Raw genomic sequence first — 263,943 nt, 5'->3', positions numbered from 1 at the left:
CTCTGGCTGTGGAACCAGGGAGGACACTGAGAACTACTGGGAAAGTGGGAGAGAAAGAAGGAAGCCTATTAAGGACATTTCAATAGAATGGGTAAAGACGGTCTTTTCATAAAAAAAACAGTTTCTCCAGAAATGCTGACGATATTAACCTTCTTTCGTCTGTTTGTGAATCTCTCTGTTTATGCATTAAGAGCATTTTCACACCATCTGGCAGCAGTTCATGCCCACACACATACTCAATGAATGGAGGTCTGCACTGAGAGCGTACTGCACTATCTGACAGTAGGGGGAACAGTGCATACACTTGGCACTGGGTTATCATGAAATCCTTTGCCCTTTCTTGTTCAACATCTTTAACATTTGACTTCATCTGTGCACAAAACTGCAGCTCCCAAAGAGTTGCCCAGCAATGGCTGTGGCAGGGAGGTACAACCTAAAGAGGGAATCAATGCTGACCAGGATGGAGGCAGCCTCTATGCATGTGGGCCACTACCTTTTATGGGCCTGCAGCCAATATTTTCAAAGCCCGATGAATGGTTTGTGCTACCATCTCAACCCTAGACTGGTATTACTTACCCCACCCACTCCCACTATGATCACAGCTATTTTCTTCCAAATATGCAGTTTTGATTACCAGCACAATGAATGGAAGGTGACAATGAGCGTTCCCCTTCAGTTGGTTCCAGCCTCAGCCTAAATGTGTTACCGAGCCCCGAAGTATTCACCTTGTCTTCCTGGCAGGTAAACCCGTCAACCCTATGGGATTCACACATCACCAAGTCTTTACCTAAACCACCTATATGCACCAACACCACTCTACACTTGCCATTCACACTCTGGTATATGAGGTGACTATGCGTGGTGTGGTCATTTGGAGGCACATGGTCATAGAGATCTACAGCATAGGAAAAGGTCCTTCAGCCTATCACATCTCGACTGTTTGAAAACAACCACCTAAATGTTCTCATCCCATGTTTCAGCACTCGGCCTATAGCCTTGTATGTCTTGGCATCACATGTGCACATCTAAATACTTCCTAAATGTTATGAGGATTTCTGTCTCTTAACAGCCAGTAAGTTCCAGATTCCTACTACCCTCTGGGTGAAAACATTTCTCCTCACATCCCTCTTAATCTCCTGCTCCTTACCTTCAATCATGTCCCTGGCCATTGATCTCTCCAACAAGGGGAAATGTTACTTCCTGTCTACCATATCTATTGCTGTTCATTATTTTACACATCTCAATCATGTTCCCTCTAAATCTCCCCTACTCTAAGGAAAAGAACCCCATTCTGTCATTGTAAGTGGAAGTCTCCAGCACCGACAACGTCCCTGTTAATCTTTTCTGCACCCTCTCCAATGCTGACACATCCTTCCTATGATGTGGATTTCAGAACAGCATACAATATTCTAACTGTGGCGTAACCAGCATTCTATTCTGCACCCCTCTCCACCTTCTAGAAGTCTGGGTGCTCCTGACTGAGGAGAAGAACACCCCCTACTGCATTACATCTTTCAAGGCAATGCCTTACAGTATCCAATCCCCTCTGCCCTTACAGTTCCTCTGTCTCCTTTCATAATTATACAGCCCTCTTTCCCAGAGCCAGCATCCCCGAGTTCCAATAACTAAACTGCTGAGGCTCAATGCTGTGGCTATAGTTGCTTCTACATCTCCTGCCTTCTATTTTTCACCTTCCCCATTTGTTTCTATAGATGGACCCAACGGGCTGCCTTCTCCTCAACACATCTCCTCAACACATATGATTAGTCAGCCCCATACAAAACTTGCTCAATTTCCCTGTTTGATCTCTTTAAATCTCTCCCACCACATTAGCGCTCGCCCCTGGAATTGTTGTTGTGGAGCCAACAAACTGGTCATGACCCAGCTCTAGACTGCAGAGGCACGGACCCCTGACTGAGACATCCTCTCAACGAGCCAATCCCCTTGGAAGATATAGGAGGCTGCCTCTGACATACTATGTTGGGCTCCTTGACTTCAGTGAAGATTACTCCTACAAGTGTTGGATGTTTGGCTGCTTGCTGAGCACAAAGTGTGGTCGCTTGGAGCAGCCATGAAATTGATGGAGCATGTTTCTGTTCAAGGGGTTGTGAATCCCTTGACTGAACACTGCTTAGCCACACTGCAACCTGCCTCGTTAGGTGCCTGTCCTAATCAGCAAGGCAAGGCAAGGCAGGGAAGGGAACCTATGAGCAAGCAAGCAGAGCAAGTGAGTGAGTGCTATAAGAGCAATGAGCAGCCCTGAGATGCAGTCCAGTCCAGTGTGTGAGCTGGATACCTGCCTCTGTATGCAATGTGCTCCTGCTGCAGCCTTTCAATGCAAGTTGCAGGTGCAACGGGCAATGTGTGTCTGTGCTTCCAGACTGTTCTGCCAATGCAATGTAGAAGTGCCAGAATGATCATGATGGGTTGGCTGGTCCTAGGTGCCAATGTCTGTGGAGGAAGAGTGCATTCAGCTGGTGTCTATGGATTGCACCCTGAGTTCTCTGGTGTCCAACATGGAAATTATTTAGAGCAAGTTGTGCATGGAATCTGCCAGGTACACACTCTGGTTTCCTTGCTGAGATTTTCCCATGTCAGGCTTATTTGGCAAATTTGATATGGTGGGAGTCTCTATACTAACAAAGTGATTTGTGGTGCTAACAAAGCATTTAACAACTCTAATCCCTATCAATTGGCATCTTGCCACTTGTGATAAACATAAAAGATGATCTCAGCACTGAGATGTGCCTTGCTGCACCTGTTGCCCAATTCTACCACATCACACCTTGGCTCATATCGCTCAAACTCCGACAAGATCCTACCCATCATTCTGCCTCAATAATCATGGCTATAAGTCAATTCTTAGCAAGCAATGACACATGACTTCAGCTCAATGGTATAACTGTATTGATGGCAAATGAATGCTTCAAAACTTTGAATTAAGATTCAAAACTTCACAAATAATTTGTTCGAATGTCTTTATAGAAAAAGCAAATAACTCATGAGAAGCATAGAAACTCAGAGCAGAGGTACACTTTTAAGCAAGAATGCTGATTTGGCATTGCCTTAACAGGCTTTGCTTGTAAACTTATAATGGGCCTGATGGTGGATAAAAAGTGTTATAAAGTCAATTCACAATGGTGTCTTCTTTTCTGTCTCACTATACATAAAAATATATATCACCATGGGTGACATGGGGGAAAAATAGAAAAAAAAATACTGTTGGGTCCCCTTGCAGCACAGTAGCAGTGGCCAAAAAAAATGAGATTGATACAGGCTCTTGTAGCACAAAAAAGAAAAAAAAGAATGCTGATTTGTTCAATTCCTGCAAGTAAGACTCATTTCTGGCTGGCACAAATATCATCTTCTGCAAAGGAGACATATAATACTCAGCATCACACTAATTATCATAGATTAATACAGTGGCTCAGTGGTTAGCACTGCTGCCTTAGGGTCCCAGGTTTGAGTCCAGCCTGAGGCACCTGTCTGTGTGAAGTTTGCACATTCTCCCTGTATTTGTGTGGGTTTTCTCTGGATGTTCTGGTTTCCACCCACAATCCGAAGATGTGCAGGTCAGGTAAATTGGCCATGCTAAATTGCCTGTAGTGCTAGGTGCATTAGTCAGAGGGAAATGGGTCTGGGTGGGTTACTCTTTGGAGGGTCAGGTTGGGCTGAAGGGCCTGTTTCCACACTGTAGGGAATCTAATCATATCCTGGACTAATTTTCATTGCCTCAAGAGCAATGAGAGCAATCTTGCAGATTATTCATTGTCTCTTTTTGACCAAGGGTTTTAATGTGGCCCCTCACGTCTTTCAGAAGGTCACATGGAGTTGAATTCTCTCATTTTCAGTTAAGTGTTTTTCTGAGTGAGCCCACAAGTGGTTCAGGATGATTTTCCTCCACTCTTCACTTCATTAACAATGCAGCTTTATGCTCTTTGACACTCTTGTTAGGGAAATGCGAGGCAGCAGAGGCAGATGTGCTTGCCTTGGCCCTTACAATAGGGTCATGTTATTCCTAAGGAAATGGTCCAGAAAGTCGTCAGCTCCTTGTTCTGATGAAAGGAAGCTGAAGGTACTGGTGGATGGGGTGATGAAGAGGACGCCCATCCTTTCTCTAAATGAGGTAAACCTACCAGACACAACCAGTCTGGACACAGATATTGGCCCAGGTCAGGACTGTGTTGCAAATTTAAAGGAATGCACATCAAAGCAAGAAACTTAATCTTATGCGTTCAGCAAGGATTAAGTTCCATTATCTTTTCTCCTCTACATCACAGGACTCCCAAGACCATAGCTCTCTCTAATTCTACCCACACATTTTACCGAGGCTAATGGACTATAATTCTGACTATTACAAACATCATGTTCACTTAATGGCTCTCACCCATCTTATTCGCCCAGGTTATTAACCCTTCCGGCTCCTCCCACTCTCTCCTGGGGGTATTGTTCCCAACCAGAACACAAGGTAGTCATTCAGATTCTCAGTCCGGATGAGAAAATCTGCAAATTTCATCCATTTTAGGAAAGGAGCAAGGTGAGAAAAACAGTGAACTATAGGCCCATTAACATGACATCAGCAGTAGGGAGAAGAATTCTATCATAAAGAATGTGATAAATGGACACTTGGATTAAAATGGTCAGATTGGGCAGAATGAGAATGGATCCGTGAATGGAAGTTGCGTTTGACAAACTTTTTCGAGTCTTTTAATGATGTCACTAACAAAACAGCTCAAGAAGAATGGAGCATCAGCGATGTTGTGGTGAAGACACATTTAAATGATGGATGGGACAAGAAATGGATGCACTGCAACCAGCAGATACCCGGCCTGCCTTACATGTCGGGAAGTTGCACCATTTAGTTTCTTAGGGAAGAAGCAGAGAATTCAAAGTGACATAGAAATAAGATGCTAATGCATGGAAATAGGATTGTTGCTGTTCAATCATGAGATTCAAAAGCCATCATTTACAGCTTATGTGGAAAATTGAAAAACCTCTACTCAAGTTTGAGGTTGTAATGTTTTTCATTTTCACTATATTTTCCCAACACTCTTGCTATTGCCAACAGCAAGCCAGAGAGGGGAACATTGCTCCTGTAGTTTCCCAGTGGACTGGAGAATGGATGTATCGACATGATCAGGTTAAAAGCAGTAGATTGATTCCTTCCTTTCCCAACTCCTGCACAGTTTTTTTTTAAAGACGGCCTTTGTGAGTTTAGTGAGTGTCTAACTGTTTAAGTGCAGTGGCTGTAAAAGACATTTTAAAAGGAGAATATCTGCTGACATCCTCATAGTGTTCTTGGTGTGCATGTGCAAACTGTGTCATTCTATTCACTCATATTTATTGTGTCTATGTGTCTTAGTGCAGGGCATATCACAACATGTGCACACTCCAAACCTCAGAGGTGTCAGGAGACAGAGCCCTTTTTTAAAAAAAAAGAGAATATTGGTAATTGTATGTAACACTCAATCTAAATGAAAGTTACAAAATTGCCCCAACTCACAACAAATGCATTCAAGAGATCTGTCTCAAACATATATAGATATTGATTGATGATTTCCATTTATCTTTTTGGAGTCAACAGTGATTGGATTGATGTTTAGACATGGCCTGTGGCATTTAGCTAGTCAAACAACAGACAGGAATAAAGCTTGCAAGATGGATGGATAGAGAGAGAGAAAGAGAGTGTGTGGCCAGTTAGGGACCTTCTTGAATGTTCAATCATTTTAATTGGTGTTGTTTTAAGTCAATGATTAGCTGTCCTCCAATCCTTTAAAACACACTCAGTGGTTTCACCCTCCTAAGAATGGATGTTTTTATTTTTCTTTATTCTTGACTGTGTACTAAATTGTGAAATAAAAGCAAGTACTCCAAAAGGAATTGCTGCACTTATAAAAACAAGCTACTGGAAAGCATTGTGAGCTGTATTTACACTGTTATTTATATGGTGAGAGAAGGGTGTTTAACCCGCAATGCTGGGACAACATTGATAAAGGGATTTTGCCTGAAACGTCGATTTTCCTGCTCCTTGGATGCTGCCTGACCTGCTGTGTTTTTCCAGCACCACTCAACATTGATAAAGCCAAGACAAAGTTTGAGGAGAGATAAGAAACCCTGGTTCTGTGGTGTGTGCAGACAGAGATCTGTCCAGCAATAGATTGTTGATTAGTTTGTGCAATCGTAGATGCAGTTTATGATAGAGAGAGAGTAAGAAACCTCTGGACTGCTGAAGGAGAAAGTTCTGTGTTTCAGTTTCTATGAAGAAAGCCGATTATTTTCCCCCATTTGTTGCAGTCAGTTCTTGCCTGTAAACAGTAACTCAAAGACTCAAGTAATGTACCAATTGTCTTGTGCCTCCTCCAAAGAAATGAAAGAACCCAGAGATGATTTTATTGCTTTTATTAAAAGAAAATCTCATCATGTGACTTGGTGTCAATTTCATTTGATAGAATTCTTCAGAAAGGCCTTGTGATGCTTTGGTATGTTAAAGACACTTGAACATATTGTTGTTAAGCATAAGGCAAAGACAAAGGTAATATCACCACCAGTTTAGATCATTTTCAAAAATATCAGTTCTCAAACCTGCATTAAAATATCAGACCATTGTTCCTAATATGTATTCAATGCTATTAAGCATAGTAATGTTATAATATGGTAAATTAAGAATTAAATTGTTGGGCTATGGAAAATCTGTTCCGTGTTTAAAAAAAGGTGCATACAACTATTGTAGATTCATAACACCCACTGCTTACATTTTACACAGACAATTCCTCTCACAGGAATCTGAATTTTATGGGCTATGGGTACTTCGGCTTTGATTCAACAAGTCTTACATCTCACATCATGTAATTCAGAGCATGCTTTTGTTTCCCGTTGTAATTAACAGTTGAATAAAACTGCATATGATTACAATATTCAAGCATATTTTAAAAAATGAATCTTGACAAAAATATGCTTTCATTCCACTCTGATATTAAATCTGCATATATACGAGGATGACTGCATATATCAGAGCAGAGAAGCAATATGATCAAGCAACAGTTCAAGGAAGTTGAAGCCTTCAGTTCAAGGACTTCAACTTAATCAGGTTGTTACTTCTGTCCCTCTCCAATCTTGCTGTCTTGGCTTTATCAATGTTGTCCCAGCAATGCTGGTTAAACAGTCTTCTACTCACTAATCATTTAGAACTGTGCAGCACAGAAACAGACCCTTCGGTCCAACTCATCCAAGCCGGCCAGATATCCTAACCTAATCTAGTCCTATTTGCCAGCATTTGGCCCATATCCCTCTAAACCCTTCCTAGTTATGTACTCATTCGGATAGTCTTTTAAATGTTGTAATTTTACCAGCCTCCATCACTTCCTCTGGCAGCTCATTTCATACATGCATCACCCTCTGCTTGAAAGAATTGCCCCTTAGTTCCCTTTTAAATCTTTCCCCTCTCACCTTAAACCTATGCCCTTTAGTTTTGGACTGCCCCACCCCAGAGAAAAGACCTTGTCTAACTGGCATATCCATGCTCCTTATGCTTTTATAAACCTCTACAAGGTCATCCCCCAGCCCCCGAACACTCCAGGTAAAACAGCCCCAGTCTATTCAGCCTCTCCCCATAGCTCAAATCCTCCAACACTGCCAACATCCTTGTAAATCTTTTCTGAAGCCTTTCAAGTTTTACCATATCCTTCCTATAGCAGGGAGACCAGAATTGCATGCAGTATTCCAAAAATGGCACAACCAATGTCCTATACTGCTGCACATGACCTCCCAACTCCGATATTTAATGCACTGACTAATAAAGGCAAGCATACCAAATGCTATCCTATATAGCTGCTATGCCATTTTCAAGGAACTACAAACCTGTACTCCAAAGTCTCTTTGTTCAGCAACACTCCCCAAGACCTTACCATGCAATACCTCACATTTATCTAAATTAAACTCCATTTGTCACTCCTCAGCCCATAGGCCCATCTGATCAAGATCCTGTTGTACTCTGACATAACCTTCTTTGCTGTCCACTACACCTCCAATTTTGGTGTCATCTGCAACTTAGTAACTATACTTCTTATGTTCACATCCAAATCATTTATATAAATGATGAAAAACAGTGGATCCAGCACCAATCCTTGTGGCACTCCACTGGTCACAGGTCTCCAGTCTGAAACCCTTCACTTCTCCCCTCTGTCTTCTATGTTTTAGCCAGTTCTATATCCAAATGGCTACTTCTCCCTCTTTTGCATGTGATCTAACCTTGCCAACCACTCTTCCATGAGAAATCTTGTTGAACGCCTTACTGAAGTCCATAAAGATCACGTCCACTGCTCTGCCCTCATCAATCCTCTTTGTTACCCCTTCAAAAAATTCAAATTAGTGAGACATGATTTCTTATGCATAAAGCCATGTTGATTCTTCATAATCAGTCCTTGCCTTTCCAAATACATGTAAATCCTGTCCCTCAGGATTCCCTCCAACAACTTGCCCACCACTGATGTCAGGCTCACTGATCTATCGTTCCCTGGTTTTTCCTTGCCACTTTTCTTAAAATAGTGGCACCACGTTAGCAAACCTCTAGTCTTCTGGCTATCAATGATACAAATATCTCAGCAAGGAGCCCAGCAATCACTTCCCTAGCCTCTGATGAATGATTCCTTCCTTTTCTTGACCAAAATCTCAATTTCTCTAGTCATCTAGCATTCCTTATACCTATCAGCCTTGCCTTACACCCTGCTCATACTGTTTCTGGACTCTTGTTATCTCATTTTTGAAGGCTTCCCATTTTCCAGCAGTCCCTTTTCCTGCGAACAACTTTGGAAAGTTCTTGCCTAATACCACCAAAATTGGCCTTCCTCCAATTTAAAAATTTAACTTTTAGTTCTGGTCTATCTTTTCCCCTTATTATCATAAAATGAACAGAATTATGGTCAATGGCTCCAAAGTGCTCCCCCACTGACACCTCAATCACCTTCCCTGCCATATTTCCCAAATGGAGGTCAAATTTGCACCTTTTCTCATAGGTACATCTGCATACCGAATCAGAAAATTTTCTTGACGCATTTTTAAAAAAATCATCTCCATTCACATCCTTAATACTATGGTAGTCCCATTCTATGTTTGGAAAGTTAAAATCCCCTACCATAACCACCCTATTATTCTTACAGATAATTAAAATCTCTGTACAAATTTTTTTCCCACTGATTATTGTGGGGTCTACAATACAATCCCAATAAAGTGATCATCCCTTTCTTATTTCTCAGTTCCACACCAATAACCTCTCTAGTTGTATTCCCAGGAATATCGTCCCTAAGTACAGCCGTAATGTTATCCCTAATCAAAAATGCCACTCTGCCTCCCCTTTTGATCCTTCCTATAGCATCTATACCCTGGAACATTAAGCTGCCAGTCATGTCCATCTCTGAGCTATGCCTTTGTAATCACTATGATGTGCCGGTCCCATGTTCCTTGCCCTGACTTCATTTGCCTTACTTGTCGGGGCTCTTGTATTGAAATAAATGTAGTTTAATTTGTTAGTCCTACTATGTTCTCTGCTTTGCTCCAGCTTGTCCTGACTGTATGACTTTCTCCATTTTCCAACTGCACCAGTCTCAGATGGATCTTTTTTCTCACTGTCTCCCTGGGTTTTCTCCCTTCCTGCAACTACCATCCATCACAACTCCCAGCTCCTGTAAATTCCTCAACACCTTTAACTTCTGCTCCAACTGATTCATGTGATCCAATAGGATATGTAACCAAACACACTTCCTGCAGACAAATAACATAATCATCAGTAACATGGAACCTCTTGCTAATCTCCCACATTTGACAGGAAGAACACATCACTCTACTAAATGTCTTCTCTGCACCTTAATAATCTACAGACCCAGAAAATTAGCGCAGGCTTACAGCTCTAAAAACACTGCACCAGGCTAACTTAGCATCTATGTCTTATATTTTTAAAGTTTATTCAAGAAACAGATCCCAATAAAACAGATGTAATCAAAAAAGAACCCACTCATTTTTTTGAACTTGGGAAGAGGTTTTACAGTCTGATGTCCTTCCTGTTATTAATCCTCATCATTTATCTGGGGTTTGGAACTCCACTGATATTTACTAGCTCACTTAGTCCAGGGGTTGGATTCTTCAGTGCCTAACAAGTCTTTGAGTAGAAGACAAACTTGGGACATTGGGCTCAGGGGAAGGAGCCTTCCAATCGTACCGCTCAGGCTCCACTCTCTCTCACCTTTCTAATACCACTTGTTCAGTCATTTCTTTGTGGTATTAATGGACCCATTTGGTCCATCATTGGATTATATGAAACATACCCCACTGAAAGATCTATCACAAGTGGTAAAAGAATACACAGATAATTGGATGACATATCCTTGTCAGATCACTATTCACTTTAGATTTCTGATTTTCTGTTACATTTTAGCCAGTATTGAAAGTCAGAGCTGGTACTTTTGTCTGGATGACAGACCTGCACAGACTGCGCTCCAATTCATATTGCTTACTTCTATAATTTTCCAAATGTCTTTTTTACATTCAATTGCATGGTGAGTACTATTTCTCACTTGTGAGTGGTAGGTACTTGCATAATCTTTCTCAGAGTACGTAATATCCAATCAATTTGCACAAAGATGTCATCATTGGAGTAGAATGGATTTGAACTCAGACCTCCTGACTCAGAGAAAGCAACACTACCACAAGAGCCCTTTCTTTTTTTAGAATATCCTGTAGATGGACTGCCTAACTTCACACTGTGACATCACTCCATACAAATGTTACTGATAATTTTTCACATCCATTAAAATAAATCCATTGGATCTAATTGTACCTTTACCATTCCATAAACTTTATCAACCAACTCACTCCCTCAAGACTACACAACATACACCTATGGCACTTTATGGATTTTTTTTACATTTTTGGGCATAAACACTAATATACTTGTTACATGTCAGATTATAGGAAACCAAGGTGGTCAACAGTCCGACTCAGCATCATACAGCTTCAGGAAAGTGAATGGAGTTGGTGACATTCAGCTAAATTTTGTGATGCGGAATAAAGTCAATAGCAAATAGGATTTTCGGAGAGTTTGGTCATAGAAGCAGAGTTTGAATGACCTCAGATTTAAGAGAGGGTACATCTGAAGGCCAACCAAAGGTCTGCGAGAGTCATCACCTCGTTGATTTTAACCCTACTGCGAATCCGCTTGCAAGGATTCCTGCCTTGAAGAAGTTTTCCTCCTCTCTCTACAAGAATCTCAGGGAGTCCCTCTCCCACTGCAACTCCCAGGTCATTTCCTCTGCCCTGAAGCTCTTCCTACCTGCCTATCTCCTTTTCCACCTATCCACTCCACCCTCTCCTCCCTGACCTATCACCTTCATCCCCTCCCCCACTCATCCATTGTACTCAATGCTACATTCTCCCCACCCCACCCTCCTCTAGCTTATCTCTCCACGCTTCAGGCTCACTGCTTTTATTCCTGATGAACGGCTTTTGCCCGAAACGTCGATTTTGCTGCTCCTTGGATGCTGCCTGAACTGCTGTGCTCTTCCAGCACCACTAATCCAGAATCTGGTTTCCAGCGTCTGCAGTCATTGTTTTTACATCCAGTCTTAGCAAGAGCATGGATGAAAATTTCAGCAGCAGGGCAACATGCCAGGTAATGTCTCACTGATGTAAAAGGGAGGTCTTAATAAATATAATGCCTTAATTGTGTCAGAAATTCAACTCAGGATCAAATACTACTTGAAGAGCAGAATATTTCGATGGCATCTAATCTGCTACCGCCAAAGTTGACAGGGTATTCACCCTGATGCTCATGGTAGCCCCTCTGCTATTCACCTTAGAAATGTAATTGGCTGGATTCCCTTTCTGGAGAAGAAGCTCCCCCTCAGGGAGCTGCTGGCCAATCAGACTAACTGCTAACTACCTTGTACCAATGGTGAGTGGGTGCATTGAGACGACTGCATGCAGTCCCATAAGTCTGAGGGGCATAAGCTCAGCACGAGCTATGTAGGGGGTAATCTCTTGCAGGAACCGTTTTGCAGTGTGGCCGTGCTACAGCTTCCTGCTCCTTGTAAAAGGATGGCCTGTAAAATGGCACCCAGGGCAGGCCAGCAGGAGGGCAGCACGATGGCAATGGTGGGAATTGTACAGGCCTCCAATACAAAACTGAAGAGAGATTCCTTAACATCCTGGGTTAAGCATGCAGTTAGACCAGCTCATTTTCAGATAATAACAGAAAAAGGGATTGAGTTCATGACCATGGCTTTGGTCTTTCTGGTGTTTAATTGTGGAGAAAGTGAGGACTGCAGATGCTGGAGATCAGAGCTGAAAATGTGTTGCTAGAAAAGCGCAGCAGGTCAGGCAGCATCCAAGGAGCAGGAGAATCGATGTTTTGGGCATAAGCCCTTCTTCAGGTGTTTAATTGTAGCGAGTTTCTGCATAGGACCTCAGATAAATATCAACTATAAATCCTTTGAGGGGCTCTTGGGTAACAGTGCAGGACAGCATTTCTAATTATAATTTCTACATTGTATGCACTTATATTATGAAAATCTAATATTTCATCTCTAACTGTAAGATTTTTATACTAAAAATGTTTCACCTTACTTTCCAATCCAATGAACTTGACTGGAGGCATCTTTTGCTTTAAAAAGCTGAACACATCATCCAGCAAAATGATTACAAGTCAGGATGAGTTATTCAATCAATCTATAAATCCAGGCTTACTCCTGTAACTGGAGTCTTTTGACTATGGGTTCCTCGAGGTACTGGTCAAAGGTCTGCATTCTTTACACTGCTTAAAACAGTAGATCTCTTCAAGCTGCAAAGACAGAGGTCAGGCAAGAAAAAATAGCGACAAGCCTAACAATCCTCTATTGGTTGGTGAGTCTTCTGGAGATATTTTCTAATCAAACTGTTCAGAGATGTTTGTATACACCTCTGGGATGTGAACCGAGGCCTCATAGCTCAGAAGTAGTGACATTACCACTGTGCAACAACAGTCCTGGTGTATCTTCTGCATACTGCATTAAAACAAATATACAGTTGAGTGCGAGCACTGACCTAAATGGAAGATTAACAGTCACCTCTCCAGAATTAAATCTAATGTGAAATCTACAGCAAGAAATCTGCTAGATAATGAGACACCTGTTCACTTGCTATTAAGAGTAGAAAAAAACCCTTAGTGACCTAAGATGCACATGTTGAATTATGATCAGAAAATGGATTTTTTATTTGCCATTCTGTTGTCACAAATCCAGCTTCCCATATGAATAAATATTAGCTCCACGCACCAGAAATGCTTTGACGAGATATTTAAATCTACCAACATAATAGAGCTTTCTGATTGTATCATCAAACACCGAATAACCATCAACTGAATGACACCTAAATTATTTAGAGGAAAGGTTATTTGGAGCAAATGACTGTCATAGTGCCATTAAATAAAATTATTAGCTGGAATTATTATTTATGTTGAAATATTATCTATTTGGACAGTAATTATACACAGTAATCAGTTAATCATTTGAATTTACTATATCTGCTATTTACTGAAGGTATTTTCAAGCTTTAAGTGGAAACATGAGTCCAACAACTGTTTTAAGGAGATCAACTCATTAGAAATTAGACTTCTGATCCTTACAAATTATAATACTGTACAGCAGTAATACCAACTTAGCAAAACAGCAACTGTAAAATGAAAGCCAAGAAATAACGGTTAATTCCCACTGTGATATTCAGGACCAGAACTACTCTAATGAATTCCACAATCTATCCATAGAATGACCTATGAGAGGAAATGGAATGGCTAAATACAACTTTTTGATCCAGAAATCAAATCATGAAGAAGTTCAAAAAGGGCAGCTCCTCAAAATCTCAGAGGAGGGATAGAAATCAAACCTTTTACCTTGTAATATTTGAAGGAAACTGATGGATAAACTGAGTATAGGTCAGGAATTCAGGCTTTAGAAATGGTGATGGTACTGTTTTGGTTATTGTACTTTGAAACATGGAGATGTTAATTAATTCTATCATCCAGTGAGTGAATTTATTGTATAGAATTTTGTTAGTTCTACCTTAGGACAGTTGGAGAGAGCAGTTAACAAAGTTGTAGATACTTTAAATAACCTATTTAGATACTTTATGACATACCTGTAGAACAGTTGGGACTTGAATCTGGGCCTTCTGCCTCAGAGGTCGGGACACTACTGCTCTGCCACAAGAATGCATTATTAATGCTGTATTCTGGGCTACATTAAAAGGGGCACAGAGTACAAGAGCAGGGGTGGGATTCTGAATATAAAAAGACACATGTTAGACCCCAGCTGGACTACAGTTCTGAGCACCATACTGTAGGAAGAGCGTGCACACACTACAGAGAGATGCAGAAAAGGTTTCCAAGAATGGTCCCAAGGATGAGAAACTTCAGTTATGATGGTAGATTGGAAATGATGAGACTGTTCTTCCTATTAGAGAAGTCTATGAGGATGATCTCTGGACCTGAATCATTGACTCTGCTTTCTCTGCACAGATCCTGCCTGACCTGTTGAGTTTTTCAGCAATTTCTATTTTTGTTTAACAGTTCTATGATTCTGGAACATGTAAAAATCTGACTAATCAGATTTATCCTAAGTTTAAAGAAATTTTGTGTTTCTCAGATGGCTTAGTTGCCATGTAGGTAAATTGCAGCAGCAGGCTGAATTTTGACAGTTCAACTCACTGACTTGGCCATTTCTGTATGTTGATAGGATGGCTTATATAGTTGCACCAAATTAATTATTCCTTTATGGGTCAATTCTGAGAACATGCAATCTTAAAACTGGTAAAACCCAATTCACTGCCCATTTTACATCTTTCCTAATTTTTATTTTCAGCAAAATTAATGCACATGAAATACTTGCTCAGTTTGATTTATTGTGCAAAGTCAAGCCTAACTTTACATGTGTCATCAAACTAAGTATTGAAACCAAAAATGATTCAAGTTTAAAATGGGTTTATTTGTGTGAGTTGTTTTAAAATGTTATTGAATTTAATTTCTTAGTTGGTTACAGTTTTCTTTGTACTTGTAAAGGTGTATTTAAATATTGAAACTTGAATATTTGTAATTGTGAGAACAGAAAATAAGTACCACGTTAGGGCTTTTAAGTAAAGTGCCAGAGAATTGTTCAGTTAATTAAAATGTCAGTGAACATAGTGTAGGAATCTAATGGTAATGAATTAAATAGAGTAGGTGCTTGGTCTCTAGTGGAACACACATTTTCAGGTCACCTTCTCCCTATCATTGGTAACACAACCTGTAAAACACACATTGTTAGCTACCCACTTGCTGAATTAATCTGATTTCAATGGGTGTGAAATTCTCACCAGATATGTTCCATTTCTTCCAGCAGGAACTACTGCACCTATTTCTAAATGTCCATTAAATGACCTTGATACCCAGCAGCAAATTAAAACAAACGGTGTTAATTCCACGCGTGGTCTGGCATCCCCAGGGTCATCAACCCCTGATCTCATTACAGCTTCGGTTCAAACATGGATGAAAGAACAGAATTCCAAATGTTGTGAGTGTGACTGCACATGATATCAAGGATGAATTTGACCAAGTGTGGCATCAAGGAGACATAGCAAAACTGGAGTCCAAGGGTACCAAGTAGAAAAGTCTTCACTGGTTAGCATCATATCTCTCACAGAGGAAGATGATTGTCATGGTCAGAGGGCAGTCACATCAGCTCCAGGACATCTTTGCATGTGTTCATTGAGATAGCGCCCTGGACCAAACATCTTCTGCTGCTCCATCAATGACCTTCCCTCCCAACATAATGATAGAAGTGAGCATATTGGCTGATGTTTGCACAATATCAGCACCTTGTGTAACTCCTCAGATACTGAAGCAGTCTATGCCCGAATGCAGCAAAGTATGGATAGTATTCAGATTTGGGCTTACAAATGGCAAGTAAAATTTGTGCTGCAAAAATACTAACCAATAGCCCTAGCAAGAGCACAAAATCTAAACGTCATCCCTTGATATTCAATGGCATTATCATTGCTGAAATACCTACGTCAACATCCTGGATGTTACGGTGGACCAGAAATTGTACTGCAGTCGAGAGTGTGGCCACAGTATGTATATAACTTGTACAATTCAGTTTCTGGGGGAAAGTGAGGACTGCAAATGCTGGAGATTAGAGTCGAGAGTGTGGTGCTGGTAAAGCACAGCTGGTCAGGCAGCATCTGAGAAGCAGCAGAATTGACGTTTGGCTTTTGCCCAAAATGTCAATTTTCCTGCTTCTCAGATGCTGCCTGACCTGCTGTGCTTTTTCAGCACCACACTCTTGACTCTAATCTCCAGCATCTGCAGTCCTCACTTTCCCCCAGAAACTGAACTGTACAAGTTATATACACATTGTGGCTACAAGAGCACATCAGACACTAGAGTTCCTACAGTGAGTAACTCATCTTCTAATTCCCCAAAGCCTGTCCCTAATCTACCAGGCACAAGTCACGAATGTGATGGAATAATACACACTTGCCTTGATGAGTTAGCTCCAACAAGCAGCACGGTGGCTCAGTGGTTAGCACTGCTGCCTCACAGCCCCAGGAACCTAGGTTCAATTCCCGCCTCAGGCAACTGTGTGTGTGGAGTTTGCACATTCTCCCCATGTCTGCGTGGGTTTCCTCTGGGTGCTCTGGTTTCCTCCCAAAATCCAAAGATGTGCAAGTTAGGTGAACTGGCTACACTAAATTGCCTATAGTGTTAGGTGCATTAAATCAGGAGTAAATGTGGGGGAATGGATTTGGGTGGGTTGCTCTTTGGATGGTCGGTGTGGATCTGTTGGGCCAAAGGGCCTGTTTCCATACTGTAGGGAATCTAATCTAATATTCAAGACGTTTATTACTATCCTGGGTAAACCTGCCCGCTTGATTGGTACCACATCCACAAACCTTTATTCCCTCCACTACTCACATTGAGTAGCAACAGTGTGCACCATCTGTAAGATCCATTGCAAAAATTTACCAATTCACAGCATCTTCTAAACCTATAACCACTACCATCTTTAAGGACAAGGATAGCAGATATATGTGAATAGCACCAGCTGCAGTTTTCCCTCCAAGCTACTCACCATTCAGACTTGGAAATATATGGTTATTCCTTCAGATTCACTGGGTTAAAGCCCTGGAACACTTTCCTCAATAGCTTTGTGGATCTGCCTAAACCAAATGGACTGTGGCTGTTCACAAAAGCAACTCATCACAATGTTCTCAACAGCAACTATGAATGAGGAACAAAATACCAGCCAAGCCAGTGATGCCCTACATCTCATGGATGACTCAAGAAAGACTATGAGTTGCTTTTGAGTGTGATAAGGAGTTGTAGAGTGGAACCACCACAAAAAACAAAATACTGCAGAAGCTAAAGATCTGAAATAACAAAAAATGCTCGGCAGCTCTGGCAACATTTATGAAGAGAGAAACTATTAGCATTTAAGGCCTGTGCATTTACATCTGGTGCAAAACAAAAGTGGTGGTTTCAATTTGTGTCAAGTGGTCTTGCAGCATCTAGGCAGAGAAACAATGCTAATGTTATAAGGTCAAAGACTCCTCTTTGGAACTGAAGGGAGCTGGAGAAAGGTGTCCTTTATGCTGGTGACGAGGTGGAGAAGGACCGAATGGAACAGATGGTGAGGAAGCCCAGAGCAAAAGATAAAGGGATTGCGAATGTAGTTAATTATTGGTTTCATATCAATGAGTCTTAGGATTCCTTTCATATCAACTCACGATTATGAGATTAATTCAAGTTTAAAGTGATGAGTGGTATTGTTGTTATGAGAAATATCTGCAACCAATCTACACAGCTATTTGATTAGTTGGGAAAATCTGAGGACTACTGTAGTTAATCTGTTACTGCAATCAGAAGTTGACTTAACGTTTGGATCTTATCTTTGTGATTTCTTCTCTAAAATATCTATTTTGAATAAGGTTTCTTTTTAAATTGTTAATAATTTTTATTCAAATTAAATATATATTAAGTAATGCATCATTCATAATTTTCCCACATTAACAATCAGAATTAGGTTGATTGAAATTTTAAGATTTAATTTTGTCGGTGAAAGTTACAAGGGATAAAGAAAACAAGCTTAAATTTAGTAGATGTACTAATTAGCCTTGATTTAATAAAATAGCAAAACTGGCTCCCAGCGTTGAGTGGTCCACTCTGATTCTTATGTTGTTAAAGTGTGCTCTTAACCCAAATTAAAATGTAAAAGAGAAAGATGCTCTAGCAGTGAAGTAAATACTGTGAAAGGTACATGCAGCTTTCACTTCTACTGAAGTACCTGTCAACATGACATGCACTTATCATCTGGCTTCTCATTTCCTTGTTTTACACACACAACACACAGAACCTTAATTTGCATGAGATAAATCACTCTATATATTGTGGGATTTTCACTTACATTATGTTTCTCTCATTCCCTTAGTTAGATAACGTAATCATTGCAGGTATACTGCTTAGAAATGTCAGAACTCTTGTATTTCCATCTAATAAATCTTCATGCTTCAATAAATCACAACAGTTCCATTTATAGCAATTTACATATGGAAGATTTTATCATTAAACATTGCTTTAAGGAGTGAATGAATTGAACCCTACTTCAATTCTGTCATAGAACACCTAAAAAGTTTTTAAGAAATTGTTTGAGTTAGATACATACCTTAAATGTTAATTCAATCCTTGTAATCTGAACTAATTTACACACCTATGGGGTTCACTGACAAATCTTCTGATTGACAAAACTTTGTAGATTCAACGTAACTTTCCTTGCAATTGACAGACTTCTATGAAACAATAATGAATTCTTGGAATTTGTCTTATTCACTGAAAAGCTATTATTAACCTCAATTATTAGCCACATAATGTAGTTTAATAATTAGTGTGATATGCTTTACAGGAATCTGTTCAGTTTTCCCTCAAATTTTGTTTTGTCCTGAAATGTATTTGTGCACTTTCTACTATGTTTTCAATATAATTAAAAATATGTCTTATGAGTCAACAAACGGCATTAAGAACAAAGGAAAACTGAGAAGACAATGTGTGAGCTATAATTAAGAAACGCGTTTTTTTAAACTTTGCAGTCCCTCACCCACCATTTGCTGATCATCACCCATTAGAAGGCTCTTGCTCCCCTTTGTAGTCTTTGCAGTCCCTACCATTTTCTGCCCCATTGGCACCAACAGTTGAATTTTCCTGGCACTTTGTTTGCTTTTTGGTTCAATCACCAGTGACCCCATCTACTCTGGGTGTCTCCAGACAGCAAAAAAAGGTCAATCAGCCAGCTAGACAAACCAGACATGGGTAGAGGTGAATGAGATTGGACAGTGTATGCAGTGCAGGGAATGTTCACTGCCTGAGTTCTGATAAAAAGAGTGCAATTTGACAACCAGATGATGAGTTTCCAGTTCTGGAGTTAGCAGCACACTCAAAAGCAAAGCAGTCTGGAGATGGACAGTGATCAGGATATGTGAAGATTTGTGTCCAGCTACAATGCTGAGCCCCGAGGCAATCATCACACCACAAGTATTTATGGAAAAACCATGGATATTGCATGTGAGTGAGCCATCAGTTGCAGTGAAGGAGAATAACGCAAGCTTATCTCTCCTGCTCTTAACCTTACATAGTAACAGAGCATGCAATGTTTGAGCGAAAAGCCACATTGGTGATGGTGTAGTGCATCCAGACATAATCCTAGTCATGGAGGAAGAAGCTCTTTGAATTGCCAGTTGGGCAGGTAAGTTCCAACAACGAGATAGCATCTTTTTGAGAAAGGCTACAAATAATTTTTAATTATTCCCAAGTGAAGGGACTGGCCATTTGTCCTTGTTTATTCTCTCTATACCAGTGCATATCATTATTTGCAAAAACAGAATCAAAGTTCTGTGCAAGCTGGTAATAATAGATGAGATGGCAGCTTTCCTCAGAAAATAGAGGACAGACACACATTGACCTTTCTGGAGTGTAGGGCCAGAAGATAGGAGCCAAATATTGATATGAAATCTTGGGAAGAGATAGGAATAATCCAATATTATATGTGAGTCCATCCATTGAAAGAATGTTCTAACTCATGGACAGCCATATGCAACATAATGTTGCATACCACGTTTTGCAATATGTACTGGTCAGGTGCAGTCTTATTGCAACATGCAAGGATGCTAACCAGGTATCTCCTCCTGTCCAACTGTTGAGGTTCAGTATAGGTGCATACTCACCAAAAAAGGGCTGGGGCAGGAAGGAGCGGTTTGTCATGGGACACCTTCATCATTACCATTTCCCATGGTCCTTCTTATTACGTTCTCAATGGTTGGTTGGTTCAAGGACGATCCAAAGCCAGTCTTTACTTGTGATATATTTATTCAGAATGAAATATTACAAGCACATCCTGATGAAACGTAACTTTTCTGTCAGCGACCTTTATAGATATTCTTAACCAACCTGATCAGACATGTTCTAGGAAACCTCTGAAGCAGGTAGGATTTAAATCTGGGCCTTCTGGGCCAGAGGCAGGGACACTACCACTGTGCCAAAACAGCCAAACAGTGATTTTTACACCTTTCTCAAAATGAATGAACTTGAAAATCAAATTAATTTATTCTCATAGGAATTAGCCCTTAATGGGACATTGTAACAAAAAGGTAAATTTTAAAGGTGATAGATTTAATCTAAAATAACATTGTGGATTTAGATGATAGACACAACCATTGTAGTGCCCATTGGTCTTGGAAAGCCTCAAGCGTGCTAACGGATACTATGTGCTTCTTCTTTCCAGGGTCAGCTGGACATAAAGATTAAAGAGAGGCAACCATGATGCTCTGCCTGCACTGTGAGCAGTTTACCTCAAAATGACCTTTCTGAACTTGTAACTCCATCCCATCGACTGGGTAAGTGGGTCAGTTCAGACTGTTTCCTCCCGAGAACTATTATGACTAGCACCGAAGGAAAACTTGAGAGTAGGTTAACCGTTTGTTCTTGGAGAAGGTGTAAGGCATTGAGAGAGCTAAATTAAATGGAGTGAAAATTAATATCTGAAAGGAATATGAATATGTTCAGTTTGCAGACTAGCATGTGCTAATCTTTGGTACACAAGTATTGATTACATCTGCAGTGCAAGGAGCTCTGATGTACAAAACAGAGAATTTAAGACATTAATCTAGAGAAAATCTGAAGTACATTTCTTTCTCAATTGTGAAATAGGAAAAGCCCAGAAGGTTTCATGTTTACAGGGTTTCACATTAGTTTTGAGCTGTTTCTTTGTTCTGTGGCAACTCTCCTAAAATCCTTAATGAAGGACGAGATCCATCCAAACATCTCCTGTGAATCTCGATTCTGTGGCTCCCCAAACTTAACCTATCAGAAACAGTGACAGAAGCAAATCAATGGTAATTTTTGACATTGAAAGGTAACGGCACAATTTTCAATTGGAAGTGTCACAATTAATATTACCAAGATGGAATTGTAGAGCCTCTTCATTTCATCACATTGTTTGGTCAAGTCTGACAATTTAGCTTCGTATTTTTGAATTATGTCCTAGAAACAAAATAAGAAAAGATATTTAATTTCAAAACATTTTGCTGGCACAAGACGTCATTAACCTGGAGAAAAGTTGCTTTTTGTGGCCAAATAAGACTTTTAATTCCAGTCAAGTCAAATATCATCCTGCTTGGTTTATCTTACTGTGATGAGGGGAGATCATTATTTTCATTTGGAAATTTGGAAGGGTTCTAAAGTAGACAGAACCATGTATGGCTTTTAAGGGGAGACATTGTTTCAGTTTCATTATTGAGTTCTGGAATGGAGTGCTACATCCTCTGGAAATTTGTTTATATGTATTAAATGAGGCTTTTAAAATGCTGAAGGTGAACAGTTCAATGTCTTAGATAACAAGGGCAAAAGAGAGAAGAAATGGCCATTTGTATTTTATGAACATAATTTGTGCACCTCCTTTGAAATGAGGAATGAGAGGAGGGGAGACCTTATGCAAGAATTTCGAGGAAGTAACAAATTGATAAGCAACTGGTACAATGGTTACTCTCAAAGAGCTCTGTTTCAAACAACTTAACGTAGGCTAAGGGAATGACTGAATTCATAAAGGATCTTCGGGATGAGGGACATCCGGAGGAACTTTGGACGGTTGAGCCAATTCTCACTGAAACACCATGCCTCAAGTATTTGTTTTTATTACCACAAACATGACATACTGAAAATTTAAGAATAGAAATAATGGCCTTCTGAAGGCTTGAAGAAATGAGTGTGCTTGGTACAACATTCTCTAATCTAAGACACAATTAAAGAAATAAGAAAGGCATCTTTTAATACAGCACATTTCACAACCTCAGGGCACTGCAAAGCATTCAACATTCAATTGAATACTATTTTGAAGTGTGGTCAGTATTCACTTATAGAAAACACAGCAACTAAATTACAGGTAGCAAGCACCCTTGAGTAGCAATGTGACAGTGATCAGATACTTTATTTTACTTTTGTTGATTGAAAGATAAATACTGGCCAGGACATTCGGGAGAACACCCTTAAATTATTGGCATAGTGAATTTAATATTGATACAAATATTGAATGCTAAGAGCCAATTTAATAAAAGAATCTCATAAAAAATAGTATTTTCAGTGTATGTTCTTCAATACAATATCTTTTGATTAACCGTGACATCTAGCATGAATTGCTGCATTAATGCATAAATCATGGAATAAATTTTATTAGAAGATCCCTGCTAAAACATGCATTCATGGTAAAGTTACTGTGCAGACATTTTAAATCAGACATATTCATAAAATCCAAACTACCTTTAGCCCTTTGTAGAACTGTGCATCTGGGCTCATCGTGTTCTTGGATTTGAACATTTTTGTGTGCAGACGAATTTTTACCAACTCATTCTTCAGTACTGTTGCAGTCAGAAAAGATATACAATCTCAACTATTCTCATTTAGACTGTGATAAAGCAGCATTTAAACAACCATCAACAGTAATGAAAATTTCACCATTTGACAGGTCTTATATTTATATTGCATTTGCCTCACACCAGTTCCCATCTTTAGCTCCTGTGCAGAGAATGAGATGGTACCACTAAATTAAGGATGCCCATAAACTAAGCTTCAGAAGTGCTTTCTGATCAGTGAGAGCATTCAAGTAAATACAGAATTAGTGTAAGTGAAATTATATTTGGATGCGTGACCTACTGCATGCATTGCACCTCATCTATAAGAGGTGAAATGTGAACAGATTTATGCAGTACACCATCAACCAAATGTGCAGAGCAGCAAAAGATGGATCCAACACACTGAAAATGATATCACAAAGAACAAATTTTGCATATCTCAGTTAATTCAGCTCCAACTTAATTTTATAACCATTAAGTAATTCCTTTGTCTTGCTGAAACGCTCATTCAATTCAGATCCTTGGAAATTTCACTAGATCAATAAAATTGATGTCCTATTGTTGAAAAAAAATTAAGGGTTAACGTATCTTCTTTTTTAACAAGCATATGGAAAAAAAAATCATTTGCAATTTTATCTTAGGAATGTCTGGATTTCATTTGGAAGTGAATTCAGTTTGGTAGTTGGAATGAAAACCTCCTGGATTTAGTTTGGTCAAAACTTGCACAACTCTGTAAAGTTCACATGGAACAAATGGGAAAATAGTAATGCAGTGCTCATTATTGCTTAGTAGTAGTGCAGCAGAGAGCAATAATGTCTGCATGTTCAGCATTACCAACAGGGAGGCATTTAGCAATCCTGAAGCTGTTTGTGATATCCATAAAATATTTGTATCTAAAGTGGTTGGGCTTTTAACAAGAAGATGGTTGAAAGGTTCATATGCAACATAAATTACAATAAAAATATGAACATGACATTTAAATAAATAGGTTTCAATATTTATATCGCCAGAGGAATTTAAAAGCAGAAAATGATTGTGAGAAAGATGGCAGAATGGAATTAATCCCATGCTACACATCACTATAATATGCTTGGACATTTAACACTCGATACATTTTAACACTGAGAAAGAGCAGTTTGATTAAAACTGTAAATGTGTCAGAAGGATATTCAACCCAATCTGCGCTTTTTGCCGTTGGTTATTTTTAACTTGTTTTTCATTTGATGCTCTTATTTCTTTTTCTTAGACCACATTTCCTCTAAGGCCACTCCTGATTCTTAATAAGTGGTAGCATAACATAAAAATATTGATGCCAACAGGCACCATCAATCTTTTCAAATCACCAAAGATAATGCGAACTATCTAAGCAATGCAGGAAGAGGCCCTACTAAAAATCATTTCCACATTCATGCAGAGAACCAAAATGAAAATAGCAAACTGATCATATCCGCCCTATGTGGAGATCTGTGCTTGGAATATAATTAGAAAGTTAATGAAAAACTAGGAACCAATGCAACAAATAAGTATTCTTCCATTTTGAACTGATAGTGAAAATGTTCTTTATCAACACTTTATCAAAGTTAGCATTAAGGCGCTTTACCTGAATGCTCATAGCATTTGTAACAAAGCAGATGAACTAATGGCACAGATCTTCGTGAATGATTATGATGTGGTAGGCATCACAGAGACTTGGTTACAGGGGGGTCAGGACAGGCAGTTAAACCTCCAAGGATTTTCAACTTATCAAAAAGACAGGGAGGTTGTCAGAGGGGGTGGGGTTGCCTTCTTGGTTAAGAACAAAATTAAATCTATGGCACTGAATGACATAGCGTCGGATGATGTGGAGTCTGTGTGGGTGGAATTGAAGAACCACAAAGGCAAAAAAACCATAATTGGAGTTGTGTACAGACCTCCAAACAGTGGTCAGGACCAGGGACGCAACATGTACTGGGAAATAGAGAAGGCATGTCAGAAAGGCAAGGTCACAATGATCATGGGAGACTTCAATATGCAGGCGGACTGGGTAAATAATGTTGCCAGTGGATCCAAAGAAAGGGAATTCATGGAATGCTTACAGGATGGCTTTTTGGAACAGCTTGTCATGGAGCCCACAAGGGACTAGGCTATTCTGGACCTAGTGCTTTGCAATGAACCAGACTTTATAAAAGATCTTAAAGTAAGGGAACCCTTAGGAAGCAGCGATCATAATATGGTGGAGTTCAGTCTGGAGTTTGAAAGAGAGAAGGCAAAATCGGATGTAATGGTGTTACAGTTAAATAAAGGTAATTATGAGGGCATGAGAGAGGAACTGACAAAAATAGCCTGGAAGCAGAGGCTTGCGGGGAAGACAGTAGAGCAAAAATGGCAGGAGTTTGTGGGTATAATTAAGGACACTGTACAGAGGTTCATCCCCAAGAAAAGAAAGATTATCCAGAGAGGGATTAGACAGCCATGGCTGACAAAGGAAGACAGGAAATGTATTAAAGAAAAAGAGAGATCCTATAAAGTGGCCAAGAGCAGTGGGAAATCAGAAGATTGGGAAGGCTACAAAAACAAACGGAGGATAACAAAGAGAGTAATAAGAAAGGAAAGGATCAAATATGAAGTAGGCTAGCCAGTAATATTAGAAATAATAGTAAAAGTTTCTTTCAATACATAAGAAACAAACGACAGACAAAAGTAGACATTGGGCCACTTCAAACTGATGCTGGAAGCCTAGTGATGGGAGATAAGGAAATAGCAGGAGAACTTAACAAGTACTTTGCGTCAGTTTTCACAGTGGAAGACAGGAGTAATATCCCAAAAATTAAAGGGAGTCAGAAGGCTGAGTTGAGTATGGTTGTCATTACAAAAGACATAGTGCTAGAAAAGCTAAAGAGTCTTAAAATTGATAAATCTCCTGGCCCCGATGGGATACATCCCAGAGTTCTGAGAGAGGTGGCTGAGGAAATAGCGGAGGCATTGGTTGAGATCTTTCAAGAGTCACTAGAGTCACGGAAAGTCCCGGATGATTGGAAGAACGCGGTTGTAACCCCATTCTTCAAGAAAGGATCAAGACAAAAGATGGAAAATTATAGGCCAATTAGCCGAACCTCGGTTGTTGGTAAAATTCTAGAATCCTTCATTAAGGATGAGGTTTCTAAATTCTTAGAAGAGCAGAGTCTGATTAGAACAAGTCAACATGGATTTACTAAGGGGAGGTCATGCCTGACAAACCTGTTGGTATTCTTTGAAGAGGTGACAAGTATGTTAGACCAGGGAAACCCAGTGGATGCGGTCTATCTAGACTTCCAAAAGGCCTTTGATAAGGTGCCACATGGGAGGCTGCTGAGCAAGGTGAGGGCCCATGGTGTTCGAGGTGAGCTACTGGGATGGATTGAGGATTGGCTGTCTGACAGAAGGCAGAGAGTTGGGATAAAAGGTTCTTTTTCAGAATGGCAGCCGGTGTCGAGTGGTGTCCCGTAGGGTTCGGTGTTGGGGCCACAGCTGTTCGCATTTTATATTAATGATCTGGATGAAGGGACTGGGGGCATTCTAGCAAAGTTTGCAGATGATACGAAGTTAGGTGGACAGGCAGGTAGTACTGAGGAAGTGGGGAGGCTGCAGAAGGATCTCAACAGTTTGGGAGAGTGGTCCAGAAAATGGCTGATGGAATTCAACGTTAACAAATGCGAGGTCTTGCACTTTGGCAAAAAGAATAAAAGCACAGACTACCTTCTAAACGGTGAGAAAATTCGTAAAGCCAAAGTACAAAGGGATCTGGGAGTGCTAGTTGAGGATTCTCTAAAGGTCAACATGCGGGTTGAGTCTGTGATTAAGAAAGTGAATGCAATGTTGTCACTTATCCCAAGAGGGTTGGAATATAAAAGCACCATTGTGCTACTGAGACTTTATAAAGCTCTGGTTAGGCTCCATTTGGAGTACTGTGTCCAGTTTTGGTCCCCACACCTCAGGAAGGACATACTGGCACTGGAACGTGTCCAGCAGAGATTCACACGGATGATCCCTGGAATGGTAGGTCTAACATATGAGGAACGGCTGAGGATCCTGGGATTGTATTCATTGGAGTTTAGAAGATTAAGGGGAGACTTAATAGAGACGTACAAGATAATACATGGCTTGGAAAGGGTGGATGCTAGGAAATTGTTTCCGTTAGGTGAGCAGACTAGGACCCGTGGACACAGCCTTAGAATTAGAGGGGGTCAATTCAGAACAGAAATGCGGAGACATTTTTTCAGCCAGAGAGTGGTGGGCCTGTGGAATTCATTGCCGCAGAGTGCAGTGGAGGCCGGGACGCTAAATGTCTTCAAGGCAGAAATTGATAGATTCTTGTTGTCTCGGGGAATTAAGGGCTATGGGGAGAATGCGGGTAAGTGGAGTTGAAGTGCCCAGCAGCCATGATTGAATGGCGGAGTGGACTCAATGGGCCGAATGGCCTTACCTCCACTCCTATGTCTTATGGGTCTTATGGTCTAACACGTTGATAAATTTACTAAAAATAATGCACATAGGAAATCCTCCCCTAAGATACTTAGAAAACCAACTATCAGTGTATTACTTTACCCCATGGTGATAGAATCTTATAAAATCGCTTCATAGTTGGAAAATATTACCTACCATCGACCTCAGCAATCAAACCTTTAATGGAATCTAAGGAGGAAGAGAAACAGGTCATTATGGAGGATGCCGCCATTATGCAGATAGGGTAACCTTTTTAAAAGGTGTGCAAGATTCAATTGTTTCCACTTACCTCCAGGTACGTCTTCAAATTCTGTAAGCTCTTGGGGAAACTTTGCCAAGACTGGGTCTTGCGAAATAATCTGCTCCACAAGAGCATGAAGTAAGGTGAACTTTCTGTCCTTCCCTCGTAACTGGACCACCTATAAAGGACAGGTGTCACAAAGATCAGTACTTGGACCTTAATTATTTGAAATCTACATAAATGATTTTCATGATGACAATAATGTTGATGATATATGCAAGGTTTAGTCAGGAAGTTAAACTATTGGAAGGACACAAAGAGATATAGTCTGGTTAAGTAAATGAGGAAAAATATTACAGAGCAAAAGATGAAAAAATGAAAAAATAGAATATTTTTTGAATGATGAGATACTGGGCCTGGGTGTCCATGTACACAGATCGCAGAAAGTTAATATGCTACCACAGCAATTAGACAAGTAAATTCTAAGTACAAAGGGATTGGAGTTTAAGAGTAAAGAAGGTTTTTTTCAATTCTGTTGGGTATTGGAGAAATCACACTTGGAGCACCACATATAGTTTTAGTCTTCTTATTAAGGAAGGTGTGCTTGCCCAGAAGAATATACCAAGACTTCTCTCAACTGATTTCTGGAATGTTTGGGTATTTGATGAAGATAGATCAAGCACACTAAGCCTATTCATCTTCAAGTTTAGAAGAATAACACATGAGCCCAGTAAAATTAAAACTTCCTAAGAGACTTCAGAGGATACATCACAGAAAGATGTCTTACCTGGCTGACAGGTAGGACTAGAACTAAGCGTCATAATCTTATAATAAGGTCAGCCATTTAGGGTTAAGATGAAGAGAAATTTATTGTCTCATGGATAAGACATGATTACAATGCTTTACAACAGAGAACTGTATATACTTAATTATTGAGTACAATAAATGCAAAGACTAATACATTTTTGGAGTTTTGATTTGACTTGATTTATTGTTGTTACATGTACCTCAGTACAGGCAGATCATAACATACAAGGACCTGCAGATCATTGTGTTTCGACAGAGCAAGGAATACAAGGTTATGGCTGCACAGGAGGTACACTAAAGTAAGATCACCATTAGATTTGGAATTAGAGATGTCCATTCAGCAGTCTAACAATGGCAGAGAAGAGGCTGTTCTCGAATCTGTTGGTACATGCGTTTAGACTTTGGCCTAACTGAAGAGGCGAGAAGAGAGTATTACCAGGATGGGATGGATCTTTGATGATGGTGGCTGCCTTTCCATGGCAACGAGGAGTGGAGATGGAGTCCATGGATGGGAAACTGGCTTATGTGATGGTCTGGAATGTGTTCACAACTTTCTGTAGTCTCTTCAACCGCAGAGCGGTTGCCAGACCAGGCCATTATGCACCCAAACAGAATGCTTTCTATGGTGCATCTGTAAAGGTTAGTGACAGTCCTTATGGACATGCCAAATTTCCTAAGTTTTCGGAGGAAGAAAAGGCATTGTTGTGTCTTTTTGACTGTTACAGCTACATGGGAGAATCAGAACAGATTGTTGGTTATTGCTCCTAGGACCTTGACGCTCTTGACCCTCTCTGTCTCAACTCCATTGATTTACATAGGGGCATGTCCTCCTACTTTCTTGTTGAGCCTATGATCAGCTCTTTAGTGTTGCTAACATTGAGGGAGAGATTGCTATCTGTGCACCTTAACACCAGGCATTCTATCTCCTTCCTACATTCTAACTCGTCATTGTTTGATATCCAGCCCACAATGGTGGTGTCATCAGCGAACTTGTCGATGGTGTTCAGATGAAATTTGGCCACACAATTGAGAGTATACAAGGAGTACATTAGGGGGCTGAGGACATCCTTGCAGACCACTGGTGTTGAGGATTATTGTGGAGAAGGTCCTGTTGACTGTCTTCTCTAATTGCAATGTGTGAGTCAGGAAGCTGAGGATCCAGTTGCAGAGAAGGGAGCTGAAATCTGGGTCTGGGAGTTTGGAGATTTATTTGGTTGGGATTATAGTGTTGAAGCGGAGCTGTAGATGATACATAGAAGCCTGACGTTGATATCCTTATTATCCAGATGTTCAGTGATGAGTGTAGTGCTCAGGAATAGTGCTTTGTGTGGACCTGTTTAGGCAAATTGCAAGGGATTGAGGCAGGCTGGAAGGCTAGAGTTGATGTGAGCCATGACTAACCCCTCGAAGCACTTCATAATTATAGTGGTCAGAGCCACCGTGCAGTAGTTTTTGAGACACATTGCATGTGTTTCCCTTGGTACCAGATTGATGGAGGTATTCTTGAAGCAGGTGGGGAGTTCAAATTGCAGCAAGGAGTGGTTAAAGATGTCAGTGAATACTCTCACCAGTGAATCATGAGATATAGTGATAGTGCAGCAAAGTGTGGTTTAAGTAGATGATCAGCCTGAGTGCCAGGGGCAGGCTGAAAGGGTTGAATGGCCTAATTCATTGCTAATACTTGCGTCAACACTAACATATTGAGGCTATTTCTAACTCCCTCAGACCATTCCAGATGAAAATACATCATCACATTTGTAAAATTAATTATAGTTTGAATTTAATAAAATTGTGAAGTACCATTAAAATGAGACAAATCTACTATGAATGCTCACCAAAAAGAAAACACAATAATAAGGAGAGCATTTGTTCTGTTCACTATGTACACTGTCATAATATAAATATTCATGAATATTTCCGTTATTGTATTTACAAGAAAATTATAAACTCATTATTTTCAAATGTATTTGTGATTTTATTTTTAAAAATCGACTTGTGAAAATTTTCATAAATCCATTTATTAATTTATTATTTACAGTAGCAGAACAATTCTTACAGTCAAATAAGGTATCTATAATTTACAAATTGTGACATTTTAATTAAGTTCATAATTAAATCTATTTGGTACACTACCTGCTACGAATGTTTTAAGTGGATTTAAATATTTGGCCATTCGTAATCCTGTCCAGAGGAAACTATTGGTTTACAGGATACATTATTTATCAGCCTCATCTTGCATCGATAGTTCTTGGACATTAAAAACATAAATGCTATTACAAAACATGAATTTGATTTTATTTAGAGAATGGTTTGTACTCACATTCAATTATTCTTAGTTTGTTCTAATAAGTCAGTCTAACCAGCCAGTCATAAACTGGACAAGGTCGTGGGATAGTAGTATTGTCACTGGACAACAGACCCAAGCTCATGGTTTGGGGAACACAGGCCCACATCTGACCACACAGGTGAAAAAAATCTGAATTGAAATAATAAACTGGGAATTAAAAGTTAGTTAGCTGTTGTAAAAAGAATCTGGTTCCCTGTTAGGGAAGGGAAAAAAAAATCTGCAATTTGGTGACTCCATATCAATGGCAAAATGCTTGACTCTTACAATCCCTACAATGTGGAAGCAGGCTATTCAACCCATTGAATCCACAGTGACCCTCCAAAAAGCATCCCATCCAGACAGAGCCCACTGTCCTATTCCTGCATTTCCCATGGCTACGCCACCTAGCCTGCACATCCCGGTCACTATGGGCAATTTAGCCTGGCCAATCTGCCTAACCTCTCATCTTTAGATTGTTGGAGGAAACTGGAGAACCCAGGGGAAACTCATGCAGACATGGGGAGAACATGCAAACTCCACACAGTGGGTGGAATCGAGCCTGGATCCCTTTTGCTGTGAGGCAGCAATGCTAACCACTGAGACACTGTGCTTATCTTAAAGGATTTAGCATATGATAGAGTTATAGCTACCAGAAAACATGGCAATGAATGGAATTAAACTGAATGAATAGACTACAACCATTAACAGATCAAAGCACCAGAAACAACAATGGCACACATGAACCTGTTGAAAGTACAAACACCTCCTCAGTAACATTTGGGGACTTATACCAAAATTAGGGGATCTGGCCCACAGACTGGTCAATCAAGAAATCATTCTCACAGAATCATACTTTATAAACAATATGCAGAAGTGATGGGCCAGTGGTATATAGTGGGAGGGAACTGACCTTGGAATCTTCAACACCCAACTCCAGACCCATGAATTCACATGTCATCAGATCATATGTGGACAAGGAAATCTCCTGCTGGTTATAACCTATTCAATTCTTCTGCATGTTGAACACCAATTTGGAGAATGCAATGAGGGTGGTGGAGGTCCAGACAAACTTTTTGTGGACAATTTCATTGTCCATCACCAAGAGTGGTTTGATAACTCCATGACTGACTAAATTGGATGAGGCTGAAAGGACATAGCTGCTGGATTGTATATGTGGCATGTGTAAGGGACCACAAAGAGGGAAGAACGGGCTTGAGCTGGTCCTCACAAGCAGCATATGCATCTGTCCATTACAATATCGGTAGGAGTGACCATTAAACAGTCCTTGTGGAGACAAATTGCCACCTTTACACTGGAGATACTGAATGCAACAAAGTAGCATGCAACAAAGCGATAAGCAATGAATCAGACCTGAGCTCTGCAGTCCTGCCACATCCTACTCACGTGCCAATGATCGTCTCCAAAATCACACAACACTAGGTTATAGTCCAATAGCTACCTGATGGAGGAGTAATGCTCCAAAAGCTAGTGCTTCTGAATAAACCTGCTGGATTATAACCTGGTGTTGTGTGATTTTTAACTTTGTCCACCCCAGTCCAACACCTGCTCCACATCATCTCCAACAAGAGAGTCTCCAACTATAATCTCTTGACATTCAATGTGATTACAAGAGCTCCATTTCCCTTTGGTGGGGTTTTGGGGGGGGGGGGTGGGGGGTGCACCCTTGGTTAGAAACTGAACTGGACTAGCTAAATAAATATTACGGCTACAAGAGCATGTCAGAGGCTAAGAATCTTGGAACATGTAACTCCAGTCCTAACTCCTCAAAACCTATCCAAGTTTACCTTTACAAGGCACAAGCCAAGAGTTCTCTCAACTTGATTGGATGAATGCAGTTTCAATAACATGAGAAACTCAAGACACTATTAAAGACAAAGCAGCTTGCTTGATTGCCATTCAACACCTTAAGCATTCACTTCTTCACAACTGACACACAATAACTGGAGCGAATACCATCTACAACTTGCACTGCAACAATGTACGCTCTTTAGACAGCATCTTCCAAATCCAGGAACTCTATCAACTAGGGGGACAAGGACAATATATACAAGGAAATACTACCACCTGCAAGTTCCAATCCAAACCACACCATTCTCATTTGGAATTATACCAATGTTTCTTCATTGTCACTGGCTCAAAATTCTGGAACCCCCTCTATCTATATAGCATAAATGCAATGGCTCATCAAATTCGATCACCAGCACACACTCAAAGACAATTAGCCATTAAGTAATAGTATGAGACCCAAATTACCTTAGCAGAGCAGTATACTGTTCTTTGGGTCAGGATATGTGGAAGCTGGATCATATATGTTAATATGCATGTACAGCTCCCCTCCCTAATATCTATCTATTTTAATGATATTTATTAGTGAATGGTTTTTGAATGAGTTAAAGTTGAGCACTCTGTTAAAACACAAATTACAATATCAGATTTCTTTGAAAGTTATGTAGCACCAGTTGCAGTGATCCAGTGCAAAATTCATAAAGTTTTAGATTATCTTCTGATTGCAGTCACAATCTCAGAATTGCGTGCAGATTTATTGGTGAGTTCGAGAAGTGATCCTGCCATTCTTATAGCTTGTGGGCGTAACCAATGGAGGGTCACAGGGATCAATACTGGAGCCACAACTTCTTGACAATATCTGTTAATGACTTGGATGAGGAAAGTGAATTTATAACCCTCAAGTATGCAGTCAACACAAAAGTAAGAGGGAAGGTAAGTCGTGAGAAAGTCGCAGTCTACGGACAGATATAACAAATGGGTGAGCAAAATCTTGGCAGATAGAACATGAGAAAATGTCAGATTTTACGCTCTGGCAGAAAAGAACAGAGGGGTTGAATATTAAGACTGCAGAAAGCTGCAGCACAGAGGTACTTGGGGTTCCTCATGATTAAATTACAAAAACCTATCATCCAAGTTCAAAGAGTAATGGGGGAAGGCAAATGTAATGCTGACTTTCACTTCAAAGGGAAAGGAGTATAAAAGTAGGGAAATCTTGCTTAAATTGTACGAGGAACTAGTCAGACCATAGCTGGCACACTGTGAACAGATTTAGTCCCCTCATCTAAGGATACATTGACATTGCAGGCAGTCCAGAGAACGTTCACTGGGTTCATCCCAGGTGTGGATGGGTTTTTCTTATGAGGAGAGGTTGAGTAGGTTGGCGCTAAAAGACTGAAAGGCAACTTGACTTAAACATATAAAATTCTTCAGAGGCATTCACAGGCTAACTGATGAGACATTTAGTACAGTGGAGGACAAAATCTCAGAGCAAGGGCTGACTATTTTGGACAGTGTTGTTGAAGAACATCTTCTCTGAGGGTAGTGAATTTGTGGAATTCTGTACTGCAACAGGGTGTTGAGGCTGGGGCATTAAATAGATTCAAGGCTGAGACTGTCAGATTTTTAATCATAAAAGAAATGGAAGGTTATAGGGAAATAGCAGGAAATTAGATTTGAAGAGTATCAGATCAGTCATGATCCTATTTAAATGACAAGCAGACTCAAAGGGCTGAATGGCCAACATCGTTCCTATATTTTATTGTCTTACAGGAAACCTGACTAAAAAATAACTATAATGTGACATTTCAATTACCTATTTTAATGAAATCATTCTAGGTATTTCCACAAAACTTGAAAAATTCATTTTCCATAATCCTTCAAAATATACATTCTCTAAGAAATATTAAATATGAAGTGCCTTTGTAAAACTGGATTTAATTTCTAGCTGCTATGTTGATATCTGGGCTTTTTTCCATGGATCATCTGGATTACAAGGTCAGTAACATAATCACAATGCAAATGTTCGCTTTAGAGACAAACAAGAGCATGGGAGAATCTGATCAGAATCAGTGATGAGAGATTATTGACTGGCTTGTTTATCTCCATGGATGCTGAGTTCTTCTAGTTTTTTAAATAAAACATACCGTCATCAGGTGTACCAAACACATTCGGATTTTTTTTCATGTACATTTGAATAATAATTCAGTATTCGATCAATTTAGCAGACAAATGCACTAACAATGAATCAACAAATATTGCATTTCATACCAGTGGTCAGTTTCCCAAAGTTAGCTGATGGTAGAATTAGATCTCAACTTACCTTTGTCAGAGAGGAAAGACAAAATCCTTTTGCCTCTTTTTTGCCAGCATGTGTGTTCAGGAAGTTTCCAATGGCGAGGAGATACTCAAGCACTACAACAAACAACTTACTCTCCAGCAACTGAGTACATGCTCTGATTTTCTGTGTGATCAGCTGAAACAGAAGCAAGTTACAAAGATTAATGGAACGTCATGCCACTCAAAATTCAAAATCACAGATATCACTTCAGAAACAGACCATAATTTCATCACCACTAAAGTCAAAGCTGTGTAAAAAAGATTCACGGGAACACAAAAGTTGGAATGAAGACTTATTAAAATAAAATAACCCGGTTGAATTGGAATGCAAGTTGTTCATTATTGACTGGATGGACTATAATCTATGCCAAAGTTCTTCCAAACACTAGCCTGACTACAATCTCAATTTGAAACAGCATGACAAAGGTTCATCCAGGATTAGTTCACATATACTACAAATCTCAACAAAATGAAAATCAGTGTGGAAGTGGAAACAGCACCTTCCAATCACCAGGAAAGCCTGGTACATTCATTGCAAATCTGACAGAAAATATAAAAGCATCACAGTTGCTGGGCAAATAGGACTAACTGGGACTTGTGATCCTCCCCAGAATGTTACTGATGCACATAACAACATCTAGCAACATAGGCGATGGCAAGATGTCTGAGAGAATTGGGCGATAAGTGTGATGAGGCCTACCTCGACAATGAGATTATCTCACCCCATCTTTAATGCTTTTCACCAGCAGCGTGGTTAAGATTCTCACTAGGCAGTGGTGAGATGTCAATCAACTGGTAAATGGCTTACTAACGACCACAAATCACCTCACTAACATCCAGCCTCCCAGTCAACCAAACTCACCAAACAAGTTCGACTTTAGGCAAACTCAACACAGAAACCAAAGCTGGTGTATTCAGCACTCTGCTTGCTCTGAGTGCTCTCCATGTTGGAAACCAAGCACCAATGCCTTAGGACATGCTCCATGCCACCGGGCACATGCATCCCACATCCACAGACATTGGCTATCAACATGTGCCAGTGCTTCAGATCCCTCATGGTGATCCACTTACACTTCTGCACTTTACTGCTGCATTTTGGGGGGCACCAGCAACCCTTACTGTGATGTTGCAAGGACAGTCTGGGACACAGACACACAGCTCATGCACTGAATCAGACTGCTTCTCCAGGCCCTTTGCTCACTGAGACAGCACTCACTCACTCAGAGTCTATCTGGCTGCTCACAGCATGCCAATGTTGCATTGCCAGGCCTTGTCAATTTGAACTTTGCCCTCTCAGAGATAACAGAGTCACAGTACTGTTGTTCTATCTTGTTAGTTGGTGCAGACACAAAGCCAGGAAACTTGTCTTTGATGTCCGCAGGTCTCAGTCAAGTCAAGGGGAATAGCCTTCATTCAGTCAGTCTGAACACTGTAAGTCAAGAGCAGCTGATAGCAGTCCAGGCCCTGCTCAATCTGGTCAGAGTCAAGATCTTCTCTTCATAAGGGGTGAGGAGCCAAAAGGCAAACACACCACTTGTATTGACTTTTTCTACCCTTTGTGGGCTGCTTTTCTCCCACTGCAGAAGGAGAGATGCCCTGAGCTTCAGGCAATGCAGAGAGTATGCAGGATTAGTGGTATTGGGAGTTGGATGGATGACAGTCAGTGAAAGAAGATATCAGAGGCAATTGTAAGAGGGGAAGATCATGAGCCTTGGTGGGAGGAGGGTATAGTGGCAGAGATAGATTAAGGGTGAGGTAGCAGAGAGAAGATGGTGGCACTTACAGTGGCAGAGTGGACAAGGTCATTACCCTTTTTACTACAGTACTGGCCATTCCTCCAGATGGCTGAGATTGCACTGACATGGATGTCAACTTCCAATCAGGCTGGCATGGTTTGGTGTTCTGGCCTTCATGGCCCATTTTCGGGATAGTGGGTATTGTGTCCCTGCACCACCTTATCCACCAAGACCTCTAGGTCCTTTCCACAAGGCAGTGTGCCTTCTGCATCATGTCTGGGAAAGTATTAGCAACTGGGCAGGGCAACTTTGGACAAACAATGCTCTTTCGCTGCACAATGACACTTTAAATATGACACAACCACCAGGGGTGCTGGTGCATTCTGGGATTTCCTGGCAGGGTCGAGTTGTTGAGAGAATGCAACTAGCAGAATCAGATTAGAATTCAACTTATTGGAATTTTTTGAAGGAGTCCATTGATGTACTTCACGTGGATTTCCATAAGGGATTTGACAAGGTTCCACATAAAAGACTTTTGCGATAAGTAGAAACACATGGTTTAGAGGCCACATGTACAGAAGATTGACGGCTAATAGGAAACAGAGAGTACACATAAATGAATCTTCTTCAAATTAGCAGGATGTGATGATCCTTCAGAGATCTGTGCTGGGCCCTCCAAATCTTTTTATAATTTATATGAATGACTTAGATGAGCAGATCAAAGACAAATACAGGTAATCATGCATGTTGTGAAGATACATAATGAGGATGCAGACAGACATAGACAGGAAAAGTGAGTAAACCTAGCAAATCTAATGTGGGAATATGTGAAGCTGTTCACTTTGGCAGGAAGCATTAAAAGTAGAAAATTATTGAAACAACTGCAGAATTCTGAGGTTCAGAGGCATGCGATCTAGTGCATCAATCACAAAAAAAGCATGCAGATGCAGCAAATGGTTGAGAAGGCTGATAAAATGCTATCCTTTATTACAAAAATTGAACATAAAAGTAAGATGTTATGATTCATTTATACTGGGCCCTCGTGATGTTGAATAATGTGCGCAATTTTGCTCTCCTTATTTACGCAAGCACATAAATTCTTTGGAGATTATTCAGAGGGGGTTCATTAAATTAATAGCACCAACAAATGGGTTATCTTATGAGGCAAAGATGGACAGGCGGGTTTTGTTTTCACTGGAATTAGAAAAGTGAGGGTTGAGTTAATGGCAAGAAGGGCATGGAAAAGATGTTTATTCTTGTGGGTGAGCCCAAAGGGAAACTGTTATAGAATGAGAGGTCACCCTTTTAGGGCAGAGACAAGCAATTTTTTTTCCTGTCAATGTTTGTGCAACTATGGAATTCATTACATCAGGAGGCAGTAGAGGTAGGTCACAAAGTGTTTTTGAGGTATGCAAAGATTAATTCTTGTTTGGCAAGGCAACTGAAGGCAATCGTGGAAACGTGAGAATGTATAATTCAGAACACATATAGATCAGCCATAACCTTATTGAATGGCACAGCAAGCCTAATCACATAATTTTGCTCCTAATGTATATGTTTGTATTTAATCTGACCTTTCTCTTCAAAGTTGGGTCAGGTTGAATTCAGCCCCTTTCATTTCTGACATGCTGCAATATGCCTACCCTTTTGAAACAGTATTTTAATCGACTTCCCATGGGCTGGATTTGATGTGCCATTGCTGACTGTGTTTTGAGGTTGGGGGTGATGGTCATGGTTGCCAATAAAGCATGGTTGATCCCCAGTCCAGGGCCCTTCCATCTAGCCCCAAGTTGATCCCCATAATACAGGAGGTGGGTGTGTAACAAAATTGTCACCCCACCATCAATATGCAAATAAAAATATGAATGCTCAAGTGAGCCTGTTAAAAGCTCAATTAACTATGTGTATAGGTGGGTGGGAGTGGGCAACTTATTTTATTTTGAAAACAATTTTAAGGGATTGGGAAGAAGGTGGAGTTTAAAATCTTGGTGCACCAAGGGAAGCTCTTTACTCTGAAAAGATAGCCCCACCATTCCCTTTTCCCCTGCACCATCCCCTGTCCCCTGTCCAGACTTTGAAACCCTCCCCTTTGTCTCAGGCTGTTAAGCAACAGTTGCCTTTCCTTCTGGGAATTCTGCCTATGAGCAATGTCCTGTGTTGTCACTAATATACTGAAACATTGTCAAACATCTGCCTTTGTTATCCTAAAACTCAAAATTTTTTAATGTGATTTTCTTTGACAACTCTTTGGTGCTTACACTTGCCATGTGATGTGGCTAATCATGGAAGGAGCATGTTTGCATTGTGAACAGCATCTTTGTGAATGTGAAGTGTGCATAAATCTTTAAGTATATTCAGTTGCTTCAGATTTCTTGCAAAAACAGTTGGTTCTAAAAGAAACTTTAATAAGGACAAGCTGCGCATGTGATTTCGCCATTAAAGTATCTTTTCACAGGTCTTGTTACAGCCACAGTATTCTGAAGATTAATATTTCATTGCACATAAATTTGCTGTGAAATTCATTGAGCACGGACTACTTCATATTCCAATTTCTAAAAACAATTAATAAAATATTTCTCCCTAGTTCTTAGAACATTGTGTTTAACTTAAAGTAATAGAATAATCAATCTAGAATGAATCTAGGACAACGGAGCCTCACTGCCACTCTGATCCTACTTACCACAATGTTCGCTTACTGAATTCTCTCAAGATGGGTTTACTAGCTGCATTCAAAAATATTACTAGGCAAGAATATCTTTATTTGCTATCTGTAGCAGTAACATGAATGTTCTTTTGATGATATCTGCTGTTAATTTTCCTGAATTTTAGAAACACTTCCTGGACGAACACCAATTTAGAAAAACAAAACTAAACAGTTAATCATGAACGCATCTGTGACAATGATGCATTTTTCAACCACAGGAACTCAAGATTAGGCAAAAGTGAGGACTGCAGATGCTGGAGATCAGAGTCAAGATTAGAGTGGTGCTGGAAAAGCACAGCAGGTCAACAGCATCCGAGGAGCAGGAAAATTGACGTTTCGGGCAAAAGCTCTTCCTGAAACTTCGATTTTCCTGCTCCTCGGATGCTGCCTGACCTGCTGTGCTTTCCCAGCACCACTCTAATCTTGACACAGGAACTCAAGTTCAATTCAAAACATATTAGGTACGTCTGTCAGAATGGATTACTGTTATTCTATTTTATACAATAGGTGGTCAAAACTTCCCCATCTACACATTAAAGCAAGAATATCACCTCTTAAAGGATTGAGCAAAATACAAAATCACCTTAGTATTTTGCCTATTTGGATGGTCAGTTAAGTCAGTTGTCTGGACAGACAGTTTGTGAAGCAGCTGATAGTGCGGGTGAAATTCCTGCACCAGCTGAAGTTACCATGAAAGACTCTCCTTCTCCACCCCCTCACCTGAGATGTGATAACTCTCAGGTTAAAATTGCTAGTTTTGAGAAACACTGACATCCCAACTAAAGCAAAATCAACTCGTAACAAATCTAAATTGCCACACATTACTGATTTACATCGCTCTGCTATTTGTTTCGTGAGAATGGTACTTGACCTCTGAAGATATTCATAAAGTTTGCAGCATTTACACACTAATGGTCCTTTTTACTTTCTTATATTGATCCTAAGCATGGGATGAATTATGTATGGCAATGTCCACCAGAACCGTGTATGTGTTTGAATCACACATCAAGAATACTTGGCATGCATGACAAACAGTGAAGCAGATCAGCCGGTGTTTACAAATCTCAAACTGCTAGCTGTATCCTGCATGACTTTCTGATAGAGCTAGACTACAGACATGAGTTACAAAAGCACATATTTGAACAAAAACATGTATTAGTATTCCAACAGGCACATTATAGCATCTGAAACCCAAAAGCAGTATTGCTTGCCAACCTTTGACACCAAAAAGAGTGTTTTGCTCAAGGTTTACTTTCAAATAACATAAAATACTGACCTTACAAGTTTCACAATGACATATGTAAAATCACACAGGAGAGAAGGAGCCCAATTCATCCAGCATGCCTGACTCTTTAAAAGGGTGGTTAGGCTAGTCCCACTCCCCTGCTCCTTCCTCATAGCCCTGCAATCTTTTCCTTTCAAACAAAAAAAAATACATATATGCCAAATATCAACCTGGACAAATGCCCAGGAAAGACTTCTAAATTAAACCATCTCTCAGCTTCTTTTTAGTACTTTCATAGTACCACATCAACATATTTGCTGAACTGGGTTACTTTTCTTTCCTAACTGATTACCAGTCTACAGCTTGATAGAAAATCAGATACTGCAAACTTTAACAGATTTCCGGATGAGGAAGTTTTAGGCAGTATCTATAATTGTTATATAGAATGTTTATTAAGATAATAAATTCTCACATATATTTCATTGGCAGGCAAAAATTGTTCTCTTTCTGGCTGGTGGGAATTGTAACTATCTTTCTTCAAAGCACTTTGTCAGTACTGGGCAGACAAGGAGCAAGTTATTCAACCCTCCAGTGTGTCGTATCATTCAATTAGATTATGGTTGATTTGTACATGATTCCATTTATTCCTCTTAACTCGATATTCCTTACCTAATAAAAATCAACTGGTTTCAATCTAAGTTGTTCCATAATCTTCAAAGCAGAGGATTCCATCCTCCAATTGTTCATTGGGGAAAAATGTGCAGATTGTAAACACCGGTCCTCAACAGTTTTAAGATTACATCCCTTTATTCTTCATTCCCCTTCAGAGGCGGTAGTTTCCCGGACCCTTAGTAACTGACTTTGTCTCAGGCTTTCTCCACCTGGATTCCAACTGAAGTTTCACCTATTATGTTTCAGGTCCATGTATGATTGTAGACACCAAGATATTCACAATTCCCCAAACTACTGCTTTCACAGCATTATGAAATCCATACTCTTTTACTACATGCACACAGTTGGCCCCATTCTTCAGCAGCACTGACTCACTATATATCTAAGATGTCCTGGTTCACAGTTCCATTCTATCCATTAAGCCAATTACCATTCAACAAAACACTTAATGCTTCCATTCAGTTGTCAAGGATCACAAACAATAATAACTCATTGATACCAACATCCTCTCAGATTTTTCTCTTTCCACTTTCAAGTTTGGTATGGCATTAAGCTCTTCTTCTACAATGGTCACCTTGCCTTTACACTCTCCAGGGGGGTAGTTAGCTCAGTTGCTTGGACAGCTGCTTTCCAGTGCAGAGTGATGACAACAACATGAGTTCAATTCCCACACTAACTGAGGTTACCGTGAAGTACTTTCCTTCTCAATCTCTCCCCTTGCCTGAAGCATGGGAACCCTTAAACCACTATCAGTCAGCCCTATCATCCAATAGGACTACAGTGACTTCACCTTATTCTTTCTAGATCTTCTCAACAGTAGTTATCAGTGCAACATCAACAGGTTCAATCCTAACACTGTCATTAAACCTACTGACAAAACTGACACCGTATTTGTTTGTGGCAAACTAGCCTCTTCCTTACATTGACTCAAAGGTACCTTACGACTGGCACAAAGGTAGAAGGCAGAGGGTGGCGGTGGAGGGTTGTTTTTCAGACTGGAAGCCTGTGACCAGTGGAGTGCCACAAGGATCGGTGTTGGGTCACTACTTTTCATCATTTATATAAATGATGCGAATGTGAGCATAAGAGATACAGTTAGTAAGTTTGCTGATGACACCAAAATTGGAGGTGTAGTGGACAGCAAAGAGGGTTACCTCAGATGACAATAGGATCTTGATCACTTGGGCCAATGGGCTGAGAAGTGGCAGATGGAGTTTAATTTAGATAAATGTGAGGTGCTGCATTTTTGGAAAGCAAATCTTAGCAGGACTTCTACGCTTAATGGTAAGGTCCTAGGGAGTGTTGCTGAACAAAGAGACCTTGGAGTGCAGGTTCATTGCTCCTTGAAAGTGGAATCACAGGTAGATAGGATAGTGAGGAAGGTGTTTGGTATGCTTTCCTTTATTGGTCAGAGTATTGAGTACAGGAGTTGGGAGGTCATGTTGCAGCTGTAGCGGACATTGGATAGGCCATATTGGAATATTGTGTGCAATTTTGGTCTCCTTCCGATTGGAAAGATGTTGTGAAACTTGAAAGGGTTCAGAAAAGATTTACAAGAATGTTTCCAGGTTTGGAGGGTTTGAGCTATAGGGCGAGGTTAAATAGGCCCGAGCTGTTTTCCCTGGAGCGGAGGCTGAGGGGTGACCTTATAGAGGTTTATAAAATCATGGGGGATTTGGATAGAATAAATAGGCAAAGTCTTTTCCCCGGGGTGGGGAAGTCCAGAACTAGAGGGCATAGGTTTAGGTTGAGGGGTAAGATATAATAGAGACCTATGGGGCAACGTGTTCATATAGAGGGTGGGACTTGTATGGAATGAGCTGCCAGACGAAATGGTGGAGGTTGGTACAATTGCATCATTTAAAAGGTATCTAGATGGGTATATGAATAGGAAGGGTTTGGAGGGATTCGGGCCGGGTGCTGGAAGTGGGACCAGATTGGGTTGGTATAACATGTCGGCATGGACGAGTTGAACCGAAGGATCTGTTTCTGTGTTATACATGTCTATGACTCTATGACTGAAAAGCACCTCTGATATCATTTTTCTTTGGGCCATATTCTCCTGTCATCCCAAAATTTGAAAATTTCAACTTTGCTTCAAACTATCAATCATTTCTTGCCTTGACATGATCCATCCTCAACTCTCCCCTACTTCACCCTGTTTGTTTTTAATTCTGGGCACACTATTAACCAATATCCTCGTCAATTACTGTCTCCAAGCAAGTACCTTGACTACACTTCTTTCACCATGGTTTCGGTAAGGACTCTGTTCTATTCCTCCAGATTTTCCATTCCTGTCACATCTGTTCAAACAAGTGGACTTCCACACTCACATTTCCTTTACCCTCAGCTGAAATCTCTTCCCAACCCCAGATGAGAGGTGTTCAACCAAGTCTGTCTGGTTTCTCACAGTTCTGTTCTCTCCTTTAATTCCCTGTCAGAAAGTGCTTCCCTTACCCTCAACTTCTATCCCAGTAACATTCAAAAGTTCATCCTCTATCACTTTTGTAGCCACTTGCATGACACCATAATTGCAAAGGGGACAAATCCCTTCTTGACACCTTGGCCCTTTCCTCAGCCATCCCCAAATACACCTCCCATTCTCAGAGGGTCTGGCAGCAACTGTGGAGAGAAATCAGAATTAACGTTTCAGGTCCAGTGATCGTTTTTCAGAACTGAAGGAGGGTCACTAACTCAAAACACTAACTCTGCTTTCTCTCCACAGATGCTGCAAGAAGTGCTGCATTTTTCCAAACATTTGTTTCTGTTATCTATTTCCAGCACCTGCAGTTTTTATTTCAGTTTTTTACCCTGCCTATTCTGATGGGACCTTCTAGTGCAAGTGTATGAAATGGAAAGCGGCTGTTTTTCCTCACCTGTTCCCAGACTGTAAACATCATTCAGGTGAAACAACAAACTAACAACATTCATTTCAATTTACTATACTCTGTTCACTGCTCACATCAGAAAGATGAAATAAAATTGGATGATCTGCTTACATAGCATTTTTATTCAATTATAAATGTGAGCCAGAGCTTCTAGACAGCTGGCATTTTATTTCTCTGCCTCACTTCTACTCTGACCTCAGACTCCTACACTCTTCAAATGAAACTCAAAAAAGCTTGAGGAACAGCATCCCGTCATTCAATTAGATAGTTTACAGCCCTCTAGACTCAATATTGAACTCAACAGTTTATGATTAAACAGTGTACCCATTCTTTCAGATAACAGCTGAACATTACAGCACAGTACAGGCCTCTCAGCCCTCAATGTTCGCCAACTTGTGAAACCAATCTGAAGCCTATCTCACCTACACTATTCCATGTTCATCCACATGTCTATCCTCACACTTGACAATTTTATATTCTCAAACTTTACAATTTTCCTGGACACATCTGTTTCTCCACTTGTCCCATTACAAATCTCACCTGCTTTGCCCTATCATCCTCTTTTTCATTTAATCTGTCCAGTCTTCCATCCGATCACAAACACAGCCTTTTTCTTATAAACAAACTACTGCGGATGCTGGAAATCTGAAACAAATACAGAATGCTGGAGAAGCTCAGCAGGTCTGGCAGCATCTGTGCAGAGAAAAAGAGTTAACAGTTTTTCATCTGGAATAGCCGTTCTGAAAAAGTTTAATTATGAAGAAGAATCATACTAGGCTCAAGATGTTAACATTGTTTCCCCAGCACGTGCTGCCTGACTTGCTGGGGTTCTGAGGAAGGGTCATTCGACCTGAAAAGTTAACTCTGATTTTCCTCCACAGATGCTGCCAGACCTGCTGAGCTTTTCCAGCAATTTCTGTTTTTGTTTCTGATTTAACAACATCCGCAGTTCTTTTGGTTTGAATTCCGCCAACATTTGGTTTGCTCTGTTTTTATATTTACTCTCCCATTTTCCCTGCCGCTGTAATCAATTAAGTTATGTTCTATCAATTAACTTGATGCAGTCTTGGAAGATGTTTTTGACCTGAAATGTTTAATATTTCTCCCCCTCTCTCTTCACAAATGCTGTCTGATCTCTGATTAATTCTTGCATCGTATCTTATTATTGTGAAAATTAACTCAAACGTTCTGGAAATGAAGGAGACAAGGTGCGAACTGCACATCACCATAAGTTGATCTGCACTGCTCTGGCATTAACTTTGTGAAAACAGTATCTCACTCTTAACATTTCTGTCATTTACTGTGATCTGTTGCAAATGCATAATAATAGTCAATTAAAGTCATCAAAAATTAATTAAGTCTTGGAATAAAAGGCGTCTGAATTCTTCTAATGATATATTTGTTGAAACTACCAATGCCTTGACAAAAATACGAATACGTAAAGACATTGGAGTCTCATTCCTTCAAGCTGTGAATTACTGTCTGAGATTTTAAAATTGTCACACTTCATGTTTTACATTTTCTTTCTTACTTGCGATTTGTGTTAATTTTTCTTTCATTCCCATTCCAGTTTTCAATCCCCCTCCTTATCTCTGATCTATCTGATTTGATATTGAATTCATCCTCTTTAATTCCAATCTCCTGTATTCTTTCTTGTTTTTTTTCTCAATTATTTAATCTCTATGGTCAAGGATAGGCCAATTTGATCTGTTATTCACTGATGTCATTTCTCTCTGTTATTATCGGTTTACACTTCCAGCAAATTTGCAGATATAAATGGGAAGATTTAAAGATGTGATTGTAATTCTGACAAATGCAGCACACAGATTTTTTTCTGCTCCAAAAAAATCTGACCTTATGGTCTAGGTTCTCCAATAGGGAAATAATGGCTGCTGAAGCATACACTGAAGTTCTGTGATAGACCATTCAATGCAGCTGACATCCATCCCTCTTGTCCCACACCATCCCAATCCATCTCCTCATCTCCAACTTACACCTGCATGACTCTGCTCTGTCCTGACTTGGCCCAACTCTCACCACATCCTGGTTCCCACAATAAAACCATCGAAAGGAGCATTCTGAGCTCATCCACTCAAACACTGTTGAACTACCCTAAACACGATCCTCCCTCCCCTCCATCCACCTGCCACTCAGCCCTCCCTACATGCCTGCCAATTGTACCCCTCACCCATTTTTCTCATTAGGCACACCACCTGCTCATTTACTTCACATGCATTCACTGTCAACATTACTTTAGAACCTTTCGATACAACAGCTACTGTTACTACAGTTTTAGGCACTAATCCACTCCACTGCTCCGAGAGGTATCCTGAACTGAACTGCCCTTGCTTCAGCTGGGTACGCACCTTGCCCAATATCTCAATTCCAGAGATGAAAGACTTGTTAACAAACAACAAAATTCACAGCTGACCTTGGAGAAAGCTGTGGGGTACAGCTTACAGCACAGAAACTAAGTGCATGATTTTTCATGTAACCTTGCTGTAAATCTACAATACAGATTAGAGTAGGTTTTCTTTTTGGATTATGTGTTTTATTGAGATATGACTTGATTAAATTTTAAAAATATGAAACAAAGGTACTAAGTTAACCTGGAGTAGTGTCTTTTTAGAGCAATAAGACGGTGCTATTTTCTGGGTCTGTAGATTGTGAAGGAGCAAAGATGGGCTTTAGTAGAATGATGTGCTCTTCTTGGGAATTTCCATGTTACAGATATTAGATTAGATTACTTACGGTGTCGGCCCAACAAGTCTACACCGACCCGCCGAAGTGCAACTCACATTTACCCCTTACCTAACACTACGGGCAATTTAGCATGGCCAATTCACCTGACTTGCACATCTTTGGACTGTGGGAGGAAACCGGAACACCCGGAGGAAACCCACGCAGACACGGGGAGAATGTGCAAACTCCACACAGTCAGTCGCCTGAGGCGGGAATTGAACCCAGGTCTCTGGTGCGTATGAGGCAGCAGTGCTAACCACTGTGCCACCGTGCCGCCCAATTGTACCCCTCATCTCCTCTGCACCCCTCTGCATTATATCTGCAGGAATGGTCTTTGGTGGCAAATCCTATCAGATTGCATGGATCAGTTGGAGCAGGAGTTAGAGGCAATGAGGAATTTACAGTAGCTAGGAGGGATGGCAGTTATAGGGAGGGAGAAGAACCACAGATACAGTCAGGTAGATGGGTCACTGCCATGGGAAGGTAAGAGAGGGAGGCAGATAGTGCAGGAGTGCCTGTGCCTATTCCCATCTCAAATAAATATGCCATTTTAGAAAATGTAGGTGGTGATGGACTCTCAGTGGAATGCAGCACGAAGAGCCAAGTTTCTGGGACTGGGACTGGGACTGGCTTAATGTAATGAGAGGTGCATCGGGTTCTAAGCAATTGATTCTGTTAGGAGACTCTCTAGTCAGAAGCACAGACAGAAATTTCTGTGGCCAGCAGCTAGAAACCAGAATGATATATTTCCTCCCTGGTGACCAGATCAAGGATACCTCAGAGAAGGTGCAGAATGAAAGTTGTTGGAAGGAATCCTGAGGGATAGGATTTACATGTATTTGGAAAGGCAAGGACTGATTAGGGATAATCAACATGGCTTTGTGCATGGGAAATCAAGTCTCACTAATTTGAATAAATTTTTTGAAGGAGTAACAAAGAGGATTGATGAGGCCAGAGCAGTGGATGTGGTCTGTATGGACTTCAGTGAAGCGTTCAACAAGGTTCCTCATGGTAGACTGGTCGGCAAGGTTAGGTCACATGGCATACAGGGAGAACTAGCCATTTGGATACAGAACTGGCTCAAAGGTGGAAGACAGAGGGCAATAGTGAAGGGTTGCTCTTCAGATTGGAGACCTGTGACCAGTGGTTTACCACAAGGATTGGTGCTGGGTCCTCTACTTTTTGTCATTTACATAAATGGTTTGGATGCGAGCATAAGAGGTACAGTTAGTAAGTTTGCAGATGACACCAAAATTGGAGGTGTAGTGGACAGCGAAGAAGGTTACCTCAGTGTAAAATGGGTTCTTGATCCGATGGGCCAATGGGCTGAGGAGTAGCAGATGGAGTTTAATTTAGATATATGTGAGGTGCTGCATTTGGGGAAGGCAAATCAGGACAGCATTTAATGGTGAGGTCCTAGGGAGTGTTGCTAAACAAAGAGACCTTGGAGTGCAGGTTCATAGCTCCTTGAAAGTGGAGTTGCAGGTTGATAGGATAGTGAAGAAGGCGTTTGGAATGCTTTCTTTTATTGGTCAGAGTATGGAGTATGGGAGTTGGGGGGTCATGTTGCAACTGTACAGAACATTGGTTAGGTCACTTTTGGAACATTGTGTGCAATTCTGGTCTCAGTCCTATTGGAAGGATGAGGTGAAATTTGAAAGGTTTCAGAAATGAATTACAAGCATGTTGCCAGGGTTGGAGGGTTTAAGCTACAGGGAGAGGCTGAATAGATTGGGGCTCTTTTCCCTGCAACATCAGAGGCTGAGGGGTGACATTTTAGAATTTATAAAATCATGAGAGGCATGGATAGGATAGATAGACAAAGTCTTTTCCCAGAACTAGACAGCATAGGTTTAGGGTGAGAGAGGAAACATTTAAAAGGGACCTAATGGGCAACCTTCTCAAGCAGAGGATGGTATGTGCATGGAATGAGCTGCCAGAGGAAGTGATGAAGTCTGGGACAATTACAACATTTAAAAGGTATCTGGATGGGTTATGAATAGGAAGGGAATAGAGAGATATGGGCCAAGTGCTGGCAAATGGAACTAGATTGGGTTGGGATATCTGGTTAGCATGGATGAGTAGGACTGAAGGATCTGTTTCCATGCTGTACATCTCTATGACTCTCTGACTTGAGTTGTGAGAGGAGATTATGCATTCTCAGCCTACACTCAGTAGAGTTTAGAAGAATGAGAAGAGATCGGATTGAGGCATATAAGATGTTGAAGGGGAATAAACAAATTTAGTGTCAAGTACATGTTCCCTTTGTGGGGCAATCTAGGAAGGGAGGTCACAATTTTATGCTAAGGGGTGGCAGATTTAATACAAATGAGGAGGAGGCATTACTTCTCTCAAAATGATTGACAATTTGTGGAATTCACAACCCTGAGGTATGGCGGACACTGTATAAATTAAGGGAAGAGACAGGCAGATTTCTAATTATTAATGGGTTGAACGGTTATAGAGAACAAGCAGGAACATGAACGTGAGGCCAAGATGAGATGAGCAATGAATGACAGAGCAGGTTTGAGGGCTTGAACTACCTACTCTTCCTCTTACACTCTAAAGTGGCAATGCTGTGCCTCATCTAGTCTAAAATAGAAATTCCGATCCACTTTGAAAGAATCGGACCTATTTGGATTTCAGCAATCTGTTCTAAATTGACAATACATGATTTATTAATACAATTTATTCCCCCCTTGATGTCAAGAAGTACATCATTCCTTCTCAGCTCAGTTAATTTCTTTGGCAACTTTCTCTACATTTCCTATCTCTTGTGTAATAAGATTCTCCTTTCTGTTCTGAACTTTATTTTTCTTTTTAATATGCTTCTTGGTAGTTGATTCTTTTGCAGCACTGAATACTTGCTCTGGTTAAGCTTCTGTCAATCATTTCACAATCTCGTAAACACCAATTGAGCTTTTTTTTAAACTTCTTCAAATTTCCTTCTGCCTTCTCTCTGCCCCCACAAAAAGATCAGCTTTCAAAATTTTTATTCACTTTTAAATTCTTGATACCCAGTAAAGAAATAGCAACTGATTAAATTGACAGATTATATACTTTGGTCAGGTCTTCTCATTAGTTCAAACAAAAACATTCTCCACATATTGTAGAAGGCTGGTCCTCAGCTAATTGGTTCCTACGGGAACCCATGTTCAGAATATAAAAATGCCAAAAAATCTTGGTTGTACCAGTGCTAACACATGATCTGCTGTCCCCATTCCCTTTCTGACAGGACAAATGCATGACAGTTCACTTTGTTGATGTTCACAGCAAACAACATGTTGATACTCTGCTCCTGTAGAAGGCCCAAGAGTGTCATCAGACTAGGCAGTAAGGTGGGATCGCATGGTGTGCATAATGCGTCTACTTGAAGAGTGAAGAACCTCTACCAACCTGTTCGTGCATATCGGTTTGTGGGTGACTTGCTGATATGGGTGAGAAATTTGTTAAGACATAGGAGACAGAAAGTACTTAAACTGGCAGCATATGACCCACGACCTTCCCCAAACATCAATACTGGAATGGCAACTGTTCAAATATATGTACAAATCATTTAGATGAAGGAATAAAGAGACATTCATCTAAGTATCCTAACAACATGAAGTTGAATGGCATGGTAAATAGACAAATGACAAAGAGACTTTGAAAGATTAAATGAGTGCAATATACTGGCAAATGGAGTTCCATGTGAGGAAGTATGAAACCATTATTTTGGACAAAAGAAAATAAGATCAAACTATTTTCTAAATGGTAAAAAGCTAGAACTCAGGGGTCCAGAGAGATTTTAGCAGCGCAGTATAGAAAACAAAAGCTAGTGGACAAATACAAAAGAAATTGAAAGGTTAGTGAACACAGGCATTATCTGAGGCAATGAGAGGGGAGGCAAGAACAATGCAGAAGAGGCAAGGTCAAGGCAGGAAGTTAAGGAAAGGCAGGTGGTGGTGCTGGTATTGGAAGAAATGCCATGAGGCAAACTAGAAAGGGGCGATAACTTTAAGCTGGAAATGCCAAAGTCATTTGAAGAACCAGGCATTAAAGATAATTGATAGTTGAATAAAATAATATTAAGGAGAGCCATGCACAGCAAGGACTACCTCTACCTCAGTCAGTTCAGGTCATTGTTCCTCATGAAGGATACACTGACCTTAAATTGGAAGCAGAATGCCATCTGAGCTAAAAGCATTAAATTATAAGGGCAGGTTACACACAATAGAGTTGTCTTTCTTTCAGTACAAAAGATTAGCGAGAGATCAACTATAAGTACTTAAGGTATGGTGGCACAGTGGTTAGTACTGCTGCCTCACAGCACCAGAGACCCGGGTTCAATTCCCACCTCAGGCGACTCTCTGTGTGGAGTTTGCACATTCTCCCTATGTCTGCACGGGTTTCCTCCCACAATCCAAAAAAAAATGCACTGGTTAGATGAATTGGCCATGCTAAATTGGCCGTAGTGTTAGGTGAAGGGTTAAAATGGCGGGTCAGTGTGGACTTGTTGGGCCGAAGGGCCTGTTTCCACACTGTAAGTAATCGAATCTTAAAAAAAAAAGTTGATAAGCAGATAGAGAGTAACATTTTCCACTTGTGGGAGGTCCAGAACAAGAGAATATTTTCTCAAGTCTTCCTACAACAGCAATTGAAATCTGGAACCTTCTCTCTTTATAAAAAGACTAGGATAATTGAATGTTTCAAAAATCAGATTATTGGCTGGTTGATGGGTGTGGGCGTTAAAGTTTATGGAACAAAAGTGGGTGGATGGAATTGAGATACAGATCAGTCATGATCTAATAGAATGCAGAAGAAGTAGCTGATTTGCCTCCTTTGCTTGTACGGGCTTTAATCTCCATTTTCCACACAAGAATATAGCAACGTGTGAAGGGGGCAAGCCCCAAAACTTGAACAACAGTGAATAGGAGGCTCTGCAAAAGGCTTTTGAAGGGCTTGATGTACTTGGTTTAAACAGACACAAATATATGCCTTACTTTCTGGTGACAGAGCGAGAGAAGCTACAGGAGAGTGTTCAACATAATAGGGTAACCCTTCATGTGATGGCGAGCTTAGAGGTTTACAGTAAAGAAGAAATTAATCAATCCCGGAGGAAGTTGTACATTCAATGGATATTTATGAATTTTGAGAAGATTTGAAGCTCAGGTTGAGGGTCTTGATGTAGGTTTGCTCGCTGAGCTGGAAGGTTCGCTTTCAGATATTTCATCACCATACTCGGTAACATTATCAGTGAGCCTCCGGATGAAGCACTGGTGGTATGGCCCACTTTCTATTTAATGTGTTTAGGTTTCATTGGGTTGGTGATGTCATTTCCTGTGGTGACATCATTTCCTGTGATGCCATTTCCTGTTATTTTTCTCAGCGAGTGGTAAATGGGATCTAAGTCAATGTATTTGTTGATAGAGTTCCAATTGGAATACCATGCTTCTAGGAATTCTAGTGCGTGTCTCTGTTTGGCTTGTCTGAGGATGGATGTGTTGTCCCAGCCAAAGTGGTGTCCTTCCTCATCTGTATGTAAGGAAACTAGTGAGAGACAGTCATGTTATTTTGTGGCTAGTTGATGTCCATGTTTCCTAGTAACTAGATTTCTGCTTGTTTGACCAACATGATGTTTGTTACAGTTCTTGCAAGGTATTTTGTAAATGACATTGGTTTTGCTTGTTGTTTGTATGGGGTCTTTCAAGTTCATCAGCTGCTGTTTTAATGTGTTGGTGGGTTTTTGGGCTACCATGATGCCAAGAGGTCTGAATAGTCTGGCAGTCATTTCCAAGATGCCTTTAATGTAGAGGAGAATGGCTAGGGTTTCTGGACGTGTTTTATCTGTTTGTTGGAGTTTGTTGCTTAGAAATCGGCGGACTGTGATCAATGTGTACCTGTTCTTCTTGAATACACTGTATAAGTGATTTTCCTCTGCTCTGCATAGTTCCTCTGTGCTGCAGTATGTGGTGGCTCATTGAAATAATGTTCTAATGCAGCTTCGTTTGTGGGTGTTGAGATGATTGCATCCTTTGTACGTCTTTACATTGCAAGTGCACACCTAAATACTTCTTAGATATTACGAAGGTTTCTGCTTCTACCACCCTTACATGCAAGGAGTTCCAGATTCCTACCACCCTCTGGATAAAAAACACATTTCCCTCACATCCCCTCTCAACTCGTGGCACCCTTACCTTAAATCTATGTGCCCTTGTCATTGATCTCTCAACCAAGGGGCATGATTTCTCTCTGTCCACCCTGTCTACACCCCTCAATTTTATACAAATCAATCATTTACTCAACCCAACAACCCCCCTCCCCACACCCCCCACCATGATTCAGTCTCCTCTGCTCCAAAGAAAACAATCCCATTCTGACCAATCTCTCTTTGGAACTGAAACGTTTCAGCCCTGGCAACATCCTGGTAAATATCCTCTGCATCCCCTCCAGTGTGACTACATTCTTCCTATAATCTAGGTTCCAAAACTGCATAGAACACTCTAGCTGTGGCTTAACCAACATTTTATAAAGCTCCAGCATCACATCTCTGCTCTTTATGCCTCAGTTAGGAAAGGTAAGCATCCCATATGCCTTCTTAAACGCTATCTACCTTTCCAGATGCCTTAAGGGACTGGTAGACATGCACACCATGATCCTTGGTGCTTGTACTTTAGCATAGCCTACCCATACGAGTTATTATTAAGATCTTGCTAGAATTTCTCTTGCTAAATGGTCAAGCTTTACCTGATTGTCTCCCACTGCAACATTGCAACCTACTATTAAAATGCCATGGACACAGCAGGAAGCTGTTAATTGACAAGTGGTTCAATTGGCCTCTGGCTAGGCTGACTGTCAGAGGTAAAGAAGCTGGCAAACAAAATGGCATGGTGAGAACTTGCCACCTAACACCTTCCTGAAGCATTCTGCCAGTTTTCCAATCTCCCAACCTGCCTCCAAGGGATGGCAAAATTCAGTTTCACATTTTAAAAAGCAAATTAAACCAGGGGCTACCAGGTTTGATAAAACATTGTAATGACTAACCCACCTCCAGCAAGAAGTATTAAGATGTGCACTTGCAATACTAAGACATACAAACTAGGGGCCTCATGATGGAAAATGGGATTAGAATAGTTAGGTTCCTGACGAAGTGCTTATGCCCGAAATGTCAACTCTCTGCTCCTCTGATGTTGCCTGACCAGCTGTGCTTTTCCAGAGCCACATTTTTCGATTCTGATCTCCAGCATCTGCAGTCCTTGATTTCTCTTAGAATGGTTTAGGTGGATGTTTTTAATTAGCGCAGACTCAATTAACCAAATGTCCTTTTTCACTGCTATGACTCAATGACAATATGACCTTAATGCAACTCTCTGACTACTTAAAGTGATTCACCCCTTGTCCTGTCCCCTTTAATACCGGAGGTGTTAGACCAGGATGTGGTCGCACTGGAGAGGGTACAGAGGAGATTTACTGAGATGCTATCTGGGCTGGAGAGTTTTAGTCACGAAGTGATGTTGGACAGGCTGTAGTTGTTTTCCTTGGAGCAGAGGAGATTGGGGAGAGGTGGGTAGTGAGCAGGGGCCTATTGATTTGCATAAAATTATGTAGGGCATAGACAGGATGAACAGGAAATTTTAACGTTTCATCTCACCCCGATGATATTCATTTTTGTGTTTTAAGTCTTCTCACTGTCAGAATCCTCCACTGGAACTGGCACTTGAAAAGTTCATTACTTTAACAACTTTCATATTATCCTACCTTAAATCCATAACATTCTAACAGGACTAGATAGAGTAACACATGCTCCCAAAGACCAGGGAGTTCAGAAACAGGGGTCACTAGCTGAGGATACAGGGTCGGCCATTTAGGACTGGAATAAAGAGAAATTTCTTCATCCAGAAAGTGGTGAGCCTGTGGAATTCTCTGTCACAGAAAGTGGTTGAGACCAAAATATCAAATACCTTCAAGGAGTTGGATATATTTCTTAGAGTTAAAGGGATCAAAGGCTATGGGGAAGATGCATGAATGAGGTACTAAGTTGGATGAACAGCTATAACATATTGAATGGAAGAGCAGACTCAAAGGGCTGAATGGCCTGTTCTTGCTCCTTTTTCCCATGTTGCTATGTTTCTATGATCCACTCCCCCCGCCGCCCCCCCTCACTCTAGCTAGGCAGAGTAGTGTGGCTATATTCTGCCTGTTCGTTTTCCTTTCTCATTTCTTTTCTTTCTTCTTCAGAGCAAGCAAAGCAGAGTTTTATCAGAAAGTCAATAACATACTCCAGGGAGAAAGCTACATTCAACATCTATCATGGGCAGATGCAAGAATTTATAGAATAAGTAGTACTCAGACCAGTAAATGCAATGCTGAGGCTGAATTAGAAATTAACTCATAGACAGGTACATTCCATTATTTCACATGGAATGGGCACAACACATAACACATCAATGACAACACAAATTATGCTGTGATTTATTTTAAGTACTCAGAGTAAAGAACTTGTGCTTGTCAAATAAAGCTAATACACATTTGTTGACAACTGCCTGCTGCATCCAAGGAGCAGCATGAAGCATCAAACTACTGATGCAGAATATGTTCAGAAACTTCAGTTACCTTTCTCCATAGCAACCACAGTGATACTACCTGGAATCAAATTGCATCTATTGAACATGTCAGCCTCTAGTACAACGCATTGGGGAGAGGTTAAATATGAAATTCACAACTTAAACAACCTTTTTAATCCTCTCTTCATCATCCTAATTTGCAGATAACCTGCAGAAATTATACCAGACTATGTTTCCGAATGCTTATTACAAATACATATGTCAGGCTATGATTGGTATCTCACTCACGAGTCATTCAACTCTAAAGAATGCACTTATACACAAAGAAGGCAGGGAGGCAGATGGGACTAGTTTAGCAGTGGATTCACTGAAGTCTCACAAATGAAGGAAGGGTATAAATGGCTTTTCCACAGCCGAGGAATTTAACTCTTCATTTCTCTGATTAAACAGAATTGCGGTGGAAGAGAATACAATTTAAAAGATGCAGACAATTCACTGCTCATTTATTGCCATAGATTGTTGTTTAATGTTGTTAAGTCTGAAAGATGTCAAATAACTCTACCACCATACATCTTACTATATTGAGTATTCTTGTAAAAAATATATATTGGATTTTATTTGTTCATGTGGCACACAATCAAGCCAACTTGCCTATTTAGCACATCACGTGATTATTGTGGTTAGATTTTAAATAATACAACTGGTGAGTTCTCAGCTTTAGCATAAATGACTGATGGGAGATGATGGGCTACACACAAAGGAAATTCCCTGCCTCAGAAACCTGGAAATAGTCTCTGGTATATGAGCCTATTTTGGTTTAAATACTTAGACACTCTCCACTAATTTCAACAGGACAATTGAGTGAACTGTTTTCCTTTCCTCATGGATTGGTTTCCTTGAAAACAAAGGCACAAATGTTTGACCAAATGGAACCTGGGAGCAGATTTCAGAACATTCCTGGGCTGCATGCTCTGGTTGACTTGCATCTTCTGAGAAAGACTCAGGGAGAGAGAGATAAATTCACAGGTATCCATCTAAGTGTATTCTTAGCTTTGGGCATCACTGGCAGGGTCATCCTTTACAGTCCATCTCTAGGTGTCTTTAAGTACATGGTGGTAGAACGTTGCCTTGAATAACATCTTGCATTTACATAGTACCGTCAATATGAAATTGGCAGGTGCTTCATGAGAATGGAGGTCAAGTAAAGTATAATCACTGCAGTTCACACAGAATCATAGATACCCGACAATGCAGAAAGAGGCCATTCAGCCCATCAAGTCTGCACCAACCCTCTGAAATGCATAGTTCCCATTCACTGAGTCTGCACATCTTTGAACTGGGAGGAAACCAGAGCACCCAGAGGAAACCTGTGCGGACATGGGGAGAATGTACAAACTTCACACAGACAGTCACCTAAAGCTGGAATCAAACTCAGGTCCCTGGTGCTGTGAGGTAACAGTGCTAACTTCTCTGCCACTGCGCTGCCCAAGGGGTAGGCAGGAGGCATATGTTGAAAGCATTCCCAAAGATCAAAGTGTCAGGATTTTAGCCCACTGATGGAGAAGGGATAGTGACATACATCTTTGTTAAACTGGGGAGAGACTTGGAGAAGGTGTCCTTATGTTCCTGTTTTGTTTGATCCTCTGGTTGGATAAGGTTGTAAATTTGAGACTACTGTCAAAGAAATCTTGATGAGTTGCTGCAGGATATCCTGCAGTTAATATCCTCTTCTGACATAATGCTACAATGGTGGAGTGTATGAATATTTAACCTGGCTTATACTGCAGTACCTAAAATCTTCTTTCTGCATTACATCTGTCAGATGCCTGCCTAAATAGTAATCAAGTTGATAAAAGAATCACCAATAATGACATCCAGTGGGTGGATTGCTAGCAATTTATTGGCATCAGGCAACTACATTTTATGGCTTCTAGCTACCTATACCTTTAAAATGCTGAACAAAGAATATTCTCCTAACTTCCCCTGAGCTGATGTACAAGTGGAGGCATGTGGAGTAAGTCTCAAACCACAGACAGATGGGAGAGCAGAAAGCTAATCCCAGCACACATTCAACAACAGTGAAAACACAATCGAAAATCTGGGTCATGCTTTGACCAAAGCATCATCACAATATATCATTTCTGGCAATAGGATCTGTCAGCTGTGATGGAAACTGTGACCTAATTTTAAAATGGTTCCATATTTGTGTTTTTCATTTTCTCCTTCACAAACTTTTAACAGCATGAACTTTTTGTTTTACGTCAAACATCAATATTGCTGCAGCTGTATTTACTATCTTCTGATATCTAGTCTAATCGTTACAAAGCAAGTTGCGTAGTCCCACATTTAAATGAGGCTTTACAATGGTTTAGGTTTGAAGATGAGAATGACAATGAGGCTAATAGTACTCATGATTATAAAGAAGTAGAGCAGACAGCAATTTCTGACATTCATACACATACCATTAAACATGAAAATCAGGCAGATATGTCAAATTTGACATGCTGATCCCAAAGCATCCTGGCACTGATATCTCAGAGTAATGTTCACATTAATACAGATGTGGGATTCTGTGGTATGTACCTCACAGATACCTTATGAGTATACCAGAAAAAGCTAGGCCTTAATCACTCAAGTGTAAGTGATCTTATTTTAAAAGCATAGTGGAACTTAACCTCTGCCAAACAGGGTCACTGGTACTGCAAATTGACTTTTCAACTATGAGATTCCCTTATTTCAGATCTCAATTATTGTTACTTTCTTTAAAAATTTCCATTAATTCCATCATTCTGAAAACTCTCTCTTAATTCCATGATTCTTAGTTCTCTCTGCACATGATTGTACATTTAACTACATTTTAAACAAACTTTCTGGTCTAACGGTCCACGTTTTAGTAAGGATTTGAAAATGTAGTTAATTAAGAAGACAGGACAATCTTGATGACACATGTACTGAATCCCCTGGGCACCACATTTTCTTACATGACATAGGATTTAGGATAAACAGCACTGAGTACTACTGCAGAAACGTTCATCTGTGGAGATAGAGGTGGAGTTAACATTTCAAGCCCTCCAAAGAATTATACATTGAAAATGTTGGAAAAGTTCAGCAGGTCAGAGTTTGTTTCAGACTTCTAGCATCCACAGTAACTGCTTTTTATCACAGAAATAAACCATTTGGTCCAACCAGTTCATACCAGTAGTTAACTCCAGATTAACCTCCTCACATCTTTTCGCATCTAAATCTACCATTTATTCTCCCTCAGATGCTTGTCTACCATCCCCTAAAACGCATCTATTCACATCAAATCACTCTCTGTGGTCACAAGTTCCACATTCTGACTATTCTGAATTTCCCAATGAAAGTGTTGGCAACTATCTTATGGTGATGATCTCTTGTTAATCTCTTCCCCACAACAGGAGACATTCTCTCCACATTCACTTTGTCAACATATTCCACGATTTTAAATAATTCTATTTGGTCACCCTTTAACCTTCTTTTATTAAAAAGAAAAGATCCAAATTGTCAATTTCTTCCTGATACACAAGCATATGAAGTTCTGGTATCAAACTTACAAGCAGTTTCTACAGCTCTTCAGTACCTTTGTATCCTGAACTTAATGCTGTATCAAAAGTCGAGAGTGTGGTGCTAGAACAGCACAGGTCAGGGAGCATCTGAGGAACAGGAGAATCGACATTTTGGGCATAAGCTCTTCATTCCTGATGCTGCCTGACCAGCTGTGCTTTTCCAGCACCACACTCTCGACTCCAGCATTTGCAGTGTTCACTTTCTCTTAGCTGTACTCAAAAGTGCTGTGTAACCAAGATTCAATACAGAATCCACATAACTTCCTAATATCCAATTCTACATTGCTCTAAATACTATAAACCATGCAGTAAAATGCCACAAAGTCAGCAAATGCAATAGTGCTTGCTCATCACTGGCTGTAAAATATGGACTGTTAAATGTGCAATTACAATCTGGACCATGTGATGAAAATAAATCCTTAAGGGGTTGTTGTATCACAGAAGTCCAATGACACCTACTAGTAACAGGACTGTCTAAGACACAATCCTACACTTCCTACATTGTTAATCCCCACTGTTTTATAATCTTAAAACTTACAAGCAAATTATTGATTATATTACAGGCAGGTGCACATGCCAGTAGTGGCTTCAAAAATGGACACCAATTCAGAGGCTGGGTTGGATTTCAATACAACTCATTGCTGCTCTGCAGGAGACAATTGCAATTTACTGTGAACGAGGATCACTGGCCTCAAAGGACTTTCATGTGCTACCCTGGCATTGATGGCCTTTAAATTCATATGAGACAAAAAACTGCGGATGTTGGAATCCAAGGAAGACAAGCTCGAGGCCGGAAGAACACAGCAAGCCAGACAGTATCAGGAGGTGGACTTCTTCAGGACTGGGGGTGGGTGTAAGGTGAGCTGCAGATAAAGGGGGTGGGGGGTGCAGGGGGGTGAGGTGGGAATAGGTTAAGACATGTAGAGGGTACGACCTAGTTGGTTGATGGAAGGGATGAATCCAGTTGGTGGTTGGGAGGAGTGGAAAGGAGGAGGGGAGGGGAGGGGCTGGGAAGGGAAGGGAGGATATTTGAAGTTGGAGAACTCAATGTTGAGTCCTCCGGGCTACATGCTGCCCAGGTGGACAATGAGGTGTTATTCCTCCAATTTGTGGTTGGATTCATTGTGGCAATGGAGGAGACCAAGCATGGTCATGTCGGAATGGGAGTGGGAAGGGGAATTAAAATGGGCAGTGACTGGGAGGTCAGGTCCTTTAGCTTATGTTCGGTCTCCCCAATGTAGAGAAGACCACATTGGGAGTACCAGATATAGTAAACTAGGCTTCTCTTCCAACCTAGTTTACTGTAACCCGTGCTCCCGATGTGGTCTTCTCTTCATCGGGGAGACCAAATGTAAACTCAGGGCATGTTTCACTGAGCATCTCAGCTGGGCCCACAGGGACTGACCTGACTTCCCAGTCACTGCCCATTTTAATTCCCCTTCCCTTTCCGACATGACCATCCTTGGCCTCCTCCATTGCCACAACAAACCAAACTGCAAATTGGAGGAACAACACCTCACCTTCCACCTGGGCAGCCTACAGCCCGAAGGACTCAACGTTGAGTTCGCCAATTTCAAATAACCTTCCTTCCCTTCCCCTGACTCCCTTCACAGCCCCTTTCCAGCCCTCCCCCCACCTTCCATTCCTCTCAGCCACCTACCAGATTCATCCCTCCCATTGACCAACCAGGTCATACCCTCTACATGTCTTCCCCTATTCTCACCTCACCATCCTGCCCCACCGCTCACACACTCCCAGTCCTGAGAAAGGGTTACCCCTGAAACATTGTCTTCTTCACCTCCTGATGTTGCCTGGCTTGCTGTGCTCTTCCAGCCTCCTCTTTGTCTACTTTATATTTGGGTGGCATTTTATATCTGTGGAATGAATTGCAGCATTCTGGGACTAACTTCAGGCCATCTGTATGCTGAGCAAGCTTGCTGCATGTGGACATACTTCCAGCTGATCATGACAATGACATGTTTGGTGCAATTTGCGGGGTGGCTCAACAACAAAATGGCACAGGTTCAAAGGGTATTCACCAGAAATGACGGAGGTTTGTCCAATGAAGGAATGGAGTTTTTCACAACAACTATGGGCAGTTATTGGCAATTCCTGTTTTGCCATTTCATAAGATCACAGCTGATCTCATCTCAGCCTCCACTCTAATTTCCTGCCCACTCCCCTAACTCTTTAACCTATTATTAAAAATTTGCCTATCGCTTTCTTTAAATTTTTTTCAGTTCCCTGACATCCATCACACTCTATGATGGATTCAACAGACTCATGATGTTTTTTTAAGAGAAGTAATTCCTCCTCATTTCAGTTTTACATCTGCTACCCCTTAGCCTAAAACTTGACCTTTTATTCTAGACTGCCCCACAAGCAGAAATATCTACTCTGTGTCTATTTTGTTAATCCCCTTTAGTATATTTTATATCTCAATTGGATTTCCTTTCATCCTTCTAAACTCTAGCAAGTGTAAACCTAAACTGCTTGACCTCTCCTCATAAGACAAGCCTTTCATCTCTGGAATTAATTTAGTGAAGCTTCTCTGAACTGCCTCCAATCCAATTATGTCCTTTTTCAGGTAGGGGAACAAACTGTACACAGTACTCCAAATGTGCCTTCACCAATCTCTCGTATAATTGCAACAAAATGCCCTTGCTTTTATACTCAATTCCTACAGCAATAAATTCCAAAATTCCTTTTGCCCTCCTTATTACCTGCTGTATCTGCAGACGAACTTTCTCAACTTGAATTTAATTGCATCTGTCAGTTTTATGTTTCAACAGTAATAACTAAGAGGGAATCACTCTACTGAATGTATTTTTTTCTGTTGTTACTATTGTATAACAATATATACCGGCAAAAGGTCATCAATGGTTTCTGGAAATTCACGTATGCTGAGGATTAGATCCAGTCTGTGACTTAGACAGGAAACGTTGCACATCTGTGGAGGAAATATAATATACACAATAACATTAATGATGCAATTTAACGTAATATTTTACAATTTCATTCAGTTAACTAAATACCATTAACAACACATTCCATTATTCCTAATATTGTTAAACCCAATCTCGCATTGTAATGAATGGAGTGTAATTTAGTCACGCCACAATAGATTAGTATTTAGGGAGCAAGCCAGCAGCACAGCTTTTATTTTTAGTGGTTTGATGCTGGCCTATGAAGTGTCAGCCAATCTCAGCTGGTCTACTACTGGTTCATATCACAACCTCTACTCCAGGTTCTTACAAATGACATTAGCATGACAGTGCATTTGTCTGAAAGCAACAGAAGGTTATGGTCAGACTTGTCGTGTACTTCAACAAATTCTATTGCTGAGGCTTATACAAGAAGAATCAGCACTCTGGTGATGAATAACAAGCTAGCAGACCTCTATGCCTTCAGACATAGACCGGGGAAAAGAAAATCCTGCAACTGTACTATTATCTACCATTTTGGAAATAATATATATAGTGAAATTAGGAGCAGTTGGGCTCTGGGAGATTCGGTATACTTTGTTCATTTCAAATGTAGCAATACATTTGGCTTAAAAGCAAAACCTACGGTGATGTACCTCTTTCCTTTTGCTGAAACACTGAAAGGTTCCAGCTATAAGAGGAGCTCACCTCATCCTTATTGTACCCCTGCAACACTCAAATCTTTTGATTTTAGGTAATTGGACAAGTTTCGTTCAAAGTTCCACACTTTCAGCTAATGTACTCCAGACTGTAACCATTCACACTTGTTCATTGTTCTCCAGTTTCTGACAAAAGGAACACTGTTTGCCTATCTACTCAGATCAGACACCTCACAATGTTAAACATTATATTCTTTTTTCAAAAGGAGCACACTCCCAGCTTCTTTCGTCTCTCTAGATAACTAGAGATCCCCATTCCCACAGTATTTCACATTTTCTCAATTGTCTTCTCATATTTCCTAAAATGTAGTGCCTAGAGCCTAACAAAATAATCCAATTAAGGGTGAAATAATCTATATTAGAGGTTTATCTTCTTCATGTCTTTTTCTAACTCTATACCCCTTCTATAAAGTTCAGAATCATAAAAAAGATGGTAACTGTTTTCCCAACTGGCCCTGCCACAATATGGCCTTTTGAGTTATATTGCTACTTCATAAGATCATATTTAATCTTCCACTTCAACTCCATTTTTCCACTTTAACCTCATATCTTTTGAGTTTTTTTTAGTGTACAAAGACCTATCAATCTCCATCCTGAAAATACTCAACAACTGACCATCCATAGCTTATGGGACAAAACGTTCCAATTAGTCACAATACTCTATAAATGAAAAAAACATCTATCTGATTCCAATCTTAAACTACCTGAGACAATGATCTCCAGCTCTAAAATCTCTAACTAAGGGAAACTGCCTTCTCGTATCTACCTTGTCAAAGTCCTTTAAAATGTTATACACTTTAATCAGATTGCTACACATTCTTCTAAACTTGAGAGAATATCGGTCCATTCTATTCAATCACTCATCATAAAGCAACCCTTTCACCTTCTGTTGCTTTCACACTGCTGTACCTGACTTCAGACAATTAAGTGTATCACAGTAAAGCAATCCAGTACTTTTCTAGCTGTAGAAAATAGTATCTTAAGTAAGGAACTGATGCTTACTTTATAACATGTCCCCTTTTACCTCTAGCTCATACTGTCAACAATTAAAGTATAACAAAATGAGGCAAAGGTAAAATTGTCCATACAGACTGTACCTTCCAACAATCCTTGAAGAATTACAGAGTAAGGGATTCCACAAATGTTACTAATAAATGGAGTAACTACAAGTACAACCAGACAAAATCTAACTATTACCTTTTGACATGCAGTGACATCAGTATTGCTAAATACCCCAGTGTCATCATTGACCAAAAACTCAAAGGGACTTGGCATATAAATACTGTGGCCTTAACTGCAGGTCAGAGGCCAAGACTTATGTGACAAGTAACTTACTACCTGACTTCCAAAAGCCTGTCCATAAGTCATAAGTCAAGAATGTGATGGAATAAACCCCACTTGTTACTGCAGCTCCAACAATATTCAAGAAGCTTGGCAATATCTAAAAGAAAGCTGCCCACTTGATTGGCACCATATTCACAGAGAATTGTTCCCTTACCACTGATACATAATAGCAGCAGTGTGTACCATCTACAAGATGCACTGAAGAAATTCACAAAGCCTCCACTGATAGCACTTTCCAAACACAAAACCACTGCCAACCAAATAGAAAAAAGCAGCATTCAGGTCAGATCAGATCAGATCACCTACAGTGTGAAAGCAGGCCCTTCTGCCCAACCAGTCCACACCGACCCTCTGAAGAGTAACCCACCCAGACCCATTTCCCCTCTGACTAATGCACTTAACACTGTGGGCAATTTAGCATGGCCAATTCACCTGACCTGTACATTTTTGGACTGTGGGAGGAAACCGGAGTACCCAGAGGAAACCCACGCAGACAGTGGGTGAATGTGCAAACTCCATATGGAAACACCATTGCCTGCAGGTTCCCATCCAAGTCACTCACCATCTTGACTTGGAAACATATTACTGTTCCTTCACTGTTACTCAGTCAAAATCCTGGAACTCCCTTCTAACGGTATTGCTGGTACCTACACTTCAATGTGTGCAGCAGTCCAAAGAAGCAGCTCACCATTACTTTCTCATGGGCAATGACGGATGGGCATTAAATGTTGGCCCACATCCCATGAATGAATGACAAAAAAAAATCTGAAGCAGTTTTTTTCTGCACCTTTCACATTCCAAAACTGATATCATCAAACACACAATCTGCACAAGTGATATTCCCACTGTCCTAGGTACACTTGGAACACAGCATTCTAAAAAGCATTTGCATTCTTCTTATAGCCAATGATTATATTTTGACTAGATTTTTTTCAGAAATGTAATACATGCAGGGAAGCACAAGTCACATAACCTACCTCCATCATATATTGATCAACAATATGAAGGTCAGCCGGAGATCCTTTATACATTTTATATTTTTCAACATCATCCGCTGTGGGAACATACCTGACAATTAAAATAAAACACAAGCTGTATTTCTGAAATGCAATTAATCAGCTTGCACATGATAAACAAAACCAGGCTGAAAGGAGATATGAAATTGATTAAAATACATTCTAGAGGACACTCTACTACCTGCACTTTAGGTAATTTCCCCATGCAGCAACTGCTTCCATATTCAGAAAATACTCTGAACTCTAAGGCTGCAACTACATCACTGAATTTTGACTGGGTCATTTCTGTTGACACAATGCTATTGTCCACTTGATTGAGAGGCTGAAGGATTTTTTTTTTAACTGAACTATCTACAATATTAACTTCTGCTGAATTAACAAAGCTTCACTATCAAGCCTGAACATACCATGGCATTTGTTAGCATCTTGAACTACTTTGCAAACATAAGAAAAGCCTAGCCAGTTAATTGTGAAAAAGGAAATAAGGTCATTGCAAACGGTTACCTTTTCTCCCACCTCTTGTCTGGCTGTCTGAGACTACATCATTGAAAAAGCCATTCTGAACTGCATATTCCACAATCAAATAGTTTGGGGAATATACACTGATACATTTATCCATATCATTCTGGGAGTCTTATTGATAGTTAGCTGCCTCTTAACTATCTCCCAAGCAATGGAGATGTAATTGTTTGCATAAATGTCAATATTGACTTTAGTTAAAGCTTTTTGAAGCTGTGAGTAATTGGAAAGGGAAATTGGGTTTAGAGAAGAGCTTCTGGTGTGTGTGTTCCCGATAGCAAATTACATTTGCTTGTATTACTGGCTGCATCCCAGATTTTCACTTTATGTTGAGAAAGCCTAACTTCTGCATTAGAAACAGTATGACAAAACTGAAGATGTACAATTTCTGTTTGACTTTTGTTCATCACAAGCAGTTTATTTGTTTTGTAAAATTGCGAGATTCTTTATCTTCCTTAACAATGCCACTGAAAACATATTGAAAGCATAAAACATAATGAAAACATTGCAGACAGGTTCTGAGGAATAGTTATGCAACCTGAAAAGTTAACTGTAATTTCTCTCCACAGATGCTGCCAGACTTGCTGAGCTTCACCAGCAACCTCTGTCTTTTTTGATATTTCATTTGGAGGGAGAATTGTGTCAGATTATTGCATTCTTGTAATTGAAAGAATAAGGGAGGAGGGAGTGGAGCATTTGTACCTGCTCTAAAAATACGCTCGGACAGTTATAGGGATTAGGACTCCTGCTAATTGCAAAATTATTCCAATTTAAAATTTCAGACTCAGAGAGACAAATAAACAGCAGTCAGACTGGGGATTTCTTGTTCCATTCTGGGTTCGAGCTTTGCATTGCTGTGTTGCATGCTGAGGTTGGAGTTATGAACCAGGGTTGTGGGGAGGGGCATGCTCCGTAGTTTGCTGTTACTAATTTTGAGTAGGATCAATGAACTTTCTACAGTTTTTCTGAGGGCCAGAATGGCAAAATGAGAGCCTTTCTTTGGAAGGATGCTGTTTGCTACTTTCCTGCTTTTCATTTATATGACAGACAGCAGCTGACTGGAGTTCCTCTTTCATGCTGCTGCAGTGAACATGAAATCATCCAGAAGTTCATCTTCAAAGACAATTTCCTCAATATCCACTGCCTCTGAATATGTGCAGTAGGCACATTAGGTAGATCTGCTAGATATGATTTACATCTGATAAGTTGCTGCTCTGATTACCAATAAGCCTAGCTCCAAGTGAGTTATGTTTTATGTCATGAGTATAATATAAATCGTATCCCACAGGCCCTCGTAATGTATTCAATTTATATCATACATTAAAAATTAATTAGGTAGAGAGCCAAAAACGATGGATTTAATGGTACATAGTATTCCTTTGTGGGCTGGAGCTCGACAGTTGGAAGCAGTGTGACTGCTGATTAAGACTTTCATTGGGTGATGCAAGTTCAGAAACATTATGCTTTGATCATTTTCTCCAAATTATGTTGAAAGGAAAAGCAGTAGCAAGAATTCACATGTAAATTATCCCTGAGAAACATGTACAAATAGGAAGACTTGCTAAAATAAATATGGCAAGTAAATTATTGGACTTTCCTCCATTCACAAGGTTTATTGGAAATTAGATGCTCAGATGTGGTAGAGAAAGTGGCAATTGGTACAAGCTAATTAATTCTACTCTTTCAAGAAACTATCTAAAAATGCCTTTTTAAAAAAGTTGGAAATTTACAATGTGGTCAAGAATGAGTGCCTAATCTATCACCCCATAGCTATAAAGCTACACGAAAAGATAGGTGTTCCAATGTAATTCCAATATACACAAGGGAGGATTACAAGTCCTTGCTCTGTGAATACAAGACATGGAATGTTATTAGCACAGAAACTTTGACATACTGCACCTCTTACACCATTGTGGTGACAGTACTTAGTTTCATGAAACAACAATCTGTACTGTGGCAGTTAAAGCATTGTCTATTTTGGCTCACAAACCCCATTCTAGCATGGCAGTCTCTATGACATTTGCTGTAGAGGTAGACAGTGAGCTGAGAAGGTGCATGATTTACTGACCTGGATTTTCTCTAGGTCTCCTTATTTTCTCTGGAGTGAGTGCTGAGATTCAAAGGCATTAGAAGTGCTAATAGTGTAAAGGAATGATGGAGATGTAAAATAGATGTGAATGATAGGTGTAACATGGAGGAAATACATCTCTTCTGCTGAGAGCAAAGCTGAGGATATAAAATAAGGGATAAAGCTCATGATCTGACATTGTTCAACTCAGTTTTGAGTCCTAGATATGGGAAATTGCCTAAGTGAAAAATGTGGTGTTGTTCCTCCAGCGATCATTGGGCTTTATTGGAACACTGTAAACAGGCTCAGGATGGAAGTGGTGGTTGATTGAAATGGCAGACAACAGGAAAGTCATATTAGAGAATACAGGTATTCTGTGAAACAGCCTGCATCTGGTCTCTCCAGTGTAAAAGCAGCTGTGCGGTGAGCAGCAGAAACAACAGACCAGATGGAAAGATGTATCAGTACAAATGCTGCTTCACCAGGATGGTGCATTGGAGGGAAGATGTGAAACAGCAATTGTGACATCAACTGCGATTGCATTGGAAAGTGCCATGAGGAAATGAGAGGAGTGATGGAGAAATAGATCAGAGTGTCAGGGAGATCATGAACCCTGGGGAATGGTGACAGTGCAGGGGAGAGAAAGATGTGTTTGGTGGTGGTATCCTACTGGGATGGCTGAAATGGATGATCATTTAAGTGCGGAAACTGGTGTGGTGTAAAGTGTATACAAGGGAAATCCTATTGTTGTTCTGGGAGAGAAAAGGGAAATAAAATGAGGGCAGTAGCACAAAACATTGCAACTGCTGAAAACAGAGCACAGATTCAGCAACATTCTTTAAAGAAATCAGCACTTCTCCATTAAGCTGAAAGCCACAACATACAAGGAAAGTATTAACTTCCTCGATGCCACAACACTAAAACTGGGACAAGGCAACCATCACAAATTGGCAACAGAAGTTTTTTTTTAAAAAGTAAATGGTTATACACTTCTACAGACCAGTGGGGGCCCGGCTACTACGTCTTCATCATACACTCACAAAGGTGAAAGATTTTAATCAGACAATTACAATTCTTGTTACTGCATTTCAGATCTTAATTTCAGATTTTAACTTGAAAATTATCACAGTTTCATTGTAATAGCTCCCACTTTATTTTCCTTTGACGATAGTTCCTGAACATATGCAACCTTAAGCTAGAGATTCCACATTTATTTACAAATAATTAATTCCCTTAGTGATTTCAAGTTTTTCTGGTTCCCAATTAGTTGAATATTAATTTTGCTGACAGGTTTAGAAATGTTCTGTCTAGTTTCTTCCTTTATTTCTCTATGTCCTCAAAACTTTATAGCTCTCCTACATATCCCAGACTCTCATTCCATTGCAGCATCCCCATCTCTTACAAAAAAAAAGTAACAAGAAGAGGTCACTTGACCTTTCAAGCCTGTGCTGACATTCAAGGAGACCATGGATGACCTGACTTTAACCTCAACTCTATATTCTTGCATATTCCAACAATCTTTCATCTCTTGATAATCAAGAATCTTTCTAGCCCTGCCTTAAAATTATTTGAAGATTCTGTATCCATTGCATCTTGAGGAAGAGAACTCCAAAGACTCTCAAACCTCTAAGCGAATAAATATTTTCTCATCTCATCTTTAAACAGGGACCCTCCTTTTTTTTAAAATTATGACCTCTATATCTAGACTTTTCCACAAGAGGGAATGTCTGTTCAACATCCATTCTGTCAAGTCCTCTCAGGATCTTATATGTTTCACCTAAGTCTCCTTTATTCTAAACTACAGGCCTAGCCTGTCTTTTCTTTCCTCAAAACATCAATCCACTCATTCCAGGTATTAATCTAGTAAACTTTCTCTGAGCTACTTCTAATACATTAACATCCTTCCATAAATACAGTGACCAATACTGTACACAGTACTTCAGATTTGGTCTCCCCAATGCCCTGTATCGCTGAAGCAATTTCTCCCTACTCATTGCAAAGAATGATAACTTTCTGTTAGCTTTTTTGGTTACTTGGTGCATCTACATACTAACCTTCTACGTTTCATGAACAAGGACATCTGCATCTCTCACCTTATCAAATTTTCACCATTTTGATAATATGCTTTTTTATTCTTTCTGCAAAAATGAGCAATTGCACACTTTTGGAGATTGTACTCTATTTGCCAGGTGTCTGTGACTCACTTAACACTCAACAGAAGAACTTCAAGTATCCGAAGGACACGGCAGGGAGTATTTTACTTGGTTAATTGAATTCCGGATAATTGAATGTCAGATCACATTGTTTAGCCGAGCATCGGACCTTGTGATCTTGCCGGATAATCCGATATTCGGATAATCGATGCCAGTTAATTGAGGTTCCTCTGTATAGGCTGCTTATGTCATCCTTACAACTCACTTTTCCATCTATCTTTGTGTCATTCACAAATTTAAATTACCATATCTTTGATCCCTTTATCCAAATCATTGATGTAAATTGTAAAAAAAAGGAGGCCCCAGCACCAACCATTATGGCACACCACTCAAGATAACCTACTAGCCTGAAAATAACCCACCTATTCCTACTCCCTGCTTCCTATTAGCCAGACAAAATGTGACCCTCTTCACAATGAGTTTTTATTTTCTGTAGTAACCTTTGAGGTGTCACCTTATTAAATGCCTTCTGCAAGTTACATGATACATCCACTGGTTGCCTCTTACCTACAGCACCAGGTGTTTCTTCAGCAAACTTCAATAAATTACTTAAACATGATTTTCCTTCGACAAAACCACATTGGCTTTGCCTAATTAGCTTCAACTTATCCAAGTGCCCTGTTTAATCATAGCTTCTAATATTTTACCTATGACAACTGTTTAGCTAACTGAACTGTATTTTCCTGCTTTCTGCCTCTTTCCCTTTTTCCCATTAGGTATTTTCCAATCTAAAATGACTTTCCCTGAATCTAATGAGATTTGGAAAATCAAAACCCAATGTCTCAACTATTTCACCAGTTACTTCTTTTAAGGCCCCAGGATGTAATCCATCAGGACCTGTTCCAATATTCACAGCCATCTACCTTGCCTCCCAGTCTTTCACCCTGAGGTGTAAAAAAGCTGCAACCTAACCCTCTCCACATCCTCCTTTTAGGTTCCCTGTTTGATTCAACCCCCTTGGTAGCTTCACAGCCTCCAACTATTTCCTTTGCATACTCCTGCAATGCCATCACTCTTGGAGTCTGTCTTTTCATCTCTGTCTTTTCATCTCTCCCGTTCCACCTAGCCTGTTCCTCAGCCATCCCCAGCACCCCTCCCATCCATCAAACCCTCCCTCCTTCCACCTACCATCTCCACTTTCCCATCACTGCTTAACAATACTTTTCCTAACCCAGTATGCACTCACCTCTCTCAGGCTCTGTCTACAAGGTGCTTCAGTCACTCATGGCTATTCAGAGTTTGCTCACATTGTCTAGCTCTGCACTACTATCATTCAGCCATTCTAAATACAATGGATATTTTTAAAAATCAAGTGAAAAGGCTCATTAGCAGTTTCCAAAGAGTGAAAAGATCATTACAGCTATGTTTTTGTAATGCACTGTTTTTTTTTGTCACTCATAGATTTTCAGTTTTCAAAGCTCAAATATTGGAATTCATTAAGTATTGGATTTGTTAACAACTGGAAGGTCAAGCTTTACACCATTTTAAAAAAAAACCTACAGCAACCCCAATGTACTGAGGAATTCAAGGGAATAAATATTAGCCAATAAATATGGAGCTCCTCATACCTCCCCAAAAACACCACAGTGCATTCATCGGTTTTGTAGCTCAAAGATGTGTAGACAGAAATAACCTCATAGTGCCTTTATTGTGATAAAGCATCCCAAGGTGCTTTATAGGAGCATGATAAATCAAAGCACAGCACTGAACCACATAAGGATCCATGAGGTCAGATTATTCAGATGTAAAGAGTTTCTCAAAGGAGTGAAATGTGATTCAGAGGCAGAGACAATTATTTTTAAATTCATTTGTGGGATGTAGGTATTGCTGGCTGGGCTAGAAACTTATTGCCCATCCCTAGTTGCCCTTGAGAAGGTGGTGGTGAGCTGCTTCTTGAACTGCTGCATTCCTCCTGTTACAGGATTTTGACAATGAAGGAACAATGACATATTTCCAAGTCAGGACAGTGAGTAGCTTGGAGAGGAAGGTACAGGTGGTGGTGTTCACATATATCTGCTGTCCTCATCCTTCTAGATGGACAAAAAGTGATCATGGGTTTGGAAGGTGCTCTCTGAGGATCTTTGTGACCTTTGGCACTACATTTACAACCATCACTCCATCCATCACTGATGCTCAGTAGTAGTATGTACCATCCAGAAGATTCACTGCAGAAATTCACCAAAGATCCTCGACAATACACTTCTAACCCATAACCACTTCCATCTCGAAGGATAAGGCAACAGATACACGGGAACATCACTGTCTCCAACTTCCCTTACGAGCCACTCACCATCCTGATTTGCACTCTACCATGTTCCATCACTGTTGCTGGGTCAAAACCCAGGGATTCCCTCTCTAATGGCATTGTGGGTGAACCTACAGCACATGGACTGAGTGGTTCAAGAAGGCAGCTCACCACCATCTTGTCCAGGGCAAACATAGACAGTCAATAAATGCTGGCTTAGCCAAAAAAAACCCATGCACTGCAAGTGAACAAAAATAACTGTTTGCCGTATGCTTTCAAGTGAGTTTTTCTTGGGCTTAAAAGGAGTGGAAATGAGGGCTATGCTAGGGGAAGAACAAATGGTTTTTCAGAGGATTAGGATATGACAAGCTGAAGCTAATAGCATCAGTGGGTAAAACAGTAGCTGCATAAATGAACAAAGACAAAGGCTAAACAGTGAGACATTGAAAGTGTAGTTATAAGTGAATTGACGAATGTTTTTTACCAAGGAAGGATACAAGTGGTGTTGGGGAATGGAAGCTGTTTGTAGGTTTTGACTGATACAAGGAAGTGATCAGAAATGGCCCTATCTGTGCTTAAAACTTTGGGAGACATTAGGCCACTTAAGAGGGCAAAGTCAAGAGGATGGCTGAGGATATGTATTGGGGAGTTTATATGGATAAAGAGATTTAAGGGTAGGAAAGAAGGCAGTGAACTCAGAGGAGAGAATATGATGAGTTGAGATAGAGGTTCAAATCATAGAGGATGAAAAATTGTTTAGTGCAACTGGGAGAGGAACAGGAAAAGTATCACAGGGGTAATTGTTTTTGCACCGAGGAGATTAGTATAGGTTGAGGGTAGAAAAAGATTAGATGATCAAAGGAGGAGAAAGTGCAGAAAGAGTATGGAGTCAGGCCAAGGTGTTATCCAGTGATAAGCTTGAAGGGGCAAGGGGAACATGGAAACATGCAGGGAGGTTTCATTAAGGGGACAAATGCCTTCTCCCTCAGCCAGACTTCTAACAAGGAAATGCAATCACCTACAATGAGTAAATGGGTGGCAAAGGCTTTGCTCACAAATGAACTGACATTCTGGGGAGATATAGAAGGATGATGAGAGCTGGCATTACAGAACTGAGTTAGACCCAGAGAAAATTGGCAAAGTTAGCTGTCAGTGATTGCATTGTTTGGCAAAGTCAATGTAACATGGAATGATGTGTGACATGCGATGCTATATGACTAAGGATGGAGCAATTTGGGTTGCAGCTTGAAATTAGCCAGTGCTGAGTGTCTTGATACACCTATGAAAGAAAAAATGCAAACTCTGCTTACTGGGGGCTAAGCCTGAGGAGGTAACGAGAGAACATAAAAGGTTGAAGAATACTGCAAGGTCAGGATAGTGAATTGGAAAGGTACAGTACCTGAAAGAGAAGTGAAAGGATGCATGACAATTAAATTTTTTTTAAAAAGAGTCTAAGCGAGGTAAAACAAAAATAATTTATTGGAAAAAGCATAAGTGGAAATAAATTGACAGGTGAGGTTCTGGAATTACTTCCAAAGTGTACACACAGATAGATACAGGAGCGCACAAATTACAGAGATCTAGAGACAAAGAAATTAACATACAGAAAGATGTGATTGCCTTATCGATTCTTCATTTACTTAGTGATATTAGGAAGGAATCTAGAGTTAAAATCAGAGATCCTGAAGAGGAATAAGAACATTTTTGAAGAGGCAGAATAGTAGCAACAAGCTGGCATGTGAATTGAGAGAAAGGTGATGTGAGTAAAGTCCAGAGGTTTCTTAAGGTAGCTGCTGGTGAGGCAGCTGGGAGAGCAAGAGCCTCACTGGATTGAGCATCATGACTGAGTACAGAAGCCTGAAATTGGGTTTGGGTAACCAGATTGGAGGAGACACCCCTTCACAGAACAATCAACAGAGATGGCTATAATTTTTAATGCTGATGTCCCATTATTAAGAGAGTAAAATGCTTGCTCTATCAGACTCCTAGGCTGCCACATCAATTGAGCTGGTCAGCTTTCATAAAGCAGGGGGCAACTCCAACATTGGAAAAGACAACCAAAATGAGCATTGCGTTTGTACTAATGGAGGTATATATAGGAATGATAAGATAGGAGGCATACAAATTCATTGAGAAGTTGGAGGACATCATAAAATCCAAAGGAAACAAATGATTTCTCTTCTGATTATCCAGACAAGAACAGACAGAAGCTGAAATACCAGTCAATGGCAGATACAAGCTCAAGTAGAAATCAATATCTCTCAATCCCAACATAAGTGGGGGTAGACTGATTGAAACCTCCATTACAAAACAGCGGTACTTCAGAGATGAAGTTGGGTGTTATAGTATAACCAGAGTAGCCCTGAGTAGAAACATCTTGATGTTGAGAGGATTTGAGTAATTTGAAGCTAAGGATGATTAGATTCATCCAATTCTGATCTTCAAGTCACAAATTTAAAGAACAGTCTAGACAGTCTTATGTATATCCCACTGTAGTGCAGTGCAGAAATATAATCGAAATGTCCAGTGAACTCCAAGAACGTGATGCCAGAAACTACAGAAATTCCACAGCCAAGTTTGTTCTAGATATGTACAGCATTGCTGTCCAGTAATGTCTGATGGAGATAGTTTAAACTAAAAGTTAACAGATGAAATTAACCCAAACTTGAAGTTATATCCACTGTTAAAATCAGGGTAACTTAAATAGCAGTGAAGGTTTACAGCAGAAAAACAGGCAGTGCAATGAAAGCAGAACCTGGCAACTATAGCCAGCCAGCTATAGGATCCGAGGCAGAGCCTCTATCCTCCAATAATAGGGCCGTACGAATGAAAGGCCATAAACACATTCAAAGCAAATTCGTTGAGAGAGTTTCATTCCACACCGGTGGCCCTACCAACCCTTGGCCATTTCATTTGATGACTTCAATACAAGTAGCTGAGAGTGTCTCCATTTGACATTTGCCTTTCTGTCTTGTTCAGTGCCCACTTCTCCTGGTAAAGCTGGCAGCTACAACATGCTGTGGGCCATCCAATTGGGCTTCAGAAGCCTGCCCACTCTCATTAGAACATATGAAATAGGAGAAGTAGGAATTTAAACCCCAAGACCTCCTCCGCTATTAACTAATTTTATGTCTAATCTGATGGTAGCTTTAATTTCCTGCCTGACACCTAGAACCCACAATACACCTATTCATTAAAAATCTGTCTCAACCTTGAATATATACAATGACCCAGCATACTCAAATGAGACAGCAAGCATGGAGTGAAATAACTCCACAGAAGCTGCAATCCCATCATTAAGTCATCCTTTATTTACATGTGGAGCATCCTTGATTCTGACCCAGCTCCCTCAGAGCCAACTGTCAGCGTGAACAGGATGTCATATACTTCTGTTCACCAGGGTTGTCAACAAGAGCTCCCTGATTGGACCATATGGACAGCCCCAAACAGGAAACTCATTCTATGAAGCTGGCTTTGTTACTACATGGAAGTGCCCATCTAGTAGGCTGCCTTCTGGAATGTTGTGCCAGTAAATGCGCTGATGAAACGGGCAAGGTGTTGAACTTCTGTTAGGGTCTAATGTCAGATTCCCCATGTCAGCTGGACAATTCAGCCCAAGGAATCCAGACTCAATTTGCCTTTTGCATATTGTTAGAATTTTGTTTAGGTATGAAAAAGATTTCAGTACCCTCTGACCTCAACTATATATGTTTGAATAATCATTGAGTGGAATCCTTTGGTAATGCTGAAACAGGTTATTCTTTGATTGGATCATAGGATATTTTGATGGTGGGGTCGTACTGCTGGAATAAGCTTCCAAATAATTAATTTCCTATCCATTCTAGATAAAAGTTAGTTGTATAAACATTTTCAGTGTTACAGTTGTTTTGTTTCTGGTTAATTCAGCATGACACTCATTAACTAAATGTATAGGCATGTAAGAAATATCCAAAAGAAAGTTTCCATGGGGCCCAACCTCTCATATTCAGGAACAATCAATAATATTGGCTTTGATAGGAGTGGCCAATTAGTAACTGGGGAATGCACTCACCATCCAATTATGGACAGCAGGTATCAGTTGCTGGAAGGCCAACAGGAGGCCCTCCAGCAATAACACATTAATAACCCCATTGACCAGTGTGGAAGATGAAGGGAGCAAGAGCAAGAAAATGCCTTAAAGTGCTTACCATCTAGTTAAGATGGAGGATCCTCTAAAGACTAATTGATAAATCCCACAGCTTTCTTTTTTGCCATGCAGCACAAGAGTAAACATGTTAAAACGTTGACGTAATGTAAACCAATGATAACATGAAGAACACATTTCCCAAAAGTGGATACTTATTCAACAGCAGTGGCCAATGGCCATGAAGGGGGAGGGGGCTAAGAATAGGTGAAGGAGGATGGGTCCCATTTCCCCAATTATAAAGTAACTATAAAAGCTTCCAGTTTTTAACAAGAACCCAATAGGTTTGTGAGGTAGCTGTCCATCATTTGGGTAAGAAAGGCTCCCACCAACATTCCCTTTCAGCTGCACAGGCACATAGTCACACAACTTACTGCACAGGGTTCAATGAGTCATATACAAGCAAGATGTATGGAAACACCATGATCATTAAAGGAGGGTGCAAACAGGATGCTGACAGGAACGACACATGACAGAAAACATTGTCAGCCGTCCCTATCCCAACTGAGCCATTATATCATTCCAGCTCCATGTAATGCTTTAAGGACTTGGAAAGCTTTCAGGCAGGAGGACCACTGTCTGATCTGTAACCCTCCAGGTCAAGTTTCCAGCAGGCAACCGGTTGGGAATGATAGGTGGCATGCAAAGGCGAGTATTTGGTAGAAGCATGGACTTTGTAGCATAATGTGCCTAAAATGTGGTTACATCTTTTGATATGCACCCCTTTCATTCCTAATAATGCTGTTCCGCAGCTTACAGGAAGAATGGAACAATACCTACAAAAGGGGTGACAATGGGATGGAGGGTCCCTGTTGACAATCCTGGTGCTAAAAGAGAAAACTCCTCAGACTGGCAGCAGAAAAGAAACACTGAGAAGTGCAAGCTAAGCATGTGACAGAGAGAATGTTCCAGAATCATATCTGTGCAAGCAGCTTCCTCATCCACACAGGTCACAGTTAAAATATAGCAAAATGTCTAATGGTGTTAGCCATAGAGAAATGAAGGTTGTGTCTTTCCTGCAAAGACAATACCAGAGGCAGAGCAGAGGACTGGTTAATGAAGTAACATGGACCTCACAGGAGTACTACACTCTCAGGAAGGTACAGCCACCTCAGGGATCAGGTGCATCCTCCACCAGTGCAGATACACACATGGTCAGAATTCAATTGTCTCCAAAAATCATGGCACAATGGTAGCAACATGTTACAAATGAGCAGCAGCAGGTGATGGAGGGAGTGGCAACTGAGGACAGTCCCGTCAGCAGACAGAGGGCAGCTCCACCCAGGTTCAGGTCACCTGAGACACTGAGACTCAGGGGTCACACTGAAAGTGATCAAGGGTGGGGCAGCAGAGTTCGTGGTGTGGCCTTGTGTCAGAGATTCCTCCTTGGCCAGATGGTGGAGTTGTGAGTCTTACCATTGAGGCCAGGAGTCGAAGAGCGTAGTGCTGGAAAAGCACAGCAGGTCAGGCAGAATCCAAGGAGCAGGAGAGTTGATGCTTCGAGCATAAGCCCTTCATCAGGTATGAGGGGCAGCCCGGCGACTGAGAGATTAATGGGCAGGGGTTGAGGCTGCGGGCAAGTAGCTGGGAATGCAATAGGTGGATGAAGGTGGGGGTGAAGGTGAAGGTGATAGGTCAGAGAGGAGGGTGGAGCGGATAGGTAGGAAGGAAGATGGACAGATAGGACAGTTCAAGAAGGAGGTGCCGAATTGGAAGGTTGGATCTGGTATAAGGTGGGGGGTGGAAGGGAAATGAGGAGATGCTGAAATCCACATTGATCCCATGGTTGGAGGGTCCCAAGGCGGAAGATGAGGCGTTCTTGCTCCAGGCATCAGGTGGCGAGAATTTGGTGGTGAAGGTAGCCCAGGACTTGCATGTCATTGTCAGAGTGGCAGGGGGAATTAAAGTGTTCAGCCACAGGGTGTTGGGGTTGTTTAGTGCAGATGTCCCAGTCATGTTCTCTGAAACATTCCACAAGTTGACATCCTGTCTCCCCAATATCAAGGAGACCACGTCGAGAGCAACGGACACAGTAGATGATGTATGTGAAAGTACCCTTTGTGGTCTTGGACAGAGGTGGGGGGAAGGTGTGGCCAAAGGTTTTGCACTTCTTGCGGTGACAGGGAAAGTTGCTGGGCATGGAAGGTGGGTTGGTGGGGGGAATGGGGTACGGGGTGAGGACCAAGGGAATCGCAGAGGGAATGGTCCCTCCAGAACGCAAATAGGGTTGGGGAGGGAAATATATCACTGGTGGTGGGGTCGGAATGTAGGTGGCAGAAATAGCGGAGGATGATGTGATGTATCCAGAGGTCGGTGGGCGGAAGGTGAGGAGCGGGGCGAGGGGGGTGGGGTTCTATCCTTGTTGCAATTGGAAAGGTGGGTTCAAGGGAGGAGGTGTGGGAAGTGGAAGAAATGCAGTGGAGGGCATCGTCAATTGTATGGGAGGGGGGGGAAATTGTAGTCTTTGAAAAAAAGAGGCCATCTGGGATGATCTATGGTGGAATTGATCCTTCTGGGAGCAGATGCGGTGGAGGCAGAGGAATTGCGAATAAGAGATAATGTTTTTACAGGAAGAAGTGTGGGAGGAGCTGTAGTCCAGGTAGCCGTGGAAGTCGGTGGGTTTGTAATAGATGTCTGTGTTGAGTCAGTCGCTGGAAGTAGAGATGGAGAGGTCCAGGAAGGGGAGGGAGGTGTCTGAGAAGGTCCAGGTGAACTTGAGGTCGGGATGGAAGGTATTTGTAAGTTGATGAACTGATGAACCTTCTCGTGGGAGCACAAGGTGATGGCAATACAGTCATTGATATGGCGGAGGAAATAGTGGGGAATGGTGCGGATGGAGCTGTGGAAGATAGACTGTTCCACGCTCCCGATGAAGAGGCCGGCATAGCCAGGGTCCATGGCTACCCCTTTGGTCTGGAGGAAGTGGAAGGATGTGAAGGAGAAATTGTTGAGGGTGAGGATCAGTGCAGCTAATTGAACGTGTGTCTGTTGAAGGGATCAGCAGGAGAGGAAGAAGCAGAGGGCATAGAGGCCTTGATCATGGTGGATGGATGTGTACAGAGACTGGATATCCATGGTGAAGGTGAAGAGTTGGCGGCTGGGGAAACAAAAGTCATGGATGTGGTGAGGGGTGTGGGTGGTGTCCCAAATGTACGTGGGGTGGGTAGGGTAGTGTCACAGTATGCAGAGGTGGGGGAGGAGCAGGTGCAGACGATGTGCCATCTGGGGCAGTCAGGTTTGTGATGCTGTTTGTCAGACAGGTGGGAGTATTACGCATATTCAAGGGGAGATTTATGTTGCAGGCCACCAAGTGGTTGGAGAAACAGTGCAGTGGCCTGAGTACTTCATACTGACCTTTCCATTTCAGTAATGGCTCCAAGATGTATGGAGGTGTAACAGTTGTCTGCCTGGTTAACATTGGTGTACAGCTGAATCTGAGAATGCAGTCTAGTAGGGGCTGGGGTACAGACCAAGCAAGCAACATCAACTTCAACCAAAGTGCAGAGGGGATTAGTCGATCAACAGGAACTCATGTCAAAAGCACTATCAGAAACTGCCTAGCTAGGGTCTCTATCAATGTTGAAGACCACAGTCTCAGCATGGAGTGATAGTGAATGTGAATTATTTCGAGCCCGGAAAAGTGCTCACAGCTTGTGACTGCAATTACACCTGGTGACATAGACAGGTTATCATTACTGCAGTCTAAGATGGCACACACACTTCCCTGAATGAGGACATCCTAGCAAGCTGGCCAATTTAAAATCACCTCAATAAGACCTCTGGGTGATCACAGTGTACCAGCTGATCAATCCAGACAGAGGAGGCTGAGCATTGATCTTACTTCTGTCTCCAGTTACCCTTCTCTCTTCAGTGCCAAGGTGAGTTGAGTGCAGTACATCCCCACACTATGTAATACTTCTCAAACACAATATTCTCACTTGCCCCTCTGAATGGTCATGGGGCTGATGATACATTTTCAGAAACCCCATGGCCCTGTTCGCTGGTAGCCCTAATGGACAATTGGTAGCATTTGTACCTCCATTGTGGAGTTCCATATTGGCCTCAACATGTCTTCAAATAGTCCTTCAGATACAGTCATCATGCCTTTTACTTAACTGAATCCTGCTTTGGAGCTGAAGCTAAAACTAATTTGGGTCTGAATGGCAGTGTCAGTCTCAAATATAATGTTGAATGATGACCTCACATCATGACACCAGTCACCCAAATGATAAAATCACAGCCTAACACTGGTGACACCCTGACCAGTCTGAAACCAAACACTGGGACATGATACATGAAGAAACTGAACTCCCTTATCTTTTGTCTACAACGGGCACTGAGTGCCCACCCATGGCCTTGAGGACTGACGTCTTTCTCCAAAGAGTACACATGTCAATAACAACTTCCATTAGATCCAGAAAGCTAACCATTTACTTGTAAACCCTATGAAGAACATAGTGTTGTCTTTTGCCTCCTGTGCCTTAGCCAAAGGCCATGCATCTGCTGCTGAGGTTGATGTTCCTCCTCAGTGTAGTCCACATGTAGCCCCTCATACAGTCAGCTCAATAAGCCAACGACTTAGCTATTAATGCTGACATTTACCAAGGAGTGTTCACTACAATTTCCCCAACAAACACTTCCAACAGCTCCCATCCCACAACACCACTTCCTCAATAGCAGCTCACTGTTGGGGGATGACTTTTTCTGCTTCTCTCCTGCTTGCTGGTACTACTGCTGTCTACTTTCTCAGTGTAGCTGTCTCATTGGAATTGATGAGGTGCTGACAGACAGTAGAGTTTGTGTGGCAATGTGAAGATTGCATTACTGCAGTAAAATTTCAGCTACCTGCCATTTTAACTATTTCAATTGGACTACCAAGTGATTTTCTTCGATCACACTGAACCAAGTAGGCCCTGTAGATTTCAACCCTGAAAGAGGACAGTAGGAGCAAATCTACCACAGAACTCTTACAAACATAATGAGCAGCAGTAGAGATTGCTAACACAACAATTGCATCCAAAAGTGCCTGGACATTGAACACAGTGGAACTTTGTCTTTTCTCCCCCCCCAGTTCCCCTTCCTCCAAATCCTCAAAGGCACCACTGATACCTTGGGAAGGTTCTCTCCTTAACATTCTTGTGGAATGGACATAAAGTGCAACACTTTCAGTGTGTCTCATACTCACAGAACACACAAATAAAACACCAACTGATAAGAGGATAGCTGTAAGTCAAAATAAATTAAGCAACAACGATTAAATAATTCCAAGCGTGGGATTTAAAAGATTGTTGTAGATTGTTGAAGGAAGGCTAAGTGGCATAAGTGTTAAAAATTGTTTTGTGTTTGTTAACATAATTAGTCTTGTTTTGAAACCAGCATGAGAACAGTTTACCACTCACAATGGCAGCCGTACAGCTCTCTTTCTCTGACACATTATTTCTGAATGGTGTAAATTACTAAATCTCTCCTTTGAAAGCTTACCTCCGTAAAGAAGCAATCTGTTCATTTGTCAATCCACCATTTTCTTCTTGTATTATGAGGAATTTCCCCCTCAGCTCAGTCGCTTTGACAGGAAAGCTTTTCAGGAAAATGTCTTGAAAACAGAAGACAAGATTATATAAAATCATTCGTTATCCATAATTCATGAAGCCGCAGTTAATTAGAATAGATTTTAGAAAATCTGTTTTTCCAGTCTAATGTCGTTCACATTTAATGATGTGCATTATTTGAGTACAACAGTAATTTTATTTTTAACCCATACAAATCTATTCTAGTGTTGGTTACACCCAAGAAAATGCAAAACATTGTAATCCATTGTGTTCTTCCTTCTCTGCAGCATTATAAAGCTTCGGGGATTTTAAAACATTTTTATTGTTTGAAATTCATGCTAGGTTTAGAACATGAGAAAGGTCTGTGTTTGAGTTCCACCATGTCATAACAAGTCTAATAAGGTTGACTAAAAACACAGAATGTAGAGTTCCACTTAAACCTTCCACTTGAATTGCGAGCATTAAAGAAGTTTCCATGAATGACCAACAAGACAGTCAATTGTCAGTATGACATCAGTGCTCTTGGCTCTTATTATGCAATCTAAAGGTACAGGAGAAATCAAAAATGGCATGCCAGGCTGGGAAAAGAAACTGACCAGTTTTTCTTCTCCCATATCCAGCCATTTAAAGATCCAAGTGGTTGCATCATAGTGGTGACAAACTCAACTTGCAACATACACAAGAAAATCAAATGCCTAAGTGGTATTAGCATCTCCATGGTATCTGTTCTAATTATGCTTTCTTCCACCCGAGAAACATCCATCTTCTTCCTCAAACGAGGAGTTCCTGCCCCCTTCGTCAACAACGTCTTCAGCCATGCCCAACCCATCTCCCACACTTCTGCCCTGAGCCCCTTCCCTCCCTGCCAAATGCAAGGGTCCCCCAGTCTTCACTTTCTACCTGACCTGCATCCATATCTAAAGGATCATAAGCCATAATTTTTACTAAGTCCAGCAGGATGCCATCATCAGACACATTTCCCTCCCCTCCTTTGTCTTCTGTAGGGGCTGTTCCCTCCAGGACAGCCTCATCCAGTATCAACACCCACCCTACACACTTTCCCTCCTGTGCCCATTTACTTGCTTCCTACTCACTATCCAAGGCCCCAGTCACACTTTCCAAGTGAAACAGCAATTTACCCGCACTTCATTCAATCTAGTCTACTGTGCACACTCCTCAAAACCCAGACTGGATGATCAATTTGCAATTGCTTACACCCTCTCTGTAAACATGACCCCAAACTTCCAGCTGCCACTTCAGTGCACCAGCATGTTCCCATGTCAACATTTCTCTCTCAGGCCTGCTGCAGTGCTCCAGTGAGGTTCAACACAAGCTGGAGGAACAGCATTTCACCTTTCATTTGTGTAGTTTGCAACTTTCAGGACTCAACATTGACGTTTACTATGTCAGCACATGAATTCCCACCCTTCCTCAATGTTTGTTATCTCTCCAGTACACCCCTAAGTCCTGTTCTGTATGTGTTGCTCCTAGCACAGCCAACCCATCTTCAATCCTTGTCATTATTACCCTATCCAGCATTTCTCTCTCTTGTGGCTTATCATCAGCAGTATTTTTCTTTGCCCATTCCTTTTTCTTACCTAGGCTCCATGTATTTTATTCCCCCAACCCATCATCAATATAAATATCACTCTTTCTTAGCTATTTCCAGTTCTGATTAAGGGTCACTGGATTTTAAGCATTAACTCTTTTTATCTATCTACAGATGCTGCCAGACCTGTTGTGTTTCTCCAGCATTTTGTGTGTTTGATGCTGATAGAGGATTTTGGAGCAGTTTGGACCAGTTGGGCCAAATAGTCTTGTGCTGTATCTTTGATGTAATTCATCATGGTACCCAGATGAACTTTATGTTATGGTAGAATATTGATTTAAAAAAAGACATCCACATCCAAATTCCAGAAAAATAATAAGAGCACTGGGGATTCAGAACAACAGGACTAGCAGCAAAGGCCTAGCAAAAGACTGCTCATTGTTAACTTCCTAAAAACAAAGGTGAAGAGTACAGGAAAAAAATGGAAATATTTCATACCTCTTCCAGACAAAACAAGTCAGTAATAAAGTAGAAAAAGAGACAAAAGACAGCAATTAGTACCTTCGATGTGAGATTTCCTGTTGAGTTAGCTGCATGCACAATATGTAGTTCACTCCAAAATATTCAAGTAATACCTCTCAAGTGCCTGGGGTTGTTATTTGATGTGTATAATGCTGTACAGAAGGAATTTGCTGATGCCAAAAGCAGAAATACCAGGAAAGTGGGAACACCATCAGTATATGTTAATTTACTCCTTCTCTATAACTCTAATTTAGACACCATCTCAGCATTTTAAATCCAAACATAATGGATACTCCAATCAGATTACCAGCAATCCATCTGATTCTTTCTTTCATTCAATACCTACACACACTACCTAGCCCTTAGCTCCCTGCTGTTTGCAATGCCTCGCAGTGCAATTTTTTTTTGACTATATAACTCAACAAGTTACATACCCTCATAGCTAAAACCATCACCTTTGTATAATGTTGACTTTATATTGCTGGATCATGCAGTTGCTTTTATGTTGTTCTGTTAATCAAGATCTTGAAAGTCCTGCATCCATATATCAGCACTCAGTGATTATACTTCTAAAATATTGACAGAATTATAGAAAGAAAATTTAGGGATTCCCCAAAGGCAGAAACAGAAATGTTATGTCCCAAAAATATCGGATCGAAGTGAACTCTCAGAAGGGAAAGGGGATGGAGTGACATGTAACCTGATATTCTCCCAATAAGTCAATTAAACTCACTGAAAAGCTTGTTTAGAATTTTGTTAAAGGGGACAGTGGAATATTTAAAGGACGCACACAGACGTTTTCAGTTTCTCAACAGCTGAGTGGATGGACACTGTGGGGAACTAGTCAAAGCTACAGTAGAGTATCACTCTGACCCTGAGATCGTCTAAGATGTAAAGGGAGAATAGACAATTGTAAAGGACACACTTGGAACTGAGGAATGAAAGTGTACACACAGCATCTAAGCTTTGAATAATACTGGCACCTTGCAAGCATGGCATTGCAGAACAGCAGGGGACAAAGCTGCCAAAGATATTTGCCAGAAGAAAGTTTTCAGCTGGAAACATAAGAACATAAGGAATAGGAGTAGGAGAAGGCCATTTAGTCCCTCAGCTCACTCCCCCATTGAATACAGATCTTTGTTGATTTGCCTCAGGCCTCAACTTCTCTTTCATGCCAGCTCCTCATAGCCTTCAAATCTCCAATATTTCAAAAATTGGTTGACCTCCTCTTTAACTACTTCCTGTGATCAAGCCTCCACAACTCTCTGTAGGGTAGAGAATTCCATACATTCCCATATCATAACCCTAAACCTCTGGGAGAAGGAATTCCTTTGCATCTCAATTTTAAATGAGGGTCCCCTTACTCTGTAATGTTGGCCTCTAATTCAAGATTCCCCAAGTGGAAATATCTTCTCAACATCCACCATGTCAAGCCCACCAAGAATTTTGTATTTTTCAAGATTATCACCCCTCCTTTTTCTAAACTCTAATGAATAAAAGCCTAAGCTATTTAATGCTTTCTTTTATTGGTCAGAGTATTGAGTACGGGAGTTGGGAGGTCATGTTGCGGCTGTACAGGACATTGGTTAGGCCACTGTTGGAATATTGCATGCAATTCTGGTCTCCTTCCTATCAGGAAGATATTGTGAAACTTGAAAGCTTTCAGAAAAGATTTACAAGGATGTTGCCAGAGGTGGAGAATTTGAGCTACAGGGAGAGGCTGTGGTTGTTTTCTCTGGAGCGTCTGAGGCTGAGGGGTGAACTTATAAAGGTTTAAAAAATCATGAGGGGCATGAATAGGATAAAGAGACAAAGTCTTTTTCCCTGGGGTGGGGGTGGTTCAGAACTACAGGGCACAGGTTGAGGGTGAGAGGGGAATGATATAAAAGAGACCTAAGGGGCAACTTTTTCACGCAGAGGGTGGTACATGTATGGAATGAACTGCCAGAGGAAGTGGCTGAGGCTAGCACAATTGCAACATTTAAAAGGCATTTGGATGGGTATATGAATGGGAAAGATTTGGAGGGATATGGGCCGGGTGCTGGCAGGTGGGAAAGATTAGGATGGAATATCTGGTCAGCATGGACGGGTTGGACCGAAGGATTCGTTTCCGTGCTGTGCATCTCTACGACTCCATAACTGTTCTTGATAAGTCAACTCCACCTCTAGGGGAGGCAATAGCTCAGTGGTATTATCACTAGACTGTTAATCCAGAAATTTGGCTAATGTATTGGGGACTTGGATTCAAGAGTCTAACGATGACCATTGCCAATTGTCTCAACTACACCTGGTTCGCTAATGTCCTTCAGGGAGGGATATCTGCCAACATTACCCAGTCTGGCTTACATGGGGGCAACACACTAGCTCAGTGATTAGCACTGCTGCCTCACAGCGCCTGGTTCGACTCCCGCCTTGGGTGACAGTCTGTGTGGAGTTTTCACATTCTCCCCGTGTCTGTGTGGGTTTCCTCTGGGTGCTCCAGTTTCCTCCCACAATCCAAAACTGTGCAGGTTGGGTGAACTGGCCATGCTAAATTGCTCATAGTGTTCAGGGATGTGTAGGTTAGGTGCATTAGTCAGGGATGAATGTAGGGGAATGGGTCTGGGTGGGTTACTCTTCGGAGGGTCGGTGTGGACTTGTTGGGCCAAATGGCCTGTTTGCATACCGTAGGGAATCTAATCTAATCTAATGTGAATCCAGAGCAATGTGCTTGACAGTTAAACTGCCCTCTGGGGGATTACGGAGGGGGAATAAATGCTTGTCTACCCAGAGACACCCTGTGAATAAATAAAAAAAAATTCTTCCAAGAAATCAACATAGTGCTTTTGAAATGCTCCCAATGCCAATTTGTCCTTTCTTAGATACTAGGACTGAAACTGCCACTGTCCCCGGAGTGGCTATGCCTCTAATTCAGAGCAATAAAGGACAAAATTCTTATTGCCTTCTTAATTACTTGCTCCATCTGACATGCTAACATTTTGTGTTTCATGCATAAGAACACCCAACTCCCTGTGCATTATTTTGGAGTCTCTCTCAGTTTAAGTAATAGTCTGCTGTTTGATTCTTCCTCCATCACACTTTCACACATTCAAATCCGTCTGCCAAGTTTTTGCTCATTTCTTGTTCATTTCCAAAATTAGTTGCTGTTCGTATCAGAAATATGTCATTTCATGAGGAAAAATTGCTAAAACAGCTAATCAAGTTTAGACTTGAACATAAAATGAATTTGAAACAGAGTGTGGCATTCTTAATATATAAAAAATGACTCATTCATCATCGAATATTTCTGCTGAATAGAAAGACACTAATCAGCGTCTAATGGAATCTTCTCCATTGAAAATGTATTCCAGCTTACAAAATTTTAAACAATCATAGCTTTTGAATGGATCATTTAATTTTAATGATTTAAAAGTGCTGGAAAATGAATTCAATCTCAAGGTAATAAAATATGATATTGTAATCTTTATTCACTATTCTTCTGCCTTACAAGAAGTGTCACAGTCCCTGGTTTAGTTAAGGCAGGTTCATTCTCTGCTACTTATCTTGGGCTCAGTTTGCTGATTACCTGCAGAGAAATGTGTTTCCCTCAGTGCTTGTATTGGTAAGCATTTGCACTCAGATGCTAATTTAAGCTGCTTAATCATAATTTGAAATAGTCACATTGCAAATGGAGCTGTTTCTGTGTGTCTATGCACTGAGCCAATTGTCGTCATACATTGTAATAGTCAGGAGAAAAGCTACAAAGCTCACAATCATAGGTGGATCTCCCATCAAATATGGCAGCAGAGATAAGCCTACAAGAAGACCATAATCAAACATATTCTTTTTCTTTCATTATCCTTCTTGTATTTGTTTGGCACAGCTTTAACAACCTTTTTTTTGCTATGTCTAATATAAGTTGATCTTTTCACCAGTTTGCTAAATTTGGTTTGTCAGGGTTAAATTTCCTGTTTCTCCTCTGATGTAGATCAACATATATGGATCAGCAGTCCGTTTCACAACTCAGAATAGAAAATTTTAAAACGGACAGGGAAATCCAACTCCCCATTAAGATTCAGCCTCACAAGCACAATTCACACTCTTCGTAAAGGTACATTTCACACTGATTATGTGTCTGATGAATAATGGCTTAGACATTCCAATCAGAGTTGCAAACCTTACTCTTGACCTCAATCGCATTACAAAATATCTACCTTCATTAAGATGTCTTCTACGCTGGAGATTCGTGGACATGGGTATCCATTACTAACCTGACCCATAGATCTAGCATAAAACAAGATCATTGTTGAAACCATGTGGCCTTTTGTACCACTAAGCAACATATCCTGAAGTCTAAATGCCTAGCTGACAATTCAGAAGATGCTGTGAAATGATAAGCTTGTAAGATAAATGTGGGGGAGTGTGGTGCTGGAAAAACACAGCTGGTTAGGCAGCATCTGAGCAGCAGGAGAATCGACATTTCAGGCATAAGGTCTTCATTAGGAATGATGCTTATTGGCTAAGGGGGCTGAGAGATAAATGGGAGGGGGTGGGACTGAGGGAAAATATCTGAGAGTGCGATAGGTAGATGAAGGTGGGGGTGAAGTTGATAGGTCAGAGAGGAGGGTGAAATGGATAGGTGGAAAGGAAGATGGGCAGGTAGGACAGGTCAAGAGGGTGGTGCCAAGTTGTAAGGTTGGATCTGGAATAAGGTGGGGGGGGGAGGGGAAATGAGGAAACTGGTGAAATCCACATTAATCCCTTGAGGTTGGAGGGTCCCAAGGCGGAAGATGAGGGATTCTTCCTCCAGGCAGCAGGTGAAAAGGATTTGGCAATGGAGGAGACCCAGCACCTGCATATCCTTGGGGGAGTGGGACAGAGTGTTAAAGTGTTCAGCCACAGGGGTAGTGGGGTTGCTTTGTGCATCTTCCCCAGAGATGTTCTCTGAAGCACTCCTCAAGTAGGCGTTCTGTATCCCCAGTGTAGAGGAGACCACATCGGGAGCAATGGATACAGTAAATGATGGGCGTGAAAGTACATGTAAATCTCCTATGGATGTGGAAGGCTCCTTTGGCGCCTTGGACGGAGGTGAGGGGGAAAGTGTGGGCGCAGGTTTTGCAATTCTAGTGGTGGCAGGTCTCCTCTACATTGGGGAGACAGGACGCCTACTTGAAGGACATTTCAGAGAACCTCTCCGGGACATGAAGCAGTCTTGTGGCCAAACACTTTGAGACCCTCTCCCACTCCCCCAAGGACATGCAGGTCCTGGGCCTCTTCCATCTCAAACTCTTACCACTTGGAGGAAGAATGCCTCATCCTCCGCCTTGGAACCCTCCAACCACATGGCATCAATGTGGATTTCACCAGTTTCCTCATTTCCCCTCCCCACCTTATCCCAGATCCAACCTTCCAACTTGGCACCGAGCTGAGCAGTGAGTCAGCGGTTCAGTTTGATAGTTACCCAAGAGATCGAGATGGTTCTTACTCCTCTGAACTTTCCACTGTAATTGTTAAGCTTACAGAACATATAGCATTGCAGTGCAGTACAGCCCTTTGGCCCTTGATGTTGCGTCATCCTGTGGAACCATTCTGAAGCCTATCTATCCTACACTATTCCATTTTCATCCATATGTTTATCCAATAACCATTTAAGTGCCCTTAAAGTTGGCAAGTCTGCTACTGTTGCAGGCAGTGTGTTCCATGCCCCTACTAGAGAAAAGAATCTACCTCTGACATCTGTCCTATATCTATCACCCCTCAACTTAAAGCTATGTCCCATCATGCTAGCTGTCACCATCCGAGGAAAAAGAGTCTCACTGTCCACCCTATCTAACCCTCTGATTGTCTTACATGTCTCAATTAAGTCACCTCTCAACCTTCCTCTCTCTAACGTCAACAGCCTCAAGTCGCTCAGCCTTCCCTCATAAGACCTTCCCTCCATACCAGGCAACATCCTAGTAAATCTTCTCTGAACACTTGCCAAAGCTTCCACATCCTTCATAGAGTGACCAGAACAAATACGCAATACTCCAAGTGTGGCCACACCAGAGTTTTGTACATCTGCAGCATGACCTCGTGGCTCCAAAACTCAATCCCTCTACTAATAAAAGCTAATTCACCCTATGTCTTCTTAACAACCCTATCAACCTGGGTGGTAACTTTCAGGGGTCTACACACATGGACACAGAGATCTCTCTGCTCATCTACACTACCAAGAATCTTACCATTAGCCCAGTACTTTTTATTCCTGTTGCTCCTTCCAAAGTCAATCACCTCACACTTTTCTGCATTAAACTCCATTTGCCACCTCTCAGCCCATCTTGCAGCTTACTTATGTCCCTCTGTAACCCACAACATCCATCAGCACTATCCACAACTCTACCAACCTTAGTGTCATCCATAAATTTACTAACCCATCCTTCTATGTGCTCAAATAGGTCATGTATAAAAATGACAAATAGCAGCGGTCCCAAAATAGATCCTTGCAGTACACTACTAGTAACTGAACTCCAGGATGAACATTTCCCATCAACCACCACCCTCTGTCTTCTTTCAGCTAGCCAATTTCTGATCCAAACTGCTAAATCACACTCAATCCATATTTTGTGCAGTAGCCTACCATGGGGAACCTTATCAAATGCCTTACTGAAATCCATATACATCACATCAACTGCTTTACCCTCATCCACCTGTTTGGTCACTATCTCAAAGAACTCAATAAAGTTTGTGAGGCACAACCTACCCTTCACAAAACTATGTTGACTGTCCCTAATCAACTTATTCCTTTCCAGATGATTATAAATCCTATCTTTTATAATATTTTCCAACACTTTGCCCACAACCAAAGTAAGGCTGACTGGTCTATAATTACCAGGGTTGTCTCTACTTCCCTTCTTGAACAAGGCGACAATATTTGCTATCCTCCAGTCTTCTGACACTGTTCCTGTAGACAAGGACAACAAAATGATCAAAGCCAAAGGCTCTGCATTCTCTGACTGGCTTCCCAGAGAATCCTCGGATAAATCCCATTCTACGCAGGGAACATATCTATTCTCATACTTTCTGAAATTGCTCACACCTCCTCCTTGTGAACCTCAATCCCATCTATTCCAGTAGCCTGTACCTGAGTATTCTCCTCAACAGTATTGTCTTTTTCTAGTGTGAATACTCACAAAAAATATTTATTTAGCGCTTCCCCTATCTCCTTGGACTCCATGCACAATTTCCCACTACTATCCTGGATCCTTAATCTTTCTCCATGTGCTTTTATTCCTGATCTATCTATAGAAAACTTTAGGGTTTTCCTTGATCCTATCTGCCAACGATTGCTCATGTTCCCTCCTGACTCTTCTTAGCCCTCTCTTTAGGTCTTTCCTGGCTAACTTGTAACTCTCAAGCCCCCTAACTGAGCCTTTATGTCTCATCCTAACAATAGTCTTCTTCTTCCTCTTGACAAGAGATTCAACTTCTTTAGTAAACCATGGATCCCCCACTCAACCACTTTTTCCCTGCCTGACAGGTACATACTTACCAAGGACCGCAGTAGCTGTTCTTTGAATAAGCTCCACATTTCAATTGTGCCCATCCCTTGCTGTTTCCTTTCCCATCCTAAATTTTGCCTAATCACATCTTAATTGCCTTTTCCCCCAGCAATAACTCTTGTCCTGCAGTGCATACCTATCCATTTCCACCACAAAAGTAAACATAACCAAATTATGGTCACTATTACTAAAAAGTGCTCACTTACTTTGGGCGGCACGGTGGCACAGTGGTTAACACTGCTGCCTCACAGCACCAGAGACCTGGGTTCAATTCCTGCCTCAGGCGACTGACTGTGTGGAGTTTGCACATTCTCCCTGTGTCTGCGTGGGTTTCTTCCGGGTGCTCCGGTTTCCTCCCACAGTCCAAAGATGTGCAGGTCAGGTGAATTGGCCATGCTAAATTGCCCGTAGTGTTAGGTATGGGGTAGATGTAGGGGTATGGGTGGGTTGCGCTTCGGCGGGGCGGTGTGGACTTGTTGGGCCGAAGGGCCTGTTTCCACACTGTAAGTAATCTAATCTAATCTACCTCCAAATCTAACACCTGGCCAGGTTCATTACCCAGTACCAAATCTAAATTGGCCTCGCCACATTGAATCACATTAATTGAGTCAGAATCCTCAGGTGTTTCTAGCTTTAAACAGGGCTTTTTTGGAAGGCTCCAGATGTAAGGGAATTGCCCATCAGCAGTGTCAATTTCCCAGGAGTTCCCTCAAAATCAGGTGCATCATGAACTTCACACAGTCCCACCTTGCAAATCCAGTTTTTGATTCTCCAATATCTATCTAGCCATCAGAATAACGCAGACAATATTTCTAACTGTAATTGTACCATAGCTGCTAATACTGCAAGGTCTTACTTTAGTCATGCAAAGAAATTTTGAAAACAGAAAGACTTTACTTAGAAATATCAAACTTACTGAAGTTGTGAGCAACCTTTTGATTGAGAAGAATTTGTTGATGGGTTGAAAAGTCAGGAGCTGAGTGCACCTGGATCTCTTGCACAGAAAACTGCTCAAGAAGTTTTGGATAATACAATTGTACCTTTGCCGCATTGCTTTGTCCCCAAATAGATTTCGGAATCTGAAACAAAAAGAGTGAATCGACTCAACGCAACAGTAATTACTTCACATAAAACCATTTTATGTATCCTTCTTCAAGTAAAGATTAAAAAAGGACAAGTAACCATAGACCCTTGTGGCTGCTCTCTCATTAGAGAAAGATGACTGATGGCAAGTTTAAGGCTAAGGGTCACCTAGCCTGAGCCATGGTGAGTTTGAGACGGTGGGGCCTTTATTGTAACCTCAGTCAATGAGGGACCTAAGCTCCTAGCATCACTCTGCAATGCAGAATAAGTGAACTAACCAACCACCAAATACAAGAATATATTTTTGAAGAATACTTCGTGTGTATATTTATGAAATAAAAGTATAGCAATGTCATAAGAAATATTAAAAATTCAAAGTATATCGCGCCCAGAGCAGAATTCTGCAAGACAATAATGCATTTAAATATGAATCATTTTCATGGGGTGTGGGTGTTGGTGGCTGGCCAGCAGTTTATTGCCCTTCCTTAGTTGTCCTTGAGAAGGTGGTGACGTGCTGCCTTTTTGAATCTCTGCTGTCCATACGTTGTTGGGGGATGATCCCCAATGTTGTTCAGGGAGAGAATTCCAGAATTTTGACTCAGTGACACTGAAGAAATGGCAATACATTTCCAAGTAAAGTTAGTGAATGGCTTGGGGGGGGGAGGGGGGGGGTGGGGCTTACAGGTAGTGGTTCCTGTAAGTTCCTTCTAGATCTTCAACCTGAAAATCTTAGCAATGTATGAAACACTTACATTTACACCATTTTAACTTAACCAAGCATCTTGAACCTAAAAGAGACCTAAGAGGAGCACACATAATAAAAATCAACTGTACTTCAGACTTGTCTACCCTGATGCCAAAATTGATGTCAAGTTTGTACCAGAATTAGTGACAATATATTGCGAATATGTATCCACTGAGGAAACTATCCAGACTCATTCACCTTACTTCAGAGAAGGAAGTCCTTCATTAATTCTGAACAGTTGTAGCCCCAAAGCAGAAAAGAGAGTTCCTGCAATCAGAACCACTCCGATTTCTGTACCTGCCCATCTCACCATCTCTTTTAAAAAGGAAGAAGCTAAAGCTCATATGTTTGAATATCTTGAGATCTACTTTGCCACATGTAGAGCTTTAAATGATACCATTAATTAATCAAAAAGGTCATTCTTTGCTTACATAAATCAAAAGAGAATTATTAATAGTCTGTACTCTAGAATGACAGGAATATGGCACACAGACAGAAAACAGCATCTGTGGCATAATTACTCCATCACATTCAGAGTCATGAAGCAATGGATAGTTGCCTGGATGGCACATTTAGTAAAACTAGTGAGGGAGCAGACTTTTACTTCCCCTGCAAGTTGGTTTGCAGGTGGAGATCCATAAAATGTTATGGTCTCCTTTCCTGATAGATATATGCCAATCCTATCCTCGCTGACATGTTCTGAAGCAGGAATTGGATGGTCCACCACTCTGTGTCAAATGAGACCCTTAGATAGCCAACTAATGGTCACCATCCCAATGGCAGTAGGCGGAGGCTGATACAGGTGAGAAACTCGGCGGAAATATTGCACAGGCTAAGGACGAAGAAGTAGTAGGAGGGTGCTTCACTCCTTTACGGGAACCCTATATTAATCAGAGTACCCCTGCAAAGCTACAAATATCACTAATTCCCCCACTCCTATCTTATTCAACACAGTCCCTGATACCTCTCATTAACATTACCAGTGCCTGTCAGCATGACCCCAACAATAACCAACACATTCCCCTCCCACTTACCTGCATCCAGCTCCAGTGGTAAAATGTTGCTGACAATAATCCTGCTTCCAATACTACCCTTGTATACAAATCATTGGAAATAAGTTCCAGCCAATGGTGCAATTGGCAGAATGACGTACTAATTCCACACTCAATAATCAATAATGAGCTCAAAAAACAATGTAAAATGATTAAAGCTGATCTGTGATACAAAGTTTCCTATCTAGGGTGCCAGTTCCCTCCACGGTGGCTCAATGGTTAGCACTGCTGCCTCACACATCAGGGTACCAGGTTTGATCCCAGTTTCGGGTGACTGTCTGTGTGGAGTTTGCACATTCTCCCTGTGTCTGCATGAGTTTCCTCTGGGCGCTCTGGTTTCCTCCCACAGTTCAAAGATATGCAGGTCAGGTGAATTGGCCATGCTAAATCGCCCATAGTGTTAGGTACATTAGTCAGAGGGGAAATGGGGCTGGGTGGTTACTCTTCGGAGGGTTGGTATGGACTTGTTGGGCCAAACAGCCTACTTCCACACTGTAGGGAATCTAATCTAATCCCCATTTGAAAGAAATCCAATGTGCTTCCAGGATTTTTGTTGTCCTCTGCTTAGAAGAAAGAAGTTGCAGATGGACGGTGTTTACAAAGAAGCTTCAGCAATTTTCTGTAGTGCATCTTGTGGATGGTGCACAATGCACCACAGTGTGGCTGTGGTGGAGGAATATTTAACATCTTGGATGGTGTGTCCATCAAGGAAGTTGCATTGTTCCACATGTTATCCATAAGAACATAAGACATGGGGGCAGAAGTCAGTCATTCGGCTCATTGAGTCTACTCCACTATTCAATGAAATCCTGGCTGATCTGATCATCTTCAATCCACTTTCCTGCTACAGGTAGTGCACTAATCCTGGCAAGATGATTCCATCATATTCCTGAATGATGAGAGAAAGACTCCAGACTTTCAAGAGCTGAGTCACTCATTACAGGTGGCTCTGTTTTTGACCTGTTATAGTCAGACTATTTATATGGTTAATGGTAACTAGCCACCCCTCCTTGGTACTTGAAAGATATGGTCATTGCCTGGGTGTTGTATGCCTTGCATGTTACTTGCCTTGTGTCAGCCCAGGGATGAGCCTAATCCAAGTATTGCTGCATACAGTCACGGACTGCTGAAGAGTTGTGGATGAATCTGGATGCTGTGCAGTCAGCAAGCAATATCAGAACATACATTGAGCAAAGGCCTTTGATAAAACAGTTTTGGCGATGGATACTTCCATGACAGTTCCTGCAAAACATATTCTAACCAACAACCATAAACACCTTTTTCTCGAGTCGTATTTGACTCCAATGACTGTTAGGTACATACAACCACAGACTGAGTAAATGTTTGTTTCCTTGTATTCAATGATCATAAAAACGGACAACATAAAACAGAAATATTTTGAAGTTTTCCATTTAACAGAAAGCTTCTTTAAAATATTTCCAGCATAGAGATGAAAATCAGAACAAATTATTTTCCATAAAACGTTGTTTATTGGAAGCAGTTTGTTTTCTTTCATTCCTCACCATTCCTCCTAAGTCCCTTCTCCTTCAAAACTTGTAAAGAGAGAATTTTTTTTATATCCAACCTGGAGGAATAATTGACAACTTCACTGTGACAAGCTTTCATTTGACAAACACTGAAATAAAACAGGCTAATACACATAGCCAGGTTACAACGTAAACAGACCAAAGCTGTGGTCATGTGATCTAAGCATCCCCATATGATTGGATGTTGTGGAGAAAAGGTATCATGGAAAAAGGTTTTCCAATCCTGAGGTGTAACTGCTAATTGGCGTTAAAATGTTAGAATTAAAAAGTAATCATGATGAAACTACTGACCTTTTCGGGGGCAATGACATCCCAATGGAGTGCTTTTGTCTTTTTTATTACTCCAGTTGATTGCTTCTTTGGAGGTGGAGGTGGTACAGGAACAGGTGGTGCTGACAGAGAAAGCAGTGATGGAGTAGCAGCTGGAAGGCTTTGGGTTACAGGGGGAAGAACAATTGTTTCCGAAGGCGATCCTGAAGCCACTTTTGTAATTGGAGATGCAAGTTTGGTTCCTTCGTCATCCTCTGCCTTTTTTCTTCCATCCTCTTTTTGTTCTTTTTTCTCTTCCTGACTTGAGTTTGTAGGTAAGTCAAGTTGCTTTAACACAGTTTGATCAGCGGGTTCCTTTGGGAATGATATATCTTGTATAACCTCAATTAGATTGTTTTCTGCAACAAGCTGTGCTTGCGATAAACGTTTCCAGTGCAAACAGCACTTATCAATAGCATCAATCCAATCATCCCGGCATCTTGTTACATCTTCTGTACTTCTTATCTGGTCAGTAAATGGTATTCGAAATCTAAGATCAAGAAAAGCAAACAAACTATTTTGGGCAACAAAATTATAACTATAATAATCAATACATACTTTATCAAACTGTTCCAAAACAATTGAGCTTCCCACTTTCCTAAATACTTCAGAAATAGGGAACTTCTTCCATTGATAGAAGTAACATAAACAGTTCTTAAAATAATGTCAAGAAAGATGAACCCTATGTATGTGGCGACTTTGCATATTTGAGTTATCAAGGTATCTGGAATGAAAGGCATTAGAAATCATGCTTCAGCTATTCAAAACTACAGTTAAACTACACCTGGATTACACAGTCAGTTTGAGATATATTTTGAGGAAGGAGATATTGTCCTCAGGGGAAGTGCAGCATTTCAAGATGACTTCCAGACTCCAGATATCGAACTTTGAGAAGAGATTGTAGAAACAGTCTTATATTCCCTAGAATTTAGAAGGTCAAATGATTAACTATCAAACTTTTCAGTATTCTATGGAGAATGGATAAGATTGAAAGATAGAAATTATTTCTCATTTTTGGGAAGTTAAGGCCAAGAAATTTTAGTCCTCTTTCAGGATAGAGGTGAGGGAACACTTATACCCACAAAAGTGATGGATGTTTGGAAAATTGAGTTAAAATGCCATTGACATATGTCTGTGGGTTCTTGGCAGTGGATACCCCTTTAAACAGCACCACGAGGCAATTCTCCTCATTCCTCACTCTACCCCACCCCACTCAGAGAATGCTGATAATTTAAATAATATCATTGTTTCTGATTGTGGTCATGCCCAAAAACAGTCTTAGATACAAGAAAGCTCCAGCTGACACACAAATAGTTCCTAAATAGCATTAGAGTCTTCACGGACATATCATTCAACCAAACGATGATTTTGAATGTGTTATTTCAGGTTCGAAAGGCTAAAACATAGTTTTCTTAAAAGTTAAAAGTTCAGGCATGCAGCAGGTCCTTTCAATGTTCTAACTGACACTCAGAGAAAGATATACTTACATGATAGATACACACATATATACAATGTACAATAACATTTAAGGAGCTGCTTGTATACTCCCACAGGAGATGGCTTCATTTTCAAAGTTTTGTCAAAAGGTGGTGCTGTTAACCAATCATCCCAGCTTTATTTAATTGTCTGTACAAAGTGGTCTAATATTTCTTGTTTCCTGACATGTTAGGTTTGACCAACAAATGAGAAACAAAAGGCAATCTTTGATCAGGGTTAATCTTCTGTGCTAATATACATTATGACAGTGGATAAAATTGAGGGGCATTAATCTTTACAAAAATATTTGAAATTATCACAATTATTAAGAAATAGTAATAAACATTTGTACAGCAAAAACACAATCAAGTCCAGGGATACAAAGAAAACAAATTTAACTTTAATATTTCTTTTTGTACATGCCTGCATCCACTGGATGTCTTATAATTGGCCACCCAGAACTATATGCTGATATTAATCTCCAATGAGGACTGTAAGGAATGCAACATGTACCTATTACTATTACCCAATAAGCTGCACATTGTTGTGTGAGACATATGCCTTTTCTTGGTATGACTTAATAGTGGTTTACTGCTAATTAGATAGGCCCTTAAACTTAGCATAGGAAGGAGTTCAAGTCCCATCAGCTGTAGAGATATATATAATAGCATCACAAAGCGAATTGATTTGAAAATATCTAGGAACACAGATTGGGGCCTCTGGTGGTGCAAAAGATAATATCCCTATTCTGGAGCAGGTGGGACTTAAATCCGGCCCTACTGACCCAAAGAGTGTGTAGTAACATCTCAGAACAGGTTAATTCAAAATATATAAAAAGGAAGATTGGTGGCAACACTGTAACCCAACTGTCAGTGGTTGGTACTGTGACACAGAACTTGTAATCAATGGTTGGATTGTTACAAGGTAACAATGGTGACAAAAATCCATTCAACCCAGGAGAAAAGTTTACATATCGCTTTAGGTGACCCTCTATTGTATCTCAGAGAAGATGTAATATTATCTTTTGATCTTCTCTGGAAAAGCAATGTTCACATGCAGGTGAAGCCTTACGGCTAGCTGGTCAAAATGCAATATAATGGTATTCTTGGATTCAGTCATACCTGATTCTGCCTTCTTTTTTTAGCATGCACCTAACAGAATTGCACCCTCATGTACATCAGCACATAAACTGGTGCAATTCTGTTAGGTGCATGCTAAAGAAAGAAGGCAGAATCAGGTATGACTGAATCCAAGACAACTAAACCCTGCTCTAAAGTGAAACTCGAAATTCCACTATTGGAAAAACTGAATCACAAATTCACATGAGCAAAAAAAAAACTCAACAATTTACTATTTTTACCACACCATTTGGAAGATATTGTTTCTAGAGAGCATATTCTGGTTTGTGTGTCAGTCAGGATCTGTTCTATCAGCATAGAGACAGAATTACACTACATTCCTGGATGTGTATGTACTGCTGACAATTAATAAAACTGATTATAACATTACAGAGTTGTGTAATAACATTAACACCTCTACAGCAGACAAGACTTGAACCTCGGTCTCCCAGTCCAGCAGTCACAACAGATTTATTCACTATATTTGTGATTATTTGCTCCTAAAATGTACAATTGTTACCAAATGTAGAATTGTTAAAGAGTGAAAGAACACTTCAAGTGAATCTATGATAGACACGATGAGTGCAATATTCAGTGCATTTGTATCTTATGTGTGTTTAATGCACAGTTGAGATCCCACATCATTCCCTGATTTGACTTCTGTTTCTCCTCAATCTTGCTCCATTAGGTATTGTGATCTCACATCATGCACATTTTGGATAACTCTTCAGGTAACCAGATTTCTTGGGCAGAATGCATGATCTGACCTTCTGTCTTACTTGCAGGTCAGGCAAATCTGCACCATCTTCATTCTTCCTTGCCTTTCGGGAAGTTTGACACACATCCCAGCAAACCACAACAGGCAACAGCTTGTGCTAACCTGCCTTCCAGTTATGGTGTCTGCTGGTGATGGTGACCCCATATACAGAGTAGGAACTCTTGGGTGCACCACAGCAATCTGAAGATCCTGCTTTGTCGCCGTGCATATTATGATAAGACTTCTTGGTACTGAACTTAAAACAATATCTTCAAACCAGACCATTAAGGCAATTGAAGGAAAGTTGCCAAGTATATGAAAAACAGACCCAATGCAAAATCGGTCTCTTTTGATTGAGAGATAACCATGTACTGCTGCTCTTTTTTGTGAGAAAAGTGTCTTGTGCCATCATATGGCGCGACCTGGATTTGCTTTTCAGCCTGTTAGAAAATTACTGCAGTCATTACTAAATGGAGATTCAGAATGTAATCTTAGATTCAGAATAGTATTAATATCAGGAACTTTGCCCAACTCATTAGACTTTTCACCATTTGGCTGAGGGTTGTGAGGTTGGTGCCACAGATTTGGAGGTAGATCTCCGAGTGTCTGCTGGATAGAGGGAGGTGTGAGACTCATTTATATGTAGATATATGTATATTATGTAGTTTAAGTAAATAGATTCACATATTAGTTTGCACATGTCTCTAATATATAGTAAGTAGATTAAGCTAATAAATTTGCTTCATATTGACGTGCACCTCTTGTATTAATTTTGATCAGATCTTCAAGAACACATTAGGTATATTCAGCCTAAAAATGCTTTGACAGTGCAAGCCATTCATATATGAAACAGTTAGGTCTGGGATATTGTAGTGAGGATGACTCCTGGTTTATGCCCACTTGACAACTAACACTTTAACAACATACAAAACTAACCTACGAACAAGTCGAGAACAACTAAGTTTGAAGTTGGATCTCCAGGTGGTTATACCTGGGTGGCACGGTGGCACAGTGGTTAGCACTGCTACCTCACAGCGCCGGAGACCCGGGTTCAATTCCTGCCTCAGGCGACTGACTGTGTGGAGTTTGCACGTTCTCCCTGTGTCTGCGTGGGTTTCCTCCGGGTGCTCTGGTTTCCTCCCACAGTCCAAAGATGTGCAGGTCAGGTGAATTGGCCGTGCTAAATTGCCCGTAGTGTTAGGTAAGGGGTAGATGTAGATGTAGGTGTAGGTGTAGGGGTGGGTTACGCTTCGGCGGGGCGGTGTGGACTTGTTGGGCCGAAGGGCCTGTTTCCACACTGTAAGTAATCTAATCACCAGATCCAGAAACTCTGTCAAACCATCCAAACATTATACAGCCACCAAGACTCTAAAACTTAAAATTTTACATTTCTCATTTTTTGTGCAAATTGTTGTGTAATTACCTAGCGTGTACATATTTCCTCTCTTACTGTGTATAATTTTATCTTTGGAAAAGGGGGATGTTTACGTTAGTGCTTTAAGAGCTTAGTACACTAACAAGCTGAGGAACAGGATGACACTGCCCAGCAGGCTTGAGGACTCCAAGTAGTAGAATGCTGGATAAAGGATATGCTTATACACTGCTCTATAACTGCAAAGTTATCAGATTGTCAATTAAAATTAAAATCAGTCAATTTGTCTGAGATGTCCAAGCAAGTTGAAACTCACCAACTTATGAATCTAGATGGAGACCTTTAATTCTGTGATGAGGAAGACTACAGCACACACTATCTTTTGAATGCAACTGCTATGTTTTGAGAACAATAACTGTGTTTCGCTATTCAAAGAAATGTTGGAAAAATCTTAAAAAGGATTTCCATGGAAACTAATGCCTGTAAATACTTAATAAAAACCAAAAGAACTGCAGATGCTGTCAATCAGAAACAAAAACATTAAATTGCTGGAAAAGCTCAGCAGGTCTGGTAGCATCAGAGTTAATGTTTCAGATTGAGTGACCTTCCCTCTGAATGCCGCAAATACTTACTGGTAAAAATAACCAACCATTCAATGAATTACCAATAGTGCACCTAAACCTAGAGCAAAACAACTAAACTGGTCCACACAGCTTTATTAATTAATTAACAACACTTGAAAACAATGTATTCATTCTCCGTTTTAGTGAGGTTGAGGTTTTGTCAATTTTGATAAATGGGGATAAAACAAATAGTAACTTTTGAAAATAAAAGAATAATGAAGCCAACTTTAACAATGAAACATTGTCATCGAAACAAGATGCGAGAGTCTGAATGTTTTGCAAGTTTCATTAATTCAAATCAAACATTCATGATGGAGTTTAAGTGGAGGAGGAGTTCCAGTTAATTGGTGCAGAATGGATAGTACATGGTGGCTACAGATAAAATATAAAAAGAGATGCATTAAATATTAATGAATGGATTAGATTTCTCATGAAATAAAACATTAGTCTGTCAGAATTCTAATTGAAAAGATAGGTAGTATAATACTTATATGGTTATTGAATGATTCTGCAGAGAAGCTCTCTGAAAATATTGACTGTATGTTAAGAACCTCAGTTTCTAATTTCCAGAAGAGATTACTGTCCTTTTAATGCACATCCATGCAGAATTTTGTTTCACTCACTAAACAGCAAGACAGCAAGGACTTAACCAACACAAATAAATAAAAAAGATGAGAGGACATAAATCTGATGACCTAATGCAGCTCTTCATTCCGTCACTGGTCCCCTCAGGCCCAAGGTCTGCAGTTTGAAAATCTATTCTGTGTAATGTATTTTAAAATCCTCTAATGCCCCCTTTAGCAGGATTGAAGAGAGCTCCGATTGAAATGTTGCTCTGGAGAGCTCAGTCCAGAAAATGATTGCAGCTGATTTTATCAATATAGTTTATTCACGTGGTACACACTAAATGAAAGTTACTTACAAGTAGCAGTTTTTCTTTGTGATCACAGTGAAGGACCCACTTGCCACATCCTTGTGTACACTTGCATTACCATCCGAGAAATAGATCACATTTGGAGTCAAATTCATCTGCTCACTCACTTCACCAAGATTAAGGCGCTGAAAAGATAACTCACCTTTACGCAATTGCACACTGTATCTGCAACAAGGATACAAAAGAATGTGTAGAAGATGAACAGCATTTTATCCTTTAAAAGAATCAGAGAAGATAGCATTTGTATATTGGAGTCAATATCATAACTAACAGTTTATGCAGCACACAACTAAAAATTCAAATTCATTTTCTGCATTACAAGTTTCAGTTACTACATAATTTTAAGTAATATAAATAACAACAGAAAATCTGAATTTTGTTGCTTAATTTGAATTATCTATTCTAATTAAACAATTCAAAATCAATATTTTAAGTAAATGTTTTTGTGAACTCGTGATATAATGTAAGTACTGAGTCCGTTGTGACACAATGCTAATTCCCCTATCTGACGTGAGTTCAAGTACCACCTGCTCCAGAATTAAGTAATAACATTGCTGACCAGGTTGATTAGAAAATCTCAATAAACTAAGTACTACAACCTAAGTACTACAGCATTTACAAGAACACTGGCATAGGAAGCTGCATGGGATGTACAGAAACTTATGGAACTCAATTATTTCAACATATATCAGCAGGAGTGAAGAAACCAACGCGACAGACCAGGATTACTACTCTTGATTTGGCCTGCTCAGCCCATTTGCTTCCCTACGTTGACTGCGAGAGTAGAGTAAGCTACGCATAGGTACCAAGCTAAGACCTGCATTTGAATTCTGGGGTAGCAGACATTGAATATACAGTTTGTTTATAAGCGCTGAACCAGATCTGCTGGTGTTTACCAATTTCTAATTTGTAGTTATACTCCTGGAAAATGGACAAAAATTGCTGAAAACACAAGTTTGGAGAAATTCTGAGTGTTTTAGCAGGCTTACCAGAACACCATGAACCTGACACTATATTGTTCAACAACCAATGGGCATCTAGCAATTTTTTGACCAAAACGTATTCGCAGACTTAGAGGCTAGTCCATCACATTGCAGGTTTCACAACAGTACGTGTAGGATTGTACACCAGGGAAGAAGACCAATCCATTTATCATGCTGATGCTTTCAAAATGTTTTCAAATCACTCCCTCTCCATCGCACCACATTCTTTTGTCTTTTCAAATACAGATCTTATGCCACATGCTAATCTGAGAAAATGCCAAAATCTCAAAAAAAAATTACCTGAATGTATTCCTAAACAGAAATACACATTCTCCAAAGATCCAAAGAAGCTACAGGCAAGATTCTTTCCATAATAAGTTAATTGGCATATTTACTGAAATGGATTTTCTTTCTTTATCGACTGAATACTAGACTATAGCTCAACAAAAATATGAAATATTGTGAACTTAAACAACTTTCCAGATGGAGTATTTGCAGCTTGCATCAGTAACTGTTCTTTGAGTTCCATAGTGAATGCAATAAACAAACAAACAGTCACGCAAATTTAATGGCAAGCTTTTTTCTGCCAAGAAAAATAAACTTCTTTCTTGGAGGCACTTTCTCTGAATGAAACTGACTCATCTCCAAAACATATCCTCCTATATAGGAATGGGAGGAAGACACTTAACAACCCAACAATACAACTCCATTTAACTGCCTTAACACCAAATTACTTAATGCCTTTGTTTAGCAAAGTTATATTGACTATAATCTTCTCCAAGCATTGACAACCTTCTGGAGGTGAGAATTCCGCATACGCAAAGTTCTTTCTGTGAAAAAAAATGTTTCTGATTTTGTACATGAATCGCCGGTCTCTAGTTTCAAGATTCTAATCCCTTAAACTTTACCTGTACCTACACTAAAGTACAACTGTTCACGTGTTAACCACGTCAATCAGATCAACACATAGTCTGCGATATGCAGAAAAAATGTCACACCAAGTTTGGGCAAGTCAATACAAGCAAACATTTTGATCTCCACTAAGACTCAATGTAACCCAAGGACTTTAGCTATGAAGGATCTATTTGACATTTACCATTCATATTGTACTCACGTTTAATCAAAGAATGATGAGAGGACAGAAGTTTAAAAATCTCAAAAGCTCTAAAGAAGCTCCAGGCAAGATAATGAATCCCCTAATGGGGTTGGAAACAGATATGGGCCAGAGCCTCCGAGTTCAGCCAGCCTCCAATTTCCAACACCTGGAGGCAGCCTACCCACATTTTTAAAAATGTACTTTTTTCCCCTCTAAAATCACCAAAAAGATGCTTAATTAGGTTGTCAAAGATGAACAATCTAGTTATCTTCTCGGTTGCTTTGCAAGCATATCGTTTAATTCAGGTTTAATTGCTCTCACTCCTATTCCAACAGTCTGGATTGTATTATAGCGGCTTCATTCCTGACAAGAGATTATCCAAAACAGAGAATTTATTCCATTCATGACTTAAGGACAGACTGTATGATTCTTCACCATGCTTCCTGTATCTGCTAACTTAGAGTCAATATCCATTACACTTATTTTTATTCATGCATGGGATGTGGGCATCACTAACTCCAATAGACCCTTAAATTTGTTGGGCCCATTTCAGAGTCAACCACATTGCAGTGGGTCTACAAGCACACATAGGTCAGACGTGAACAAGAGATTCTCTTCTCTCAAAAAGACATCAGTGAACCGATATCAGGCTAGCTTTTAATTCCAGATGTTTACTGAATTCACATTTCCCAAGCCATGATCCCAGAGCATTAGCCTGGGCCTCAGGATTACTAGTCCTGTGGCATTACAACTGTGCCACCACAAAAAAGGTTTGGATATTTTTGAATTGTTAGAGTCAGTTGGTAGGATGGACAAATAGTGATTAACATTTCGATCATTAAGAACTGAAGTCCAATTGTCATGTTAAAGAGTCTGTTTCGACAGCCAGGAGACGTCCCTTTCACATTAAGGGGTCAGCCAATTGAAAGTGTATCCCAGGAGTGCCAACTCTAGTTGGCACAAAGAGCAGAAACAAAACAGTTGTCTTCTCAAGTGACGGGATGCAGCTACCTTTCCAAAGATGGCGCTGCAGGATGTGAAATAACATACTTTATGCAAAGAACTTTATTTTAGTTTGAAGTAAACCTCTCTGCCTTGCAGCATCCCTCTCTGTCTCCCCCAAGCAGCATCTCTCTCTCTCCCACTGCCCTGTGACCTCCCTCTCATCCACCTGGTCTTTCCATTACTCCCAGGCAAAAACAGGAGGCTGATTCTCAATACAAACCTCTCTGCCCACTCATCCATTCATGCACACTGCTGCCACTGGCCTTTGTCTCTGCTCCCACCGGAGTCCCAAACTGTGGCTCATTTCCTCTGACCCCTCATCAATGGTGCATGAACAGATGCTTTCTGCAGTCTGCCCTGAGTGACCTGCTGAAATCATGGGTGTTATGTATGTAGTTGGGGTATTGCCCTTTTAAGAGAACTGGTCAAGTGATCCAGAGGGGCACAGTTTGGGTCCAGTCTAGACTTGGCTGTGGAGGATGTGAGCATTGACAATTAAGTGTTCCTGTTCAAATCTACCATTGGTCTACCTTGTGTATAATTCCTGATTTCAAAGGAAGCACAGGAAATAATAAAGTGATACATCTACGAACATGTAGTGGCTCTTTTGGTATTATGATTAATCACTCCCCGACCATTTATCACTGAGCAAATTAAAAAGGAAAGACTTGCATTTATATAGCTTTTGATGACTACTGACCTCTAAAAGTGCTCTAATACTGTTGAAGCAGTCACTAGGAATATAGCAGCAATCAATTATGCAGAGCAAACTCCCAGAAACAACAATGTGATAAACAGATAACCTATTTGCAGTGATGCTGCGGGTGAGGGTTAAGTATTGATCATGACATCAGGGATAGCCCTCCTGCACATCTTTGAAATAGTGTCATGGGAGCTGTTACATCAAACTGGTAGATGAGACACTATTTAAGATCTCATCCTAACAACAGGTTCTCCAACTGTGCAGCACACCCTCAGCACTGACCCACCCCCACCACCCCAACACCCCAAATTGTGCAGCATACCCTCAGCACTGACTCACCCACCATCCCCCCACCCCAAAACTGTGAAGCACACCCTCAGCACTGACCCACCCCCACAACACTAAAGTGTGCAGCACACCCTCAGCACTGACCCACCCCCACCACCCCAAAGTGTGCAGCACACCCTCAGTACTGCAAAGGTTTGCCAACCTTGGCTCTGGAATGGGACTGGAACCAGAAATCTTGTTACACAAAATAGTTCTAAATCTTTGGAATTCTCCCCTCATGAGAAAGAATTGTCAGAAATTAAGCACATTCAAGAATTATGGTGATAGATTCTGTTTAAAATTAATCGAACATGAATGGTGGTGCAGTGAGAGTGAGGAGGGTTCGTAAGAAGTACAGCTGGAGTAGAAGATCCTAAGCTGCCATCTAATAAGGCCTAACCCTGCTTCTATTATTAATTGTTCATATAAAACATTACAGTTTACAGAGAAAGTAGTTTTCTGTAACCTACAAAACAAGACTAACCTCCATCAAAACAATCAGCAAATAATTTTATTTAAAGCAAACAAAAATGATGAAAAATGCATGTTTTGTACCTGTTCCATTTTACTGAAGCAAGGCCTCCTTTCTGCATTTCTAATTGACCCTCTTTTATGATTCCTGTCTCGCCCTGTGGGGTGTTAGTGCCACTCTCCTGTCTCGGATATGACTCATAAATGTTATTTTTAATGATTTGGTTCAGAAGCTGAATGATCTGTAATGAAAGTTGATTGAGGATAAATTAAGTCACCACAGGGAAAACAAATTCAGAGCTCTGTCAAAAAGAGACTTGGTTGATTGAAAATTCTCTTAAATGTCAGAAAACTCTCAAAACAGGAAAGAGTGGTTCAAACAGCAGAAAGTTAAGCAGCTCATTTTATTTTGATTCCGTTTTTAAACAAAGCAAGAAGTTACTAAATATACAATAAAGTGTTCCACATGGTTTATTATCATAGTTCATTTTAAAAATTAAATAAAGGTTACATTTATTTGTACTGAAGTATTTGATATTCAGTATTGATGCAAGTATAGTTACAAGAATTGGGTTCAGTTCTCTAATGAGAAAATGAGAAACCACAGCCAAGTTTTACCAATTCCAAAGAAAGTGCAGGAGATGGCAGGGTGAGTCTACATAGAATTAGGCTCAGCTTTGATGCACCCCATCTTAATCAACCTCTGCAGGTTTAAAGATGAATAATCACTACTTGGCTATGGTGTCAAAGGGCAGCAGACACCTGTCAAGCCATACATGAGAATGAGCCTGCAGCTTCAGGGGAGGAAGAACAAACAAAACTACAAAAAGCACCAAGTAAGTATTATCCATTCAGCTGACATTTCCCTGTGCACTGACCCCATTAAGCAAAACAAGCAGAGAAAATTATTAAATATCTCTCCCCACAATGTCAAGCTAGGAGAAACCTTAAAATTGTGCACTAAAGGTAGCACTTGAAGTGTGCAGATATCTTTGATTATTACCTTTACTCTATCTTCAGCACAAGTCGCTTCAAGTTCATAATCATGGTGTCCTAAAAAGGAAATGCTGATCTTCTGTCCTTCAATATGTTCACATGATTTGATGCATTTAAATGGAAACTGTTTCTTAATAATACCTTTCTCAATGTTACACAAAATCCTTGAATTATATTCAATCTGGAAAGGAAATACACATTAATCTATCATCTGTAAATATGAATCACTGTGGTTTATTGCAACAGTGGCAATGGTCAATGCTTAGAGAATGTTAATGAAGGAAAGCACTGCTGAAGGGGTGCTGATCCTGACACAACAATAATGAAATCTGGGGACAATTAACAAAGACCAACAATTTTCAGGAAATTTCACATGCTGTCTGAGTAATGTGTGTTTGGATTTTCATTTCTTGTTTTGTAATTTTAATCAATTTTAAGAGGCAGGAGGCTGCTTTAATTGGTAAACATGGTTCCTTGGTGACACAATGAGACTGGATTGAACTGTTTCTCATGCCGGTGTGTAATTCTGATTACTCTAGGATGTGGCTGATTACCAATAAAGCAAAGCTGTCCCAATGCCCGCACCGACAACATCCTAATACTATTACTGCCAAAATCAGAATATGTGTATACTCATCTCATCGCCATGAGTTTGAGAGAGCTTGCTGTGTCCACATGAACTGCTGAATTTTCCAACATTGCCTCATGAATGCATTTCAAGTATTTTTCATCGATTGTGAAGTGCTCTGGGACAGCCCGCAGTCATAAAATGTGCTACGAAAGCACAAGTCTACTCTTAATTAATACTGCAAAACATTACTGACATTGCAGATTGGAAAGAGCAGACAACTGTACCTATGCATCTCAAATCGAAGCTCAGCTATCCAAATGATTGGCAGCATTTTCTTTTTTTTAAGAGAAAAGTGGAGAGGTGTGTGTAAAAACAGGAGGGACTTCCACTCAAGGACAGGTTCAGTTTCCCACACAGTTATGTTCCTCTCAGTTCATTACATATTCAAGTGCAGGTAAAATGCCAAATATTATGGGCAGGTAGTCAGCAAGTTCCATTCCCAAAGGCTTCCATTGTACAAAGATACAACCCACAAATTTATGGCAGTTTTGAGTTCAGCCACTGCTTGCCTAGTCTGGACAGGTTTGCTCACATCAGCAAATGTCAAAATTCACACGACACCAGGTTATAGTCTAACAGGTTTAATTGGAAGCACTAGCTTTCAGAGCGCTGCTCCTTCATCAAGTGGTTGTGCCAATTTGGCTGGTTCACTTCCGCACTCAGTCGTCACGCTGGTCGACCTGGTTGGGCTTCAACCCTTATACTGTAAGAGGTTTTTGCAAAGAAATGACTTTCTCATGAAGTAGTAAATTTGGTGAAGAACTTTAGAATCAATGGAACTTGGACACCCCAAAAACAACACTGCCGGGTAGATACCTCATTTGGATGTAAGTTTGCTCGCTGAGCTAGAAGGTTAGTTTTCAGACATTTCGTCACCATCTGATCACCGCTGATCCTCCGGTGAAGCACTGGTAGTATGGCCTACTTTTTATTTGTGTGTTTAGGATTCCTTGGATTGGTGATGTCATTTCCTGTTCTTTCCTCAGGGGGTGGTATGTGGGATCCAAGTCATTGTTTTTTGATAGAGTACCAGTTGGAGTGCCATGCTTCTAGGAATTCTTGTGCGTCTGTTTGGCTTGTCCTGGGATGGATGTGTTGTTCCAGTCAAAATGATGTCCTTTCTCATCTGTTTACAAAGATACTAGTGAGAGTGGGTCATGTCTTTCTGTGGCTAATCTGGCAGGCTACTCAGACCTCTTGGCATTATGATAGTCCACAAACCCACCAACACACTAAAACAGCAGCTAATGAGCATGGAAGACCCTATACACACAACAAGCAAAACTAATGTCATTTACAAAACACCTTACAAGAACTGTAACAAACAATACTTTGGACAGACAGGCAGAAAACTAGCCATCAGGATACATGAACATCAACTAGCCCCAAAAAAAAACTTGACCCACTCTCACTAGTATCCTTACATACAGATGAGGGAATAACCCATTAGGTTCACCAATGTTGTTTAGGGAAGGAACTGCCACCCTTAGCTGGCCTACATGTGACTCCAGACCCACAATAATGTGGTTGACTCTTAACTGCCTTCTGGACAATTAGGGATGGACAATAAATTTTGGCCTAGCCAGTGATGCCCTCACCTCATGAATGAATAATAAGTAAAGAGTATTTATAGAGTCAAACAGCACATGGAAATAGACCCTTTAGCTCAACTCATCCATGCCAACCAGGCTTCCAAAACTGATCTAGTCCCATATCCCTCTAAATGTCTCTTATGCTAATGATTACAACACAAGTTCCTAATGATGCACCTAAATGATACGGAGAACTGAAATCTAAAGTTCTAACTCACCATCAGGAACGTTTTGCTTCCCGTTCAGTTACGTTCCCTCATCTGCCTTTCTAAGAACTCTGGGTGGATCCAGAAGATCCTACATTTTAACTCTGTTTCTATTTCCGCAGATGCTACCTAAATTGTTGAGAATTTCCAGTTTATATGAATTCATACGGATGATTTTTTTTAGTTGATGTTGTGTGTGAACTGGATACCATGTTTTCTACATTACAACAATAGCTAAAATTTCAAAATGTTACTCTCATTTTAAGGGACTTTGGGATATCCTAAGGTCACAAACGAAACTCCAAACTTTTATGTGAACATTCAAAATAGAAGCAGAAATAGACCATTTGGCCCCGCAATCCAGCTCTGCCATTCAATAAGATCACGACTGATCCATCTATGTTTAGAACTCTGGTTTCATCTACTCCTTATGACCCTTGAAACCCCTCCTTAACCAGAATGTACCCACCTCTGCTTAAAGCTATTCAAAGACCTCACTTCCACCACACAACCCTCCGAGAGGGCAAAGTTCTCCTCATAGTTGTCCTGAGGAATGACCACAATTTTAAAACCGTGCCCCTTAATTTTGCATTAACCCATAAGAGGAAACATCCTTTGTGTCCAGCATGCAAGACCATTCAGAGCCTTAAACACTTCAATCAAATCACCTCTCTCTCTTCGAAACTCCATTGGAAACAAGTGCAAGCTGGCTGGCCTTTCCCCATAAAACAACCTGCTTATTCTAAATACCAATCTTGGCCTCTTCTGAACTGTCTGCAATGCATTACATCTTCTCTTAAAATAGAGAGACCAAAATTGCACATAATATTTGAGATATGGTCTCACCATCTCCCTATACAATTGAAGCATTATATCCTTATTTTTAAGTTTAACTCATGTTTAGTAGAGGATAACATTAGCCTCTTGATTACATGCTTTATCTGCACACTAATGTTTGTGATTCATGCACCAGAACACTTGGATCTCTCTGCATCTCTCCAGACTTTCTCTATTTAAGTAATTTTTTTTTTAAAAAGTCCTTTCTGCTAAAACTAATAACTTCACATAGTACTCCATCTGCCAGATTTTTGCCCAATTAGTCTATATCTGTTTTCAAGTTCCTTATGTCTTCCTCACAACTTACTTTCCTGTTTATCTTTCCTTTCTACGTGCTGTGCATCGTGTAAAACTCTGAACATTTTTTTTAAACTGATTTACTTGATGGAAAAACATTTCAGAAAAACTGAACTAACCTACCTCAATACCAAAAACCCACAAACAGAACAGAAGCAGAACACAGAATTGTCGACCAGAAACTGATAGCCAAGTTCCATATTCATGGAGACAGCCTCCACCGTGATCTTAGGTTCATGTCGCGCTACATGTAACCCCACCATAATGTTCTGTGTTTGCAAAATCTTCCTTACATCATACCTTGATACCTTGTTATTATCTCTCTATCCTAATCAGTTTGTACAGTTTTGGATCACTTGTTATTTTGGCTAGACCCTGGATATGTGACTCTAATACTTATGTTATTACAGCCATTTGGTGTGTCTCTGGCATCATTTCATTTTTAATTTTTTGTAATTATCTCTCTGCCTTAATTAATCAGTTCACAGGTCATCCCTTCATTTGTTATTCAGCTGTTAACACTTTACTCACACCATTTAACACTTTCGATCACCTGCAAAGACTTATTATTCAGCCTGTCAACGCTCCACACACACTATTTGTACTTTTCTGTTGATTACCTGGAATTACCTTACCACTATCTTCCCACCTATATATTCCGTGCCTGTGTGCTTCCTTCCACTTCAACTGACAAAGGAGTGGTGCTTGAAAAGCTTGCATTTTCAAGTAAACCTGTTGGACTTGAAGCTTTATAAGGCTCAGATCAGACCACATTTGGAGTACAGTGAGCAATTTTGGCCCACATATCTCAGGAAGGATGTACTGGCCTTTGAGCGTGTTCAGAGAAGATTCACAAGAATGGTCCCAGGAATGAAAAGCTTAACATATGAGGAACATTTGAGGACTCAGTCTATACTCAATGCAGTTTAGAAGGGGTGAGGGGGAATCTAATTGAACCTTACAGAATATTGAATGGTCTGGACAGCGTGGATATTGGGAAGGTGTTTCCATTAGCAGGAGAGAGGAGGACCCAAGAGCAGAGCCTTACAGTAAAGACCCTCTAGAAAAGAGATGAGGAGAAACCTCTTCAGCTAGAGTGGTGAATCTATGGAATTCATTGTCACAGAAGGCAATTGAGTGTACTTAAGACACAGATAAATAGGTTCTTGATTGTCATGGGGATCAAATGTTATGGGGAGAAAGCAGGAAAATGGGGTTGAGAAATTTATCAGCCGTGATTGAATGGTGGAGCAGATTCGATAGGCCAAGTGGCCTAATTTCTAACCTTATACCTTATGGTCTTATGGGACAATAACCTGGTGTCATGTGACTTCTGACTTTGTCCACCCCAGTCCAACACTGGCACCTCCACATCAAAATCCCACAAGTTTTATTTGCGAGATTTCTCATCTCAAGTTCTGATAATGAAGATTAGCAGCTCAATCGTTTCACTTGCATTGATTTTAAACATCAAACCAAAACATGAATTTTAAGTTTCTCCAGTCAAAACCTCATTGCCAAACATGACTAGTACACTGAAAAACAGAATCTGTTCTGAAGAAGGCACGAAATGTTAATTCTGCTTTCATTTCGCAGATGCTGCCAATTCTGCTGAATTTCTCCTGCAATTTCCATTTTTGTTTCAGATTTCTAGCATTTGCTGTTCTTGGTTTTACGAGAAGTACACTGCCCAGATTAATCATTTTAGACTTAGATTATTTATCAGAATTAAACTATTCCCCACTATTCTTGGTTTCTCCTGGTTCCTCCCAGTTTGAATATAAATGCACAGCCCTTTAAAGTGTAGAGAACTTGGTAAATTTATTTGATATCAGAATATGGGAAAAAAAATCACAAGACATTTTATTTACATCGACAACATTATAATCTCAACAATCTTGGTTATTTGAAGGAGAGCAATTTTCTGACCACTGAGTTTGTACTATGGTATAAAACAGGGAATTGTAAAACAGTAGGCTTTCATGCTTGCCTTTTGGCTTTACTTCCAACCACTCCACCTTACGTTTTAATGCACTGATGTGACAAAGTCATCAATTGTTACCCATCCCTAACTATTCCTGAAATATGGTGAGCTGTGGTCTTCAAGGACCTGTGTATATGTGGAGTAAGTGCATCCACATTGCTATTAATGAGGGAGTTCCATCATTTTGCCACAACAACACTGAGATAGTTTCAATTCAGAATGGCTTATAACTTGGAGGGATCTTGGAGGTCATGATATTCCCATGTTTAGCCATACCTATGTTTTTCTAAGAGCAGAAGTTGTAAATTTGAAAGGTGTTGTTGAAAAGCCTTTCAAAGTTATTGCAGTTGATCGTGTAGGTGGTATACACTGCTGCTACCATGCGCTGGTAATGGAGGGATAAAGTGCTGCTCAAGAGATTGCTATATCCTGGGTGGTGTCAAGTATCTTGAGGTTTTGGAGTTGCACTCCTGACTCATACCTTGTAGATACTGGACAGGATTTGGGGAGTTAAGTAGTGAGTTACTCACCACTGAATTTCCAACACCAGATCTATTCTTGTAGCCACAATACTTACAATGCTGATTCAGTTACATTTCTGATGAATGGTAAGCACAGAAAGTTGATAATCGGCATTCAGCAATGGTAATGCAACTAATGTCAATGTAAGCTGATTAGATTCTCTAATGTTGGAAATGGTGATTGTCTGGAACGTCTAAGGAATTAATGTTACTTGCCAGATATCAGCCTCAGCTTGAAGGCTGTAAAGAATTTGCCACACAGGGCATGGACTATGTCAATATCTGAGAAGGTTTCTGTATACAAATACAAAAAGGAAAAATGTACACCATTTTGCTGTGTATGGTGAGAGAGAGGGTAAGACAGCAGGTGAGGGAGAGAGAGGACAGACAAGCAGAGTGTCATGTCATTAATGAACGCATGAGAAGGTGATCCAATTATGCATCATTTTAAAGCATTACCCAATGAAATAAAAAAGGTTTTGCAACAGATTATACTCCCTTAAGAAAGCATGTTCAACTGTTACTTGAGATATTTAATTATTGAGATAGTTGGTCAGCTTACCATCAGCACTCTCTTCTGCCATCTATATCGATTATATTTGTAGACAGAAAAGTTGTACTGTGTATTTTCAGGTATCTAAGCACAAAACAAAAGAAGCTGCAAATAAATTTGGTTATGGATTGCAGAGACAATGGATTGCACATGTTACAATCATCTCAGGTCTTTTATTCATGCATGGGTCCAAGTTTCCAAATCCCAACTGGTGTCACGGAAAGTAAATGAGACCTGTGCTCACAGACATATCATCTCATCAATGTGGATGTGCCATCTTAGAGTGAAGTTATTCAATAAACCCCATCAAGCATTCCTAGGAGATCCCTGGTCAGTGCACTCGGTCTCCCTTTCTATAGTTTGTCTTTTTGTTTACTTTGCCTTGGAGCATTCCCCAGATGCAAAGATGATAAAAATCAATCCTTTAAGAATTACCAGATACAACAGAGCATCTACTGTTACTGTCTTCATCATGTGAAACGACTTACAGAGAATTGTTTTCACTCATTACATTTTCATCTGCTCTTTTATGAGACCACTTTCCTTTATATATACCACTAAGGCATAAAACAGAGAGCATCAGTTCTTTAATAATGTTGATGTCATGTCGGATTCTCTGACAAGTAAAGTGGCAATTGCAGTATATTGCTGGATAAGGCAAAATATAGCAAGAAATACAATCATACTGCATAATAAAGATGAACATCACCACTCTTAAAGGTAAGCAAAACTGTATTATGAAATCAAGAAGTACTTTTTAGATTTTGAATGCAATAATTCATTGTTGCACTTTATATTAAGAGTTTGCATTAAGTACTAGTTGACAACTAATCAATGTTTGGTTTTTGACCTTAACATGAGCATTAGAGACCAAAAGATATTTAGACGATTCACTGACATGCTTCAGATAGAAATAGATTATAACAGCCCTTTTTGGTAATTTAAAATTATCACAGACTTGAAAACCTTATAAATAAATGGTTTCAAAAGACTCCATGAAGGTCTTTGCTTTCCTGCCAAGTTCAGCACTTACAGGATTGTTGAGTCATAGAGAGACCTGTGATGGGAGTTTGAGTGAATACAATGGACAATAGTGTTTCTCTTCATGAATTTACTGGGGACATACATTCTCCACTATAAGTTAGAAATCTTCAATGTTTATCCTCTTTCCATCTGAAAGTATTCAAATAGAAAACCTAAGTAGCATCTTTAAAAAAAAAGCCAACAGACTTACTTAATATAACCAGATTTGTTTGTTGCCCAACAGAAGGCCACATTATGTGTTATTAAAAATGAGGAATACAGTACACAACCAGAAATATTTTATCTTCCCAAAAATATTCCAACTAATAGTGTTTAGTACAGTTAAAAATGGTACTGTGCCAAACATTAAAAAATTGAGAACATATACTACCTAAAATGTTTTACTCCTATAAGGGTTTGCTCTTATAGTGACAAAATTATGTTAACTATACATTTCTTGGCAGAGCCATAACAAATTATTTGCTACAATATTTCACTTGCAGGTAAATGTTGCTGTATTCTACCATTACATTATTTAATGAGCTCATTATAAAATTTAAGCTCATTTATGCAGTGCAATGCAATTTTCTGTCTAAATTCATAACCACATTTAAACTAAACAATTGAGTCAGCTTCAAATCCAATCTATTTTCAATGACTAACAAAGGAGAACTTTTGTTATCTTACTTTATCTGGTTTGCCTGGTTCCTGAAGTGTTGGTTTACCACTCTGAGCAACTTGCCAGGCTTCATCAATGGTGAGCTCTCGGTTCTTCACTGCATTGAGTAGCCTGAGCTGTTCATCATTGCTAAGCTAGGATGAACAACAAGATATCAAGAATTTTAGCACAGCAAGCAATCATAGAAGATGGAAAAATTAATTAAACTTTTACAAATACAACACAGGTCATTGCACCCAGCTGTTATAATCCTCCAAGAGTTGGACAACATTTAAAAAGATCTATCAATTTACCAGGAACAGATGTGAAGGGATTGTACTGGACAATTTCATATTTAAGACTTATACTGCAACAAACCAAAATCAATACCATGTAAACGTTACCTAATAGGAAACTAATATTATTAACTATGAAGTGGTATTTCCCATTAACTTCTTAATACAATCAAATCTATCTAATTCTGAGACACTACATGCAGCAGAGCCAGCTGCCATCTCCTTTGTATCATGGTGTTAAAACTTGTGCTTAACTTTCATTAAGTCGTGATTTGAGTTTCTACCTCCTTAATGAACAAGTTACATGGGTTAGATTTCATATGAGATCACAGTGATCTGTTACTTGGGCAGATTGTTTCAGAGTGACATTCTTCTCTCTTCAAATTACTCCACTTTACCATGAATTAAAAGAGACAGCTTAAAATCGAACCAGCTAATAAAGTTCAGCATCAATAATAATGTTTCAAATAAACAATAGTCAGTGGTTCATTCCTAGTTTTAGTAAAGTCTTGAAATATAATTGGAGAAATTGACCCAGCCAGTTCCTCTTTCAGGCAAAGAGTCAATTAACTTTTGGTTCAGCTAAAGTTGGCAAGACAGGACGATAATACTATTCGAAAAGTAACTTAGATGTTTAGCTATGTAAATAGAAGTATAAAATACAACACAAGGAAGTTATACAGAACCATTAAAAGGCACTGATTAGGCCTCAGCTGGATTAGTGTGTCTAATTTTGGGCACTGCAATTTAGAAAGACCTTGGAGATTTTACAAAGGGAATTTGCCAGAATGGTACCAGGAAGGAGGAGATCGGAGAGAAGGTGAGATTCTCCTCCTAGGAAATTAAAAGGTTTTGGGGAGATTGATGAAAAGATTTTAAATTCTGAGCGATTGATAATCAATATCTTCACTGGCAAGAGGGTCAATAAACATTAGATACGAATTTAAGATAACTGGTAGAAGTATCAGAAAGGTGATGAGAATATTCCTTTCTCATACTTAATTGTTGAGATCTGGGATACGTAGTTTTAAAAGGTGGTGGGACAACATTTAACCATGTATGATCAACTCCATCATTTGCAGCTTTGCAAACCCAAAATGTTATTGACAGGGTCTGCCCAAACAAGCTCAATAATAGCAGAACCATGACAGTATTAGTCATAGTCCACCATAGGAATCTCTGGCCCAAATACAGTACTGAACTAACTTCAGGCATCCTGATTCAAAGAATTATGTACAGATCACAGAAGTGGTTCTGAGGGAACCCACTTAAAAAGAGGAATTGAAGTTCCCCATATTTTGAAAAAAAAATTGTGGTGGAATTAACCCAAAATTGCACACACAGGGATTTGGCATGAAGACATTAATGAATAGTTTAATACCTTTTATAAGTAGAAAAAAAGCAAAACTACTCTTGCCCACATATCAGCAAATAAACTCAATTGGCTTTGAAAACAGTCGGTAACCAGGACTTACAGGCAACAGACACAATCAGCTGCTGAACTAAATAGTTGCCTGGTACTGTATGTACGGATTCTACACACCTTCAAAAGAGTGCTGCACTGGTTACTACCACAGCAACAATTGAATCATGTCAAAGATAAGAATTAACAGACGATCCATATCATCTTTTGAGCAGGAGGGGAGTAGATAGGGACTTCCCAGTATACTTCTTACTTTATTGCCCCACGTACTTTTTTTTAGTTTTTCTGCCTCTTCAAGATAAATCCATGGCTCTTGGTATCACAGAGGGTGGGGATAGAGGGTTGGAGGTGTTGGATATGAAATGTTTATTCACAATATTCTAGGCTTTATTAATGTAATGCAGACTAGATGTTACCAACTGGTCTTAATTATAGAATCCCTACACTGTGAGGACAGACCACTCAGCCCAGCAAGTGCACTCCAACTCTCTGAAGACCATCATACCCAGCCTCACCCATCTACACTCATTCTTGCATTTCTCATGATGAATCTACCTAACCTGGACACTATGGGCAATTTAGCATGGCCAATCCACCCAAACTCCACAGTCACCTAAGGCTAGAATTGAACCTGGGTCCCTGGTGCTGTGAGGCAGTAGTGCTAACCACTGAGCCACCATATCCTGCTGTCTTTTCTCATATCTCCATTGGCTCAAATGTCAATCCAAAGACAACCAAAGTAAGATAATCAAGATTGCAACAAGGCTCATTTACTGTTACTAAAAATGATATTCATCCGTATATAGGGACCTCTTCTCTGCAACGAAAAGTAATATGTTCCAGCTTGTGCCTTTTATAAATTGCCTAGGAGCTTGGGGAGCTAACAGGTTGGTGTTGGGTTCTCCATGGAAATCTCTTGGCCAGTAAGTGTCAGCTGGCCAACCAATGAGCACACTTTTATCCTGTGGTATAAACTGTTCTGTTCATTTGTGATTTGGCAATCTTGCATTTGTCCTGTGAACAGCACATGTTAACTGTGTCACTCTTCCCAACATAATGCAAGTTTTTAATATATTTTACAGGATCATATACCCTGAAATCACACACTCCCAGACTAGGAACTTCTGCCCATCAACTTAAAGGGAAAAGAAATGCTGTATTGATGGAGTACATAATGGGGAAGCATAGTGACTCAGTGGTTAACACTTCAGCCTCACAGCATCAGGGACCTGGGTTTGATTCCAACCTCTGGCGACTGTCTGTGTGGAGTTTGCACATTCTCTCTCTGTCTGCATGGGTTTCCGCCGGGTGCTCCAGTTTCTTCCCACAATCCAAAGATGTGCAGGTTAGGTGGATTTGCCCATGTCAAATTGCCCATGTCAAATTGCCCATATAGTTAGGTGCATTAACTATCAATCCAAGATTGATAGATTCTTGTTGTCTAGAGGAATTAAGGGCTACGGGGAGAACGCTGGTAAGTGGAGCGAAATGCGCATCAGCCATGATTGAATGGCGGAGTGGACTCGATGGGCCGAATGGCCTTACTTCCACTCCTATGTCTTATGGTCTTATGGTCTTATTAGTCAGAAGGAAATGGGTCTGGGTGGGTTATTCTTCAGAGGTCGGTGCGGACTTGTTGGATGTGTTTCTACGCTGTTGGGAATCTAATCATAAGCACATTAGTTTCCATAAAACAAAGAACTGTAGATACTGAAAATCTAAAACATATAAAATCAGAAATTGCTGGAGAAACTCAAGGTCTGGCAGCATCTGTAAAAACAGAATAGCTATGTCCACAGATGCTGTCAGACCTGCTGAGTTTCTCCAGCAATTTCTGTTTTGGTGCATTATTTTTAATTTCTGTGTAATACAGCCACTACAGCACTTTTTAAATATAAAATGGAAGAGAACTTTTGCTCTTCTTTGAAAGCTGTTGTAATTGTCAATTTTTGAAATCAATTGTTTTACAGATTGCCATTGTTGCAACATATAAAGTAATTAGAAGAAAGAACAAATAAATCCTTATTTTCTATGCTTAGGAAAATGCCCAATTTGACAAATAGGAATGGGTTCTGCTGACTGGATGGTCATTCCAATTAATGTCGCAATTTGGATATTTATAACTTGTAGAAAAAAAGTGAGGACTGCAGATGCTGGAAGATCAGAGTCAAAAAGTGTGACACTGGATAGGCACAGCCAGTCAGGCAGCACGCGAGGAGCCGGACAGTCGATGTTTCGAGCATGAGCTCTTCATCAGGAATGTCATTCTTGACTATTACAACACTTTTTGAATATTTATCACTTATAACAGACTTTCTAAATTCTCCCACTTCCATACTGGCCAGAGGTGATGTTGGGCCTTCACATCATCCGAAAATTTTACTTAGAGTCAGAGAGATGTACAGCTCGAAAACAGACCCTTCGGTCCAACTCATCCATGGGACCAGACATCCTAACATTATCTAATCCCATTTGCCAGCACTTGGCCCATATCCATCTATACTTTTCCTATTTGTATACCCATCCAGATGACTTTTAAATGTTGTAATCGCACCAGCCTCCACCACTTCCTCTGGCAGCTCATTCCATACATGCAACACCCTTTGCATGAAAAGTGTCCCCTTAGGTCCCATTTACATTTTTCTCTCTTCATCCTAAACCTATGCCCCAGAGTTCTGGACTCCCCCAACCTAGGGAAAATACCTTGCCTATTTACCCATCCATGTTCTTTATAATTTTATAAATCTTTATAAAGTCACCCCTCAGCCTCCGTTGCTCCAGGGAAAACACCCCCAGCCTATTCAACTTCTCCCTATAACTCAAACCCTCCAACCCTGGCAACATCCTTGTAAATCATTTCTTAACCCTTAAAGTTTCACAATATCCTTCCACTAGGAGGGAGACCAGAATTGCGTACAATATTCCAAAAGTGGCCTAAATAATATCCTGTACAGCCACAATATGACCTCCCAACTCCTACACTCTATACTCTAACCAATAAAGATAAACATACCAAATGCCTTCTTCACTATTCTGTCTACCTGTGAATTCACTTTCAAGGAACTATGAATCTGCATTCCAAGATCTCTTAGTTCAGCAACACTGCCCAGGACCTTAACATTAAGTAAATAGTCCTGCTCTGATTTGCCTTTCCAAAATGAACACCTCACATTTATCTAAATTAAACTCCATCTGCCACTCCTTGGCCCATTGACCTATCTGATCAAGATCCATTGCACTCTGAGAAAAACTTCTTCGCTATCCACTACACCACCTATTTCAGTGTCATGATTTGGAGATGCCGGTGTTGGACTGGGGTGTACAAAGTTAAAAATCACACAACACCAGGTTATAGTCCAACAGGTTTAATTGGAAGCACAATAGCTTTCGGAGCATCGCTCCTTCATCAGGTAAAGGAGCATCGCTCCGAAAGCTAGTGTGCTTCCAATTAAACCTGTTGGACTATAACCTGGTGTTGTGTGATTTTTAACTTATTTCAGTGTCATCTGCAAACTTACTATCTATACCTCCTATGTTCACACCCAAATCATTTAGACAAATGACTAAAAGCAGTGGACCCAGCATCGATTCTTGTGGCACACCACTGATTACAGTGAAGTGGGGCTGGCACGAGGCAGGGTGACACTAGACACACAAGATGGCCCCTGAGCCATACATTGGCCACTTGACACACAAGATGACAGCCGAACCACAAAATGGAGAGAGACAGCGGAGCAAACACAGACATTGCCTGGACCCACCAGAATACCAGCACAATGCACTCACAACCTAGTTTATTAGTTTAAGGCGAGTCATGTATACTGCCCACCAAAGTGTCTGGGTCCAGCTAACACCTTTGATATAAATACTAACTGTTTGATACGGACTCAATACAAATTGATAATAGCCAGGGCTGCAGTAATCATCCCTTCAGGAAGAGTGATTAGCGCCTATTACTACAGCAATGGACTTCCGCACAGACACTGAAACTGACAATGTCTGTACTGAAACTGACAACGACCACACTGAAATTATCAAAGGCTGCGCGGAAACTGTCAGTGACTGTATCAAAACTGTCAATGATTCTGCAATGTTTACAACAAACAAACCATGTTACAAAGAAAATAACATCATCACTGACCTATTGTATTACAAAACGTATAAAAGTCTTTACATGTGCTCTGGGTTGAGAGAAGACTCGCAGCTGACCACTGTGCTGTTAGTGTCTTTCTCTTCCCGGAGCTCCGGTATTTCATTGCATAATAAACTCTGTCATTGAACCAGACTCTGACTCCAAGGCTGGTGATTTTCCCCCACAACAATTGGCGCTGCTAGCTGGGTCCTTATTACTGGTGCCCTGGTCGAAGGCCACGATCAGGGGGCTGGGGTAAGAACCAATTTGTACCTGCAAATGGGAAGAGTCAGACCGGGCCAGGGACACAGTTTTAAAAATATACCGATTGTAATGTCCAACTTACTACAGTGCTGAGTTAAAAATGTTACGTCCATGTTTGTGGAGAATAAGTGTTTAAGAGTACTAACTGTTGTAAGAAACTGCTACTTGTGCTGAAACAGCCTGAAGACAAGGTAGTGCCTGTCTCAAAAGTCCTACCTTAAAATGGGTGTTAAGAGGGGTAGCCTCCCCACGCGAAGGTTGGGATTTGAAGTGGGAATTGAGGCGCCAAGGGCACTCGGAGTTATAAAGCACAAGTGGCAAAGTCAGGTAACATTGGACTCTGTAGGGGCTAACAACGCAGAGTCCAGTTAGAGTTTAAGTTAAAAGTTGGGTGATGTTTGTATTTATAATTTCCAATGTAGTGAGGAAGAGGAGCTGATCACTCTGACCAAGAGCCAAACCTCAGTGGAGTGCACATAAACAAGGTGGGGAGCATGACCACGATACCCTGTCAGTCCGTAGTAGAATGACAAGGGTTTGAATAGTGGCGATGGTCAAGAGGGTAAATAGTCCCATCAGTAGAGAGCACACCAGGCCAGAGGTAGGTTTCTGGGCCTCTCAGAAGGTGTTCGAACATTAGGAGGTGGCCAGGAGGGTAGAGGAGTCCCGGTAGACAGCACACCTTTATTGAGCCAGCATTTCCAGCTGACCAGTAGGTACCGATTAATATTCGTGGCCAGGTGGATACAGAAGTCCCTCCGGTAGAGAGCACACCTTGCTAGGAGGCTGTTATGGCCAGAAGGATGGTGCTGGGACAGTATTATTAGCCAGGGGGTAGAGACGTTCTGGCTGGGAACACTTTACTGTTGGTGGTATCAGGGGTACACGATCTGCTAAATGGCAGATCAACGTTTTAAGGGTGATACTGTAGGTTCTCTTGAAATACAAGGCAAACAGACAAGGATTGACAGAGCAGATGAAGAAAAGTGGTTGGGATCCATCCTGGACATTAGCACAATGAGAGAGTGTGGATAGGTAAACAGAAACGGAATAAAAGTTTAAAAAAAGGATTAACGTTAATATACCAATTAGGAGGCCTAATTGAACAAGTGAGTGCCTCTAAGAGTAGGTCAGAGAAGGACCAGGAACAAGTTAAAGAGCTGGAGTAGAAGACAAAATACAAGAGTTAGAGCAGGGGACAATGTAAAGTACTGCAGACATTGCAACAGAATAGGACACATCGAAGCAGTGTATTGGGAAAAGCATGTGGCACTGCCAAGCACCACCTGGAACACTGTGGAACCACGGGAATCTCGAGGTCAGCAGAGCTGACAACCAGCTGCCCCCATTCGTACAGTAAGGAAGAGGGGAGAATTTACATGCCCACAGTAATAGGAGGGAGGAAATGTGAAATGCCAGTAAATACAGGAGCGACTGTATCCATCACAAACTTACCCTTACCCCACATAAATAAAATGATTCAGTTAACTGGGGTAGGAAGGGATAAAACACTAGCTTACCTAAGTGAAACTACCCTCGTAGAAATAAATAATATACATACCCCCATGAAATTCTGTGTGTGCCAAAATAATGAGGGCACCATAATGGGTAATGATCTCATGAGAGAATATAATGCTCTAATTGATTGTCTGAAAAGGGAAATTGATTTGGCCCAGACAGGACAGTCGAAAGACCAAGAGTGGGAAATGTACAAGTCACCTAGAAACTATTAAAGTTGCTCCAGTCACCAGAAGGGACTGGAACCTCGAAAAGGGGGGATTCAGAGCCATCTGCACCTCTGTTCCCAGAGAATAGGCAGAAACAAGTTAGGTACAGGTCTAGTCAATATTGACCTGATAAGGGTTCTCAAACCAGAGCATAAGCCCCACCAGCAATACCCGATAAAACCCGAAGCAGAAGAAGCAGTTGTGGAGATAATAAAAGGACTAGTGAAATAGGGAATCCTGAAAGCAACCACAAGTAGAACTAATTCTCCGACATGGCCAGTAATAAAGCCTGATGGGAGTTACTGGCTCACCATCGATTATACAGGACTAAATAAGGTCACCCCCAAATTGTACTCCATTGTAGCAGACCCTCCACCATTTTAAACGGCTTGGCCCCTGAACACAAGATTTTCACTGTTGCAGACATAGCCAACAGATTCTAGTCTATACCATTACACCCAGAGTCCCAAGATAAATGAATAGTTAGGGATAGGGGAGAAAAACCCAGCTCAGGGAATTCTAGACATTGGAACCGAACAACTGTGGGGAAATAGCTACTGATGAAGATAGCGGGAGAGGAAAGGATATGCCCCTACACAAGCCAAGGAGACCCCCTTCATGGACGAGTCAAGAAAATACGTAGCAGGGTTGCCCCGAACAGATGGGCTGTGGTAAATGATGAGTTAGAAACAGTTATGTCTGGAAGGATTGATGGAAATCAGTCCGCAAGGTAGCAGAAATGGTAACACTTACCAAAGCACTTGAACTAGCAAAAGGAAAAACCGTGAATATGCATACCGTCAGTAGATATGCCTTCAGTGTAGTCCATGACTATATGGTGGCATGGGGCAAAAGAGGGTTCACCACTGCAGGGGCAAGCCCCTAGCAGACACCAATTAAGAATTCAGGCGCTATTACATGCCAGTGAACAGCCAAAAAAGGCTGCAGTAATAAAAATAAAAGTCCATCGAAAGGAGCCAGAAAAAGAGAGTCCAGGTTGGCTAAAATTCAAAGGAAACAAGATCGCAGACTGAGCTGTTCAGAAAGCCCTAGATCAAGAAGCCATAGACAAGGCGGCAATAGCCACTATTGAATTAGCAAAAGACACTATCCAAATTCAGCAGCTACAGGAGGACACCCCACAGGAAGAGAGAGAGCAATGGAAACTGCAGAGGGCATTTAAAGGGGAGGATAGTGTCAGGAGGTGAGCTGGTAAGGTGGTTACACCAGCAAGTATACAGAACACATTGCTTGAACTAAACCATGGGGTCTCCCATCCAGATAGACAGGCCATGATAGCAAGCCTAGGGAGAGAGTGGTGGTGGAAGGGAATGGGAAGAGATTTGGCCAAGTACTGCCGCAGATGCATGGTTTGTGCACAACATAACCCAGGGAGACCCATATAAGTTAGGATGAGTCACCAGCCCAGACCTAGGGGACCATGGGAACACCTTCAGATGGATTTTACAGGGCCACTACCAACTTCCCATGGGAAAAGGCATTGCCTGGTCATCACAATTCACCCGGTCGGTAGAGGCATTCCCAACCAAATACTGCACTGAAACCACTGTGGCCAGAATATTAGTGGAGGAGGTAATCCCAAGGTGGAGGGGTGGGGGTGCCCCCTCCAGATCGACTCCGACCAAGGGACGCATTTTACAGGCAAAATCGTGAAGACTGTCTGCCAATTACTCAGAATTAGACAAAAATGTCACATTCCTTATCACCCCCAGAGGTCGGGGATGGTAGAGAGAATGAATAGATTAGATTAGATTAGATTACTTACAGTGTGGAAACAGGCCCTTCGGCCCAACAAGTCCACACCGACCCGCCGAAGCGCAACCCACCCATACCCCTACATCTACCCCTTACCTAACACTACGGGCAATTTAGCATGGCCAATTCACCTGGCCTGCACATCTTTGGACTGTGGGAGGAAACCGGAGCATCCGGAGGAAACCCATGCAGACACGGGGAGAATGTGCAAACTCCACACAGAGAGTCGCCTGAGGCGGGAATAGAACGCACAAAAATACTTTAAGGCTATGCAAGCCTCAGGCAGAATATGGGCTGAAGTGCTGCCAGCCATACTAATGAGATTAAGAGCCACACAAATCAGGCAACCGGGTTAACACCATATGAATTAATGACCGGCCGAGCAATGCAATTGCCAGAGACAATAATCAAAGGTGGCACCAATGTGGGTCCATTAAAAGACAAAATTGGGGGGGGGGTGGTAAAACTAAGCGCCCAATTGAAAGGAATATGGAAATCTGTAATTGACAAACAGGACAAAAAGGACAAGGCAGGGGAGCTCAAAATCTTCCCTGAGGTCCCAGCAGCAGGAAGCCATGTCCTGGTGCAAGCACTGCCCGACAAACCAGGCTTAGCCCCAAAATGGAATGGGCCATATGACGTGGTAATAAGTGGGGACACCTGGGCTTGCATAGACATTCAAGGAAAAGGCACATGGAAGCACTGGACCCAACTAAAACCGTTTAAAGACTCCAGCGACCAAACTAATGTCATTGTCCATTCCCCAGGTGCAAACAGGAACACAGACAAGATGGTCATCCCAGGGGGAGTACGGAAAACATAACAGAACAAACCATACAGAAGTATGACTACACCTTCTGATGAAAGCAAAGACTGATAATTTTATTTTAACTGCAAAATGTATATACCTATCTGTATTTCACTGTGTTTAAGTGTCACGACTGTCAGGAGCATGTCAGGATTTGATGATAGCGTCTTGTATAAAACCCACCTAAGTTTACATGGAAACTGAACTGTCTGCTACCCACTGGCACGATCAGAAGAATCCCTACTTATGGCCACCCCAGTGTGGACCCCATCCTGACCTGTACACAGTGGACACCTCGGGAGTACCGTGTACAGGGCAGATAGGGAAATACAAACGGGGACTCCAGGGAAGATGTGTACAGCTGGGCAGGACGAGGGGAAGACCCATTTAAAAGATGGTAATTTCCTACTCTGTTTCACAGGGCAGGGATGGGGATGCATTTACCACCTGCTTCCCAAAGATGCCTCATGCGCCCAGACACAGGACACTTATCGGCAGTGTACAGTCACTAGGGGACAGTTTACCTGCACCGCAGGCATGCTTGAATGTGACAGCAGGCAGACAATTCATATGCGGTCAGTGCAATGACGCTCATGTCAGCTCTGTCACATGGATGTACCCATTCGATACTTACTAGCTGGAAGGAGGGGGCACCTGGGGGATCAGGGGCAACATGAGTGGACAGACAGACGGAAGGACAGGACAATGAATGTTACCGAGTAGTGAAGGGATTTGTTTTTCTATTTAAAGAGACTTATGCGACAGACATCCCAGACCTCCCAATCTTGTTCACGGTAGGAACAATTGCGCCTCTTACTGTACCATGCCCCGTTGGGGGACATGTTCAGAGAAGGAGAGTGACACGCTCCATCAGTCAGGAGTGCTGTACTGACTGGCAGGTCCCACCACTTTGGGATCATCACTGGGATATGAATTCTTGGGATCTCTATCTTTGGGGGGGCGCAGCAGGGGTCGGCAGTGCTAAAAACTGAAATTACCTTCTATGTGGCCTGACTATCTTAGGCAATGATACCTCAAAAGCTCTGGATGCAATTAATACAGAGCTGGCTGAACTCAGATTCTACACACAGCAGACACATTACACGGTGGATTATCAATTAGCACAGCAAGAGGGAATTTGTACAATTATTGGTGAGAATTGTATTACCCATGCCTCTTATAACATTACAGAAGCCATCAAGTATATCCAAGACCAGCTAGATAACTTTTGACAGGGAGCCACAATTACAGACAGCTTGCTAAATTGGTTGATAGGTAAATCTTGGGGACCCTCATTGCACTCATGCTGGTATTCTGTTTGGGTCTCAGGTGCTTAAATCTCTGCTGTAAGGCACTACCGACGAGAACTGTACTAGCAGTGAATGTCACCACGGAAAAGCCCCCAATGAAACTGGCACTCCATGATACCCCTCGGGAGGAGAAGCTCCCAGAGATGACCCACCTCTACATGCAAATTGTGTGGTCTGTGGGAGATCTCCGAAGTCACCTCCTTGACGACAAAGGGGGGAATGAAGTGGGAGATGGCACGGGGCAAGGTGACACTCGACACATGGACACACAAGATGGCCACTGAGCCATAAATTGGCCCCTTAATGCACAAGATGGCAGCCAGACCACAATATGGAGAGAGACAGCAGAGCAAACACAGACACTGCCTTGGGCCAACAGAATGCCAGCACAATGCACTCACAACCTAATTGATCAGTTTAAGGCAGGTGGGGGGGAGAATACACATGAATAGCATATACTACCCACCGAAGTATCTGGATCCAGCCAACACCTTTGACAGAAATGCTAACAGTTTGAAACAAACTCAATGCAAAGTGATAATAGCCAGGGCAGCAGTAATCATCCCTTTCAGGAAGAGCGATTAATGCCCATTACTACAGCAATGGACTTCTATGCAGACATTGAAATTGACAATGTCTGCACTGAAAAACTGACAATGATCGCATTGAAATTAACAAAAGTTGCGCCAGAACTGACAATGACTACATCGAAACTGTCAACGATTCTGCAATGTTTACAATAAACAAACTATGCTACAAAGACAATAACCTCATTACTGACCTCTTGTATTACAAAATGTATAAAAGTGTCTTTACATATGCTCTGGGTTGAGAAAAGACTCGCAGCTGAGCACTGTGCTGTTGGTATCTTTCTCTCCCAGGAGCTCCGGTATTTCCTTATACAATAAACTCTGTCATTGAACCCCGACTCTGACTCCAAGGCTGTAATTTTCCCCACAACAACAGGACTCCAGTCTGAAAGGCAACCCTCTATCACCACCCACTGTCTTCTACCTTCGAGCCAGTTCTGTATCCAAATGGCTAGTAGAACATAGAACAATACAGCACAGAACAGGCCCTTCGGCCCACGATGTTGTGCCGAACATTTGTCCTAGCTTAAGCACCTATTCATGTATGATTGTGATTACAGAGAAGAAGCCATAGGTTCAAATAATGCTGCAAGGTATTCACCCTCAATGATCTATCCAAAACCCCTTGAAATTATTTACAGAATCAGCTGCCATTTCAGGTCGACTATTCCAAATCCCGATGACTCTGAAAGGATTCTCATTATACCAAAAATCCAACAAACCATCGATAGCAATGGGTTCCCATCGTAGCTGTGTTAAAGGTGATACAAACTATTAGCAAATATAGCCCTCACAGCCTTCCTACAATACTGACCTACTCCCAAACAGACTCCTTATAAATCGCAATTCACTCCTAGACAGCCTCCCTGTAAACGCAGGCCCCCTCCTGGGCAGCCTTCCTGTAAACGCAGGCCCGCTTCCAAGCAGCCACTCTGTAAACGCAGGCCCCCTCCCAGGCAGCCACCCTGTAAACGCAGGCCCGCTTCCAAGCAGCCACTCTGTAAACGCAGGCCCCCTCCCAGGCAGCCTCCCTGTAAATGCAGGCTCACTCCCGGCAGCCTCCCTGCAAAGATTAGAGTGGTGTTGGAAAAGCACAGCAGGTCAGGCAGCATCCGAGGAGCAGGAAAAGCCCTTTTGCCCAAAGGGCTTTTGCCTGAAATGTTGATTTTCCTACTCCTCGGATGCTGCCCGACCTGCTGTGCCCCTCCAGCACCACTCCAATCTAGATTCTGATCTCCAGCATCTGCAGTCCTCACTTTCGCCTAGCCTCCCTGTAAACATTGGCCAGTTCCTAGGCCGCCTCCCTGTAAATGCAGGCCCGCTCCCGGGCAGCCTCCCTGTAAACACAGACCCGCTCCTGGGCAGCCTCCCTGTAAATGCAGGCTTGCTTCTGGGGAGTTTCCATGTAAACACAGACCTGCCCCGGGAATTTCCCCATAAACGCAGGCCCATTCCCAGTGAGTCTGCTGGTAAATGCAGGCCCACTCTCGGGGAGTTTCCTTGTAAACGCAGACTGCTCCTTGGCAGCCTCCCTGTATACACCGGCCCACTCCCAGAAAGCCTTCCTGTAAATGCACCTGCTCCCAGGAAGTCTCCTTGTAAACACATGTAAATGCAGGCCTGCTCCCTGGGAGTCTTCCTGTGAACATAGACCCACTCCAGGGTAGATATGTATTCGCATGTGTAAAATGACACAACTTCTACCCTAGGAGTGAAATGAAGTGACGTATCACAGTATTACACATAGTTCATTGCAGTCCATAAGCCCAGCATGTGGAAGAGAGGGAGATAGCAGCCCAAGACTCCCTGATCTCTCTCTCTCTAATTGATGTCCTCAAATTGAGATTCAATCATTTTATCATTTCAGGTTAATTAGCTGGCCAGGATCCCTCAGCAGGGCAAAGATGGACTCCCAAGTAGAAGAGCTCAGTGGTATTCCACACAAAGCACAAGCTCCACATGCAGATGGTTCACCTGCCACAGACTGACCAGAAGTCCCAAATATTTACTCCAATTGATCCTTGCAGAGGACACTGAACCCCTGGCACTCATGCATCCACGACAAATCAGCTGGGTCCATGATCATGAGGAACACATCATCAGCGAATGCCAAAATGAACACACCCACCCCACGCCAAGGCTAACAGATTGCAAAGACACACAAGTGTTCAAGACTCTACACACGCCCCACCTTTAACATCCTGTCACAGACAAAAGCCAGTGGTTTCTTGATTTTCTGATTCCCTCTCACGGGGCAGTGAGGCTTTAATTCAGACATCAAAACTATGGTTCATCTTCATTCTGTTAAACCATAAACAATCCCTTGACTTAGGGGTGAGGGGATGGCCTAGTGGATTATCACTGGACTGTTAATCTAGAAACCCAAATAACGTTGTGCGGATCCAGCTTTGAATCCCGGCACGGCAGATGGTGGAATTAGAAATCAAGAAAATAAAAGTCTCTGGAATAAGAGTTTAATGAAGATTATCAGAAAAAACTACTGATTCACTGATGTCGTTCATGGAAGGAAACTGCCATTCTTACCTGTCTGGCTAACTTGTGACTCTAGACCCATAGCAATATGGTTGACTCTTTGGGATGGGCAATAAATGCTGGCCTAATCTCGCAAATGAATTTTAAAAAAAACTCTGTCCACAACACCACAAGTTTTCTTGTCAAATTCTTCACGCCCATTAAACTTTTAAATTCCCTAATCACAATTACCCCAAAACATTCTCCCCAGTCCTTTGGCAGTCTCTTGTAGTTGGTCAGGAATCAAGTTAGTTGAGAGCGATCAGGGACATTAACATTAAGGCTGAAGCTTTTCTGAATATAGAGAATTTGCATCTTATTTTTCTGACTTGAATCTGAGACAGGAATCCTTCAAAAGCCAACCTTACTTTCACAATGCAAGTTCCCGGAGAAAACTCTCAAATTCCACCTCGACATGACCCCGCCCCCAAACAAAGTAGTCATGGGGTTTTATGACTCTGGCTTGATATACTTTTGATTCTTTTTAGCTCTTATTCCATTCAACACCGGAGCCTTGTTCATCCACTGATCTTTAAACCTTGTCACATTCTTTCCCTCCATTCTCCCCATGACTGTATGCCAGTCTTCCCACCCCCAAATGATTGCTGTCGCCTCTACCCTGACTCATCTCCACTTTCATACCAGCAGTTTCACCTCTCTCCTCACCCTGCCCACATGGTGTAAGAACTTCACATATGTATCTTTCTGTCAGTTTTGTAGTACTCACTGTATTCCATGTGATCTAATCTTGCTAACCAGCCTTCCATGAGAAATTTTATCAAACACCTTACTAAAGCCCATATAGATCATGTCCAGTGCTCTGGCCTCATCAATCTGCTTTGTTACATCTTCAGGTACTCAAGTTAGTGAGCCATGATTTCCCACGCACAGAGCCAGGTTGACTATCCCTAATCAGTCCATGCCTTTAAAAATACATACATGCAAGTCCCTCAGGGGATTCCCTCCAACAACTTGCTCGCCACCAATGTCAGGCTCATCAGTCTACTGTTCCCTGGCATTTCCTTACCATCTTTCTCAAATAGTGGCATCACATTAGCCAACTTCCTGTTACATGAAAATGCTTAATTTGAACCATTTTTATTTCTAATCAACCTGTTCAAGGATGTCATTAACACTTCTGGAGCAACAAACTAAGTCAGATCCAATCGTCTGAGCTACCATTTAATTCCTTCTCCCATCTCCCCCAAGTACTGCTGCAAACTACATACCTTCTCTGCAGTCCATGAAGAGCTACTTCTCTTATTGTCCAAAAAGTTACTTATCTGTGTGGAGTCTGTGTGCGACTGACTGTGTGGAGTTTGCACGTTCTCCCTGTGTCTGCGTAGGTTTCCTTCGGGTGCTCCGGTTTCCTCCCACAGTCCAAAGATGTGCAGGTCAGGTGAATTGGCCATGCTAAATTGCCCGTAGTGTTAGGTAAAGGGGTAAATGTAGGGGAATGGGTGGGTTGCGCTTCGGCGGGTCGGTGTGGACTTGTTGGGCCAAAGGGCCTGTTTCCACACTGTAAGTAATCTAATCTAATCTTATTGACCTTTCCCAATTCTTTATCACTCTATAAATACAACACCCATGCCAATAAAGCACTGACCTAGTATTCTCCTCCTCCAACGCTACTCCTCCTTCCTCACAACAGTAGTCAAATGATGTCCCTAACTTTCCCAAAATACTAAATTATTTTGCTCCAGCTTCTTCACTGCCTTCATTCACCCTTATATGCTCTGTTATTATCTCAGCCCTCCTCTCCTTCCCACTGAAAGCACTCCTTCCAATCACTCCTCACTGTCTCCTTGGTATCAATGCCTGTTAGGCAGTACAACTAAGATGTCACTTATCCAATATTTATTGCTTCAAACAAGAAAGCAACTAAATAAAGCTTAATTGAAGAAACAGTGGTTAAGATTTTACAGATAAAATTTCGGTGTCTTAATAATGTGTATAGTTCTTAACGCTGAAATCAGTGAACATATCATAGCAAGGAAGAGAACCTCCTTAAGTTGAAAATCACAACATGTCGGTCAATTTGTACCATTCCAGCAGCAGCTTTACAAAGCCGGTATTTTGTCCTAAGTCTGTCTATGCAGCGAATGGAGTGACACATTCATTGCTCTTGAAACTTACCACTCCAAGTCAAGACTACAAATTAATAGCAAAAAGACCCTTTTAATGTCTGCCAATCAAACTCCCTTTCCCTGAAAATAAATACTAAGGAGAGCTTTCATTGAGCTCAACAAAATTCACACCCCAAGATGCTCCATGGCAACAAAATCTCTAAAGTTTTTGAGCTCAATTGTCCCAGCAAGTCATGGTTTCCTGGCTATAGATCAACATCTAAAAGCCTTTATACAGCACTCTAATCACGGCCAAATCAGATTTTGTTCCAATGAAAAGATACATTTTGAAGCTTCAAAATACATAAATCACCAATGGGTAACTCCATGGGGTAACATGGCTGTTTGCAAATATCTAATTTTCTATTTTCTCAGGTTTCTTTTATCTCTTCACCCTGAGGTTGTCAGGTATTTTTAATTACTTAGTGCAAGGCAGCATCATCCTAAACTCAATCTTATTTTCCGTGCCATGATTGATTTTGGGTGTGACCTCCTCTTATAGTCTCTCTCTCTCTCTCTCTAGCACTTCAGCAGACTGGATAACTTTCTGCTAAAATTAATAATGCATAACATAACCCTTTCTTGCTCAATCCAAGTGCTCCCCCCTCTTAATGGGATGCACATCACCACACAATATTAGCAGGAATTTGCTCCAAATTGAGAATTTCCATCTACAATGTTTTATACCGTCAATCACAGAATGAATTATAACAGTCAGGAGCTCAGAGCAGCCCACTGAGATAGGGAATGGGAGGTCAGAGAGAGGATAAGCCAGCCTATAGAGATTTTAGCCAACTAGACTGCTCACAGAATACTAACTGATTCAAACAGTAATGGTTGACAAACATTTTGGCATGCCCTAGGACACTGATGAGCAGTATAATAACATGTGCTCTTGACTTCTGTTGAATTCAAAATAAAATGTATGTTTAAATCATTAACTAGCTGACTGTGCTGTTGATTGTGATTGAACCTAGTGTACACACAGGACACTGGATTGCAGTGTGCTGTATTAATTAGTCATTGAATTTGAAACAGGCTGATGTTTTTAAAGAGTTTGATTTCTTTCTTCTTCCTGAACTTTGTAGTCACCACTTGCAGTTGGATAGCTTCCAAAGAGCTCTTTGGTGCCAACTGCAACATGGAGATGAGTGAAGTGATGATCTTCATTGCCAGCATGAATGCAACACAAATGATGATCTATTCATACAGATTTTCATAGAAGGAATGTTCACAGTTATACATCCATTGCATTCTGAGTTACCTACAACTGCATGATAAAACTCATGGGAATTACTGTTACACTTTTAAGTATTGCAGTAGAAGACTGAATGGAGGACACTAAAGACTTCATTCAGAGAGAATTCTGTGACTGTGCTTCCTACAAGCTAATGATGTTTAACGCAAAGCAGTGTTGTTTAGTCAGTTCAGTGTAAAGGCAGTCGATCAGGTATTGATGACCTTGCTCAATCTAAAGCCATTAGATTTCATAGGGTCAGACTTAAGGGCTTATGGAATAATTCCTGCTGACAGTGCCATCTTTGATTTACCTATTCTGTAATTGGAAAGAATATACTGAAAATTGCTGATCATGGGCATCAAATGTTGACTGACAGACATGATAAAGAACATCAAGCCATTTGTTACCTAAGATGGTAAACAGATCTTCCAACTTAGATAGCGGTCACTACATAGAGATGAGAGATACTTTGGAGAGATAACTGAAGAAGATTGTCTTAGTATTATTCTGCTAACAACGTTGCAATGTTAAGAATAAGTCCTTCCAAATGTATTTCTGACTGAAACCTGTAATAATTATTTAGATGCGTCCAGTTTACTAAGCTATTTTAAGGACACTGTGCAGCCATGTGGCGGGAAATTGGAACCAACTGCAAATCAGTCATGTGAGAGGCAGTGGGTCCCCTTGCCAATGTGACATAGACGAAACAAAACAGAAATTGCTGGAAAAGCTCAACAGGTCTGGCAGCATCTGTGAAGAGAAATCAGAGTTAATGTTTCAGAACCGGAAGGGTCATTAGACCCAAAACATTAATTCTGATATTTCTTCACAGATGCTGCCAGACTTGCTAAGCTTTTCCAGCAAACACTGTTTTTGTTTGTTTTTTACAGCATCTACCGTTAGAGTCATAGAGATGTACAGCATAGAAACAGACCCTTCGGTCCAACCCCTCCTTGCCAACCAGATATCCTAACCCAATCTAGTCCCACCTGCCAGCACCTGGCCCATATCCCTCCATACCCTTCCTATTCATATACCCATCCAAATGCCTCTTAAATGTTGCAATTGTACCAGCCTCCACTACATCCTCTGGCAGCTCATTCCATACACGTACCACCCTCTGCGTGAAAAAGTTGCCCCTTAGGTCTCTTTTGTATCTTTCCCCTCTCACCCTAAACCTATGCCCTCTAGTTCTGGACTCCCCGACCCCAGGGAAAAGACTTTGTCTAATTATCCTATCCATGCCCCTCATAATTTTGTAAACCTCTATAAGGTCACCCCTCAGCATCTGACGTTCCAGGGAAAACAGCCCCAGCCTGTTCAGCATCTCCCTATACCTCAAATCCTTCAACCCTGGCAACACCCTTGTAAATCTTTTCTGAACCCTTTCAAGTTTCACAACATTTTTCCAATAGGAAGGAGACCAGAATTGCATGCAATATTCCAACAGTGGCCTAACTAATGTCCTGTCCAGCTGCAACATAACCTCCCAACTCCTGTACTCAATACTCTGACCAATAAAGGGAAGCATATCAAATGCCTTCTTCACTATCCTATCTACCTGTGACTCCACTTTTAAGGAACTCTGAATCTGCACTCCAAGGTCTCTTTGTTCAGCAACACTCCCTAGGACCTTACCATTAAGTGAATAAGTCCTGCTAAGATTTGCTTTCCCAAAATGCAGCACCTCGCATTTATCTGAATTAAACTCCATCTTCAAAGTTTGAGAGACGATTTGTGGCTCGGGTACTCGTTGGTGTGGTTCTGTTCGCCAAGCTGGGAATTTGTGTTGCAGACATTTCGTCCCCTGTCTAGGTGACATCCTCAGTGCTTGGGAGCCTCCTGTGAAGCGCTTCTGTGATGTTTCCTCCGCCATTTATAGTGGTTTGTCTCTGCCGCTTCCGGTTGTCAGTTCCAGTTGTCTGTTGCAGTGGTCGGTATATTGGGTCCAGGTCAATGTGCTTATTGATTGAATCTGTGGATGAGTGCCATGTCTCTAGGAATTCCCTGGCTGTTCTCTGTTTGGCTTGTCCTATAATAGTAGTCCTAACAGAGAACAGCCAGGGAATTCCTAGAGGCGTGGCACTCATCCACAGATTCAATCAATAAACACATCGACCTGGACCCAATATACCGATCACTGCAATAGACAGCTGGAACTGACAACCAGAAGCGGCAGATTCAAACCACTACAAATGGCGGAGGAAACATCACAGAAGCGCTTCACAGGAGGGTCCCAAGCACTGAGGATGTCACCTAGACAGGGGACGAAATGTCTGCAACACAAATTCCCAGCTCGGCAAACAGAACGACAACATTAAACTCCATCTGCCACTTCTCAGCCCATTAGCCCATCTGGTCCAGATCCTGTTGTAATCTGAGGTAATCCTCTTCACTGTCCACTACACCTCCAATTTTGGTGTCATCTGCAAACTTACTAACTGTACCTCTTATGCTCGCATCCAAATCATTTATGAAAATGACAAAATGTAGAGGATCCTGCACCGATCCTTGTGGCACTCCACTGGTCACAGGCCTACAGTCTGAAAAACAAACCTCCACCACCAACCTCTGTCTTCTACCTCTGAGCCAGTTCTGCATCCCAATGGCTCATTCTCCCTGTATTCCATGAGATCTAACCTTGCTAATCAGTCTCCCATGGGGAACCTTGTCGAAATGCCTTACTAAAGTCCATATAGATGACATCTACTGCTCTGCCCTCATCAATCCTCTTTGTTACTCCTTCAAAAAACTTAATCAAGTTTGTGACACATGATTTCCCACGCACAAAGCCATGTTGACTATCCCGAATCAGTCCTTGCCTTTCCAAATACATGTACATCCTGTCCCTCAGGATTCCCTCCAACAACTTGCCCACCACCGAGGTCAGGCTCACCAGTCTATAGTTCCCTGGCTTGTCCTTATCACCTTTCTTAAACAGTGGCACCACGTTTGTCAACCTCCAGTCTTCGGGCACCTCACCTGTGACTATCGATGATACAAATATCTCAGCAAGAGGCCCAACAATCACTTCTCTAGCTTCCCACAGAGTTCTCAGGTACACCTGATCAGGTCCTGGAGATTTATCCACCTTTACCCTTTTCCAGACATCTAGCACTTCCTCCTCTGTAATCTGGACATTTTGCAAGATGTCATCATCTACTTCCCTACAGTCTATATCTTCCATATCCTATTCCACAGTAAATACTGATGCAAAATATTCATTATCACCCCCATTTTCTGTGGCTCTACACAAAGGCCGCCTTGCTGATCTTTGAGGGGCCCTATTCTCTCCCTAGTTATCCTTTTGTCCTTAATATATTTGTAAAAACCCTTTGGATGCTCCTTAATTCTGTTTGCCAAAGCTACCTCATGTCCCCGTTTTGCCCTCCTGATTTCCCTCTTAAGTATACTCCTACTTCCTTTATACTCTTCGAAGGATTCACTCGATCTATCCTGTCTATACCTTCCATATGCTTCCTTCTTTTTCTTAACCAAACCCTCAATTCCTGAAGAAGGGCTCATGCCCGAAACGTCGATTCTTCTGCTCCTTGGATGCTGCCTGACCTGCTGCGCTTTTCCAGCAACACATTTTCCACCTCAATTTCTTTAGTCATCCAACATTCCCTATACCTACCAGCCTTTCCTTTCACCCTGACAGGAATATACTTTCTCTGGATTCTTGCTATCCCATTTCTGAAGGCTTCCCATTTTCCAGCCGTCCCTTTACCTGCGAACATCTGCCTCCAATCAGCTTTCGAAAGTTCTTGCGTAATACCATAAAAATTGGCCTTTCTCCAATTTAGAACTTCAACTGTTAGATCTGGTCTATCCTTTTCCATCACTTTTTAAAAACAAATAGAATAATGGTCGCTGGCCCCAAAGTTCTCCTCCATTGACACCTCAGACATCTGCCCTGCCTTATTTCCCAAGAGTAGGTCAAGTTTTGCACCTTCTCTAGTAGGTACATCCACATACTGAATCAGAAAATTGTCTTGTACTCACTTAAGAAATTCCTCTCCATCTAAACTTTTAACACTATGGCAGTCCCAGTCGATGTTTGGAAAGTTAAAATCCCCTACCATAACTACCCTATTGTTTTTCTGAGATCTCCTTACAAGTTTGTTTCTCAATTTCCCTCTGACTCTTAGGGGGTCTATAATACAATCCCAATAAGGCGATCATCCCTTTCTTATTTCTCAGTTCCACCCAAATAACTTCCCTGGATGTATTTCCAGGAATACCCTCCCTCAACACAGCCGTAATGCCATCCCTTATCAAAAATGCCACTCCCCCCCCCCTCTCTTGCCTCCCTTTCTATCCTTCCTGGAGCATTTGTATCCTGGAACATTAAGCTGCCAGCCCTGCCCATCCCTGAGCCATGTTTCCATAATTGCTATGATATCCCAGTCCCATGTTCCTAACAATGCCCTGAATTCATCTGCCTTCCCTGTTAGGCCTTTTGCGTTGAAATTCGTCCTACCTTGTCCCTGCCTGCCCTGACTGTTTGACTCATTTCTGTTCTCAACTGTACCAGTCTCAGAGTGATCTCTTTCCTCACTATCTCCCTGGGTCCCACCGCCCCACCTTACTAGTTTAAATCCTCCCGAGCAGTTCGAGCAAATTTCCCTGCCAGTATATTAGTCCCCTTCCAATTTAGATGCAATCTGTCCTTCTTGTACAGGTCACTTCTACCCCAAAAGAGATTCCAATGATCCAAAAATGCGAATCCTTCTCCCATACACCAGCTCCTCAGCCATGCATTCATCTGCTATATCCTCCTATTCCTGCCCTCACTAGCTCGTAGCACTGGGAGTAATCCAGATATTACTACTCTTGAGGACTTCCTTTTTAAATTTCTGCCTAACTCTGTAATCTCCCTTCAGGATCTCAAGCTTTTCCCTTCCTATATCATTGGGTCCAATGTGGACAATGACCTCTTGCTGGCCCCTCTCCCTCGTGAGAACATTCTGCATCCTCTCTGAGACATCCTTGATCCTGGCACCAGGGAAACAACTCACCATTCTGCTTTTTCTCTGCTGGCCACAGAAACGTCTGTCTGCACCTCTGACTACAGAACCCCCTAATACAATTGATCTCTTGGAAGCCGATGTACCCCTCATTGCATTAGAGCCATTCTCAATACCAGAAACTTGGCTGTTCATGCTACATTCCTCTGAGAATCCATCACCCCCTACATTTTCCAAAACAGCGTACCTGTTTGAAATGGGTATATCCACAAAAGACTCCTGCCCTCGGTGCCTACCTCTCTTACCTTTCCTGGAGTTAACCCATCTATGTGACTGTATCTGAGACTTTCCCCACTTCCTATACCTGCCATCCATCACATACTGTTGTAAATTCCTCATCGCTTCTAACTTTCTCTCCAACCAATCCATTCAATCTGATAAGATTCACATCCAATAGCATTTATGGCAGATATAATCCGCAGTAACCCTTAAACTCTCTTTAAACTCCCACATGTGACAAGAAGTACATCTCACTGCAAAGGTCATTTTTGCTCCATCACAATCTACAGACCCAGAAAATAACACCGTCTTATTCCTCTACAAAACACTGTCCCAGGTTAAATTAATAGTTATGGCTTATATTTTAAGTTTAATCAAGAGACTTATCTCCACAAAACATATAATCAAGAAATAACCCACTGTACTCACTACTGCAGCCTTATTATTTCTTTTGGTTTTGACATAGAGGAAACTACTACTTTTCAAAATAATGCACAAACATACATAATAGAATCCCTACAGGCCCTTTGGCCCAACAAATCCACACCCACCCTCTAAAGAGTATCCCACCCAGACCCATTCCCCTCCCCCATTACTCCACATTTACCTCTAACCTACACATCTCCGAACACTATGGGCAATTTACCATGGCCAATTCACCTAAGCTGCACATCTTTGGATTGTGGGAGGAAACCGGAGCACCCGGAGGAAACCCACGCAGACACAGGGAGGACATGCAAACTCCACACAGACAGTTGCCCAAGGTGGAAATTGAACCCGGGTCCCTGGTGCTGTGAGGCAGCAGAGCTAATCACTGAGCCACAATGCTGCTTTGCAGCACTTTGCTTACATTTTAAATTCATTCATGAAATTCAGGCAACGCTGACCTTTAATCTCTAAGACAGAATGAAGGTGAGCTGCCTTTTTGAACTGTTTTCAATCCAATTTTTGAAAGACATGTAGCAGTACTGCCACTGGCAGAGGCAGTGACTAGAACATAGATTAATGCGGCTACAAAGAGTTGTGCAGTGATCCAAACCATGTACAAATGAAGATTTTCAAGTTACTATAGATATCCTGTCAGAGATATACACATGGAGTGGCCGACAAACCAGAATCTAACAATGTACAACGACACAGAGTGGTGAATGCATGTCTCACACTGTCAATCACAAGGAAAACATCAATATCATCACGCTAGCAAAGGTTTGCACATTTAAATGACATGACTATGGTAAGCTTACCTATCCGGTACTGGTTAAGATTGGTACAGGGGCAAATACTAATCTACAAGCAAATTCAAATACTAAATTAGGGAATTTACCTACAGTTTTAAACAACAGTACAGCTTCAGCTTAAACATATGAGCTGACTATTTAACTCATTAATATTTTATAGGCTTTGCTGTGCATAAAATGATTGACATTCTTATCTACATATCATCAGATTAGTTCAGAGTCCAATTCTTTGGAATGATTGACAGAGGGAGAAATAATGTACCCTTCTTTGGCTTAAAAGTCAATGGAGCACAGCTTTGTGTGCATCATTAATTTCAGCTTGCAGGACAAGTGCTTATCACATGTACAGTCTTCTGCAACAGCAGGATAAAGTTTGAAATGTTCTGTTCCCAGTGTGTGGGCCTTTATTGACAGGTCTATGGGTCAGAGATTCAGTCGTCAAGGTCTGAAGCTGATGTACAGTGTTCCAGATGTTCTGTTTAATGATTAGAAAATCACTAAATAACCCAGGTTTCTGCAAATACATTACTGGGAATACTAGTCCTTAGATATCAAAGAAAAAAAGAAAATGCTCTATTCCCCTTCAGTGATGTATCAATTAGTACAAATGTATGCCCAGCATTCACTAATTAACATACTGCAGAAATGCAATACAAAATATTGCCTCTGCCCACTGTGTTGGTGAAAATATATATGTATCCACTGTAAATGAATTTATAATTCATTTCAATTTTTCGACAAAGCATATGGAAGATGTCTTCCTTCTAAAGTTTATTCGTTAGGAAATATATTCCATCAGATAATCGCTGAGCATAAAGCATTAACCAAACTGAAGAATGTCATGTCATAAATATTTTAGTGCTTTTGATAAGACACCGCAACTTAGAAGTGGGCGTACTGTTCATGGTTAATTTTCTAAGTTTGGACTTCCTGAGGTTGCCAGGGGATGCAAGTGCAATCAACAGCTTTCTATTATATTTATGGACAAATGGAGTAGGTGTATCAAATATTGTAAAAGAGTTATTATATAAGAGAAGTCATGACCTGCCTACTCCTTGGTTATTCATTTGCAAACCTTGTCTTTTCCAGATACCTAAACTGACTGGCAAAGTTATGGTGTAATTTCTGTCAGATTGACATAAGGTCAACTCCAGAAGAAATCCATCTTCATACAAAACCACTGTCATAGTTAGTGGTAAGTTACCTTTCACGAGTGCAACCAACACTTCATCCACCACAAGATGTGCCCAACAAATGCTCAAGTTCCAACTTTATCACGCAATTTGTCATCTTATCAAAAACATATTGAAAACTACAAACATAAATGATAATATATGCACTATCTGCCAGGTTAGCAATTTCCTGAAGAAATTCACAAACCTATTAACAAACAACGTTTTAAAAACAACTTCTCATTCTGAACCATTTAAACATTTGAAGAACTCCTTTTCAACATTCTTGAGGGGAGATTTGGAGTGATACTCAGGAGGCTTTAAATGAGTAAAGGTGGTTCAGGGGACCAAAGCGATAGTAAGCAAACAGAAAAGGCTGAGGCTCTTACTGTAGATAAAGGGAGCAAACCAAATAGTTAAGACAGAGAGACAGAGGTAATACAGAATTATTAAACTTCAATGCAAGAGGCCTGACAGACAAGGCAAATTAACTTAGAGTATGGTTGGGATCATTGAATGGGATAACATAGCTCATACAAAGACATGGCTCAGGGATGGACAGGAATGGCAGCTTAATGTTCCAGGGTACAAATGTTGTACAAACAATAAGAAGGGAGGAAAGAGAGCAAGAGGAGTGATTTTTAGTAGATAAATCCCTGGGAACTGATTAGGTGTTTCCCAGGACTTTATGAGAACCTAAGAATGAGATTGCTGGGGCCTTTACTGAGATATCTGTATCATCAACAGCTACGGGTAAGGTGCCAGAAGACTGGAGGTGCTATAATTGAAAAAAGGCTGTAAGGAAAAGCCAGGGTACGAAAGGCCAGTGAGCCTTACATCAGTGGTGGGTATGTTGTTGGGAGGGAATCTGAGGGACAGGATTTATATGCATTTGGAAAAGCAAGGACTGATTAGGGAAAGTCACCAGAGCTTTGTGCATGGGAAATTCTCTCTAACTGGCTTAATTGAGTTTTTTGAACAAAGAAGATTGATGAAGGCAGAGAGGTAGATGTTGCTTATATGGACTTCAGCAAAGTGATTGATAAAGTTCTACATAGCAGACTGGTTAGTAAGGTTAAATTGCATGGATTCTAGGGGAACCTAGCCAATTGGATACTATATTAGATTTAAGGTAGGAGATAGCGGGTGGTAGTAGAGGTTGCTTTTTGGACTGGAGGTTTGTGACCAGCGGTGTGCGTCAATTATTGGTGCTGGTTCCATTGCTTGTCATCATTTATCTAAATTATTTTGATGTCAATAAAAAGGGTATGGTTGGTAAGTTTTCACATAGCACCAAAGTAGATAGTGTAGTAAATAGTGAAGAAGATTACCTTGGAGTATAACAGGACCTTGATCACATGGGCCAAGAGGCCAAGGAGTGGCAAAGGGAGTTTTATTTGGATAAATGTGAGGCACTGCATTTTGGTAATGCAAACCAGAGGCTGTACTTACACAATTAATGGCTGGGCCCTGGGAAGCACTGCCAAACAAAAAGACCTATAGGTGCAGGTGCATTTTTCCTTGAAAGTGGAGGTGCAGGTAGACAGGGTGGTGAAGAAGGCATTTGGCACGCTTGCCTTCACTGGTCAGAACATTGAGTATAGGTGGTGGGACGTCACATTACAGCTGGACAGGATATTGGTGACATCACTTGAAGAATACAGCACACAATTCTGGTCTCTCTTCTACAGGAAGGATATCGTTAAGCCTGAGAGGGTGCAGAAAAGATTTACAAGGAAGTTGCCGGGACTGGAGATTTTGCGTTATATGAAGAGGCTGAAAACTCTGGGGTTTTTTCACCTGAAAGTCAAAGGCTGAGTGGTGACCTTATAGAAGTTTATAAAATCATCAGAAGCATGGATAGGGTGAATAGCCAAGATTGTTTTCAAAGATTGGGATGCCTGGTTGGCATGGACAAGTTGGGCCAAAGGCTCTGTTTCTGTGCTGAATGACCCTAAAACCTAGACATTCAAAGGAAATTAAGAGTAGGCTGGCAGGTAACATTTTAATTGATGCACAGCTGGGCTTGAAAAATGTTGCTAGCACTGAGAATCATGGGAGATCCCAGCAGTGCCAAGTATTTCCCCGAGTGGAAAAATAGGACAAGCTGAATCACCAGGTAATGTGGTAGGTTTCTCTGAATAGCGCGATAAACCTTCTTTTCAGCTTAAAAACAGGAAATCTCCATGAAATTCAGCAAAATTGATATTCAACTGATTTCTGGCCATTAGTGTCCAGAAATCTACTGATCTCTATCTTAAGCATACTCAATAACTGAATTTCCAATGGCCTTGGAGGGTAAATACTTCCAAAGCTTCACTACCCTACGGTTCATAGACTCCCCACAGCCAGGGGAAACATCCTACGGCATTTACCTTGCATAGCTCTGAAAGAATTTTCAATAAGATCTCCTGTCTTTATTCCAAACTGTAGAGAGGTCAGGTCTACTGTCCCCAGTCTCTCCTCTCAGAACAATCCTGCCATCCTCGGAATCAGTCTGGTGAATGTCTACAACACTGCCTTGATGGCAAGTATATCCTTCCTTTGTTCAGGGGAAGAAAGCAGCATCAATTCTATCGATGCAGTCTCACCCAAAGCTACTGATGTGAGACATCTGTACTCCTGCACTTAAATTCTCTTGTGATAAAAGCCAACAAACCATTTTTTTTTCTAATTACTTTCTGCACCTACATTTTAGTTTTCAGTCACTTATGAATGAATAGAGTTAAAGGTCACACAGTCACCACAACACTGATGAAGTAGCAGTGCTCTGACAGCTAGTGCTTCCAAATAAACCTGTTGGACTCTAACCTGGTGTTGTGTGATTTCTAACTTTGTATACCACCTCCAAATCATGAATGAATAGGAATGTGCCTAATGATCTCTTCTTACTAATAGGCCAAAGTCAAGCAAAGTCTGCCTTTTGCCAATTCTGACCTGTCTTTTGTGAACATTGACATCATATGATCTCCGTCACATACTTCAAAACTTCAGAACTTAAGCAACTGGTGACAGCACAAGCTAGACACTTACTGAGCAACTTAGTTGAACCTTTGCAGATATCAGAACTGAATTGCTAAAATACTGAAGTCTGCAGTACAATATACGAAAAGGAAAACTGACAGCCAACTGGATAACAAGCATATTGTCTTTAAATAAAAACAAATCATAGAATCATAGAGATGCACAGCACGGAAACAGACCCTTTGGTCCAACGCATCCATGCCGACCAAATATCGCAAATCAATCTAGTTCAAATTGTCAGCACTTGGCCCGTATCCCTCTCAACACTTCCTATTCATCCACCAATCCAGATGCCTGTTAAATTAGATTAGATTAGATTCCCGACAGTGTGGAAACAGGCCCTTCAGCCCAAGGGGTCCACATTGACCCTCCGACGAGCAACCCACCCAGACCCATTCCCTTACATTTACCCCTGACTAATGCACCTCACACTACGGGCAATTTAGCATGGCCAATTCACCTAACCTGCACATCTTTAGACTATGGGAGGAAACCAGAGCACGCTGAAGAAACCCACACAGACACAGGGAGAATGTGCAAACTCCACACAGACAGTTGCCCAAGGCGGGAATTGAATCTGGGTCCCTGGTGCTATGAGGCAGCAGTGCTAACCACTGAACCACCGTGCCACCCTTTAATGTTGTACTTGTGTGTCCTTACAACTTATTGTGTTCTTAAGTTGCATTACTGGGAAAAAATTTTAAACAAATCTGTTTGTCATATATTTTTATGTTCCATTACACTAAACTCACTTGGTTGATTTATTTTGTCATAGCATGCAAGCAGGATTTTTATCAGTTGGTCTAAATTTAACAGCACATTTCTCAAAGCAAAATTACACATCAGTTAAATTCCCATCCAGTTAAACTGATCAATAATCAGAGATATCTAAATACTCCTTGACAAATAACTTCTGATATAAGGGTGCTGTCCCATTCAGTTCCTTGAACTCCTCGTTGCCACTTTCACTCGGACAATTCGGGATAAGCTCCAAATTGCCACTCATATCACATTCAATTACATTTTCTTAAAAATAAATTTCTAGCCATTGATTTTACACCAAAATTGGATGAAGTTATCTCCAAATTTGGTATTTTTAACCTATTTGCTCAATTATCTGCACACCGTAGATGGTACATCATAAAAAAAACTGCATTTCTAGAGGGAAAGCTATTGATGCTATGTAAGAGTGGTGTCACGGGAAACCAATGCAATGTCCAATTTGCCTGCAATCATGAGCTATAGCCACCAGACGTTAACACTTTCAGACAGAAAACACTTAAGCAAGGAAAAGAGAAATGGGGAGACAAGGACACCGAATATCTGGATGGTGTTGTCACTTTGTCTGGATGCACAGCTCCCATCTTTGATGATTTCCTAGAGAGCAGAATACTGAAGGAAGAAGTCAGGAGTTCAATGTCATTTTTCTGAAAACCAGAATCTGGAGCATGCCAGGTAGACAGAGAAGGACGATGGAAGACACAGCCGTGGAGGAGGTGAAGAATGAGTTGATATACCGAAATCGCTCATTCTCCAGTCAGTATACATTCCTTTTGAAATACATTCTTTAGACTATGAAATCACTTTGAAATATTGGATGTGAAAAGTGGAGTTTATAAATTAGACATATTTTAGACAGGACAGATGCTGGAACTCTGCTGGATTTCAGCATACAAGAAAGTAAGGATCACAGTGTAATAATTGTAATGAGGTCAGCCACATGGACCTCATCGAAGATGAGCTCCCTGACTGGGGGCTGTTCATCTGGTCCAATCAGGGAGCCCTAACTGAAAGATATAAACAGGAGTGTCAGAGGGTCTGTCTATTCTGGAGAGCTGTCTCTGAGGGAGCTAGATCAGTGTCAAGAACTGTCCGTGTGTAAATACAGGGTGACTTGGTGACAGCATACCAGCCTCAGTGGAGTTATTTCACACAGGAGCAGGAGGAGGCCTTTTGACCCATTGAGCTTTCTCTGTCATGCTCCAGCATTGGGTGATCTTCTATTTCATGCTCATTTCCTCCATTATCCAGATATCTCCTGATGTCCTGAATGGCTCGAAATCCATATTCAATGACTGAGTTTTGAGAGGTGGAGACCTCCCAAGACTCACCACCCTCTGGGGATAGAAACTCCTCACCTCCCCAAGTTGAAAAACTCTAATAATGACATAATATGACCAAACTGCAGAATTAGACCATGTCATTGTAAGAAAGTGGCAAGGACAAAGGCTTGTATAAAGGCCTGCTTATTATGTAAGGTGAAGTGCAGTTCAACTAGCAAAGACCAGAATGAATGGGAAACTGATTGGCCAGTATCAAGGGGTTTATAGGAAACAGCTCGCAGGCCATAGCCATGTCTTCTCATTTAGCATTGGGAGTTTCCCCACACACCGAAAAACAATGAAAGTTTTGCTCTATCCCTCAAAACAATTACTCTACAAACTTAGCTTAACTTGGTATATAACAGACTCAATAGTTCACTGGCACTGTAATAAACAACACAAACATCCATAACTCGTGTGTGGCTTTCGGCAAACGTATTGTTGCAATATATGTTCCAAAACGTCTCTTCTTTCACCTGCTCTAAGACGCGGACCAAACAACTTCTCGAGAAAGTGTCCAGTTACCAAGTGAAGTGGAGGTAAACAACAAGGAAGCTCGGTGATCAGGTTCGTTAAAGTAAACCCTAACCCAGTTCTTGTTTTGCAAACGCGAACCAAATGCAAATTGGCATGAAGCAGACAGAAGTTCTGTTCCGCAGATGGGAGTCTTTCTGCCCGGAACTCGGCTCTTACCTGGTGCATGGAACTGCAGTTTCCAGTCGACACGTCCATCCTGGTTAGGGGTTTATCCGTTTCGTCGATGCCCCGGCCAAGAGTGAGCTTCCGTGATCTTACAGCATTCAAAAGCCACGCCTGTTTCTCAGCAGTCAAATCCTTGTTACGAATCATTATTGTCTCTGCTATTGTTATTATCTGGTTGTTTTTCAGGTCCAACCTTTCCCTCTGGCTGAATCGCAATAACTTCCGCAAGTCAAGAATTTGGCTGAGGAGCTCACCTTGACTCATTCAGATTGTACCGCCCTGTGCAGTTTGACGGAGGAGGTTAAGATCATTATTACACTGTTATGGGTAACTTTAGGGACATTGCATTAATTATTACACTAGTTCTGGCGAAGACACTGTTCGTAATAGGGAAGTACTTTTGAGATGGGGCGGGCTTTAAGTTACGAATGATAAATAATTATTGCTACGTAAACTGTTACGAATGATAAATAATTATTGCTACGTAAACTGTATTACATTTTTAAGACGAGTAACTCGTTTTCGGAGTCGTAATTCATTAACTTCGTTTGATGTGCTTATGAATTACTTATACTATGTAGCAAGTATGAAAGGACTGGCTAAAGCTTTAATTTAAAATAATCATTTAGTGATTATAATTTTTAAAAGATTGCCTTTTCAAGAGACAAGTGAATTAATGAGAGGGCACAAAGTAATTTGAGACTGAGTCAAACTATTGTAGCTCTAATATATTTTACCAAGTGTGGGACCAGATACTTTCCTGCCATTGTCTGATTCCCAAATCTCAACAACACAACATTGTTTGTAAATAAGGGTACCATTTCAAATTGAATTTTCCAGTTCAACAACAGCTTTTTCTCAGCAGTATGTTCCCTATTCTATAATTTTGTTCTCTCTGTCTAAATAGCAGTTTTTAAAAAGACAAATACCATTAGGTCAGCACTTTATTGAATATGTATAGTAGAATACACTGATGTATGCTAGTGAACATAGGTGACTTCCCAAACTAAAGGTTGTTCAAAGTTTATTTCTACTTCCAAAACTTAATAATTCAAAACTGCCTATCATCTTAGTCCTCTCCTTACCAAATGTACATCCATCTCTTGACAGGGACCATTCTGGACAATTCCTTGAAAAAGCACCAGTAAAACTCAGAAAAAAACTTTAATAACATGGGTGTTGGTCCTTCAGAGTGAGGAGTTGCAGGAACTAGGTAAATGGTAGGTGGATTAAACAGACATTTCTGTCTGTCTCTTCAGTGTACAAGACACAATTATACAGAAAGTAGGAGATGAAAGAGAGAGAGAGGATAGAAGACTTACATTCATCAAGAAAAGGCTACTAAGAAGGTTATTTGAATGAAATGCTGATAAGGCCCTCATTCCTTGCAGTCTTCATCCTCGAGTTCAAAAAATATTTTTGAGATCTTAGTTGCATTGGTTTTCATTTTCTAAAATTACTTAGGTTCTGGAAAGACCCCATCAGAAAGTAGTGATTGTAATCCTCTATTCAACAAAGGATGGACAAAGGAAGCAGGAAATCATAGGCCTGTTAGCCTAACATGCATCAGTGGAGAAATACTGGAAAATGGTATTCAGGAGGTTGTTGTAGAGCACTTAGAAAATCATAATGGATTTTCATAATAATCATAGAAAATCATAAACTGGATGGACAATGTGGCAGCAAACCAGCATCGTAGATAATAACATCCAACCTAGATGTATTGACTTTGCAAATGCACCTGGATTTCAGCTTGGTTTTGTAAAGTGGAAACCAGGTAAGGCAGTGAGATAGTGGCATTGGTAATCCAGCAGCGAAAGCTATGCTTCTAGGGTCATGGGTTTGAATCTCACGTGCTGGGGGAAATTTGATTCCAATTCATAAATCTGAGGTTACAAAATTAATCTAATGGTGACAAGGAATCCAGTGTCAATTGCTTTAAAAACATATCAGCTTCATTGATGGCCTTTATGAAAGGAGATCTGTCGTTCTTACCTGGTGTGACCTACATGTGACTTTTGTCAGTATTAAATGCACTCAGACATAGCATAGCAAGACAATTAGTTGTATCAAGCTACAACAAAGACTAAGAATAGGAATTAAACTGGATGGACCTTGCGGCATCAAGCCATCATTGGAGGTAATAACATCTAACCAAAATGTACTGACCTTGCAAAGACGTGCTAAAATTGGGAGAAATGTCCCATATACTCATTAAACAATAAGATGATATAATGACACTCAAAGATTCATGCATTCTGGACAATGTTTCATCATCTTCAACTGTGGGTGTTCTTCATCCACCAGCAGGGCAAACCTGTCAGATGTGGTAGCACCGTGGTATAAAGTTGGAAGGGAGTTGCACTGGGAATCATCAACATTGATTTTGGACTTCAAAAAGCATTAGGTCATCAAATGGCAAGAAACATTTTGCTGATTGCCACCTATATCTACCCTTTGATTGATGAATTTGTACTCCTCCAGGTTGAACACCAAATGGGGGCCGGAAGTGGCAAGGAAATGTGGTAAGAATGAATTCTTGGTGAAAAACCTCAAGGTCCATTGCCAGGTGTGGCCTAGTAGTATCCACCAACACGAACTGAGCTAGCCAAATCCTAAAGGACCAAAACGTAAGATTTGGTCTGTAGCAGGGTGTCTGAAAACCAAAAAGACTGAAGAACCTATTAACCTCTTCCTCACCAATCTACTGGTCACATGCATCTGTTCATAAGAGTATCAGTAGGTGTGGCCACTGTACTATTCTTTTGGAAATGAATTCCCATCTTCACATTGAGGATATCTTCCATCTTGTGTTGTGGCACTACCATCGTATCAAATGTGACAGGTTTCTAACAGATTTAACTAATTCAAAATTGGATATCCAATGGCACTGTGAGTCATCATCAGCAGCAGAAATGTATTCAACCATAATCCATAACTTGAAGATCACGTACTATACCATTGCCATCAAGCCAAGAGATTACCCTGGTTCCAATGAAGAATGCAGGAGGATACATAAGAAGTAGCACCAGGCAAACCTAAAAATGAGATAAAGGAGTGAAGTTACAACTCATGTTAAACAGTGGACGCAGCATGCGGTACACAAGACCAAACAACTAAGCTCTGCAACCCTGCCATATCCAATCATGAATGATGATGGGACATTGTACAACTAACAGGGAGGTAAGTTACTTGAGAAAATCCTGAGAGATAAGATACACATGCATTTGGAAAGACAGGGTTTGATTAGAAATAGTCAGCTTGGCTTTGTGCGTGAGAGAGCATGCCTCACAAATTTGTTAGAGTTCTTTGAAGTGACCAGGAATGTTGACGAGGACAAAGTGCTTGTTATAGTCTATATGGATTTCAGTAAGGCCTTCAATAAGATTCCACATGGCAGACTGCTCTGGAGGGTTATTATTACATGGAGCCATGAACATGACTTGCAGCTGGTCTTCTCTCCTTCCCAGAAGTTTCTTTCATCCCGGTACAGTGAGGAGCATATTTATTGGGGATTTTGAATCATGACTGCACAATCTTGTGGAATGTTCCATTGCTACCATCTCTCCTAATTTGTAGCCTCTCTCTCACCTTTCCACTGCCACTGAGCTATGTCTTGCTGACATAATGTTGTGATCACCTTCCATCAAGTTACCACCTACTTTGCATATCTATTGCATATATTGCATAGTCCCATTAAGTGCCATGAACCATTCCCTGTGAGTTGTGTCTTCTTCTGCTGGACCTGTGGATGGTTACTTTCTGGAAATATAATCCGGAAACCCTCAATTTATTTGCTGTGGTCCCTGAGTACAGAGATTCTCCATTTCAAAAACAATTTTTATTCCTGAAACTTAGTGCAAATATGCTGTTCATGTCTTGTTAATGAGCAATGGTAATTTCACATATCATATTCAATACACTGCAATCCCTCTGTATGTAATATCAACATGGAAAGAATGTTAGCGTCAACACCTCCCTGAGCATCCGATTCTCATACATTTCAAGCCCCCCTTCAACACTGAATTTGATTTTATTTGAATTCCACTTAAGGCTAAAGTTCACACACTTCTTACCTTTGACATAGCATTGGACTCTCACTATTTGAGATTCCAAAAAAATCTCATTTGGCAAAGTGCATAAGTTTGCAGTGAGGGTAAACAAAGCCCACAGTTGATTCCAATCTCTCCTGAATCAGTTGATTTCAGCTGAAGGAGGATGGTGCCATGTGTTTTCGTTAAAACCTGGTCAACTTTGACTCACTGGTGCCAAATCCCGAAGATAGCTTTCTGATTCTGAATGCCATTGCTGATAATTCAGTACAAATATTGGGCACTGATTTCATTTTTGAGAATGTTAAGATCGAATTAAAGAAGGCTAAAGTATTTCACCTGATCACTTGCCAAATATTTCTCCCTTGATGAACACCACTTGAATGTGATTTGTTTCTATTCATGGGATATTGCTTGGTGCAAGTTAACTGTTAATAATATTCCCTCAAAAGCAGCATATAGCAATCAGGAAAGTGCCACATAATGGAATCTCTGTTTCTGTTTGTTCCTTACAATGCAAGAATGCATAGCAATCTTAAAGGGGATAAACAACACTAGAAACAGATGCACACAACAAGAGGAAATTAAGGGGAATATATGCATCCTTTTAGAATTCAACTAACCATGTATTGTAATGTACTCCATTAGCTGTGGGGAACTTTGGCACTTTAGATAATCCTGAACATGTGAAAGGAATTTCTAAATCAGTAAGGTGTGTGAGAGTGTGTGCGTGTGTATTCTATATTATGTGCTGGTAAAGTGACATTGAGTACATGGGGACAAAATGAGAGAAAATTAGATTATATCCCCTACTGTGTGGAAACAGGCCCTTCGGCTCAACAAGTCCACACAGACTCTCCGAAGAGCAACCCACCGTGACTAATGCACTATGGGCAAATTAGCATGGCCAACTCACCTCACCTGCACATCTTTGGGCTGTGGGAGGAAACCCACACAAACAGGGAGAGAATGTGCAAACTCCACACAGACAGTTGCCTGAAGTGGGAATTGAACCCGGGTCCCTGGTGCTGTGAGGTAGCAGTGCTAATTACTGAGCCACTGTGCTGCGTCCCCACCCCAATAAACAAATAAATTAATCACATCAGTGAATTAGGGTTTTGTAAAGTTTTATGCTCCACCAATATTCCATCCATGAAGAAAAAGCTTTAGTCAGACACCATTGCCAGAGTGGCCACAATTATACTGTACCACTTACATCTTTCACATGTAAACTTAATGTTTAAAGTTGCTGTGTTATCCTGTCAATTTGACAATGTCTGAAAGTAACATGAAAATGGTTGGAATGATGCAGAAATATGACACTGAATACCAATAGAGGAGTAGCAATGCTGATTATAGGAGCTGTGGCCTTGTAATTACTCAGTCAACATGCAGTAATGTGCAACATTTCAAAACTCACATTATCAATTATTATAACAATTAATCCCCAGAGACCTAATTATATGTGAACTGATTGGCTTTATGCCATTTTTTAAGAATTCATCATAGACCATTTCTTACTGTTCTGCTGATATTGCCATGAAATGTCCCTCTGAATGTATTATCTTTGCACCTTCTATTAGCATGCTTAGTTTAGATTAGTTCACTTACTAGCATGAGTAAATTGCATTAATGTAAAGCTTTGTTTTACTTGTCCCTGAAGATTGATTTCAGGGTCATTTGTATTTGAATATTAATTTGTTTTATTCATGCATAGTCTAGGTCGCAGTTAAAAATCTCAAGCATTGTAATACAAAGACAATCGAGTCTATTACATAAATTCCAGCGGAAATAGGAAGGTGGGGAAAATAGACAGAAAGACCATTAGAAAGATCAGTATGATTTTTAGGGCACCGCATACTGAAGAAAACTAAATGCTGCACTTTAGGCATCCAAAGTTCCACCAGGCCCCCTCAGCTCCTGACCTCGATACAGCCTTGGCTCAGACATGGACAAAAGATCTGAATCCCAGAGATGAGGTGAGAGTGACAGCCCTTAACATCAACACTGCATTCCACCAAATGTAGCATCAAGGCATCCTGACAAAACTGCAATCAGTGGGAATCGTGGGGCAAACTCTGTTGGTTGGAGTCATACTTCCACATAGAAAGATGATTGTGGTTGTTGAAGTCGGTCATCTCAGCTCCAGGACACCTCTGCGGTAGTTCCTCATGGTAGTGTTCTAGGCCCAAGTATCTTTAGCTGCTTCATTGATGGCCTGCCCTCCATTATAATGTCAGAAATGGGGATGATTGCACAATGTTTAGCACCATTTGAGACTCTTCAGATACTGAATCAGTCCGTGTTTAAATGCAACAAAATCTGGACAATATCTAGGTTTGAGCTGACAGATGTCAGGTAACATTTGTTCCACACAAATGCCAGGCTATAATCGTAAGAAGAGACAATCCAGTCGCTGTCCCTTGACATTAAATCATTTACCATGAGATGCCACCACTGTACACATATTTCCCTCCCCTCTCTTGTCAGCCTTCTGCAGGGACCATTCCCTCTGGAACACCCTGGCCAACTCTTCCTTCATTCCAAACATCCCCCACAGACCCATTTCACCTTCCCCCCGCAATTGCCAAAGGTGTAACACCTGTCCGTTTACTTCCTCCCTCCTTAGTGGCCAAGGGCCCAAACACACCTTCCAGGTGAAGCAGTGCTTTATCTGCACTTCACACGATCTAGTCTACTGCATTCCCACTCACAATGTGGTCTCCCCTATATTGTGGAAAGGAAGCTTAGACAGGGTGACCTACATTCTGTCTGCAAAAAAGACCCTGACCTTCCAGTTGCCTGCCACCTGAACACCCCACCCTGGCCAACATCTCTATCTCAGGTTTGCTGCAGTGCTCCAGCAAAGCTCACTGTAAACTGGAAGAACAATACCTCATTTTCCACTTGGGAACCCTGCTGCCTTACAGACCTACTACAGGTACACAATCCTTTATCCAAAACCCTTGAGACCAGCTGGTTTTCAGAATTCATAATTTTTCAGATTTCAGAATTAATGACAGTTTAACGGTGAAATTTTAAAAATCTTACCAAACAGCAAGTGCATCTGTGAGTACTACAAGCCCTGAGACAGAATTGACACCTGCCAGTGCTGGGCCATTCCCCCTCATCACATCTGAGTGCCGTTGGTTGAGTGAGTGTGGAGTTGGGTTAACTGTTTGCATGCCAAGCAACCTTGATAATAGAAAAAAATCTTCATGACAACATTTCAGATTTCAGAGCTTTTTGGATTTTGTAATGTTGGATAAAGGATTGTGTACCTGTATCAAATTCAATAACTTTAGGATTTGAGTTCTCCCATGACCTTACCCCAACCACCACCCACCAGACTTTGATATCACATGGTCTGCTATTAAACACAATCCATTGTTAACCACTAACAGCCCCTATTAACAGCTATTCACCCTCCTAGCCAGATTATTCTCCACTCCTTTATTTGTCTAACTGTTCTTCTCTCTCTTTGGGCTCTATCCCCACCTATCGTTTAGTCCTGACCCCCTCCCTCCACCCTGTCTTCTGCATATAAACTGACATTTTCTGAACCATCAATTCTGAGGAAGGGTCAGTCAATCCCAAACATTAACTCTGCTTTCTCTCCACAGATGCTGCCAGACCAGCTGAGCTTCTCCAACAGTTTCTGTTTTTGTTCCAGAATTCATCCTGATGGCAGGATTAACAAATGAGTGTCCAATTTCTGCCCTTGATGTCACAACATGACTCATGTGGAATCAACCATAAATTTGCTCTCCCTGTATCAGGATGGCTGTGCAATGAATGCTAAATATTATTTATAAACACTTTTAAAGGTATTAGTCATTCTCTATATTATTTCATGCTTCTTTCCATCATAATAGAACATATACAGAGAGGAGGACAAGAGCATTTTAGCAAAAGCCTTTTCAGATCTGACTAACAGCCATTGTAAAGCATCTTATTAAACTTTCAGCTTTACAGTAACTATGAATATGCTGCAGCAAATGGTTTCTTTGGTCATTAAATTGTCAATTCATCATGTACTGAACATAGTTTGTGGAAATCATTTTCAGGTAGCAAAACCTTGAAACTCCAGTCAAGCTTTTGATAAAGTGTCAGAAAATTACAAAATGTAATGGGATCATTGTTCAAATATGCACTGTGCTGTACACATACTCATTCAGGGCTAAGTGCTTTTTTGCATTGACAATAAGAATGTGGTGAAAAGCAACAGAGTTTCTGGATAGCATTTTCATTAATACCACAAAAAAAACCTGTCATTTATAGCTTTACGAAGAATCTTGCATCAATTTACTTTCAAAACATATTAAAGGACAAGGCCATCATGAGAAACATTATTATCGTTTCCAAATAAGCACTTTGCCATAATGTCAATCATTTTGAAACCAGTTGTCATATTTTGTGCCCTTATTGTATGATAATGAACAACATCCACCCTTTAAATAAAATAAGGCTGATAAATATTTCTTCCATAAATGGTGGTGCCTTTTTCATGAATCTTACCATTAACCGTGATTTAATCAATATAGATTACATTTGTTAGAAAATGGCTTTCTTCTATAAATCCAACTTTACTTTATTATGTAAGACTTGGTAATTACAGATGTTAATCATTTAAGTCAAACCTTTTGAGAATACTAAGATTCATTGCAGAGTATTTTCCAGCAAAGAGAAATATGTTTCTTATTTCAATATTTCCTGAAGTTTAATATATTATCTGGCATTTACAATGAAAATCCCTTCCTGAGCTGTAAGAAGTTAAGATAATGGGCTACTCTCCCTTGTTACAATTATTGATATAAGTACGGTATACGTCAATAGTGATAACAAAGACAATGCAATGAAAAGAAAACTGTTTCACCGGGAGTTTGATTACAAACTCTGATCCAGATTCTTTCCATCATTTTTAACTTGGTATAAGAAAAAAGGATGAATCTTTGGCTTGGTGGTAGCATTTCTCATATCAGAAGTTTTAGGAATTGAACTTAACGTGAGAAAGTTTCACCCAATAAGACTAAAGCTCTAGCACTATATTCTGTATTGATTTGCAACAACTTACACATGTTGAGTAGGTATGGATGCCCGCAACGTATAGGCTAGGAACATAGCAAATAGGAACAGGACAATTGAGCCTGCAACATGCTCTTAGCTGAACTTCTATCTCAATACAATATTTCTGCTCTTACCCCAAGGACACTTGGCATTTTTCACTTTTAGACATCCATCTAGTTCTTTCCTCAATACATCCAGTGAGTTGGCCTGTACTGGCTTCTGTAATACAAGATTCCATACAGTCACCATCCTCTGAGGAAACAAATTTCTCCTCATCTCAGTCTTAGATGGTCTACCATGTATCCTGAGGTGGTGACCCTTGTTCTAGATACCACCGACCTGCATCTTGAGGGAACACCAGCCCTGCATCCAGTCTGTTCAGTTCTGTCAGAATCTTATGTCCCAGTGAAATTCCCTCTCATTCTTTTAAACTCCGGTGAATACAAGCCTTGTCAATCCATTCCATCCTCAGACAATAGACCTGTCTTCCCAGAAGGGGAAGTTCAGTTTGATGAACCTTCACTGAACTTCCTCTATGGCAATCATATGTTTGCCTATCTGTGTGAAAATGCAATGCAAGACACAGAGACCAGAAGCCTTCAAATACACACAAGGTAAATGAGCACTAAGAAATGATGCTAAGAACCATAGTATGCAGTCTGCGTAGGTGTATGAGATGTGTTCATGCACCTGTTCATAATGCGACCTGGCAGAAGCATGCAATTCATTAGTGTCCCTCTAAAATGAGGTCTTGAGGTGCTGATGTGGTGCATGAGTTGGTCTTGGAGTGCATAATGATGGTACTGAGGTTGGTAGTTTACCATTGCCTGAATAAAGGGTGAAGGGAGACGTTATCCATGCAGAGTGCAGGGACATTATAGTGAAGACAGAGTATGATGAAGGACCGGAGAAGCACATGGGACCTATTGCCTCCAGTTAATCACTCTGACTTTCATGTTGGGAATTAAACTCAGAGAAGCATAGAATTGAGGTGAATTGAACTAGCACTGTGATGTAAATGCACAGTAATAAGAAACTCCAGCTCATTAGCAAGAGTCTGACCTCATAGTTCAAACTTTGAGGGATAAAGCTGAATTTTCATTCTCGATGTTGAGTTTCTGATTTTTGCAACTTCTTCGTATTTTCCCAACTTTCTCACCATTAGCTACACTGCTGAAGGGACTGGAAAAGCCCTGCCTAGATTTTGACATTGGTATATCAACAAAGGCATAAGACAGCAGTAACTGACTTTAAGTTAGAAGCTAACTAGCACCTTCCAAGCTGCTGATAAATATTTATAAATGTTCTGTTGTCTGGACAACAATGTTACCCTTAAAGGGACACAGATCCAATTGATACAGAGGGCAAAACTAGTAATACTTTGAAATGAATATACTGGTTATCCCAGAGCTCCATTTTGAAGTATGGAGAATGAGCTGGATCAGAATTTCTAGCAGCAATATAAGAACAGTTGTTGACCATTCAGTCTGATAAATCTGCTTCACTATTTAATACAATCATGGTTGATCAAATACTTCAATAGTCACAGTAGTCACATTATCAATATAACCCTTTACCCCATTAGTAATGGGAAACATATTAATCTCTACTTTAAACATACTCAGAGGCTGTTTGTTCAGCTTTCTGCAGTATAGAACAGTGAAGATTCATCATCCCCTGAGCAATTCTCCTCATCTTTGTCGCAAATAATGTTCCCCTTATTTTTAAATTGTGCACTCTTACTCTAGACTCCCCAGCCAGGGAAAGCACTGGACTTATATCAACTTTGTCTCTCCCTTTTGGTATTTTGTAGGTTTCAATGATATCACCTCCCAATCTTTGAAACTCTGAAGGATAAAGGCCAAGTTTACCCAATCTCTCTTTATCAAACAGTCCCATTATCCCAGGGACAAGGCTGGTGAACCCTCACTGCACTCCCTCAAAGGCAAGAAGATATTTCCTGCAATAAGGAGATCAAAACTACACACTGTACTCCAGGTGTGATCTGACCAAACATCTTTACAATGACATAATTATTCCTGCACTGGATTAGTGGTGCTGGAAGAGCACAGCAGTTCAGGCAGCATCCAACGAGCAGCGAAATCAACGTTTCGGGCAAAAGCCCTTCATCAGGAATAAAGGCAGTGAGCCTGAAGCATGGAGAGATAAGCTAGAGGAGGGTGGGGGTGGGGAGAGAGTAGCATAGAGTACAATGGGTGAGTGGGGGAGGAGATGAAGGTGATAGGTCAAGGAGGAGAGGGTGGAGTGAATAGGTGGAAAAGAAGATAGGCAGGTCGGACAAGTCAAGGAGACAGTAACTGAGCTGCAAGTTTGTTCACAACATGGTTGAAGAGCTTCAGAGCAGAGGAAATGACCTGGGAGTTGCAGTGGGAGAGGGACTCCCTGAGATTCTTGTAGAGAGAGGAGGAAAACTTCTTCAAGGCAGGCATCCTTGCAAGAGGATTCGCAGTGGGGTTAAAATCAACAAGGTAAAAACAATGACTGCAGATGCTGAAAATCAAATACTGGATTAGTGGTGCTGGAAGAGCACAGCAGTTCAGGTGCTCTTCCAGCACCACTAATCCAGTATTTGATTTTCAGCATCTGCAGTCATTGTTTTTACCTTGTTGATTTTAACCCTACTGCGAATCCTCTTGCAAGGATGCCTGCCTTGAAGAAGTTTTCCTCCTCTCTCTACAAGAATCTCAGGGAGTCCCTCTCCCACTGCAACTCCCAGGTCATTTCCTCTGCTCTGAAGCTCTTCAACCATGTTGTGAACAAACTTGCAGCTCAGTTACTGTCTCCTTGACTTGTCCGACCTGCCTATCTTCTTTTCCACCTATTCACTCCACCCTCTCCTCCTTGACCTATCACCTTCATCTCCTCCCCCACTCACCCATTGTACTCTATGCTACTCTCTCCCCACCCCCACCCTCCTCTAGCTTATCTCTCCATGCTTCAGGCTCACTGCCTTTATTCCTGATGAAGGGCTTTTGCCCGAAACGTTGATTTCGCTGCTCGTTGGATGCTGCCTGAACTGCTGTGCTCTTCCAGCACCACTAATCCAGTATTTGATTTTCAGCATCTGCAGTCATTGTTTTTACCTTAATTATTCCTGCACTCATCTCCTCTTGTAATAAAGGTAAATATTCCATTAGCCTTCCTAATACTTTGTTGCACTGTTACATTAATCTTCAGTGACTTACCAACAAGGACATCCATGTTCCTTTGCACATCTGCATTTTCCAACCTCTTACCATTTAAGAAATACTCTGTGCCTCCTACCAAGGAGGATTAACTCACATTTTTCCACATTATATTCCATTTTCCATGTTCTTGCCAATCCATTAAACCTGTTCAAATTTTCCTGAAATCATTTTATATCTTCCCCACAACACACATTCCTGCTTAGCTTTGTATCATCTGCAAGTCTGTAAATACCACATTTGGTCCCTACTCTAAATTATTGATATTTATTGTATTGACCTTTACAGTACCCCACTAGTCACAGTCTGACAATGCAAGAATGATATATATATTCCTACTCTCTATTTTCTGTCTGTTAGCCAATCCTCAATCCATGTTGGTTCATTACTTCCTATTCCACATGCTTTAATGTTGTTAGCCAATATCCTGTGTGTGATCTTATTAAAAGCCTTCTGAAAATCCAAGTATGTTATGTCCATTGGCTCCTCATTATCAATTTAGATAGTAACATCCTCAAAAGAATTCCAAGTTTGTCTAACATTATTTTCCATTTCCAAATCTGTGGTGACTATGCCCAATCAAATCATTTTTATCCAATTGTCCAATTATCATGTCCTTTATCATAGATTCTGGCATTTTTATTACTCCTGATATAAGGTTGACAGACCTATAGTTCCCTGTTTTTTTTTCCTTTGCTCCTTCCTTAAAATGGTAAGGTGACATTTGCAAGCTTCCAATCCACAGGATTGATTCCAGAACTTGTAGAATTTAGCAAGATGACCACCAATGTATCAACTATCTCTCACCATTTTTGGGATGTAGACTATAAATTCCCAGGGATTTATCAAACTTCAACCCCATTAATTTCGCCAATACAACTTCCTCAACAATACTGACTTTCTTCAACTCCTCATTCTTCCTTGTCACATGAATCTCTAATTCTGGGAGATTTCTTGTAGTTATACTGATTCTTCCTTATGCAGAAGAATAATTGTGCATTTAGTGCTCCTTTCCACTAAAAATGTGATGAGAGATCAACTAAGAACGTAGGATATCATGTGTCACAAGTTGTTGATGCCTAAGAAAATTGCCTTTGCCTTTGTTGACCATCTGCGATGATATCAATTCACAAAGGTCTACTCACTATCCGTGCATTTATTTCACTGTTCCCCTTTACACAACTCAGAAACTTCCACCATACATTGTACACCATTGTGCAGTGCCACAGGAGGTCTACCAGCATATTTAAAAGGACACATGGTTAATATTCTATCGATTGGGAAGCTGTCTTGTAGAGACATCCACATTAGAAGCAAAAACATTTCAATGCATGAGAGTCACATCTTGGTTCTGACTTCATTATGGTTAGGTTTCACCTTAAAGATAGTCCCAGCAGTGAGGGACATAATAGAGGACACATTGATGCAAAGTGCATTTGCAGTACTTTATTTTGAATTATACATCCCACTGGGGGTAAGCTTGAGGTTAAAAAGTTATTCATAACTGCACTTAAAAGTGGAAAGTAATATGTCACTTCACATGAACTTAAAAAGCAAGTAATATGACATGACAGCTTTCTTGATGTTCCAACTGTGCACTCGAAGCCCAAGAGATTATAGCTGAGCACTTTACAATATCATAATATTATCATGCCATCTTCTCAATCAAATTTCAAACTCATAAAGGCAACTTTTTTTCAAGTCATTCTGTAGTCATTGGGTTGAGAAATATTGGAGAACCAAACATACTACCATGAGGAACAAGGGTAGCCAAGCTAACTGAAAAGTGAGATCAGTTGTCTCAATGTGCCTTCTGTCCCTTAATCCCTCACTTCAATACAAATAAAGTTCATGACTGTAATCACAGCTTGAACCACCAATTAAAAGGAATTAGCTTTAAATAGGAAAAATAGATAACATCCTATTCACAATCTCAAGTGGTCTAAAACACTTCTCAGAAAGTGAGGACCGTAGATGCTGGAGATCAGAGTCAAAACGTATGGTACTGCAAAAGCACAGCAGGTCAGGCAAACATTCCTGGTGAAGGGCTTATACCTGAAACGTCAACTCACCTGGTCCTTGGATGCTGCCTGACCTGCTGGGATTTTCCAGTACCACATTTTTCAACTTTAAAACACTTTTCAGCCAACCAAGTAGTTTTGAAAAGTAATAACTGTTGAAATAAAAATGATACAGAGCCAATTTGTGCATAAAAGGTCCCACAGGCAGAAATGAGATAAAGACTATATCTGTTTCAATGATTTTGGATGAAGCTAAATATTGGTACCCCTACATCTCTTCTGAACAATGTCACAATTTATTTTTTGGGCGGCACGGTGGCCCAGTGGTTAGCACTGCTGCCTCACAGCACCAGGGTCCCAGGTTTGATTCCATCCTCGGGTGACTGACTGTGTGGAGTTTGCACATTCTCCCCGTGTCTGCGTGGGTTTCCTCCGGGTGCTCTGGTTATGTCCCACAATCCAAAGATGTGCAGGTCAAGTGAATTGGCCGTGCTAAATTGCCCACAGTGTGAGGTGCATTAGTCAGGGATAAATGTCGGGTCTGGGTGGGTTACTCTTCAGGGGGTCAGTGTGGACTTGTTGGGCCAAAGGGCCTGTTTCCATACTGTAGGGTATCTAATCGTATTTTACACCTAAATGAGTAGTCAGTATAGCAGCTCATCCCACAATTCAGCTTTCTCTCATCACTGTAATCCAGGATGGAAACTTCTTGAGCCTTCATGGGTCTCATCAGCCACTTCAAAGCCAGTGAAAGACCCACATTGCTTCTTCCAAGGAAAGACCCACTAAACCACACACACGGCACGGTGGCTCAGTGGTTAGCACTGCTGCCTCACAGCACCAGGGACCCAGGTTCGATTCCAGCCTCGGGCGACTGTCTGTGTGGAGTTTGCATATTCTCCCCGTGTCTGCGCGGGTTTCCTCCAGGTGCGACAGTTTCCTCCCACAGTCCAAAGATGTGCAGGCCAGGTGAATTGGCCATGCTAAATTGCCCATTAGTCAGAGGTAAATAGGTCTGGGTGGGTTACTCTTTGGAGGGTCAGTGTGGACTTGTTGGACCAAAGGGCCTGTTTCCACACTGTAGGGAATCTAATCTAATCAAATCAAGCAATGGCAATTCCATCTCATAGGGGTCTTCAGCTGCAATCAAGACCACATGGGTGGCAGGAGCATCTAATGGAGACCCTGGCTACTGCCAGAAGAGCAGCCCCAGATTCCCAAGATCAAAAAGGACCCAGAGCAAAGATGGTGATGGTTGGGAGGGTTGATAGTGGTCAGCAAGTAGGGATGGTGGTGGTGTTGGTGTTGGGGCTGTCTTTCAAATTGGTGGTTGCATTGAGGGAGAGAGGGCAGCGGAGTCAGAAATAAATGCAAGGGAATGGTTTTCATTTGGTATTCCCATTCCCAGTGCAGTCAGGCACTGATTGTCTTTGGTCATAGGACCGTCCAGATGGCAAGCTGCTTGCAGAGCAGGCTGTGGTGAACACTTCATGGTGGTATACTCATTTGGGACCAGATTAATACCGACGGCAATAGGCTGACACCCTTAAGTGGTCTCTAATTGGTAATTTCAAGGCTTCAGTTGGTAACAGAACAGGAACATTGGTCAAGGGTCATCCCATGAACGTAATTCTGCTGGAGGCAGGAAGCTGACAAACGTTTTTATGCTATCATTCAGCCTAATTATGTTCTCTTACAATCTCCAGGAGCAAAAGATTCTGCCCTCAGTTTCGGCCTAGTTTATATACTCAACTTCTCATTGGAAAGTTAAACCTTATTCTGCTGTGAAATGGGTTCTGTTATCTCTTTTAAGTTATTGACATCAACATTGCATGAAGCTCAAGAAGTCCCAAAGCATAAAACTTTAAGTTTGCTTTAAAATTCAAATATAATAACTTTAGATATAATATTCATCACTTCCTGGTCTGTTCTAGATATTACCCCAAACACAAACCCAACTTTAGTGTACAAAGTTAAAAATCAAAAACACCAGGTTATAGTCCAACACGTTTAATTGGAAGCACTAGCTTTCAGAGCACTGCTCCTTCATCAGTCCAACACCGGCCTCTCCAAATCACCAATTTTAGTGGGCTACATTTCACTGTTAATGAAATGCTGCAAGAGTCTCTCACACCAGTGTCTTCAATTGGACAGTACTGCCATTGGGCAAACTTGAAACTGCAGTATTCAGCCAATCAAATCACATTAATCAAATAAAAGAATTTTTATGTCTCTACAAAAGTTTTATTGAGAATTGAACTAAGTCAGATCATTACTCAGATCTATCCTCAAAACAGCAAAAATGTTCACAATTGCACATTGCTACTGAACTCTGTGTAGGACCACCTAACAGAAGTCGAGAGTGTGGTGCTGGAAAAGCACAGCAGGTCAGGCAGCATCCGAGGAGCAGGAGAATTGATGTTTCAGGCATAAGCCCTTCATCAGGAATCCTGCGTCTGCAGTCCTCACTTTCTCCCACTTAACAGAAGTCTTCTCGCTTAGCATTACATTGGACACAGCCATCTGAGGCCAAGATATAGAATAATCAATCTTTTGCCATTCAATGGTATTACCACTATTAAATCCCCCATTATTAATGTTTTGGCTTTACCACTGACTAGAACTGGACTAGCCATATAAATACAGTGACTATAAGATCAGGTCAGAAACTATGAATACTGTAGTGAGTAACTCAACCCCTGACTCCCCAGAGTTTGCCCATAATCTATGAGGCACAATCAGAAGTGTGATATAATGCTCTCCATTTGCCTGGATGAGTGCAGCTCTAACAACACTCAAGAAACTTGACACCATCCAGCACAAAAAAGTTTGCTTGATTGACATCACATCCACAAACACTCCAGTCCCTCCATCACCGATGCACAGCAGCAGCAGTGCATACCATCTACAAGATGCACTTCACAAATTCACCAAGTTTCTTTAGACAGCACCTTTGAAACGAGCAATAGATAAGTGGGAATATTTATTTTAACCACCACCTGAATGTTCCTCCCCAAATCTCACCCCATCATGACTTAGAAATATATTGCCAATCCTCCTTTGTCACTGGGTCAAAATTCTGGAACTTTTTCTCCGACAGCACTGTGGGTCTATCTACACCAAATGGACTTCAACCATTCAAGTGGGCAGTTAACCACCGTCTTCTCAAGGGGACTTCATGGCAACTAGTGCTGGCCTAGTCTGTGATCTCTACATCTCATGAATGAATAGAAAATATTGTTCATTGACAGAGCTGGACTCACTCAATAGGTGAAATGCTTTCTTGAGCTGTATGGTTCAATGAATCTATCATTCTATGTGGAATTAAATAAGTTAGATATGATAACAATCCCTCCAACTGCAAGGCGAAGAGGCCATTAGACCAGGATACCATATGTGGAGAATGCTCACGGATGCTCCATGCTGTGTATTGAACCTAAAGTAATGGCTTCTGATGAATGAATGTGCTGCACCATTGTGACACAGCTATACCCCAGATCTACTTGCCCTCTTTCACTGCACTTCCATTGCTTTCACATGTTTTCCATGCTTTTCCCTACCACTCTACTGTAACTATTTACTCTTCCCTTGGCCCTTATTGTATTTTCAGAATTATCTCTTCTCTGCCTCCCTTTGTTTTGCCCAATTATCACTTTTATAAGTTAATCACTCGAACCACCTTTATGTTTTGCTCCCTTTTCTTCAACTCTGCAATCAATTAAGATGTTTCACCACAAATATTTTCCAGTTCTGATAAAATCTCTCTTCTTTCCTTATCTCTCCTTTTCTCTTTCTCTGTCCTCTCTTTTATTGTGGCGAAAAATCTTTTAAGGAGTTATCTGCATTTCAATGTCTTGAAGTTTTTTTCACATGTTCACAGTTTTTTTTAAGTAATACGACTTCAAATATTTCAAATCTGACATCAACATCTGCAACAATGTGTTCAATGAAACTGAAAGAACCCTCTTAAAAATCTGTGAAAATGTGAGTGTAACTGCCAACAGTGATAACTCAGGAAAGCTGCGGTTCATGCACAGTTGAAGTTGGGAATGTCCAAATGGTTCGAGAAACAAATCGACTAAAACTGATGAAAGGACCTAAGCTTGATTTAGACCATCTTGTGGTATATGAACCATTCTAGTCATAGAGTCATAGTCATAGTAAAACTGTCAGCTTAACAAAGGTGGAAACTTAAGTGAAACCACACACTGTCAGGTCAAATGCTTTGTCTTGCATTGACAGAAAACCTTGGGGAAAAGTCAACCAAATACACAGTGAATTGAAAGCAAACTGTTCAACATTACTTACAAGAAAATTTTGATTGTGGTGAATGAATACAGACAAAACCATTTCTAGCCCATTGGTTAATACAGTGAAGAGATTTTAAAACCACAGTGCAGTATATTGATCCATATGAAGGACAAGAAGATGGAGCTGGAGGCAGTAATTTCATCTCAAGAGGATTTTTCAGAGTAAGTTTGCTCACCTTTGCTCTTGTGGTATTGTGATATCATTACTACCACTTGACTCAGTTGCCTGACTGACAGTTATCTTCTTTACAATAGTTATTAAAGCCCATAAGAAGATACATGAAAGGATGACTCCACTGTTGGAAAATTAACAGACATTTTAAGTTAATACTATTACAACTTCCTTTGGATGATGTAGTGACTATCTATTTAACTCACAAGAATTCACTGCCAGTACACATCTTCTTTTGGAATATACCTTGAATAAATGGGGCATGATTTCGCAAGGATACGCTAGCACACAGTAGTGGACCATCACAGGTAGTTGATTTAAAAAATACATGCCACAACCTTCACTAGTTTTGGTACAATTTTGTATCATCTATTAATGCTATTGGTAGTTACAAACCAAATATATCTACAGGTCATTCTGCTATAAAAGGCATTTCATTTATGCAAATTTGCTGTAATGTGATTGACAAATTGGGGACACTGTTTCTAAAGCACAAACTTTTAAAATATGTGTTTACATATCACAGGATATGTGATAGAAGGGTCACAGGACTCAAAACATCAACCCTGTTTATTCTCTCTACAATTGCTGCCAGACCGGCCACATTTTCTGTTTTCTTTTGTTACAGATATCCAGCATCTGCAATTCTTTGCTTTTTTTCAGAGGGGAAGATTAGTTACGTGACTGTTGTGCCATCTTGTGGATAAAGTGAAAACCACAGAATCAAAGCTACTGCTCATCAATTCTTGTCAGACTTTGTTTTATTTCAAAAGAAGCAAAATACTTTCTGTTGCATGTAAGCCTTTTAAAACTAAAGTTATGACTTGTTCTTATTGTTTAATTGTGGCATGTTCGACTTTTTGAACAAAGATTCATACAATTACTCTGGTAATATGACAATTGTCTATTAGAAAATCAAGCAAACAATTTTCCTAGATATATTATCGAAAGAATAATGGACCTCCATGTGATCAAAATTGAGTCTTAAGCCACAATGGGGGTTTAGTCTGAGATTGCCACATGATGCATGGTATTGGAATTGATACCAGCATTGGGAATAGCTGTGCAGTTAACTGTTAAGGCACTGATCATCACTTAATTTTATATCTAATACTTCATTAAGTGCACCACATTTCACTTGATCCGACATCCTCTGACTAGGTGGAAGACTTTGATAGCAATTTAAAAATACATCACCATTTATTGTCCACTTGCCCGAGGTTTGAAGAAGACTTATGACATCTTACAACAGGATTTATTGGACACTTTATCAAGGTACTACTGGCAATATTTATTTTGGAACTCTTTCTGAAGGGTTTACTTAAAAAGAGCAAGTGCTTGGATGCTGCACCACCAGGAGAAATGGAGTGTATGGTCACTGACATTTTGTTATTGGTCCCACATTGTTTGCAGGCTTTGTTGGAAATTGGATTTAAGGCTGGGAAGAGAAGAGTTCTGCAGGAGGAAAAGGAACAGAAAGACAGCCTTTGTCCATATTGCAAGTAGAGGACTTCCCTCCGTCTTTGGATGCTCTCTACCAGAACCTGTCCAACCTCCCCTTTCATCCCTCAGTAATCCTCAAACCTGTGCACTCCTCCCTTTTCAATTTCATACAGTTCCACAAAAAAAAGTAGATATGTATATGATGCATTGATGTAGTAACTCATCATAAGACTTAAAAGAGATCTAAGTGGTAATATTTTTATACAAAGGATGGTGCGCATATGGAATGAGCTGCCAGAGGAAGTGGTGGAGCTGGTACAATTAGAACATTTGAAAGGCATTTGGATGGGTACAGGAATAGGAAGGGTGTAGTGGGATATGGACCAAGTGCTGGCAACTGCAACTGAACTAATTTAGGATATCTGGTCAGCATGGATGAGTTAGGCCGAAGGGTCTATTTCTGTCATGTCTCTATGCCTCTATGACTCTATATTCTCAGCAAATTCAATAAATTATCAGGTCAATTGGCATCTCTATTCTATTTAATTAAATAATTAATTTTGGATATTAAATATTTTGCAAGTGACTCTCATAACTCTACACTTCAGCTGCAGGGCCTCGATTTAAAATCCCATCAAAAACAAGAAAAATGGTTGGTGATGTATTTGGTTTGCTTTGGAAGTAATTCAATTTGCAGGAAATTAGAATTAGATTGGATTTAATTGAAGAGAGCATGATAATGTTTTCCACGTTTGAAATTTAAAATTATAGGCTTCCCTTTCCACTCAACAAGCTCAACATAAAAAATAATCTCAATGTCTGGCAAAAAAATCTACTTACAATTAAAATAAACAAGGTAACATTATGCTGTTTGTGTGTTGAGTTTCTCAGATGAGATTTTCACAACACCTTTACAAATAAAGGGAATTTAGATTTCCAAACACAATAGTCTATCTACAGATGTGGCTGCACATAATTAGACCTGAGAAGAAATTTTCTACAAGCAGGAATAGTACACTTTGACTGCATTAGACATGATACTAAAGAAACGGTGCATTTGAAGTCACTGGCATGGCAACTCACAAAAGCTCCTTCAATAACACCTTCAAAATCAGTGTCCTCCACCGCCTAGAAGGACAAAGCAGCAGATGCATGGGAACACCGTTATCTGCAAGTTGACACACCACCCTGACCGAATACAGATCGTTGTTTCTTCACTGTCACTGGATGAAAATCCTGGAACTCTCTTTTTAACGGAACTGTGGGCAATCCTACCCCCAAAGACTGCACAATTCAAGAGGTAACTCAGGACCATATTCTTAATTAGGGATGGGCAACAAATGATGACTTAAATAGTCCCACCATGTTCTATGAATGAATAACAAAAAAAACATAGTTCCTCTTTTGGAGAAACGCAAATGCAGTGTTAATAAATGCAAGAGGTTAGGTTGACATTTTTGATGAATGTTGGACCAACTAGAAGATGTAATTTCACATCAGTAACATTGTAACTACCTGATGACTACTTGAGTATCATTGAATTCCTGCTGTCAGTAAGGGGTCAGGTGGCTACCCACTCAGTTTGTGCTTTTTGTAAGAAAGAACACGAGCCATCTGACAATGAAGGAGTAGTACATTGCTAAACCACATATTCAAACGTTTAGTGAACAATCCTATCATATAGAATAAAAGCAAAGTACTGCAGATATTGGAAACACAATAGCATGTAAAGATGTACAGTGGTCACCCGTACCCTCTGGGGATACATTCCAAGACCTACCACGGAAGCCTGAAACCACAGATAGGAGCGAACCCCTTCATTTAAATGGGAAATTTACCTTCCTGACAGCCCCTTGGTCCCTGGTTCTGGAAGGTTCCCAGTAAAATGTTTGGGCCACGGTAAACTGCGGGTAACTGAAACCTTGTGAGCTCTGATAACATGAACACTGAGACAGGTGTCAAGACAGTGACATTTTACTTTGAGTTTTACAAAAATTGAAATGATAAAGTGCTGGTTTAAAGCCAGAAGTTTTGAAATGACAATTCGAAAACCTACTTTAGAACTAGATACTGTTTGAAAAGCTAACTGCAAGTTAGTATCAACGATTATATAACGATCTGTTTTAAACAAACACTAACAGAAGTTTGAATCGATGATGATTTGAAGCTGAGGCAGTAGATGCAGGTTTTATTAGCAAAAAGAGTTATTTCATCAATGTACTAGTGAACAATTAGCAAGGACAGAGACCTTTCACCTGCCAAAAACAGTGTGATTGGTTCTCAATTAATTGAACAATTTGAAGCTGTAAAAAATTGCACAGAGGGACAGGGGGAGAGGCAGGAGGGGAGAGACAGGAGGGGAGAGGCAGGAGGGGAGGGAGAGCGAGGTGTTCAGTTTTTCTTTAGCTCAGTCAAAACTAACTGTGAACACGAAGAAAGCTTATTGTCTCTTCTACAATATTTATCGTAAGCTGAGACTTTTAGCTGATAAGTCAGAGATTTTTATCAGTAAACTGACCACCTTGTGTCTTTCAAAAATCAGTGGAAGCATTCTGAGAAAGACAATTGAAGCAATGCACTGGCCAGCAGAAAAGTCATAACAAACATCTTAGCAACAGGGAATGGGAAAACATACTGAACTGCTTTTCAGATTATTATTTCCCTCTGTCCAATATTTTGTTTTACCGTGTTTGTTTGTTTAATTGTCTGTGTGTGTGTAAAGAGGGGTTTATAAGGGGATTGGTGTTTTAATTAGTTGTGTTATGTGCCAATCATCTATAATAATTAACCTGCAGAAACAGTCTAATTACTTGCAATAAATTGTAATTTTTGTTCTGTACATGATTTCTATTAACCTGATTCTAAAAATTAGGTCATTTGGAGAGCTAATGCACTTCTTAAAATCTTTAACTTTTGTAATGATGCCAGAAATAGCAGAGCTTGATTTCCAGCATGCTACCCCAGTGGGTCTTCTTACTGAGGTCAAGTATCAGAAGATTTATTCATAGAGCTGCTAAATATGTCAGAACTCTGTAATAGACATTGACATAATCTGGTCTGAAGCTGATTGACTAAATACTTTCCTAATTACAGTAAGCTGGAGTTGATGGCTTCACCTTTACACAAGGATGGCCCAAGATACAATGTCACAGTGATGTCACCATCCTTAACTCTCTTACAGTTGCTTGCCTGATCATACAATATCATGACATGTGTAATGAGGGAAAATATGGAGTTGACTTTTCAGGTCAATTGCCTTTCATCTGACCCTTTATTCTGTTTCTTTCTTCAGATATTTCCTGACTTGCTGAGTATTTCCAACCACCTCCAGTCTCATCCCAATGCTGCTTTTTCTAAAACTCAGTTATAGAGTCATAGAGATGCACCAAGAGAAAGTGAGGATTGCAGATGCTGGAGGACAGAGTTGATAGTGTGGTGCTGGAAAAAAAAGCACAGCCGGCAACATTGATTCTCCTGCTCCTCGAATGCTGCCTGACATGCTGTGCTTTTCCAGCACCACACTCTCGGCTCATAGAGATGTACATCATATAAACAAGCCCTTCAAAGTGATTTAATCTAGATTTACACAGTCCATACAAAAGGTCCCTGTCAACAGTTAAGCTGTAATAAAGTCAACTTTTTTTATTAATGGTGCACAGTGAAGATTAGATACTTGGTGACATAAGATCAACAAGAACAAAATTAAATTGTTTCTTTAAGTGTTAGTTTTATCTTGTTACTAGATCATTCTGCTGCTCTCATGAGTATCTGTTGTATTTTATAACATGCATTAATTTTACAGGGGGCTTTCCTTAGATTTTTATTATCAGTGTGATAGTGATTTGCCAGCACCTTCCAGGATTCTGACAAAAAGCTTGTCACTGCACCATTACAGCAAGCTCAAATAATTTGCATTTAATTGCTTGGAACTTTCATGGCTGCTATCTATCAGAATAATGTTATTTCACATAACATAACAGGGTGGATGCCAGAAATTAAGCTGTGAGATCCTACTGTATGCGAGCTCACAGTGTTGATATTAAACTGCCATGCAACTTTAATGGATTCAATTTTGTTGTTTAATGGTCAGACAGTTTATTTTAAATTGGTTACATTTCAATTTAAAATAGCAAGATTAATCTAATTAATGTAAACAGTGAAGAGTATATTTTGTCAGTACTAACCGTGTAGGTTCAGTGAACAGTTTGAGCTATTTAATCCTTATAAATACACCACAAATCTGTCTATTATATGTCTACTGAAAGTGAAAGGGAGTTTATGGACCACTATTTCAGAGCAATGCATTTTTTTTAAAAAGCTGATCGTTAATGAAAATCTCATGAAGAGAGGTTGTCAAAAACACATCACACTTACTAATGTCAGGAAGATACCTCTTCTATGCTAATCAGCTGGCTTATGGCAACTCAATCATTGAGCAGGGTTCTCAACTTGGGAGGATGACTCTTCACAGCTCTTGATCACTGATCTGAAGTTGTTGTATAAAATATCCAGCAATACCAGCCAAGTACATACCAATATTTAATGATTGACAGATTCAAAACAGCACCCTGCAATGAGAGATACATTGAGCCCCAGTGGAGAAATTTCTTACTGAGAACTGTCCTTCATTTGTAACCTTTAATGGAAAATTCCTGTTGGTTGAATTTTAATGAAGAGGTTTTCTTTTTCTGTTGGAGAAATGGAAAGAAGGGAAACAATGGTTTCCTGAATTTATTATTATATCTGGAAATCTGATTTAAAGAAAACAATTTTGGAATAATGAAAACCATCACCCAACACTGAGGTGTGTGATGCAAAAGTGTAAATTGACTTTTAAAAATGACACCATGATGCTTTTTCACTGAAAACCATAATTATGGTGTTAACAAGAATAAATAGAGGTTGCAAGGGTCATGACTTTTTAAATTTATATATCATAACAAAGAGCAGGCATTACAAGTAAGATAGTTGAATATATAAAATGGTTGTAAGTGCAGTCAATATTACAATTCCCAACAAAACAATTGCATGATCTTACTTTGACTCTAATTATTAAAAATAACTGTTACAATAGCCAACAAATAACTTTGCAAAAGCTGGGTTGTTGGTAAATCATGTTCTAGATCAAGGGATTTTACCATGGTAACACACTGGACTGAATTTTCCCACTTTTTTGGCAAAGTGTTTCTTTTCCAAATAAAATTCAGACAGCATCCAAACTGCCACAGTCAACATTTTTCTATTCTTCAATATTGTAACTATGCAGCCAGCTTCTTTCGCACCCTATTCATAAAATTGTGTAGCAAGAGAGTGGGAGTGCTCACCGCTGCGGGCATCTTGCAACACTTATGCTGCCAGGTACCTTATCTAAAACTCAGCATCTCATCACTTCAGCAAGTGCAAACCTGGAGCTGCTGTACTCACTGTTCCATCAAAGGAACTGTCTGAGAAAGGTAAGTAAGCTTCTCGGTTCACTGGCAGAGACCTCAAGATCCTGGTGGACACAGTGTTGGAAATGAGGATAATGGCTTTTCCCTGCTGTCTGGCAAAAGACGCCCCACCACCAAACTCAAATCAGCACTGGATGGAGATAGCGGGCCTGGGTGAAATACAATGCACACCAGTGCAAAACAAACTCTCTGCAAGAGTAGGTGCCACCATCACCTCTCCGCCACCTCATACTCTGGGCCATCACTCAGTCTAGCTCTGCCAGTGTACATGTCTCACATTCATGGAGTACAGCACTCATTATTACATGCAACATGTCCACTTAATAACTCCAGTTCTCAAGATAGTCAAATTAGACTCAAAACATTAACTCAATTTCTATCTGAATAGGTGCTACCTGACCTAATGTGCCTTTCCAGCACCTTTTGTTTTTATTTCAGGTCTCCACTATTCTTAATACTTTACATTTGGTTGGCAGGGAAGGGAACCTTGCTGTATGCATTATGCAGGAGTTTCTTTTTGTTGAATAGAAGCAATGATGATATTGTCAGATATAAACTGTGTAATTATAACTAATGGCCTCAGTGGTCTGATATCATAGCTACTGAAACTGTATAAATCAAATACAAATAACCAACACTAAAACAGAAAGCAATGCAATTATAAAATTTACTTAGATACTTATGACTGATATATTTTCATTTTATTTACAAATCATAGAAGTGAACAAGGTCCCAGTTTGTTTTACTCCTCACATCCATTGTTAGAGGATAAATGATAGTGTCCCAAATTTAGTAATAAATTTAGTAATGAAAGCCTCATCATACACTGTGGTTTGTGAGGCAAATAGGTAAACTGACCTTTAAAAATGACAAAATGTGTCATCAAGGCCAAGGTGCTTTTATCCCACTATGGAGTGGAAACCAGGGAAACTAATGGCAAGGTCTCCACCTAGTGGCCACTAGGCTCAAATAACAAGTTGCAGTGCATCAGAGAGCATTCTGGTTTGTCCACGAAGATTAGCAAAATATATACCAGTATTATTCTACTGACATCAGTGATCAGAAGAAACTGTACCACTATCTAGTATTAAATAAAATGAATGCCTAACCTTCTCTACAATTAAACCTAGAGAAAAAAATCTGCCATGAACAGGAATCTGTAAAACAATTCCAAAGAGAAGTGGGAAGTGAGCAGCGGAGTGGAATTAGCATAAACACCTTATATGGCAATAAAGGCCAGAAAATCTTAATAGATTCCTGTGGTCCAACATTCTTTCTTCACCCTTTCTGATCTCTTGGCAGCTTTTGACCTAGTCAACCGCACCATCTAATGCTGCTCTGGTGTTATTCAGCTGGGCAGATCTGGATTCATTCTTATTTGTCTAATTGCAGCCAGAGAATCACTTGCAATGAAATAAAACAAAGAAATGCGGATGCTGAAGATCTGAAACAAAAACAGAAATTGCTGGAGAAACTAAGTAGGTCTGACAGCATCTGTGGAGAGAAATCAGAGTTAATGTTTCAAGTCTCTTCAGATGTGCTCTGCTTCTCTTCACAGATGCTGCCAGACCTACTGGGTTTCTCCTGTAATTTCTGTTTATGTTTCAATCTCTTGCAGTTATTTCTCTTTATGTTCCCTCACTAACACCTCTGCTCTCCTCTAAGAATCTAGCCTTGGTCCTCTTCCATTTCTTATCTCGGTCATATCACCCAAAAGCACAATGTTACACATGGCCAATGACTCAGTCCTCCTTCACCATTACTTCACTTAACTCCTTCCCTGTTGCTACTTTATCAGACTATGTATCCAATACCCAATGCTGAGTGAGCAGAATTTTTATCCATTGTGTCAGTCTCCTCTCCAAACTCTATTCCCCAGCTCCTGCTTTCACCTCTCTCCCTAACAACAGTCTGTCATTACGCCAGCCTGGTTGTAATCTTAGTGTCCCATTTTACAATGAATTTCCAACCTCATATCTGTACCATCACCAAGCTTCTCTATGTCCATCACTGAACCAGCTTTTCTCCCTTATCTCAGCTTTTCTGCTGGTGGAACCCTCATTTCCTATCTACCATACCATCAGACTTGAATAATGGACTTCTGGATGGGCACATACAAATTATCCTAAATAAATATAAAGTCATTAATACTGTGCTGCCCACAATCTCATTCACAACAAGTCCCGTTCACCCATCGCTACTGACCTGACTGACCTTCTTGGTTCTAGGTCAAGCAACTTCTTGATTTTAAACTCTCATCATTGTGTCTAAATTCCTCTTTGGCCTCTGCATTCCCCATCTTTGTAATCACTTACTGCCCTACAATTTTTTTTATTCCGATCTCTTGAGCAACCGTGATTTTAAACATATCGTTGTTCTTGGTTATGTCTTCAATTGCCTTGGCCCAATTTCTGGAACTCTTTAACTGGTCAGAATATTGAGTACAGGACTTGGGAGGTCATGTTGCAGCTGTACAGGACATCAGTTAGGCCAATGGAATATTGCGTGCAAGTCTGGTCTCCTTCCTATCAGAAGGATGTTGTGAAACTTGAAAGTGTTCAGAAAAGATTTACAAGGATGTTGCCGGGGTTGGAGGATTTGAGTATAGGGAGAGGCTGAACAGGCTGGGGCTGTTTTCCCTGGAGCGTCGAAGGCTGAGGGGTGACCTTTATAGAGGTTTATAAAATCATGAGTGAAAGGATAGGATAAATATATAAGGTTCCTTCCCTGGGGTCGGGGAGTCCAGAACAAGAGGGCATAAGTGTAGGATGAGAGGGGAAAGGTATAAAAGGGACCTAAGGGGCAACTTTTTTACGCAGAGTGTGATACGTATATGGAATGAGCTGCCAGAGGAAATAGTGGAGGCTAGTACAATTGTAACAATTGTAACATTTAAAAGGCATTTGGATGGGTATATGAATAGGAAGAGTTTGGAGGGATATGGGCCGGGTGCTGGCAGGTGGGACTAGATTTGGTTGGGATATCTGGTCGGCATGGACGGGTTGGACCGAAGGGTCTGCTTCTGTGCTGTATATCTCTATGACTCTAAACATTGTTTTTCTTCTTTCAGATACTTATTAACATCCACCCCTTTGACCTACCTTTTTGTCATCTGCATCAATAACTCTACATGTGGTACTGTCATATTTTGTTTCACATTGTCACCTTGAATTGCCTTGGGATATTCTTATTTCCTTCAATGTGCTAACTGAATACAAGTTGTTGGTGTTGTGTGGCAGCTCAATGTGTACAAATAAGCTGCAGTGATTCCCATATTATATTAACATCTATATTTCTAAAGTGCACCATTGATGCAGAGTGATTTAAGACATCCGGCCTTGGAAAGCGCTTTATAAATGTAAAGTTTTATTTCACATTGTGGCTTCCATTTAACTGAACTCAAAGAGATTAGTAAGTTCTGATGGATTTCCTCATAACGGGGAGAAAGTGAGGACTGCAGATGCTGGAGATCAGAGCTGCATATGTGTTGCTGGAAAAGCGCAGCAGGTCAGGCAGCATCAAAGGAACAGGAGAATTGACGTTTCGGGCATCAGCCCTTCTTCGCCGAACATGGGATCTTCTGGGATGAAGACTTTTATCTGCTTTTCCATTAGAGTTATTAACAACGTCAAAGTTACTAGTGTAACTTGTACTTGATTGTTAACATAAAATACATTGCATCGTGTTTAAGATGAGTCCTAATGAAAAGAGGATATTCAGTGATTTTCCACTTCCGCCATAACAAAGTAGGCCCTTTTGACCCAGTCAATGAAGTAGGATGTGGTAACAAACTAACCCAACCACAAGCTGGTAGCGGTTTGTATTGCAGCACAAACAGAAGGTACATCTGACTTCCACCACTTCCCCTTCTGTCCTCTCTTACATTGTACACCAACAAAATGTAGATAAGTCTCCCAACTCCTTTCCTGCACATTCATTGCAGTGCCCTATCTTATATTGCTGCACGGAAAATTAGCTGTCTATCCCTTACAACCTCTCAATCTGTTTTTATAAAATCTAGATTAGGCTTTTTTAGACCGGAAAAACTGGCTGCATCTCCATGGGCTGAACTTAGCTGAATCCAGCAATTAACAATATGGCAACATAAATAGTGAAGGAATAACCCATGCAGTCCTTAAAGCCATCTCCACCATTTAATCATAGCTGTTCCTGAACTGCAAATCCACTTTCCCACTCAAACTCCACAATAATCCCTTTAGCACCCAAAACATTTATTGATCTCAGCCTCAAATATACTCTACAGCTAAGCATTTATTTCCAAATTTGGAGGGAATGTTAGTGTGTTGTTAATAATAATACAAAAATGTTAATATTGTACAATCTACCTGTTTGCAGATTCTCGAATAGAGAATTCCAGACAATAACAATGTTCAGTTAGAAAAGTTGGTCCACGTCTCCATTTTATATAAGAGATCCTTTTCTTTGAAACTGTGTCCCCTAGTTCTAGCTTTCTTCACTAGAGGAAATATTACCTCAGCATCTACACTGCTAAGATCAGCCAACATCTTGTATGTTTCAATGAGATCACCTGTCACGCTTCCAAACTCTAGAGACTTTCGATCCACTTTGTAAAATCTATCTTCATAGAACAATAGTCTAATATGGGTTTTGCCTCCAGTTGTAAATCTTACCTGATGGAGCCATATTTATGTAATCTCCCATACGTAAGAAATTGATCAGGCGTTCATTATAACTGGCTATTAAGTACAAATATTACCTTCACAATTACATCAGTGTCCGGGCTAACATTAACCAGTATGTTTATAGAATAACCTGATTCTAGTAGCACATCATTCTTTAAGATGAAGGTTTAGATCTAATAACTCTTCAATCACATGTTATGATATTGTGATGATGTCATGAGCTTGTCTTTTAAAGATACGCTAACATACAACACAATTTCCTGGTTTTTCAAAGACAAAATAAATCCCAAACAGGTAGGCATGGTTGTATGTAGCCATATGTTGTGAATTTGATAATTCTGCAAACAGGTAAAGTAGATTGTACAATATTAACATTTTTGTATTATTATGAAAATAGAAGATTCCAGGAAGTTAGAAAGAAAATAGCAAGGCTTTTGATATCAGGAACGTGACTTTATTAACAACGCACTAACACTCCCTCCAAATTTGAAAATAAATGTTTTCTTCCTGCAGCAATGAATCTTTCGCACAATGCTCCACAGTTACCGTGCCAACCTTGTTGTAATTGTGTTGCCTAGCGTGGGTTGATTGCAATTCCTCAAACTGCCATTGAACAGAGAACTGCCAATGCAAAGAATTATTGTCACAATAATACTATTCAATATTAACATATCCCTGACGAAGGGCTTATGCCCAAAACGTCATTTCTCCTGCCCCTCAGATGCGGCCTAACCTGCTTTGATTTTCCAGTGCCATATTTTTCAACTCTGATCTCCAGCATCTGCAGTCCTCACTTTCTCCCAAAATTAACATTTCAACATTAAATGTAATGCTTTAGGTGTTTGTCAATTCATCCTGATCTGGTGATTGTATACTGGTCTGGAAAGGTTCAAAATGTTTTCTGATATATTAACACAAGTGTGAGGTTCGCATTATGGAACATCATCTTCTGAAATCTGCCTTTTCAATTGGTTGACTCAAAACTTAATTGACATGTTTGCAGTTGTGCATATTCTTAATACTTTGCCTACTGCCAGTCTTGTTGGTCACTTGTGTTTTGTTCTGGCATTTAGCTTGACCTTTGGAAACACATATTTCATGCACATCCATATCCAGTATCCTTTAGTGTTACCTGCTGTACAGGTAGCAAGAAAAACTGGACAACTTTGGGTAAATGTAACAAACATCAACCTATAACAGATTTTGATATTTGGATGCACTGTTTTGACTGTAACCGTAGTCTTAGCTGCACCTAAAGCATAAAATAATCTTCGGCTTCCACTATGGCTTCACACTCTGGTCTAGCTCAAGTAATGCCAATGGATGATTCTTTTTCTTGACATGCTATGCTTTCACAACTATTTAACTTCCTTTTCTTTGTATGTTGTTAGATTTATTCCCTTTTTTTACAAAATAGAGGGAGAGATTTACAGCGGTCACTGTTTAGTTTTCAGTTTTGCTTGTGTTTGTGACTTCAGGTTTTCATATTTGTAAATAAAGGCACTCGTAAACACTTGTATCTCAAAGGATCTTACATTTTGATTTTAAAAATCAATTAGTTCTTGGAATTCAGCACCCTATGCTGGCACAGTGGCACAGTGGTTAGCACTGCTGCCTCACAGCGCCAGAGACCTGGGTTCAATTCCCACCTCAGGCGACTGACTGTGTGGAGTTTGCACGTTCTCCCCGTGTCTGCGTGGGTTTTCCCGGGTGCTCCGGTTTCCTCCCACAGTCCAAAGATGTGCAGGTCAGGTGAATTGGCCACACTAAATTGCCTGTAGTGTTAGGTGAAGGGGTAAAATGTAGGGGTATGGGTTGCGCTTCGGCGGGTCGGTGTGGACTTGTTGGGCTGAAGGGCCTGTTTCCACACTGTATATAACCTAATCTAATCTAATCAATCAATCTATCTACAGATGCATTTGGCTGTCTGTACTCTCAGAAACTGATGTTATTGATTGTCTGAAATTTTTGATGTCCAAACCTATTGTTGAGATGGTTTTAAATCATTTTCTAAATATCTACTACATGGACTTTTCATAGACAGTCACCAGTGCTAACCACAGTAGCATATTCTACATGATATTGTGATATTGAAAAAAAAAACAGATTTACCAAAACTAGTTAGGATATACCAACATTACATTCTCAAGCTCACCAGTGTCTTGGCTAATATTAAGCTATTAGGTTTTACAGAACACCACACTTCCTATTGGAGGCCATGCTTCAAGGGATTCAAGGGATTCAAATTAAGATGGAGTTTGTGATCTTTACCCTTGCAGAATAATATTGGGACATATGCTCTGATGATGTCATGAATGCATGCTTTATTGACATGCTAACAGTGAGAAATAACAGCAGCCTCTTATTGCTGGAATCAATTCAATGATCTTGATGACATTCTCTTCAAGACCCTTCCTCATCAACTGAGACAAAAATTGTTTATAGTACAATGACATATTGTTAGAATCATAGAATCCACTACAGTGTGGAAACAGGCCATTTGGCCCAACAAATGTACATCGACCCTCTGAAGATTATCCCACCCAGACCCATTTCCCTACCCTGTTACTATACATTTACCCCTGACTAATGCACCTAAGCTACACACCGCTGAACACTCTGGCCATTTTACCTAACCTGCACATCTTTGGACAGTGCAAGGAAACTGGAACACCCAGAGGAAACCCATGCAGACATGAGGAGAATGTCCAAACTCCACACAGACAGAGATTCGAATTGAACCCGGATTCTTGGCGCTATGAAGTAGCAGTGCTAACCACTGAGCCACTGTGCCACCCCCTTCTCATTCTGCTAGGATCTGAAGTGACATGCTAGGAACCTCAGTTCAAACAGAGCTTTGCATTGATAGTTCTCTGTTCAAGGACAGTTGGAGAAATGGCAATTAACCCACTCCAAACAGCTAGATTACAACAAAGTCAGCATTGTGAGAAAGAATCATTGTTCCAGGAAGAAAACATTTATTTTCAAAGTTGGAGGGAGTGTTATTTGTATTGTTAATCGGCTCATGTTTCTGATACCAAAGGTCTTGCTATTTTCTTTCTAACTTCCTGGAATCTCCTATTTTCATAATAATGCAGCCACTTCATCATTAAGGCACTCACTCAATGGCTATTCGGCCCATTGTGCCTGTGTCAAATCTTTGGAAAAGTTCTTCAATTAGTTCCAGTTTCTTGCTACTTCTGTATAAAACTGCAAATTTTTTCTTTTAAAATATATGTATCAAATGCTATTTTGAAAGCTACAATATAAATTTCATTTCGCCACTTTTTTCAGACACCTGTGATCATAAAATCTGTTCATCACTCCACTTTTGACAATGGAAACTGCTTCTCACTAACTATTGTAAGAAAATAGCTCTTGACTTGAACATACTTAATTTTGTCTAAAATTTTTTTAACTTTTATCTTCAAAGTTTTCATAATTTTATGATCCCCAATGGGCTGTGGAGTGACTAATGGAATTCAATTTGGATAAATGTGAGGTGCTATATTTTGGTAAGGTAAATTATGGCAGGATTTATACAGTTAATGGTAAGGTCTGGGGAGTGTTGCCAAACAGAGACTTTGGAGTGCAGGTTCAAAGTTCTTGTCTCAGATAGACAGGGAAGTAAAGGCAGTGTTTGGTATGCTTGTCTTTATTGGTCAGTGTAATGAGTACAGGAATTGGGAGTTCATGTTGCAGCTGTACAGGATATTGCTTAGGCCAGTTTTGGAATACTGTGTTCAATTCAGGTTTCCCTGCTATAGCAAAGATATTGTGAAACCTGAAAGGGTTAAGAAAAGAATCACAAGATTTGCTGGGGACGGAAGGTTTGAGCTACAGGGAGAGGCTGATTAGCCTGGAATGTCAAAGGCTGAGGAGTGACCTTATAAAGGTTTACAAAATCATGAGGGGCATGGATAGGGTAAATAGACAAACTCTTTTTCCCAGAGATAGGGGAGTCCAGAATTAGAGGGCATAGGTTTAGGGTGAGAGGGGAAAGATATAAAAGGGACCTAAGGGACAACTTTTTCAAGCAGAGCATGGTGCGTGTCTAGAATGAGCTGCCAGAGGATGTGGTGGAGGCTGGTACAGTTACAGCATTTAAAAGGCATCTGGATGGGTATATGAATAGGAGGGGTTTAGAGGGGGGTTTAGAGGGATACAGGCCAAATGCTGGCAAATGGGGCAAGATTAATTTAGGATATATGGTTGGCATGGACAAGTTCGACCGAAGGATCTGTTTTCAAGCTGTACATCTCCATGAGTCTATCAATGTGCATTAACCAATGTTTCTAGTGAAGTACAGAATTGAGAGAATATAAGAACAGTCTAGTTCTCCTGAATAATATTTGGTTATCGCCTGGGGAAAGAGCACTTCTCCAAACTGTTTAACGTAAATGAAACCATTCTATATAACAGAAATGCTTCCTCTTTCCTAGATTGTGTGTTTCATACAGCACAGCATGTCCTCCTATCTCATGGAACAGTGTTGATTTATTCCACATTTTCAAAAGGTAGAACTCAACAGAAATACAAATATGATTTAGAGACACAGTGAAAAGTAAAATTCTCTCCTTCAACTATTCTGACATCAAAACAAACTAATATATTTAACTGAAAGCAAGATTACTTTTCTAAGTCAATATTAGATAATTGCATTTTGCTCTTGTATGTGGAATTCATCATGACATTTTCTCCCACTTTTTGTGTGGGCAATTTTCTAAAGAGTCACAGTGTCACAACATTTAACTAGACACATCTCAGGGAAGAATTTTGTGACATATTTAAAGTTATCCCTTTCAGATAAGATAATCAATCTATGCTCTGTCCTTTATCTAAGGTGGATATTAAAAAAAAATGGCACTACACTAGGAGCAGTAAGGTGATTCTCCTAATGTCTTTGTCCATTATTTACCCCTCAACCAACATCTTTTTAAAAAATCTGCTATTTTACCAGGCTGAGTCTGGGATTTTCTGTGCACTATTTGGAAGCCACATTCCTTACATTAGAAACTATTGAAACCATTGAAAAGATACAGCATAGAAGGACCCATAAGTCCACCTTCTCCATGCTGATCCAAAGACACCCAGACACCCTTTGTAAACTTACTTTGCTCAAACAAACTTTGGGATAACCTATTGGTCATGAAAGGCGTTGTCCTAAGTGGAATTCTTCTTTGGTGGTTGTAACAAGGTGAGCTATGAATGGCTTTTTCAGCCATCTCTTTGTCGGGTTTCAAAATATGACATGAGGGTCACAGTAGTTCATTCGCAGTTGGATACGGCACAATAGGAGACCATTTGGCCCTCTGCTGTCAGTTTAGTAGAGCTATTCAATGAGTCCCACAGCCCAGTAAATCATTATTCCACCAGAAGTATTTGGCCATCTCTTCATTGTTTCCATTCTTGTATGTTGAGCATTTTATAACCCGATGTAAACTGCAATTTAACTGTAACTTTTGACATACTATGCATGTGCGAGAAACTGCTTTTGAAAAAGTGCAAAGCAGCAGTTGAGATAGAAAGGAAGTTTTTTTACTACAGTTGGTTCTGAAATAACACGATAGTTCAGTTCTCGTGCGATCTTGCATTATAAGAAAATCATGCAATAGCCACACCGTTTAAACTAATGAGGCCAGAATCATGTTATAGCCAATACAGGTAAGGAAAGTTCACGTTCTACAAATAACCGCCTAAATTCTTCAGTGGTGTTAAACCCAATTCATGTTGAAGAAACATGGGTTATAGCAGAACCAATTGTAATTTCAAGTCACTTACCACATGGCAACAAGCATTGTTTGAGACTTTTAAAGTGCTCCTGCCAAACTCCCATACATTTTCAGGCATTTCCTACAGCACAACTGTGAGTCACAAATATCCTTGTTTTCATAAGACAGAATTAGAACCAATGGCATTGCAGATTTACCTACTACACCATTCTGGGTAAGCACCAGGATCACCCATCAAGATGGCGGTCAGGTATTTATTTTAGTCTGTCACAGAATGTGGGCATCACAAGCAAGATCTGCATTTGCTGCTTATTCTTAACTGCCTTTGGGAAGTCGTGGTGAGCCATTTCTTATGCCACTTTGCAGTTTATCTGGTGTAGGAACGTGTACAGTGCTGTTAGGAAAGATGTTTCAGGATTTTATCTCCATGACAGTGAAGGAACAATGGTGTAGTTCCAAGTCAGGATGGTGTGTGACTTTGAAGGGAATTTGCAGGTGATGGTGTTCCCAAACATCTGCTGCCTTTTCACTTCTAAGTTAAAAATTGCATGACACCAGGTTATAGTCCAACATGTTTATTTGAATTCGGAGCGCTCCCTCTTCATTTTTTACTTCCAGGTCGTTGAGGTCATAGATTTCGAAGGTGCTGTGTAAGCAGCCCCTGCTGAGTTGCTGCAGTGCACCATTGTGAGAAATGAAGCTCACTCACTTCAATAATTTCAGTCTGAAACAAGATCTAAGTCAATAGTATCTTTTATTACGCTCTTGCAAGAGGGGTATTGTGTCCACTGTCCACTAGGCAGGCAGGCACACACACACTGAATTTAACGAGTACACAATATTTATGTATTTCGTTTCTCTTCCCTCCTCCCATTGCTCCTCCCTGTTTACATCTGTTTCTAATCTAAACCCAGCTGTTCGTCTCTGAACTCATCCGGCCTTGTCCATAACAAAATGTTTACCTCTGGCCTCACAAGGCCGTTTGACCACCTCCCTCTGTGGTCTTATTGTTATTTATCCTTCTTCACTGCCATCTGTTTCCATGCTTACCAAAACAATCTTTCCTTCTATCCTTTATTCACACTGAGCTTTATGACCTCTTAACGGTGGTCCTTTTTGTTTGTTTTTGCAGAACCGGGAAACTGATGCTTGTAACTGTTTGTACGGACACATCTTACTCAACTGACACCCACCTCCCCTGAAAGCCCACACTGAGCCTTATGATTTTTGCAGAAAGAACAACGTATACAATTCTTTTCCTTACAATTCCCCCTTTTTGCTTTTACATTCTATTGTTGTTTCTGCAATTTTTCCTTTAAGTATCCCCCCCAAAATTCGCAAGCATCATTCCTGTGACTTCATCCATCTTGGTCTCACTCATCCCTCATTCTTTCTAGATAAAGTTCCTCTGATTCCCTTTCAGGGGCATCTCTTTCATTAAGGCTGTCTCAATCAGTCTCTGGGCGAGCCCTCGTATACAGGGTATGATGCAACAGCCAATGGCTACCAATACCCCGGCTACTACTATCAGGGAAGTAAGGATGGAAACCACCACCCCCTTCCATTTTCCAAACCATGATTTAAGCCATTCCGTGAGAGATGTGTCTACTCCTGAATTTTCAGCCAATTCCTCTGCTAAGATTAGATTAGGTTACTTACAGTGTGGAAACAGGCCCTTCGGCCCAACAAGTCCACACCAACCCGCCGAAGCACAACCCACCCAGATCCATTCCCCTACATTTACCCCTTCACCTAACACTACGGGCAATTTAGCATGGCCAATTCACCTAACCTGCACGTTTTTGGATTGTGGGAGGGTAAGGCCCGAGTAATTGAACCATCAGGCACAGTGTTATTAGGAATAAAGGTACAACAGCTTCCTCCTAACAATACACACATACACACACACACCCTTTTTCCACTAAAATCATATCGAGGGCCATTCTGTTTTCCCATGCCATCCTACTTGTTGCATCAAGCTGTTCTGCTATTCCTTGAACCACATCTTTTGTATAATTTATAAATCGCTGTTGATTATAGAAAATGTCATTTATCCAATCTACATTTTTATTAATCGTTACACACCAGAAGATAGCTGACTCAAAGCTTGCTGTAATCTGGTTGCGAGCCTTGAACTCATCCAGTACCCCTCTTGGAACTCCTATAGAGTCTAGATAAATCCTGTCATCAAAAGAGGTGTCTAATAATGATCTTTTACTCCTTCCCTTTTTCCCTACTATCTTTTCCTTCTCAATGCCAGGGGAAATGGAATTGCCTGTTGTACAATTGCACATATCCCTCTCCAATCCGGAGGGAGGGTGGGTCTCAATATTTTGCCTCCACAGTACCACCATAGATCTGCTCGGGAAATCTTTAGTGCTGAGTAGTTCCCTCCCTTGTCTGTTTCGGTGACATTCTTAATCTCTGTACATAATTTCAGCTCCCCCAAATCTCTCAGACCGATTTGTACCTCGTCTACGCACACACAACGTGTGATTTCTGACTGCGGCTGAAAACATAGTGGGGGGGGGGGGGGGGGGGGGGCTTTTGAATCTTTTCTTCTCCATGAGAGGGAACATCTGAGATAGGGAGGTACAGTTCCTATCATTCCATGCAGTCTCATCCTGGTACAGGGCTATCATACATTTCATGCCCTTCCTGTCTCGCTTCCACCCGAGCGGAAAGGGAACCACCTGGGCCACTGGCCTACCGGAGGCACATGCATAGCAATTGCTTTTGTTCAGACTTTTTACAGTATACTTTACCCATTCAACCCAGGCATTTGCATCCCCGTACCCAGTTTCTATTTCGATGGTCTGTTTCTAGTCTTTTACCTCTATAATTTATACAACTTTAGGATCATCGAGAGGGGTGAAAGGTTGAATCTTATTATCCAGTAGTTCTGTCTGTTTTCCCTTTCCTATGCTAATTTGAAAACAACTGCCTGAGAAATCCTTCCCGTTTGCTTTCATTTCTATCCCAAATGTTTCATTTAATTGTATCTCATAGGTGCCCCCCAGAGATGCTTCGTGCCATGTGGTTTTCTTTATCGTTAGGTATATTGGGTTACACTTTTTATCGGGTCAATCGAGAGCTGATCGGAAGGGGGCCCGGTGTACTGTGACAAGACTATTATACCAAGTACCATTCCCAAAGGATTTAAGATGTACCTTTGAGCTGCTGTACTGTCTCTGATTATCTACATCCCCACAATTTACTAAGCTGCATGCATCGACATCTATTACCTGTGGATTATCAGACTCAGGAATCGTTAATAACACATATGAAGATGATATTTGACAAAACCCGAATACTAAGGGAGCTGGTATAATAACCCTCAGCATCCCCAACATTCTATAATAACATTGAAAGACCAAGAGATTTAACTTGCAATACAATATATAGCAAAAAAAAATCTATCCCGCGTCTGCATAAAAATCAGTTACTTAAAGTCTTTTGAGTCTAAGTTTCAGTGGTTCTTCCGTTGATTCGGCTGTCCAGACTACTTTTTCAACCGGGGATTCCATCAGTCCCTTGATCCTGGTGTAGTGAGTCCAACCTTTCTTTGCCGTCCTTATCGCTGTTTCACTGGTCAAGAGAGCCTGGTACGGCCCTTCCCACTCAGTTGCAATTTAGTCTCTGTCCATGATTTTACTAAGACCCAATCTCCTGGTCGAATTGGATGAAAAGTGAATTCAAGGGGCGGAGTCTGTGCCAATAAACCCTGTTTCCTGAGGAAAGACAAAGAGGAGGACAATCCCAGTATATACTTCTTTAAGAACAAATCTTTAGTTTCTGGTACCGGTAACTCTCCTTTCATCCCCAACTAGGGTAGTCCGAATATCTCAAAAGGGGACAGTTCCAAATCTTTGCGGGGAGCTGTTCATTATCGTAGAAGGGCAATTGGCAAGCATTTGGTCCAAGGAAGTCTGGTTTCAACAATTAACTTAGATAATTGTTTATTCAGTGTCTGATTCATCCTTTCCACCCTTCCCGATGACGGAGGGTGTCATGGGCTATGAAACTCCCAAGATATCCCTAATCCCTTCATTATTCCCTGTAGGACCTTGGAGGTAAAATGGGTTCCCTGGTCTGAATCAAAAGAGTCCACCAATCCATACCAGGGTATGATATGTTCCAATATCATCTTAGATAAACCACCTGCAGTGGCTGTAGCTAAAGGATATGCCTCGAACCATCCCAAGAGATGGTCCACTATCACTAGCATATACTTCAATCTTCCCACCCGGGGTAGTTCAGAATAATCTACCTGCATGCTTTGGAAAGGTCTTAACCCTGGCTCCCTTCCTCCTGGAGTCTGTTTCCTAGTCACCTTCTTGTTCACTTTCCTGCAGATTATACATCTCACAAATCTGTTTGGCTGCCATATAAATCTCCTTACATCTGTATTTCCTTAAGACCAGATCACATATCGCTTGTACTCCCCAATGGCTACTCTGGTGTATACTGCCATAATTTGTCACATCACCATTTTGTTTAACATTTCTCTACCATCCGGCAACATCCAATGTCCCTCTGCTGTCTCTGTAGCCCCTAACTCCTTCAGCTCTCTTTTTTCCTTCTCGGTAAATATTGGGATTTCTCGGGGTTTTGACATTACAGGAATTAATGAAAATATCTCAGCCTCTTCAGGCCCCAAAGCTGCTTCCTTAGTCACTTCATCAGCCAATCTATTTCCTTTTTCTTCTAGCCCATTCCCCTTCTGATGCCCATTCACATGGACAATCGCTATCTCCTGAGGTAATTACAAAGACTCCAAACCTCGCTTTATCAATTCCTCATGGGCTAACTCCTTTCCCCTCCTGTTTATCAGCCCTCTCTCTTGCCATATCTTTCCAAAGATATGTACAACTCCAAATGCATACCTCGAGTCCGTATACACTGTTCCTTCTTTATCCGCTAATACTCTTAAAGCCCTTTCTAGTGGATATAGCTCACATGTCTGCGCTGACCATCCATTAGGCAGCCTCCCGGCTTCTAGTGTGCTTCCTTCCATCCCTTCAACTACCGCATATCCACTTGCCTCCTGCTCTCAATCACTCGGGATGATCCATCAATAAAAAGTTGGGCTCCTTCATGAAGAGGGATATCTTTGGTCTTGTATTCTATAATATCTTAACAGTCGTGTTCTGGATTTTGGGGTGGTTCTCCTTCTGCCTTCCACAAAAAGGTGGCAGGGTTCAGGCAACTGTCAGTGACCAAGACTAAATCATCTTTCTCTATCAATATGGCCTCGTACTTCAATATCCTGGAGTCGGTTAACCATCTCCCCGCTTTCTGATTGAGTATCGTCCTGACCTGATGTGGGGTGCTCACTATCAGGGCTCCCCCGAATGTGAGTTTCCTACTTTCTTCTACCAGTATTGCCATAGCTACGACTGCCTGCACACATTACGGCCATCCTTTCGACACAGGGTCCAATAGCTTGGAAAGATATGCCACAGGTTGTTTCATTCCTCCCCACTTCTGGGTCAGTACTCCCAAAGCTGCTCCCTTATCTACTGTGGCAAACAAGTGGAAGGACTTGTCTAAGGATGGGAGAGCCAAGACAGGAGCATGTATTAAGTATTTCTTAAGTTCTTTTATTAATTCCTTTTCTCAGCATCCCATACTAAGTTCTTTGGTTCCCCCTCTACTAACTTAAGATATAATTTTTTTTGCCTTCTGGGCATAAGAATCTATCCACAACCTGCAGTTCCTGTTATGCCCAGGAACTTCCTCAACTCCCTCTTGGTACCGGGCAGGGGCATGCCTACTATCCCTTCGATCCTTTCAGGACTTATTTTCCTTTTTCCTTCACTGACTAGGTGCCCCAAATATTTTACTTCCCTCTCTACATACTGGATGCCCTTAGTCCCTGCCTCCCCAGGAAGTTGAACAATTTATTCGTCGCTTCAGTAATCTTTTCTTTCTTTTTCCCCGTTACTAGTAAATCATCTACACATTGTAAGAGGCTGGTCCCCTTGGGGCTATTAAAGTCTTCTAATATTCTTTCCAACATCTATCCAAACAGATTGGGGGATTCCGTGAATCCCTGAGGTAGTACTGTCCAGCGGTATTGCTGCTTCCGCCCCGTCCTGGGATTTTCCCATTCAAAGACAAATAAATTCTTACTCACTTCCACCGGGAGGCAAGCCCAAAATGCATCCTTTAAATCAATTACACTAAACCATTTATGATCGTGTGGGATTTTACTTAACAACATATAGGGATTGGGGACCACCGGATGTCTAATTTGTACTATCCTGTTCAACGTCCGTAAGTCCTGTACCAACCTTTACATTCCATCTGATCTTCTTACTGGCAGGATCGGAGTGTTGTACGGGAACATGCAGGGTTCCAACAGCCCATCCCTGAGCAATCCCTTGATTACCGGTTGTAGTCCCCGCTTCCCTTCTACAGATATGGGGTACTGTCGCTCACGTACCACCTCTCCTTTCTTTTTCAAGCTTATTTCAAGGGGAGGAATCTGTAGTCCTCCTCGATTCCCCTCCCTTGCCCGTACCATTGGGTTTATTTCTTTTCCTGCCTCTTCCGTCAAAGGGGCCATCTGTAGCCTTATCTCTTCTTCCTACACTCCTACCTCCAATCCTAGCAGAATAATCAGATCCCTTCCTAACAAATTGCTCGCTATATCCGGAATATATAGCAGCTCCCCAGTAACCGTATCCTTTGGTCCCTCTATCATCATGGCTCAAATACTAGAACTGTAAATCCTTCCTCTTTTACTCCAGAAACCGTAACAGCCTTCCCTGATGTAGTCACCTTCTTGGGTTTAAAATTTAGCGATCACCTTGATGCCCCCATATCTATCAAAAAGACTACCTCTTCTCTACAAGCGATATGTGATCTGGTCTACAGGGTTCCACCTTTAAATTTGTCAAGGGTTCCTGGTGGGTCCCCAGGGGCAGGAACCGCTGACACCCCTATTCTTTGTCAAAATTCATGAGTGGAATTGCCTGCTCTTCCCTTTTCAGATCTAGGCAATCCCTCTTAAAATGCCCCGTCTTTCCACAATAATAACATCCTACCTGGGGAGTCCTCCATTTTTGTGTTTCTTGTCTTCCTTGACTTCTTTGCCCTCTTTGCCCTCTTCCTCTACCTCTCTGCCCTACATGCTGCCAACCCCACCTCCCTCCAGTTGTTTACTATGGGTTCTACCCTTTTCTTCATGACCTCATCAACCGTGACTACCATCATTTTTGCCTTCTGCTTCTGTCTCTCATCTTCTCTTTCCACAAATACTTTCTGGGCTTCCCTCAATAATTTCTCTAATGGTTTTTCACTCCACCCTTCAATCTTTTGTATCTTTTTCTGTATGTCTGGCCAAGCTTTCATTACAAAATGTACTTTCAAGAGTTCCTGTGCTACAGGGTCCTCAGGATTCATACCCAAATATTTACGCACGGAGTCCCTTAACCTTTGCAAAAAAGCTGAGGGTGTCTCATCCGTCTCCTGTCTTATTTCAAACGCTTTCGCCAAATTCTATGATTTGGGGGCCGATTCTCGAATACCATTCATAATCATATCCTTGAAGTCTTTCATCTCCTCCCTATGATCTGCATTCTGATTATCCCAGCGAGGGTCCCTCAAAGGAAACTTCGCCTCCCCTCTACCTGCTCCTGTATGTCCAACCAAGTGTTGCCTGTCCCAAATTTTTATTGCAGCACCCAATATGGCTCCTCTTTCTTCCCCCATGAATAGAATATTAAGGATGAATGTCAACTCCATCCACATATACAGGCTTGGCCCTAAAAGCTGGTCTACCTGTTCAGGGAGTCCCACGGGGTCCTCAATCAAAACTTTCATTTCTTTTTTGAATGTGTGCACCTCCCCCGAGGTTAAGGGGGCGCTAACAAACCCTATTTTTTTGTCTCCTATTGGAACGTCTCTTAATGGGAATTATTCAACTTCTTTCTGTTTCTTTTTATCCTCCCTTGTCATAACCTTAGACCCCCCGTGTGTTCCCATGGGTTCCTTTTTTGTTCGTTTATCAGCGAACTTCCGTTGTTTGGGTACCGCCACCACTTACCCCTTCCCCCCCACCATCCCCCACTGCTCCCCTGCTTTCTCCCGCATCTTCAACTACTCCTTCTAGTTGAGCCTGGTCTGCCGGGAAGGTTGGTCCCCTTCCTCATTTCCCTATATGTGTTGGTAAGGGGGAGGGAGGTTCTGGAGAGGATCCCAAGGCTGAGGTGGGGCCGAAGGAGTCTCCGGTACCGGTGTTTTCACTGCCATCATTGCGGAACTACCTCCCCAACATGATGCATAATTAGACTTCTCCTGATTATAAGGCTGTTTTCTGTTCACATATAAATTTAAATACTGACAGATCCAATCCTCTTCCGATCCGTACTTTAGCCAGAAGTTGGAGAGACGCAGGCTTGTCTCCTTATTCCATACAAAACAGCAATACTTGATCATTTTCTTTTTATCCTTTCCCTTAGTACATGGATTATGTTTCCACCTTGTCAACATCCTTCCCAACAGACTTTCTGGAGAGATGTCCCTAGAGGATTCCTCAATTTTTCCCCTTATCCACATTACATCCACCTTTACTGTTTGAGCCTCCCATGGTGAGCTTCCTACACACCAATCCCGGCCACCAAGGTAGTACTTAAAAGTCAACGTTCTTACCTTGGTCTGTGCACAGAGTTGCCTGGCCGCTTTTTCCATATTTTCTACCGACTACCTTTAACTGTCTGATTCAGATGTCTCTCTTGTGGGATTCGTACCAGTCGCCCAAGGGAGCGGACCAAACCGGGACACTGGACAAGTCTTCCCAGTGTCCAGGGCCAACCACTCCCACCGGCGATGGAAAAATATCCCGGACGAAGCCCCCAATTGTGAAAAACGAAGCTCACTCACTTCAATAATTTCAGTCTGAAACAAGATCTGAATTAATAGTATCTTTTATTACGCTCTTGCAAGAGGGGTGTTGTGTCCACTGTCCACTAGGCAGGCAGGCACACACACACTGAATTTAACGAGTACACAATATTTATGTATTTCGTTTCTCTTCCCTCCTCCCATTGCTCCTCCCTGTTTACATCTGTTTCTAATCTAAACCCAGCTGTTCGTCTCTGAACTCATCCGGCCTTGTCCATAACAAAATGTTTACCTCTGGCCTCACAAGGCCGTTTGACCACCTCCCTCTGTGGTCTTATTGTTATTTATCCTTCTTCACTGCCATCTGTTTCCATGCTTACCAAAACAATCTTTCCTTCTATCCTTTATTCACACTGAGCTTTATGACCTCTTAACGGTGGTCCTTTTTGTTTGTTTTTGCAGAACCGGGAAACTGATGCTTGTAACTGTTTGTACGGACACATCTTACTCAACTGACACCCACCTCCCCTGAAAGCCCACACTGAGCCTTATGATTTTTGCAGAAAGAACAACGTATACAATTCTTTTCCTTACAACCATGGATTAATGGTGGACAGAGTGAGATGGAAGATGGGTCAAATCAAACAGGCTGGTTTCTCCTGGATCAAATCAAAGCGCTTGTGTTGTTGGAGCTGCCCTCATTCAGGCACATCAAGAGTATTCCAAAACATTTGTCCCTTGTAGGTTGTGGAGAGGCTTTGGTGAGTCCAGAGGAGAGCTACACACCAGAGAGTCCCCATTAAGTCTGCAGTGGCTGGTACAGTTCAGTTTCTGGTCAAAAGTTAAATCCTTTGTATCTGGATTTAGTGTGTGAACTTGAAAGTATTACAACTTTTGGAAATGCCTTTCAGACTTCATGAGGGAGATGTTGTCTCATGTAATATTGAACTTTCACTAAACATAGCAGTTCATTGTTCAGAACATGGGGGGAAGGATTCTATTGTGAGTGAATGAATGGTACAGTTTTTTCTTCCTGTAATATTATAAAATTATATTTTTCGGTGTTAAAAGAAATCATTAGAAGTCTTGTGATGTAATAGGCAGCATCCCTGCCACTAGTTAAGAAGCTCTAGGCTCAGGTATCACCCCAGGATTTGAAGGTCAGGGAATATGTGTTTATAATGTGCTAGACATGTTGGGTAAATCTGCCCTACTCGTGTTAATGGCAGAGAGTTAGACAAATTTTATGAAACACGTGACGAAATAAATATTGGAGCTCTATCACTTTTTTTCTATTCATTCACGGGATGAGGGCATCTCTGGCTAGACCAGCATTTATTGCCCATTCCTAATTACCCAGAGGGCAGTTAAGAGTCAACCCCATTGCTATGGGTCTGGAATCACATGTAGGCCAGACCATTTAAGAATGGCAGTTCCCTTCCCTAAAGGACATTCTGAACCAGATGGGTTTTTCCCTGACAATCGACAATGGCTTCCTGATCATTTTTGGACATTTGATTCCAGATTTTTATTCAATTCAAATTCTACCTTCTGCCATGGCAGGATTCAGCATTCCCAGAATATTACCTGGATTTCTGGATTAACAGTCCAGCGAGAATAGCACTAGGCCATCATCTTCTCATCATTTGAGATGACAACATGTGTAAAAGAGCACGTTTGAATAACAAGTCTGACTTCCTGGGTGAATAGTAATACAGCAGTAACTGGACAGGATAGGTAGAAGGGATCCTTCTTTAATGAGGCTGACAAGCAATTACCTTCACCAGGTTAAATTGTGCTTCCTCATGTGTTGTGGAGTTTCTTACTATACATTATTATCTGCAAAAGAAATTAGGTTGTCAACCAGCTGCTTAATGAAGATTCATTCACTTGAAAACTTAATTACTTTGTGGTTCTTTACACTGTGTTAAGGGTGAAAACAAAATGCAAGCTTATAATGTCAACACACACCATCCATCACATTTAGGGAAATTTATCTAATAATCAGTTATTCCTCAATTCTGTAGTTCTCCAAGTATTTACTTCTATATAGTTAAAGTGGCTGTTACACTGAAAACTGCTTAATCCTGCAGAATCAAGCATCAAAAATTCTCAACATGCCAGCAGAAGATCATTAAAGGGGCAAATGAGATTGGAGCAATTCTATTATTTAAGCATTCCAGCTTTGCACTCATGGCTGCATGTACAGTTCATCATTTCAGCTTATTCTTTGCTTTTTAAGAGGCATATCAATATTGGCCCAGATATTCTGACCAGAAGGTCACTGGAGTTGGGCATTGGGATCATGTGGAATTCCTGCAGTTGATCCGTTTAATAGTAATTTTATCAGAAAATGTCTATTTACCTTTCCTGGTTTTATCGTCTGGCTACTCCCAGTCACCTTCATTGTCTAGACCTTATATAGCACAAAGAAGTGAAGCCAGTCTTGCCATGACATCAGAGGAGTGGACAATGCACCCTAAAGTGTTGCAACAAACACATTGAGATTAACATAGAAATGTAAGTGTAGTGAAATTTTTCAAGTATTACATAGTCTTTTTCAAACTTTTAATATTTTTCTTGATTTATTATAACTGTAATAACTTTTACCTTCATTTTAAAGATTTAGATTAGATTAGATTACTTACAGTGTGGAAACAGGCCCTTCGGCCCAACAAGTCCACACTGCCCCGCCGAAGCGCAACCTACCCATACCCCTAACCTAACACTACGGGCAATTTAGCATGGCCAATTCACCTGACGTGCACATCTTTGGACTGTGGGAGGAAACCAGAGCACCCGGAGGAAACCCACGCAGACACGGGGAGAACGTGCAAACTCCACACAGTTAGTCACCTGAGGCGGGAATTGAACCTGGATCTCTGGCGCTGTGAGGCAACAGTGCTAACCACTGTGCCACCGTGCCGCCCACAAATGGTATGATGAACATACAAAAAAGGAACAGAAGTAAACCATTCACCCCTTAAGACTACTTTGCTGCTCAATAAGACCATTTAATGGAATTGTTAATGAATTATACTAAATGTAATTAGTTTTTTGAACATTCAGTGTTATATCTATAAGTGTGGGTGATAGTTATGACCAGATCCTGAGAGAGGTTTCTCCAAAATATGAATTCATTTGGTCTGGAGGGAAGGAATCGACAAAGCAGGAATTCTTTGTTAACTAACATTGTTGTGGCTAAATGAATAGATGAGTGTATAAAGAAAGGGAGCATGTTCATCCTTTTCCATCCCATCCCAGGTGAGACATCAGATCCTGGATGAGATCAAATGAAAAATTTGCCTTTTTTTATTCACTCATCCAGATGAATCATGGCTTGGTATGGCAACTGCTCTGCCCAGGTCTGTAAAAAAAAACTACAGAGAGTTGTGAACACAGTCCAATTTATCACACAAATCAACCTTCATCTATAATTCTTGCTGCTTCAGGAAGGCAGACAATATCATCAAAGACCCCTCCAAACCCAGTAATAATCTCTTCCAGTCTCTTTCGTTGGGGAGAAGACACAAAAGCTTAAACACAAATACCAGCCACTTCTTCCCCGCTGTTAAACTGCTGAATTTAAATTTAAGTGTTGATCTCGCTCTTTGCACACTTTTTCTGCAGCCATAACATTGTATTCTTCGATCTGGTCTATTACCCCAATGCACATTGTATAGTGCGATTTGCCTGTACTGCACACAAAAAAAACTTTTCACTGTACCGAGGTACATGTGACAATAATAAATCAAATCAAATCAAAACACATTTGGTGTAACAAGGTTAATTAACAAAAGAACCATATTCCAATGAATATGACAGCAGCCAAGTCATGCAAATATAGTAGGGAGTTCTAACTGTGATAAGATCACTGAAAGCTTCTTTCCCCAATCACCTAGGAAAAGCAGCATTGCAAATAAGATCATGTTGCTGAATCCTTGCAATTCAAGGAGACAGGAAGTCAGCTTCATGTCTTTGAGTAGCCTGTGTGATCGTGGATGGTGTTTATGAATTGTGACCCACAGTATTTTGCTTTCATAACTCACCTGAGTTTGGAACACTACATTCACACTTCGTTTAAAGCACCCTCTGTTTAAATTAACTTTCATCACATCAAGTACATAGGAACAAATCACCCATGGTCTTATTGAGCAGCAAAGTAGTCTTAAGGGGTGAATGGTTTACTTCTGTTCCTTTTTTGTATGTTCATCATACCATTTGTCAAGCTCCTTCAAAACAACGCACAAGCCTAAAAAAAACTAATCAAGATCAAAGAGGATATGTGTGAAAGTTTATTTAGCAAACCTCAAGATCCTTGACATTTTCTGAACACTGAAGAACTCTAGATCTTTATAGGTTCCAAGGTATCATGAGTTAATAGCTTAGACCACATTTTTGCACACTTAATCCAAGATATCCTGTAGATGGCAAGTGTTTTTAAGATGCTCTGTTAGCTGCTAATTTACAAATGGCCTGCAAAAGATGGTTAGGTAAAGTCAGTTATTATAATGGCAATATGACATGACATATGGTTATGATCAGGATAAAAGCAAAATTTAAAAGAACACACAGAAAAAAGTCCTACAACACTATTGTGTTCAATATTAATATAAAACATGATAATAAAATGGATTTCTTGGTTTATATTTTGAAGTAATTATTTTAATAATCTATTGCAGGGCAACCTCTCAATAATAAATTCAATTTTCTCTCTGATTATCCACTAATAGACAGTCTGAGGGATTCTGCTGTGACTTCTCAGCAACCACAACTCTAAGCCCTTCGTACTGGCTTGTGTTTGATAAATTCTGATAATATCAACTATTGCATGTACTGTGTGAATAATCCTGTGATGTTGTGACAACATACTGCAACAGAGAATACAGCAATGGACAAAGATATAGATGGAAACATAATCCTAATGCTAAGCTGGTGTAACAAATACAAACATCAAGTTTAATAAATATGAACTGAAGTTTTTAATTTCCAGATTTTTGGACAATTAATTTTAAGTACATTTTTACAATTGAAGAAACTGAGCATTAAATGTCACAGATAGGGAGACCACAGTTTTAATCAATTAATTGTCCCTCCTCTGAGAATGGCTAGGAAAAGGTTGAAGTTGTAAAATTTTCCCAATTAGCACCAACACGTTGGCTTCATAGCCATTTTTATTTTCCTCAAGCCCTGAGCACACTTTTAGTGAGCTTCCAAAAGAAGCAAGCAGTAACCTAACGAATATTGAAAAGTTATAGCCCAATGACATGATCAACGTCTTGACTAAATTTAACTGAACACCAGGGTTGGACCCATTGCTTTTGGCTGCCTGCCCACAGATCTGAGGCATGAGGTTCCCAAGTAAAGTACTGAAGGTCCTCTTCTAAAACTTCTTGGCCAAGACATGTAAGAGACGTTGTTATGTTCTTCATCTTCCATTAATGCCAGAGATGTGAGCTATACAGACCAGATAATTCCTGTGATTAATTCCTGGATTTTGAGTTGATTATTTTCATCCAGACATACAATCAGGCAGCTAATATGGGCATGAAAAAAGATCAGCTGCAGTTCCTATTCCGGGTGGGTGGATTATAATCCAGTTTGCCTGTCCTGAACCCAAAAAATGTTGGACAAAGAATAAAATGGTAAAATACTGACAATGCTGGAAATCTGAAATAAACAAAGAATGCTGGAGAAACTCAGCAGGTCTGGCAGCATCTGTGAAGAGAGGAACAGTTAACGTCTCATGTCTGGTATGGCTCGTTTTCAGAACGGTTTCATAAATAACAGTCAAATCTTTGTGGCATAGTCTCCTCCACATATTAAAAATGGGCTGCACATCTTATGCAGGTGGGGATCAAGTTTACATTCAATGGCCATGTTGTCTTTGCAGCATGATACACATTTAACTCAAGAAATATGGAGATCAGCATGAAGTGGCAGTCAGTAGAATGTGCAGAAGAGGTCAAGCGAAGTATTTGTATTTGATTTCTCAGAAGGTTCTTTCTGGGGCTAGATTTAACAGGATTGCCCCCTTGGATCTTGGAAAGAATACTTGGATCTGCAGTCCTATTGCTTTTCCTCCTCCAATGTCAGCAAATTTCTAGCTTAATGTTGGGACACAAGTGATGACTTACATTGTAAACACCTTCAACAATTTCAGTGAGTGACATACAGTGTTTTGAGATGAGGTCAGTTGTACAGTCGCACCTCGACTTACGAACTTAATCCGTTCCGGGACCCGGTTCGCAAACTGAAAAGTTCACGAATTGCATCAATTTTTCCCATTGTTCGGAAAGCATAAGAACGCTTGGACATAGCAACGAACGATATTCAAGCATGCGCGCCAAAGACAAACTGAATGAGATCTCATGGGGCCCAAGAGCTTTTGCGTTCTAAGTGCGTGTAGCAAAGCAGAACAATGAAACCACATGGTCGCACACGGGCTTTTTGCGTTTGTACCTTGAATTTCGTACATACGTTGAAGCAAAATTTTACGTACAATCCTGTTCATAAACCGATTTGTTCGTGAATGGCATCGTTCATATGTTGAGGTGCTACTGTATTTGTTATGCGCCAGACCACACCCCCACAAAATATATCAAGGAGATAGCCTAGACCCGAACTTGTTTTTATTTTAATGAGAAGTGCCAGGCGTTGCGTTCCAGATACAATTAAAATGGTCAAAGTACCAGGCTCGAAACAAAACACACTTTATTCATACACTAAGAGTAAAATACAGACAAAATAAAAACAAAGAAAAGAATTGGCTTAACTGTAACTCTGTTGAAATATTTAACAAAATAATGAACTCTTAATTAACTGTTCCAATATAATAATATCCCATGAGCACACTTTTCACAAGGGCAAAGTCAATGAAATAGATCGTCTCACATGCAATTCCAGCAGCGGGAAGAGAACCCCAGCTGTAACAGAGTGAGGAATAAGAGCTTCCACCTCCAGTATCAAGACCCCAGTGATTGATGAAAGCTAAATTAAAAATCCTGGCTCTCTGAGAGCTTGACCCCATTCATCCAGGCTGCTTCTGTTGTTCCAACTTTAAAAAAAACCAAGCACCACAAGTTGTTTACTTTATTGGTTTCGACCAGACTGCTTATCACCTCTGTCTCAACCTCTCTTCTTTAAAAAAAAGGACAAAACATACCTCTTAAAGCCATGGTATCATCACATATTCATAATGCTGTACTTTGCTATTTTAATTTATGGATTGTTTTGTTGATATGCAATCAGAAGATCAACACAAGCGAATCATGATTTGGAGACGCCGGTGTTGGACTGGGGTATATAAAGTTTAAAATCGCACAACACCAGGTTATAGTCCAACAGGTTTATTTGGAAACACTCGCTTTCGGAGCACTGTTCCTTCATCCTGCTACAACCACCCAATGAAGTAGCAGCGCTCCGAAAGCTAATGCTTCCAAATAAACCTGTTGGACTACAACCTGGTGTTGTGTGAGTTTTAACTTTGAACACAAGGGGGCACCAAGTGACCACTATACAGTACTAGCATGCTGAAGAGCTTGAAGACTGTACCATGCCACAGTAGTTTTGCAGCAATTCCCTGTCAGTCAGCCCTAGCCCTACACTTTAAGCTGACATTTAAAGTCCCGATAGAACAGGGAGGAGCTACTGTCTTCCAGTGGACTATAAATACATTGAACCATCAACTAGTAAGGCTCAGAGAATAAATTGAGACTCTACATATTGTAAACAGAATGAACAAGATTGAGTTCTGAACTTTCAGTTCTGGTGTGCCTTAAAGCCAGCAAGAAAGGAATTGCTTTGAGCTGCAAGTAGTTCAAAGATTACTGTCCAAAAGCAGCAAGACGAAGAATGAATTGCTATCTTTGAGTTTTTTCAATATGAATCAATTGAACTTTTGATGCTGTGACAGTGGAGACATCAATTCTTTCAAGCTTTGCTTCTAACAGCACGAGATTCCATTTTCACAATGAATTCCACCCATTCTATATTCTACTTGCTGACAATGAACAGCACAGAAGATCTGAATGAAAGCATCATCCTGAACAACAGTGCAGCCTTCTGTGAACAGGTCCCAATTAAATCTGAAGTGTTTCTGACTCTAGGAATCATCAGCCTTTTGGAAAACATCCTGGTTATCCTTGCTATTCTTAAAAACAAAAACCTCCATTCTCCAATGTATTTTTTCATCTGTAGTTTAGCAGTGGCAGACATGCTGGTAAGTGTATCTAATGCCTTGGAGACAATTGTAATGGCATTTTTAAACAGTGGCTTCTTAGTGGCTACTGACCACTTTATTCAGCAAATGGATAATGTTTTTGATTCAATGATCTGTATTTCCCTAGTGGCATCAATATGTAATCTACTGATTATTGCCATTGACAGATACATCACCATCTTCTATGCTTTGCGCTACCACAGTATTATGACAGTAAAACGGGCTTTAATTCTTATGATATTTATCTGGATTGCTTGTATCTGCTGTGGTATTACCTTCATAATTTATTCAGATAGCGAAACAGTCATCATTTGTCTTATTGCCATGTTCTTCACCATGCTTTTCCTAATGACTACCCTTTATGTCCATATGTTTATGCTCGCTCGTCTACATATTAAAAGAATTGCCACATTCCCAGTCAATGGTATTGTCCAACAGAGGACTTGCATGAAAGGGGCCATTACCATCACCATCCTGCTTGGGATTTTCATTATCTGTTGGGCTCCCTTTTTCCTTCATCTTATCCTGATCATATCATGCCCTACAAATCCATACTGCATCTGTTACACATCACATTTTAACATGTATCTGATCCTCATTATGTGTAATTCGGTCATTGATCCCGTGATTTATGCCTTTCGGAGTCAAGAGATGCGCAAGACTTTCAAAGAGATCTGCTACTGTGGAAATCTCAACTTACGTTGTAAGTGGTAACTTCCTCAGCTTCACAGACTGCAGCAGGTCAATAACCATTCTGCTCTGTTTGAGTTACCAGAGCAGGGTTTTAAACTCACTTCAGATAACATCGTATTACAATGCTGTGAAAAGAAATCTTTCGGACGGAACTTTGGATAATGGAAGCCCTAAATTAAAGTCTTCAGCAAATTTAAGTTGAAAATTATGGTTGCAGCTTCTGGAGTGACGAAAAGCAGACTGCATTACTCTTTCATGTTGCTTTACAGTAAAAGCATAAGTTTGCTCAAGCAGTATACAATTGTAATTTTCTGCAACCTGTGTTATTTGCACTTTAAGGTTTATCTGTTGATAAGTAAGTTTACAACCGTACCAGGATTTTATAGCTACCCAGGATTGATGCACTGAATTTCTTGCCCATTACCACCCAGAGACATGCTCATTTAAATATGTCACCTCCAAGACGACAGAAGTTTGGACTGAAATGCTTGACTCATGCAAGTACAATCTTCTCAATCCGTCACAACTATCTCTTGATTCTGCAGCTTGAACAGAGCTCAAACCAACTTACAAAGCCATATGAAAGACTTTCATATAATTATATTTGCCTTTTCAAACTTTGATCAAACTATGACAAGAAACAAAGTTTGGTCTTCTGGTGTTTTATTGTAATATTTAGGGTTTGCTTTCAAAAAGAAACTGAAACCTGCTCTGTATTTTGTGCTTATTTCAATGCATTATTTTCTTGCATGGGCACTGGTCATATTAGAAAAACAAAATCATCTGTGAAATACTCTTAAACACTCTATACTCATGAACATTGATTAAATGAGTCATTGGAAATATCATTTTCTGACTGAAAATTGTAACACATGGATCGGTTCAGCTCTTTTAATTGATGTATGCAAATTTTCCATTCAGGAAGATGCTAATGAGATTCACAAGAAGCTTCAGCATACCTTGATATGATCAGAATGATATTTTAGATCTAATATCAGGATCATCAAGATGGAGGAAACTGTAACCCTACTGGTTTTGAAAAGCTGACTCAAATTATTTTTGGAAGCGTTTTTTAAGTGCTGGATTGCATCTGCGCCTTTTGGCTTGCTACTGTCCCAAATGTATATGTCATTAAGTTTACTTTCTGAAAAGTTAAACCCCAAATAATCATTATAATCCAATTTCTGAATAGTTTACATTTTTTTTAAAAATGATATCCAATTCAAAGAGTGCATTAATGAAATGTGCTATTGTCAATTACCATTCACAAAGAGGTTTCTGAGGATGAGTAGGCCAGATTTTGCACATAATGAGTACTGCTGCATTCTCACAGTTACTGAATGAGTTCTGGCAAGTACATCTTGCTTGTTAAACACATCAGTTAACCACTTGAAAAGTATGGCTAGTTAACAGGTCTAATCAATTTAATTAATATAGCGTATGTAATTTTAAAAATTAAAGTAAGTTTTTTTTAATGAAGAAAAAGCATTGATTTGCCCATGCGGGCAGTATGGTGGCTCAGTGGTTAGCCTTGCTGCCTCACATTGCTGTTTTCAATTCCAGCCTCAGGCGACTGTCTGTGTGGAATTTGCACGTTCTCCCCATGACTGTGTGGGTTTCCTTGGGGTGCGCTAGTTTCTCCCACAGTCCAAAAATGTTAAGTGAATTGGCCATGCTAAATTGCCTATAGTACTCAGGGATGTGCGTGTTAGGTGCATTAGTCAAGGGAAAGTAGAATAATAAGGTAGAGGAATGGGTCTAGGGTGGGTTACTCTTGGGAGGATCGGTGTGAACTTGTTGGGCCAAATGGCTTATTTCCACACTGTAGGGATTCTAATTCATACTGAAAGACTTAAAGTTCCTCAGGAAGCTTGTTATGTGTTACTGCAAAACTTGATACTTTGTCTTTACAAACATAAGTGTCTTAGCTGTAACAGATAGCTTTCTATTAATCATTTTGCACTATACTAAAACTAAAAGTTAATTTTTAATATTCCTACAACTAAATAAGGACAAAAGTCTGAATGGTAGCAGAGGGTTCTTGATGGAGGAAAGACAAAGCCTGATTATGAACTCAAATTATGTTCAAGCAAAATAAGAATATTAAGATACAAGAATGTAGACTGAGGTCAGCCAATCGAGCAGACTAACAGTTTGGAATTTTCTTTCCCATATGGCTCTGTTCTATACTAAGCTGTTCAGATACTAGCTGAGCTATTGGCAAACTCGATGTAAATAACATGCTATTATTACTATGATGTATTTCTTTATTGTCAGATAGTGCACGTGCATCTTTTGTCTGAAAAATAATGTCTGTTAAACTTATGCAGTTGTATCTTAAGCTGCCTGAAATACGTCTGTTACTATTTTGAATATATATAACATATTCAAATATTTCAGTGTTTAACAATATGGTTGTCATTTAATTTGAACCAAGTAAGTGTTCAATACATTATATTATCAATGTAATTAAACTGCATATCATGTTCACTCTTAGTCTAGTTAAAAGGATTTATTCAGGAAACATGAATTGAATATGATGAAATGTAGCAAGGCAAACAAAACAAGCCAATGGATATATTTTAAGGTTTTTGGAGCTGGAAACATCTGGAAAATCTGGGAATGTCATTTTGCATTTTACAAGTGAGCATTTTATTGTCTGTTTATATGTTTTAGAAATGTACAAAATCATGGAACAACAAAATTACAAAATTTAGAATTAGTGCATCGAGAATTTGTGGGTGGATTTGGTATACCTTAATTTCACAGAGAAAATTGTTTGGCATATTTTTATGTCATTTATTAATGTGTTAGTGACATTTTCTCTTTCATACAAGTGATTTAATACTGCCATGTTTATTTTATTAAATATGCTGACAGATTATGAAATTATTTAGTTTAGCCAACTGAACAGTGGCTAAGTATTATAGTGCACTGTCATGCAACATAGCTTTCAAATGCAAAAATATCCTTAATACCTGCAAAAATAATGAATTTCTTCTCCATTGTTCATCAAAACCCTGTTAACAATTATTTTAAGAAATCTAAAAACCATTTTGAAGGACAGCATTGATGCAGTGAACTACATGCAGTTAATATGAATTAATAAAGTTTACTGAAAATCTGCAGTCCTGAGCATTTGGTGTTGGGTTCAATTTGGATATGTTTCCCTCTTCATTAATCTGTTATATTCAGCACTCCATAAAAATAGAAAGACAGCTTGAAAGAATCTCCAAGAGAAGGAAAACAATGACCACTATATAGGAGTGAAATATGGACTAGTGTGAAAGAAGCTCAGTTGGAGAGAAGGGTAGTAAGAAGAAAAATCTCAGTGTGTAGAGTTGAAAGAACACCCCTCAATGGTGGAGCAGAGAAGAAAAGGTGTAATTTTAGTGACTGAGAAGTGGACTGAATATGAAGCTGGAAGAGAGTCTGGTAAAATAGTGTTTGATGAGGGCTTGCAGGCAGATTTAAGTTTAGGACTTGGGGATGAATTTGGTAATGGAAGTGAATGTAGCATAATGTAGGAGAATCAAGATTGACAGAGGTGACCAAGCAAGAATAGATTGCAGCAATCTGAATGATTTGCAACTTACGCAAGTTGAGGTTAATTGGAAGAGTATGAGTGAAATGAAAGCTCAAAATTGCAAGATCAGTAATATGTGAATGATAAGTTTGAAGCAGGCAATAGTGGACAGAGGGAAAACTGTCATGTGTTGAATAAGCTAATGGTTCTGAAAGTGTTAGTGTTGAGGACTACATTAAGTTCCACTCAAATGTGATGATGTTCTGGTTAGGATTATGCAAGTCATTCTAGACCTCATGGAGTGAAGACCGAATCCTAGGACTCCACAGTTTTTGTTACAAGGTCTATCTTTCCAAAGTAACATGTGCCTAATTACCATCATTCAGTAAATTATGTTTTGCTAAGGCTCAATAGTGTTTGATCCTCCAATACCGTAGCCCAATTAAACCCTTAGATGCAGTCAATCAAGGATGATTGGTGGCAGCATCCTTTTACTCACAAATACCAAACAATCTTGGTAAAAGAACCCTTGGAATTGGTGGGAGTGGGGTAGCAGGAGGTGCACAGATTGTTTTTCATCAAGCAGAAACTCCTCTCAGGAGGTAATAGCTAAGGAGTTTGATGGAGTCAGTATCAAACAATGGTTTCTCAGATGAAACACTTGATGGTGACTTGCCCCAGTACCTTAACAAATGAGGCAACAGCTTTGTATGAAGTCATTGACAGAGAAATAGAATAGTTTGAAATCATGGTGATTGCAGTTTCCCTCATTGTAATCTGGATTGAAAGAAATAGTCATCCTTTACACGTGTGGCTGGTGGTCTTTTTCAATTTATTTCACTTGCTGCAAACAAACAGACAATAAAAAGGACAGGGTAAAAAAGCAACTATTTCCATTAGGCCTGGTTCCATTTCCACATGGCCTGTTTACACACTGCACCCAACACAGGTCCCTGACTACCGGCACAAATCCACTTTATTTTATTGGCTGAACGAAAAGAATGTCCATGATCAGTCCAAAATGTCAACATTTTAAAGCTTCAGCAATTTTAATTTTAATTTAACCCTGCAAAGTTACTTGCTTAAAAAAAGGTACACTTTGTTATGATCCGTAGAGAGACAGATAGCAATTTTAAAGATACTTAATTCCCAGTGAATGACTTGATGGACTACATGGCAACATTTCATGTGTTAAGACTCAATTGTAAAAATCTAAAATTGACCTTGAGTAAATATTGGTGTAGTTCTTCTGTAGATATTGATAACCTCCGCACCTAACCTAACGTAATCAAGAATCCCCCTACTCACCTCCCGCATTTATACAATACAGTACAATGCATTCTCGACAGAATTGCAGTTTTTACTTCCATCTTCCAAGAGGTTTGTTTCACCAAGATGTCCAGAGTCTGTCAAAGGTCATTTCACTTAGTTTTGAGAATCAGTTTCAAAGCTACTCTGACAATTCCTTCTCCCAACCATTCCAAAGCAAATATTTCAGTGTCATTAAATACCGAAATGTTTCAATACTTTGATCAGAAAATGTGTTCTGACCTGCACTAGACTTGGTAGCTTCTCAGAAGTTACTATTTCCCTGCCTCTCTCTCTCTCTCTCTCTCTCTCTCTTTGGGATTTTGGTCTCTGCGTAGAATAAAAGTGGTCTGCTTCACCAGCTTGAGAGCCTGACATTGCCCATTTTTGGGACACCTATTGAATGAAATCTGATCAGGTACATAACTGTAGTGTAGCTGCCATTTTCTGGATTCAAAAGGTGGAAACCATGCCTATCAGAGCTGCTGGCATATCAAAGGCTGGCAGCTGTACATTGTAGCAGTGGAAAGCAGTGGGAACTGCTGATCATGCATCCTGTGGCCCCCAAGGCTCAGCATCTCTGAGGGAGCCAGGCCAGTGATCATTGGAGAGAGGTCATGAAGCAGAGACCATGGGAAGGGAGTTTGTCATCAAAGGCAGAAGTATCATTCTTAGCCTCATTCCCCTCATTTCTCATTCATCAATCAGATACTGTGACTTTGAGTGAGAGACCCCTTTTGAATAGGCATTATCAAAAAGTTTCCTCTTCATGCTCCCCACATGGTGAAACCCTTACCTACTGATGGATTAATGCCAGTGGCAGTAGGATTATGCCCACAGTGGGCATTAAATATCTAATGAAGGGGCTCAATTTGTTCTGGAAAAAGTAATCAACAAGCCTTCCCACCCTAGACTTAATCAGGATAGAGACAGGAAGGTTCAGAATCCCATGATCAAATGCCCCACTGAACAACAAACCTGCCTCAATAGAAGGCATTAAATTCTGTCCTCCGAATTAGTCAGAAAGTTAGCTGCTCCTTTCTCTCTCTCTCCACTTGGAAAACAGGCATTTGAGTTTCATTCCTTGGGGCCCCAGTCCCCGTGGCAAACAGGTCACATTGGTTTACCATCCAGGAAAAATATTAGGAGGTCACCCGCTCCATTTAACATTGAAGAGGTTCAAGAGACAGATTAAAACAATTATCTTTTAAAATCTCAGACCCATAACTCTTTTCTGGGACTTCCTTTGGAAAAGCGTGAAGTTCATTTACATTTCTAACTTCACTTGTAATCTGATTGCTTAATATTGATCTAGTCGGCATGAAAACTCTAGTACACTTCATTCTAATGATAAATCTAGAACATTTTTTACATTTCTATATCGGAGTGTGCAGTCCATTACCACTTTCTCTTGTATAAAGAAGCAGGTTGGGTAAATGCACTGAGATGCAGATCACTTATGGTCTTATTGCACAGCAAAGCAGGCTCAGATAGCTGAATAGTTCGTTCCTTCTCTTAATATAGTTAATTCTGACTAACAATAGATTTCTGGCTAGCTGACTAGACTTCATTTACATGCATTAAGTGTTGTATATTGTATTATTGATATTAAAACACTACATAAAACTTTGAAATGCTAATTTAGAAATATTTTATGTTCATTGAAATAATCATGCTAAATTTAAGAATACCTGCTGAAGTACAATGACTAAGAGCTATCAAATGTGCAGTCTAGTGTTTATTAAATTTATTTGTTTACCTTGTGATGTAAGCACTTAACATGTTGTGTGCCAGCATAACTCAAACATAGATTGAGCACTCAGTGTCAAAGAACTTAATTATAGTCAACATTGGTCTAGAATGATTGTATTCTAATCAGCTTTAACTGTTCAGAATTTCAAATCAATAAAGAATTTATTACTGAATGGTTTAGTTTCTCCTGTTTTTCATTTGGGGTATTGAATTCTGTATAATAAGCCAACTTTAAACAATAGTTTAGACAACGTCCATATTGTAGGTAATCTAATCTAATCTAATCAATTGCTGATGGGAACTATTGATCTGGCGAGATATATTAATTCGAATGAACCCTTAGCTATGAAACAAAGATGGTAGTAAATGGCACAATTTATGGTTCGGCTGCAGCTGAAGAGGTTAAAATTGTTCTTTGGTAATAGTGCAAAATGTGCTCATGACAATTTGATGAGCCACTTTACATGGTACTCAATTGCCTTTTCTCCAGGACTTGCGTAAAAAGGAGCTGCTGAATCACTGTGACTACGAGGGTAACTATAATTTAGATCTGATTTAGCTGACAAGATTGACACTAACATGGTCAAAGAAAAATGGAGGGTCTGGATAATTCAAGATGTTTTTCCCCTTCAAAGGTTGTGTGAAGAGATGCTGTACTGGCTGATTAACAATAAGCAGATAACCTGAACAGTGAATACTCCTCCATGTATATAATAATCTTTGTACCAGTCAAAATCATTTTCAGTGTCCATTTCATTCACCAATGTCAACATTCACTCCTTCTGCCACCAACACACTGTGGCAGCAATATGTGCCAAGTACAAGATATAGTGCAAGCCTCTGTCACAGTGGCCCAGTGGTTAGCACTGTTGCCTCATAGTGCCAGGAAGCTGTGTTTGATTCCAATCTTGGGTGACTGTGTGGAGTTTGCACGTTCTCCCCGTGTTGGCATGGATCTCTGCCAAGTGTTCTGGTTTCCTCCCACAGTCCAAGGGATGTACAAGTTATATGAATTGACCATGGGAAATGCAGGGTTACAGGGATAGACTAAGGGGATAGCTCTGAATGGAATGCCCTTCGGAAGGTTGGTGTAGACTCAATGAGCCAAATGGCCTGCTTCTACAGTGTCAGATTTCCATGCTTCCATTTGCATATCCCAGATCAGTGACCTGGAAGACTCAGAAAGACAGGACTGCAAATGCATGGGAAGACCAACATCTCAAGCTATCCTCCAAGCAGTACATCACCAAGCCCTGAAGCAATGTTACTGTTCCTTTGTTATTACTGTGTCAAAATTCTAAACTCCTTTTTTAACAGCATTTTTTTGTATGGCTACACTGCAATGGCTCCGACCATCATTGAAGGCTGTAGGGAATGAGAAACAAATGCGGACTTTGATTATGACAATTGCATTCCATGCAACACTGAACTAAAAGAAAACATGGTGGAAGGGGTTTATGGATTTATACAATTAATTTAACAAAAGGGTCATCAGCATGCATTGGATGCATGTACCCCAGTGAATGATCGCCAGAATTCATACCTGGAACTCCACATATCTGAACTAGTTGAGGCACTCTTTACCCATTGTGTTTCCAACTCAGAGCAAGGATGAAACCATTAAGTTAAAGGCTCATTCCTATGGTGACTAAATTATTTCAATAAAATACAGATAATAATTGCATGATATCAATATATATTCAGCATGTGAGAAGTAAATATTTACATTAAAAGATCCTTATCACAAGAGGAAGAATTTGGAAACAACCTTCTACCATCCCCTGATAATATTTTGAAGAAGGATGCATGTCTTTACCAATAGTTATGCCTCAACCAACATCAACGAAAACAGACTATCTCATCATATTATATTTCTGCTTTTAGGGAACTTGTTGTGAGTAAATTGGTAACATTATTTCCTACATTGCAATAATGATAGTAATTCAGAAGTATTTAATGGGCTGTAGAAATTATTTGGAGATTCTTGAGATCATGAAAAGGTGCTACATAAATGTAATTTTTTTTACATGTTTGATGAAACACATTACATTTGATGAAATACACTTTTGCATTCATGAATCCAAAATAAAGCCAATGTAAAACAGATGCTGCGTAAGTAGCTGTACAAGGAATATAATGTTCAGACTGACCCTGGACTGACTGAATTTCCAGTCTGTTGTTTTAATGGTGTAAAGGCAAGTGTGTTCTTTCATTTCTTTTCCACATCTCCCCTCCTATTACCTATTCATTGCTTCCAGCCCCGAGCCCTGTTCCCACATCGTCAGGGGCAGTTCCTCTGCTCTGTCCCCACCCAACATCTAGGTTTCAGCTACTGTGCTGGATGTAGGTATAACAATAGCAGCTTAGTTAGGACAATTTGAAAATATGTCTTTACTTAATGCACTTCGGAAACCATGCAACAGATTATCCTGACGCATCAATGTCAAAAGTAATCTCTAGAAAACACAAGTTAAGCCGATCTGAGCAAAACCCACCCTGTTCTTCAAACAAAAAAAACCTGCTTTTGGCTGCATTTTTTCAATTGGACTAAGCTATCCCCATCTTTCTCAAATTTTTAAATAATCAAATCCTAAGGTACCAAGCATTGGAATAGAATATAAATTAGAATAGAGTAAAAACTTGTTGTCACAGCAATTTTACGTAAATAAAATAGTGAGAAGTTTTATAAGTCACCCTACCACATGCATACATTAATGACAGAAGTCATATATAATAATAAGAAAATTAAAATTAAAACAAGTCCATCAAGTTCAGTTAAAGGTTTCTGAGCTTGGGAAAAGCTGATTAAAGAACAATGGAATATCCTGAAGACACAACAGAGATGAGACAGCCACACCAGACTGCTGGAATACTGAGAGAAAGTTGGGATCAAAGTCAAGTGTGTCATATTGGAAATGCACAGCAGGTCAGGCAGCCTCTGAGGAGCAGGCAAATCGATGTTTTGGGCAAAAGCCCTTCATTAGGTGAAAGGCTTATGCCCGAAACGTCAATTCTCTTGCTCCACGAATGATGCCTGACCTGATGTACTTTTCCAGCACCACAACCTGGAATACTGGGCCAGAAACCACCATCACTGCCATGCTGGGCCACTGGGAAGGCACCTCATTGCAGGGCCTGGAGAAGCCTTCTTTTTACTGTCCAATGCTCCTCCAGACATTGCCATTGACAGATTTTGGATTAGTGGTGCTGGAAGAGCACAGCAGTTCAGGCAGCATCTGAGGAGCAGTAAAATCGATGTTTTGGGCAAAAGCCCTTCATCAGGAATATAGGCAGAGAGCCTGAAGGGTGAAGAGATAAGTGAGAGGAGGGTGGGGGTGGGGAGAAAGTAGCATAGAGTACAATAGGTGAGTGGGGGAGGGGACGAAGGTGATAGGTCGGGGGGGTGGAGTGGATAGGTGGGAAAGAAGATAGACAGGTAGGACAAGTCATGGGGACAGTTTGGAACTGGGGTGAGGTGGGGGAAGGGGAAATGAGGAAACTGTTGAAGTCCACATTGATGCCCTGGGGTTGAAGTGTTCTGAGGCGGAAGATGAGGCATTCTTCCTCCAGGCATCTGGTGGTGAGGGAGCAGCGGTGAAGGAGGCCCAGGACCTCCATGTCCTCGGCAGAGTGGGAGGGAGAGTTGAAATGTTGGGCCACAGGACGGAGTGGTTGATCGGTGCGGGTGTCCCAGAGATGTTCCTTAAAGCGCTCTGCTAGGAGGCATCCAGTCTCCGCAATGTAGAGGAGACCGCATCAGGAGCAATGGATACAATAAATGATATTGGTGGATGTGCAGGTAAAACTTTGATGGATGTGGAAGGCTCCTTTAGGGCCTTGGATGGAGGTGAGGGAAGAGGTGTGGGCGCAGGTTTTGCAATTCCTGCGGTGGCAGGGGAAGGTGCCAGGATGGGACGGTGGGTTGTAGGGGGGCATGGACCTGACCAGGTAGTCACGGAGGGAACGGTCTTTGCAGAAGGTGGAAAGGAGTCGGGAGGGAAATATATCCCTGGTGGTGGGGTCTGTTTGGAGGTGGCGGAAATGTCAGCGGATGATTTGGTTTTTGTGAAGGTTGGTAGGGTGGAAGGTGAGCACCAGGGGCATTCTGTCTTTGTTACGGTTGGAGGGGTGGGGTCTGAGGGCAGAGGTGCGGGATGTGGACGAGATGCGTTGGAGGTCATTTAAAGTTTGGGAGAAGATTTGTAGCTCGGGTGCTCGTTGTTGTGGTTCTGTTCACCAAGCTGGGAATTTGTCTTGCAAACGTTTCGTCCCCTGTCTAGGTGACATCCTCAGTGCTTGGGAGCCTCCTGTGAAGCGCTTCTGTGCTGTTTCCTCCGGCATTTATAGTGGCCTGTCTCTGCCGCTTCCGGTTGTCAGTTCCAGCTGTCCGCTGTAGTGGCCGGTATATTGGGTCCAGGTCGATGTGTTTGTTGATAGTCTGTGGATGAGTGCCACGCCTCTAGGAATTCCCTGACTGTTCTCTGTTTGGCTTGTCCTATAATGGTAGTGTTGTCCCAGTCGAATTCATGTTGCTTGTCATCTGTGTGTGTGGCTACTAAGGATAGCTGGTCGTGTCGTTTCGTGGCTAGTTGGTGTTCATGGATGCGGATCGTTAGCTGTCTTCCTGTTTGTCCTATGTAGTGTTTTGTGCAGTCCTTGCATGGGATTTTGTACACTACATTGGTTTTGCTCATGTTGGGTATCGGGTCCTTTGTTCTGGTGAGTTGTTGTCTGAAAGTGGCTGTTTGAGGTCATCTTTAACCACATGGGAAGGGAAATTGCGATCTCTAAAGAAGGAGGCCATCTGATGTGTTCTTGGTGGAACTGGTCCTCCTGGGAGCAGATAAGGTGAAGGTGGAGGAATTGGGAATAGGGGATGGAATTTTTACAGGAGTAGGGTGGGAAGAGGTGTAATCCAGGTCGCTGTGGGAGTCGGTGGGTTTGTAAAAAATGTCGGTATCAAGTCGGTCATCATTAATAGAAATGGAGATGTCCAGGAAGGGAAGGGAGGTGTCAGAGATGGTCCAGGTAAATTTAAGGTCAGGGTGGAATGTGTTGGTGAAGTTGATGAATTGCTCAACCTCCTCACGAGAGCCCGAGGTGGCACCAATGCAGTCATCAATGTAGCGGAGGAAGAGGTGGGGAGTGGTGCCAGTGTAATTACGGAAGATCAACCATTGATTGCCATTGACACACCGTCCATTCCTTTTACTGATACTTTTGCTCCATCCCGTGCCTGGGGCCTAGTTTCTTGTATCCACCTATTGTTCACCCCACTTGCTGGTGCCTCACTGTTGACACTCAATCCATCTTTGTTGTCATTTCAAAATAAATATTTTAGGAGTCTCCACATTATTGAAAGAACATGACTGCACGAGAGGAAATTCACCAGGATGTTGATTGGGCTTGAGCAATTCAGTTATGAAGGGAGACTTGATAATCTGGGGATGTTTTCCTTAGAGTGGAGAAGACCGAGGGCTGTTTGATTGAGATACACAAAGTTCTGAGAGGCAAAGACAGGATAGATAGGGAGTTTCTTTTCTCCTTAGCAGAGGGTCAATAACATACAACATAGAATATAGAACATTACAGTGCAGTACAGGCCCTTCGGCCCTCGATATTGCGCCGACCTGTCATACCAATCTGAAGCCCATCTAACCTACACTATTCCATGTACATCCATTTGCCTGTCCAATGACGACTTAAATGCACTTAAATTTAGCGAATCTACTACCGTTGCAGGCAAAGCATTCCATATCCTTACTACTCTCTGAGTAAACAAACTACCTCTGACATCTGTCCTATATCTATCACCCCTCAATTTAAAGCTATGCTCCCTCGTGCTCACAGTCACCATACTTGGAAAAAGGCTCTCCCTGTCCACCCTATCTAACTCTCTGATTATCTTATATGTCTCTATTAAAGTCACCTCTCAACCTTCTTCTTTCTAACAAAAACAGTGTCAAGTCCCTCAGCTTTTCCTCATAAGACCTTCCCTCCATACCAGGTGACATCCTAGCAAATCTCCTCTGCACGCTTTCCAAAGCTTCCACATCCTTCTTGTAGTGTGGTGACCAGAACTGTACACGATACTCCAAGTGCGGTCGCACCAGAGTTTTGTACAGCTGCAGCATAACCTCATGGTTCCGGAACTCGATCCCTCTATTAATAAAAGCTAAAACACTGTATGCCTTCTTAACAACCCTGTCAACCTGGATGGCAACTTTCAAGGATCTGTGTACATGGACACCGACATCTCTCTGCTCATCTACACTACCAAGAATCTTACCATTAGCCCAGTATTTTGCATTCCAGTTACTCCGACCAAAGTGAATCACCTCACACTTGTCTACATTAAACTCCATTTGCCACCTCTCAGTCCAGCTCTGCAGCTTATCTATGTCTCTCTGTAACCTACAACACCCTTCGTCACTATCCACAACTCCACCGACCATGGTGTCATCTGCAAATTTACTAACCTACCCTTCTACACCCTCACCCAGGTCATTTATAAAAATGACGAACAGCAGTGGACCCAACACCGACCCTTGCGATACACCACTGGTAACTGGACTCCAGGATGAACATTTCCCATCAACCACCACCCTCTGTCTTCTTTCAGCAAGCCAATTACTGATCCAAACTGCTATGTCTCCCACAATCCCATTCCTCCGCATTTTGTGCAATAGCCTACTGTGGGGAACCTTATCGAATGCTTTGCTGAAATCCATATACACCACATCAACCGGTTTACTCTCATCTACCTGTTTTGTTACCTTCTCAAAGAATTCAATAAGGTTTGTGAGGCATGACCTACCCTTCACAAAACCGTGCTGACTATCCCTAAACAAATTATTCTTTTCTAGATGATTAAAAATCCTATCTCTTATCACCTTTTCTAACACTTTACCAACAACTAAAGTAAAGCTTACTGGTCTATAATTACCAGGGTTGTCTTTACTCCCCTTCTTGAACAGGGGAACCACATTTGCTATCCTCCAGTCTTCTGGCACTATTCCTGTAGACAATGACGATTTAAAGATCAATGTCAAAGGCTCGGCAATCTCCTCCCAGGCTTCCCAGAGGATCCTAGGATAAATCCCATCCAGCCCAGGGGACTTATCTATTTTCACAATCTGTAAGATTTCTAATACCTCTTCCTTGTGAACCTCAACCCCACCTAGTCTAATAGCCTGTATCTCAGTATTCTCATCGACGACATTGTCATTATCTAGAGTGAATACTGTCAAAAAATATTCATTTAGTGCTTCCACTATCTCCTCTGACTCCACACACAACTTCCCACTACTATCCTTGATTGGCCCTAATCTTACTCTTGTCATTCTTTTATTCCTTAAATACCTATAGAAAGCCTTAGGGTTTACCTTGATCCTATCCGCCAACAACTTCTCATGTCTCCCCAGGGCATATATGTTTAAGGTATGGAGCAGGAGGTTTAGAGAGGATTGGAGGATTTCTTTTCCCCACAATGAGTGCAGTGGGTATCTAGAACTTATTGTCTAAAAAACAAGGTGGTCAAGGCAGGAACAGTCAAGACATTTAAAAACTATTTAGATGCACTCTTGAGATTCCATAATACACAAGACTGAGTCAGGTGCTGGAAAAGGCATTAGAGTGGATAAGTGCTTAATAACGAGCACTTAAAACTATGGACCGAAGAGCCTCACAAAACTATGACACTATGCAATGTGGAAAGGTTATGAATTGTAAATTTTCCAATCATTTGGAAATGCTGTGCATTGAGTAGAAGAACCATCATTTTCCCTCCAAAGGTTACTGGAGTTTGCCTTATGCTTTTGTGTCTGAAAGATGTCAACACGTAGATTAATTAGCTAGGTTAGATCTCATGAAATATGGGGAGAACTAGCCATTTGGACACAGAACTGGCTCAAAGCTAGAAGACAGAGGGTGGTGGTGGAGGGCTTTTCAGACTGAAGGCCAGTGATCAGTGATGTGTTACAAGGATCAGTGTTGGATTCACTGCTTTTTATCATTTATGTAAATGATTTAGATGTGAACATAGAAGGTATAGTTAGTAAGTTTGCAGATGACATCAAAATTGGAGGTGTAGTGGACAGCAAAGAAGGTTACCTCAAGAGTACAACAGGATCTTGATCAGATGGGCCAATGGGCCGAGGAGTGGCAGATAAAGTTTAATTTAGATAAATGCAACATGCTGCATTTTGGAAAAGCAAATCAGAGCATGACTTATACACTTAATGGTAAGGTCCTAGGGAGTGTTGCTGAACAAAGAGATCTTGGAGTGCAGGTTCATAGTTCCTTGAAAGTGGAGTCGCAGGTAGATAGGATAGTGAAGAAGGCATTTAGTATGCTTTCCTTTATTGATCAGAGTATTGAGTACAGGAGTTGGGAGGTCATGTTGCAGCTGTACAGGATATTGATTAGGCCACTTCTGGAATATTGTGTGCAATTTTGATCTCCCTCCTATAGGAAGGATGATGTGAAACTTGAAATAGTTCAGAAAACACTTACAAGGATATTGCCAGGGTTGAAGGGTTTGAGCTCTCGGGAGAGGTTGAATAGGCTGGGGATTTTTTTACCTGGAGAGTCAGAGGCTGAGGAGTGACCTTATAGAGATTTATAAAATCAGGAGTGGCATGGATTGGGTAAATAGACAAGGTCTTTTCCCTGGGTTGAAGAGTCCAGTACTAGAGGGCATAAGTTTAGGGTGAGAGGGGAAAGATTTAAAAGGGACCTCAAGGACAACTTTTTCACACAAAGGGTGGTGCGTGTATGGAATGAGTTGCCAGAGGAAGTGGTGGAACCTTCTACAATTACAATATTTGAAAGACACCTGGATAGGTACGTGAATAGGAAGGGTTTAGAGGGATAAGGGCCAACTGCTGGCAAATGGGACTGGATTAGGTTGGGATATCTGGTCAGCATGGACAAGTTGGACTGAAGGGTCTGTTTCTGTGTTGTAGATCTCTCTGACTCTATGACATCTACTCTGCCACTCTTAAAACCACCTGAGTCTATGCTTTTTGTCATGATAATACTGACTGCATTTCAGAAGTGACAATATTGTGGAAAGCACTTGGAAAAATGCAAAGAGTAAGATGTCATTTTTCTTTTGATCTCAGATCTACTCCAACACAAATCCGTGTCAACTAGCCCCTCTCCAGAGAATTCTGTGACCACTTTATCCACAATTAATTATTTTCCATATTTTTTTCCCTTGAACCTCACTCATGCAAAGAAGAACAGACCTGCATTCTAGGTATCATTTCTAAGTGGGCTCTCTCCCTTCATGGAGGCATTGGAATTGACTGATTCCTCATGGTAGTCACTGTTGTACAGGAAGTTAAAGGAAGAGTTGTAGGTGAAGAAACGAACAAATTAGACTTTCACTTTGGATAAATGGGAAAGGAAGAGGAAGGAAAAATAGTGAGGGTCAAAAACCAACTTAATCTCACAAAGTCAGAATTCAGAGATTTGGATATAAAGTGCAATTATCACACTTTTGTTTCAATAAATACAACCTTGACTTTAAATTTACAAAGCACAGTAACCCAGTAAATAATCTCTCCAGTTTGCACATTCTTATAGGCATCTATAGGATTAATCTACTCCAAGTAATTTTTATTGCAAAAATATATTTTATTCATTTAGAGAACCGTCTATAACTATATATATTATATATATATATAATATATATATGTTCTCATTCTGATTTGTCCAGTCTTTCCAAGGAGGAAAATGAAACACAAATGATACATTGGAATTTTTTATCCAATAGTGCTATCATGCAATTGCAAATTATAAAGTTAAAAATCACACAACACCAGGTTATAGTCCAACAGGTTTAATTGGAAGCACACTAGCTTTCGGAGTGATGCTCCTTCATCAGGTGGTAGTGGAGGGCTCAATCCTAACACACAGAATTTACAGCAAAAATTTACAGTGTGATGTAATTGAAATTATACATTGAAAAATTGATTGTCTGTTAAGCCTTTTATCTGTTAGAATACAGTGATAGTTTCACTTCTTTCATGTGTAAATCACAAAACATTATTTTTTAAAAGTTGCATTCTCGGGTTAGCTGTTAACAATGGTGATAGCTGGACAATATGTTGAAGGTGTTAGTCCCCTATGCCATGATGTTTAGATTGATTCTAATCTAAAAAGTGAGATAACGGAGTTTTACATAAATTCATGCAGTTTTTGAGCTCAGAGCTCTACATGAATGCATGCAGTTTTTGAGCAAAGTACAATGTAACCCTGCAAGTACAAATTCACCCCACAAAATATATATGTGCATGTGGGTCTTTGTCTGTGTGTGTGTCTGTCTGTCTGGGGTGGGGGTTGTGAGTGTGAGAATGTGTATGTGTATGTGTAGTGAGTGCAAAGTGTCTTAAGTCTGTGAGGGGGTGCATGTGTGAGTGTGGGAGTGTGTGTGTCTGTAAGGGTGTGTGTGGGTGTCTGTATGCACGTCTGTGTGTATGTGTGTATAGAAGTGCCTGTGTGTGTGTGTGTGTATGTAAGTGTGTGTGTGTAGGAGTATCTGTGTGTGTGTGTCGTGCAATGGTGGTCACCTGTAATGTGACATGAACCCAAGGTTCCAGTTGAGGCCCTCCCTATGGGTACGGAACTTAGCTATCAGCCTCAGTTCGGCCACTTTTCTCTGCTGCCTAAGCCGAAGTCCACCTTGGAGGATGGTCACGTGAAGGTCCGAGGCTGAATGTCCTGAACCACTGAAGTGTTCCCCAACTGGGTGGGAATTAATCTAAACATCATGGCATAGACAGAGAACACGGGGGCCAACACCTTCAACATATTGTCTAGCTATCACCATTGTTAACAGCTAACCCGAGAATGCAACTTTTTTTTAAAAGTTTTGTGATTTACACATGAAAGAAGTGAAACTAACAGGTGAAAGGCTTAACAGACAATCAATTTTTCAATGTATAATTTCAGTTACATCACATTGTAAACTTTTGCTCTAAATTCTGTGTGTTAGGATTGAGCCCTCCACTACCACCTGATGAAGGAGCGTCGCTCCGAAAGCTAGTGTGCTTCCAATTAAACCTGTTGGATTATAACCTGGTGTTGTGTGATTTTTAACTTTGTAATTTGCAATTGGACTATAACCAGGTATTGTGTGATTTTTAACGTTGTACACCCCAGTCCAACACCGGCATCTCCAAATCATGCAAATTACAAAGGCATTTTTACCTCATGCAGGAAGAAAATATTCACATTTTGAGGCAACAAGGGTGTCTGACAACTGAACAGGCATTCATTGGACTTTGGCAGAAAGGTCTTAGACAGTGGTCTTTCCTCACTGCACCTTAGTTGCAGCCACCCTAACCTTTGGTGTGTCCCATAGCATGTAGTCCTGGACCTTGAAATGTGCCAGTCTGCAATGGGAATCCTACTTCACATAATATGCAGGTTAACACAATAATACAAATAGTGGTGGTGATGTGTTGCAGATCATTCAGGATTGCTTTGGCAACTTGTACTTCTACATTCATGTCCACTGGGATGACTAGAAACCCCTTCCACTCTTATGGTCTGTCATTGGCAAGTGTTGGAAGTATTTGCAAGTTAATAAACAATCGGTTTGGCTGCATAATGAATGTACTTTTTTTAGCCATGAAGTTCTGAACTGGGTTTTTAACACTTGGTGAGAGGCAGGACACCACCCACTGTGTCACAGGCTATAAACAAATAAACTAATGCAAATTCTAACCTATTCATAGTTCATACAATTAGATCTGTTGCTTTAATTAACATTGCCTTGGGAATTCCAGGGGCATTTTTTTTTTAATCTGGATTTTATCAAAGAATTCCGTTTATTTATATATTTATTCAATTATTTCTAAAGTTAAGCCATCCCAGGGGATTACAATGTGAATTTTCAGCTACACTCTGTAGCTTTAGTGATTCCATGAAGCATAAGATAGATGCAAATATTAAAACATTTTTCTCCACTCAGCTTAAAAATATGCCCCCCTAGTTTTGAATTCTCCCAGCTTAGGCAAAAGATCTTTGTTATTCACTTTATCTATGCCTCACATGATTTTAATAACTTCAATAAAGGTCACCCTTCAACCAATGACAAAGGTCCCAGCCTGTCTAGCTTCTCCTTGTACCTCACCCCCTCCATTCCCAGCAAGATGCTGGGAATTTTTTTCTGAGCCCTCTCCAGTTTAATAATATCCTTCCTATAACAGGGTGACCAGAACTGCACAATGTATTCCAAAAGAAGCCTCACTAACGTCTTGTATAACCTCAACAGGATGTCCCAACTCCTTTGAAATTGTTTGGAGAAAACAAAGAGGTTACTTAAGCACTTCATTGGGGCAAAGAATGTTTGATCTTCTGAAACTTACACTTTGTTCTGGGGTATTCAAACATTCATATAAAACACAAACCCTTTTGATCGCAAGAGGTGAGGGATGATTTTAATCATGTTCAATACAGCCAATGGCCAGCAGAGGGAGAACTGAGTCACTAAAATCTGAAGTAGTGCGTGTAATTTAATTTTGGGCAATCTGTTATAAGACAGGAAAACAAAATGGTCCTAGGAAACTTGTAAATAAAGTTATCTTCTGAACATCAGTGTATATATGCATTTTTGCTTTTGTTAGCTAAGTCCATTGAAGAAAAACCATAACAGCAGGTAAGGTAAAGTCATCTCAACTGCGAGAGATGGCAAAGTTCAGTCAGCATCTCCTTCATTCACAACCACCTGATGAAGGAGCAGCGCTCCGAAAGCTAGTGCTTCCGAATAAACCTGTTGGACTATAACTTGGTGTTGTGTGATTTTTAACTTCATAAATGGTGACATATCAAACACTGAACCTGTCACAGCTTGAGGATGGCAATCATTGTGGATATCAGGATGGTTATAGCCTCCTATTGAGAGTACTTCTTTGCCCTGTCTCTCCATCTTCAAACAGGTTTTCTTGCTTTGAGTTATCTGTCTGACATGCAGCAAGCCAAAGTGAATGAAAATTACAACATCCATGACTGGGAACGTGTGGTCTCAGCCTTGAAGTTAGAAGAAATGTGCTACATCTGCTACAGTTGACTTAACCAACTCTGAATAGCAATTTAAAAGAAAAACTCAAAGGACTTCCACAAAACTCAGCAAAATCCAACAACTCGAATGCAGTTGATAAACCTTCAAATATTTCTTTAAGGTGATGAATTCATGTTTGACTGTGTTAAGACACAGAATTTGTTGCAGAGTTGAGGTTTAAAATTTCACCATAGGGCTGCTCTCTCTTTCAAGAGAGATGTGGCTGGTAAGTAGTTTAACACAAAGGTCCCATACCTCAGGTGAGGGGAAGAAGTTGAGAAGGAGGAAGCTTCATGGTAACCCCATCCAGTGGAGCAAATGAATCCATACTATTGGATTCACACTAAAGTTCACAAACCTGTTGTCCAACTAACTTAACTAAATGACCCCCAACAGTAAGCAATGCAAAACAACAAGCCTCTTAGAACTACAAGAATGTAGCTTGCTTCTAGCTTTAGATCCCAAATTAGAAGAACAGAAAATATTCAAGAGATGTCAAAAAGGCTGGTAACGTAAAAATGTTCCTGAATATAGGCCTGAGATATGTGTTAACACAAAATGCAATGTGGCATCATTTGTCATGGTTTCAAACTAGAGGCGTGAAGAGCATTCAATTATTAATGAACCAGAAGATCAAGACTAAAATTGCAGGATTATCCATGTATTCATTGCAGAAATATTGCTGGTGACAACGGATCAATTATGTGTTCTCTGACATTAACTCGGAGCTTTAAGCAGGGATGGAGAAAGAGCGAGGAAACAATTGGTCTATAGGTTCAAAGCAAAGAAACAGGCTCTAGAGGCAATTTGGGACAAGACGACATTTCAGAGGAAGAGGTGAACACAATCAGGAAGCAATTTATGCACAGTTTAAGAATTTCTAATTGGAGAATCACAAGCCTTTGCGACTCAGCATATAGAGGAACCAAAGTTTGATTGAACAAAGTTTATGGAGGGGTAGGATTGGAAGCTGATGAATGGAGCACTGAATAATCAAGCATGGGCCTAACAAAGACACTTTTGAATATTTCAACAAATGTTCAGAAATAATGACTGATGTTGTGGATGCTTTGTGAAGGACACAATACAAGGGCGGACTAAAAAGCAGAAAATACTGGAATATTCAGCAAGTCAGGGAGTATTTGCTCTGGGAGAAGTATAATCAATGTTTTGGGTCCATGACCTTTTCTCAGAACCAGAATTTAGTGTTCTGATGAGCAGTCATCAAATGGATGTGTTATTCCTGTTTCTCTCTCTGCAATTCTGCCAAACCTGTTGGGTTCACTGTTTTCATCTCAAACTTCCAGCTTTTGTAGTATTTCCCTTTTATATAGCAAGGACAACTTAGGTTGGCATTTAACAGAATGCCAAAGCTGCAGATAATCTTGTTTGGTCTGAGACAGTGAGCAGGAAGGGACAAAGGATTGACAGAAAGGGTGTAGAGTTTGTGTTGAGGTTGAAGGCAATGCATGCTTAGAGACAATCAAGGCTCATCCAAAACTGTAAATCAGTGAAGTATTCAGAGAGTACAGAAGATGATTGTGGAGAGGTAGAGACGAGTGTCTACATAAAACATGTAAAAAGACTGACTATCTGCAGTTGTTGTTGCCAAAGATGACATGAAAATTGACAAAACTTAAGGGGGCAATATGCACTGTTAATGAGATCTACAGATGAAATAGAAGAGGTGACGGCCTAGTGATATATTCTCTGGACTGGTATTCCAGAGACTCAGGTATTGTCCTAACGGCCTGGGTATAGATGGTGAAGTTTGAATTCCATTTTTAAAAAATTTGGAATTAAAAGTCTCCAGTAATACCTCAATTATTCAAACATCAAATATCCAAATTTCAGATTGTCTGAACAAGATCTTAAGGTCCTGCAAAAACACTATCCATTATCCGAATTATCCATTAATCGAACTTTCAGTTATCCAAACAAAATACGTCCCACCCGTCTCGCTCAGATAATTGAGGTTGTTCTGTAATGATCATTAATCCATTGTCAATTGTCAGAAAAACCCATCTGGTTCACTAATGTCTTTTAGGGAAGAAAACTGCCATTCTGACCTGAACTGGATAACATGCGACTCCTGATCCACAGAGATATGGTAGACTCTTAACTGCCCTTTGTGCGATAAGGGATGAGTAATAAATTCTGGACTAGCCAGTGGTACTCTCATCTTGTGAAGGAATGAAAAAAAGCACTGGAATGAAAAGAGATGCTATTATTGAAGTTGTTCTGTTTTCATGAAGATAACATGGATTGGAGCTCAGAATGTGCACATTCAGTAAAACAGGCAAGAAATATTGAAGAAAAATGGTGAACAAAAACAAAAATTGTTGGAGAAACTCAGCAGATACGGCAGCACCCGTGAAGAGAATGCAGAGCTGATGCTTCAAGTCCAATGATCCTTCTTCAGAAGTGGAACTTCTCCAATTTTAATACAGGAGTCTGATGTCTGAAAAAAAGAGAACTTTTGGAATGAGATTTCAGACAGTCATTTGAGAGTTCACAGTTTTAGGGCAAGTGGATTTGATCAAGCAGAAAGAGGTGGTTCTTGTGAATGGGATGAGTTTGGAAATGGCAATAAGTGAGATGTGGGAGAGCCTCCAGAAAGACTTGATCTAGGAGCTTGATTCTTGGTTAGAAATTTTAATCCCTATGCTTCTTTATTTCAGCAGAAATTTAAAAGCAGCTAGCCAAATATTTTATCTGTCCTAATAACAAATTAAATTGAATTTTGGAGCATGGTACCTTTATTTCACTATCAGCATGACAGATTTTTTAAAAAAACTCTGCTCATAATCTAACTTTCCAATTAAAAAATTACAGAATTTGTTCTTTGTATGTAATAATGGTTTTTACTACTCTGAAACTGACCAACAAGTTATTTCATAGATAAACAATAATAACAGCTTTGTTAATGTGAACATAAAACATTTGGGGAAAATTGGCTGAACTGTCAGTTCACAGTATTATTTCATAATTGGGAATGGTCAGACAAAAGATAGTCTCAGAGTAACAGTCATCTTTTGTACAGTTTTGTTTTGCTAGTTTTCAACCAACATCAACTCCAAAATAGCATGGCTAGATTTCAATGAAAATTCAAACTGAAGGACATTTTTTTTTAATTACACTATTTGTGAACACTGCTATTAAATCATAATCCAAAATTAGACTGCTGGAAAATGGGAACCCTTCAAAAATGAGATAACAAGAGTCCAGAGGAAGTGTATCCCTGTCAGGGTGAAAGGAAAGGGTGGCAGGTATAGGGAATGCTGGATGACTAGAGAAATGGAGGGTCTGGTTAAGAAAAAAAAGGAAGCATATGTCAAGCGTATGAGATCGAATGAATCCTTGGAAGAGTATAAAGGCAGCAGGAGTATACTGAAGAGGGAAATCAGGAGGGCAAGAAAGGGACATGAGAATCCAAAGGGTTTTTATAAATACTTTAAGGACAAAAGGGTAACTAAGGAGAGAATAGGGCCCCTCAAAGATCAGCAAGGTAGCCAATGTGTGGAGCACATACAAGAGATGGGGGAGATACTAAACAAGTATTTTGCATCAGTGGTTACTGTGGAGAAGGACATGGAAGATATAGAATGCAAGGATGTAGATGGTGACATCTTGAAAAATGTCCATATTACAAAGGTGGCGGTGCTGGATGTGTTGAAATGCATAAAAGTGGATAAATCCCCGCAACTCTGTGGGAAGCCAGGGAAGCCATTGCTGAGCCTCTTGCTGAGATATTTGCAACATTGATAGTCACAGGTAAGATGCCAGAACTCTAGAGGTTGGCTAACCTGGTGCCACTATTTAAGAAAGTCAGTAAGAAAAAGACAGGGAACTATATACTGGTGAGCCTGACATTGGTGGTGAGCAAGTTGTTAAAGGGAATCATGAGGGACAGGATGAACATGTATTTGGAAAGGCAAGGACTGATTAGGGATAGTCAGCATGGCTTTGTGTGTGGGAAATCATGCCTCATGAATTTGATTGAGTTTTTTGAAGAAGTAACAAAGAGAATTGATTAGGACAGAGCAGTAGACATGATCTATATGGACTTCAGTAAGACATTTGACAAAGTTCCCCATGGGATACTGGTTAGCAAGTTTAAATCTCATGGAATACAGGGAAAGCTAGCCATTTGAATACAGCACTAGCTCGAAGGTAGAAGACAGAGGGTGTTGGTGAAAGGTTGTTTTTCAGACTAGAGGCCTGTGAGCAGTGGAGTGCCACAAGGATTGGTGCTGGGTCCACTACTTTTTGTCAATTATATAGATGAGTGGGATGTGAACATAGGAAGCATAGTTAGTAAGTTTGCAGATGACACAAAAATTGGAGGTGCAGTGGACAGCATATAAGGTTGCCTCAGAATAAAATGGGATCTTGGATCAGATGGGCCAATGGGCTGAGGAGTGGCAGATGGAGTTTAATGCAAGGTGCTGCACTTTGGAAAAGCAAATCAGAGCAGGACTTATACATTTAATAGTAAAGTCCTGGGGAGTGTTGCTAAACAAAGAAACCTTGAATTGCAAGTTCACAGCTCCTTTAAAGTAGAGTCGCAGGTGGATAGAATAGTGAAGAGGTTGTTTGGTATACTTCCTTTATTGAGTATAGGAGTTGGGGGGTCATGTTGTAGCTGTACTGGACAAGAATGGTGTAAAACTTGAAAGGAATCAGAAAAGATTTATAAGGATGTTGCCAGGGTTGGAGGAGTTGAGCTATAGGAAGAGGCTGGATAGGCTGAGGCTGTTTTCCCTGAAGCATCGGAGGCTGAAGGGTGACCTTATAAGGGTTTACAAAATCATGAGGTACATGGATAGGATAAATAGACAAAGTCGTTTCCCTGGGGTGGGGAAATCCAGAGCTAGAGACAAAGGTTTAGGGTGAGAGGGGAAAGATATAAAAGGGACCTATGGAGCTATTTTTTCACACAGAGGGAGGTGCATCTATGGAATGAGTTGCTGGAGGAAGTGGTGGTGACTGGTGCAATTACGGCATTTAAAAGGCATCTGGATGGTTATATGAATAGGAAGGGTTTATATAGGTCAAGTACTGGCAATTGGGATTAGATTTGGTTGGGATATCTTGTTGGCATGGATGAGTTGCTTCCGTGCTGTACGTCTCTATGAATCTATGACTCTACCTTGATGTGTCATTGCATTATTCAACAAATAAGATGCAAAATTTATTGAACTATTACAGTGTAAAGTTTAATGACACAGACACCAAGGCACACAGCCCTGTACCTTCAAGACAATACATGACCTTACAACAGCATAAAGTGACAAGCAGTAAAACTAGTTCTCAGTTTGCGTATTGAAAGGTTAAGAAGAATTGGACTTTCTAATGATGACCAAAAAATCCTGCTAGAAGTTTCCAGATTACAGAAGAAGGTCACCTCAGCACTTGTGTCAATTTCAGGACACAGAGGTGTGTGTTCATGGCCATAGTCAAGTGAAATGATCAAATAAATTTGTCAGCAGGAGTCAATACAAAGGTATAGACTGTGATTTCACTGCAACTAATCAAGCTGAAAGGCCATGGAACTGATCATTGTGTATACAACCATCAAAACCTTAAGAGGAGTACTTCTGGACAAGCCTAATGATTATACCATTGATGCTCCATGGGAAGGAGGATACAGAATAATAACATTTGTTGAAAACAAGCAGTATCTGCAAGTGCTTGACTCCAGAACAGCCCCTGCATCAACATGTTCAGTACAGCATTCAAATTTTCTGTAAGATATGCCTTGTCTCTATCAATAAGACAGTATACAGTACTTCACAACATATCATGGTGGCACAGTGGTTAGCACTGCTGCCTCGCAGCGCCGGAGACCCGGGTTCATTTCCTGCCTCAGGCGACTGTGTGGAGTTTGCACGTTCTCCCTGTGTCTGCGTGGGTTTCCTCCGGGTGCTCCAGTTTCCTCCCACAGTCCAAAGATGTGCAGGTCAGGTGAATTGGCCATGCTAAATTGCCCATAGTGTTAGGTAAGGGGTAGATGTAGATGTAGATGTAGATGTAGGGGTATGGGTGGGTTACGCTTCGGCGGGGCGGTGTGGACTTGTTGGGCCGAAGGGCCTGTTTCCACACTGTAAGTAATCTAATCTAATCTAATCAAAATATCAAACTATGTTCTACTAGGGGACATGGAGTTAAAATTTGTAAGATAAGATAATAAACATTCATCTTTTGAATCAATAGATTCTATTGCATAAATTTGTAAATAGAAAATATGGATAAGTTACTGTTATGACAAAAAAGTTCTATTCTTGACACTAGAGCATTTAACATCTGTTGTCAATCTACTCCTTGAGTATATTACTTTGACCTAATATGGTGTAAAACCAAAAATATGCCACAGACAATGAAAGATGATTTGTGTGTCTTCTGTCAACCAACTCAGACTGCTGCTTCTTCCCAATAAAGAGCTGCATCATTGATCCATAAATTAGAATGTTTACAGGTGATCTGCTCCTGCTCCAATAAACATGTAACATCAGCCTTCTAATGGGATATTTCCAAATCACAGAGTAGATGCACAGAAGCTATTTAGCAGAGGGGGAAATCATTTTAAAGTGAATTGTGAAGAAAAGATGGCATGAGGAAAAATGCATTTACACAGCACATGATTCAAAATTGGGAGAGTACTACTTGAAAGTGTGAAAGGATTCAAAGGACTTTCAAAGGGGGATTGTACAATGCTCACAGTGAACACAGGGGGCCAACACCTTCAACATATTGTCGAGCTATCACCATTGTTAACAGCTAACCCGAGAATGCAACTTTTTGAAAAAAAGGTTTTGTGATTTACACATGAAAGAAACGAAACTATCACAGTATTCTAACAGATGAAAGGCTTAACAGACAATTAATTTTTCAATGTATAATTTCAGTTACATCACACTGTAAATTTTTGCTCTAAATTCTGTGTTACGATCGAGCCCTCCACTATCACCTGATGAAGGAGTGTCGCTCCGAAAGCTAGTGTGCTTCCAATTAAACCTGTTGGACTATAACCTGGTGTCGTGTGATTTTTAATTCTGAAAATAAAAGATCTGCAGAGGTATAAGAAAAGTGTGGTGCAGCGTCAATAGCTGAGTTTCTCTTGCAGAGAGCTGGCAGAAACACAAAGGATCAAAATAGCCTCCTTGAGCACATAACTATTTTATGATGCTATGTTCTAAAGTGTATGATATGTGTTATGTACTTAATTTATTCACACAAAGACTTTCTTCGAAGAAATAATATTCATACTTGAAATCCATTTCTCAAATTCTGAAATGCCTTCAAACTACAGGAATATAAATGCTGGCAGAACTACTGGAACATGTTTGCATTTAATTTAACAAATTATCATTTATGTACGTGAGAGGAAGACATCTGATTCAATAATCTTTAGATTCACACAATTAATTCCCATAAGTTTTTTAGAAACTTCCTGTCATCAAAATTTCCTCCCAGTTCATTGGATTTCAGTTCTCTGCATGTGTGGTATTGCCAAATTAACGTATCATGCAACAATTGTTTTTTTTTGGTGACTACATTATTAATTGCATACAGACTCTAAATACATTTTGAAGATGACTTAAGTGCTACTTTGAATGATATGTGAATTAAATGCCACCTACACATAGCCCATTGCATGTATTTAGCTTGTTCCCATTGGATGTGATTGGAGCGGCAAACTATAGGAAGCATCAATCTGCAATCAGGCAAAAGTTAAGAGGAATATTTCAAAGAAGCAAGCACAAACAAACCTCCAAGCACACTCCTGGTGTGCGTTCTTAGTTAAAGTCCCTAGCAACATAATATATGTCTGTGCATGGAGACTGAGAAACTGAATCCATGTTATCTAGATTCTTAGAGTTATACAGAACAGTAACACCATTCAGTCCAACTCGCCCATGCCAAAAAAATAGTCTAAACTGGCCTGTCCCATTTGCCAGCATTTGGCCCATATCCCTTCCTATTCATATACCCATCCAGATGCCTTTTAAGTGTTGAAATTGAACCCATCTCCACCACTTCCTTTAGCACCTCATTCCATACACGTTCCACCCTTTGTGTGAAACAGCTACCCCTCAGGTCCTTTTTAAACCTTTCCCCTCTTACCCTAAATCTATGCCCTTTAGTTTTGGATGCCCCATCCTCAGAAAAAGACCTTGTCTACTTACCCTACCCATGCCCATTATGACTTTTTAAACCTCTATAGAGTAATGCCTCAACCTCCAGTGCTCCAGGGCAAAAGCCCCAACCTATTCAGACTTTCCCTATAACTCAAACCCTCCAACCCCAGCAGCATCCTTGTAAATCTTATTTGAACACTTTCAAGTTTAACAAGATCTTTCTTATAGCAGGGAGACCAGAAATGAATGCAGTATTCTAAAAGTGGCCGCACCAGCGTCCTGTACAGCTGCAACATGACATCCCAACTACTATACTCAATAGAGTCAGTGACCTAGTTGGAAAAGAAGATGGGCAGGTAGGACAAGTCGTGGGGACAGTGCTGAGCTGGAAGTTTGGAACTAGGGTGAGGTGGGGAAGGGGAAATGAGGAAACTGTTGAAGTCCACATTGATGCCCTGGGGTTGAAGTGTTCCGAGGTGGAAGATGAGGCGTTCTTCCTCCAGGCGTCTGGTGGTGAGGGAGCGGCGGTGAAGGAGGCCTAGGACCTCCATGTCCTCGGCAGAGTGGGAGGGGGAGTTGAAATGTTGGGCCACAGGGCGGTTTGGTTGATTGGTGCGGGTGTCCCGGAGATGTTCCCTAAAGCGCTCTGCTAGGAGGCGCCCAGTCTCCCCAATGTAGAGGAGACCGCATCGGCAGCAATGGATGCAATAAATGATATTAGTGGATGTGCAGGTAAAACTTTGATGGATGTGGAAGGCTCCTTTAGGGCCTTGGATGGAGGTGAGGGAGGAGGTGTGGGTGCAGGTTTTGCAATTCCTGCGGTGGCAGGGGAAGGTGCCAGAATGGGAGGGCGGGTCGTAGGGGGGCGTGGACCTGACCAGGTGGTCACGGAGGGAACGGTATTTGCGGAAGGCGGAAAGGGGTGGGGAGGGAAATATATCCCTGGTGGTGGGGTCTTTTTGGAGGTGGCGGAAATGTCGGTGGATGATTTGGTTTATGCAAAGGTTGGTAGGGTGGAAGGTGAGCACCAGGGGCATTCTGTCCTTGTTACGGTTGTAGGGGTGGGGTTTGAGGGCGGAGGTGCGGGATGTGGACGAGATGCGTTGGAGGGCATCTTTAACCACATGGGAAGGGAAATTGCGATCTCTAAAGAAGGAGGCCATCTGGTGTGTTCTGTGGTGGAACTGGTCCTCCTGGGAGCAGATACAGCGGAAGCGGAAGAATTGGGAAGACGGGATGGCATTTTTGCAAGAGGTAGGGTGGGAAGAGGTGTAATCCAGGTAGCTGTGGGAGTCGGTGGGTTTGTAAAAAATGTCAGTGTCAAGTTGGTCATCATTAATTGAGTTGGAGAGGTCCAGGAAGGGGAGGGGGGTGTCAGAGATGGTCCAGGTAAATTTAAGGTCATGGTGGAATGTGTTGGTGAAGTTGATAAATTGCTCAACCTCCTTGCAGGAGCACAAGGTGGCACCAATGCAGTCATCAATGTAGCGGAGGAAGAGGTGGGGAGTGGTGTCGGTGTAATTACGGGAGATCGACTGTTCTACATAGCCAACAAAGAGACAGGCATAGCTGGGGCCCATATGTGTGCCCATGGCTACCCCTTTGGTCTGGAGGAAGTGGGAGGATTCGAAGGAGGAATTGTCCTCCCCCCACCCCCAACCTATCACCTTCATTCCTTCCCCCACTCACCTATTGTACTCTATTCTACTTTCTCCCTACCCCCACCCTCCTCTAGCTTATCTCTCCACGCTTCAGGCTCTCTGCCCTTATTCCTGATGAAGGGCTTTTGCCCAAAATGTCGATTTTATTGCTCCTCGGATGCTGCCTGAACTGCTGTGCTCTTCCAACACCACTAATCCAAAATCTGGTTTCCAGCATCTGCAGTCATTGTTTTTACCTAGACTCAGTGACCTCACATTTATCCAAGTTAAACTCAATCTGCCACTCCATTGGCAGATCTGATCTGATCAAGGTCATGTTGCACTCTAAGGTAAACTTCTTCGCTGTCCACTACACCAACAACTTAGGAGTCATCTGCAAACTTACTAATCATTCCTCCTTTATTCACATTCAAATCAACTGAATGATGAAAAGCAGTGGACCCAGCACTGATCCTTGCAGCACTCCACTGGGCACAGACCTCCAGTCCTAAAAAAACCCTTGACCACCATCCTCTGTCTCCTACCTCCAATTGGCTAGCTCTCTTGGATCCCATGTGATGTAACCTTTCTAATCATCTACCATGTGGAACCTTGTCAAATGCCTTGCTGAAGTCCATATAGACCACTCTGCCATCATCAATCTTCTTTCTTACCCATTCAAAAAACTCAAATCAAGTCAGTAGGGCACAACTTCCCACCCACAAAGCCATGGTCACTATCCCTAATCAGTCCTTACCGTTACAAATGTATGTAAATCCTATCCCTCAAAATCCCCTCCAACAACTTACCCACAACATATGTCACGCTCACCGAGTCATGCAGTGAGTATCTACTTATATCCTGCAGTACTGGAGATGCATTTAATGTCACTCCAGAATGTTTTAGTTGAAAACAGAAGTGAAATTTTTCAGATATCCTGATCATTTAATAAAAAACACAAGGTGGGGTTGGGGGTACTGGTGAGGGGATAATGGTGGGAAGGGGAGTTGAAAGATTGTACTTGCATTTTTTGAGAAGTCATTTGTAGATACTGAGAAATGAACTCAAGATTTCTTACAGTCTACTTATGGACTAAGATGAAGAAACTTGCCTGGGATTCAAAGGGAACTTGTGATTTTCATTTCACAATAGGAATTCAGCGGCAGGTGAATTGGGCAGGACAAAAGACAACCAGCGACATTCAAATTTCTGGATTGTTCCACAGTTAGATAGTGGAAGAAGGCTTTAAGTGTGGAAAATGTTCCATGTGGACAGCTTGCCAATTAGGGACAATGGAGTTTTAAACTGAGATTTTAAAACCCACTTATACGCATAAGATAAAGACAAATCCAAATTGAAAGATCATATGCGCCTGATATTGCAAAACAAGCTTCATTTAGATGCAATGACATTATAAGAGTACTTTCTACAGACCTGCCTGCAGTACCAAAAGAAATTTAGTGATTCCATAGAATTCCTACAGTGTGGAAACAGGCCATTCAGCCCAACGAGTCCACATCAACCCTCTGAAAAGCATCCCACCCAGACACATCTCTGCATTTCTTAACCTGCATTCCCACATTCCTGCATTTCACAATCTTGAATGCTATAGGCAATTTAGCATGATCAGTCAACCTAATTTGCAAACCTTTGGACTGTGGGAGGAAACCGGATCACCGAGCAAAACCAAGGAGAATGTGCACAGTCAGATTTTCAATACATTTCTGCATTTGCTTGCACCACAGCCTCAAAAATTAACAATAACCTTAAAATTACTTCTACTTCTTTAGTCATATTTTCTTCCTGCAAACTTAATGTATATTTTGCTCAGCTTGCCCACAGATGTTGAAAAACCTTGTCAAAGTGCATAATAAACAAGTTCTACTTGCAGATAAATACTGAGAACCAGCAAAGGAGAAGTTTCCTGCTATTCTCCAAACATTGATTGATGTGGATTAGGTCACCATCAACATCATAGGAAGTCACACAGCAGTCAGTATTGAGACAGTGCGGCTAGAGCCCTGGCACAGAAGGGTGTAGCTTTTTTTTACATTTGCCTACTTAAAAAAGTATGACTGCCAGAGTTAAGTGCTCAGGTACTACCTGTCTGGATAAATATCTTTACACAATTTAGCTTTTTTGCAAGCAATGTCATTTGATCTCTGACATCAACATTTGCAAGTAGACCCTCTCATTATTTATTGATATCATTTGAAACACTACCTGCTAGGCGAAAATGTCGCAATAGATACCTGCTTGGTAAATACAGTAGAGAGAAAAACACAATTGTAGTTGGAAGTTTCTCTAGACTAGCGATTATGTGACTCCAGCCAAGGTAAAACGTTTTGGGTTTCCTTCACCCTGGATGATTTTCTCAGATTCCATTGTAATCAATTGGCATTTTAATCAAAATGTGATATCTGAAGAGTTAAGAATACAAGCAAATGCATGATTTATGCCGAAGAATTTGACAGCCAAGGCCAAGATGAAAGTGATGAGTGCTCTCATTTGGATGTTATCTTGCCTGTGATTGTGGCAGCGTTCTAGCTTAAAATTTCAAAGGCAATAGAGCACCAATACCATGTGAAACAGTCTCAGAATGTTACGATAGACATTTAAGTTAGGAACCCGGAGGACCTAGACTCTGCTTTAAAACCTTTTAGCGATATCATGCTATTGAATTAATAATGTAACAAACATGATTGTCATTGACATGGACATTGACCCACATTTTTGTTCCGACCTGTTCGAAAAAAGATAAACGTACCTTTATGAGAGGAAGCCAGACACAAACTACAGTTGCAAACTGAACAGCAGATAACTTCAAAGAAGAAGTGTTTATAAGTTCACAGGCAAGGAATGAACAGGCATAAATCAGCAAGATCAAAAACATGGAGAAGGTGAGGACTGAAGATCAGGGTCAAAAAGTGTGGTGCTGGAAATGCACAGCAGATCAAGCAGCATCCCAGGAGCAGGAGAGTCAATGCTTTGGGCATAAACCCTTCATCAGTGCCAGTTCCAGGCAAACAGTATGTTTGGATTTTATTGGTCTTATCTTGATAAAACTGATGGAGGTAATTAGGAATGGCTGCAAGAAATTTGCCAGAGTACAGTCATGATGTACCAGGAGAAAAGTTGCTTGAAGAAGTATTACATTGAAGACAATTCACAGAGCAAATCTGAGGGATGAGTCATTGCCTTCACTTTGCTTTCTCACTAAAATCCCAAAGTTTAAAATGGAAAATTTATTTCCAGACGTATGCATTACTCTGACTGCTTATTCCAAAATGCCTGCCATCATTACATTGGCTGAGAGGTTATTTATTATGTTGAAGTAAATTAAGAAGTATCTGAGGAGCACTATGAGCCAAGAAAGACTTGTGAATTTGAGAAGTGGTAAGAAATATTAATTTGGATTTTATTGAATTGTTTGCTGCTCTGAAAGCTGGAGAGGCTGTAAATGTGTTTGAGGAAAGCCAGACATACCAATCCCATCAGCAGATGGAAACTCTACGTAGACAATAGTCCATTCATTCCATGGACATAAATAACAACCGACTTAGTCATTGTAAGTAGGGAAGATTATCTCTTTGCACCACAATGCAATTCTGCTCCAATCTGGTCTTCCACTACCTAATATTTTCATCAGACATCTTTCTGATTTCAATGCTGATACAATTTTACAGATTGTCTGTATAACTGATTATCTGGCTGCAAGGGAAATTCACATGTTGCTAATTGTATTCTAATGCAGATGATGGGCATTAGCTGAGGATACACTTGTATTCAGACAAATCATAACAGACTGAAATTGATTTTTGGTTCAGGGTGTGCTACTCCAGTTCGATCTTTCACTAATTGGCTTTCTGAATTATAAAGTACTGTACCACAATGTTATCCATCCCAATACTTACAATCTATCCACCAGGTTTTGAGAGTACATAACTTTAGATCTGGAGATTCTTCCATCAAAATACAGCAAATCTATTGCAAAGATCAAGGAATTTCAAACACAAGTTATATTGAACATATTGTATGTCTCAGAAACCAGACAAATAATTGATGTTGAGTTATAGACAATAGACAATAGGTGCAGGAGTAGGCCATTCTGCCCTTCGAGCCTGCACCATCATTCAATATGATCATGGCTGATCATCCTTAATCAGTATCCTGTTCCTGCCTTATCTCCATAACCCTTGATTCCACTATCCTTGAGACCTCTATCCAACTCTTTCTTAAATGAATCCAGAGACTGGGCCTCCACTGCCCTCTGGGGCAGAGCAGTCCACACAGCCACCACTCTCTGGGTGAAGAAGTTTCTCCTCATCTCTGTCCTAAATGGTCTACCCCGTACTTTTAAGCTGTGTCATCTGGTTTGGCACTCACCCATCAGTGGAAACATGTTTCCTGCCTCCAGAGTGTCCAATCCTTTAATAATCTTATATGTCTCAATCAGATCCCCTCTCAGTCTTCTAAACTCGTTAGAGGAGGAGGGTGGGAGGGAGGCCCTACTTTATAGGACCTGGGGTCTAGAACACACACACTCACTCAAATAACAATCACTTACCTTCCCGACCGGCTCTGCGCTCCGACTTCACTTCCACCCAGCACTTGCTGTTCTCTGCTGCAAAAAGAACTAAAAAGTTCTAGCTCTATTCTGTCTTACTACATTAGGTATAAGAACTATTTGGTTAAGAGTGGTAAGGGATGACTATGACTGAATGTCCACAAAAATAAGCACTTGTCTTAACAACAAAATATAATTTATTAAATCATAGCAATAGGAAGTTGCATTGGTTGGTTCGTCTTCATAATTATGTTGACCAGGAGCTAGGGATAACACATATCACTCCATCATAACCTTGAGCTATACTCCTCATTCTCCATTCAATATTGCATGACTTCATCAGATTGAGTGGAGTCCAATGCAGTCTCCAACATTAATCCTTTACACAATAGAACAACTTTAATTTCCTAGACCAATTCAGTCAAAAAGACACACCAAAATCATCCACCAGTTCAGTGATCATTTATGGACATCACATATTGACATAGGGAATCTTGGGGCTATCTGAATACTGGGCAATTCCACTGTGCTAGAGTCTAGTGAATGCCCAATACCCATCATTGACTCTTACAAGTTAAAGCAATGTTGTGTCAACTCACAATGTGTTAATGGAAAGAACTTGTGAATGTCTTACCTATTTTGGGAAAATGATCAACCTGATGGTTGACTGATTGGGAGGCAAAGCAATAATAGCTGATCCATCTATTCCATGCAACCCAAAATGAGGTGCCCAAGACAATGGGGAATGTATGAGGCCTGTGACTCCATCAGGCAAATCACAGACAGAGTGCTGAAGAGCCATGTGAAATGCCTCACAGATTTAGGCGTATTTGCAGTATTCCCCAGACAGGATGAACAAGATTGTCTTAGATTTGTTTTTGTTCTTTTGTGGGAGAACTGAGGGAGTTTGCTGGGCAATGCACACCACTGGTCTTGAGAAAAATCCAAACCTGGACATGCTGAAAGAGGTGCCAGTTGGGTTAAACATTAATCTTCATAAACTGAAGCCGAAGCGTGATGAGTCTACACAAGTGGCACCTTCTCTGAGTATACAGAACTGTCAGAGCACAGCACACAGTGAGTCACAACTTACAATCCATCTCCTCTCTGCAGTGTGCAGAAGATGACTCAGATGGTGACATTTTAAAAATCAAAATGAATTTACTTGAGTCTCCATCTCTTTACAGTTAACTTTAAATGAATATGGCTTTCCAGTTCAAAAATATAGACCTGTTTCTTATTAATTTTTATTACAGTATATTAAAAACTTGAGCATATAGATAGCGAAGGGAGTGGTTTTCGCAGCAGCTGTCTGTCACAGGTCTGTGCTGAATTGTTCAATGGTCAAAGGGAAAGGACTCACCAGTTGTAGCACTGTCTCGGTCACTGCTGTGATGGTCCACTTCCTCAGCAGCTCCAGGACTTGGGATACCCCCATCCACCCTAATCCTCTCCAAGATATTGTTAGTATTCAAGACCTGAGACAGAATTACAAATTACAAAAGGAACAGATCAACATATGTTGTAGGCAAGTATCATGGTCTGCTGCTGTCAATAGGCCAGGGAAGCAATACTTAGTCCTCCCTGACATGTCTTTGATTATTTCATGTTCTCCTGAGTCTGTTAAATCTCTCACCTTCTACAACCTTGTCAGATCATTAAATTTCTCATGGCATTGATCTGCTGTACTGGTGAGTTAGTGAATTTGTTAGTACTGGGCATACTACCTCATTAGTCAAGGAGGGCAAGACCAGAGGCAATGCAACAGGCTCTCCCCACCACCTCTTAATCTCAGCACAAACCACTTATTGATTTTTTTTTGTACTCAGAATTTGTACATTATCTTGTAAACATTCTAATTCCTTTTCATGAACTAATTCCATTTACTGTTTGGAAAAACATTCATAAAGCTTTGAGACTGCTTACACACAGGTTAGAATTCAAAATGAATTTATATCATTTCATATCACTTAACATCAACTGTTTCTTCTCACTATTTACAATTCCTAGTTCAAAATTAATTTAAATTAATCAATTTGATGAATGTAGATCTTAATATCAACTTTGTTTTACTAACATGTGTTAATGGTTTAAATTTTTTTTAAAACTGAAAGAACTGTGGATTCTGGAAATTACAAACAAAAATAGAAATTGCTGGAAAGTCTGACCATGTTTCATGAATAAAATACCTTTATTCATAAAGATAAAATATCTTTCTCTTTACAAATCCCTGGTTTGTACCCATTAAGTTAAGCAGAAAATCATGTGGATTGTGAAAATACAATTCTCCAAGCTCAAATATAAAATCATGTTACATCTCTCATTTCATATTCAATCCACTGTGAAACAATTGGTGAAATTAGTAATCATAACAAGGCTTATCTCTTTAAATGATTGTTCAGTCCACTTTGGCGAGTTGCACAAGAACATTTGTACAAAACAAAAATTACAACCGTAAATTACAAAATGGACTATTGTATATACTAGATATATTATTGTACTGGGTAAAAACAATGACTGCAGATGCTGAAAATCAAATACTGGATTAGTGGTGCTGGAAGAGCACAGCAGTTCAGGCAGCATCCAACGAGCAGCGAAATCAACGTTTCGGGCAAAAGCCCTTCATCAGGAATAAAGGCAGTGAGCCTGAAGCATGGAGAGATAAGCTAGAGGAGGGTGGGGGTGGGAGCCCACCCCCACCCTCCTCTAGCTTATCTCTCCATGTTTCAGGCTCACTGCCTTTATTCTTGATGAAGGGCTTTTGCCCGAAACATTGATTTCGCTGCTCGTTGGATGCTGCCTGAACTGCTGTGCTCTTCCAGCACCACCAATCCAGTATATTATTGTACTGTACTAGTTCCCAGAGAAGTAAGAGTCTCAGATTGGCTACAGATGGTGTGGCACAACTGAGTTCATACAAACATCAATGGCAAATCTGGATTTACAGCAATACCAATGCAGCAGCGATTACTGCACACGTTTATTTCCCAAACCCTTATTACTGCTTGTTAAAAGCTTGATCATATCCTGATAAAATAATCAGCAAATTGTTTACTCTATCTTTTGAAATAAGAGACACCCATAGGCACCTACGACAAAATAATGTCATGTTATATTAAGATAGCCTTAAGAAACATATCGTGCGGTACTGGAAACAGCAGGTCAGGCAGTATCCAAGGAGCAGGAGAGTCGACATTTTGGGCATAAGTCCTGAAGAACTTACGCACAAAACGTCGACTTTCCTGTTCCTCAGATGCTGCCTGACCTGCTGTGCTTTTCCAGCGCCACATGTTTCGACTCTGATATCCAGCATCTGCAGTCCTCACTTTCTCCTTATGAAACATACAGAACAGTAATTCTTACTGACCAAGTTAATACAGTGTAAGATGCATTATCGAACAATAAGATACAAGTACCTTCCAGAACATTCCATGAAAATTCTCCAGAATAGTGATAATTATCTTTGTATTCATTTATAGAGAAACAAAGAAACATTGAAAATGGGGGCAGGAATAGGCCATTTAGCCCTTTGAGCCTTCAGTGTGGTCAGAGCTAATCATCCAACTCAGTACCTTGTTCTTGCTTTCTCCCATATCCTTTGATCCCTTTAACCCTAAGAACTCTGTCTAACTCCTCAGAAACATTCACTGTTTTGGTGTCCATGCCTTTCTGCGGTACAGAATTTCACAGACTCACCACACCTTTTTTTTCACCTCAGTCAAAAATAGTCTAACCTCCACCCTTTGACTGTTGCCCTGGTTCTGGACTCCTCGGTCATCAGGAATTTCCATCAAGATACATTTATCAACAACACAATCACGCATATAGTTTACTTGGTCCCACAATAATAAAAAAAATTGGGAGATGGCAATGCAAACATAATTACAACATAATTTCCCTAACAGCGTACCACTGAATATATATAGCCTGATTTTGATTTTCTATCTTCCAGAAAGGAATTGCAGAAGGGAGGGGAAGCAAAGGATTGGACTTTTGGGAACTTTCAAGGGACTTGATTATTTGTTCAACTCCTCATCCAAAATACAGCATCTCCATCAGAACAACAGTCCTTCAATTTATAGCTGGGAGTGGCAGCCTGTGTATGGACTCAAGTTTTTGAAGTGGATTTTTAATCGCAAAGGGATGAGTGTGAGCATCTGAGTCTGCCAAGAATTGAATACAATACAAACATATTCAAATTCAGATCGCATTGAGGTATAGTGTACAAACATTCAACCAAACCTACAGGTTATGGAATTGCAAGCATCCAAAAAAATTTGCTAAAAATTATTTCCAATAGCCAACTTGAATTGACACACAGCTTGATCCAATTTTGCCAAACGCTTTCCCTGAACTCAATGACATAAGAATTTGCCTCAGGCAGTAGCACACAACAGTTGTGTTCATCTGCAAATTAACACTCATATTTACAGATTATTGAATAACATTAGCCATTCTACAAGATTGAATAATCAAATAAAATTGCATTTCTAATTAGTGCCCTGAGGAAATATTCTCACCAGATTTCAACTTGGCACCAACACTCAGATTGACACAGAAAATAAAGTGAGAGAAAATGAATTATTGTTTCAACAGACACAGTAAACATTGTCCATCATGTGGAAATGTTTTTCAGAGTGATCTTCCACGGAAAGCTATAAAAGTTTGATTACATAATACTGACATAGTTTAAGACACCCAAACAGCTGCAACCAGGCAAGTAAACAGAGTGAAGCCTTCAATAGTGTTTAGTTAATGAACTACACAAGCTGCAAAACACAGATTGTTGGAAAAATTCAGCAGGCCTGGCAGCACCTGTGGAGAAAAAGCAAAATTAACATTTCAGTTCCACTGACACTTCAGAACTGAAGTTCGAATTAATTTGAATGTATATTCTACTAAAAGATAATAATAAAATAAACATTTATATGACTCCATGAATGATCAAATACATTACTAAAGGAACAATTTAACATTAGAAGAGTGGATTTTATTATGTATATAGACAGCAGTAGAGTTTATGAAAAGAAAGAATAGAAAGATATTTGGACAGAAGTCAAAAGAACAATTGAGAAGGCAAAGAGGAAGTATGAAGATAACATAGAAATGTAAAGGAACATAAAACAAAATAGTAAAAACATTTACAAGTATGTCAATAAAAATGAAAGACTGCTAGCACTATGAATGTTAAAGATAGAGGACTGGCTAACCAACAGAAACAAGAGTTGAGATAAATGTATCCTTTTCTGGTTGGCCAGACATAACTAATGGGTGCCACCGTGTTCAGTCGTTGGGCCCCAACTATGTGCAATACATACAATAATGATGTAGACAAAGGTGGGGACAGGAAGTTCAATAGCTAAATTTGCAGATGACATTAAAAGGGGTGGGAAAAAAATTTTGCAATTAAGAAATAAGAAATTTACCAATGAGCATGGATAGCTTAGGTGAATGTGCCAAAATTTGACAGATGAAGTTTAATGTGCTTAAGTGTAGGGTTATCCATTTTGGTCAGTTTAATGTGCTTAAGTATAGGGTTATCCATTTTGGTCAGAGAAAGGCAAATTATTGTCTAAATGGAGAGAAACTTCAGAGGCAAAATGCAGAGGGATCTGTCCTTGTGCATGAATTGCAGAAAATTAGTATGGAGGTATAACAGGTAAAAACGGAAGCAAATGGAATTTTGGCATTTATTGCTAAAGAAATAGAGTACAAAAGTAGGGAAGGATTGCTGCATTTGTACAAGGCATTAGTGAGACAGAACCTGGAGTACTGAGAAACTTTTTGTCCCTTTACCTGAGACAGAATGTAATTGTATTGGAGGCAGTTCAGTGAAAGTTCACCAGATTGATTCCAGATATGATGGGTTTATCTTATGAACAGAGATTCAACAGTTTAGGTCTATACTTTCTGGAGTTAGTAGAATGAGAATAAATCTAATTGCAGGTATAAGATGCTAAAGGGGATTGATAATGTAGATGTAGAAAGGATGTTTCTTTATGTGGGCAATCTAGAATGAGAAATCTTACTTTAAGGACAATGGATAGCAGATTTAAAACAGAGGTGGGGAGAAATCACTTCTCTCAAAAGGGCATGAATCTGTGAAATTCACTACGCCAGAGTGTGGTGGGTGCTGGAACATCGAGTAAATTTGAAGAGGAGAGAAAGGTAAATGATGGTGGACACAAAGGTCAACAGTGTCTATCTCACTCCTTTTTATCTTTGCAGGACAATACATTGCTGAGGCTAAACGCCAACTCACGGACCCCTCCTCCTACTGCCTCCTTGATGATGACCCCACCTCCCTCCACCAAACTATCATCTCCCAGACCATCCATAACCTCATCACCTCAGGGGATCTCCCATCCACCGCCTCCAACCTCATAGTCCCACAACCCCGCAACGCCCGTTTCTACCTCCTGCCCAAAATCCACAAACCTGACTGCCCCGGCCGACCCATTGTCTCAGCCTGTTCCTGCCCCACCGAACTCATCTCTGCATACCTCGACACGGTCTGTCCCCCTTAGTCCAAGAACTCCCCACCTACGTTCGGGACACCACCCACGCCTTCCACCTCCTCCATGATTTTCGCTTCCCCGGCCCCCAACGCCTTATCTTCACCATGGACATCAGTCTCTGTATACCTCCATCCCCCATCACGAAGGCCTCCAAGCCCTCTGCTTCTTCCTGTCCCGCTGACCCAACCAGTACCCTTCCACTGACACCCTCCTTTGACTGACTGAACTGGTCCTCACCCTGAATAACTTCTCTTTCCAATCCTCCCACTTCCTCCAAACCAAAGGAGTAGCCATGAGCACCCACATGGGCCCCAGCTATGCCTGCCTCTTTGTCGAATATGTGGAACAGTCCATCTTCCGCAGCTACACTGGTACCAACCCCCACCTTTTCCTCCGCTACATCGATGACTGTATTGGCGCTACCTCATGCTACCACGAGGAGGTTGAACAGTTCATCCACTTTACTAATACCTTCCACCCCAACCTCAAATTTACCTGGACCGTCTCAGACTCCCCCTCCCCTTCCTAGACCTCTCCATTTCTATCTCAGGTGACCGACTCAACACAGACATTTACTACAAACCGACCGACTCCCACAGCTACCTAGACTACACCTCCTCCCACCCTGCCCCCTGTAAAAATGCCATCCCATATTCCCAATTCCTTCGCCTCCGCTGCATCTGCTTCCAGGAGGACCAATTCCAATATCGAACAACCCAGATGGCCTCCTTCTTCAAAGACTGCAATTTCCCCTCAGACGTGGTTGACGATGCTCTCCACCGCATCTTCTCCACTTCCCGCTCCTCCGCCCTTGAACCCCACCCCTCCAATCGCCACCAGGACAGAACCCCACTGGTCCTCACCCACCACCCCACCAACCTCCAGATACATCGTATCATCCTTCGTCATTTCCGCCACCTCCAACAGACCCCACCACCAAGGATATATTTCCCTCCTCTCCCCTATCAGCGTTCTGGAAAGACCACTCCCTCTGCAACTCCCTCGTCAGGTCCACACGCCCCCCCCCACCAACCTAACCTCCACTAACGGCACCTTCCCCTGCAAGCGCAAGAAATGTAAAACTTGCGCCCACACCTCCCCCCTCATTTCCCTCCAAGGCCCCAAGGGATCCTTCCATATCTGTCACAAATTCACCTGCACCTCCACACACATCATTTACTGCATTTGCTGCACCCAATGTGGCCTCCTCTGCATTGGGGAGACAGGCCGCCTACTTGCGGAACATTTCAGAGAACACCTCTGGGACACCCGCACCAACCAACCCAACCACCCCATGGCTCAACACTTTAACTCCACCTCCCACTCCGCCAAGGACATGCAGGTCCTTGGCCTCCTCCGTCACCAGACCATGGCAACACGACGCCTGGAGGAAGAGCGCCTCATCTTCCGCCTAGGAACTCTCCAACCACAAGGGTTGAATGCAGATTTCTCCAGCTTCCTAATTTCCCCTCTCCCCACCTTATCTCAGTCCCAACCCTCGGACTCAGCACCGCCTTCTTGACCTGCAATCTTCTTCCCGACCTCTCCGCCCCCACTCCCACTCCGGCCTATCACCCTCACCTTAACCTCATTCCACCTATTGCATTCCCAGCGCCCATCCCCCAAGTCCCTTCTCCCTACCTTTTATCTTTGCCTGCTTGGCACACCTTCCTCATTCCTGAAGATGGGCTTATGCCCGAAATGTCGATTTTCCTGCTCCTTGGATGCTGCCTGACCTGCTGTGCTTTTCCAGCAACACATTTTTCAGCTCAATACTCAAGAGAAAGCCCAGTCAGGACAAGGGTGGGGTTCTTCTGCAACATTCCACATAGTAGACAGTGGCAGAGATTACAGGAAGGCAGAATAGCAGCCAGCCAGGGTTGACAAGTGAAGAGATCGTGATGGATTTAGTGACTACAGACAGCAATGTGGCCTTTAAGAGGGTGCCATGCACTCCAGTGTCCCTGATACCATGTAACATACTGAGAAACCACAGCAAAAGGTCAGAATGATAAATGAGAATGGGGATGTGGAAAATTATTTTTCTGTACAGATCAGACCATTTATCACGGATGAGATAAAAGAATCCTGTGACTGGAGGAGCTAACATGGGTATTGATACAAGAGCTGAACTGAAGTTATTTTTCAGAGTGAAGATTAGAACATAGATTTTGGAAGAAAACACAAGGAGATAAGAAAGTAATCACAAGTAGCCCTGTCCATGATTGAAACTTCAGAGGTGATAAGATATGTGTGTTGCTATAAGACCCAGTGGAGGAGATTATGTACCACATAATTCAGAACAAGAATGCAGAGGATATAGAGAAGAGCTGACAGGTAGATAAGTAATACAACCAAGGTCAGATTATGGACATGAGCTCCTTGATCACACGAACAGTAATGTAGTGTAGTCTTGTGGCTGAGAAAAACCAATAAAGAAAATGAAAAGACGAAACTAAAGAAAATGAGTTGTCTGGCATGTTTGCTGAGAGAGAGAGATCACTGCTATCTGAGGTTAAGGGTCTGGAAAAAATCAATTGTGCCTGGAACAGTGGGTCTCTGAGGGAACACTGGAAATAGTTACATTAAAGATAAGTAAGTTAGCTAGAGAAGAGGTCAATGGCAAAAAAGGCAAGTGAAGTAGGGACTGAAAACACTAGTGTTGGAAATGTAAATTCAGCTACAAATAAATGTTCGCCATACCCAAGTTCAATGGTGGTGTAGGAATTTATTATCTTGCTTTGTGAAAATCAGAATGCTTACCCATTAAATGCAGCAGTGTTTGAATCCTACAGAGCAGTAGAAGGCAGGAGCCAGAGGTGGCAGTGAACAGTTAGACAAAAACAAAATTAATGTGAGCTGGGGTTAGATATGATAATAATTTAAACCATTTTAAAACCATTTAACCATCAGTTTTAGAACTCGATGGAATCAGTTCATTTGCAAGCTGTCAACAGTTCCACAAGAAATCATTGACAATCACACCATAATTATTTCTACAACAACGTGTTATGTATGTAATGGCATGTTGGATACATTTGCAGCTTAACTTGTGACCAGATCATGGTCAACTTCACTTTCATTGTAGCAACATAAGTGGCATTGTCCTTAGTGAGTAGGAGGAGCACATTACCAATCATTTGGAATTGCAACAACTTGGCCATCAAGTTGCATCACACTGAGAGCAATATTCCAAAGATGAAGCAACATGATGGCAGAGAAGAAATCAAAAGAAGCAAAACCTACACTCTCGACACCTCTACTTCGGGGGACACCATTTCCCATGTGCTTACAGATTTGTTAGTCGGTAGTCAACCTGCTTAGTCACCTGAAGGTCCATGGCATAAACTCGTGACCCTGAGTAGACATCATTGCCAAATCAAGGGAAACCCATGTACAGCAATTCAGTTGTACTTGAATTGTTATCCTCTTTACAGATTTGTCAATTCTATTGAAAAACTTGGTCAGTTTTCTAAGCTGTTATGTCGACAACTTAGAATTTCCTCGTTGGATCTGTTACTATCACAGGGATGTTTACACACATTTTACCCCTTAACTTTTCTACTTAATGCCATCAACATATTGCCAAACATAAACTCTGCCATGAACCGATATAATCAAATAGTGTCTGAAAAATAATTTTTTTAAAAGTCACTTTCATAAACGTTTTCTTACATATTTAACTATTTAACATAGTTTAAGACTAAATAAAAATTTTTGATTAATGCAGCTGAGGAAGAGTTTACTATAAAATATAAGTAATTTAGTTCAGAATATCAATTCACCACATGACGTACATGAAATAGCCAAAATTCAACAGAACTATTATTACTTGTATTAATTGCAATAATGAGCCTCCAAGTAAATTTAAAACAAATAATTTGCTGAAAATCTTTAAAATATATCTGTGTTGTGCACTTCAATGGCCAATATTAAATTTTAGAGTCTGTTTGAAGGTCTGCATATGCTGATATAGAAATTCAAATTTTTAAATTTGTTATGTAATGACCATGTCATTTCTTTTGGTAATTTTTTAATTGGTAATGGGTTGAAGGGATGTGGAGAGTAGACAGGAAAATGGGGCTGAGGAGCCTTTAGCTATGATATTTTATTTTTCTGTTTCTTTAGCCGTGGACTAAAATTAGAAAAGTACTGTAGTGACCAATTACCAAGGAGAAAGTTCTTCTGCTTGCCAACAACTGTGTGATTGGTTCTCTGGCAGCCGAAAGGTTCGGAACAACCAATTGCTTAGGGCTTCTATTCTTTGCAGAAAAGAAAAACAATTTAAGCCTGAAGAAAACCAATTTACCTTTCATTCAGCAGTTGCTGGATGATGTGACTTGACATGGTAAATCAGAGATCTCACATAAGTGTACCACTTGTAAGGCAGCAAAAGCTTCTAAAAAAATGATGACCATGAAGTAACATTCTGAATGGCACAAGAACCACCTCAACAGATCCTGCAAAAACAACCATCTAACTGCTTTCCCAGTTTTTGCTCTGTTTTTAATCTATATGTTTTTCTTTTGCGCGCGCGCGTGTGTGTGTGTGCGTGTGTATGCATGTGTGTGTGTGTGTATGCATGTGTGTGTAAGTGGGAATTTACAAGGCAATTAGTGTTTTAGGTAGTACAGTTATATTCAATGCTTCATAACTATTTACCAATAACAACAGAGTATTTACTTGCAAAAATAGTAGTTTTGTAAAGTCAATGCTTTCTGTCAACCTTGCCATCAGGTAAATTGGAGAGTTTTGCATACTTCTTAAAACTTTAACTTTTGTGACAACACTTGGCTGCACCCTAGGACAAATTACTTGTTGTGACTCTTGTGTGGCTTGATTTCCTGCACATTGCCCACACAAGTCATAACAATCAATTCTTCCTGGGGTGCTGCCAGTTGGAAAAGTTTGCGTCTTGTAGAATGATTTAAAAACCAACACAAAAGGTCAGGGGAACTCAGTATGTGTGGAATGCAATTTGCTCTTCTGTTATCTTTTGCAACAGTTATGCTGATTTAGAGCAATAGTACTGAACAAAGCCAATGGTAGCAATTGGAAGCTCCAGGCTGATGTTTAATCACTATTAATTTGAAGATGCTTTGAATGATGTGGCTCTTAAGAAGTCTGGACCTCTTTAATTTACCAAAGTCCACCCACATGTTAGAATTGCAGCAAACTGCTAAGGGAAGGGGTCAATTTTCAGGCCATTTGTGACCACATGGTCACTGTATGTACCAGTCCTATGTGGTAGAGTAGCTGCAATGTTATTTCTACTAACTCTAAACTTTTTGGAGTGTTTTGCATGGTCACAGTGTCATGAAGTTGTAAAATATACATTATTGATCTTTAATTCCATTGACTGCTTTAATATCTGGGATTTGTGTTTGAAAGAAAACACCTTTAAATAAGCCATGAGAATGTATCTAAAATGGCTACACAAGGCACTTGACTTATAGAGTCATAGAGATGTACAACACGGAAACAAACCCTTCGGTCCAACCCATCCATGCCGACCAGATATCCCAACCCAATCTAGTCCCACATGCCAGCACCCGGCCCATATCCCTCCAAACCCTTCCTATTCATATACCCATCCAAATGCCTCTTAAATGTTACAATTGTACCAGTTTCCACCACTCCACTGGTCACAAGCCTCCAGTCTGAAAAACAACCCTCCACCACCACCACCCTCTTACAAGCTAGCTAAGCTCCACAGTGAGTTCTAAAATGGATTCCTGAATACAGTTGTTAAGGAACTGATCTGTGTTAAGAAAGTTGGAACTGACAGGAAGCAACAAACATCTCCTCTGCAGAAATGGCCAGAGACAAAAGAAAACTTACCATAATCCATTATTTGAAATAAAGGTGCAGAAGATTCTCTGTTGATTTAAATGGCAGTGAGTAAATTTAAGGAAGCGTTAGGCAGATTTTTAATTGGTAATGGGTTGAAGGGATGTGGAGAGTACACAGGAAAATGGGGCTGAGGAGCATATCAGCTATGATCGAATGATGGTGCAAACTCGATGGGCCAAGTGGCCTATTTCTGCCCTGATATTTTATGAATTTATGGATAGCTTTGACAATGTGAGACCATAATTGCTTTTTAAACAAGGGTCTTCTCCATCAGGTAACGTTATCTTGCTATCACAAGACTGAAACTCTACCTTGTGTAAAACTACAATTATAAGCTTGTCTGTTTGTTACAAAAGGCAGAACAGCAAGATCAAGGCAGCAGCATGGAGAAACAGGACTCACTTCCAACATTTTGTTTAAGCTGAAAACAAATTTAAAACTAGAAAGGAACTTGAAGTGACACTGCACCAATTCTGAAAGTGTTCAATTTAAAAGAGACTGCCAACAGAAGAATAATCAGCTTACATTGGCTGAAAACTCCAGTAGACCTTAAAGACCTCCCAAAGAACTTCAGTACCGATAATTTTTTTTACTTGTGGACTTTAATCTCTTTCCAGTTCCACCTCCCTCCACCCTCCAACTTGTTCTGTTTGCTTTGCATGGTGATGAGTCATCACATGTCATGCAATTCTGGACAAGTTTTACCATTTAATATTTTTTGTACTTTTAATTAAATGGATTTTTTTTAAAAACTAACTCTTCTCTTTTTAACTCGTGATCTGACGCCATGAACAGGGGAAGCATCTGACAGTGTGGTGAGTGAAGTATTTATTTAACTGGTGCTATCAGGGTTTTGATATTATTTTGGAGTATCCTTTTTGATACTCCAAAAAGGAAGCGGAATCTTCCCTACACTAATGGACCTCCATGTGAATTTATTTTCAAAAATGTGGATGCAAGTGTCAGCAGTGGGCACAAAGCATCGTTTGTACGTTTTAATCTAATTGCCATACAACCATAGGTTTTACTGATCAATCAAAATGGAGGATCCTCATTGCAAGAACAATTGAAATGGCAAATAATAGACATGTCCATCAATTTGCACCAAAAATTAAAATTGAAATGTCAGCAGCAAATAAACAAAATATGCAGCAAAAACAGCCATCAAATCAGTAAACTTCACTTGACATTAAAATGATGACCATGAAGTAACATTCTGAGGAGCACAAGAACCATCTCAACAGATCCTGCAAAAAACAACCACCTAACTGCTTTCCCAGTTTTTGCTCTGTTTTCTTGTGTGTGTGAGTGTGAGTGTGTGTGTGTGTATGTATGTAAGGGGTAGTTTACAAGGGAATTAGAGTTTCAGGTAATAGAGTTATAATCAATGCTTCATAAGTATATACCAATAACAAGATTTAATAAAATTGAAATGTTAGTAGCAAAAAACGAAATATGCAGTAAAAACAGTCATCAAATGAATAATTTTCACTTAGCGTTAAAATGCTATGCCCTTTCTATGATCCTGAAATGCTAACTGCTGCCTAGCAATGCTAGATATCAATTTGAAAGGAATTATCCTTATATCAGGCTTCCATTATATTAATTGTAAGCAGAGTGATTCTTGCAGCTATCTCAACGACACTGAGATGTTTTCCCTTTTCCTCAACTGAGGATTATTCCCCTTCCCCCAAACTGATGTTGTCAGTGTCGTCAACTATATCTGCTACATTTCCTGCACTTCTCATTCTTAACCCTCCCTCTCAGAATACAATAGGGTCTATCTTCCACCCTACCAGCCTCCATATCCAATGGATCGTTCTCCACTATTTCCATTATTTTCAAGGTAACGTTGCAAATTAACACATTTTCCACTCACTCTGCTACTCTTTCTTCTTTTTGAGGGAACCATTCCTTCAATTATACCCTGGTCCACACCTCAATTGTGCCAACATCACGGTCCCTTCCAGCAGCATATTGTCCTGAAACCTTCCCTTTTGTCTCATCCTTTCTCTCCATCCAAGGCCCAAGTCACACTTCCAAGTGAAGCAACAATTTACATCTATTTCCTTCAATTTAAACTACTGTACTTGCAATTCATAACATGGTCCCTCTGCAATTAGGTGATTAAACATTCCTCAATCACACCAACATTATGACATGTACCAACAGCATATTCCCCTGCAGGGAGATTTGCAAGTGTTTTTTCGACTGTTTAGACTCCCTACAGTGTGGTAACAGGTCCTTCGGCCCAACAAGTCCACACCGACCCTCCGAAGAGCAACCCACCCAGACCCATTCCCCTTCATTTACCCCTGACTAATGCACCTAACACTATGGGCAGTTTAGCATGGCCAATTCACCTAAACTGCTCATCTTTAGACTGTAGAAGGAAACCGGAGCACCCGGAGGAAACCCACGCAGACACAGAGAGAATGTGCAAACTCCACACAGACAGTTGCCGGAGGTGGAAATTGAACCCAGGTTCCTGGCAGTGTGAGGCAGCAGTGCTAACCACTGAGCCACCATGGGAGGGTTAAAATAAGATTAGCAAGAGACATATGACCCTAAGAGGGAGAATAGGTTCAACTGAGTAAGTGGAGAATAGATGATTTGATGATCAATGCAGACAAAGAGAGATTGGAGGAGACATGATCAGAGTATAAGGGCTAACATAGACTGTTTGGGCTGAAATACTACTTACTGTGAGGCATGTAAAAACCAACGACTAGGTGGAAAAGATATTGAATTCATGTTGTTTATGTGGGTGAGGCCTATATTGATATGCAAACAAGTTAATTTCCAATTACAGCTACTAAGGACAAGGAATAGAGACAGATCAAATAGGTTGGTATTGATTTAGATATCCCACAGCGTCCTCTGAGGTTGCTAAAACATGCATAAGGCAGAAACCTGCTGATTGTTCCAAAGATATCCACAGGAACAGAGGGAAGGAAGTGAGATACCTGCGATAAGAGTGTCCTATGATTCATGCTAATGTTGGAGACTGTGTAGAACCAGATGGAAATTCACGTCCAGGACAGTGAAAGAAGGAGGCTAACAGCACACACCAAAGATGCTTCTGTGCAGATTGCTGCAGCCATCAGTGGCAGAGAAAGTCCAGAAGAGTCTTGATTTAGAACTACAAAAGGTTTAAAGACCAGACTCAATCTGTTGCAAAAGGTGAGTTTAACCACCAGATACATCCAAGAAGACTCATTGCCATTGAGCTCATGAGAATCTGTCACCACTAAGACATGCAGCTCATAATGGACAGGGTGAATGATATTGGTACTGTATTTCCTGGAGTTACGAAAAATTAAAGGGGATCTCATTTTATAAAGTTCTTGCAGAATGTGACACATTAGATGTAGGTGTAACTCTAGAACCAGGATAATCTCAGGATTAGTGGTAGGCCATGTGAGATGGTGATGAGATAAGATGAGAAGATAAAACGAGGTAAGAGGAGAGGAAAGAAAGTGAAAACCAAAAGGAAGACAGAACCTATTAGTGTTAGCAATGATGTGATAAGACAATGTAGAGTTGGCAGTGATTTTCCACTTTTATCTTCACAGAAAAAGTTAAGACTGCAAACATCAGCAAAGTTTATGAAAACATAAATGAGGAGAAAGTTAATAAGCAGTGTAGCCCAGTTGATCTCATTGTGGGCACATGGACTCAAAAACTGCCTGTCACTTTGTAACTGATCTTCTTTCCGAAACTAAAAACTGAAAGAACTGTGAACGCTGGAAAACAGAGATAAAAACAGAAACAGAAATTGCTGGAAAAAACTCAGCAGGTTTGGCAGCATCTGTGGAGAGAAATCAGAGTTAGCGTTTTGGGTCCAGTGACCCTTCTTCAGGACAGAAGAAGTTTGGAATTCCAATTCTGAAGAAGGGTCACTGGACCCAAAAGGTTAACTTTGATTTCTCTCCATAGATGCTGCCAGACCTGCTGAGTTTTTCCAAAAATTTCTGTTTTTATTTTTGCTTCTTTCTGAAGCTAGTGTCCTTCTATACAACAGAATCTCCACTTTAAACACAACACAAGACTTTAGACAAAAGACCTGACTGACATTCTGACCTAATTATCATCATTACCCATTTAGTTCCCTGATCATATAACACGGGTGTCTGAAAGGGTTGTTGATTGGCAGTCAATTTTATAATGATGTCTCTTCACATTAGGCGATGGGCTTTGTTTTGTTTCCAGCACAAAGAGGGACTCTTCAGATGTAAGTCATTGCAGCTGGTGTGATATTTTACAACACCAATTACCAGTTACTATTGTTAAAGTCTGCAGTATAACAAGGTTATTGCTGTAAATAACATTGCAGACACTTGCACATTGAAAAATCAGTTGCTCATTACCATCAGAAAATCTGACAAGTATATCTACAAAGGTTTGAACTCTTCACTGAATAACTGATCAGCACTGTGGGAGAATAAAATAGCATACATCTTGTTCAAAGCAGATTTTTTTTTAAAAGGAAGGGATACTTGCATCTCAAATTTCCTTGATTATGTCTTCAAAGTAATTTACTTGCTGAGATGGCTATCTCCGTCTCTGCTAGATGACGACAGTAATATCAGTTACAGGAATATTTTTTGTTGAAAACAGCAGGTCTAGAACTTCATCCTCTCTGAAGTAATGAGGCAGATGATTCAAGAGTGGTAAAGCCATCAGTTTGTAATGGGGTGCCCTGCATAAATGGCATAATCCAAATGTCCATTAGAAGCAACAAGATATCAATATACCAGAACTTAAAGAGAGTCAGAGGGCACAAGTGAGTGTATTGGCCAGAAAGTGCTAGGGAATCTAAACGGTCTGATGGTGGATATATCACCCATTCTAGGATTCTGAAGGAGATAGCTGAAGAGATTGTCGAGGCATTAGTAGTGTTTTTTCAGGAATCACTGGAGTTAGGGAGGGTCCTAGAGGACTAGAAAAGGGCTAATGTAGTACCCCTTCACGCATAAGGTAGAAACCTGCTGATTGTTCCAAAGATATCCACAGGAACAGAGGGAAGGAAGTGAGATACCTGCGATAAGCCTGTCCTATGATTCATGCTAACGTTGGAGGTTGTGTAGAACCAGATGGAGATTCACAGCTGGGACAGTGAAAGAAGGAGGCTAACAGCACACACCAAATAGGCTTGTGTGCAGATTTCTGCTGCCACCAATGGCAGAGAAAGTCCAGAAGAATGTTGATTCAGAACTGAAAAAGTTTTAAAGATCAGACTCAACTTGTTGTAAAAGGTGAGTTGAACCACCAGACACATACAAGAACACTCATTACCATTGAGCTCATGAGGATCTGTCACCACTAAGACATAGAGCTCCAAATGTATGGCATTGGGGGATGCAGAAGACAGGAAACTGTAGGTTGGTTGGCCTGATCTTGGTTGATAGTAAGATTTATGGTCCATTATTAAGGATGAGATTGCAGAATATTTGAAAGTGCATGGTATAAGAGAGCTGAGTTAGCACAGCATCACGAAGTGGAGGTCATGTCTGACAAATCTATTAGGACTCTTTGAGGAGGTAATAAGCAAGTTAGACAAAGGAGAGCTAGTGGATGTGATCTATTTGGATTTCCAGATGGCCTTTGACAAGTTGCTGCATAGGAGGCTGCAAGCTACAACCAGAGACCATGGTGTTAGGGGCAAGGTACAGAAATGCATAGAGGAATAGCTGACAGGCAGAAGACAGAAAATGGGGATAAGGGGGTACTTTTCAAGATGGCAGCTGGTGACTAATAGAGTTTTACAGGGATCAATGTTGGAGCCATAACTGTTTGCATTATGCATGAAGGATCTGGATGAAGGAACTGAGGGCATTGTTGTTAAGTTTGCAGATGACACAAAGATAGGTGGAAGGACAAGCAGTGCTGAGGAGGCAGGGAAACTGCAAAAGAACTGGACAGGTGAGGAGAGTGGGCAAAGAAGCAGCAGATCGAATACAATGTGAAAGGCTTTGCATTTTGGTAGTAGAGGGCATTGATTATTTTCTCAATGGGGAAAGACTTTGGAAATCTGAAGAACAAAGGGATTTGGGAGTTGTGGTTCTTAAGGTTAAGATGCCCGAAACGTCGATTCTCCTTCTCCTTTGATGCTGCCTGACCTGCTGCGCTTTTCCAGCAACACATTTTTAAGCTCTGATCCCCAGCATCTGCAGTCCTCACTTTCTCCTATGCAGGTTCAGTTGGCAGTTAGGAAAGAAAATGCAATGTTAGCATTAATTTTAAGAGGGCTAGAACACAAGAACAAACATGTACTGTTGAGGCTGTCTAAGACTCTGGTCAAATTGTATTTGGAACATTGTCAGCAATTTTGGGCCCCATATCTAAAGAAGGATGTGCTGGCATTGGAGGGTATCCCCAGTAGATTTACAAGAATGACCCAGGAGCTGAAGGACTTGTCATATGAGGGGCATTTAAGAACACTGCATTAGTACACAATGGAGTTTAGAAGGATGAGGTGGGATCTGATTGAAACTTACAGAATAATAAGAGGCCCGCTGGAAAGAGTGAATGTGGAGAAGACAATTTCCACTAGTAGTAGAGAGTAGGACCAGAGGGCACAGCGTCGGAGTGAAGGGACGACACTTTAGAAACGAGATGAGGAGGAATTTCTTCAGGTGGTTTATCTGTGGAGCTCATTGCCATAAAAGGCTATGGAGGCCACATCATTGAGTGTATTTAAGACAAAGATAGATATGTTCTCGATTAGTAGGAGATCAAGGGTTACCCAGAAAATGCATGAGAATGGGTTTGAGAAACATATCGGCCATGATCAAATAGCCGGGCAGACTCGATGGGCTGAATGACCTAATTCAGCTCCTATGTTTTATGGTCTTATAGTCTGAGAGAAATTAAGTTTTTAAAGAAATTGAAAATATAAGGAAATCTTCCACTTGACTGCTACTCCTCATTTACCCATTTATTAAGTCTGTATAAGCTCCATCAAATCTGATGAAAATAGAAGGACATGAACGGGTAACACTGACATCTTGGGACCTCATAAAAGTATAGATCATAACTATTAATTTCCTCATTGCTTTGGTAACATTGAGCAAAATGGTACAGACAATTGTGAGAAGTCCAGTGAGCCCTAACTCCACATCAGGAGCAGATTGATGCATCTTCTAACTCAGTTATGGGCATTGAAGTGAGATTCTCACCAGTGAGCAGTGAATTGTCTATTTAGAGCAATTTTTGTTTGTTAACAATCCTTTTAACTGTCCATCTCACCTCATTATTATGCAGCTTTCTACCATACCTCCTGCTGTCAGAAAACTAAACATCGAGAATTCTCAGTTGAGAGTGTGGAAAAGCACAGCAGGTCAGGCAGCATCCGAAGAGCAGGACAATCGACGTTTCAGGCATGAGCCCTTCATCAGGAATGAAGCTTGTGAGCCGGGGGGCTGAGAGATAAATGGGACAGGGTGGGGTTGGGGAGAAGGTAGCTGAGAAAGCGCTAAGTAAATGAAGATGTAGGAGAATGTGATAGGTCGGCGGGGTGGAGTGGATAGATGGGAAAGGTGATGGACAGGTCAGGAGGGTAGTGCCAAGTTGGAGGCTTGGGACTGGGATAATGTAGGGAGAGGGGAAGTGGGGAAACACTGTTGAAATCCACATTCATCCCGTGTGGTTCCAGGGTCCCAAGGCGGAATATGAGGTGTTCTTCTTCCAGGGGTCAGTTGATAATGATTTAGTGGTGCGGGAGGCCCAGGACCTGCATGTCCTTGACAGAGTGGGAGGGAGAGTTGAAGTGTTAAGCCTTGGGGTGGTGGGTTTGGTGACTGCGGGTGTCCCAAAGATGTCCTCTGAAACGATCCACAAGAAGGTGTCCTGTCTCACCGATGTAGAGGAGATCACACCGGGTGCAATAGATACAGTAGGTAACATTGGTAGAGGACAGGTAAATTTCTATTGAAGTGGAAGGATCATTTGGGGCCTTGAATGAAGGTAAGGGGAGTGGTGTAGGTGGAGGTTTTGTAATTCCTGTGGTGGCAGGGGAAGGTGCTGGGAGTAGGGTGTGGGCTGGTGGGGGGTGTGGACCTGATGAGGGACTCGCCAAGGCAATGGTCCCTTCGGAGCGCTGATAGGGGTGGGGAGGGAAATATATCTCGAGTGGTGGGGTCCGTTTGGGGGTGGCAGAAGTGGCGGAGGATGGTGTGATGTATGCGGAGATTGGTGGGGTGGAGGGAGAGAATCAGAGGGTTCTGTCCTTGTTGCATTGGGAGGGGTGGCATTCAAGGGCGGTGGTGCGGGAAGTGGATTAGATGTGCTGGAGGGAATCATCATCAAGAATTTTCAGCATGGAAGTCAGAGCAGAAACTTGATGACAAAGCTTGTCACGATCCGCAAAGAACCTCCATGTTGATCACAACAACTCTAGAAGTCAAAGTCCATCGGCATTAGCCTAAGGCACCCCTCCCCCATGGACATTAGCATCCGATATTTGCCAACACCTTAATGGCACCTCTGTGATCCATTTGCAGAAAACCTAAAATATATAGACCTGCATTGCAAGGTGCACCAGCAACTAGCTGTAAAAGGCTGCTGCAAGGATATTTTTGCATTCAGGGGAAGCCACATAGCTCACAGATTGGACCAGGCTGCATCTCAGGTCTGCACATTTGCCATCCTTGTGCCTTTCTGCTTGCACCCAGCATCCATGCTTGCCTCCCTTACCTTACCCTGCCTCGTCATTAGTCTTTCAGTGCTTCAGCCAGAGTCACAGCCTATTAGTATAATGTCGTGTTGACATTGTGTTTTACACAAGACACACAGGTAGGCTGTTAGTCTGTATAATCTGTCTGAGAGGGAGACATCTTGCTGTAAGGCACACTGAGATGTCAGTCTTACACCTACAGCAAATACACTGCACATTTATTCAACCAACCGACCAGGTTGAAACGTGGGTGGAGACTAGTCCTCAGTCCAGCCAAGTGGGTGGTGTGCAGTCATTCAGAGCATCCTGGTACCATCAATCACCAGCACAGTCCAGGGACTTGGCCATGGTTTGTCAATAACTCAGGCTGGTCACAGTCAGGAGAAATGTCCAGCTTCAGTCTAGGGAACAGTCAGTGGCCAGTCTGTAGGGCTATTAACAAGCAGTCAGGTGAAAGACGGCAGTCAGAGTTCAGGTCAGTCACATCTAGGTCTTGATAAATTACAATCCTGGGGGTCTGGGTGTTGATCATTGAAGAACGTGAAAGGGAAAGCTGTGGGGGGAAAGGATGGTTCATTGTCAGAAAGGATGGACAGTTAAGACTGGTGGGGGAGTTGCAGAGGAACGTGCGACAAGGATAGTGGTAGACGGATACTCAAGTTTAATGGATGGTATAGGTAGAAGAGCTTGGGAGGGCATGGTGGGCTAGGGGAGGTGGGGACGTTTATTGGCAATCAACACCATATGGCTTCCACAGGGAGAGCATGGAGAACCAGTGTGGGCATCATTAAGGGTGTATGTCAGGAGTCAGGTAGGACAATGGTGGGTCTCCATACAATGGGGAAGTGTGTGGAGATGGGCTGTTAGGGCAATGTGTGAGAAAAGGGTATATGTAGAATTTAGTGGCACACCTGGTGACTAGCCAAGTCAAGTGTACAGGATCTCCACCATGAGCTGCCTTCATTGTCAGCACTTTCTGTTCTCTCAATGTGTAATATAACTGGAAAATGACAAGTCAATGTCCAGGGAGGGCACAGTCAACATCACTTTAATGGGCGCTAGATCCATTATCCACTGGATGCCAGGACAAACACATAAAGCATGGATTCACAAACTGCTGTTGCATTCAATCTATAATAATTTCTCTCGTCTATTTGTAATGTATGCAGAGTGATAATACTTAAAGTCCAAATACTGAAAAAAAATGCACCATGTCATCAGTGCTTGTAAATTGTACATCAGCGCCTCAGATTTGCAGACAGTTAGTCGCAGTGACTTAAAAGGGGGCACCCTGCTGGTTAAAGACAACCCATCAATTAGGCAACTTCTAAGTTTGTTGTTGGGGGGCAGATACAATCGCTTCATCATCCATCAGGTAGCTATCACAGTGGACTCTACTGTGTGCAATCAGAATTTAAATGATTGATGGGCCAATGATCCTCTCTCAGTGACCGTAAAGGTGACAGCTAATTGAATTTTGGTAAGACAGGTTCCTTCCAGGGAGTGGCAGATGAACTGTGTGGGACTTCTCAGTTATACACTCGCAAATGCATTTGGACTGTGACCAATGCCATCTGTGCAAGATCACACTGGGTTGTTTCATTTCTTAATGACGGGGTCAGTACTGCAGTCTGGTAGCAGCATCTGGAACTAGCTGGTTTCCCCGAGGTGTCATCAATTGCACGCACATGGTACCGATAGAGGTTTATTACAACATGCAGAATTCATCAAAAGGAAGGGGTTCCTTTCCATTAATCACCATTACCATTTCCTGACTATGTGCCCGCTACCCTGGCAGCTGCCATGACTCCTATATCCTGGAGCACTCTCACGTACCCAGAATATTTGTCGGTCCAGGAGACTTACTAGGCTGGTTACTGGGAGAGGTGCTGGAAAAGCACAGCAGGTCAGGTAGCATCCGAGGAGCAGGAAAATCAACGTTTCGGACAGGAGCCTTGCATGATTCCTGATGAAGGGCTCCTGCCCGAAACATCGATTCTCCTGCTCCTCGGATGCTGCCTGACCTGCTGTGCTTTTCCAGCCACAACTCTAATCTTGATTCTAATCTCCAACATCTGCAGTCTCACTTTCACCTACTTACAGGGAGACAATAGCTACCCACAGTGACCATGGCTGATGACACCATTGACAATCCCACAATGGATACAGAGGGCTGAGACTTTGACCAGGGTTGTGGTGGGGTGGACAACAGGGCTGTTGAAGATATGGTTCCACTGCATGGACCAGTCCGGGTCTGCCCTCCAAACAATCTGGACAGGGTGTGCCACATCCTGCCATACATCATGCTTCATAATTGGGGCAGACCAATGGGGTGATTTTCTGAATGCTGAGGAATCGAGGAAATAGTAATTGTCTTCTAAGGAGGAAGACAGGGATATTGGGGAGGAGTAAGCTCTCCCTGTCTATGACAGAAATCAGCTGGGGTTGGGTGCTACGAGCCTGACAGGGCCTGAATGACACCCGATTTGATAGATGAGAGCAGGGTGCAGCAAACCATCAAGGAATGAGAAATAGTCATGGCCATCATGTCAGCATTTGGCATGAATGTGAAGGTAAACTACAACCTCTGATTGTTTTTGCTGGCTGCAAATTACAGCTGACTTTTGGAAATGTCTGATTGCTTGTCTGTATGTGACAGTCCCCCTAGTGGTCATGACAGGATGTGAGTGACAAGTGGACATTGGTGGCGTAGTATGTTGACCTAAAAAGGGTAGTTATTTGCGATGTAGTAAAGGGTAGGTAAACTGTGCAGCTATGGCTAAACAGTGAGTTGGGTGAGTAAATAGGGTTGATGTGTGACAGAGTGTCAACCATGCCAACAATGTGCTGTGAACACCTGGCTTTATGGCCATTACATTGTTGGTGAGGGGCAGTGCCAGATTGCCAACACTTGTCAGGTACATGGCAGTTTTGAAAAGGTTTTTTGGTATGAGGGATGTCGATCTTTGAGCAGATATATAGTGGGCGGTGGATTCTTCTGGAATGAGATATGGTAAGTAGCATATTATTATCCTCTTATTGTTATTATTATTACCCTCTTATTATCTGACCGGTGGTGCAGGCCTCTGAGGCCCATTTTTTGGGAGCAGTTTCCAGACCCAGAAGTCAATGCCATGATTGACATATGCAGAACACCATAGATGTGCAGTGACACAGCTTAGATGGAACATTGGTGGCAGGTTGGGGCTAGAATTAAACAAGAGGGGTACTATAGAAGCAGTGTAAGCATGGATTCCATGATTTTGGTAAGATGAAGTGAGAGATCTCATTAGGCCTTGCATTGAGGAACCGTCCAGGAAATTCAACAAGCCTTGCACTAAGCCATCAAAATAAAATTCAGCCCAGTTTTCACTCCACTGATGTAACTTGTGCTAGTTGCAAACACGCAATAATCTACCTCTTGTTTAAGATGAAAGCCTCTTTTTGTTACACTATATACTAGTTTCCCCAACAACTTTAAATCACATTGACCCTGTAGACTCAGTCTTAATGACAGTGGTTGGAATTGCATGTTTCTGCAACTTGATGTTCATCTGAAGATTTGGTCTTGCTGCACTATTGTGACAATTATCATTTCCTGTGAATATAGAGCCTGGTATCTGATGGAGCATAATCTCAAGCACTGGGGACGAGATATCCTTAAGCACCTTTACCATTACAGGGTACTTGTGTTTCTTCAGAGGGGCCCATTTGGAAGCTAAGGTGGCTGAAAAATTGGTTTCCATAAAAAAAAGAGAGAGACAGTGGCCCAAGAGCTGATAGCTTTACCACTGGATAGAGGTTACAAGGGGGAAGCATGTGATCAGCATGGAGAATTGCTCCAAGATTACTGAGGATCATGAAGAGGTTGGAGCAGAGGTGGGGGCAGCTGAGTAAACTTTTCACAGTCCCACAGGAGCTGGGTTTGAAGGTGAGACAAATTGACTTATTTTTTTGTGAGTTGCTCAATAGGTTAGCTCCCTGTTGTGGTCCCATCTTGGAGCCAGTGGGGTCAGAAGGCCACATTCACATCCAGTAGCCATCTTACATCTTGAGGCACCTTCACTGTCGCTACATGCTTGAGCAGCACCCACTCCTCTAGGGTTGGAATGGGGATGCCATTGGCCATTCACGTCTGAAGGCCCTCTCACTGAATGTCCAGCCTCAGGAACCCACATGATTTCATTAATTCAATGGTAAACATTGAGTTGGTCACTAATTTCTTAGAAGTTTGGACATGAGAACAGAATGCAATCACCAGCCAATAGGATCTCAATATTACCCCATCTAATACGAATCTTCAAAAATTAGATGATTCCAACAGGACAAATGATCACTAGTGAATATTATGCAGGGAGTGATCAAGCACAGGTGGAGATTTGATTTTTGGGGCTGACGAGATCTAATTTTCAGGACAAGAGAGTGATCCAATTACAGGCTCGCTGGAGGCTTGGGTGGAAATACCCCTGTCCTGACTCACCCGCACATATTGCTGCAAAGACATGCAGCAATTCTCACCATGATTTAGCTGTTTAATTAAGTCTGAAAGACAGATAGAATCTGAAGAATGCAGCCTTATTAAAACACTTAAATAAGTGGCTTTCTTCTGGAGAGCTGGCCATTGTGGACCTTTCCTTCCCTTTAGAGTATCTCACCATATCTTGTAATAACATCCCATTGTTACACAATAGCAATGAAGTACCAAAACTTATCATGGATAGTCAGTGTTGCTGCTATAAACATATGCTATAAACACATGCTATAAACACAAGATTGCAAATGATGACACATCCCTTGCAGACCATCTTACTCTGAGCAGAACTTCGGTGGAGAGGTAACACCTACTCCGACAAGTCCTGACGAACCTATCCCAACAGTCACTGCATCAGAGGTCAGAACAGTTTTCGTTTGCGTGAATCCAAGGAAAGTGATGGGATCAGACTGAGTACCAGGCCGTGCACTCAGAGCATATGCAAATCAATTGGCAGACGTCTACTTGGACTCTTCAACCTCTCCCTGCAACTGTCCCTGCCTATTTCAACCTCTCCCTGCCACTGTCCCTGCCTATTTCAAGAGGACCAACATCATCCCTGTGCCCAAGAAAGCTCATGCAGCATGTGGCGATGACTACTGCCCAGTGGCCCTAGCTTTGATGGTCATGAAGTGCTTTGAAAGGCTGGTCCTGGCATTAGTCAATTCCAGCCTCCCCACTAATCTTGACCCACTCCAATTTACCTATTGGACCAACAGAACCACATCAGATGCCATATCACTTGCCCTTCACTCCTCGCTAGAACATCTTGACGCCAAGAACAACTACATAAGAATCCCACTCATAGTTCAGTCTTCAGCACTGTTATCCCCTCGAGACTGATTACTAAACTTAGGGATCTCGGACAAAGCGCCACTCTCTGCAACTGGATCCTCAGTCTCATGACCCATAGGCCACAATCAATGAAGATTGGGGACAATATTTCATCATCATTAACACTCAACACTGGAGCCCTCCAGGGGTGCGTACTCAGCCCCCTACTGTACTCACTGTATACCCATGACTGCGTCACCAAATACCAGACTAATGCCATTTACAAGTTCGCTGATGACATCACCATAGTCGGTCGAATCTCAGATGGCAACGAAACAGACTACAGACGGGAGGTGGAAGACCTGGAAAAAGGGTGCACTGAGAACAACCTAGCTCTCAATGCCAGGAAAACCAAGGACCTCATTACTGACTTTCAGCGGGATATTATTCATGCCCCACTTACACATTAACAGCACATAAGTAGAACAAGTGGAGAGTGTCAAGATCCTGGGAGTGGTCATCAACAAGCTTTCTTCGACTCTTCATATGGACGCACTGGTTAACAAGGCCCAACAACGTCTCTTCTTCCTCAGGCAGCTGAGAAAATTTGGCATGATGGCAAATACCCTTGCCAACTTTTACAGGTACGCCATCGAGAGCATTTCTTGACTCTAACCTCCAGCATCTGCAGTACACACTTTCGTCTGTATCAGTACCTGATATGGTAACTGTACCGTTCAAGATCGGAGACGGTTACAGAGAGTGGTGAACTCGTCCCGGACAATCACAAAGGCCAACCTCCCATCTATAGAATCCATCTACCAGGCCCGTTGTCAAGGAAAGGCCGCCAGCATTCTCAAAGATCCATCCCACCCTGGTAATGCTTTTCTACAACCTCTACCATCGGGGGGAAGGTATAGAAGCCTGAACACACACACCAGCCGGTTTCGAAACAGTTTCTACCCTACTGTTTTAGAATACTGAATGGACTCACAAACTCTTAGCATTCACCTGTACCTGTGTTTTTTGTTTTTGCTGCTGTTTACCGACTATTTTCTTATCTATGCTATTTAACTCTGTGATCTGCCTGTATTGCTTGCAAGGCAAAGCTTTTCTCTGTGCTTTGGCGCACGTGACAATAAATTCAATTCAATCAGTTCAAATTCAATTCAATTCAATCAATTACATTTTTTTTTAAACAGGAAGGAGAGTGTCCTAATTTAGCAGCTTTAAAGGGAGGTATTTCAATGATTCATTGGGTAAATACATTTTGCACTGTGGTGTTAGTTTTACTGAGCCAATCCTTGTCTATGTGAAGTTGCCTGATCTCAAGCAGAGGAGTAGGGGTGGATGTTATGTTTAGTCTTAATGCCCCACAGCGAGAAAGCAGGCTAGATTTCAGTTCCTGATGGCTATCCTTTGATGGCCTGCTGGAAAATATAAATGCGTGGCCATAAAATGAACATCCAGCCAAATGGTAGCAGCTCCACAATTGAATGGTTTGCTTAGACTCAAAGTCAGGTTTACACAAAGATAAATAATTTGGACAAACAATCTATCAATCAATCCCAAGCCAGGAGTAAATATCTCCTGGGGAGGATTTGATTGACATGACTCTTTTGGCTTGGGTTTTGCTGTAACAATAACAGCAAGTCTCTTAATGTTCACCATTCCTACTGGGTAAAACTGATAGCAATCTC

General features: G+C 40.9%; 2 protein-coding genes across 2 annotated transcripts; one reads left to right on the top strand and one right to left on the bottom strand.

Moving 5' to 3' along the window:
- Positions 1 to 20,405: 20,405 nt before the first annotated feature.
- On the bottom strand, positions 20,406 to 148,295 carry LOC140463192 (uncharacterized). Its single transcript, XM_072556983.1, has 17 exons — positions 147,995 to 148,295; positions 116,322 to 116,447; positions 114,621 to 114,695; positions 107,998 to 108,171; positions 107,079 to 107,236; positions 102,398 to 102,574; positions 96,112 to 96,619; positions 92,310 to 92,472; positions 81,735 to 81,846; positions 64,987 to 65,077; positions 61,886 to 61,972; positions 34,909 to 35,061; positions 27,698 to 27,827; positions 27,565 to 27,597; positions 22,856 to 22,953; positions 21,500 to 21,583; positions 20,406 to 21,403 (listed from the first exon to the last, which is right to left on the bottom strand). Exons 1-17 carry the CDS (start codon positions 148,265 to 148,267, stop codon positions 21,284 to 21,286), a joined length of 2,562 nt encoding a protein of 853 aa, XP_072413084.1. The 5' UTR covers positions 148,268 to 148,295; the 3' UTR covers positions 20,406 to 21,283.
- Positions 148,296 to 200,634: 52,339 nt separating this feature from the next.
- On the top strand, positions 200,635 to 202,680 carry LOC140463191 (melanocortin receptor 3-like). The gene has a single exon (XM_072556982.1). It carries the CDS (start codon positions 200,943 to 200,945, stop codon positions 201,903 to 201,905), a length of 963 nt encoding a protein of 320 aa, XP_072413083.1. The 5' UTR covers positions 200,635 to 200,942; the 3' UTR covers positions 201,906 to 202,680.
- Positions 202,681 to 263,943: the final 61,263 nt, after the last annotated feature.

Source organism: Chiloscyllium punctatum, chromosome 37, assembly GCF_047496795.1.
Source record: "Chiloscyllium punctatum isolate Juve2018m chromosome 37, sChiPun1.3, whole genome shotgun sequence".
NCBI lineage: Eukaryota > Metazoa > Chordata > Chondrichthyes > Orectolobiformes > Hemiscylliidae > Chiloscyllium > Chiloscyllium punctatum.
This window is presented reverse-complemented; position numbering and strand designations above follow the sequence as displayed.

Excerpts from the sequence above, each read along its gene's own strand:
- LOC140463192 (XM_072556983.1), bottom strand. The coding sequence starts at position 148,267 with ATGAGTCAAGGTGAGCTCCTCAGCCAAATTCTTGACTTGCGGAAGTTA. Across the intron at positions 114,696-116,321 it reads AACCAGGCAAACCAGATAAA|ATACCTGAAAATACACAGTA; the intron begins GTAAGATAACAA and ends TTTTGTGCTTAG. Across the intron at positions 81,847-92,309 it reads AAAGGTTGCTCACAACTTCA|ACATTTTCCTGAAAAGCTTT; the intron begins GTAAGTTTGATA and ends TCTGTTTTCAAG.
- LOC140463191 (XM_072556982.1), top strand. The coding sequence starts at position 200,943 with ATGAATTCCACCCATTCTATATTCTACTTGCTGACAATGAACAGCACA.